Source organism: Phyllostomus discolor, chromosome 2 (assembly GCF_004126475.2).
Source record: "Phyllostomus discolor isolate MPI-MPIP mPhyDis1 chromosome 2, mPhyDis1.pri.v3, whole genome shotgun sequence".
In the NCBI taxonomy this organism is placed as follows: Eukaryota; Metazoa; Chordata; class Mammalia; order Chiroptera; family Phyllostomidae; genus Phyllostomus; species Phyllostomus discolor.
Genome location: NC_040904.2, coordinates 214,924,941 through 215,205,719, shown reverse-complemented (window position 1 = coordinate 215,205,719; position 280,779 = coordinate 214,924,941). Strand labels below are relative to the sequence as shown.

Genomic DNA, 280,779 nt, shown 5'->3' with positions numbered 1-280,779 from the left:
GCCGGGCAGGCCTCTCTGGCTGGACCCGGTGCCCTGGCCACCCTGTCCTAGAGCCCGGGTGAGAGTCTCCCGCTGGCTGGAATAAAGGAAAAGAGATACGTTTGTCTTTATTTCACCTGTTTATAAAAAGAAAAGTGCTTGCTAGAGAACATGTGGAAGTACAGAAAAGCACAGAAAAGAAAAAAAAATTAGCCACGAGATAATTACTGGGTACGTGTGGCTGGAAGTCCCTCTGGCACCGTCTCCGAGTCGCGTGCGTGGAGGTGCTGTGTGCGCGTGACCACGCTCTCGGCTGCTTCACCGTCTTCCCGGTGCCTTGCGAGCGTTGCACGCCATTAAATAGTATCCCCTACAGGATTTGAAAATAAAGTGTAAACACCAATTCAGTTTGCAGATCAACTTCATTGAGGAATAATTTCCTGGCGCGGTCCCTTTCCCTGGTGCTGTCAGGTGAGTTGTGACGATGTGACGAACAGACACACTCTGTAAGCACCACCACAATCAAGAAAGAAAACACCCACCCCACCCCTAATGTCCCCCACGGCCCCTGCGGGCAGTCCCCTGCCCAGGCCCCAGGGCCCCGCAGTCCGAACCCCATCTCTGCCCTAGTCTTACCTGTATCACATGGGGTCCGAGCGTGAACACCCGTCCCGCAAAACTGACATGCATCCCGGGACTGAGCTAATCAATACTGCCTTTGGTATTGATTTATAATATCCCATTCTATATGGCTAGCTCTCTTCACCTGCTTCTCTGCTGGCAGACAGTTGGGTTGTTTCTGGTGGTTTGGCTATGGTGAGTAGAGGTTAGTGAATGCTAATTTTTAAAAAAATTCTAACCAGCATCATCACTGGCCCAGGCTGAGGCCTGGCCACCCAGTGGGCGTGGCCTGTGACTGTGGGCCTGGAGCCCCAAAAGCCACGGAGCAGCCCCTCCCACAGGTGGGTTACAGCGCCTGTCACTGGTGTGGCACACACAGTCCCTTCTGAGGTTTTGCTGTTACACATGACGCTGCCCGGACTGTCCTCGTGCCGACGCCCCGCTGAGCGGCCCACTCTTCTGCATCTGCCCCTCCTGTGAAGGAGGGTGGGCACTGCGGCCCCCACCGTCCAGGTGGGAAGGCCGAGGGCTGAGGTGACCGGCCGGGGGCCACACAGCGGTTGAGGGGGACAGGCGGGAGGAAACCAGCCTCCCAGGCCGGCACTCTCCCAGGGCAGCCTCCTGCCTCACTCTCACACAGTTGCCCGCGTCCGAAACACTCGGAATTTTCCCACAAAGATTTCCGTGAAAATCAAATCGTGGGCCGGCCAACAAAAGGCGGCCTCGTGTTAACTAGCCTGGCTGTGCTCTCGTTCACCCGCCCAGCTGGGGCATGTGTGACTGTGTGTGTTTTTATTTGCACACGCACTGGCACTCACGCCCACCAACACCAGTGGAGGCCCGTCTAGACAACTGGATGCACACGCTCCCCCCAGACCCCCTCGGAGCTGAGCCAGGAGCCACATAGGCCCCAGCTTCGCTTCCACACACCTGCTCAGCAGACTTGGCCCTGAGGACGTCATGTTATCTCCCAAACCAACTCTCCCCTAGAGGACAAAGGTCAGGCTGCTGGGCGACACAAAAGAGTGATCCGGCCCGAGTCGCTGCTCTCGGAGAAGAGCCGCAGCCAGTCTGGGGGGGCTGAGCCCTGGCACGGGTCCAGCGCCCAGAAGAGGACGGGGGATGTAGACGTGCTCCTTGGAGTGTGTGTGGGGGGGGCTAGGTGTTTGTAGGGGTCTCCGAGGCCACTCCGGGGCTGTGACAATAGCTCAGCATTGAAGGAAGTTTGATTGATTCTCACTCATTGGCTCCTCTGAGTCTGACAGGGCTACCCCCGGGTCTTAAGTAATCCTCAACAAGCAGAGATTGGTATCCCCATGTTACAGATGAGAACCCAAAGGCCCAGAGAGGTTAAGAACCTTCCTGAGGTCACACAGCCCTCTGCAGACATTAGAGAGGTCTGTGCCCCGTGTGTGGTTAGCCCGTCCCAAGGAAGCTGGCTCAGGGGGAACACGAGATGACTCTCAAGTCCTGCCAGGGTCCTGGGGGGCTTCCTTCCTGGGACCACACCCCAGCCCCACCCCACGACTGAGCGGCCCCATTAAAAGTCCAGTCTGTTCCTTCCTGCATTTAAGAAAGCGGTGTTGTCCCCTGAGTTGGACCTAAGAAGAATCACCTCCTCTCGGTCCTGGGTCTCAGGCCTCCTTGCTCTTAAAGCCAGGAGGCCTCAGGAGGCCTTTGTCCACGCAAGAAGAAACCAGGAAAGGAAGAGCCCATTCTTGCAGAAAACATGTGTTTTCTGTTTACAGAGGGGCCTATCCAGTTCCCATGCTTTGTTCTTTAATATGGAGCCAAGAAAAAAAAATCAAATGTGCAGCTTCCTCTCCGAGGTACGTTGGAGGCTGGAAAATCTGGACCGCTGTGGGCACACTGTGCTGGCCGGGAGCCGGCCTGGTCAAGGCCTTGTGCCCTGACTGCTGCCAGCATCCAGCATCACCTGACCTTCTCATACCAACCTGGGAAGCCACGTGGAGAGCCCAAGTGCCTCCCGGGTGCCTCCCAGGGAGGCGGTGGGTGGAGAGGAGAGGGGCAGGGGGCCTCCGGGTAGCTGGGGTTTGGTTTCTTCAGCAGGATCTGTGCGTGTCTCTGTGTGTGATGCCCTGGGGTGCTCGCACGCACTTCCCGGCCCTGCGCACCGGCTTGGCCCACGTGCCATCCTGGGCTCACCCACTTTGCCTCTTGTCAGATGCTGCATGCAGGGTGTCTTTTCCCGTCACTGGAGCAGAGGGACCCTGGGTAATGGAAAGGTGGGTGCTAACTGGGCACAGATTTCCAAGCTCCCGGGGGTAGAGCCCGTGGATGCTGGGCACCCTGAGAGTGAGCAGAGGGGTTTAACTCTGGCAGGGGGGAGGATGAAGCAGCAGCGCTCTAAGGTGAGGAACAGAGCTGGCGGCCAGCTGGCCCACCGAAAGGAAATTGCCATCACATCACCAGGTCAGCGCTGAGTGTAAAAGTGGGGGCGCAGAATCAGGGATCTGGCGCCAAGCGCAGGCTGTGCGCCCCTGCTCTGGAGTGGCCCTGGACAAGCCGGCGCCAATCTCGGGCCCCGCGCCGGGAGAGGTGACTCAATGAAGCTGCTCTAGGGAGTGACGAGATGACACAGGGCATGCGTCCCAGGCCTGCCTGGCACTGGGTTTCAATAAACGATTTCTGGGACTTCCAACTTCTTTGAGGCGGGACTCGAACTTGCAGCTTAGGCCCCAGTCACTGCCAAAGGCGGAAGGAGCCAGGACAGACCTGGCTCCCTGGGCCTGGCTTCCTCGCCGAAAAGAGAGGATGACAGCGGTCACCGAGGCAGAAAGGGAGCCTCGCGTCCCGCCTGCCACTGGGAAGGGCCAGTCCCGCACACCGCGCTTTGATCCTCCCGCCTTTTTTCCGGGACGAGCAGGCCTAGGGCGCGCGTCCCGGGGGACCCACTGGCCCGTCCCTCTGGGATTTCTGAACCCTCCCCCGCCCCCGCCTGTGAGATCTCCAAGGCTGCCCCCGCACGCACCCGCGCACCTGGGGGCGGGAGTGGGGGGGGGGGAAGGAATGAGGAAGACAGGAGGAAGTGCGCGCAGGACCTCTTCCCGGAGCCGCGCCCTTCCGCGGCAGCGCTCGGGAGCCTTGACCTTGCAGGCCGCCCGCCCTTCCGTCCCGCTCCGGAAGCCAGGCGGCGCGGACGCAGCGTGGCGGCGAGGGGGCGGGGCCGGGAGAGGCCTTACGTGCCCCGGGGCGGGGCCTCTGCGCGCTTGGCTCCGGAAGCCCGGGCAAGCCGCTGGAGCGCAGCGCGGGAGCCCGAGAGGGAAGCGGGGGTGGCGTGACTCTGGGCGTGGCCTGTTCTCCCTAGGGGCGGGGCGTCTGGCAGCGGTCTCCAATGCCTGGGCGGCGGGCGTGCGGACGTAATGTCGCAGTCCAAGGGGCGGGATCCGGGCGGAGCCTTAGCGGCCATAGGCGGGGGGAGGGGGGTCGCCCGGGCTGGTGGCCCAGGAGCCCCGGGAAGGCACTGCGGTGCTAGGGGCGGAGCTCTGTGCGGCCCACGCCGCCGCGTTGCCTCGTTTCCGTGTCCCGGGCTCTCTGTCTTGACCTGCGTGGCCTTTGCTGGCGTACCAGAGACATTTCAGTTAAATTTTATCTAATGCACATTTTTGTTACTTTAGACCATCATGTTTTAAAGTTTGATAATTATTTTTTCCTCCTCCCCAACCAGATAACCAGGCAGTGGACAATTTGGAAAACGTAGGCGTGGACACATAAAAATGAGAAATCTTTCGGAATCTCACAGCCGTCAGCTCAGAGTGGGCTCTGGTCTTGAGTCTTTTTTTGTAAATAGATTTTTATTAACATTATGACTGCAATGCCATACATTTTCCTTTTTTACACAATTACACCTTTGAAATAAAAATGGTATCGTACTATACACCGTGTTTTGCAACATTCTGCTTTTGTGTGTGGCTATGTTACAAATGTCCCCACATCGACAAGCGCTCACCTACAGTGTTACTTACAATGTAAGTAACAATGTCACCTACAATGTAATCACACAGCCCAGCATTGGTGGGTCAGCGTCTTAACCTGTTTGCTGTGATTGGACATGCATGGTCCCAGTTTCCATTTTTTCTGTCCTTTCACGGTGCACATCCTTGTAGCTAAACACTTGTGCACGTTCATGAAAATCCCTTATAAATCCGTAGGTGTGGAGTTGCTGAGTCGAAGAATATAATCACTAACACTTCCTGTCTCCTCTTCTTTATGTTTCCCAAATATAAAAATAAATAAATGTTTTAACAAAGGATATGACCCAAGAACACAAAAAATTATCTCGTAATCAAATTATATAAAGAACTCAGCTTAATGAGAAATCCAATTAAAAAGAGGGCAAAGGACTTAAATGGACATTTCTCCAAAGATGGTATACAAATGGCCAATAAACACATGAAAAGATGCTCAACATCACTGATCATTAAGAAAATGCAAATCAAAACCACAATGAAATACCACCTCACGCCTATGAAGAAGGCTATTAACAATACACAAAACAATAAGCATTGCTGAGGATGTAAAGAAGTGAGAACCCTGGTGCATTGTTAATGGGTATGCAAAATGGTGCAGCCGCTGTGGAAAACAGGATGGCAGTTCCTCGAAAAACTAAACACAGAGTTATCACACAACTCAACAATTCCACTCCTAGCTGGGCGTCTGAAAGAACGAAAGCAGGAACTTCAACAGGGAGTTATGCATCCAGGTTCAGAGTAGAATTATTCACAATGCACAAAGGGCAGAAATAAGTCAAACGTCCATCAACAGACGAGTAAACAAAATGCAGCCTATACATAAAATGGAATATTATTCAGCCTTTAAAATGAATGAAATTCCTTGCTACAACATACTACGACATGGATGGATCCTGAAAACATTACGCTAAGTGGGATAAACTAGACACAAAAAGATAAATATCAAATGATCCCACTTATATGAAGTACCTACATTAGTCCAATTCAAATTCACAGAGGCCACCCTGGCTGGCATAGCTCAGTGGATTGAGCTCGGGCTGCGAACCAAAGTGTCGCAGGTTCGATTCCAAGTCAGGCCACATACCTGGGTTGCAGGCCACGGCCCCCAGCAGTTGCACATTGATGTTTCTCTCTCTCTCTCTCTCTCTCTTTCTCTCTCTCTCTCTCTCTCCCCCCCTCCCTTCCCTCTCTAAAAATAAATAAATAAAATCTTTTAAAAAAAATCACAGAGGCCAAAAGTAGAATGGTGGTTATCAGGGGTAGGAGGGAGGGAAGAATGAGGAGTCACCCCTGGCTGGTGTGGCACAGTGGATTGATCGCTGGCCTGCAAACCAAAAGATCACTGGTTCAAATCCTGGTCAGGTCCCATGCCTGGGTTGTGGGCCAGGTCTCCAATTGGGGGCGTGCAAGAGGCAACAGATGGATGTTTCTCTCCCTCTCTTTCTCCCTTCATTCCCCTCTCTCTAAAAATAAACAAAATCTCATTTTAAAAAAGAATGGGGAGTTAGTGTTTAATGGGTACAGAGCTTCAGTTTGAGATGATGGAAAAGTTGGGGAACAGAGTGGTGCTGATTACAAATAGGTGACTGTGTTTATCTGTATTTAATGCTGCTGAAATAGTACGTGGTACATTTAATGTTATGGATACCACACTGACAAAAAGACATCTCTGTTGGGGGAAAGACTTCTCTCAGATGCCCATTGGGTGAGAAGAAGCCTGCATGTGTAGCAAGCTCTGGGGGTGACCCTGCCCAGGCGGTCAGGGACAGCCCTTCTTGGGGGCCCTGCTCGGAGGAAACAGGGGCCAAGCCACACCTCCCACATCCAGCATTTTCCATAATAATTTCCAAGCTGCGAGAGAGAAACCTGCTTTGAGGAAGCCGTGAGTCACTGCGGATCTTTTATCTGAACTTGGTCTTTTCTTTCTGGGCCATTGAAACACACACACACACACACACACACACACACACTTGACTCTCTTTTCCTTAACTGCAAACACAATATGCGCTCATTGTCAACGATGTTGCCAATGCAGAAAGGCGCCCATGAGAAAATAAATACAGAGAATCCCAACTCAGAGCGGACGCGGCTGACATTCGGAGACGTGCGTCGTTATCGCCCCGCCTTCCCCCTCTGCTCACGGTACGTCCTGAAACCCGGCGGCCACACCTCCTGTTTCATGGCTGCATCTTCACGCATGCGCAATGAACAATTCACCTGCCGCAAGAGAGAAGCACCGACGGTCTGCCTCCTGTTTGTGCCAGACTGGGGAGGACTGGGGGTCGCTCGTGCGCCTCCGGACGGTGGTGGCGGGGCGTTGCGAACCCTGGCACTGGGACGGGGGATCGAACCCAACACCTGGGTATGTGACTTGACTGGGAATCCAACCCTCAACCTTCCCATTACAGGACGACGCTCCTGTAACCCACGGAGCCACCTGGCCAGGGCTCTATAGCCCACCTTTTAACAACTGCAGGAGCATCTGTGGCTCAGGGGTCCCCTAGGTAGCCTTCACCTTGCCCCCCATCGCGGGCAGGCTGGGTTATTTCCGATGTGCTGCTGTGAGCACCCGCAGCCCAGCTCCGGTAATTCCCTCCAGGAGCCCCTGGGAGAGCGACTGTAATGCAGAGTGCTTGCTTTTTAAAGGCGCTTGACCACACCGCCAGCTGGCCCTCCAGGAAGGGTGAGCGCTGTATTCCAGCACCAGCAGCCGCGAGTGTGTGAAGGTGTGGTTTTTAGGTAGAGACGGCTCAGCTCTACCCAGCAGGAGGCCTGTCGCAGCAGGGCCCCCACTGCTCCTGCGCCTGCTGGGGACACACTGTTTTCGACTTCGCACAACAACCTGAAAGGGGGGGGGGGCTGGGGGGCAAGGGGAGGCCTGACTCTGAGCTCTGTGGCCCTGGCCCCATGGCCCCTGACCCTGGGGAAGGCTGATGGCTACTTGCCCCTGGAGGCCACTGAGTTCTTTTCACTGCTTGTTTGTTGGTGGGCTGTTTGGACTGCCTCCAGGGCAGGGTGGGCAGAGCCCTCCGACTCGCCCCCAGGCCCACCCGGCTCTTCACCGGGGCTTGGAGGGCGGTCCACCATCGTAGGGTCAACAGTCTCGGCGCTTTTCCGCTGTGAAGCAGGACTGCTCCATGGAGCCATCCCACCCGGGCCCACCCCAACCCCAGAAGTCTCCTCTATCAGGACCCCCATCACGCCAACACAGGGTGTCTTGTGTGACCCTGCCATGGCCACTGCTCTTGGCCTAGTCACATAGGGGCTCAGCCGAAAACCTGAGGTCCCCTTGGGGCACCCTCTGCACATTCATGCATCCTGGCTGCGAGCAAAGCCGCCAGGGACACCAGAGACACAAAGTCCTGGCTGTCCTTCCTCCGAGGCCCCATACTCATAATCAGCCCACCCCCCACCCCCCGGGCCACAGCCCTCACCCAGACACTCACCTCCCTAACTGCTGCCAGCCCCTACCCTTCTTAAAACCCTCTGATGCCCCATGTGCCTGCTTACCTCTCATGCCTCTTCCCCCACGCTTTCCGCGTCGCTGCCTCCCATTTCCCCCACCACGTGCTGTTCCCTCTGAAGAGGATGCTCTTCCCATCTGCACTGCCTCCCCAGCTTCCGCCCTTCCTCCTGCTGTAATAACAAAGTAGCTAATGTTATTACGCACGTACCAGCACAAGTCTCAGCTCAGCTACCACCGCCTCCAAGAAGCTCTCCAGGATTGATCCTGTGGCAATGGCAAGCCACCCCTGCAGCACCCAACCGTTCCAGCCTTGGTAACAAGTCTTGCATCGCAGCCCCCCTGGGCCGTGAGCTTCCGGAGAGCCAGGCCCTGAGTCTTTGGGGTCCTCATAGCCCAGCACGGGGCTTGCTGCCAGTGCGATGTCTGTCCTGTTCAGGGGGAGCAAGTGCAGGACCGCACGGCCCGTTTGGAGCCAGCAGCCGGCACCAAGGTGAAGAGGCATGCCGGCTAGAAATTAGTCCAGACCCCCCGGTATCAAGTGTGTGATCGTCTGGAATCGAGAAAAAGCTTGGAATTGCCCTGGCTGGTGTGTCTCAGTGGGTTGAGTGCCAGCCTGCAAACCAAAAAAGATTGCCGGTTCAATTCCCAGTCGGGACACATGCCTAGGTTGTGGGCCAGGTCCCTGGTTGGAAAGTGTGTGAGAGGCAACCAATGAAGATTCTCTCCCTCTCTTTCTCCCTCCCTTACCCTCTCTCTAAAACATAAATGAAGTCTAAAAAAGCTTAACAAAAAGAAAAAAATAAAAGCTTGGAATTTGTTCTTGAGGGAGGGGGATTAGAAAGGAGAGGAAAACCAACAACAGTGTTCACCTTCCTGCCACCTGGGAGGGCAGCTGTTTTCCTCTGGGCCTCAGGCCTCCTCAGGGCCACGCGACCGTCAATGTTCACCGAGGGACCCCGGCTCCCAGGCTGGGTGTAGAATTTTCGTGGCGATCACCGACGGCGCCATCCTCCAGGTGGCAAAACGTCCACGGCCCGGCCTGCCACTGGGACTGCTGCGGACGAGCCTCGGTCTCGGACGCCTCGCCAGGCCTGGGCACAGGCGCTGCCCTCTGGGTCCGGTGCTGGGAGCTCGCTGGCCCGGGGCAGGACGGGGCTGGGGCAGGACGGGGCTAACGCCCTGACGCTGCACGTTCCCCCGTCTGCTCCTTCCACGTCGGACGCACTGGGACAGATGGACGGAAGGGCATCTGCCCTTTGTCCCCCCTGAGGCCTGTCACAGCTGCAAGGCACCCCGAGGACCATCTTCCTGGTTCGCTCACTGCTAGGGACACAGCACCCTGCGTCGGCCTCGGGCAGCTACCAGGTCAGAGAGGTGCCGTGGAGCCAGGGGACCCGGCAGGGGACCCACGCGGTCCAGAGGGGTCAGAAAAGCTGCCGTATAACGAGGCAGGGATGCCATGGGGGATGGGGGGACCCCTCCTCGGGACGGCCTGGCCGGCACGACTGTTGCAGCTGTGGGGGGGGGGGGGGGGGGGGGGTGTGGAGGGGAGGACAACAGGAGGACATGGCGAGCCAGGCAGGACACCACGTTTGCTGGGCATGAAGAAATGGCCTTTATCTTGGGATGGTCTTCCTCCTAAACAAGTAGGTTTAAACACATCCTCTCAAAAAAGGGAAATTATAATTATTCTAAAGGCTCCAACATGGAAAAAAAGAAAGTTGGCAATTTTCAGTAGGTCTGCAGTATTCCCTTTGAAATTTGACCAGTCTGCGGATTCCAGATGTCTGAGGACCCTTTCTTGCGCACACACGAGGGCTCCCCTGCCTCTGCGCTGGGCCCCACCAGAGCCCTGCTGTGGCTCCCTACCGCCCTGGGGCTGGAACCAAACACCTTATCCGGGCAGGTGGGAGGGGGAGCGAGGCAGGGTCGCTGGCAGCTTCCTGGAGGAGGCACTCACAGGTGGAGCTGGTCAGTGGGTGCGGAGCGGATGGAGAAGGGAGGGCCGGTCCGGGGGTCCAGTCAGAGCAGGAGGCAGAAGCGGGGTCCTCGGCTGGGCTCCGGGGCCAACCACTCTCCCACGGGCGGGGGGCTCCTGGCAGCAGGGGTGGGGACTCCTGGTAGGAGGGGTGGAAGGCACCTGGCAGAGAGGGTTGGAGAGTGGGGGCGGGGGACTTGGGGCCTCGCGGGTAGGTTCGGGGGCTCCTGGCAGGGAACGTGGGGGGCTCCCAGCCGGGCCGCCGGCCCAGACGCGCTGCCAGGCTGATTAACATGGGCGAGGGGCGCTGGCGCGGGGGCGCCGCCGGCCGAGCTGGCACGTCCCTCGCGGGCCCAGCTGGCCGGGCCGAGACACAAAGCGCCTCAGACGGCGGCGGCGCTCGGCCATTCACGCGCAGGGGCGGCCCAGGCGCAGGAGGAGAGGAATTCCCGCCGCCGGGGCGAAGAATAGCGCCTGGGCCAGGAGGGGCTCGGCGGCCCGGCGCTCCTGACCTTGAACCTTTGTGACTGGAGCGAATGCAAATCACGGCGGGGCCGCGCCAAGCCCCGAGGGCGCTGCGCCGCCCGGGGTGTCCCGGGGAACAATGCGCCACTGTCCCCGCGCGGCGCCGCGGGAGGGGACCGGCGCGGGCACGCACCCGGCGGCGCGGCGGGGAATGCCAATGCGGGCCCACGGGCGGGGCTGACCTGAGGCCCGGAGGCGACCCCGCCTGCGCCCCTGGCCCGTGTGACTGCGTCCCAAAGATCCCAGGTTCTTTTAGGTGACTGCTGTCCTTTCTTTGATTCGTTATTTTATTTTTTTAAATCCAGTAATTGGCCAGTAACAAAATAAATGTCGCCCCAGTAACAGCCTCACCCCCGAGAGAACCGGCGCTTCGGGGGAGGGGAGGGGCTGCCCCCTTCTCCTTCCCCTCCTGGGGTGCATTCCTTCTCCCCGCAGTCCAGCATCTTGCCTTTGTTGCTGGGCAGAAGCATGTCCTTTTGTCACCGACACCAGTCACTAGTGTCCCTTTAAAAGGCTTCTGGTACTGTTGTCCTTGGCTGTGCCCAGTCCCTGCTTTCTCGGGGGTCCCCACCGCAGGGACACCGGCTTGTCAACAGCATCCCATCAGTCCCATAAGTCGCCTTACACGGAGGAAAGAGCTGAGGGGCCTCTCCACGTCGCTGAATTGGAAGTGGCTACACTGGGCCCAGAAAGGCTGTGCTGGGCCAGGCCGTGGGCAGGCAGGAGGGCGCCCGGGGCCGCCGCGCACCGTCCCCACCAGAAAGCCCGCGTGCCGCCCAGGAGGCCTAGGCCGGTTCTTCTGCACGCGCGCCTGACCAAGGGGTTCCGGCACCTTCCGTCCATCTGAATCGGACACATTCGAAATGGGAGGCGGAGCCCCGGTGCAGAGCCTGGTGTCCCTGCCCTGAAACCGGCCGCTGACCGGTCACTTGCCCCCTGGGACTCAGCGTCCTCATCCGATAAGGGGTCCGGCGCCTGCTTGCCCATCTCACGGAGGCAGAGGACACGCCCAGCGTGAGGGAGGCCCCTGTGTGCAAGTGCACAAATATGTGCATGTGTGCATGTGAGTGTGTACTCATGCACGTATGTGTGCGGGCGTGTGTGTGTGCGGGGAGTGCACACGTGTGTCCGCTCCCACCAGGGCACTGTGGCCCCACTCTGCCCCGGACAGGGCCTGGACAGGCCCACGAGGTTCCCACGGGGGGACTCTGGGCAAGGCCCTCCCTTGCTAGGCCTGGGGTTCCCCAGGGGCTGAACGGGGGCGGGGGTGGGGGACTGTGGAACGGCTCCGTGGAGCCGCTTCTCAAAGGCGGGACCAGAGGGCACCGCTCCTGAGCTGCCTTCGCTGGGCCCCAGCAGCTGCCTCACCCACCGAGGACTGCTTTGGGCTGGACACCGGGACAGAGTCCCCAAAGAGCATGAGACCCCGTCACTGTCCTGGGGTGGGGGCTCAGAGCCTGGCTGGAGGCGGAGGGTGGGCGGGGACAGGAAAGGGGGCATGTGGTGAGGGTGCGAGGGAGAACGCCGGGCGGGCGGGGGGCAGGGTGCGCCAGGAGAGCCGATGAGATGGTGGAGGGGCCCCGGAAGGCTCCCGGGGTGGGGGGGGGGTGCTGCCGAGCACTCCAGGCAGAGGGACCCCGTGGGGACAGAGGGATCTCTTAGGACACAGCGGGCACTCCTGGCAGAGGGAGTGCTCCAAGGGCAGGGGGCTCTCCAGGGGGAGGGAATATTCTAAAAGGAAAAGAACACGGAGCATGCGCTCTGGGAAAAGCCCTTCCTCAGGCAATTTCGCTGCTTCTTGGCGTTTCTCTGCACCATCAGGTCCTGGGGCAGGGGCAGCTGGATTAGAAACAGCAAAGGAAAAATGAAAGACAGGAGCCAGTCTGGCTGAGGCTGGGGTCAGGGCTGGGGAGGAGGGGGCGGGGAGTGAAGAGCTGTTTCCCTTGAGCTGCAGGCACAGGCGGGGGCAGGCAGGGCCCCTGCCGCCCTCAGGGCAAAGGCCACTTCTCAGCCCTGGCCTCCAGGTCCCTGCGGCTGTGGGGTCTGCGGGTCTCACGGGCGCCGTGTGGGCTGTCAGGGCTCCGGTGCTCTCAGCATGGGCACCAGCAGGAGGCCAGAGGGCACCTGGCAGAGGTCCTGGGCAGGACTGAGGGGGTCAGGGAAGGCTTCCTGGAGGAAGCAATGGCAAAGGGTTGATCTGATTCTGGCAGGAGAATGGCCACAAGATGGCAGGGACGATGGCCCAAAGCTGCCAGGGTGGACAAGGATGGAACAGCCCAGCCCAGGGAGCCCCAGGGGCCCCAGGCCCACCCTCCCCGCCCTCAGCTTGCGCAACACCTGGCTGCTCCAGGGACCGAGCCGAGACATCCGGAGGAGGCTGGGGAGAGTGGAGGGGGCCCACTTTGAGTTCTCAAGTTCTTTGTACTGGTAACGGTAAAATACGATTTTAATAAAATTGGGAAGTCACGGTTGACTGGCCTTCACTTCCAAAGACACGTTTTTGAAAGCAGACAAAACCCAGGAAGGCCACAAGCCCCACGTGTCCGCCGCCGCTGTCCTTCCCTCCTGCGCCTCACTGACACCGGGGTGTCTGGGTGCGTTGGACAGGCCTGGCCCCCGGCACCACGGCCCCTGGCTCCCCACCCACTGCCGAGGAGACTCAGGCCCTAGGGCCCCTCGTCTAAGGCGAGAGGGCCAGGGAGGGAACCAGGCCTCCCGCCCTCCTGGTCTTTCCACTACTTCACCGGATTCCTCGGGAATTAGCAATGGAAAAGCCATCCCACGCTGGGGGAAGGAGTGAGTCATGTTTTCCATCCGGGCTCCTGGGAGCACCTGGGACGTGCCGAGTCCCCCGCCCCGCACTGTGCAGAGGAGCTGGGTTATGTCCCCCCGGGGGGACAGTGAAGGAAGACACTCTGGCTGTGCTGACGTCATGGGTGGGGCTCTGGTGTGAAATCAGCACCGGAGGCCACCAGCTGGTGGTGGCCCTGACCTCCTCTTGGCTGTTAAGGTCCTGCAGCAGAGGGGATGGGATCAGGGGACCGGTGGCTGGAGGGTGACGGCAAGGCCTCAGAGGCGCGGGAGGGCAGGAAGGAAGCACCGCCGCATGGCTCTGGCCCCACAGCACACCCCGCTCTTGTCCCGGCAGACGCGAAGGCCGGAAAGCTCGCACGGGGGCTGCTTGCCTGGGTGCGACCCCGGCTTGCTGCTCACTGGTCTTGGCCCGTGGGCAGCTGCTTCTCCTCCCCAGGCCTCGGTTTCCTCCCCTGTGAGATCAGACAGCAACCGTAGCACGGTGCCGGGCATGCGGTCTGCGCTCGGTCAACACCAGCTCTCATTGGCTGCCCATCCTGGGCTCATCACCCACTCCCTCAGGCCTGCGCTGTCATGGACGCCTGTCAGCTCCGTCCTTTCTTCCCTGTCTCCGCAGGTCCCGGAGGCCTGAGGTCCCAAACTGCTCCAGGTGGAAGGAGCTGGGAGCCGGAGAGAAGGGGCCTGGGTCTCTGAGACCCGTCAGGGGGTCCAGGCAAGGCCTGCTGGGCAGTGGACAGGCAGATTCAGCCTCCGAGGCCCACAGCTCCGAGGGTGGCCTGAGGGCTCAGAGGGAAGTGGCGAAGAAGGGTGTTGGTCCCTCTGGCTGGCAGGAAGTCACCCTCAGTATCCGGGGCTAAGCCGGCCTCCTCCCCCACTCCCTTCTCTCTCTCTCTCTGATCTCCCCCAGTATCTGCTCTGGGCTGGTCCCCGGGGTAGGTGCTGGAGGCAGAGTAGACCCAACACCCCGACTGTAGCTTCCTGCTTGCGGGGCCGCAGCCAGGGCCGCAGGCGGTGAGCAGGCAGCCCAGAGCAGCACTGTCCCGGGGCCCTGTCTGTGACGGTGGGGCGTTCTCTAGCCCAGCTGCCCGATCTGGCAGCCCCCGGACGCACAGGACTTATTGAGCATTTGAACCGCATTCAGTGGAGCTGAATTTCAAATGTTATTTCCTTTTAATTCATTCAAATGTGATGTAAACAGTTCCACACTGGACGGCCCCGTTACCACCTCGGGCCGCCACTTTGCGTTAGTAAGCATCCGCAGCATTTATGACATTTCTGCAGACTCGTGAGCCGGTTTGGGGTGATCTCTCTGTCTCCAATGACCCCCGTCTGTCCCGTCTGGTGTCCCGGGAAGCAGAGCCTGAGACGGGGACGTGGCTGTGGGCAGTTCCGCCGGAAATGCGATCCTGGGGAAACCAACGAAGATGCTTTATCCAAGTGGTCATGGCTACTGGGCCGGCGCGAGGTCCTATGGGCACTTCCGGGGCACTACCGGAACTTCCGGGACGCTGCGGGCACTTCCGGGGCACCACCGGCACTTCCGGGGCGCTGAGGAGATCCGTCTCCGAGCTGTCTGCCGGGGCGGGGGCTCCGCGGGGAGCATTCGCCTGCGGCTCCTGCGCACCGCTGGGCAAACAGGCCTCCGTGGAGCTGGGCTTCCGGGCACCCCGGGTTGTGAGCGCGGGAGTGCAGGGTGGGCACCGGCGCGGGGAGCAAGGGCCCGAGGCCAGCCGCCGCCTGGTTGCACATGCGCAGAGCGGGCGGCAGCCACTGTGAAATCGGGGGCGGCGGTGGCTGGAGTGAGAGCGGGGGCTGGGGGACCCCCGGCGGCCAGGCTCGGGGACCAGGTGGTCGGCGGAGCGAACGGCAGTTCTCAGCGCCGCGGTGGGTGGGTGGCTGAGAGCGCTGACCTCATCTCCGTCCGCCCCTGCGCATGAGCACGGCGGCCGGCCTGGGTGGCCCGGCCCGTGAGGGACCCAGAGCTGAGCCGCCATGGGTCCCTTCGCAGCGTGGCCGTTGCTGGGCGGTGGTCACTGCCGCTGCCTGCTCGCGGCATCACCGCCTTGGGGACGACGAGAGGCGTCCAGCGAAGCCCCCGGTTCCTGCCTGCCCCCCACCCCCCAGTCACCTGCCAGGACGCCGGCTGGCGCTTGGCCCGGGCGTGCCCTGGTAGGAGAAGGCCCAAAGCACCCGTGTGTAGCTGAGGCCCAGAGACGACTGGAATGTTGAGTTTGCTCCCTGGTGGAAGCCTCCCTCTGAGGGGACCAGGGTCTTGACCTTGACAAAGCCTGAGGCAGCAGGGTGGCCGGACTCCCTGTTTCCTGTGGTCCCTGGGCCAACCTAGTCCAGCCCTGGGGACAGGGTGCTGTAGGTCCACGCTTATCCCTTACCCTCAGGCACTGAAAGCCGCTTTCTGTCCACCAGCTTTTGAAGGATGAGCACTGGGTGTCTGAACGGAGAGTAAGTTCTATAAAAAAAAGAATTCCTGTCTGCGATGGTCATCAGAACAGCGTTGGACTCAAAATTGGAACTTGGTTCGTATTAGCAGAATAAATAATGTAAGCAACCTCAAGTGGAATTTTGTATCGGTGGTATGTATGATAAAGAAGACATTGTCCAACAGGTATAAGACCGTCACTGGGGGACTTCCGGTCAGGATGGCGGCACAGGTAAACACAGCTCACCTCCTCGCACAACCACATCAAAACTACCACTAAAATATAAAACCACCACCACTCAGAACCATCGGAAATTGAGCTGAATGGAAGCCTGGCAACTGCGGAATTAGAGAACCACATCCATCCAGGCTGGTAAGAGGGGCGGAGATGCAGAACGGGTGGTCCCACATCCACGTGTGGTGGGTGAAAATTCAGGAGGGATATCTCGGGGGGTGAGGAGTCCCAGCTCCACAACAGCCCACCCAGCCCAGCATCCCAGCGCCGGGAAGATAAGTCCCTGTAACTTCTGGCTGCAAAACCCAGCAGGGATTGAGCCGGTGGAGGAAACTTATGGAGTCTTAAGTAGTTCCTCTTAAAGAATCCACACACAGACTCACTCGGACCCACTCCCTCTGCGCTCCAGCACCGGGGCAGCGGTTTGAAGACCACCAGTGTTGTACGGGGAGGAACTGAAGTCTGGCTTCAGGGTGAGAGCTGGGCAACAGCTTTCTCCCAGACAGAGGCGGACAGATGCCATTGCTCCTTTTCTGCACCCGGCCCCCACAGAGCCCGCAGGCAGGTGTCGTGTCTGAGACCCCATCAACCTGGCTCACGCTGTTTGCCCACCCTGGAGATCCCCAGAAACTCTGTCCCACCCAACTTACGGGCCCACTGAGGCGGCTTTTCCATATGAATGGCTGGTCTTGGCTCACACTTCACAGCTTCCTAAATCCTCTCAAGCAAGCACCAGCTGAACTCAGTGAGTCCACAGTATCTATCGCTAAGTGGCCCCAGGCCCGGCGGTAGCAGCAGCCAGACTTAGATTCACAGCTTGGCTTTGCCTGAAAATCTCCAAGCCCAGCACAAACAGCAGCCATCTCAGATTGATTTATAGCTCAGGTAGGGTGGCCCCAGGCAAGACGCAGGTTGGGGCTGACCTTGGGCCGCACTACCCGGGAAACCTGAGAGCTTACATGCCCTGTAAATAGCTACAGACCCTGTTGGAGCACCACTACCCTGCCCCTGCACAGCTGAGCCTCCGTGGAGGGTGGATATTGGTGATCAGTGGTCACAGCCAATCCTTATAGCTGACTGGCCTGGGTAAACCCCTCCCAGTAACCAGCCACAAGAGGAGGGTATACACAGCCCACACAAGGAGCACACCTCGAGCACCCAGCTTGGGTGATAGGGGAGGCTGTGCCACTGGACTCCACAGGACACCCACTGCATTCGGCCCCTCTACCAAGGCACGGAGTCATGGTAGCTCTACCTGACACACAGAAACAAACACAGGGAGGCCACCAAAATGCGGAGACAAAGAAACGCGGTCCAAATGACAGAATAGGTCCAAACTCCAGAAAAAGAGCTAAACAAAATGGAGATAAGCAATCTATCAGATGCAGAGTTCAAAACACTGGTTATAAGGATGCTCAAGGAACTCAGTGAGCATCTCAGCAGCATGAAAAAGATCCAGTTGGAAATGAAGGATACACTAATTGAAATAAAGAATAATTTATAGGGAAACAACAGTAGAGTCGATGTAGCCAAAAATCAAATCAATGATTTGGAACATAAGAAAGCAAAAAACGACCAATCAGAATAAGAAGAAAGAACCCAGAAAAGGAAGACAATGAAAGAAAACTTCCCTAAGTTGGTGAAGGAAATAGACATGGAAATCCAGGAAGCACAGAGAGTCCCAATTATGATGGATGTGAAGAGGCCCACTCCAAGACACATCACAATTAAAATGCTGAGGCTAAAGATAAAGAGAGACTCTTAAAAGCAGCAAGAGAAAAGCTGTTAGTTACCTACAGGGGAGTTCCCTTAAGACTGTCAACTGGGTTCTCAAAAGAAACTTTGCAGGCCAGAAGGGCCTGGCAAGAAACATTGCAAGTCATGAAAAGCAGGGACCTACAGCTAAGATTGCTCCACCCAGCAAAGACATCATTTAGAATCGAAGGGCAGAGAAAGAGCTTCTCAGATAAGGAATAACTAAAGGAACTCATCACAAAACCATTATTATAGGAAATGTTCAAGAAATTTGTTTAACAAAAAGGAGATCAAAACTCTGAACAATAAATTGGCAATACATACATATCTATCAACAATGGGACCTAAAAAACAAGCTAAGCAAACAAGAAGAACAGACAGAACCATGCATACGGAGAGTGTTTTGATGGTTGCCAGATGGAAGGGGGCCCTGGGGATGGGGGCAGAGGTGAGGGCAGTAAGAAGTACAAACTGATAGTCACAGAACAGCCCTGGGGATGTAACGTACAGCACAGGACATGGAGCAGCCAAAGAACTTACTCATGACCTATGGACACGAACCGTGGTGGGGGACTGCCTGAGGGAGTGGGCGGTGCTACGTGAGAGGGGAAAGGTGAAAACTGGGACAACTATAACAGCATAATCAGTACAATATAATTTAAAAAAATTTTTTAAAGACTGTCACTGGGATGAGTGGATCAACAAACAGAAGAGAAAAATCTAGAAAGGAATGAAGGCGTGGGGCGTAAGTTTCCCTGCGTAGGCATTTAGTTATCTCCTTTTAATCAGGGGTGGAGAAATTGACAACTATTCTGAAAAATGACATGACATTAGACCCGTGTTTCTCTTCTTGAACCAAAATAAACTTGAGACAGATTAAGAATCTTAAGGTAAAAAATGAGGCCATAAACACACTAGGAGAAAATATAAACATTGACATAATTTCAGGTGAATAACAGTCTTCCTAAGCAACGACACCCACATCAGCGAGATTTTTTAAATAACATAGGGCTTTGCTATATAAAAATAAAAATTTTCCACATGGCGCCCTGTGTGGTGGGGCTCAGTGGGTTGAGCACTGGCCTGAGAACCACAAGGTCGCCAATTCGATTCCCAGTTGGGGCACATGCCTGGGTTGTGGGCCAGGTCCCCACCTGGGGACCAAAAAAAAAAAAAAAAAAAGTCCGCTTGGAGAGAAACAACATAGAGATGAAAGGCAAACAACAAACAGGGAAAAGTATGTGCCGGCCAAAGTACAGTTGATCCCTGAACGATACGGGTTTGAGCTGCGCGGTCCACTCATACGTGGATGTTTTTCAAGAAATCCCTCTACTGTTAGTGACGCACAGCTGGAAATCCACAGATGAGAGGGGCCGACTTTGGGTGTTGGTCTGCACCGCGGCGCAGAGGGCACGTGAGCATTTGTGGGTTTCGGCGTCGGTGGGGGGTCCTGGACCCAGTGCCCCCTGGATACCAAGGGACAATTACGTTTCAGGGGAGTCAAAAGTTACACATGGATTTTCAACCGTGTGGGGGGTCAGTGGCCCCACACTGTTCAAGGGTCAACTGCAGTTCTAGCTCGACACACCGACACCCCCTTGCAAATCGACAAGGCAAACTATTTGCACAGGAAACGGGGAGGAAACTTACAGATGAGAAAGTTCAAATCTCCAATGTGTCCATGGAAAAGGTTTAATTTCAAAGGACGCAAAGTCATCAAAGATAAGACTCTAAACTATTAAGTTGGAAAAGCTTACAGGAAGATTAAAGAAAGTGCTTATGAAAGAGTCCAAGTGCCGGCGAGAGCGCAGGCCAAGAGCACTCGGGCTGCTGGGGACATGGGTCAGGAGGACGTCCTGGAGCCGAGGGGGGGCCGAGTTTGCTCATTCAACAAATATTCACGGAACTTCTCCTTCCGTGCCAGGCACGTGGTGACCACGCAGCCCCAGGCCCTGCTCCCGTTCCCCCTGCCTGGCCAGTGTCGTTGTCGGGGAGGCAGCCGTGGAGGGAGAAACTGCAGCTGTAGAAAGCAGCGTTTATACACGTGTTTAAAAGGGGGTTCCAACCTGGGCAGGGTTGTTGGGGGGACCGTCCTTGGGGCAAGGGGGTGAGTCTGAAACCGAGTCTAGCAGGAAGAGGAGGACTGAGAGAGAAGGATAGTGAGGAAATTGTCCCGGGCAGGCAAAACGGCCATGTGAAAGTTCAGACGAATCCGGGTCTGTGTTCCCCGGGGCTGAGCTTCCGGTTTTGGAGCTGTTGCAATGTATTCTTCAACAGTCAGGGTTCAGACAAAAAGTATTAGACCCTTACCCGTGTGGGTCAGCGGGCTGGGCATCCTCCCGCAAAACGGAAGTCCCTGGTTCCAGTCCCGGTCAGGCCACAGACCTAGGTTGTGGGTTCGGTCCCTGGCCCGGGAGCGTCCAAGAGGCAGCCAATGCTCCAGTGCCGATCAGTGTTTCTCTTCCTCCTCCCTTCCCTTCTATCTAAAAATAAATAAAATTCCAAAAATTAAAAAGAAAAACAAATACGAAAGTGTGTCTCACAAAGTCAGCCTACAGACAGGAACTCTGAGTGGGCCCGGCCTTCAGACTCAGCGGTTCCGTGCTCAGGCAGCTGCTAGAAACATGTTCAAAGAACTAAAGAAAATTACGTTCAGAGGAAAATATGTTCACGGAGTCGAGTGGGAATATGGTGTCGCCCCGGCTGCTGTGGCTCAGTTCCCTTCCTGGTCCGGGCACAGGCCGGGTCGTGGGCCGAGTCCCTGGTCGGGGGCGTGCAAGAGGGCAAGGCTGAGGTCTTCCCCCCTCCCTTTCCCTCTCTCTAAAAATAAATAAATACAGATTTTTAAAAACAAAGAAAATGTGGTGCCCACGCGTGCACAGACAGGGAATCTCTGCGGACAAACGGGAACTACTCGCGGACATTTCAGGGCGGAGAGGACAGGAACGGGAAGGTTGCAAACTCCCGGGACCGGCCGCATTTCCGGGCGGTGGCCGGCGGGCCGGGCGCCCCCTGGAGGTGAGTCGGCAGAAAGGCTCCAACCCGGAGGAAAGGGAGAAAGGAGACCGCGGGGCTAAGGAGCAGAGAGCCTCAGTGACCCCTCGGGGGCCGCAGGGCGTGCACACGGCGCCCCAGGCGGGGATCAGGCAGACGCAGGGACAGAAAAAAAACCCGAGGAAACAGTGGGAAACATCCCAATATTCATGGAAACCATTAAGTTACAAATCCAAGGAGCTGGACAAACCCTGAGCAGGGTAAACCAGGGCAAAGCCACTTTTAGGTAAATCACGGCCAGGCTCCCGACAGCCAGAGGAAGAGGGCAAAGCTCGGGAGGTTTGCAGGGGGAGGGGAAACCCCCCCAAACCAGAAACCTTGTTCTGTGAGGGGGAACTGTGCTGTGAGGCCCGACTGGCTTCTCGTCAAGGAACAAAGAGGAATCCAGAGGTGGTCGGAGAGCCCAGAGCAGGCCCTGGTGAGGAGAGAGGGAGCTGGTACTTGGGGGTGCTGAGGGGACCTCCCGGGCCTGCAGGGCTCAGGTGGGACCGCCCCCCCGCCAGGCAGGAGGAGGGAGAGCGTGAAAAGAAAAACCTCAACGATTTACACCAAGGCACGGAACAGTGGAATTTCAGGACGCCCAGAAGAGAGAGAGAAAAAAAATTCTAAAATGATGGAAAATTATAGATGACCGTACTACCGGGTTTTTAGAATTATAAAAAGATGGCGAAGCAGTGCACGGCGCAGCAAGCGCCGATGGGAGTGTTGCAGCGATCGCCCTGTGAAAGCGGAGCTGCGGAAACCCAACCGAGAGGCTGACGGTACTTGTCCGAAGCGAATTCGGCACCGCGAACCCGTACCCGGGTGCAGTGCGGGAGCGGGGCCGGCCCGTGCCGTGCGCTCCGCCGCCCCGAGGGCCGCTCCTGGGCCGCCGGCGGACTCCTTCCTGCCCTCCCCGCCCGCCTTCCCACTGCCCGCCCGCTCGGCTGTCCTGCCGCCTCTCTGCGCAGCGCTCTGCCCGTCTCGTCGGTTCCCTTGTGAGAAGAGTTCGGCGGAAGAGTTTCTGTTTTCGTGAGAAGTGTGATTTAACTTCTTTAAAAATTATTTTTTAACAAGAATTTGAATTCATAACATGTGGGATACAAGTACAAAAGGAACTCCTATGCATAACCCCCCCCCCCAAAACCAAAACCAAAAACAATTAAAAACGAGCAAATTAGTAATCAGAGAAAGTAAAATCAAAACAACGATTTACCGTTTTTCACTCAGAGCTGGTGTCCACCAGCCCAAGTCACGGTCATTGTTGGGGGCAGGGGCCGGGGCCGGGGTGGGCTGCCAGGGGCAGATTCACTGGTCTGTCCCGAGGGGTCAGGCTGCTGTGACAGGGTGGGTGGGTGGAGGACCGCCATGGCCTAGACCCAGGTGGGCGCAGAGCTGATGCCCTGAGAAGTCCAGATGGCTTGGGGTCTGGGAGTGACACCCTGGGAACTGACCTCTGCCCGCGCCCTGGGCGCTGAAGGGAAAGTTCAGTCACGCCAAAGAGTGGGCCAGAGGTCAGAAGTCCCAGGAGGGGAGGGGCCCCTGGTCCAGAAGGGGCCGGTGCCCGGATGGGGTGGGTGCATCAGGACACCTGGGCAGGTGTCTGCTCTCCCAGCCAGGCGGCCGGTGTCCTCTGCCACCGGAGATGACCGGGGCACGGGGGGCTGGAGGCAGGGAGGCCTGCAGAGAGCAGACACGCCACGCAGGGCCGCCCACGCGCAGAGGGAGCTCTGGGCCAAGCCTCCTGCAGGCCTCGGCCCCCCACCCCCCATCTCCCTGCAGCTGGCACTGCAGAAACACCAAAGGCGGGGACTTGGGGTCTGGGGCTGGGGCAGGGCTGGAGACAGGGACATGGGAGGCCTCCGAGTGCTTGGTCTTTGAAGTCTGGGAGTGGCCAAGGTCAAGGGGGACAGTCACAGCCCAGGGAAGGGGTGCGCACCAGGGTGGGAAGCGTCAGGCCCGAGGGCGAGGACCCTCCCATCTGGGAGGGGTGTGTCAGCCACAGCGCAGGCCAGGGTGGAGTCAGAGGGACCCCGGCTTTGGCAAGGTGGTGCTCACCGCGTACCCCAATAAAGGGCTTTTCAGTGGGGCGCGGCGACAGCGCCCACCCGAAGTGGGCGAGGAGCGTGCGGGGCGGCGGTGGGGGACACTGTGGGTCCTGCCTTGGGGGGCTTGGCGGTGGCGGGTCTGGAGGTGGGTGTGGTGCGGAGGGTGTTTCTCCCCGAAGAGAAGCGGGAGAGACCCGGGCGCGCTGGGTGCTGGGAGGGAGGGAGGGAAGGGAGGGAGGGAGTGGTGGCAGATGCCACGGAGATAGGGGAGGCAGCCGAGGAGGCCGGGACGGGCCAGGGCCTGGGTGCGCAGGTGGGGACGGGAGGGCAGGGTGTGGACACACCCTGCACAGCCGGGTTCGGCGGGAGGGAGGCGAGGGAACGGCACCCCAGAGGTGGGTGGGGGAGGCGGCAACGTGCCCCGGGGTCTGGGGGCCGCCCTTTTCCATCACCCCACCGCCGGCCCACCCAGCACCCGCCCAGCACCTGGAAGGGCGCCTTCTCTGTGTGACAGTCGGACGGGCTGCGGCGGCACCGTGGGAAGGAAGGCAGCTGGAGGGACATCTGAGCCCAGAAGCGGGCGCGTTCCAGCACGGAGCCCTGCCGACCTGGGCGCGGGCCGCCGGGCCCCCTCGAGGGCGGGTGGGAGGCGGCGGCTGACTCAGGCCCTGACTCAGCAGGCGGTGCCTCTGGGGAGCTGAGGGGGGCCCTCGGGACCTGCTGGCACCCCAAAGCTGCTCAGCCCTGCCCCTGGGAAAGTTCCAGAGTGCTTCTCAGTCCTGAGTGCAGGGCGGCTTCTTTCCTCCTCCTCCCAGAGTTCAAAGACACTTTCCGAGGGGGTGCCTGCCCTCTGGCCTCTGGGCTCACGCTCACGCCCCGGGATCCCTGCACCGCCTTCCGCGGGCCGAGGCGTGTGCACAGCTGCCCTGGGAGCACGTTCGCACGCTCACACGCTCACTCATGCACTTGTTCACATGTCCACTCACTCACATGTTCACACGCTCACTCATTCACATGCTCACCCACTCACATGTCCACTCATTTGCATGTTCACACGTTCAGTCACATGTTCACACGTTCATCCATCCATCCATCCATCCATCCGTCCATCTGTCCATCTGTCCATTCGTTCATTCTTGCCCCGTGTTCACTGAGGACCCGCTGGGCCCCAGGCCCTGTGCGGGGCCCAGGATGCCCCATGAAGGGGACAGGACTCGGTGCCCCTGTGCCCGCCTGGGTCGCGCTGCAATGGCAAAGCCAAACGCTGAGAACCTGGAGCTGGCCCAGGGCCAGGAGGACTCCCGAGACCCAGCTGAGGGCGGAGGGTGTGTTGGCGGGGCAGAGACAGGGGTGAGTGGAATTTGGGGGCGAGGCCCACAGGCCGTGGGGGCGGGTGGAGCAGGTGAGAGTGGAGGTGGCTGGGGGTAGGGGCTGTGGTGGGAAAAGTCACTGTGGCTGAGGCACACAGGCCAGGGACCTGTGAGGTCAGGCCCCCAGGTAAGGGGGAGGAGGCCAGGGGGAGGCCAGGCTGGCACTGTGGGAGTGCAGCTTCATTCAGACCCACGGCAGGAGGCAGGAGGAGCCTGGGGAAGGCACTGAGCTCCGTGCGGGAGGCTGAGTGTGACGGCCCCGTGGGACGTCCAGGGCCGCTGGACGGACTGAATGAGGGCCCAAGGCTGTGCCTGCTTGGGGGAGCCCCGAGCCTCCCCTGCCCGCTGCAGGGCTCTCTCCAGAGCGCACACCCGTGTCTCCAGCCCCTCCAGGGTCTCCAGGATCGGTCTGGAGCTGCAGAGACTGGCCAGGCCCAGGCCATGGCCTCTCTGGGCCAGCCGCACCCAGTGGGGGATGCCGCTGAGAGGACAAGGCCCTGCTGACACCGCCCCCCCCAACTCGACTCGGGCCAACCCTGGTGGCCCGTCCAGTTCCAGAGCTCCTGCAGGGCCAGGCACTGCCCCCACTGGCATCCTTCCCCTCCGGGCCGTGGCGAGGACCCCAGCCCCTCCCTCGCACGGGGCAAGCCAAGCTCAGGGCCCCTTCTCAGCTGCAGGGGCCAAGACCCCAGCAGGTGGGCAGTCCAGCCCCAGGTGGGGCGGGCAGGCCAGAGGAGCAGGGAGCTCCCCCGCCCCACGGGAGGGGCTTCCGGAGGCCTGAGAGCTGCGATTTGGGGGGAGCCCCAGCTCTGGGTGCCTCCCCTCGTTCCTGGAACCCAGCTCCCCTTCCCTACAGGCGCAGCCAGCACCCCTAGGTCTACACCTTACCGGTCTGTCTGGCCTCGGCGCCCCCCAGGGTCCCAGTTCCTGGGACGATGTAGCGCCCCACTTCCATGGTCTCCAAGTTCAAGGACAGCAGGGGCCCCAGCAGCCGGCGGGCAGCCTCCGTGTGAGGGAGCGTGGCTGGTTTGGAAGTCCCAGGGGGCGCGAGGAAGGAGTGAAGGGGACCAGGGAGGGGCCCAGCCAACGCAGCCTGTGTCATCAAGCCAGTGACCTCTGAGGACACGGGGCTCGGTCCCCGGGCGGGTGCCGAGGGCAGCTTCATCTGCCGGCTCCGCCCGCCCCTGGGCCCGGGCCTGCTTCCGGGCACCCTGGCGCAGTGGCTCTGCCTGCAACCAGGCACAGGGCTGGGGCAGCAAAACAAACTTGACCTGTGGGCCTACGTTTGCCCCTCTTGTGGGGCACCCACCTAACGTGTTAGCTCGCCCAGAGATGGGGAGAGACCCCCCGCCCCCAGGAGCCCCTGCTGTCTCCTGTCTGCCAGGGGCTCAGCAGAGAACTGTGGCCCGGAGTGCGGAGCTGAGGGGGTGCGGCCCCGGCCCTCCTCCCCCGCCCCCAGCCCTTAGCCCCGGCTCCGCCCGGGCCCCCACGACAGGCTGCAGGCCGGCCGCTCAGCCCCCACTGGCCTAGTCCAAACCGATGCCCCGCTGGGCGGGCAGGCGGGTTGGCTGCCCTGAGCGCCCGGACCACCCAGCCCCTGTCCTGGGCAGGCGGTCCCAGGCCCCGCTTGCTCGGGGCCCGGCTTGTTTTCCCCGGGCCAGGCCGGGCGGGTGGACGCAGGGAAGCCGGGAGCCGTGGAAACAACACAGACTGGCCGTCCCGCCCGGCGCCTCTCTCTGCCCAGCGGCTCTCCCGGCCTCTGCCCACCTCCTGCCGCGCCAGCCCTGCCCCAGCTGGGTCCAGGGGACGACACCGCTTGCTGCCCTCCTCCTCCCCCCACCCTGGGCCCTCGGCCGGGCCCGGGCAGAGAGAGCCAAGGGGTTTCCACACTCTGAGGTCCCCCCACCTGCTCCCAGCACCCATCGGATGCTGTCCCTGAGGACCGTGGGTACTGAGGGTCCCTCTCTCTGCTGCACGCCCCCCCCCCCCGCCCCACTTCCCCCAGCCACTCCACCTGGGGGCCAGGGAAAAGGCCAGCTCAGGGAAAGAGATAGGCTATCTTGACAGGTGGTGAGCTCCCCGTCACGTGAGACATGCAAGAGCAGACAGCCGGAGTTTGGGTTGGAGGATTGGAAGAATGAGCGCAGGGAGGGTTCATGGTCTCGTCCATTCTCCCAGACACCCAGGGCGCCTGTCTTTTGGGCAAGGCCAGAGCCAGGTGCTGAGCATGGGGTAGTGGGGTTACAGTCTCAATCCCTGCCTTAGTGGGGGGCAGAGGAGGTGGGGGAGACAGGTGCATGAGTGGGTGACTCCCCCACTCGGGCAGACTAGGAGCCCAGTACCCTTTCCGTGGGCAGGGAAACTGAGGCACAAGGGGACAGACAGGCCACATGGCGCCAGGATAACCCCCAGAGATCTGTGTCCGTGACCATTCAAGCTGCAAAGGCCCATGGGAGTTCTGAGGAGGGGCGACCCCTTCAGGCTTGGGGAGTGACTCAGGGACAGTTGACTGGATGAGGCTTCAGGGAGACTGGATATCACGCATTCATTCAACAAACCTCTCCCAAGGACAGGTTGCCCATCAGGCCGCAGAACCCCCGAGAGCGTCTGGGAGAACCCGTCCGTGGGACTGAATTCCAGGGACGGGTCGCCTTGCCTTGCTTCTCGGGGGGCCATGTGGCTGGCTGGCAGGGCCGAGGAGCTCTGAGCCCCTCACCCGCTCTAGTGAGTGAGCGCCCCCAAACATCAACATAAAACCACATTTTATTCCACTCACAAATTCTGCGGGTCCGGTGGCCTGAGAGGGCACAGAGGGACAGTCTCCTCCGCTCTGCGGTGGCTGGTGCCCCCCCCCCGCCCCGGGACGGCCCCCACGGCTGGGGCTGCAGGCTGGGAGAACCACTTCCGAGACGCCGTCTTCACTCACAGGCCTGGGGCCCGGGGCCTGGGCTGGGCTGACCCGGAAGCGGAAACTCTCCACCGGCACGCCTCCCGTGGCCTCTCTGGCCACGTGGGCTCCTCCCGGCGTGGAGGTCTCGGGCCACTTGAGTGTCCTTCTTGCAGGGTGACTCGGGACTCCAGAGCAGAGGCCGCGTGGCCTTTAAGACTCCACCTTAGCCCTGACCAGCCTGGCTCGGGGGCCAGGCGCCGTCCCACAGAGCCACAGGTCGCCAGTTCGATTCCCGGTCAGGGCACGCGCCTGGCTGGTGGTTTGGTCCCGGCCGGGGAGCGGACGAGAGCCGCTGATCCATGTCTCTCTCTCACTGATGTTTTCTCTCTCTTCCTCCTTCCCCCCTCTCTGAAAATAAACAAGTAAAATCTTTAAAAAAGAAGACCCCACCGCGGAAGGTGCCAGGCAGTGCCGCAGTCACAGTCCGCCGGCTGACGTGTCACGAACCTGCCCAGGTTTCGGGGGCGGGGGGGGGGGGCGGACACGGCCCTGCCTCCCGGTGTGGGGAGGCCCAGGGGCTTGCGGGTTTCAGATGGATGCATCCCGGGCCGTTCCTAATCTGGAGCTTCCTCCTTTCCCCGTGGAAAGGTCCACCACCCGCCAGTCCTGGGCTTAAGTCCCCGCCGGAAAACCTTCCTGCTGACCGCTGCCCCCAGCACCACCTTCGGCTCCCCCGGGTGCCCTTGGCCACGACCTCTGTCTCATTCCGACAAGGTCACACTTCTCCTACGAGAATCAGGCCCGTGTGTCCGTTCTCTTGGGGTCCGGAGCAGCCCCGGGGGACAGTCCGGAGGAGGCGCCATCTTGCCTGGGGCTCTGCAGGCTGAGCAGGAGTTCTCCAGGCAGACGGAGTCCGGGAGGGGTGCGGGGTGCCGGGGCGGAGCGGGGGGTGGGGGGTGGGGGGACGGTGCGATCCGGGGAGGCCGCGGCAGACTTTCACTCCCCCTGGGCCGGCGGGGCTTTAGCGGGACGTGCGCCCAACAGACCTGGGTCACGGGGTGCAGGGCGGGTCCCCTGACAAAAACCCCGTCCGCCCACCTGAGTCTCCTGTTCTCTCTGCTACTCGGTTTCAAGGGTCCTTCCAACTGTTCCCTGGGCTGGGGGGTGGGGGTGGGGGGGCGTTGTGGGTCCCATTTCGTGCAGAGGAAACGGAGGCTCAGGGAGGGTTCTCTGGAATCCAAGCTGGGTGAGGGGTCGGGGGCGCTGGGAGCACCTCCTCCTGGCCCTACATCCTTGTCCCCAGCACCCTGGCAGGCAGGGGTGGAAGCCCCTCCTCCCACCGCACACCCCAGCGGCCCCCGCAGCTCCCCCACCTCGGCCCTGACCACATGGCCCAGCAAGGCCCACTCAGAGCCAGCTGCAGGCGGCCGGGCCTCTGGTTCACATCAGCAAACAGCAGGGGTGCGGTCACGTGCTCAGTCCTGTCCACGGCTCCTTGTGGCTGCAGGGGGGGAGGGCAGGCACTAAGGGGGGAGGGGAGCTGGGTCGAGGGGAAACTGAGGCCCAGAACGGGGGGAGGGCTTGGTTTTCTGCCATTAGCTTGCACCTGGCTGCCCCTCCCGCCCAGCTATCCGGTTCTGGCCCTTGAAACAGATCCCCTGCCCGCCTGGTCGCCAGCCTGCCACGGGCAGTGCCACGCCGCCGGCCCGCTCCAGCGTGGCCTGGTCACCCCGAAAAGCTGACAAAAGCCAGCTGCCTTCCCAGCGGTCGCTGGGCAGGCAGACGCCCGGAGGCGTGACGCCCGCCCTCGTCTGGCACCGGCCGGCTGCCAGGGGGGCCCTCGCTCGGACCGCTCCGCGCCCCTGCGCTCCCAGGGGCTCGGCGGCTCCTTTCCGGAATGGCTTCCCGATGAGGTAATGCACTCCGAGCCAGGGAGGAGGCCGCTGGGAAGCGCTCTGGCCGAGCCCCAGCCCAGCCGGGATCTGCCGGGCCTCCCACCCCGCCCGCCCCGAGGCCGCTGATGTGGAGACCAGGGGGCCAGGTGGGGAGCAGGGCTTGGCCGAGGCTCACAGCAGCCCCCCACCCCGGGCAGCTGGGGGGGCGCCCTGGACAGTTATGCATCACACTGACCCTCAGGCCCCACAAAGACAGGGCCCAGAGCGGGGCGTGCTGCACCCAGGGTCAGCAGGCATGGGGACTCCCGGGGGCCAGGGCAGCCCTGGACCTGCACGGGTCCCGAGCCACGCCGGCGTGTGCTGCGACCCACCAAGCTCCGTATCCCTGGAACATGAGTCTCTTCCAGCCACAGAGAGAGGGTTCGGGGCACTGGCACAGTCCTGTGCCCTGGCGGGGGGGAGGTGTCTGCAGGCTGTGCACCCCAGGGTCCTGCAGGCCCCCTCCTGGCCCCACACCAATCCCGGAAAGTCCCGCACCTCCTCCCTCCCCGGGCTCCCGGCCAGGCTCCCCTGCAGGAGGGACCTGCCCAGGGAAGCGGGCGAGAGCCAGGAACTCCGAGGGAAGCATCCCGAGGGTGACTCACCTCCCTGCCCTCGCTCTCCCACCGCCTGCCAGGCCCTGTAGGGCCACGGCGACTGGCAGGGCCCTGCAGCTCCGGACTGCCTGGGTGGAAGGACGGACAGACACAGAACTGGAGGGAGGGCTGGGGTGGGCAGCTCGGCCATGGGGCAGTGTGGGGCCCTGAGAGCTGCAGGAGGGTCACCTCCCCGGGACGGGCCCAGCAGGACCCCTGCTCACGGTAGAACTTGGGGGGACACCGGGGGCAAAGGGAGCAGAGCAGGCCTCGGGGCCTGCAGGCCCAGCCCATCCGGCCCCTGCCTCGAATTTGCGGTGGGACGCAGGCCAAGCCCTGCTCCTGGCGGGGCCTCAACTTCCCCATCTGCGGGCGGGAGGCGCAGGGGCGGGGGCGGGCCTGCGCCGGACGCCAGGAGCCCCTGGCCTGCGGGCCAAGGCTGCAGCTGTGTGGGGGAAGCCTCTCTCAGCCGCCCTTCGTCCACGCTGGAAAAGACCCAGGGACCGCAGTGCAGCGCCCGTGCTCCGGGGGCGGGCAGGCCCGAGTCGTGGGGGAGTTAGCGCAGGGCCCGGATCCGAGCCCAGACTCCTCCGCCGGCCCCGAGTGACCTCGCAGGGCCGCCTCCCCCAGCCACCTTCCCGCTCCCCCCGCTTTTCCTGCACAAAAGCAGGGCTCTGGGAGGGAGAGACGCGGGCTCCCAGGCAGAACCGCTCCCCTCTGCTGCCCCCTGGTGGCTGCAGTGACACATGGCGACCCAACCTGTAAAACCCCGGGCACCCGCCCCTGGGGCCGGGGCACCCACACACAGGGGCATCCACAAGGTCCCTAGGAACCCGGGATGAGCATCGCCTGCGTCCTTTCCCTGGGTTTTCTGGTCCGCCCATTGGCAGGGCCGTCGTGGCTGGTTGGAGGGGCAGTGGGCCAGATGGGTGGCCTTTCAGGGAGGCTGGTAGGGGGCTCACCTGCGGTCAGACAGCTCAGGTGGAACAGTGCCCCCACCCCCATCAGCAGACCCCTGGGGCTGGAGGCCTTGGGAGGTGAGGAGACGACGGGGGGCTCCCTATTTTTGGGGGTGGGGTGGGGACCCACTTGAGGAAAACTGGGGAGGAGGGGGGCCAGTTCTTGAGGCTGGGCCCCGGGTGCAGGGGAGGCCATGGGGCAAAGTCCAGTCCACGGCCCACAGCCCTGGGCAGGGTGCCGTGACCGAGCACACGGGCACCGCTGGGGTGTCGGGTGCCCCGGCCACGCGGAGCAGGTCCCAGGCCGTGCGGTTGCTTCTGAGCGAAGGGCCAGGGCCGGGGCTCGGAGGAGACAGGGTGCAGCCCTGCTCTCAACCCCCTGCTCTCGGGGTCTCCCAGCCTGGCGTCCGTGCCCCGGGCAGCCGGGGGCTGGACAGAGGGACTCATCGCTGGGCACACGGGGCTCGGCCCCGAGGAGGTGGTATCGTCACGGGCAGAGGGCGCAGGGGTGAAGCCCATCGCCACGTGCGGGGGGCAGGCTCCGGAAGGTCCGAGCTTGCACCGTGAGTGGCCTTCAGGCCGACAGCAGAAAGGCCGTCCGTGTGTCTCCTCCTCAGATGGCCACGACGCCCCCACGGGCTGGGCCAAGGGAGCTTTGCCCCCACGGGGCCGGGCCCAGACAGGCCCCTGGCCCCTGTCACTCTGCTCCCCGGGTCTTCGGTTGCAGTCCACACCGGGACGGGGCGGGAGCGCCTCCAGCACGAGGCCGGGGCCCTGCCCTGCCCGATGCCGTGAGGAAAGCCGAGACGTAACTTTCTGGGGGGTTACATTGAAACTAATCCCCCCAAGGGGACAGCCAGGGCTCCTCAGGGGCACGTTCTCCTGACGGAACCCCGTGGGTGGGCCCTGGGAAGCGGGGTCCCCGAGTTCCAGGGCAGGAGGCGACAGGACAGCGAGGATGACACTGCCCACTCGGTCTGGCTCAGCCGGAACTGGGGGCGAGGCCACACGGCACCGGCCAGCGCTCTGTGCACCCCGCCTTCCGAAACGCAGCTCAGGCCGCCCCCCAGGCCCAGGCTGCACCGCCTCCCCCGGCCCCTCCTCCCACCGGGGGCCGCCGGAGCTGTTCTGCTAACATGCCTGGTGGGCCCTGCGCCGGCCCGGCCACGGCTCCTCGCCCTTGGGGACCGGTCAGGGCCTCAGCACGGCCTTCAAGGCTTTGCAGCCTGGTCCCCACCCCCAGTCCCACTGCCTTCCACACCACACCCATGACCTTGTCTGCTGACCACACTCAGTGTTTCCGTCCCCCCCCCCCCCCCCCCCCCCCCCCCGCCCCAGGGTGGCACAGGCCTGCTCAGAAGGTCCCCGGCAAAGTGGCGGAGCTGAGCCCGTGACGCTCTCTGCTGGGTCCCAGTGTCCCGTCCGGGGGCAGCCGAGCCCTCCCCCTCCCCCCCATGCTGTCCACCAGAAGGGGCCCCTGCCCGGGGCCCACCGGGAGGGGCTGCTGCCACCCCCACGAGGCCCCCCTCTCACCCCCGGCAGCCCCCAAGCAGGGAGGCCAGGCTGCGGGGGGCCCGAGAACCGGCCGACTGTTTACTCAGCTGTTGGAGCTGGCGCCAGCGCCCCCGCTGGGGCCCGTGCTTCCTGGGGTCACTGCCCCGTCCCCACACGGGCGGCGACTCCCTCCAGGGGGGCTCCTTTGTGGGGGCTTCCGGGGAAGCCGTGCAGCGGAGGGCTGGGCCCCGTGGGGACAGGGCACACATCCTGGTCCCTGTGCTTCCGTGTGGGGCCAGGCCCCTGGGTGCAGGGGGCAGACGGCACCCTCGCCGGGGTCACCTGAGGAACGTTTTATAAAAGGACACAGGTGTGGGCAGCTGGAAGGAGGGCCCTGGAGGACACCTGGCCGCACGGATGGTGCCCTGGGCCCGGCCCTGCGTGGGGAAGCTGTCGGAGTCGGATGCCCCTGGAGGACGGGAACCCTGGGTGGCTGGCCAGGGCCTGCCAGAGCCGGAAGCCCGGGCACCAAGGCAGCTGTGACCAAGTGAGGCCCATGTCCCTGAGCCCCACGCAGCCGCGGTTCCTCAGGGCTGCTGGAGGTGGGGGGGGACGCTCGGTGACCCTGAGGCTGGGCGGGAGCCGCAGGGACTCATCCCCTCCCCCACCCCAATGCCAGCCCCAGGGCCAGGGCTGAGCCCCGCAGCCTGGTGTGAGGGCTGGTTGTCTGTGGGAAGGCGCCACCCAGGCCTGGGGCCATTTCCCTGGTCAGCTGGGTCTCCGCTCTTCTCCCTTCGGCCTTGGGTCCTGGCTGGGAGGCAGCTGCTGTTGGCAGCAGGGGCCACGGAGGGCTGGCCACCCCACCCACACCCCCGCTGGGTGACTGAGGGGTCTTGAGGGGTGTTGGGGGCTGGAAGGACAGGGGTGGGACCCTGGCCTGGGAGGCTGTGCGGGCAGCCTGGGCCGCCTGGGCCCCAGCCAGCCTCCTTGCCTGCCATTCTGGGCAGCCCTGGGAACCTGGGCTGGGGGTCCTCCCGAGTCCTGAAGTCCAGGCCAGTGGTGGGCTGTGCCACCCGGGCGGCCTCGGCGCCTCGGCCTTGGGGCCGTGGTTCCTTCCTCACACCCCGCCCGCCCGGGCAGGAGCCGCTTCCGGCTGCAGGGCGGACAATGGGCGGGCGGGAGGGGTGGCCCCGGGCCAGACCCCCCTCCATCCCAGCCACACAGGAAGACGGCGTGTCCTGGAGTGAACCCGCCGCCGGCGCTGGGACTGGGGACGCCTCGTTCTCCCCCAGCGGAGTCAAACTCATTAACGTACTTGCAGCCTTAAAATAATGAGGGGCCCAAGGACCCTGCTTGGCGGGGTGCGGAGTGGGGGGCTTGGGAAAATCTCAGCCTGCGCCGGTGCCTCTCCTGCAGCCCACCCCCTGCCTTGTGCGTCACTGACCTTGGCGTCTCCTCTGCCCCTGTGCGCCCCCAAGTGCGTCCCCCAGGGCCTCCCCCAGGGCCTCCTCCAGGGCCTGGCAGCAGGCGCCTCCCTGTCCAGCGCCGCTGTGCGCTGCTGTCCCCCCAGCACACGCTGGGACCTGCCTGTCTGGGCCCCTGCTGTGTCCAGTGACAATGGGGTTCCCCTCGTCACCTCCTCCAGCCTCCCCTGTCCAGCCCTTCCCCACGCCACCTGCCCTCCGCCCCGTGGGACTCAGCTCTCAGGGCCCAGCCCTCGGCCACCCACGTTTCCTCACACGCCGTGGGCCAGAGAGCCGCCTGCTGGCCAGGCCCCTGCCCCGGAGAACCCTGGGAGGGCAGGTCACTGCGGGAGCCCATGCGCGTCCCAGCCTGGGCCGAGGGAGCGGATGAGCTCCCTGCAGAGTGGCCTGGAGGCTGTCCACACCTCACCACAGACCCCCCATACTCCCCACGTGGCTGGGGGCTGGAGCCAGGCGCTCCAGGGATGGCCACTGGCGGCTAAAGCGCTGACAGCCCCTCCTGCAGCGACCCCAGGGCCGGCCTGTGGAAGACAAGGTGCCCGCTGAGCCCATGGGGGGGGCCGGGCCGACACGCCCACACAGAGGACAGAGGCCCACGGCGTGGGGCCGCCCCCCTGGGCCTGGCTGGCCAAGCACCAGCCCTGGGCCTGTGCTGTGGGCAGACCGCCCCCTCCCTGCTTCCCGGCCTCAGGGCCTGCCCCCTGGCCACTGCCCTCCTCGGCCCTCGGCACTCACCCAGGCCCCCAGCCCAGCCCCTTGGCCTCCTCTCTGCGCAGGCGTCACACCTGGTGCCTCTCGTGGCCCACACCCTGTGCCGGCCACGCACGCTGCCCCCAGCTTCTCCCTGCCGCCGCCTCCAGGAAGCCCCCGGGATCTGTCTGCTGCTCTGCGGCACCTGTGACCTCCCGGCCCAGCACCGGGGTGGGGTGGGGAGGGTTGTCCGCCTCGCACTGGGCCTGTCTCTCCTGCTGCGCTCCGCTCCCTTGCTTGCTCTTCAGGGGGAAGTTGTTAAATTTTTTCCTTATCTCGGTACCTCCAACACCTCGTAGTGCAGAACCTGGCGCACAGCCGGCTGTAAAAAAACCCTCGTTGGCTGACACAGTGCTGAGTGGGCTGCGATGCACCCCTGACCCCGGTCCTCAGAGCCAGAGGGGGTGGGGGTGTCTGTGCACATGCGTGTGTCGGTGTGGTGTGTGCACGTGAATGTTCATGCCTGTCTCTCTCTCTATGTGCACACCTGTGTCTGTGTGTGTCATGTATGTGCACGAACATGAGGGTGTGGGTCTGTGGGAAGCTCACACCCCTACCTTCCCGCAGTCCGGCCACCATCAGGTCCACACACTCACCCCCAGGTGTCCCCGGCCCCGAGCATGGGAACCGCACCCCGGCCCTGCCCGCCAGCCCGCTGCTCCCTGGAGTACTCCCTGGAGTACCGGTGTCTCCTAGGGCCACCGCCAGGGCCGCGCCGACCACTCGGGGTTTAGGTTGGCCCCCGACTGTGAGCTCATGGTATTATTCAGGACGAGGAGATGCGCCTCCCACCCCCCAGGAGGCTAAAACGAGAAGGCCCACGGCGGCGGGCAGCGATCACCCACACCGGAGCACAGCAAGGGAGGAGGTGGGGTCGGGAACCTGGGGTGGGAATGGCAGCGGAGGTGCCTGGGGGAGCGAAACACAGCCTGTGGCCCTGCATTCCCCTCCCCCACCACGGTGCATGTGTCCCAGAACTGACAGTGGGGACCCCAGCGGGGACCTGACCCACGTTCCCAGCAGCACTGTCACGGTGGCCACCCGTGGGTGGGCGGACTCAAAGAGGTGGTCCATGTGTGCATTCCCGACTCGGCACCTCGGGACCCTGCTCCTGCCCGTCCGGCCCAGCCCCTCCGCATGCAGTGGCCAGCCACGTCCCCTGTCCTCTCCATGTCCTCCGTGCAGCCCCCCAGGCACGCAGAGGTGAGGGGATCAGGGTTACACGGGGCTCAGTGTCTGTCCCTCCAGCGTCCTTCCTGACACTCGCCAGGTCCCAAGGCCACATCTTTCCTGGCAGCCGAGCGCCCTCTGGTGGTTTCACTGGGAGTTTTCCAGGACTCAGAGAAGGAGCTGGGAACTGGACAGGCAGGCCCCCAAGGTCAAGGGCCAGAGGCCAGGGGCTGCCTAGGGACTGAGACCTGCCCACGGAGTGGGGTGCGTGGGGTGAGGAGCACATCGGACCTCTGATTTCTCAGGAGTGAGCGTTGTTGCTCTCTCCACAGTGCGGCTGGGATTGTAAGGCCCTGAAGGGAGGTACCCTCCCCCCCAGCTCCTCACCCCAGAACAGCCTCTGGGTCTTCATCCCTCAGGGCTTTACTTCCTCCCTCCCGTTTCTGCGCCCCCCTCCCCCGCCCCTGCAGGCTGCAGCCATCCTTCGTGGGCCCTGTCCGCTTCCAGCGGGGGCCAGGGCCCCACGTGGCCTGCAAGCTGGACAAGGTGGGGGGCAGGGCGGGGTGGAGGGACCAGGCCTCCCCCACTCTCCTGCCTGGCCCAACCCCGATACTGACCTCTCCCCTCCACCACACCGACAGAGGCCCCAGCCTGGACGGCGGGGCGGGCGGGGAGGCGGTGACTGTGTGATTTATCGTAAGAAACATATTTGGTCTTTGTCCTGGCCTCTGGCACGGAGCTCTTACAGCCTTGGAATTTCCTAACTGCTGAGAAAGCTGAAGTGTCTTCTGTCATGTTAATGGGGTGACTTGGAAAGCACCAGAGGGTGGGGGTTGGCCACCGGAAGAGCCAACCACGTGATTAGAGGCTGGAACTTTCTGTCTCGGGCGGGGGGCAGGGCGCTCTGCAACACCCCGGGACAGCAGCCCAGGGGTCCTCCTAGGCAGGACGAGAGCCCACACAATTCAAAGACATTCCCTTCCGGCGCTCAGCGGGCGGGCGGGCCCCCTCCCGTGTTTAGAGCTCCGGGGTCAGGCTCAGTTTCCTCCGGCGCAGCGCTGAGAGGGCACCGGCTTCCCCCGCCAGGGCAGCGGCTAGTGCGCCTGTGTGCGGCTCGCTCGTTTGCGCCGGGCCGATTTCCAGCCCCGAAGCCTTTCCCACGTCGTGGGCAGCGCCTGGGGAGAAGGCTGTGGAAGCCCCGCCCCGCACACAAAGGGAGGGAAGGAAGGGGGCGGGGGTGGAGCTTGGCCTCCCGAGCTGGCACCTTCGCATCCTGTTCTCTCCTCGCCCAGCGGGCGGGGAGGGCTGGGGCTCGGAGAGGACCAGGAGTGGCTCCGGCGGCCTGAAGAATGCAGGACTGAAACGCAGTGGGTGTTCGGACGCGGCCATGCTCCCCTCCCCCCGTGGGGGCGGGGCAGAGGGCAGGGGGCGGAGTGTGTCAGCAGGACCCACTCTCCCAGAGGCCAGGCCCTGCCTTCCGCATCCACCTTGTCCCTCCACACGGGGCCCAGCTGCCTGCCTGGAGGAGGAGGGCAGGCCTGGCTGACCCCCCCCGCCCCCCTCCCCCCGTGCCACCGGCTGCCCCCCTCAGACACAGCTCCTCTGGGGGGGGGGTCCTCGTGCGGAGCTGTTACAAGCACCCAGAAATGTCCTAGCATTTGCAGTGGTCACTGGCCGGCACCGAGTGCATGCCAGGCCCTAGCTAGGGTGTCACACTTCCGGCAATGAAGGAGGAGGCCGGAGCTTCACCAGGGGGGAAACTGAGGCTCAGAGTCACAGAGCCATCATGATACTCAACAGTCCTGTCCCCAGGTCCTCCAGGAGAACCCCCTCAGGAGCCAGCTGGGACCGCTCCTGTGGAGCCGCCCCCCCCACCCCAGCACACGGTGAGGGACAGGGTCTTCTTACACCTCCCAGTGCCACCCCTCACCCCCAAGCTGAGGTCCCTGGGGAGGAAAGGATTGAGGAGTCCCGCAGGGAGCATGAGAAGAGACCGGCTCAAACCAGCGCTGAGGGCCTGGAGTCCCCTACTCCCTTGGGCGCCCTGGTCCAACTAGCCTGTGTTCCCCCGCATTGAACCTGGTGTGAAGGGGTGGCCAAGGGGTGCCCCCCCAGGGCCAAGGTGAGCCCAGCACCTCCTCCATTCACTCGGTCCCCTACTCCTTCCCTGCCCACCAGGGGGTGCTGCCCAGAGGAGGGGCCCCCTCACCAGGGCTGGCCAAGGCCTCAGCGTGGCCAACAACCTCCCATTTCACAGCTGAGCAAACTGAGGCCCCGAGTGGGGGTCCCACAGAGGCATTTTCTGGGCCAGGACTGGAGCCTGCCCTGACATGTGGCGGCTGCCCCCTGGCGGCCAGTGTGCCTCAGGCCCAGATGAGGAGCCGCGTGGGGGGGGTCCTGAGGAGTCCCCGTCACTCAGCCCAGCTCCCCAGGGCCCTGCACTGGGGCGTGGCTGCAGGTGAGGAAGTCTCCATGGCCAGAGTGGGCACTGAAGGCCATGCATCAGGTGCGGGGATGGTTGCTATAGCTATGGAAGGGGGTTCAGGGCAGGAACCCGGAGGGATGCCCCTGGAAGCTGGGGCCGGCATGCTTGGCTGCCGATCCTTGCCCGGCCACGGGGTGACCCTGGCAGGCCTTCCGCTCTGAGCCGCCGGCTTCCCACCCTTATAGCAGGGGGCTCGCAGCGGGCACCTTGACCCGGAGTCAGTCTTTGTTGTTCATGAGTCGCGTGGGTGTGGGGTCAGAATGCAGCTTCCCAGGCCTTGCCATCGTCACTGTCAGCCCTGGGCTCACGGGCCTTGGTGTCCCAGACAAAGAACAAACACCCCACTACTTTTAGGAGACTGGTCTGGGGCCAATAGGATTAGAGCCACAGATGCAATTACATTTCAGACAGTTAATCCAAGTTCTTAAGACCGTGTACCTGGCTCAGAAATGAGCTTCCCCCCCTCCTGCTCCCGGCCAGCCACTCCCGGGGAGGCGGGAGAGCGCATGACTCAGCCGTGTTTGCTAAAGCACACACTTGGCTTACGGGGCGTGAGAAACGCATGAAGCTAAACGCAGGGCGGAGCCGCGAGGAGAAAGTGAAAGCACTGGCTTACATAACCGCCCTCTCCCCTGCGCCGCCCGGGCCCTGCGTCAGCTCTGCCCGGAGGGGTCTTACTCAGCACGCTCTACGCACGGGGCTGGCTGGCCGCTGGGAGTGGGGAGTGTCTGCCTTCATCCCTGCAGCCCGGGGTCCAGCCGAGACCCCAGGGAAGAGGTCTAAGCAATCAGTTGCCCACGGGCTGGGGGGATCTAGGGCGGGGACACCTGAGCAGACCATGGGGTGGGGAGAAGCGGGTGATGGAATGCCCCGATATCCACCTCCTCACCTGCCTTTGAGACAGAGCTCTCCAATTTTAGCTGGGTATGGTACTGCTCGGTCAACAGAGTCCGTTTTCCAGCATCCCTTGCAGCTAGATGAGGCCATGCGACCCAGTTCTGGCCAATGAGGATTAAGTGGGGGTGTCCAGGAGCGGGGAGAGGCATGCTTTTATTTGGTCCTTCTTCCACCCAGCAGCCTGGGAAGCGGGCGTGATGACACACCACGGGCAGCCACCTTGAACTCTGAGGTGAAGAGACACACGTCCTGGAAAGCAGAGCAGTGAGCTGGGTGGTCACGGATGGCATTCGTGGCCTTTCTATCGGCCCTGGTTTATCTATAGTTAGACACCCCTCAGGGGAAAGAGAAATACACACGGGAATCTTATTTAACACCCACTATTCTGAGTTTTACTGTAAATACGGCCAACCCTAATCAGAACCAGCGCATGGAGAAGAACACTTCAGGAAGAGAAAACAGCAGCCTGTGTGAGAGTCAGAGGCACGGTCCACACGGGAGCCTGTGTGCCCCCCGAGTGGCACACCTGGGCGGTGACCCCGGGAGCGTGGGCTCCCGACTGAGCTAAGGGGCCAGGGCCACCCCTCCAGACCAGCAGCCGTGGAACTGAAGCTCTAGAGGGGCCCGTACCAGGGTGACGAAGGTGTGGGAGGGTGTCAGGCAGTGGGGGTGCAGGGGGGATGGGGACTGGGGTCTAAAGGGATGCAAGGAGCTGCCAGTCCTCCTCCAGGAGCCACCGTCCCCGCTCCCCGGTCAGGGTCCATGTGCCCACCTGTCCTGCGAGCTGGAAGCTGTTCGCGGCCACCGGCCCAGCCTGCGCCCAGGGTTCTCAGTCCCCGTGCGGCAGGGCGTGGCCACAGACCCGGCCGGTGGCGGTGGGTCGTGGGCGGCAGCGGTGTCAGTGGGGTGCAGGCAGAGCGACGGGGATGCTGCGCCACAGGTAGAAAAGGAGACTGCTGTGCCCGAGACCCCAACGGAGCTGGCAGACCAGGCCACAGCCTGGGGCCTGGGGACAGGCTAGTGAGAGCGGGGGCCGAGCCCGCCTGCCGCGTGGCCCGAGGTCCTGGCCTCCCAGCCCAGACCTGTGCTGCTCATGCTGCCAGTTCTGCCCCCGGGGGACATCAGGCCACATCTGGGGACGCTTGGGGTTGTCACGTGTTACCCGCATCTCGTGGGTGGAGGCCACACACGTCCCAGGGCCCAGCACGGGGACTGCCCGGCCCCGGCCCCGAGTTCCCCTGGTGCCACCAGCCCTGGCGAGGCTGCAGCCCAGCCGGGTGGCCCCAGGCGTGGCATCCGCCCCTGCCTAGAAGGGCGAGTTCCAAGGCCTGGGTCTGACTTTCAGCGTCCTTGGTGGCTGGGCCAGCCTGAAGGCTCGGGGGGTCCGCAGTCGGAGTCGAGGTGTGCGTGGCAGAGGAGAGGAGAGGGAGAGGACCTCCAGGCGGGGAAGAGCGGGGGGTTGGGAGGCAGAGGCAGGACAGCACTGTGGGCCGCACGCAGGCTGGCGGCCCCACCAATGCTCACGCTCCTGCCCTTCAGGGCGGGGCAGGACCCCGACTCCCTGGAGGAAGATCACCTGCCAGGTGGGCGAGGAAGCGGGTGGCGGGGAAGAGGCACAGTGAGCCTCGTGCTCTGAGCGAGGCTCTCCTTTCACTCCAGGGGGTGCGTCCGCGGGCGGTGGGAGAAGCTCATGGCAGCCTGGGCGGGGGCTGCTCCCCAGCCTCCCCACGCCGAGACTGAGTCGTTGTTCTCTGGCTCCAGGGGCCGCCTCCCTCTGTGGGCACGAGCCCCCCACCCCCGCCACTCAGAGGAGGTCTGCCGTGGCCAGGGTCGGCCGCGCCCGCCGCCGTGGCCGGCATCTCGGTGGATCGGCACGACACAGCCGGGGTGGGCTTCTGTCTCCCGAGACACTTCCACCCACAGCGGGTGCTGGGCTCCCCTCCACTCCTCTGCCGTCCCAGCAGCGACAATGGGGGCGATGGCACCCACCTGCGTCTGAGCACCGCAAGATGGCAGCCCCGTCACCCGGCGACCACGGGCCATCCTTCCCTCCCCAGGGGCCGGCCCAGCCCCTGGCACCTTTGGGCCAAACAGCAAGTTCACTCACAAGGTGGCCCTGAGCCTCCGTCACATACTTCCCCTCCTGGATTTGTGACCTTGTGCAGGTCAGAGGTCAGAGGCCAGAGGGAAGCCTGTGCATTTTATCCCTGGAGCACCAACGCTGGCTCTAGCTCACTCCTGGTCCTCGGGGGGCCCCCCCCCCCGCCCCGCCCCCACGACACCCTAGGGAACCCTGTCAGGCTCTGGGAGCTGCCCCGCGGGGCTCCCCCCTCCCCCCGCAGGGCCAGGGTCTGTCTGCCCCTCTCCGGGGGAGGCTGAGGCTGCAGTCGGCGGCCTGGAGGGCTCCCCAGGAGGCTCTGTCTCGGTTCCCCGGGAACTCCCTGGTCTCCCACAGCCTTTGCTCCCAGGTGGGCGTGGCTCCGGCTGCGTCTCCTGGGAGGATGCCCCGCCCCTCATGCCAGGCCGCCCCTCCCCGGGGGCGGCGCGTCCTCCAGGGACAGGCCGGGAAGCCCCGGGGGCGGGGGAAACCTCGAGTGTGAAGACGCTCTGGGAGGTGGACTCGGAACGTCCGGCCACCAGAGCACCCGTCCAAAAGAGGCGTGTCCCCACGTGCTGGCCCCGGAGCCGGCGGGGCGTTTACCGAGCACGCTCTCGGGTCTCTCCCCTGGCCACTTTGGGAAGACCCTCGGAGTCAGCGGGTCAGGCAGGCTTGGGACACCCCACCCAGGTCCCCTGTGGTAGCCCCGTCTCCCCCTCGTCGTCCATGGCTCCCCAGGTCCGTGCTCCCCAGGCCGCCGGAGACTCGGCCCCTCCCTGGTCTCCCCTTTCTGCCCCACGACCGCGCAGAGCCCCGAAGTCTGCGTGTTCAAATCCTGCTGCGTTTGTTTCGTATCGCCACGGGGGGCATTGCCCCTCACAGCTCAGAGCCACCTCCGCTCGCCACACCCCCGCCCTGTGCATCGGACGTCCAGCGCGTCCTGGAGCTGGACCCTCAGAGGTGGGCCCCAGGTGGAGACAGGGCCGGCGCCCACCTGGAGCCCCTGGAGAGCCCAGGCCAGTTGGGGCGGAAGTCGGTCCTCGAGGTTGTGGAACCGGGGTCCCCCTTTCCTCGCTGGCTCTCAGCTGCAGGGCGCCGCCTGGGCCCCTCACCATAGGGGCCCCTCACCACAGGTGCCCTCCACCTTCCAGGCCGCCCTGCGCTTCACACCTCTGGGCCCTCCCCACTGCCGCCAGCCGGGGAAACTCTCCTGTCAAAGGCCCGTGGGATCGGGCCAGGCCCACCCGTGAACCCTCTCTGGGGGAATTCAAAGTCAGCTGCTCAGCCACCGGATCCCACCTGTTGTCACGTAACACGGCATAATCATGGACATTCCATCACCACAGTCCCAGCCCCTGAGATCAGCGCAGGGCACCTCCGGGGGCCATTTAGAGTTCGATTCCCAACGCCCTTCCTTGTCAGGCCCCCCCTCAGGTGCCTCACCCCCCGGGGGGGGGGCTCGCCCTGGGCCAGCCCTTGTCCCCTGGCCTCTCCCCACACTCAGGGACCCCACCGACCTGGCGCAGGCCCCGCCTCCCTGGAGCCCGCTTGCGCTGCTGGGAGAAGCCCAGGCTGGGCCCGATGGGCCGGCTGCGTGGCTTCGGCCCAGCTCCCCACTCTGCCTCCTGGTCCCTGCCGGAGCCAGGGGCCTCGCAGCCTCCCCTCACAAAGCTGTGTGAGGCCCGCTGGACAACCATGTGCTCCTTATCTCGGGGTGGGGGGGTAGAGCTCCATACACGGCCAGTATAGCCTGAGTGGGATTTGGGGGGCACAGGAAGTGACCGTCAATGACACCAGTGACAAGCAGCAAGAACGATGCAGGAGAAGGGCAGCGGGAATCGGGTGTACTGACACTGGGAGGGCAGCAGGGGTCAAACTCAAGGTCCAAAGGAGCCGCAGTCAGGTCCCTGGTCTCAGTGGTCTGCCGCGCTGCAGGTCACGGATGCTAGCTGTCTCCGGGAAGGCCATTCCTCCATTCAACAACTGCTTACTGAGCACTTACTAAGTGCCAGATTCGATCTTACCCTGGGGCCAGAGCAGGAACCGAAGGGGACATGAGGGTCCCCACGGAGCTTAGAGACTGGTGACAGGCAGGAAACAAGCAAGGACACATTGCCCTGGGGTCACAGGGGGCACAGCGAACCATCACAGTAGAGAACACCGGTGCACGGGTGTTGGCCGGGGGGGGCGGTGTGAGGGCCCTTCTGATGTGGGACATTTGAGCTGGGGCCACACGGAACCAGGGGCACAGCCCTGCTCTCGAAGGGACGGTATGTGCAAAGGCCCTGGGGCAGGAACTAGCCCGATGGGTGCGAGTGACGGGAGGAGAGACAAGGACGCTGGCGAGGAGAGGACGAGTGAGTGCGATGGGGCCGCGTCCCCAGGCAGTGTGGGTGCCACTGTCACCCCCGCGGGGAGCTGGGGAGCCCCCCGCTGCAGACACAGAAAGCTCTGAGGTCCCACAGGCAGGAATTGGCTGGGCCCTGCTGAGCCAGCCGCACTGAGCCCAAAGGTGGCCCCTCGGGTGCCCTGACCCTGGACACTTCTACCCTTCGGGCATGGGCTGGCCTCCACCTTGAGTGGGAACCAGAGCCCCGCCCACGGCAGAAGGGTGCCCCACTCCCTCCCACCCGACCTCTCCCCCACCTCCAGCACATGCCGGACCCTTGGAGCCAGGGCCCAGCTGTGCCCTGTTCAGGGAGACGGGGGCTGCGGTCCCATTCTGGAGGAAGGGCAGGTGGGGAACCCAGGCTGCGGAGAACCCGGCAGGGCCACCCTTCCGGCCCCAGGCAGCGGCTTCTGCTCCCTGCAGGTGTGCGTGCTCATGCATGTGTGAGTGCGAGTATGCACGTGCATTCACACATGCACACACGCACGTGTGCACTCGTGCACACACAGGGGGTGTGCATGCGTGTGCGTGCGCATGTGTCAGACGCCTCTGGGAAAATGAACCTGGTGAGGGGGGCCAGAGTTCGCAGGAGCTGTCCTTGAACCTGGCGCGGGACACCCCAGACCTTTCTCTGACTTGCGGTTCCCTCCCGCGGCCGGCAGGGGGCAGCAGGACGCTGTGCAACCGCGTCCCGGGAGAGTGGCCCCGAGCGGCAGGCGAGTCAGGGAACGAACCCAGGCGATCCCGCCCGCAGACTGCAGGCCTCTCGTCCTCTGGCCCCAACCCTCTCACAGCCTGGCCGCAGGGGACGGGTGGGTGATGCGGGTCCCTGCGTCCCAGCCGGAGGTGGAGGCAGGTCGCCACTGCGGTCACAGTTATTTAAGCCCCGCCTCACACGCACCGCTCCTGAAGATTCGCCCCAGGAATGGGCGGCGAGGCTGAAGACGATGGCGGTGGGGTGCGGGGTGGCCGGCGGACGGGGTGCCGGGGTGGGGACACCGCCCTCCCCGCAGCCCCCAGAGCCGGCGTGGCCCGGTGGCTCGCCACCCCCACCCTCGGCGCGCCCGCAGCCTTGCACCTGAGCCCTCGCGGCGCGCCGCCAGGTGGCAGCATCGGCCCGCGGCCCGGGCTCCGGCGGAGGCTCCCCACCCCCACGGCGGGCTCCAGCCCTGGCTGCGAGGGCTCAGCCCTGACCCGCCGGCTGCCAGAGTTCAGCTTTACGTCGCGGAACCCCGGGCGCTGGGGCGCAGGGGACACTCGGAGATGAGGCTGCTGTTGTCATTTCACTTCTCTCTGCGCCCCAATCTCCCTGCCTGTGATGATCTCCAGTGTCCCCTGCATCTGGGAACACCGCCCATCCGCCCCACGCCGCACAGCGCCACAGCCACCGCGCCCCCAGCTCTGAGCGAGGGGCCAAGGAAAGGCCCGCGCCCGGGTTATGGCAAAGGTTCAGGGGGTTGAAAAGATTAAGAGGGGATCAGAGGCAGGGGGTCCAGCGGGGCAGTGGGGGCGGGGTGGGGAGGTAGGCTCTGAGCTCCAGGTCCCCTGAGTTTGGCTCGGTGGGCCCAAGGGTGACTGGCAGCAACATCCCTGCCTGACCCTCATACTTCCAGGGCCCCTGCTGGTCTTCCAGGACTAGGGTCTCCCCAGTTCCACCCACTCCCCTGAGAGGTGCAGCCCCAAAGGGCCAAGAACCCCGGGCAGCCGGAGAGGGCCTAGCCAGGACCGTGCATAGGCGCCGGCTCGTCCGGCCCCCTCGGACCCGACAGGGCTCCAGGGAAGCAGGGTCTGTGGGGCCCTTGGCGGCCACTCACTGCAGACGGAGCCGAGCCAGAGCGCTCCAGGTGTGTGAGGCGCCTCGGTCCAGCGACCTCGCGCTCCGGGCGCTGAACGTGAACTCTGAGCCCGACCCTGCACAGGGGACCGACCCCACCAAGGCAGGGGCCGGGGCCCGGGGTGGGGGCGGGGGTGGGAGGGAGGCAGGGAACCCTCGAGGTCCAGACACTTCGCCCAGAATCCGGAAAGAGCCCTCAGCATCCTCCAATCCGTGTCTACCGGGGCGCTTAGGCGCGGGGCTTCAGCAGGTCAGCTGAGCCGCCCCCTGCATCTGGCGGGGCCTGCCTGCCCGTCCCTCCCCAGTCCCCACGCTGAGCTGGCAGGTGGAGGCGACCCTGGGTGCCGGAGGGAGGGCTCTCTGATCCAGGTCTTCGGGGAAGGCGCTGCAGCCTGGGCTAAGGGTGTGGCCCAGGAGGACCCGGCGTGGATCACTGCTGGGGGGAGGGGAAGCGCGCCAGAACGGCGATACGGCTGGGTGGTCTCTCCCTCCCCCGCTAGAAACTGGAGGCCGAGTGGCCACCACGATCCGCATTGTCCATTCCCCGCCCCCCCACGCCCGCCCCGGCGGGCGCAGAGGAGCAGGAGCAGCCACCCCCTCCGCAGGTGTCTCTTCCAAGCTGCACCCCCCCCCCGCCCCCCCCCCCCCCCGCGAACCCAATCCCCCTCCCCCAGCCCAGTTCTAGTAGGACAATCGGAAGGGCGCCGGCCTGCGGAGGGGGGTCCGGGGGGTGGATGTGTCTGTGTGTCACGGGGGAGGGAGGAGAAAAGGGAGGGGAGAGCCGCGGAGCGAGGGAGAGAGAGAGAGCGCGCGCTGCGAGCGCGGAGGGCGGGCGGGAGGCGGATCCTCCTACCTGGGGCGCGCTCGCTCCCTTGCAGCTCGCTGGCCGGGACCGCGAGTCACCTGGGGAGGCCGACAAGTGCGGACACATTGGCCGCCGCGGCGCTCGGCGAAGCGCGCACGGCCCCGGGCGGCTGCGCCCAGTACAGGCAGCGCCTGCCCAGCCGCCGCGCTCGGGCCCGGTCCCCGTCCGCGCTCGCGGGGCCCGGCGATCGCTCGGCCGTGCTCCGAGGTTGCGGCCCCCAGCCTAGGTCACTCCCCCAGGCGCGAGCGGCGGCGGCGGCGGCGGCGGCGGCGACCCGAGCTCACCATGGTGGCAGCGCGCGCCGAGTGCCCGCGCGTCGCCAGTCGCCCCAGCCGCAGCGCCGGCTGAAGCGGTCCGCCGAGGCCTCCCGCCCCTGCCCGCTCCCCGCCCCGCCCGCGCGTCCCCACCGGCCGCCGCTGTCTATGGCGCAGCCCCCCTCCCTGGATCATGCACAGAAACTTTCGCAAGTGGATTTTTTACGTGTTTCTCTGCTTTGGCGTCCTCTACGTGAAGCTCGGGTGAGTAACACCGTGGGCAGGGGCCGCCGTCGGGGTCGGGCCGCCGGCGACACCCCCCTTCAGGGTGTCCCCGCGGGAACGTGGAGACTGGATGGGGCGGTGGGCGGCTCTCGAGGATCTGGGGCTGGCCCGTGTGTCCGACCCTCGCTCAAGCCGGGCGAAGACGCGGTCGAGCCCCTCGAGCGGCAGGTCCCCCCGAGGGGCGCCCAGCTCAGGGCTGGAGGAGGGAGAGCAGGGCGCGCAGGCGGGCGCGGGCAGACTGGCGGGTAGCGGTGAGCGTGCCCGGCGCGTACTTTCACCTGTTTGGGCTCCAGGCCCCGGGGGTGGGACGCGCCTTCCCTCCCCGGGCTGCGCCGGGCGCTGAGCCCGGCCGTTCGCTCGCCGCCTGGAGGGCGCGCCGGGGCGGGGGGGCGGCGGTCGGGGAGGCCCCTGCGGGCGGGGGGCGCGCTCCTCCGCCGCCGCCGGCGCGCAGGCCGGTGCACCCGCCACGGCCCTTCGTCCCTATCCATCACCCGGACGTGTTGAAATTACCTTGACAACTTGTCCGGCTGGCTCGGGATGGGCTGCGCGGCCGGCCGGGCCGCCTCGGGCTCGGTCCGGGCCCCGAGCCCCCGCCCTCCCGGGACTCTCGGCCCGGCCCCCTCTCGCCGCGCTCACCGCGCTAGCTGCTCCGAGTCGTATTTCCACATTCCTGAACCCAGCCGAGTCCTTACCTGTTGAGCTGCGATCTCCTTTAGACAGAATCTGTCTCGGCCTCGCTCGGAGTGGGGGTGGGGGGCGGCGTGACCGTAAGGGGGTGAGGGGCACCTCGCCGAGGACACCCACAGCCCCGCACCCCGCCGCTCCCTGAGCGCCTACTGTGCGCCGCCGGCGACGGGAGGTAGGTGGATCCTGGCCGCGGGCAAAGCCGGAGAACAGCCGCGAGGGAGGGCCGGGCCAGCGCCGCGGGCGGACACGCTGCTTCCTCCGCCCGGAGATCCACGCTCCACCTGAGGATGATTTCGTCCATGGCCCCCTCCGCCATTTCACTGGTGGAGAAACTGAGGCCGGTGACGGCGGGGGCAGGACTGGAAGCCCGCTGCCCCAGCCTCAGCTCTGCAGACCTGGCTGGCGCGCCTGCAGCTGCTGGTGGCTGTCTTTTGTGGGCCGTGTGTAGGCTGTGTCCCTGGCTGTTTGTTTATGGGAGGTGAGAGCGCGCGCATCCAAGGCTGCTGGGGGGGGGGGGAGGGGGGCCGCGGGGAGCGGGGGAGGCACTGCTTTCTGGGCCCTCCAGCAGCCCCTGCAGCTCCCCTTCCTGGGCCCCCCAAAGCAGTGGGCACCCCCTCACCAGACTCTCTCTGCAGTCTGGCTCTCAGCGCCCAGGCCTTGTCCCTCCTGGCGACCCTGGAGTTAAGTGCCCTTTCTCTTCCCCTTTTAAGGACTAGGGTACCCAGCAAGGCAGGGCCAAGCCACTTGTCCACAGGAGTCAGTGGCAGAGCGGAGACTGGAGCCGGCTCTGGCCTCTGCCACAGGCCACTGTCCCCAGGCCGCCCCCCTCAGCAGGAGCCCTCGGAAAGCAGCTTGCAGGGGGACTCGGGGAAGCAGCCCCAACTCCCGGCTCCCAGACAGCAAAGGGAGCACAGTCAGGGCCCAGCCTGGACTCCCAGCACTGCCCCCCCCCCCCCAGTTAGCCCCCTGTTCTCCCTGTAAGAGGGGCTGCAGCTCCGGCTGTCCTGGAGTGTCCAGTGTTCGCGTAGGGACAGCGCCCTGCCCTGGGCACCCAGGCGTGAGGACCTGTCTTCTGGGGGTGCCTCTGAGGGCCGGCTGGCGGCCCAGGCTCTGCCCTCTGCTGCCGTCAAGGGACCCTGGAGTAGGCACTCCGCACCCCCCACCCCTGCGTCGTGCCCCTAAAGCACACTCTTATTCTTGGGGAGAGGAGGAATGAGGCCCCCGCAAACACCCAGGAAACCCAGAGAGACACCATGGGATCTACTAAGGGGGGGGGTCAGCCTCGGCCACCACCTCAGCCCCACCCATCCTCCATCTTGGGAGAGGTAGGCGGCCTGCTTTCTGTGCGAGCCATCTGGGCCGCACAAGGCGGGGAGAAGAGGGTGGCTGCGCCCAGATGCCACCTGAAAGGTTAACTGGACTGGCAGCCCAGTGCACCGAGGACCAGGTCTGGGTGGCTCTGAGTGAACTCTGGCCCTCCCAGCCCACCTTCCCCTGTTGGGAAAGTGGGGTCACGGTGGTGCCTCCTGTACTGGGTGCTGTAAAGGTTAGGCCCCGGGGCCTTTGCCATGAGATTGGGGGGTGGCAATAAACACCTGTTCACAACGGTCCGACCTTTCTGATTGTGAGCGACCCCGGCACCACGGCCACCGCAGAAGCCCAGGGCACGGCTGCACGCGGTGTATTCTGGGGCCTCAGACAAGGAGGGGGAACTGGGATTTCAGGGCCACCAAAGTCCCAACAGGATGTCAGAGATACCGTGTGTCGGGGAGACATTCCGTGATCACAGCCCAGCAGCCCACACCTCTGCATGAGCAGCGTCCTCCCCCGCCCCCCGCCCCACACACGCCCCTCGGCCAGTGCAGATCTGTGGCCCCTGGGGGAGGAGCTCCCAGGCCAGCAGGAACAGAGAACCCAGCCCTCACAATTCCCTGGGGGTCGGGGTCCCCAAACCAGATGTGTCTCAGATTTTACACAACTTTAAAACAAATGGGTTTGGAGAGCCACAGTCCCTCATCTGGGGACGCAGCAGCCTCGGCGCTCCAGCCCCGGAGAGGCCGAGCCAGGCCCGAGGATCGTCTGGATTCTGGGCACGCTCTGCGTCCGGGAACAGGGGCCATGGAGTTCCCAGACCGGCGGGTCCCGGCCGGCCTCCTGCCCTCGGAGCGGGGAGAGCAGAGCGGGCTGGCAGCCTGGGGGGGCGGGGGAGAGCGAAGGGGCCGAGGCAGCCCTCGTTCCTGAAGGCCAGGACTTCTCCACACCGGGTCCGGAAGCCCAGAAACCCGCTTGCCCCGGGACCTGCGCCCGCACTGCAGACACCTCTCTCTCCTCGTCGTCTTAGCTGCGCTGTGCCTCTGCCCCGTGGGAGGGCCGCACGGCCGCCGGAGGAGCACTGACGGCCGGCCCCGCTCGGCTCAAAGCCTGTGTTTCCCGGCCTTACAAAACGTCCCTGGGAGAAGGATGGCTGAGAAAAGTGTGCCCCACAGTATCACGGCCGGAAGAAGGGAGGGGGAAGCCAGAGATGGGGCCTCTGTCTGTGCACCTGTCGGGGGTGCGTTTCCGCGGTCAGCCTCTCGGAAGAGACTCCGAGGCGACCCGCGGGGACGCCAGTGCGCATGTGCACAGGTGAGCCCGGCCAGGCTGGGCCCGTTGGGCCGTAGTGGGTGAGTGCTGGCGACCCACAGCCAGCGCCACCAAACCCAAGGGCGCGCGCGGGCAGAGACGCGGCTCGCACAGCGCATCTGTGTGCACACACCTGCACCCTCGCCGACGCTCCCAGGCCCCCGCGGGCACGCACAGGCACACGCCTGCACATGCGTGCACACCGGAGCACACATGGCCCAGCACGGCCCCGGAGAGGAGCGCACGCCCCCCGCGGTTACCCTGCGGCGCTCCCCCCAGGTGCACCCTCCGGCGCAGGCCAGAGCCGTGTGGTTCGCTGAAGTTGCGGGAAGGGGACCCAGCCAAGGCAGTTTGGGCAAGCCCTGGGGGCGGCTCCCGCCGCGAGCTCGGGTCAGCCTCCCCTTTAAAAAAACCCGCCCGCGGAGGAGGCGGATGTAGGGGCGGCCCGGCCAATGGCAGCTGCGTGCCTCTGGAGACTTGGAGACGTGAGCCAGAGAGAGTGACAGAGCCGGTTCCGACCGATCAACCGACGGAGGTCCGGACGGCGTCCGAGGAGCACCCTCCGTCCCTTGCCGGCCCCACCCCCGCCCCGCACTCCAGCCGCAGCGCGATGCTCGGCCCTGGCGGCGGGGCACCGGCGGCCACTGCGCCGGGACCCGTGCGCCAGGGCTCCTAGCGCCCGCCGCCGCCGCCGCCTTACTTCGGGGAGGGCCGTGGAGACCCCGGCCACCGCTGGCTCAGGCGCCCTGCCCACGGGGCCTGCCCAGCGCCGCCAGGAGCGCCGGCCCACCATGCTCCTGCTGTCGCCGCGCGGCGCGCTGCTCTCCCTCTATTGCCCGCAGATCTTTCTCATCTTGTCCAGCGGCAGCTACCTGTGAGTGCCGCGGGCCGCGCGCGGGTCGGGCGGGCGGGCCGGCCGGGGAGAGGGGGGCTCCTTCTCCACCCATCGGCAGTGGAGCAGGGAGGGCAGAGAACGAGACAGGGAGGTCTCTGGGCGGGGCGCCCGGTGCGCGGCGCGCAAAAGCAGGGGTACTTTGGGTCGCCTGGCCGACCCAAGGCGCGGAGATGGAGGACGCGGGGACGTTTTGGCAGTGAATTCTGCCTTTGGGGTGAGAGAAAAGGTGGCTTCCGAGAGGCCTGACTGACCCCCAAGACCAGGCTGCGGATACCCAGCGCCAAGGCCAGAGGGTGCGGGGGCGGCGCGGAAATTCCTTGCGCGTCCCCACTGAGTCCTGGACCAGCGGGATCCCCCTCCCAATATAAATCCACGCGAGCCACATCTGAGTGAGCCGCACGCACGCACCCTCTGCCCCGCATAAACACTGGCACACACGTGCACGCTGCACCCCAACAGGTAGCTCCCCGGCTGTCCCAGGAGGTCGCTGCGGCTTCCCCCGGCTTCCTGCGGCGCCGGAGGCCTGACCCCGGCCGGGGCGCCGACTCCTCACCTGGGGGCGAGGGGGCGCACAGTGCGCTGCGCGTGCGGCCGGCGGAGGTGCGCCGTGGTGTTCCGGCCAGGGCAGCGCCCGGAGCGTGGGCGCGCGTGTGCATCGGGCGGGCCAGCGCCCGCTGGGCTCCGGGCAGCTCCAGGCAAGGCCCGGCCTGGCCCAGCGAACCGAGGGGGCGCGTTGGCGCAGCGGTGGCTTCGCTGGATTCCTAATGGGACGCATATGCTCTGGCCTCCGATTTAAAAAGAAGTTTGATTTATGGAACCGCCGTTTGGGGGAATTTAAGCTGGATGCTACTGATTAAACCTCAGAGCCAGCTCTCCCTCCCTTTCTTTCCTCCTTTCACTCTCCCCCTCCCTCTCCCCCTCCCCCTCCTCCCCCTCCTTTACACGCGGGCCACGTCCGGGGTCGCCTAACGCGGCCAGAGGGGGCAGCCGCTGCCTTCCCGCTCCCTGCGCCACCCCCTCCCTCCACGCGGCCGCAGTCCTAATAAATCGCCGCGCCCCCACCCCCTTTTAATAGGGACGCAGCCAATTTCTCCTCCAGCTCCTAGGAAATTACTATCCTACCAGTTTTCCTTCTATAAATAGTCGCGCATCTTGAAACAAAAGTTCGCAACCACAGCCAGATGCTTCGAGGCCCCGCGGTTTCCCGGGCTGTGGGGCATAATTACAAGGTCCGGGCGCAGAGAGCGCTCCAGGCCCGGCGGGCAGTCCCGGCTGCGGAGGCATCGCTGGGGGGGGGGGGGGAGCGGTGATGGCTGCCCGGGGTAGGGCGCAGGGCGGGTGGGGACTGCCTGATCATTGGGGATTGGGGCTAGGAAGGAGAGTCCTGCTTCTGGAGTTTCTCCCGGGAGATGGGTCAGCCCCGGGGGCCTTGGATCCTCAGCCTCCTGTTCTCAGAGGGCAGGGGCTCTCAGAGGTCGGAGGCGGAGGTCCAGAGCCCGCTCCCCTCCCCAGAATCCCCGGCATCTCGGCCTTAAGTCCTGCTGGAGAACCCGCAGCGACTCTGCCTTAGAACTTCCTCTGGAGCCAGCTGGCTGAGGTCTGCGTTACTGGGGAGGTGTTTGTGGGGCGGGGGGGGGGGGGGAGCCCTGGGCTCCCGGTGCCAACTGCAGTGAGACTCTGCGAGGAGGAGGTGGGCAGGGGGCTCAGGAGCTGGTGAGAGGGGGAGGTGCAAGGCAGCAGTGGGGGGGGGGGGGCTCTGGGGCAGGTGGTGAGCAGCACCCCTCCTCGGGCCCAAGTTCCCCTCGGGTCTGGCCCTACAGTCCGGCCAGCAGTGACCGCTGGGCATTCCCACGCAGGCCTCCCCGCGGGCATGCTCTGCCAGCTTTGCTGGTAGAGTTCTCCTGAGGCAACAGCTTTCCCCCGTGTCCCTGGGCCAGTGGTGGGGTCTGGAGCCGGGGCGGGGATGGGGGGGCACAAGTCAGGCTGCCCCCTGCCCTGCCTCCGGCACCCCGCCCTGCAGCCCGCCCGGCTGGACCTGGAGTCCCCGGGGAAGAAAGTGCTGATGCCAGCCTTTCCTGCACAGAGTCGAGCTCAGCGCTCCCAGGAGCGGGGGGGGGGGGGCTCCCGGGTCTGTGGGCCTCCCTGCCCTGTCTGGGGGGGCACAGGCTGCACACATGGGGAGCCGTGGGTGGGGGGGCAGGGCCAGGGCGATGCGAACGAAAGTGGGCGTGGCGAGAAGACCCTCCCTGGCGGGCTGAGCAGGTCCCTGCAGAAGTGCTTCGGGGTCAGAAGCGTTGGGGTCAGCGGGGGTCAGCGGGGGTCAGTGGCCAGCCCACCCCGGCCCTGCAGGAGTGAGTCGGAAGGCTGGCCCTGTGGGATCTGAGGATGCCCGGGGCAGGGAGCGCCCTGGGCAGGGGCTTCTTTCTGCTCCAGAGAACTTTCCAGAAGGCATCCCTCAGCTGGGATCACAGACACTGGCAGACAGTGGGCCCTGCCCCTGCATCTGGGCTGCGCTCCCAGCTCCCTGTCCCGGGCTGTGGCCCTAGTTGTGCGCAGCAAATCCCAGACGCATGCCTGGGCCCCACCGCTGATCGGGTTCGACGGGTGTGCTGGCCTGGAAGGGCCTGAGCCCCTGCCCTGTGCCCCCCCCCCCCCCCCCCCATGCGGAGCCCGGCCAGCCCTGGCCGGTCACACCCTCCCCTGCGTCTCTGTTGTCAAAGCAGAAGCGCCCAGGGCTGGCAGGGGTCAGGGAGGGCCTGAGGGAGGGCAGGTGTGGGGGCTTGGGGCCAAGAGGGTGCCCTGTGGTGCCAGGTCAGCTGGCACGGGGGCCCTGGGGAGGCCTCAGGCCATGACCGAGCCGGCCTCCTGTGCTGGGCAGGTCCCTTCCGGTCTTGGCCTCTCTCTCCCAGATGTGGGGGTTGGTGGCAATGATCCCCCAGGTCTTCCGGTACGAGCCTCTCATGGTGACCGCCCGCTCTGGGGAGCTGAGTGAGTCATGAGTGACAGGGTGGTTACTCACCGACCACCTGGCCGGGGGGGGTTGGGGGGCACTCACCACTGCCCAGCCAGGGCTGGGCCTCTTCCCGGCTCCGCTGCTGTGGCTTTATTGGTGCTGTCCACCGCAGCTCAGGGGCCCCGTGGGCTTGCCCCCGGTGGGGGTGGGGGGGCAGCTGAATCAGGCCCGCTCCCGTGGCACCGCAGCCCCTGGGCGTCAGCGTGGGGCCGTGGCTCCGGCGTGCACAGGTCACCCGTGACCAGGGAGCAGCTCCAGCTCGGAAGGCTGCGCCTGTGCCGGTTTGGGAGGGCTCTGTGGTGAGGCCTCAGCCTGCCCGCTCTGGGCCTCGCTGGGCCTCGGTGTCCCCGTCCGCGCCTAGGGGCGGGGCATCTTCCTCTGCAGACTCGGGTCCAGCCCGAGTGCCCTCGGGCCTGAAAGGCCACGCTCCGGAGAGAGGGGGGATGTGTGTGCAGCGTGGGGAGAGCCACCGTGGACCCCAGCTCACGATGGACAAATCAAAGAGAACCTCACGGAGTCCCTGACGTGGGAGCGAGGCTCTCTGGACTCGGGGGAAAGAGGGGCCCGTGCGTCCCCGAAGGGAGTCCCCGGGACACTTCTGAGTGGGGGGGGGGGGCGGGCGGGCAGGTGGGCGGGGCTGCCTCTGGGCCACAGCCGGCGGCGCTGTGGGAGAATGGCCCACTTTCTGTCTGGGTTTCCCTCGAGTCCTCGCGAGGCCGGGGCCCGATGGTGGCCCAGATCCCATCCCCGCCCTCCCTCTGACTGCCTGGTTGTGTCCTGCGCGCAGAGGGCATCCTGGGAACTGCCGTCTCCCAGAGAGGGCATGTGGAGATGGGCTCAGCTGGGTCCCTGGTGTGCGGTTGGGGCTCAGGAGACGGGGTGCTTCTCCGCCCTTAGGAGCAGGGAGGCCCCGTGGACGTGTTTGTTCAGGAAAGGGTGATGAACTCTCAAGGTGTCTTGGAGGGCTTCCCGGAGGAGGTGACACCTGGGCAGAGGTTTTGGAGGATGGGTAGGAGTTGCCCCGACTAGACAGGAACGTGAGAGACAACGCTAGAAGGAACCACACTCACCGTCAAACCCGCTCCTCCACCCAGGGGTCGCGGCGCCCTGCTGAGGTGAGCCGGCTGAACGCCAGGGTCCAGCACGAGGCCCTCTGCTGAGGAGCCCCAGAGCCCAGGGCGGCGGCTCTCGGAGGAAGTGTTCCCCACGGTGGTCTCTGGGCCTCGGGGGTGGGACGGGGAGCTGGCGGGTGCCCTGGGGGGGAGGCCACCGTGCAGAGGGACCAGTTCTGAGGCCTCGACTGCACCTTGTCTGTTTCTGTGTTGAACAGATCAAGACCGTCCCCCGAGACCAGGGGACACAGGCCTAGCCAGTCCCACACCCTGCCCCTGCTCCCAGCCCCGGTCCCCAGAGCCCCTCGGAGCCAGCCGGCGGGGAGCCCAGAGCCCCAGCTGGGGGTCCGGAGCAGCGCTCTGGGAGGAGGGTGGTGGCAGGGGATGGGGCGAGATGCAGGTCTTGAATGTGGGACCCAGACCCCTGTCAGCTCAGGATGGGGGTACCCGCAGCAGGCCCCCCGGTGCCGCCTGTGGCCCCTGTGCCCTCAGAACCTGTCTCCCCACGAGGCGGTCAGAGGGGCTTCAGCTGGCTCCCCCAAGGCCTCCATTTGCACGGCCCCCCCCCCACCCCCATTCCCTCGGCGAGGGGACAGGAGGCTGGGCGCCCTCCCTTGTCAGATGAAACCCCGGCCCCGGGCTCCCTCAGCCTGATGAAAGGGTCATTGTGTGGCGCGGGCCGCCCGCTGGCCAAGGACAAAACCGCCGTTTGTCCTCCTTCCCTGGCGCGGGCCCGGGGCCTCCCTCGGGCCGGCCGACGGGTGGGGGTGGGCACAGGTGCGCTCCCTGGTGCCTTTCCCCATCTTCCCTGTCTCCGTCGCAGGGCTGCTCTGAGCTCAGGCCCCTCCCGGGCCTGCCCCCCGCCCTTGGTGTCCTCACCCCTGAGCGGGGAGCCTGAGTCTCCAGCCAGTCTAGCTGTTGACAGGGAGGTAGTGAGCTCTCTGGCCCTGGAGGCATGCAAACAGGTGCAGCCACCAGGGCCTGGGACGCCGGGGAACGGCCTCACCTGGAAGCCAGCCAGCCCTCACCGGTCCTCCGTGCCAGCGGCTGTGTGGCGTGCTTGGCCCACTCCGGGGACGAGGCTGCGGAGGCTCAGAGGCAGCTCCCCCGGGGCCTCCGTGGCGGAGCACAACCAGGGGCCTGTCCTCTGCCCACTGACAGTCTGGAGCAGGAGTCTCGGGTCCTGTTGGTGCCACGGAGGTCCCTGTCTGAGCCCTTGAGTGGAAGGCTCTGTAATCTGGCAGTCCCCGAGTAGCCATCGCTGCGGCTGCAGCGCCTCAGCCTGCCGGCGCCCGGGACGGAGCTAGGGGGGATGCCGCCCTGCCCAGCGAGCCGCTCCTGGGCATCGGCGGTGGCCTGGAAGGGCCTGAGTTGGCTTCCCCGGGCTCCCACCCGATGGCACCTGTGGGCCTCCATCGCTCTCAGATGCCACCCGCCCCCCCACCCATGGCTGCCCCTGCTCCCCACACTGCTACGAGTGCCACCCAGGGCAGAGACATCCTTGGCGCTAGAGCGGCCTGACGCCCGGCCCAGGCCCCCGGAGGGACAGGGTGGGTGGTGTCTCGGCTCACCGCTCTGTGGCAGATACTGCTGCTGCGGCCCCCACTGCTCCAAGCGGTGGTCCAGACGGAGTGCGGATTCCTCTAGGGCGGACTCCCGGGCCCTGGACCCCCGCTTGGGGGACCAGGCGCCACAGGGCTTTGGACGACCCTTGGGAGGACTCAGGCACCCTGGGAAGGCCTTTCGCGGGGCTGACCCGTGCACAGCAGCCAGGGTTCAATTAGACCCTTCCCTCCCTGGCCACCAGGGCGGCCCCCCGCCCCGGGAGTGGTGGAGTGGGGTGCCCGAGGGTCCGTTACTGTCTGTGTCATGGCCCAGGGGGTGGAGCCCAGACACCATTCTGGGCCCGGGCGGCCTCTCAGGCGTCCTGCCAACCTGGGTTTCCCGAAAACGCTGCTGCCCGTGACTGACCTGGGCCGGGAAACCCGTGCCTCCCGCCGGCCGGTCAGAGCCGGCGGCTCCCGATGGCCGGCGGTAACCCCCGTTGGGTCAGCACGTTCGGTGCTGCACGCTGTGGACCTGGGGCAGCCTTGGCGGCCACCCGCCACTGTCCCAGACCCCGGTCCCTCCATCTGGGTGATGCACCTAGTGCTCTCTGCCCCGCTCCCCTTCCCACCGCCGACCACCCCTCTGCGTCTGCCCCTCAGGCCACAGCCTGGACAGCAGCTCTGGAACACAGTGGGCCGTGTGCTCAAGAGGGATGGGGTGCCCCTCCTGCCTTCCCCCGTGCCACCCTCAGCAGGAACCCCTAACCCAGCGGCAGTGAGGGAGGACCAGGGAGGGTGACCTCTGACCTGGCGCTGAAGAGTGTGCTGGAGGAGGGGTGTCCGTGCCGGCGGGGGGTGACTGTGGGCACGGCCGGGAGCGGCTGTGGGTGGCCCCCCAGGAGAGTGGGGTGGGCGGTCGGGGGTGCGGGGGCAGTGGCAGGGGGGCGGCTGCCCCAGGCCTGGCGGCCGAGGGAGGGCAGGATGGGCAGGTTTATCCCGGGCCCGGGGTGGACAGCAGGGGGCAGGGAAGGCTGCCCCTGCCACCGGCCTCAGATGGGGGGGCTTCCGGGAGGTGGCCGGGTCCCCCGGGCAGGATCTGCGGGCTTTGGTCGGGGGCAGACCATCAGCGTGCAGGCTCTCCTAGGTCAGCAGCTGCCCCCAGCTCCCGGCACGGCACCCGGCACCTGGTCGGTGCCCAGTGAACATGTGTCGGTGGTCAGATGGCCGCTCCTGTCCGGGGCCCAGTGAGGCCCCCTGATCTGGCGAGGGCCCCTGCCCGGGGTGTCGGGGGTGGGTCTAGGGGTGGGCCGGGGGCTGGGTGACTTCCGGCCCCCCTGACCCAGGTCTCCCCAGGGTGACTTCACTGCTGGCCGGGAGCGCTGGGGATTTCCAGGTGCCGCAGCCACGCCCCTGCGTAAGGAGCCGGGTCCCTCCCTCGCTGTCCCCATGGTCCCCGGCCATCCTGGGGGCCTGTCTGCCCCCCTTGAGCCCCGCAGTGGGCTGAGGGGCCAGCCTGGCCACCTCCATGGGAAAAGCCCCTGTTCTGCCCCAGCAGGTCACCCCCTCTGGTGTCACTGTTCCAGGGGGGAGCACAGTGCCTGACATGCCCAGGTCCCCAGGGCGGCCTTCCAGCCCCTCCAGGCCCATGATGTGGGACCACCCAGGGAGGGTGCCTGAGGGGCATACCTGGGGGTTGGCCGGGCAGAGGGGCGTCAGGGGAGCCCTGGACGGGGAGCCAGCAGCCTCGGGCTCTGGAAGCTCACTCTCCCTGGCAGCTCAGAGCACACAGGGCCTCCAGGCTCGTCACGCAGGGCGTGGGGACCCCAGGGACATGGCCCTGGACGTGCCAGGTGGAGGCCGCAGTCAGTGAGTGTCCAGGGCCAGTGCTGGGCTGCGGGCCGGGAGCTGCTGGAGAGCGCCACCTGCCCCCGTCAGTCCCCAGCTGGCCCTGTGATGGGGCGAGGCTGCAGTCCAGTCTGCAGCCCCTGGGGGTGGACGGGGGTGGATGGGGGTGGACGGGGGTGGACCCCTGGCCCCGTACGCCCTCATTTCCTTTCTGGCAGCTCCAGGGGCAAGGCGGGGTGTGAGGTATGGTGAGGAAGTCTGCCTCATTGTCCAGCCTCTGCCCCACGAGTGGACATCGCAGGGGCTCCTGCTGCCCCCAGAGTGCCCACCACCATGCACTTGGGTCCTGCGACGCCCACAGAGGTGCTGAGAGCCAGGGTTTGCTGCCAGGTCTGAGCATGTGCCTAGAGGACCCCGGCCCCCCCCCCTCGCACCCGCCTCCCCTCCAGCATGGAGATTCCTGCAGGGGGAGGGGCAGGGGGGAGGGGCGGGAGGGCAGCCCGCAGGGAAGAATGCTAAGGAAACAGGAAGTGGGGAGAAAGGGCCAGGGCTCCGACGCCCGAACCCTGCCAGGTGGTTGCGTGGCCTTAGCGAGATACTCGCATCTCCAGCTGGGGGCCGGCCACAGCAGGTGGGGCACGCTCAGGCCCCCAGGCCACCCACCCCTGGGCAAGGCCCAGGGCCCAGGGCGCCGGGGGTGTTCTGAAGGTGCTGGCCTCATTAAGCACCCAGCACCCTGGCAGGCTGGCACGGCCTGGATGCCCCGGGGGGAAGCAGGCAGCTCCTGAGGGAGAGCACCCTGTCCCTCCAGGCATGCAGGCTGAGACGGTTGGCTGAGGAAGCCCTGGTGGCCCAGAAATTCTGGGAAGGAGAAGCCCAGGACAGTGGCTGCTTAAGGAGCCAGGCAGGGGGGGAGGGCTGCGCCCCGGAGACTCTGGCCCAGAGGCTGCTCCCAGCCTCGGTGAGGGCAGGCGTGGGGCCACAGGCCCGGGAGGGCGGGGCTGCATGGAGGTGACTGCCCACCGTCCACTGCCCGTACACCCGCCGCTCGGACCCTGGCCAGAGTAGCCAGGAGGGCGGAGGCCTGGCCGGCCTCCGAGGCACCCAGGCTCTAGACCTGGCCATGGGCCAGCGGGCCATGCTGGCTGCTTCCCACCTGTTCCGCCCGCCTGGCTGCCCATCGTTTGTCCTGAGGCTGTAGGCTGGCACCCTGGTCCCCCGGGCCTGCAAGGCACCCCCACCTCCGGCAGGTCTGGGGTATCGGGACTGAGACCGAGGCCAGGGCTGGGGTCTCGTTCCTGCAAGGGCCTTAGTGCACCGAGCACCTGCACTACGGTGGCACCTGTGTCCCCTTCTGTATCCTGAGGAGTGAGGAGGAGGCCTCGTGAGGGTGAGGGGCACAGCGAGGGGTCCAGGCACTGTGGCCGTGGCCCGGCCAGACAGGGGTCGCTGACTCAGCCCTCAACAGCCTCCCCAGGAGCCGCCGTAGAGGCTCTTGTGCTGGGAGGGAGGATGCAGGGGAGACCTAGGCAGGCTTCTTGGAGGAGGAGGCATCCAGCTGGGCCTGGCATTTTGCCTTGCTGCTGGACGGAGCAGGAAACCTCTGAAGGGGGAACTGCAGATCCAGTATGGCCTGAACCCAGGCACGTCCCTAGGGGCCCTGAATGCCCAGCAGACGTCTGGACATTTCCGAGGTCAAGGATCCATGTCTTGGGGTCACAGTGACGGGGTGAGGCTCTGATGTCACAGGTTTAGCAGGTGTGGGGGCTGCTCACGAGTGGGGGGGACCCTCTTGGCTGGCTCGCCTCCAGCAGGCTCAGCCCTGCCCCAGAGCCCTGCCGGCGGCCGGGTTTCTCTCCAGCGTGGGGCCCCAGGAGGCCAGGCGAGGACCCCAGCTCTGTGGGGAGGGCGGCTGCCGCCTGCCTGCGGGGGGGCAGGAGGGGGCAGGTGACGCGCTACTCTCTCCCCCGGGGACACTGCAGGCATTGAGCTCAGCGGAGCAGCAGCCGGAAAGGCTGCTGCAGGTGGGATTCTTGGGGCAGGGCCCCACCTGCAAGCAGGGCTGTCCGCTCCTCTGGACAGCTGGGCCACCTGGGACGCAGAGGGGCCAGCGAGAGTCGGTGGCCGAGCAAGGCCCAAGTTCAGGGCCCCAGCCCGAGAACTCTCTTTAGGATAGAGCTGCAGGTACCTCGGCTGTCCCCTCAGCCTCCTGCATCACAGGTGGGAAACTGGTGGGTTGGGGTTGGGGGCAGAGGGATGGCCTCATGGCCCAGCGGCGCCCCTCCCCACCTCCAGGCCCCTCTGTGCTTCCTCTGGGGACACCCTCATCCCTCCCCTCCCCCCAGCGCCCCTTTCTGGGTGTTTGTCCCCACCATCCTGTCGCCCTGCTGGGCCCAGGCTCTCCCAGCCAGGGCCCGTGCAGGGAGGGGCCGCCGGCCAAAAGAGGGCTGATGGTTCTGTGCTTTCAGATGAGAAAACTGAGGCTCGGACCGTCTCGGGGTGCCTTCCTGGCTGCTGGGGATGTCCCCACGCGTCGTGCTCCCCGCCGAGCTGGGCCTTGAGCTCCAGCAGGGGAAGGAGATGAGCAGGTGAGAGAAGACTGGAGGAAGGACAGGGGACCCCAGTGCCAGCAGGCCCTCGCACTGGCCATGTCTGGCTTGGCCCGGTCTGTTCCCTTCCGTCCTGTTCTCTTCCATGGAGGAGGGCCGGGGGACCCGCCTGGAACAAGCCCCGGCCCTGTGAGGGCGGCTGGGGGTTCTGCAGAGTGGCCCCCAGCCTGGGAGATGTTCCTATCCCCGGGTGGGGGCACCGGAGCCCCGCTGAGCCCCCATGGGCTCCAGAGCTGGCCCACCTGCGGCTGGAAAGTTCTGGGCCAACCCCTGCTCACCTGAGAGGCGGGCGGGAAGTGGCCCCGGGTGGGCGTGAGGACCAGGTGCGGCCCTTGCAGGTATTTGCCGAGCACTTCCTGGACCAGTGGACCCAGGCTCCCCTCCCGGCTGATCTCATATAATTAGAACATTCCTCAAATATTTTGCCGGAGGATGCCCGAGAAGGAAGAATTACAAAGCTCCCCAGGCCAGGAGCGTGGGCTGGAGGTGCCCTGGCCAGCCGGGCGGCCAGGGCTGGGCCAGGAGTGGGGGCGTGGACGGGGCAGGGGATGTGGCCCAACCTGGCCGGCTCGTTCCTGCCCCCCAAGGAGCGGGGGGTTGGGGAGGGGGCTCATGGTCAAAGCCAGCTCGGCGCCCAGCTGGGTGCTGGGCCATGTTGGGGATCCCCTCCCTGGGGAGCCCACAGGAGGTGGCGGTGGACAGCCTGGCCCAAGTGGTGTCAGGAAAAGCCCAGGGGTCCGGTGCAGGGTCCTGCTCCCCGGGGAGGATGGTGGGTCCGGAGGACAGACCAGCCTGGGGCCGGTGGGACGTGCAGACGCGCCACCCAATGGGGGGTGAGGGGGAGCGACTCGGTGTGCTTGCGGCCAACCTCGTGACCGCTGCCGCCGGCAGCCCTGCCAGCTCAGGCCCCGAGGCCACCGACCTGCCGGTGTGGGGCGGGGCGGGCTGGCGTGGGTGGGGCGGCCCCAGAGGGCAGAGGGGCCTGGGCGGGCTGTCTCCCCAGCACATGCCGCCTGGGGGTGGGGAGGCCAGGGCAGGATAGGTATCCCCGTGGGACCCCCTCCCGGCTCTAGGGGGAGGGGACGCCCTGGGGTCTTGGGGCCCAGAGGGTTCGGTCCAGGAAGACCTTGGGCCGGGACGCCCCCTGTGAGTGCCGCCCCGGTCCTAGCCTCCGGAGTACTCCCGGGCTCCTGGGGCCTCAGCCCGGGGCCAGAGCCCAGGGGGGACGCCGGGGCCAGGTGGGCTCCCCGCGCTGGGGCGTCTGTCCTGGGCTGCGGTCTGTGGGGTCAGTGCCCGGCTCCCGTGACCTCCCGGTGACCTCCCGGTGACACGCTGCGTGCGGCCAGGTCTGGGACCCCCGCTGGAAGGCCCCGTGGACAGACCCGCCAGCTCCCAGCCTGGCACGTGTGCTCGGCCGGCAGCGATGCCCCTCCCCTCTGGCTCTTCAGACGGGCAGGCACAGCCCGTCCCGCCGCGGCCGTGCGTGCGGGGAGCCCACGCCTGGCGGGTCAAAGCCCCCCCCCCCAGGGCACTTGGGGTGGCTTCATCCCCGAGACCCCTGCCCACCTCCCCCAACTGGAAGTCCTGGGCCTTCTAGGGCAGGTGGGCATTTTCTCAGCTGTAGGTGAAGCGGGAAGAAAAGCTGTATTTATTGACCTAAGTGAACACGAGCCGTGCCCACCCCCCAGCCCCCAACCGCGTGCCACTGAGGGTGTCCGGTTGTGGCGCCCTGCTCTCTGCACGGGCCCGGGAACTGTCCCTGCGAGGCACCCCAGCCACTGGGTCTGAGGCGTCCCCGCATGCTCCACTTGTGGGCTCACTGCGGGTCTGCCGTTCCCATGAGTTTTTTCCACGAGGACCCAGTGCCCAGCGCAGCGCTCGGTGGGTGGTGGGACAGGGACCTGCCGTCCCGAGCTGGCCTGTCTTGAGGAGAGGGTCCGAGACTCAGCCCCTGGCCTGAGGGGAGACCGTTGGGCCTCCTTTAAGGCCCCCCTGCCCGAGGGTCCCCAACACATCCAGGACCCACGTGCAGCCTCCTGCTAGGGACCAGTGGGGGAGGGTAGCCCTCCAGGTGGACAAGTGGCCACCCCCAACTGTCTCGGAGGGCCAGGGACAGGGGTGATGAGGCTCGGACTAGGCTGGGGCAGGGGGTGGGGGGGTCGCAGCCCCCCCCCCCCCCCTTTTGAGCTATTTGGCAGGAGGCTGGGCCTCTCAGGGCCTCTGGTCCCTGCTCCTATTCTGCGGGAGAGAATGATGATTATTTGTCACACTTGCCGCCGCCCCTCTCAGCCCGGAACCCAGCCCGCACGCAGTAGGCGCGCACTGGGCCCTGGGCCGCCGAGAACTGAACGGCGTGAGGGGCTGAGGTCAGACTCCCGGCTGCTGCTGGGACAGGCTTTGGGGGGGGTTCCCTCCTGCCTGCCGCCAGGGTGACCCTCACAGAAATGGGGGGACGGAGCGGCTCTAATCCTGGACACAGGAGTGACGCTGCTCCCCCACCCACCGGACCCCTCTCTGGGGACTCAGGGCCCCGATGGTGGTGATACGACACCAAAGGTTCTTCCTCAGGGCTGCTGGAGCGGGGGGGCTGCCCCAAGGAGCACCCCTGCAAGCTGGGCCTGGTGGGGTGGTCGTAGCCGAGCCCAGAGACACCTCCTACCAGCCCCCACCAGGGCCAGCCCTGGGGCCGGGCGCCGCTCCGGGGGGAAGGGATGCCGGCGGGCGGGCAGCTCAGCACACGGGCCCTGAGTGAGGAGCCGGGCAGGGCCGGGAGGAGGAGGGCACCGCTTGTCACAGCCCCACCCGGGAAGGGCCCCTGCACCCCAGGGTCTCCTGACCCCACCCTCCTCACTGCCCCTGGAGCCACTGAAAGCGGCCGTCTCCTTTGCTCGGGGATCTCGGGGGCCGCATCTGTGGACGGAGTCCGGGCAAGGACGAGGGTGGGCGGGCGGGCAGCCCCCAGAGGACCGCCTTTGACCCCAGGGTATGGGAGAGCCCACCCTGGGGCCTCGGCCGGGCCCACGCAGACAACAAACAACGATTTTCAGCGCTCATGGTGTAGTTCTTCAGCATCTTCTCCTTATTTCAGTTTTTGTGAGAAAACTTGGCCTTTTCACTCTTGCCTCCTTCTGTCGTTGCTGTAAGTGTGTGCACTGGACCTTTGAGTTGTTGTTGAGGTGTAACGTACGTAGAGTTGGGTGCGGAAATCTCAAGAGGACACTCGGATGCATCTTTACATCCGGGGGACACCTGTGTGACCGCTGCCACCCAGCTCGGACTGGAGAACATTCCGGAACGCAGCGCGCTTCCAGGGCCCCTCCCAGCGAGCGCCTCCCACCCACACGGCTCCGGTCCGACTGCGGCTCGAGGGGCAGCTGTGCCCGGCCCGCAGCCCTGGGCCTGCCTGGCCTCTCCTGCCCGCCGGGGTGGGGAGCCCCCTGCGGGGACGGGCTGCCCACCTGCCAGGTGAACATGCTGCAGTGTGTCTGTCCTCCTCCTGGGACGGACGCCGGGACGCCTGGCCCCGGCTCGTGCGGGACACGTGTGCTCGTCCTCGGGGACCACAGGGCTCCCTTCCCGTGGGTGTGTGGACGCCGCCACCCGGGGGTGGGTGTGGGGTGGAGTGCAGAACCGGGCGCGACCCCATGGGGGGCCCCCCAGGTTCAGCACCGCCGGGGCCAGCGTCTGCCCCACCACGGGCGCGGCTGGTGATCCCCACGGGAAAGCTCAGGCCACGAGGGTCAGCACCGATGACCTTGACCGCAGGCCAGCTCCAGAGGCCACGCCCTTCGAATCCTGTCCTCTTGGGCAGCCACGGGGCCCGTCAGGCTCGTCGGCCCCGTTTCTCAGGCGCGGGGACGCAGACGCAGGAAGGGGAAGGAACCCGCTGCGGCCTCCCCACTGAGCAGGGGCAGCGCCAGGCTTCGGGGCGCCCTCGCTCCTGTCCCCCGTCCCCCGGGGCTGCCAGCCGGGCAGGCTGGTACCTGGCTAATGCCACATAGCGGGGGTCCTGCCCCGCTGGCCGCTCTGTGCCTCTGTCACCTGGCAGCTGCCACCTCACCCCTCGCCCCGCCGGAGCCGCCTGGAGCGGACTCTTGGGGCCGCTCCGGCAGGAGGTCTCCCTGCCTCCCTGCTGTCCCGTGGCGGCCGCCTCCGTGCACAGTGCCCGGCTCGAACCCCGCGCCAAGCCCTCGGCCAGACTCACAGCCCTCCGGTCTGAGACCGGAGTTCCCATCCGTAGTCCCCAGGGGACGAGGGCTTCTCGTCTGCAGGGCCCGGGGCCCCCTCTCCGAGCCCCTCCTCTGGCTGGCCTGGCCAGGGATGAGGAGTTCCAGGCTTCCCGTGCCGCCCCTCCCCCTGGCGTCTCGTCCCGAGGCCCCTGAGCAGCGTGGGGGGCAAGCCCAGTGCAGAGTTTTCCACGGAAAAACCAGCGGCTGAAACCGGAGCGCCCGCCTGGCTTCCCCGAGCGCACACTGGGCACCTGAGCGGGCCGCCACGGGCCGGGAGGGCGCCCAGGGGGCTCGTCCCACTTCGGGGTGGGAGCCCCTTGGAGGAGGCCCCGTGAGAGTGCCGCAGCCGCCCTCACCCAGACCGCCCGCCACCCCATCCCGATGCCCCCCTCCTGAGCGCCGGCTGTGTGGTTACTCTGTGTGTACATCCCTGCGTTGCTCCCCCAAGGGTGGCCACGTGGGTCACCCTCGTCAGCAGCACCCTCCCTTCCAGGCCGAAGGAGGACTTGGGGGGGAGTCCTGGGGTGTGGCAGGGCCGGGCCTGCCCGGAGGGCGTGGGGGCTCTGGAGGCGGGGCTGATTCGGTGCCCGACAGGGCCCCCACCTCAAGCGCCAGGCACGGAGGTGCCCGAGAAGCTGGATGAGTGAAGGGGTGACGTGGGGGGTCCCCCCAGGGAAGCACGCAAGCTGTTTTGAGAACAGAAAGTGGGCATGGTGTCCCCTCTCAGCCGCCTCTGGTGCTTGTGCTGCGCCCCTCCGTGTGGGGGCCCGAGCCACAGCTGTGCCCCACTGTGCGGCCTTGGGTGGGCCCCCTAGCCTCTCTGAGTTCCAGTCTGCACCCCGAGACACGGGGCAAGGCGAGCCCGGCCAGAGAAGACCGAGACGTGGCTGAGGCCCTGTGGTCAAGGTCGGCGCTCAGAATGTGGGGTTTAGTGTCGTTGGGGGCAAACCCCCACATCCCAAGGAAGATGGTTTTGAAGTTATTTCTGAATTATCGGCCCTATCCGATCACTCACGCTCCTGGAGCAAAACGCAGTGTGACTCTCTCCCATGATGCCGTATTTCACCTGCAGCCCAGGCACTGGCTGGGGGTGGCTGGGGACTCCCAGCAGCCCCTGGTCCCCGGGGTGGCATACGGGGAGTCCAGGTGGGGTGTCAACTGGGCAAGACCCGCCCCCTGTCTCCTTCCCACCCCATCCCACCTGTGGCCGGGGCACAGGCATCCTGTGTACAGACGGCATTTTTAAAAATTGTGGTCAAAACCCGTGTGACGGAACACTGGCCTCTTTAGCCATTTTCGGGTGCACAAGTGCGGGGCGTGTGGCGGGTTCATAACGTTGTGTAACCGTCACCTCCGTTCAGGTCTAGCGCTTGTGTCATCGCCCAGACGGAAAGGCCACCCCTGTGAAGCAGGCACTCCCCACCCCTCCCCCAGCCCCCGGCACCCTCGTCTCCCTCCCAGCCGCGCGGAGTGGCCCTCGCTGGGCCTTCCCCACGAACGGACGCACGCAGGACGCGGCCTTTCCCTGGGCACCGCCTTCTCGAGGTCCGTCCACCTTGCACGTGCCCGCACTTCCTGCTTAGGGCGGGACCGCGTGCCCCTGCGTGGACAGGCCGCACCGGGCGTGCTCACTCCGACACGGGGGGCAGAAGGGGTGGCCTGTCTCCTCCTCTCGGTTTTTGGGGGTCATGCCGCCGCTCTGAACACGTGTGTTCACGTTTCTGTGCGAACGCCTGTCTTCACGCTCTCGGATACCGTTTTGCGTTCCCGCCAGAGACACACGAGGGTTCCGGGCCCCACGCCCGCGCCAACACGCGTGTTCTGTCGTCTCGAGCACAGCCGCCCCAGTGGGTGCGAGGCGGCCTCGCCGGGGTCCTGGCTGGCATCTCGCTGACACCAGCGACCTTCCCACCTGCTCGTGGCCATTGGCGGGTCATCTGGGGAGAGCTGTCTCTTCAAGCCCTGTGCCCACTTTCAGACTGGATGACCTTTCTGGGACCGGGCTGCCGACCCTCTCTTAGACGCTCGCTCATAGAGTGCTCGCTCGTTCGTGGGTTCACTCGTCCGCTTCACAGACGCTCACGGGCAGCAGCCCGGGGCGGCCCCCGAGGCCCCCGACGCAGCTCGGACCGGACCCTGCCCTGGAGGCGGGGATGGGCGCTGGGCACGGGCCGGGCTGAGGTCGGTGCTCGAGGGATGCGCGCCTACTGTGTGAGTGCTCGGAGCCCGGGGCCGATGGGTTTGAACCCCGTGGGGCTGGTGCTTGGCCCCGGGGCGGAAGTAGCATTTGCCGGCCAGAAGCAGGAGTGAGTGACTCCCTGGGCAGAGGGAGGGGCCGGCTCAAGTGCAGAGGAGGGTCCTTGGAGGCCGGGTCCCCGGAGACCTCCGATTCCAGGCAGAGGAACCCAGGGAAGCTGGGGATGAGCTTTGACCAGGGGAGGTTCGAGGCTGGATCCGGGTGCTGGCAGCAGTGGGGCTGGGGGCCTGCCTGGAGGCGGAGGACCAGGGCTGCAAGGAACGGTTTCGTCCACCCTGAGTGCCCCTGGAGACCCCAGTCAGACCGTATCTGTGGGCATTCCTGCCCCCAGCAGGGGTTCTTGCCCCAGACGCGGGGCCATGCGGCCTGCCTGCGGGAAGAGGGCAGGCATGGGAGCAGCGTGCAGTGCCCAGGACCCAGAGCAGGCGCTGACCTGTGGCCTGGGGCCTGGTGCCCGGCAGGGTTCCCATCCGTCTCACTTCCCCGGGCCGGGTCAGTTTTCGGAGGCTCTACAATTACCCTGGGCCGGATTCCCCAGATTCCAGCCCGCTCCCAGCCCCACCCGCCCGCGGCTCTTCCTCCACGCCAGCCGCCGAGTTTCTGCCCGCTGTGCCTGGGGCAGGGGGGCGGGGGGGGGGGGTCTCGGCCAGATTAGCCGGTGGGCCGGGCCGGTGGTGGGGATTGGGTGTCTCCGGGTGTCCCGGTCTCAGCACGTGCCACGGGCTCACGCCCCACGGGGACTTTCCCAGCTGGTGGCGGGCGCTTGGCCTCCCTGGGAAAACACTGGCCACTCTCTCCCCAGACAGGGGCAGGCGGGCAGCGTCCTCAGGGGGGGAGGGCTCCCTGTGCCACAGGCCGGGGCCGTGGGCTTGGGGAGCCCCTCAGGGTCTCCCCCACCGCCACCCGTCAGCCCTCCCTAGGCCGCCGTTCTGCCCAACCCACCCCCCTGCTTCCAGCTCGCCGCCCCTTCGCCTCTGGGCGCCTAAAACCACCGGGCGCCGTGTCCGTGGAAAGAAGTCTGGGGGTTCCTCAGAAAGCTGAGCCAACTGCCGTGTGGCCCAGCAAGTCCGCTCCGGGGCACGCGCCCGGGAGAAGCGAGGACAGGGCTCCGACGGCAGCCGCGGGCGGGCGCGGCCCTGAGGCCCACGGGGGTGCATGGTCCACAGAAGGGGGTCCCCCTCCAGACGGCGGAATATTCCTCGGCCTCAAAAAGGGTCGGAGCACTGACACTGGCCGCCACGTGGGGGACCCTTGAGAACGTGACGCTCGGTGAGAGCTGCCGGCCACGACGGGCCACGTGTCGTGGGGTCCCGTGGGTCTGGGAAGCCCAGCCTGGACGAGGCCGCGGGAGCAGAGAGCAGCTTCGCGGTGGCGGGGGAGGGGGGGCTGGGGGGCAGGGCTGGGGGGGGGGGCTGCTGGGGGCGAGCAGTTCCTCTCGGGGCGGCGGCACTCCCCTGGAGCTCTCAGCAGAGGCGGTGGCTGCCCCGGACACTGCGAACCTACTAAATGCCGCGGGACTCCGCCCTTGACAACGTTTCACCTCCTGTTCGGTGAACTGCACCTCACAGACATGCTCACGCCGACCGTGGCTCCAGAAAGGGGAGACTGAGGCTGGTGGCACCCTCTAGCCTTGCTCCTGGAGGAGGCCGGGAGAGTCGCTCCAGGGCGCCCTCAGGGCAGGGCTCTGAGGCCCCGATGTGGGGCAGCACCCCCCAGCCCCGCACACAGTAGGTGCTCCGTTCCCTTCATCTCCTGCTTCCTCCGTGGAGGGCACCCGGGCAGCCAGAAACGAGTGGACAGCAGCAGCGGCCGAGGGCGGCCTGTCTCCCAGTCCTCCTGTCTGAGCTTGTGTGGTGGCGTCTTGCCCCCATCCCATGGATCTGAAGAGGGGGGCTCAGAGAGGCACAGTGCCTGCCCAAGGTCACACACGGGCTGCAGCTGAGTGGGGGACCACGGGCTCGGCTCCTAGCCGGCCGCTCGCTCGGCAGCCTGCCCGGCCCAGGCACCCGCTCCTGGCGAGCTTGGCCTGCCACGATGGGGAAGCCCCGGTTCCGGAGCTGGGGTGTGCCGCTGGGGGCAGCTGCGTCCAGCTCCGAGTCGATGGCCGTCAAATCCCCAGAGGGTCTGTGTGGCCCAGTCAGGGGCAGGACTCTCAATGTGGGGTTCTGGGACCCGTAGTCCCGTGGTTCCTGCGATTTGGAGGCTGAGCGGGTGCGTGTCGTGGGAAGCGGCCCCTGGCGACGGGCCCCGCCGGCCTCTCACCTGCCCTGTCCCCTCCCGTCCGCAGAGCGCTGTCCTCGGTCGTGGCCCTGGGAGCCAACATCATCTGCAACAAGATCCCCGGTCTGGCCCCGCGGCAGCGCGCCATCTGCCAGAGCCGGCCCGACGCCATCATCGTGATCGGCGAGGGTGCGCAGATGGGCATCAACGAGTGCCAGTACCAGTTCCGCTTCGGGCGCTGGAACTGCTCCGCGCTCGGCGAGAAGACGGTCTTCGGGCAGGAGCTCCGAGTAGGTAAGGGCGCCTGCGGGCTCCGGGGACCCCGCCCTCCGCGCTCCGGCTGCCCACCCGCCCGCCCCCTGAAGGTCAGGCCCGGCCGGGCCCCCCACCGACCAATTCTGTGCCGCGGCACCTCCCTGCACCCTTCTCTGCACCCGGCCTGGGTGGGGGCTGGGGCCCCAGGGAGACCCAGAGCTGGCTTGGCCCTCTGGGGCGCTGCCATGTTGGGGCCAAGGGAGACACCAGTGGGAGCCAGCCTGTGTGAGTGGACGAGGGTCCTTGCTCTGGGCTGTGGGGCCGGCGGGCATCGAGCAGGTGTGGACGTGAGCCCGGCAGGCTGGTGGCGGGCCGTCCGGTGCAGCGGTCGGAGACACGCCCTGGTGTGTGCACCCTGGACCCCGTCACCCCCGCGCCTGCGCGGCTGTGCCTGGACAGGCGAAGACAGGGGTGGAGTCTCATGGGGCGGTTGGGGGCCGCGATGAGAAGGGTGCCCCGCCCCCAGCGAGTGTCGTGGCAATGCTGCCGTGACCCCGAGAGCGGAGGGGGTTCCAGGCAGAGGGAGTGGCGTGGGCACGCAGGCTGGTGTGGGAACCTGGGGGAGCCCACCCGGCTGGAGGGCGGGGTAGGGGGTGCGCATGTGGACCAGGATGGGGTGGGGGAGGGGCGCACCTCCAGCGCCGTGGGCAGTGGCAGCTGCCGCAACACACCGGGCAGGGGTGGCGAGGTCTCTGCTGGCTGCGCCCCACTGTGCTGTGCGTGGCCCCCGGGGCCACACGCCGAGTCTCCACATCCTCCCAGCCCCGGGAGTCTCCGCCGTGCCCATTGCTCGGGCAGGGAGACCAAGGCCCAGGGAGGGGCTCAGAGGGAAGAGTGGGGCTCCCGGAGTCTAACCTGGACTTGAGTCCAGCCGTGTGACTCCGGGCCACGCGGCCTGCTCGGGGCTCCAGTTCCGTCTATAAAACGTGCTCCCAGTGATGGGGCCCTCAGCTGGGCCCCCAGTGCCCCTCCCAGTGTCTGCACACAGTAGGTGCCCTATCACCCGCTGTCCAATGAGTGAGGGTGGGAACAGTCACACAACCTGCCCCTCTAGGCCACCTGAGTGTCAGGTGGGAGAGTGACAGCTCGGGGTGCAGCATCAGGCGTGCGGGGGGAGCCTTGTTATCTCAGACCGCAGCCTGTGGGCACAGATGAGCCTCTGTGTGGGCACAGCGTGTCCCAGAGAGCCCCAGAGAGCCCCAGCTGCCGGGACCCAGGCCAGGGCCAGAGCCCCGCAGGGCTCGGAACGCCTGGCATGGGGCTGGGGTGGCGCAGGGGAAAGCCCCCAGGGGCCCCTTTGCGGTGAGCAGCCTGTGGGTGGCACCTGGCGCGGCCAGGAAGACGGGCCCTCCCCTCCCTCGGGCCCCACCACCCAAGTGCGGCTCCTCCCTCCAGGTGCCACCTGGGGAGGCGGGGCTGCCTGGCCATCCAGCCAGGTCCAGAGGCCCGCCTGCCTGCCCGGCCCCTGGCCCCTCGGCCCTGGGACCCCGGGCGCTGAGGCAGCTGTGAGCACCACACTGCACCGCTGAGGACGCCCGGACCCGGGGCAGGTGTGTGGGTGCCCGGCAGAGCCGTGTTCAGATCCAGGGGTCTCCTTCCTGGAAACCTTCGACGCCTCCCCGTGCGAGAGAGACGGGCGGTGGGCGTGCCCCGTGGCCTAACAGAGGGCTGGGGTCTGGGACTTCATTTGTGGCCGCAAGACAGGCACGGGGGGTGACGGGGCCCCTCCTCAGAATCGGGCCCCGGGGAGGGGATTCACGGTCAGTGTCCCGGGGAAATGCCAGACTCCCGTGGGCCCCCGCCAGTGACCTCCCCCCTCTCGGGCACTGTCAGCACCCGTCTAGGTCGCCTCCGCTGGGAGTCACACTGCCCCCCGGGGCTGCGAGGGCCATGGCCATGAGCTCACCCTGACCCTTCTGGGAAACCCGTCCCCCGCCCAGCAGCAGTCTGGGAGGGCGGGCAGCCCGCCTGCAGGGAGGGCAGCCACGGCCCAGGCAGGACTGAGTGGGGAGCAGGGGCAGAGGGGGCAACGAGGTCCCCCACCTTGGGTGGGGGCTGCACCAGGTGCTTAGCTCGCCCCCACTCGGACGCCCATTTTGGAGGTGAACTCTCGCCAGAGCGGTCCACACCCGCGGTCCCCGTTCCTCCGCTTCTCTTGCTCCCCTTAGTGGCCAGGCCATGAGTGACCTTCGTGGGGCTGAGGGACCCCCTCTTCCTTGGCTGGGCCCCCACTCGCCGGGTGTCCCTCTTGTGTCTCGGGGCGCTCTTTCCCGGCCCACTCCAATCAGCTTGCCCCCTGGGCCCAGACCAGTCTGGCCACTCCCTGTGGGCAGCTCGGCAGGCCAACCCATGGGAACCCTGGCTTAACGGGCTCAGATGGCCGGGGCCCAGCCTCCCCCACCCCGCCCCCTGCCTGGCCCGACGGCTCAGTCGGCGCAGGGTCACCTGGTGTCGCTCCCCCACCCATCTCGGCCCTCTGTCCATTGGGTGACGCAGGGCCTGCCTCTCTAGCCCTCCCCTGGCAGCTGCCCCTGCCTCCTCCCGTCTCTCTCCCAGTCCCACCATGCCATGTTCCCCTCCCCCCTTCCTCCAAAACCTGCAGTAGCTCCCTGTTGCTCAGGATGGAGTTAACTCGTCAGCTGGAGCTAACTGCTGCCTGCCGGCCGTCACTCCTGCCTTCCTCACCCAGGAGGGCTCTGGTCGGGGCTGCAACCAGGCAGCGTCCTCACGGGCAGCACCCTCGTGGGCAGCAGGCATCCTGTGGGGGCTCCGGGGCACTCAGTGCTGGCAGGTGGGAGTCACGAGCAGGACATGGGGCCCTGCAGTGCGGCCCGTCCTTGTCAGAGGCACGCGGGTGCCCCAGGCGCCGGATGGGAGCTGGGCCACGAGCTGGCAGGCAGCTGGGGCCACTTGTGGGAGCGGCCGCTCAATTAATGATTGGCCCTGAGAGGGGGATGGCCTGGGTGGGGGGGGGGTCCCTTCAGGCCTTGCCTATGACCTTGGGCCATGCCTCACTCTTGAGAGCAGAAGGGAACCCCCTTACAGGGTCACATCAACCCCTGCGCACTGTCACAACCCCTTTTCCAGCACGTGGTGCTGATGCTCGCATGCTCGCAGGGGTGGGGAGCTCACTACGGCCCATGAGCCAGAGCATTCTTTTGTCGGGCCTGTGCGGGCTTTGCCCTGGGGCCCTCTGGGTGCCAGCTGCTCTGTCCCCCGGGGAGCTGGGGCTCACGCTGGCCTCCCTCCACCTACCTGGTGTCCCCTCATGCCTGGTGGGTCTGCGCCTCTGGCCACCTGAGCCTGCCCCAGGCCTGTGTCCTCATCTGTTGAATGAGGCTCGTAGTGCAGGCCACTCCTGACCTGTCCCTTCTGCTACTGGAAATGACCTTGTGATTGTGCGTGTGTGTGTGTGTGTGGGGGGGGGATGTGTCACAACTCAGCTGTCTTCTGTAGTGACGTGGGGTGGGGGGGTGAGGGCCAGGCGTGGAGACGCCGGTATCCCAGGGATGCCTGTTAGAAACTCGGGCCCCAGAGACCCCGGGCAGAGCAGGGTGCGTCTCACAGGCCTTGTATTAGACTCGGGGCCGTTGGCCGGGGCTTCCTGGGCAGGGGGACAGGTGAGCGGAGACCCGAGGTGGGGTCGGAGGGACTCAGACCGGCTCGGCGGTGAGCACAGGGAAGGGGGCTCCGGGCGGGGGAACAGCATGCACTAAGGCCCAGAGGCCAGAGAGAAGATGGTGTTTTCCAGGAACTGCAGGAGCATTTGGGGTGAATGTGGGGAGGAGGGAGACCTGAGGCGGGAGGAGGGGCAGGGCTGGAGCACTGTGACCCACGGTGGGAGGCTGTGCCGGCCCGGGGGGCGTGGGGGGAGCAGAGACTGCACTCTCCAGCCCCCGGCCCTGCCCTTGGGAGCCCCTGCCCTTGGGAGCCCCTGCACGGGGCGCCCATATGGAACGCTGAGACCTGGCTGGGCATAGGGGCCGCCCCAGTCTTGGCTCCCGGGGCCACTGTCCCCATCCCATTTGCTTTGTGGGTGAGATTTGCATTGGGAGCCAGCCCTGAGCCCACCAGCCACACGCAGTAGGGTCTCAGCAAAGGCCACCAGTGCCTGGACAATCTGAGGTGGCGGAGTGACTGCGCCCCCGGGTCCGAGAGGCAGGGGCTGGGAGCTGGTAAAAGAGAGGGCGGCTCCAGGCCTTGCGTGCCTACTGCGTGCGGGGCTCCTGCCCGGGGCCTTGCAGACCGAGCCCAGGGAGGCACAACATCAGTCCCCCGGAGGGACAAGGGGCACAGGCCACCACCGGCAGGGGAACGCCCGACACAGGGGACGAGTGCCGGGAGTGTGGGAGACACCGCGGGTCTCACAGATGAAAGAACGGAGCAAGTGCAGTGTCCCCGACGATCTCTGCGATGCTCACACGTGGGAACGGTGACACGTGGGCAGATGGGCGTCACTGAACGAGATTCACCCGGCTATTGCCACGTCCTTGGGACTTCTGTCGGGTCGCTGTCCATGGGGTCGGAGCGGCCCAGAGGCAGCCCGGACAGGGTCAGAGCGGACATTTGAACCCAAATCTGACCCTTTCCTTCCAGGACTTTGTCCTCCAGATCAGCTGAGGGTCGGGGGTCCCTGACCAGCCGCTTCCCGGGCAGCGCAGGGCGGTGAGGTGGCTCCCTCGGGCAGCCCCCGTTGTTGCTCAGTCTGCATGCATTGAGCGCCTGCTGTGTGCCAGGCCTGGGCAGGGCGCCGGGAGGGGTTGGGAGGGCCACCCAGCCCTCCCCTTGGAGCCTTGCACCCAGGACGCCCTGAGGAGCGGATGCAGCGGGGTGCTCAGGCCCCGGACCCGAGGGAGGCTGGTCCGGGGGAGGGGCTCTGCCGCCATTCTGTCCGCACGCGCAGGCAGTGGCGGATTGGGCTGAAAGAGCAGTTGCAGGAGGGTTCACGAGGGCGGGCCGCCCGAGGGAGCAGGGGCTTCTGAGAGGCCGGCCCCCTCGGGACACAGACGCGGGGCTCCAGCCCACGCTGCCCCCTCGCCGTGTGGCCCCGGGCCAGCCTCTGCCCACTCTGGGGTGGCACTCCCCGGGCCCAGCTGGAGCCCGACCCGCCCGCAGGGCCGCGCGCGGCGTGTGAGGGCCTCGCTGGGTCAGAACAAAGGCCCGGGGTGCGGGCGTGCCGGCGTGCTCGGACCTGGCGCGAGTTTTTCCAAGGCTCTGTTTATGGCAACGGCGGGGAAGAGCTTAGCGCGGAGACACTGACTCAGCCGGCGCTGAGCCGGGTGGGGGCCGGGGCGGGGCTGGGGCGAGACGGGGACAGAGAAAGGGACAGGGACGTAGAGAGACAGAGTCAGGAACCGAGAGGGAAGCACAGACAGAGACCGGCAGCACCCACACAGCCTCACACGTGCACACACGTGCACACATGCGCACACGCACAACGCCGGCGCGGCTCCCCCCCGACCCCTGCGCCCGCCCCAGGCCCAGGGCCCACGCCCGCTCAAGGGCACCCTGCTCTTCCTGCGACCCCACGTCCTGAGCCCACCTTCAGCAGGTGCAGCAGCAGTCTGCCCCCCGTCGCCGGGCAGAGCCCGACTGGATCCGGTGGTCCAGGCTGCGGGGCTGGTGATGCTCCAAGTGCACAGATAGGGAGTCGGGCTGCACCGGCCCGGAGGCCTCTCTGGGCTGGCCTGAGCCCCGCCGCCCCTGCCTTCACCTCCCCGCCTCCCCCGGAGGGAGCCCCCAGCCCCAGCCCCGTGTGTGCTGGGAGGTGACTTAGGCAGGGAGTTGCCCCCCAAGGCCTGTGGCTGAGCCCAGGCCAAGGCTAAGGGCCCAGGTTGGGGTGGGGGTCCCTGGACTTGTCTCCCCTGCTCCTATGCCCCCCAGACCTGAACTTGGGCATGGCACCATCTTGGTCATGTAGCACCAAGAGCTGCCGGTGTGGCCCCCAGATGTCTCCTGGCCTCCCTGGTCTCTCCCTCCCCACCTATAAGCTGTATGTTTGGGGGAGGGTACTGCCCCCCCACTTCTGGGCGTGTGGGAGCTCACCAGCCAGCAGTGTCCGCCTGGCTGGGCCTCAGGCCTGGAGGACTCGGGGGCGCCGTACTATCCTGTGTCCCTGCCCCGTGCCGGCCCCGCAGCCTGGTTCTGACCCGTTCCCCAGGAGGCCCACCTGACTGAAGCTCCTGTTGCAGAGGTGGGGAATCCGGTGCGCTGGGCCTCAGCCGGCATGGCCCGGGGAAGCTGGGCCTGGGGAGTGGGGGACTGGCTAGGGTCCCCCAGCAGCCCCAGGTCCGTCTGGAGCTGGCTCCTGGTAATGGTGATCGGGCCGGGCTGCGGGTCTCCTGGGTGGGGCTTGGTGCCCAGCTGGCCCCGCTTCCCTTCCCCTGTCCCCGGTCACCCCAAACCGCCTGTGCCAGGGCAGCTCCTCAGTTTCCCCAAAGCTGACCCTGTGCCACCCCAGGGGCACATCTGGTCTCCTCTCTCCCTAAACCCCTCCCCCAACCCGCTGGATGTTCTCATTGGCTCCACCCTCAGACTGTGTTGGGGTCTGACCCCTCCTTGCCTCCTCCTCCTGGCAGGCCACCAGCATTTCTTACTTTGACCCTTGTCACAGCCTCCTGGGGGGTCCCCTGCCTCCACCATGGCCCCCCAGCCATCAGCCCGAGGGTCCTTCCCCATGTCAGTCAGCAGAATGAGGTCTCGAAACCTCCCATGGGCTCCCAGAGTCCACACCGTGGGGACCACTGTGCCTCCCACCACTCTCGGTGGCTGGACTGAGCCTCGTACCCTCAGTGGTGACCCATATATACCACTCGCGGGCTCTCTATGGCTGTTCACCTGTTTGGGCATCCATGTGCGTGGACCCAGCTCATTCCCTTCTCAGGGCCTTCACACTGCTGTTCCCTCTGCAGAACACTGTTCCCTGTGCCTGTGCACCACCCACTTCTCCCATCACTCAGGACCCTCTATGGCTCTGACCGTGGCCCTGGCCCCACGCTCTCTGAACCCCTCCCAGCCCATCAAACCCCCAGGCTGCTGTGGGATAGCCTTGCCCTGCTATAGGGGTAGGGCTGAGGGCCTTGTCCCGGACTTTGGGGTTTGGCTGGGACGGCGGAGGGTGCTTGGTGTTGGGAGATGTTTGGATAGCAGCAGAGCGAGGACAGAGCGCAGAGTGCCAGGGCTGACACCGGCAGGCCCGGGGCCCAGGCCCGGTCGTGACTGGGGGCAGGGCTGCGTGGTCCCACGTCCTGGGGGGTGGGGAGCAGCCTGGGCGGGGACCTGGGGTCCTGGGTCAGATCCCAGCTCTGTGGCTGGCCCACCATGGGACCTCGGCTGATCACCTGCCTCCACTGAGCAGACCCCCTACCTGTGAGGTGGGGCCCCTGCCAGGGCTTGAATCGAGTCCGACAGGTCATGAGCAATCGCCTCCAAACCATCAACTGCTGGTTTTATAACAGCTTCGTCGAGATAGAATTCTCTCACCGCACAACTGGTCTATTTCAAGTGTGCAATGTATCGTTCTTAGCAGTCAGTGTTAGAATAGTTTCATCACCTTCAAAGGAAGCCCCGCCCCCTTAGCCACGGCCCTCGGTCCCCTGGCCCTCGGCAGCCGCAGCTGCTTCCCACGCGTCACGTCAGGGCGTCGGAGAACACGCGGCCTTCTGCGCCTGCCGCCTCCTCCGAGCGCGGCGTGTCCACAGCCCCCGCCCCTGCCGCAGCCGCTTCCAGAGTCCGCTGCCCTTGGCTGGTGAGGGCCGCTCCGCCCCGTGAACGGGTCACACTCCTTTGTTTATTCACGGACGCCTGGGGTGTCCCCTCCTGGGCTCCTGTGCGCCGAGGGGCGTGAACACGCCCCTGCCGGGAGTGTTCGTGTGCAAGGTCTTGTGTGCGCACACGCGTGTTCGTTTCTCTCGAGTGTGTGCCCCGCAGAGGGCCGCTGGGCCCCAGGGTGACTCTGCTGAGCATTTCGAGGACCCGCTGACCCGTCTCTGCGGCTCCGTGTGGACGCCCTCCCCGCCCCGCCCCGCCGTGTGTGAAGGCTCTGATTGGCCTGCGCAGTGTGTGAAGGCTCTGATTGGCCCGCGCAGTGTGTGAAGGCTCTGATTGGCCCGCACAGTGTGTGAAGGCTATGATTGGCCCGCACAGTGTGTGAAGGCTATGATTGGCCCGCGTAGTGTGTGAAGGCTCTGATTGGCCCGCACAGTGTGTGAAGATTCTGATTGGGCCTCATCCTCGCCGGCACTTCCTGTGATCGACCTCTCACTCCCCCCCCCCCCGCGTAGGGCAAGGGGCTGCCTCTTGGTAGTTTGGACTCGGATTTCCCTGACGGCTGACAGTGTCGACTGTCTCGTCTTGCACTCATTGTTCCAGTGCCGGGGGCCATGGGCATGGGGACATGCGTGGGGGTCCGCATACAGGGATGCCGGAGAGTGTGTAAGCTCACAGAGTGCCCGTGTTGTATGCATCGCGCACGTGGGTATGAAGCTCTCAGCCCAGCCCCCTGTGTGCGGGGGACCAGGCCTGCCCCCCAGGACCACGCAGGGGCCTGTTTGGCACCAGGACCTGGCCAGATCAGAGCCATTGTCCTTGCTCTTCAGGTGGGGAAACTGAGACCCTGGAAGGCTCCTCACTGGTCTGAGGTCACCCAGCTGGCGAGTAGTAGGGTCTGGACTTGAACTCGAGGTGTCAGGCTCCGAGTCCCTCCCTGGGAACATGTGTGTCGCGTGCACACCTCAGTCATTTCAGAAGGGGCCCCCACTTCCTGAGCCACTGTGTGGCCTCGGGCCCCTGGGTGGGGGGGCAGCACTGGCTGGGGTCCCCAAGGCCCTCTCCAGCACGGAGGTCCCTTGCCCCCTTCTCAGAGGGGACCAAGGGGCCTTTCCACCTCCCTCCCCGGCCTGCACTTAATGGGGTCATTACAGGCTCAGTGACAGCTTTCTGAAAACAGCGGCCCGCCCCCGTGGACGCTAGGCAGTGGCAAGTAGCTTTGAGTGGGCAGTGCGGGGAGCCCCTGGCCTGGGGTGGGCACAGCTACGCCCCGGGAGGGCAGGGGGCTCTGCTCCGCCCAGGCCCCCGGCCCTGCTCAGGAGGCCCACGTGTCCCCTCCGGGCCCTGCTCCCAGAGGTCTGCCTGGTCCCCAGCCTCTCTTGGGGTCAGGGGCGGGGATGACGGGGAGACGAGGCCCCTGTCCCCGGGTGCCGGGTCTGGCCGGCACCGCTGAGGGCACGGAGCGGGGGTGGGGGGGCTGCATCTGCTTCCTCTGAGCCCGGAGCGCCGGTGGGGTCCTGATGTTGAACAGCCCCCGGGAAAGAGGGGGCAGAGCCGCACGGTCCCTGGGCGGCCTGGCAGCCTCAGTTTACCCACAAGGCACTGCCGTCCGACGTTCTGGATTTATCTGGAATGCTGTGAAGGGGGCGGTTGGGACAGTTGACGGGGTCAGCCTCGGACAGGAGGCTCAGGATGGGTGCAGAGGGGCGTGCGGTCTGCACTGGAGGCCCAGCGCCATGCCCGGTTGTCCCCGGCCGGGCTGCCTGGCCCTGCTCACCGCTTGGGTCAGGGGGTGGGGGGTGAGGCTGATGGTTTGCTCTCCCAGCTGCTCCTGGGGCTGAGGGGTGGGCTCACAGCCCTGCTTGGCAGTGGGGGGGTGTGGGTCCAGAGAGGGTGTGCGCCTTGCGTGGGGCCCCACACCGGCGTCAGATGCCAGGTCCCTCCCTCTTCCACCCGGAGCCCCAGCACCCTGCTCGCCCGTGGGCCCGGGCCTCCAGAGCTGCCGCTTCTCACCCCGGCCTGCCAGCGCCCAGCCAGCTTCCAACACCCCCACCAGACCCTCCCACGGCACCTGCTGCCGCCCGGAGCGGATCCCTCCCTGGCCTCGGTCTCGGGGTTCCCGTCTGCGGCATGGATCTCATCAAGAGGGTCTGTCTCGTGGGGGTGAAGGAGGGCAATGAGCATGAAGGCCCCCCCTGCCCTGCCCGTGTTTGGGGCCCGAGGAACAGCATCGGGTGGACCCTGCCCACCGTCCCTGCGGCCGCCTGGGCACCCGGCAAGAGCCCAGAGGGGGTCGCCACACCCCACAGGGCTGCCGGGGGCAGGAGGCGTCCCAGCTACGTCCAGAACTCGGTTGGCTGCGAGCACACGGGAGGGCGAGCCGGCGTCCTGGGCAGAGCGGGTCCGGCCTTGTCCGCCAGGGCAGGCGGCAGGGCCCCAGGTGCTCGGTCTATTCGAGGACAGCAGTGCGCTGGGCGGTGGGCTCCCGCAGGTGGGCCGGCTGTCCACCCTGGCAGAGCTAGGCTGTGGGTAGTGGAGCACGGGGACTGGGGGTGGGGGTGGGCTCCGGAGTTCAAGGTCACCGCAGAGGCTGGGAGCCAGACCGTTGCTGAGCACAGCCCACAGGTCGGAGGGGCTTCCTCCTAGACCTAAGCACTCACCCCGGAGGAAGGCGCAGGCAGCTCTCTGGGGCCTGGCCAGGCAGCCCCGGAGCGATGGTGGGAGGGGACCCATCCCCGCCCCACCCCCGAGCACGCTGTGACCTGGGCAAGTCCTGAAGCCTTCGGAGCGGGCGTCCAGGCCTGCGCAGTGGGGAGGGGCCCCTCCCCGACCCTGGGGCTGTTGTGAGAATAACCGAGATGTGTGTGCAGAGCGCGGGTGCACGGGAACCCCTCGTCCAGGGCCTAACGCCAGCCTCCCGGTTCTCCCCAGTAGCCACCCCCTGTCTCCCTGGTGAGACGAGAGGGTTTGGCTCATTAAAACCAAATAAAAAAGGAATTAGCGGGAGTGGCGGCCGGTGAGTAACTGGTGAGTAACTGCGTCTGAGCTGGGCACGGCCGCGGCCAGGTGGGAGCCGGAACTCGCAGGAAGGATGGAGCGAGGGCTCCGTGAAACATGCACCCCCGCCCCTCCCCAAGCAGCTGGGCCCTGCGGCCTGGCTGGGGGCTCCGGGACGGAGTCTCCCCCTGGCTCCCACCTGGGAGAGGGTGGGCTGTTCGTGAAGAGAAGGGCCACGGGCAGGATCCAGGCCTCGGAGGGAACACCCATGCCGTCCCCGCTCCCGCTGGGCAGGGCTTGGCTGTGCGGGCTCGGAACTCCCCCGGCCTGGCCTCTGGGCGGGATTGCGCAATCGTCGTCGGAGGCTTCTCTGCTCGCCCCCTTCGCCGGGTGCCTCGGTGGCCGCATGCCCCCTCGGAGGCTGGCTCGGTCTCCCCGGGGCTCCCGCCCAGCAGTCACCTGCTGGCCAGCCGCCAGCCCCCACCCTGCGCCCCATGGTGCACAGACTGTCCAAAGGTAGCATCCCCTCCCCCAGGGCTGCTCGAGCTGATGATCTCCTGTCTCCTCCTGCCCCGGTCCCTTAGCTGCAAGAGGACCAAGTCGGGGGGAGGGCAGGGTTGCCTCCAGTGGCCCTCGCCCCAGCCCCCCACCCCCTCCCCCTGCTTCTCAGGGCTCTGATTCCAGTGCCCGGGTTTAAATCCTGCCTTGGCCACTAACACGTTTCACCGCCTGCCTCCCCCTCAGTGCCCTCCCCTGTGAGGTGCGAGCAAGGTAACGAGACCTGCCTCACAGGGGAGGGGCTCGGGGCGTGCTGCGCGTGAGACAGCCGGTGAGTGACGGCAATGGCGCGTGACCGTGTCGGCACCGCACTGCTGACCTGCTCACTGACTTTCTAAACAGTTCCAGGCTCCCCCTTCCTCGCGGGGCCGGTGAGCTCTCAAGGCCTCAGGCCGCAGCGTCCGACCCCGGCACCTGCACAGAGAGTGCCACCTGCTTCACAGGACATTGCTGCCCTGCCACGGCCGGGACCCCCGGGCCTCAGCCACCTCTTTCCTTATTACTCTTGACCTCATACTTGTAGGGCACACACCAGACACACCCTGTATGCACACACACTATACACACTCACACCACTCACAGGGAGTTAATACATACTTCTTACTAAGGCTTCCTTTAAGATGTCACCTCCTCCAGGAAGCCTTCCCAGACTCCATCCCCCACGGAGACAGGTAGGGAATCTTTTGAGGTTCCGTGATTCCCTGTGGCCCCTTCTTGCAGAGTTCTGTGGTCGCCTCCTTTCCCGGAATCCCCCCACTAGTTTATGACCCCTGCCCGGGGTGCCTGTGTGTGAGCTTGTTGGCAGGCTCTGCTGGGCTTGGGCGGAACAAGCAAGGGGTTCAGTAATCCACTTCACACCCACCAGACTTCCCTTCAGATCGTAGTGACCTAATTCGGAGCCAGGGAGGTCGATTCCCATCTTCGACCCGTCCCTGTGAGACGGGGAGTAAGGATTTGCTCTGGCAGGTGGTCTGGGACGGCTGCCTGGAGGAGGAGGCCTGGAAACTGGCTTTGGAAGGTGGTTAGGATCTGAGCAGGAAGAGGAAGGGGATTCCACCAAAGAGACCTGGTGATCTCCAGGGGCATGTGAGCAGCACTGGAAGGACAATTGCGGTTTTGGGTGGAGGATGGACAGAGGGCCGGGGGGCCAGCTGGGCTTGGGCTACTGGCGAAGAGTTCGGGTGTGGACGGTGGGCTTTCCCTCCCCAGCTCGGGCAGAGGAGAGCCGTGGACGGTGCTGCGGGGAGATGCCCGGAGCTGCACTCTGAGCCCCCTGTGGCAGTGGCTAGGGGGTGAGGGACGCAGGGAGCACCGGCACCCGAGTCTGGGTGGTCCAGGGGCCCTGAGGCAAGCTGGGGTGTTGCAGAAGGAAGGCTCGAGAGGCCGGGGCCTGGTGACAGGGTGACAGGGGTGGTCAGAGGGAGGGAGGCGGCAACAAAGAGGTGGGGAGGGCTCCGAGCTGCATGGATTCTGCCCGGTGTCCGGCTGGTGGGCGCCCCCCACGGAGGACTGCAGTGGTGGCTGGTTCATGAGGAGCAGCGCTGGGAGTCTGGTGGAGGGGATCCGGCCGAGGCGCAGGCCCCACACCCCCGTCGCAGGGGCTGCCCGGTGCTGTCCACACGGGTGGGGAAACTGAGCCCCTCCCGCCCAAGATCCTGGGGCAGGGAGAGAAGGTGCCACGTGCTGGTGGCAGGGGTAAGCCCTGCACAGAGCGCTCCCGTGACACCCGGCACCGTCCTGGCCGTAGCTCTGCGAGGCAGGCTCCCTCGGCCCCACTTGGCTGAGGTCGAAGCTCAGACAGGACAAGGGCTGAGCCCAGGGACACAGGCAGGCCGGTAGGTGGCCTGGGCCCCGCTGGCTCTGGGTCCCTGGAGCCCAGGGCGCAGCAACCTGCGAGGCCTCACCGGCTGCACCGTCCCCGCCCCGCAGGGAGCCGTGAGGCCGCCTTCACGTACGCCATCACCGCAGCGGGCGTGGCCCACGCGGTCACCGCCGCCTGCAGCCAGGGCAACCTGAGCAACTGCGGCTGCGACCGCGAGAAGCAGGGCTACTACAACCAGGCCGAGGGCTGGAAGTGGGGCGGCTGCTCGGCCGACGTGCGCTACGGCATCGACTTCTCCCGGCGCTTCGTGGACGCGCGCGAGATCAAGAAGAACGCGCGTCGCCTCATGAACCTGCACAACAACGAGGCAGGCAGGAAGGTAAGGGGGCCAGAGGCGTGGCCTGGCGAGCGCTGGGCGGGGCTGGCGGTCAAGGGGCGGGGCGGGGCGAGTGCAGGGCGGAGCTGGCGTGGTGGGCGCCGGGCTGGGCTGGTGCCCGGTGTGGCCGCTGCATCACTGGGGTCTCGACCTCCCTAGCGCCTCTCTTAGCAGAGGGAGCCGGGACCCCGGGCCCCAAAGGTGCAGTGCGGGTGGTGCTGGGCGAGACAGTCACCACGATGGACCCAGCAGTTATGAGAGATGGGCCTTCTTGTTTCGGTCCCAGAGGAGTGGAAACTGAGTCCGGGAGGGATGCAGCGCTGTGCCCGCAGCGTCCTCCGTGCAGGGAGCCCTGGGAGGCAGGCGTGAGGCGGGGACCCGGTGTGCCCAAGGGTGGGAGCCGGACCTGGCTGAGGACCCAAGGGTGTCTGGTCCCAGAGGGGCCGTGCCGACACACCAGGACAGGCTTCTCAGAGGAGGTGGCCTCCGGTTCAGGTTGCCCCGAGAGGCCTGAGGAAGGGAGGTTCTGAGGAGGGAGGGGCATCCTCGGGAGCGCGGGGGAACCCAAGCCGCAGGCTCCAGAGAAGCGGCTGGCCGCTCGCAGGGGTGGGCGCCGTGGGGCGGGTGATCGTGGAGGACGTGCCGGCGGGGCCCACTGGGGAAGAAGTCAGGGCGGGCCTGGCCCTGCTGCGGGGAGATGAGGGCCTCCGATACCGGGCTGGGAGGCGCGGCCACCATGGCGGCAAGATGGCCAGAGATAGGCCCGGCAGCGGAGCAGAACGCCTGCCTCCCCAGCCCGGCCCCCAGCCTGGGGCCGCAGCAGGGCGCCAGGGCCCGAGGGGCTCCGCAGGCCCGGGACAGACCTGCCTTTCCAGGCAGAGAGGGGTCGAAATTGCTCCACAAACACTCATTCAACAAACGCTCCTTGCCCCTCCTCTGTGCCCGGGCCAGGTGGGCACGGGGTCCACACCTGGGGACGGTGAGAGCCCCGGGGGCTGGCGGGAAGGGGGGCAGAAGCTCCCTGGGGGTGGGGAGGTCCCAGGGGAGCCTTGAAGGACACGCCAGAGCTGAGACAAGCAGGGGCAGAAGGAGCTGGCACTTGGGTGGGGGGTGGGGCCACACACGGTTCAGGCTGGCGGGAGCAGGAAGGGTGGGCAAGACGGGGCTGGAGAAGTGGGCGGGGGCCGGCCGGAACAGGCCTTGGACGCCAGGCCAAGCGTTTGATCTTGTGGCTGTAGAGGCTGCCGTGCAGTGGGGTGCTGATTACATTTTGGCCAAGCGAACAAATGAAGGAAGGAATGAGTGACCACCTTTGCCTCGAAGGAGCCTGCAGGCAGCACGAAGGCCCCGTGCCCTAAGCGCGGGCAGATCGAGGTCTGCGCCTAGGGGTGGAGAGGAAGGCGAGATGCACTTAGCTGGAGGCATCTGGAGGGCTTCCTGCAGGAGGAGGCACAGCTGAGCTCTCCATGAAACCCCTGCCCTCTGAGATTGTGCAGGGGCTTTCCCACAGCCCTGGGAAGAGGGTCTCACCGTGCCCACATTACTCGGGAGAACAGCAGGGCCCAGAGTGAGCTGCAGAGCTGCTGGTGGCCGAGGCTGAGCTCTGGTCCCTGCTCCATGGGGACGGTGCACGGGCGGCAGAGTTGTGGAGAGGGGACTCGTAGCCGAGGGACCAGCGCAGGCAAAGGCACGGCACGGAGCAGCAAGGCTGCCGGCCCGGCCTGGGGCGTCCAGGCGGGTGAGGGGACTGGCAGATTGGAAGGGCCTGGTGGTGAGGGGCTTCGACAGCCAGGTTGGATTTTGGCTTCCTGGGCACAGGGGGCACTGCAGGTCCCTGAGGGAAAGGGGTGCTGAGACACTCGAGGGCCAGGGTGGTGTCCGATTCGGCCCCGAGGTCCTGTGTGAACCCCAGGGCTGGCCTGGTGGGGGGCTCGGAGAGGCTCGGAGACTTTCAGATGGTAAAAGGCATTGGGCAGGAGGCAGGCAGGCTTGGGCCCTGGGGAGACAGGGGGCGGGAGAACCAGGGCGCTGGGGAGGGGGCCCAGGCCTGGCTGGGGAGACGAAGATGAGGAGAGTGAGCACGTGGCAGGGTTTGCACGGGTGAAGCCCCGAACCGAGAAGCTGTGAACTGAGGAGAAGCAGGTTATTGGGTTTGGGGGGGGGCAGTTTGAGGGCCCGTCAGGGACAGGGCGGCTGCAGGAAGGGCTACAAAGGGGTCGGCAGCCAGGACTCCAGCGCCAGCGCCGCCCCTGGCTCTCTCGAGGCACTGGCTGACCCGGTCCCTCTTCCCCCAGACCGGGCTTGTGGCCTGTGCCCTGGACCCAGACGCCCATGGCCCTACGATCCCAGTTCTGTGTCTTCCCCGGGATAGCCCACCCCCTGACTCCAGGCCACCAGCCTCCAGGCCCACCCGGCACACGGGCGATGCTCATTCGGGCCACATCTGCCCTTGGTGGGGACGGTGACAGTGTCCGGGCCCTGTTCCTCCTGCACCCCTCCTGGAACACCCCTCCTCTTAGCTGAGGAGCTCCTCTTGCATAAACAGGGGGTGCACACACCTCCTCCTCCAGGAAGCCCCCTGCCCCAGGCACTCTCACCCCGGGAGCTCCCGCAGCCCCCGCACTTGGCTGTGCCACCAGCCAGTCCCCTTCTGGTCCTGCATGGACTGTGAGCCCTGCACGTCCTCACCTGGGCCCCGGGCCCCGGGCCCCAGGCCGCCGGGGGGAGCAGAGGGGTTGGTTCTACGGGATGTTCCTCTCGCCCCTTCTCACCCCTGGGGTGGCCGTGGGCTCCTCCTCTGGCCCCAGGGACGGGGGTCGCCTGTCTCCTCCAGAGCTGGGCCTCGGAAGTGCGGCCGGGGAAGCGAGGACAGCTGACAAATGGCCCCTCGGTGGCCGGGGGCCGCAGCTAATGATTCCCATCTTTAATCAGCCGGCTGGCAGGGCCCTTTCGATCCGGGTAAATGAGTTCCCCGGGGGTCAGGGCTGGCTCTGGGAATCGGCCTTCCGGGGCCTGCAAGGGAGGCCCAAGGAAAACACGGCTCGGAGCCGGAGAGAAAGAACAACAGGGGCCGGGGACGCCTTCCCAGCAGGCCACGCGCCTGGGCCTCGCGGCCTCGTGCGCTCCCCCCTCCAGCTGTCCGCCCCTGCGTTCCCCGGCACTCAGAACTCCGTGCGCTCACGGGGCTTTCACTGAGTGGCTGTTTATTGGGTGGGGACGGCGCGCCAGGCCCTCCACCAGGCCCGAGGGCAGGGGGTGGGGGAGACGGGGTGGGGGACCTGCGCCTATTCAACACCCGCTGTTGCCACGGCGAGGCACCTGCCCACAACCTGGCCAAACCCCCTGATGCCCCGCGACCTACAGGAAGTTTCACGGCACACAGAGCCTCCGTTTTCTCGTGGCGTGCTGACCCCCCAGCTCCCTAAAGGGTAGCTAGCGACGAGAACCTTCGGAGCACTGTGGGTAACCCCGTGCCCAGCCCTGCCGAGTTCTGAATATTCTCGCGGGCCCCTCGCCAGGCCCCCCCACCCAGTAGGGGCCTGTGGCCCTGGCCCTCTTCAGAGGGAGGAGGGAGACTGAGGCTCAGAGAGGAGACGAGTCCCCGTGGTGATGCAGCAGGGAGTGTGGGCAGCCGGCTCCCATCAGGCAGAAGTGTAGGGGGCGCAGGTGGAGGGGCCCTCCCCGCCCGGCCACACACGCCCTCAGCCCCGCTCCGTGCCCGCCCGCCCGCAGGTCCTGGAGGAGCGCATGAAGCTGGAGTGCAAGTGCCACGGGGTGTCGGGCTCCTGCACCACCAAGACCTGCTGGACCACGCTGCCCAAGTTCCGCGAGGTGGGCCACCTGCTCAAGGAGAAGTACAACGCGGCCGTGCAGGTGGAGGTGGTGCGGGCCAGCCGCCTGCGGCAGCCCACCTTCCTGCGCATCAAGCAGCTGCGCAGCTACCAGAAGCCCATGGAGACGGACCTGGTGTACATCGAGAAGTCGCCCAACTACTGCGAGGAGGACGCGGCCACGGGCAGCGTGGGCACGCAGGGCCGCCTGTGCAACCGCACGTCGCCCGGCGCGGACGGCTGCGACACCATGTGCTGCGGCCGCGGCTACAACACGCACCAGTACACCAAGGTCTGGCAGTGCAACTGCAAGTTCCACTGGTGCTGCTTCGTCAAGTGCAACACCTGCAGCGAGCGCACCGAGGTCTTCACCTGCAAGTGAGGCGGGTGGCCACGGCCACGGCCACGGCCACGGCCGCGCAGGCAGGCAGGCAGGCAGCCGCCCACCGCCATCGCTTTTGCACATGGGTTCCCCGCCTTCCCCGCTCCGTGCGGCCGGCTGGGGCAGAGGGGGCTGTGGAAGGTGGGGCTCCCACGGGGCTGTCACCCTCTCCCCGTTGCCAGCAGCTCCTTCCTGCCACTCCCGTCACTTCCTGTGGCGGAACAGCGCCCGGGACCCAGCTGCCCCCTCCTCCTCCTCCTCGACGGGGCCGAGTGAATTGCCTTTCTTTTCTTCGGGACAGGGACACACGTCGTACCCCCGGAAAGCAAAGCAACCATGAGACTCTGAGGGTGTCCCTCCCCCCACTGGCCCCCTCCCCCGCTCCCCAGCCTTGAGACTGTTTCTCAGGCCACAGCAGCCCCTGGGCCCTGGGGCGGTCTGGGCAGACGCCGAGAGCGGCTATTTATGTTGCCATGGCATCCGAGGAGGGCTCCCAGCGCTCAGGCACAGCTGGTCCTCGCTCTGCACTCTGTGCTCCGTGCTCGCGCCCCCTCTGCCGCTGCCTCCTCTCCCGGGCCGAGGGGGCGTCCCTGTGCACGGCGCCCTCCCGCATCCCGCCCCGGGTCCCCGCGTGAGCTGAGCGGGGGCTTGGTGACCAACGTGGCCCTGAGAGGGCCTCCGAGGACAGCTCTGGACAGGGACCTCCGGTCCCCCTCTTTTCTTTTAGAAAAACTGTGTCAAACGGATCAAAACGTCATCTGCGTTAGGCTCTGGGAGGGCCACGTCCCCTCCCAAATGCTGTGGCCCTCCCAGCCCCTCGCCAGCCTGGCACCTCGCCATTTACAGAGCCACCCCACCCACCTCGGCCAGCCAGACCCCAGGACAGAGCTGGGCTGGGAGTAGTCAGGGTGTTCGCCCCATTGGACAGATGGGGACACCGAGGCCCAGAGTGGAGCGCTAGCCAGAGTCCCCCACAAGGGGGCCCCCGCTCCTTGAGAACCCAACTGTGCCCCTTCCCCGTGCCAGCCTCCCTGGGGTCTGCACGACCCCCTCTCCCAGAGGTGCCTGTGAGGGTTGTTGGTGGACTCCTTGCCTGTCCTGGCCCTTTCACCTTTCACCCTTCACCCTGACCCCGGTGCGGAGGACACTTGGATCCAGGGCCTCACTGGGCCAGGCCCCCTGGACGCCGCCCACAGCGTGCCCACACCATGCAGACCCGCCCTTGCAGTCCAGCTCACCCCGGAACCCGGGAGACAGGAGCGGGAAGGGGTCCAGCCAGCTCTGAACCCCCGTGTGGGGTGGAGAGGGGAGAAGCCCGGGCCGGGGGCTGGGCGCCGGCTCTGCTCACACTCCCACCCTTCCCCGGGGGGACGGAGGCCCAGGGGCAGGACTTGCCAGGCAGTGCGGTGTGCGGTGACGTCTGGTGCACTCTCTACTGCCCACACACCCCCACCCCGAATCTAGGGTGTTTCTTGACCCAAGGAAATGTTTCCCACGGTGCCCTCAGGGGCTGCCCGGCCAAGTGGGCTGGACACTCGCCTGGGGCGAGCCACAGCGTCTGGGCCTGGCTTCCCCCCCGAGCGCCCCCAGCGACACCAGGACACTCCCTTAGCTGCTGTCCTGGGACCTTCCAGGCCACCGTGAGTGCCCCCGCCCTCCCCCCCCCCCGGGTCCCAGGACACCCCGAGTCCACAGACCCAATGTCCTCTGCCAAGGACCCTGGTTAACTTATATTGTTATATAGTGTCGAAATGTCTATAATGTCCTTTAAATTATTGTGACCTACACTGGGTACTGGGGGAGTGGCCGCGCGCCATCCCCTGAGACAGGCTCCTCCTGCTGGAGACAGACTCTCGGGGCCCCCGACGCCACCGAGTCCTGGGCACTGCCCTTCAGCGTCCAGTGCCCCTGCGAGGCCCCGCCCTCCCTCGCGTCCACCCGCAGTGGCCCGGCCCTTGGGAGCGGGCGACGGGGCGGCCGGAGCGGGGGCGGCGGTGGCCGCGGTGCTGCACGTCCTGCAGTGCCCACTTGGGGAGAGCTGGCGGTCTCTGACGGGCGGCGTCCGGCCCCTGGAGGGAGCAGTGGCCCCAATAAAGCTGGAATCAAAGACTCGAGTGTGTGTGGGGTCTATGCGGCGTCCCAGGAGGGAGACAGGTTGTCACCTGAGGACGGACCCTGCCCCGAGACTGTCCTCACATCTGGCCCAGGTCCTGGGCAAGCCCTTGAGCCACACCTTCCTCCAGGTACCTTTGGGCCTGCCCCACCCAGCAGGGGCCACTGTGGAGGCCTGGACCCAGACCCGGAGGCCTCCCCGGACAGCCTGGACTCGAGCTCAGAGACGGGACCATGGCCTGGTGCGGGAGCTGACCCCGGGGCTGGTGGGGGCTGTTCTCAGGAGAATGGGGGGCTGGGGGTGGGGAATGCCCAGCTGGGAGACCCTGGCCCCATCTGCCTCCTTCTGTGCCTCCCCGCCCTGACCCTAGCTGGCCTCAGGGTCCCTGGGAGGGTCCAGCTATGTCTTATGGGTTTGGTCTCAAGGGCCACCCCCCACCCCTACCACCCCGGGGCGCTCCCTGCCCTCTGTGGCATGGGAAGGTGGCCGAGGCCCCTGGGCAGCCACCAGGCCTGCTCTCCCCAGAGGCCGGGCCTCCGCCCGCGGTAACCATGCACCGGGACAGTGAATGGCATTCCTGCCGAGGGCCGGAAGGCATGTGGTGGGGCCGGTTTGGCCACTGCCCGCCGTCCCAGTGGCCTGGCATCGGGCTGAACCGCTGATCAAACAGCCCCCGTCTGCACTGTGCCCGCCTGGGCACCCACGGGCCTGGCCCCAGCCCTGGGCAGAGCTCCACGGAGGGGCCACCAGGGGGGCTTGCCGACGGCGTCCTGGCCCCCAGAGTGTGCAGAGGGGTGACGGCCGGGAGCGAGCCCCTCCTGACCCCAGGCTCAGGCAGCCTGTGGGTGGCCCTCCCTGGTGTATGGCCTCGGTTTCCCCATCGAGAGCAGGAGGTAGCGGGGCTGGGTGGCGGTGGTCAGAGAGGCCCACGGGCCCGGGCGAGGTGCGGGCAGTTGGCAGGAGTCCCGCTTCCCCGGGAGACGGTAAGCAGATCCGCGGTGGCGGCCGCGGGAACGCCGGGGTCCGACTACTCCCCCGGGGCCAGGAATGAGGAAGGAGCCCGAGAACGCCACGGCCCCAGTGCCCGGGCGGTGCTCATTTCTTGGCTGCGGTTCAACCCCGGCCCCGGCCTCCCAGGGCCTCCGGCAAACCCTCCGGGCCCCACCCAAGGCGAGGAGCCCGCACTGCTGGCCCGGCCCAGGGGGCCGCCTCGCCCCCAGCCCCACGCTCCGGCTCCGAGGCTGATATTCCAGAAGCCTCTCCCCAGGCAGCCCAGTGGGGCCCACACACGATGGATCATCATCCCCGAGGGAGCCCCTCGGCTCTCCGCCGGCCGCTGGGCATGCAGGGCCCAGGTGTCCCTTCCCCAGGCTGCCCTGGCCCTGCCCTGCCGAGCACAGGACCCCCAAGGCGGGAGCGAGCCCCGGGCCTCTGCTGGGCAGGATGTGGGGACACTGGCCGGACAGCTGGACTTCCGGGGCCCTCGCCACCACCCGCTCACCCTCCCTCCACCTGCTCACCGGCTTGCTCGGTCCCGCCGGAGGCGGGGGCCAGCTCCCTGGGGGCCAGCTCCCTGGGCAGCTCCCTGGGGACAGGGCGCTTCGAGCCTGGCCCTGGTCTCAGGGGCTTCGGCTCTTCACTCCACTCTCCTGCCCCGACAGGCAGCCCGTTCCGGGGGCGCGACCCCTGAGTGAGGCAGCCTGAGAGGCAGGAAAGGGCCCCTCCGCCCCTCGAGCCTCGGCTTCCCCATCTGTGGAATGGGTGCAGTGGGTGGGCTCTGCCTGTCGCACCGCTCACCTCTGTCTAGAGAAACACGGGCCTACCCATGCCTCCCACACTGTTCCCCCCGCCCACAGGGCTGGCCCCTCAGCTTCGGGCTGGTGACCCAGCTCACAGGGTCCCTGAGGCCTCGGTGGGCAGAGGCTCACTCCTCTGTGTGGCCTGTGGAGTGCTCCCCGACCCTCGGCTCCCCTCCGACAGCCCACCTCGCCCCACACGAAGCCCACCCCACCCCCGCCACCCGCCAGTGAGCCACTCCTGCCCCGGCCTGCTCATCGACCTCCCCGCACACCCCAACTTGCTCCAGCTATGCCCTCTGCCTGGGGGTCCTTCCTTCTACAACCCCTGTCCACCCCCCCACAACACCCACCTTCCCCAGCAAGCTCACCTGGGCTCCCTCGCCCCTCACCCTTAGTCCCGGCTCTCACCCCACCCCCATCCTGACGGGCAGGGGCCCTCCTGCTGTGACTGCCCACCCACCCCCAAGCAGGCAGCCGGGGTGGGGGGAGCCCGGAGCAGGGGGCCCTGCCAGCGCGCAGGTGCGTGGAACCCCCCGCCCCCCACCAGGCACTGGGTCTGGCCCGCAGTCACCCACAACCCGCACAACACCCTTCCCCGGACAGGTCCGTGCCGGCTCCTCCTTACAGGCGGGAGAGCGGGGGCACAGCACACAGGGTCTGTCCGGGGTCACGGGGGCGCGAGGCAGAACTGGGATGTGATCTCAGGTCCCGTGGGGCCTGCCTTCTACCCAGCCCGCACACCTCCCCCCGGGAGGGGAACAGAGGCCCCCCGCCGGCCCCAGGCGGCACAGGGACGCATGGACGGGGATGGCGAGGGCGCGTCCCAGGGCGGAGATGACAGCAGCCATCTGTCCTCACCCGGGACAGAACAGGAAAGACCGGGTTACAGAACACGGATCTGGGGTAGACGTCTGGGTGAACTTCTGGGTGAACCGGAGCTGGGGAAGGGGTCGGGAGGGCAGGGCCGGGTGAAGGAGCAGAGGGAGGGGCCGGGGCCCGGGGCGGGGGAAGCAGGACGGGTGAGGGGGGCCAGAGGCCAGGGGGCCCACTCGACTGGGGCCCAGGAGCAGGACGTCGCCCCGGGGTGGCCTGCTGCGGTCCTGTCTGGTTTCCTTCCTCAGCGTCCAAGCAGCCCCCACCTTCCCCTCCGTGATGCCACCCGCCTGCTCCGCACGTCCAGGTCCCGTAGGACCTGAAGACGCAGTCACCTGGCCGGGCCCTCCCGGGACCCTTGGGAATCAGAAGGTGTGTGTTGGTGGCCCGGGAGTGGCAGAGTCGGCGCCCCTGGCAGCGCCCAGCAGAGGCCTGGGCAGTGGGCAGCTGAGGGCAGCCTGGAGCCCACCCGCGCCTGCCCTGGGTGGCCCAGGGCCCGGGCTGGACCTGCCTGGCCGGCTCCTCAGGCCGGTCTGGACTCCGTGCCTCTCGGAGCACAGCTGGAGCCCCTCGGCCGCCCGCACCCCCCCGCCTCCAGGCCTGGCCAGAGGCGTCCTCTTACTCCACCTGCAGGCGGCAGCCCCGGACGGGGCTGGGACACCGCCAGGTGCCGGCCCCAGGTGTCCTTCCCGGGGCCGCGCTGGTCTGCCTGGGGCGGCCAGGCCACCCGCCCTGGGGCCCGAGGGTGGCCGGCAGGACTTCAGTCCTTCCAGGACGAGCCCAGTGCGGGGGTCTCGGCTACCCGCTCTGGGCGGGACCCCTGGGGAGGCTTTCTGTCTGGAAGCCCCTGCCTGAGCCGCTGGGGCCGGGCCTCGGCCGGGCCGTTCGCTGGTTCTGCCCGTGTATCCCACCCACCCCCACTCCGAGCGGGCTGGGGGGCTTTGTCTAAGGCCCCTCCCTGCCTGGGGGCTCAGCCTGCTCTGCAGCCCCTGCTGGCCCACCAGCAGGACGGGATCTTGCGTCTGTCCCTTCCCGTGCCCCTTCGCTCGCCGCCCATGGTTGCGGGACTCCTCCATGTCCGGAGCTCGGCTGGGCGTGGCAGGGCAGAGCAGAACCTGCTCTGACGGGGTCTTCCCTGATGAGCCCCGGGCCGGGGTGCGGACGGAATGAAGGACAGACTGGCCCTCTGCTCCCCTCCCCCCGGTACCTGAGGCTGCAGCGGAGGGCGGTGGGGCTGGGAGAGCAGAGGGGTGTGGGACCTGGCTCGGGCGGTGGTGGTCAGGGAAGGCTTCCTGGAGGAGGGGGCACCGAGGCTGGGGTCCAGAAGGCAAGGACAAGAAAGAGAGGCATCGGGAAGAGGCGGGAGGGGGAGCTGCTCCAGGCCCGAGAGTGGAGGTGAGCGAGGGTCAGGGGTGCGACCTAGGGTAACAGGAGGGTTGGGGAGCATGGGGTTTGGGGGACTGAAGGGGGAAGTGCAGTCTGGAGAGCTGCCCCACAGTGGACAAGGTTCCAGAAGGTTCCAGAAGGTTCTAGAAGGACAGAGGGGAAACTTGCTCTTGAGTCTTGGGGTTTCCAGCACTTGGCAGGGCCTCTCCCGGCCCCCGCCCCTGCCCCTGCCTCGTGACCACGCAGTCCCGGTCTTTCCGGGCAGAGGGCTGAGCACCGGCTGGCCTTCCCTCCTGGCCTCACTGACCCCGGGCCACAGTCTGGGGCCCTCGCTTTCCGGTGGAGGAGCCAGTCAATGAGTTGGAAGCTGCTGGGCTCCAGGGCCCCTTCTGAGGCTGCTCCCAGCCTACCCCCCTCCCTTCGCTGGGCCTTAGACAGGGGTTTGCCGGCCCAGACCGTGGTCCCACCGGCCTAGCACAGACCTCCGAGGAGGGGCCTCCCCGGTCCTGGTCCTCCTCAGGGCCTCCGTGGCCCTGTGTGGACCGGCCGCTCCCGGGGTCCTCGTCAGACCCAGGATGTTCCTGGCCTAGGGGCTCCCTGAGCCGGCTGCCCGGGCTCCCGGGCCCACCCCCCCGAGCTGGCCAGGCCGAGCCCTGGACTTTGAGCTGCTCCTCACCGCCCAGTCCCTGGGGTGCGGCCCTGCCTGCTGAGAGCATGGTGGCCTTGTGGATGGGTCGGGACACTGGCCGGGTGGCTGTCTCCTGCTTCCCCACCCCGGGTTCCCAGCGAAGGAAGATTGATTACCAATCAATGACAGACAGCCTGGGGAGGGAGGCAGCCCGCGGCAGCCGATCTGAGTCACCAGGACTGTCCGGGCGGCCTGGGGCGGGGCGTGCCCGGCGGCAGGGGGTGGCGCCCCGTCCGTCTCAAGGGCCCGCCTTCAGGGACAGGGCCTGCAGGCCGCATGCAGTTTTGGGGGACTTGGGGGCAGCCCTGGGAGGCCCAGCAGGGGACGTCGCAAAGCCTGGGCCACAGGACAAAGCTCCTGGAAGGAGGCGATTTCTGGCCACTAGAGAAATTCAAGTGGGGCTTGGTGTCCACGTGACGGAGAGAGAGGTGTGCAGCCCCTCGGGGTCCGGACCCCACGACTCTCAGGGGCTGAGAGGCTGTGCGCTCTGCCTGCAGGGCTCAGCCGTCCCAGAGGGTCTCGGCTCTGAGGCAGGGTGGGGGCGGGCCATGCTGGGTCCCGTGGGGCGGTCCCACTGACACCCTCTCCCCCAGCACCCGGCGCCCAGCTGCCTCTGGACGCGAGAAGCTTTGCCTCACGCTGATGCATTCAATCCACAAGTGTGCGTGCCCATCTCCTGTGCCAGGTGCGGGGATGTGGCGGAAGTCCCGTCCGAGGGGAGCTGACAGCCAGAGGGGGCACGAGACAGCCCGCGTCCATAAGGAAGGGAACGGGAGTCACGCGGCATAGACAGCTGGGTGCAGAAGAAGGGGACCAGGGCTAAGGAAATCGGGGCCGGGAGCCCCACCTCCTGGCCTCGCCGGCGTCCCGGGGACCCCCTCAGCGGGCGTCCCTCCCCTCTCAGATTCCCTGGCTGGTCTCTGACCGAGGCTGCGTGGCAGGGCCCCCCGAGTCCTCTCCTGTCCCCTCACAAAGCTGTCTGGCTCTGACTCTCTGTGCACCTGGCCAAGTCGCCTGAGACCCCTTTGAGGCTCCAGCTCCCGCAGGTGCCACCAGCTTGTCCCCTAACTGCCCTGCCACCCCCCCGGGGACTCCCTGGGAATCACTCACCCTGAACCCTCCCCACAGCCTAAGAGACACCCCTCCCTGAAGACCCGCAGGTTCATGGGCCACCTCCACCCAGGACGCTGGGGCACCTGGGCTTCTGCGTGACCAGGACACCTGACCCTCTCAGACCCGTCGCATCCCCTCTCCCCAACTAGCAGCCTTGCTCCCTCTGGCTGACACTCCCCCTCACGCCCCGCCACCTCCCACTTGGTCCTGGTCACCCTCAGCTGGGACTCCGCTTCCTCCAGGGTACCTGGTCAGTGCCACCCACCCCCTGGGCCTGTGTCAGTGGTCTGTTTGCTCTCAAACAGGGGGCCGCTATTACCGTGGGGCTGGTGTCCAAGCCCCTCCGGGCACCCCCCGGGCCTGAGGCCGGCTCGCCTGGGCGTGGCCCGCCTCACCGAGGTGCCTCCCGCGCGGCGGTAATGGGCACCTTAATCCCGTAATCATTTTCTGATACCTTCACGCTCCAGTCGCCGGCGGTTCCGTCAAAACTTGGCAGGAGCCCCGAGCTCCAGACCAGGCCCTTGCACAACACCGGGGTGGGCGGGGGGCAGGGGGAGCCCCGAGGGACCAGGAGATGCGCCTATTTTTAGCCCCGAGAAGAAAGCTAAACCCCAACACATACGACATGCAGCACAAATATTTGTTTTTCTTCTTGAAAGGGCCCGGGTGGCGGGCCTGGGGCTGGAAGCACACGCTCGGATGAGCCCCGCCGGCTCGCAGGGAGCTGGGCCTGTCCCCACACGCCCCGCCCAGCGCTGCCTCCCGAGGGCCGCCACCCCGCCACGCCCGGACCTCCCGGGGCCCGCCCACCGCCCTTCGGGGGACAAGCCGGGCCACTGCCCCCTCCCACCGTGCTCCGACCACTGACCCTTCCTGCCCCTGGCCTGCTCCCCCTCTGTCCGGGCAGCGATGGAAATCAACCTCCCAAGAACCCCTTCCCTGTGGACGTCCTCCCTCCAGTGTCCCCTGTGCCCTCGGGCCGGCCACCGCCGGCGACCTCGGGAGCAGATGTCCCTATTTCTGGGTACCATACCGACTGCTCTGTGTCGATGCCTAAGCTTTGCCCGGCAGAAGCAGATAGGAGAAAGACACCCCTAAAGGGCTCCCAGCTTCCCGGGGTGCTGGGGGAGGGGGCGCCTGGGCATGCTCCCCTATGGCCACTGGAGCAGTGACCATGACCGCTAACTGGGGAGCTTCAAGGGCAGATACGTATTGTCTCACAGCCCTGAGGTTGGAGGTTGCGGGGCCCGGTGTCGGCGGGGCTGAGGCCCTGGAGGGGAGAGTCCTGCCAGCTCCTGGTGGCTGCCGGCACCCTCGGCATGTGGCCACGTCACTCCGGCAGGGGAGGCCAGTGCCTTCTGATCTTTCTGTCCCGTCTACGAGTGGCCCAGTCCTCTGGGCGTCGAAGACCCCGCCACCCTCCTCAGCAGGAAGCCTGTGGTTGCCCCGGGGGTCCCTGGACCTCCCCGGACAGTCCCCCACCTCAAGGTCCTGACTTAACCCCGTGGACAGGCTGCAAGGTGAGAGCCTGGGCACCTCCGAGGTCGTTCCTCGGCCCACCGCAGCCTGGGCGGCAGGCCGTGGGCAGCCCCCGGGGCAGCTCCTTCTGAGAAGAGGGCGGAGGGGCGGCGTCCCGGAGGCGGAGGGCACCCAGCACGGGGGCATCTGGAATCCTGGTTGGGGAGGAGATGCGGGGCTCCTGGCCGCACCCCAGCCCACCGGGCTGGGTGGGTCGGTGCCGCGGGCCGGCCAAGCAGCATCTGGGCTCACGGGGCCTTTGAGAGCAGGAGGCCGGGCCTGCTCCTGGCACGGTGTCTGTGGAGAGCACTTCCGAGCACACGTGCCCGAGGAGCGGGGCGGGAGGTCCCCCGCAGCCAGGCGGGACTCTGGGCGGGGTTCTCGGTCTGCTGTCCGAAGAGAAAGGGGTTCGGACCCCACATCACTGGCTCGGCGGCCCAGGGGTGGCCCTGAACCGGGGCCTCGGTCCGGTGGGGTGCATGGTGAGGCAGACACTGTGGGTGTCCTCGTGCGGTGGGCCCGGGGCAGGCGCACCTCCTCCACACGGCAGCTCTGCTGGGACCGGGGCTCCGCGGTGGGGTTCCACAAAGGGGCTAGTTTGACAAACAGGCTCTGCTGCTAAAAATGTTTAAAAACCACAAAGGGAGCCCAAGCCCGCAACTTCATGGGGCTCAGAGGGGGCCCGGCGTGCCGTGGGCCACACAGGCCGTGCGGGTGGCCTGCCTGTGGCCCGGGCTCCGCTCCCAACACAGGGTTCCTGAGGCCGGCTCTCTGCCCCTGTGGGCCCACGGCGGGCGGAGGGGGGTCCGGGGACGGAGTGGGCCGGCCCCGTCCCCTCCTCTCACCGGGTCCCCTCCCGGCCCTCAGCCGGGTCCTGAAGGGAAGCCCAGGCGGAAAGCCGGAGCCGGGAGACTCTCCAATGCTCCCAAGTGACACTGTCCCACGGAACGTGAGTTACAGAAATGCTCCGAGAGCCCCAAGCGTGCTAACAGGTCCTTGAGGTCGTGGGTCAGGGGAGGTGGCACAAGGGGCTCTTGCCACCAGGTTGGCTCACCTGGGGCCACAGCGCAGGGCCCAGGCTGCCGCCATGCATGGCTGGGAGCCCCCCCCCACCCCCATGCAGAGCAGAGGTCAGAGAACAAGGCAGGTGGGCCACACCGCCTGTGCCCTATGGGTGGGGGGCTCGGGGCAGCTGAGGGCACCCCAGGCTTCCCGACCGCACCCCTCGGGGTGAGGAGGGTGCAGCCCTATGGAGGGAGCTTCCCAGCAAGGGGAGCCGGAGCAGCTCCCGGGGGTGGGGGGCGGGTCCCTGGGCTCCGAGGGGAGGGACCACCCCCAATTTCCAAGGCAGACTTCAACCTCTGATGTGATGGGCAGTGAGGGAGGAGGGGCTTCCGGCGCCACGGCCACGGCCCGACGGGGAGGGCCCCGGGTGCCCGCGGGGAGGGAGCAGAGGCCCAGAGCTGGCAGGGGCTGGGCCCAGAGTGTGCGTGCCCGAGACCACCGCGGCACTGGGCTGTGTGCTGCCCGAGGACGATGACCGTGACCAGGGCAGTTAGCCCCCAAGACATTGAACTTGAGACTGTGGACGAGCCGGGGTCAGTATCCTACCCAAACCCCTCAGCACCGAGGGCTCCCTGTCTGCAGGGCCCAAGCCCCTAGGGGTGGGGCAGGGTCCCAAGCAGCCTGGGGTCTGTGCACACCCAGAGGGACACCCCCGGTGACACAGAGCAATAGGCACTCCCCCCACCCCAGGGTCCTGTTTCTTCATCTGGGATGGGGCTTGTGCTCACCCTGCAGGGTGACATCAGGGCCACATGACACGGAGCGCCCCACACGGGTGGCAGCTGTTGGAAGGTGTTAACGGATGTGATTTGATCTCTGTGGCCTCACGTCATTCTCCTCGTAGCTGTTCAAGGTCTCGGACCTTGTGGGTGCCCAGGGGGGCTGGGGATGGGGCGTGTGTGGGGCTCACAGGCTGGGCCCGAGTCCCGCCCCTCCCCTCGGGTTGCCACGGGCCTGGGAGAGTCCCCGGGTCCTCTCCGTGAGACCTCACAGTCGTCACAGCCGTTGTGGCCACAGCTCCCGTGAGCCGTCGGGACCTGTCTCCCTTCCCCTCGGGCCTCGGGCTGAGTGGACTGCATTCGGTCAGCGGTCAGCCGGCTGGAGAGCTGGTGAGCCTCGGGCAGAAGCTGCGTCTGGGTCCTGGGCTGCGGGCAGAGCCGGCTGGTGCCCCCACCTGCTCGGTGGGAGCCAGGCCCTGGGAAGAGGCCCCAGCCCCTCCGCTTGGGCCTGGAGGGTGACCCCCGGGGTCTTCACTGGCAGCCCCACCCTTGGGGTAATGGAGAAAGCGGCTTCCTTTTAATTAAAGCTCCGCAAAGGGCCCGTGCTCCCCAGGAGAGGAAAAGCGGAGATGCAGAAGAATTAGCCAGACAAAAGGCAAATCCTCTTAGCATCTCCCTGGGCGATGGCAGGTTAATTGGCTGGTGCTCCTGCCTGCCCGCCCGGGCCAGACACCCCGCCTTCCCCCAGCCTCCCACCGCTCGCTGACCCCGAGGCCACACCTGCCCCTGCTGGCTGGCGTGGGAACCCAGCAGGGGCCTGTCGCCCTCTGCTCTGCCCCTGCCCCTGCCCTGCCGGGCCCTCTGCTCGGCCTCCCGGCCTCCCTGCCCTTGTCGCCTGGGCAAAGCGCTGGCCCATCGGCCTGCCCAGCATGCCTGCCGCCCCGGGCGAGCGCCCAGCCCGACCCAAGGGCGCGCTTCCCTGTGGCCGTGGTCTGGCCTTGCACACCTCTGACCGGCGCCCTAGCTGCCCTCGGCTTGGTATGCTCCTCACCCACCACACCACCCCCCGATTCTGGGGGAGACCCCCCTGAGACAAACCTATCCTGAGATGGGGACCCCGCCCCCCGTGAGGTGCCCCACCAGGATGCCTCCTGCAGGCAGCAGAACCAGCCAGGAGCACCAGCTCTCTCACCTGTCCCGTCCTCGCCTGCCCCCGGGCAGAGTCGGGGTCCTCTCCGGGGACTCGGGGCCCAGCCCAGGCCCGGCACAAGGCAGGCACCCAGCAAAGCTTGAATGAGGGTTGTAACCAAGGGGCTGCGGGGTGGGGGGACTCTCCCAGCAGCACCCCCCGACCCCACCCCCACCTCGGGAGACAGGCTGCCGCCCTGCACACAGCCTGGGGACCTGGGAGCTCCAACCTACCGTCGGTGGAAAGGGAGGGCGGGGCCTGGGGGCCTGGAGGCCTGGGGCAGCTTCAGGGCTCCCCTGCCCCGCCAACAGGGACAGGGACTGGGCAGAGCCCTCTCGGGGGGCCTGTCTCACTTCCACCTGCTGTGTCAGACCTTCTGCAGGGTGGGCCCGGAGCGGTGCCCCCACCGCCATCTTCCACGGGGGTCAGAGTGAGGAGGCCTGGGGCCGGCCACTGCTCGGGGATGAGGCCCCCGAGGCCGGAAGGTCAGGGCCGGAGGCCACACGCTGAGCTGTGGGACAGCGGGGACGCAGTGGGTTGGGTGAGTCCCCGTCCCGCTGGCCCCAGCAGGGAGGGGCCGGGCCTGGGGTCACCGCAGGGCTCCTGGGGGCAGCCCCGGGCCCCTCGCGCAGCCCCCGCCTGAGGTGGGTGAGTCAGCCCACAGCGCGGCCTGAGGCCGGCGGCGGGGTTTCCAGGCGCAGGGAGCGCAGGACAGCTGTTTGTTTTTCTTGCAGTTAGGGGTGGTGGGGAGGGCGGCGGGGCCGGGGAGAGAGGCGGCTGACCCTGCTGGTTCTCACACTGGCGCAGGCTCCCTGGGAGCCCCGAAGGGAAGGGGGGCCCCCGGGCACAGGCCACTGTGGGGGGGCGGGCTGGGGCCTCCCCACCGCACTCCTGGGGCCACCGGCCAAAGCCAACTCCGCAGGCCGATTCCTGGAGCGGGATGTTGGGGTTTCCGAGGTCGGGAAGGAGCTGGCGGCACTCAGCTCATGATGTCACCGGCCCAGGCCTGGCCTGGCTGCCGCCTCGCAGGCCAGGGGCTCCCCCCACCCCGGGAGGCCGCGCAGAGACGTGGGAGGGGGTGCCCAGGGACTCAGGTGCCTGTCTCAGAGTGGCGATGGGCAGCCGAGCCCCTCCGAACCCGGTTCCCCACCATGGGGGGCTGCCACCCCGGGAGCCCCTCGGAGGCCAGGCGAGCCTGGCATCGGCGTTGGGGGCGTGTTTCCTGAATCACAACAAACACCCGTCAACACACAGCGGTTTGCCCGTCCCGGGGGCCCCCACCCCCAAGACTGCCGACCGTCCTGCCACAGGCCCGGGGGCTGGGACGCCGGGTGGGGGTCCCCCCACCCCCGCAGTGGGAAGCATATGGACAAGAGAAACCATCTTCCTTCTCCTTTTCTGGGATTTCCAGTTTTCATGCCGCAAACACTATTTTTTCTGGAACTTTTTAATGAAGTATAACCCACAGGAAAGTGGACACAGAAGTGTACAGCTCGACAAATTTTCACAAACCAAACCCTGTGCGTAACCAGCACCGGATCGGAAGGAGGACACGGCGGTTCCCAAGGGCCCCTGGAGCCCCGGCCGCCACCCCACCCACCCGGGGGGCTGCGCTCCCGACCCCCCACGGCCAAGTCGTGGGCTTGTTTCCTGCCACGAGTGGATGGGTCGCACAGCCGGTCCTCCCGGCCGGCCGGCTCCTCTGCTCAACACTGTTCACAGCACAGTGAAACGGCCACATGAGGCGAGGGGCCTGTTAATTAGCTTGATTGCACGGGTGTCAGCAAGAGCCCGGCGTGCCTCCTACACACACACACGCACACACGCACACACACTCAGTGCGTGTCCATCGCGTCCCCACAGAGCCGGAGAGAGAGTGCACAAACAGACACATAAGATTTGTGTTCGTGGGACTCACCCACATTGCTGTGTGTGGTTGTGCTTCATGTAATACTCTTTAAAAAAAAAAGCTTTTTAAGAGCAGTTTGGGTTTGCAGAAACTACGTGGGCAAGCGCAGCGTTCCCAGGCACCCCCTGACCGCCCCCTGCAACTCCCCCTGTTATTAACTTCTCCTCGCCAGCATCGATGTGCTGTTATCTGTAAAGTCCCCGTTTTAAGGGTCACCCTGAGTGTGGCGCCTGTGTCCCCTGGGTCTGGACAAACGTGTGAGGACGCGTGTCCACCATGACAGGACCCTACAGAGTCGTTTCGGGGCCCGAAAACCGCCTCTGCTCCCAGTCTTCTCGCCCCCCCGCGCCAGCCCCTGGCAGCCACCGATGTCTTTGCTGTCTCCACGGTGTGGCCTTGTCCGGAGCGCCCCCGCCTTGGAGTCACACGGGGTGCAGCCTGCTCAGGCTGGCTTCTGTCCCTTGGTCCGAGGCGTGCGAGGTTCCCGCGCCCGTCTGCCTGGCTGGACCACTCGCTTCCTTTTCCGGCTCCGAACGCCGTCCCGCCGCCGACTGGAGGCGCCGCGGTTTGCCCGCCACCTGCTGAGGGCGTCTTGGCTGCTTCCAGGTTTTGTCAGTGACGACTCTGGGGGCAGCTTTTTGTGTGATGTCGAGTTGCAGCTCCCGCGGGTGACACCAAGGAGCGAGAGTGCGGGGCCGTGCGGGCAGAGAGTGTTTAGGCCTGCGAGAAACGCCGGCCGCCCTCCACCGGGGCTGCGCCGTCCGCATCCCCGCCGGCAGGGAGCGAGTCCCCGCTGCCCCCAGCTGCCCCCGCCCTCGTCAACGCCTGCCGCCGGCGCTCCGGGTTCCGCATCCTACTGGGGACACAGGGCCGCCTCCCTGCTGTTCCAGCCTGCACGTCCCCCCGAGGGCACAGGCCGTGGGGCCGGCTTCTGCATGAACGTGGGTGGGGAATAAGCCAAGGCGTGTGCTTGTTTACCCTCTTCGGTGAGGTCTCTTCCCAGATCTCCGGCCCACTTTAAAATCGGGTTGTTTGTTTTCTTATTCCTGAGGGTTAAGGGCTCCTGGTGTGTTCCGGATGCTGTCGGCCCTGCCTCGGACACGGTTTACGAAGACCGTCTCCCAGCCCCCAGCCCGTCTCCCCACCCTCCTCGCGGCGCCTCTCGCGGGGCCGGAGTGCGACTTCACTGAGGCCCAGCTGACCGCGCACCTGCCCTCTGGGCCCCGTGGCCCCGTCCGCGGGGCTGTGTCTGCGCCAGAGGCTGCCCCACGCCCGAGGCCAGCTGGATGGTCTGCTGTGTTGTCTTCTAGGAGGGAGTCGACCGGGTCTGTGGCTCCTGTTTGGGTCTGTGGTCCACTCTGCGTCCATTCTGGTGCAGGCCGTCAGGTCCGCGTGCGGGTCGCTCGGCCGCACGTGGCTGCCCGCTGTCCCGGCGGTCGGCTGGGCCCGGCTGCCTCCGCTCCGTGGCGCCGCCCTCACTCCCCCGACGGGGACCCGCCGACGGGACGTGCAGGGTGCGCGTCGGCTCTCTGTTCTGCTCCCTCGGCCCATTCGCCTGCTCTCTCCACCCGTTCGCCTGCTCTCTCCACAGCGCCGCCCTGCCTTGGCGGCTGTGAACTACCTTTGCTCCGGTGTCAGACTCGTGTGTTTGTTTGTTTGTTTTTAAAGATTTTATTTATTTATTTTTAGAGAGGGAAGGGAGGGAGAAAGAGAGGGAGAGAAACATCAATGAGCGGTTGCTGGGGGTCATGGCCTGCAACCCAGGCATGTGCCCTAACGGAATCGAACCTACGACACTGGTTGGCAGCCCGAGCTCAATCCACTGAGCTAGGCCAGCCAGGGCTCAGACTCGTGTTTTAATGAAGAAACCAGTTTCCAAGTGAACCATAAGCGGTGCTGCGGTAGGAAGGGCCCAGCCTGCCGCTGGCCCGCTGCTCGGGGCACCTCCCGGGCTGGCCCGTGGTCCCCGGCAACGTCTCCCAGGTCCCACCCGGCAGGCCTCTGGGAGGCAGGGTCCGTAGGGAAGGGACCCACTTCCTGTCTGGGTCTGTGAGCTTGACTTTGCTGTTCAGGCTGTGGGGCGGGGGTGGGGGCGCAACTTCCTTGCTGCGGTTTGGACATGAACCATTTCGTCCACACACCAGGCTAGGGGTGGTGAGGGTGGGAGCCCCCGGTCCCCGAGGGGGTGTTCCCTGCTGCTGGCTTCCCAGAGCCATCTTGGAGAGAGGTGGCCCTCGATGCTGTCACAGGCTGGAAGGGGTGGGGAGGGGAGGGGTGTCCCTGTGGTCCCCTCTCCTCTTCTCCGAGGCCCTGTTTCCTCACGTGCCCACCGCATCCCCTCCGCCCTGCCCAGGCAGGGCAGGAGGCAGAAGGCCCTCTGCACATGGGGGCGCGCTGGGCTGGCCTGTGCACGTCCAGGTCAGCTGGGTCGTGAGCCTGGGCTGGGCCGGCTGGCCTCCTGGTGGGGAGAGCTTCCCGGGCACCTTTGTCCCTGGTTCACAGGTGCAGGGACCAGGGCTCCTGATAGGCGTGTCTTCCCAGCACAGGGCGCCAGCTGGCTCCAGGCCACCCACCCGGTGAGGCTGTCACTGACCAGATGGTGCCGACCATTAGACCCCCTGTGCCCACCCCCGGTCCCCGTCCCAGCCCTGGCTACCTCCACCAGGGACATCCAGCAGCTGGTGACACAGGCCGACCCCGCTGCCCTCTCCACAGTGGCTCCCCTGTCACCCTGCTGCAGAGGAGGAAACTGAGGCACGGACAGGGAGGGAGAGGAGATGCGTCCTCCCCCAGGCTGCCTGACCAGGGCCCGGCTCCTCGCCTTCCGCCTCCCACCTTCGGCTCCTTCGAGCCCCTGACCCTGTGACCTTGTGCCACGCCCGTGCAGCGTGTGGCCCAGATAGCCCCTGGGCAGCCCAGTGCCCAGGTGGACTGGACAACCACTTGCCTGCCTCCTGTCGGGTTTTTTGTTCATCTATTTATGCCCCTTAAGAACATTCCACAGGCCCTGTGGGGAGTGGGTGGGCCGAGATCCGGGTGAGGCGCTGAGGTTCAGAGCCTGAGAGTGCCCTGGCCAGGGCCCCTCAGTCAGAGAGGGGTGGCGGGCCCCAGGGCGCAGCTCTGTCTGAGGAGCTCGACCCCACTGGGGCTGAGGGCTCCCCTGCCCGCTGTGCCCTCCTGGGCCTCTGACTGCCCACCTGCCTGCCCACCTCTAGGCAGTCGTTTGCTCTCCGAGGATGCGCCGGGCCACTCAGCCCCACCCTGGCCTGAGCGAGCGCTCCCTGCCCCCAGAGTGGGGGTCCGGCAGCCCGGTGGCCCCCTGAGGAACCTGTAGGCAGTAGGACTGGAGAAGGGGGTGCGGGAGCATCCTGGCAGCCCTGGAACTCCAGGCCTGGGGGTGCACTCGGTCCTCTGGGCCGGCAGGGGGGGGGCACCATGGAAGGTTCCTGAAGAGGGAGGGGCGGGGCTGGAGGAAGATCACCTTGCGGGTGGCCCGGGGTCTGCGGGGACATCCTCTCAGGATGTGCACTCCCTTGACCGAGAGAAAGTGAGCTGGTCCCAGGCTGCGTGAGGCTTAACCAGGTCGAAGGTCACGAGACCCCCGGGGTGCTGGACGTGTGGAGGGTGAGGACCACGCGGGCTTCCTCTCCTGGACCTGGCACCAGGCTGCGTCCCTGGGCAGCGGGGCTCTCAGTGACGGCGGACTGCCCCTCACTGACGGACCTGGAGGTGAGGCCCAGATCAGCCCCGGACAACCCCCACGCACAGTAGGCCTGGCGATCCCCTCGCCACGTGGAATGAGCCCACCCAGGTTCCGAGGAGAAGGCTGCAAACTGGCCAGGCCAGTTGCAGGGAGGAGCTGGCCCGTCCGTGCTGTTCCTTTAGGCCTCGCTGGCGGCCGCAGGCTCACCACCTCCGCCGGGGCCCCCCAGTGTCCGGTCCACGCGGCTGGGGGCTCCCTCGCAAGTGCTCTGGTTTGTGAGCTGCGGTTCAACCCCCATTGTGCCGCCAGGGCTCCTCACACTGAAGGGTTTCGATGCTGTCTTTGTGGAAATGGGGTTTCTGACTGATTTCCAAATGAATTGCAAGCGAAATTTATTTTATTTTTTTATTTTTATTTTTTAAGATTTTATTTATTTATTTTTAGAGAGGGAAGGGAGGGAGAGAGAGAGAGAAAAACATCAATGTGTGGTTGCTGGGGGCCGTGGCCTGCAACTTAGGCATGTGCCCTGACTGGGAATCGAACCTGCGACACTTTGGTTCGCAGCCCGAGCTCTATCCACTGAGCTACGCTAGCCCGGGCTGCAAGCGAAATGTAGAGAACTCCCTTCCCAAACGCTCGTGAACATCGCAAGCCCCTCAGGTGGATCACGAAGCAGAGGCTCTGTCGGAGCGACTGGGAGAGGGGACAGCGGGCAGTGTACACCCCGCGGCGGGGCACCTGGTGGCAGGCAACGCCTGTCACCACAGAGACGTGGGCATCGGCCTCGCTTGCCCGGGTGGGCCTCAGCTCAGGGTGTGGGTGAGGTAGTCAGAGGCCAAAGCCGCTGTTTCCCCAGGGCCGGCGCCCGCCCCTGGGGCCTGTGGGAATTTTCTCCCTGGAGAGCCCTGAAAGGCTGCGGAGGGGCGGGGGCGGGGGTGGGGGTGGGGGAGCAGAGTCCCAGCGGATGGAGGCGAAAGGGCCACAGGCTTTTTGTGGGCGAATTATCCAAACACTGAATCGCTCCATCCGCCCGGGCGGCTGGGACCGGGCTGCCTTTGTCCGGCCCTGAGAACGGCGGCCAGCGGCGCGGGCCCAGACAAAGGCCAAAGGCGGCGCTGACACGGCCTTTTCCACGGTCCGGCAGAGAGAGGGGCCTGGCGGACAAAGCCCGAGTCAACGGGGCGGGTGGGGGCTCGGCCCCAGTCACGGCAGGCTGGCGGGAGGGACGTCCCTGCGGGCCCCCGCCCCCCAGCCTGCCCCAGAGCGGTCAGCATGGGAACGGAGCGGCAGGGACCACTGGCCGATGTGCCCGGACGGCCCTCGGGGCTGCGAGGTCCACCCGTCCTCCCGTGTGCTCCCCCCAAACAACAGGCCTGCCAGGCACACCGAGAGACCACCCAGGCTCCCAAAGCCGCCGGCACCTGTCCCGAGCGACCCGGCCCTGGGGCCAGGCCAAGTGTGGGGACAGCTCACGGCGAGTCTCGCCACGCCCGGGCGGCAGGGCCTCCCCCGTCCACCAGCTCAGGGTCCTCCAAGAAGCCCAGCCAGCAACAACGGGCTAGAGAAAGAAGTCGGGGGTGCGGGTGGAGACGGGGTCAGCTGTTTTCAGGGGCTGCAGCCGCTGAGGGCAGGGAGACAGCCCCCAGGTTGGGGCTGGGAGGCCCTCATCCTCACCACTGCTCCTGGGGCGAGGAGTGACCGAGGGGTGACCACGGGCCGAAGCCAGGGCTGCAGGGTGGGGCTCCGGGCTGGGCCTCAGGCTTAGGGGAGGGTGGGGTGGGGGAGTGCCGAGAAGAGGAGGAGCCCCCAGTGGGAAGCAGGGCAGGGCCCGGCCACCCGGGGCTGGAGTGCGGTGGGCACCTGGAGGCTTCCAGGGGCAAAGGAGGGGTAGGGACGGAAGGAAGGAGGGAGGGGTCCCAGGAGGCAGAGCTGCATGGACATTGGCATGGGGTGCGGGGGGCCCCACGAGCCCTGTGGCCACAGAAGCGGCGGGCGGTGGGGTGGCCAAAAAGGAACCTGCCAGGGGGTGGGCTCATCGTCAGGTTTTAGAGAGCTTCCCTGAGGTGCCTTGAGCGTGGGCAGGGGTGGGGAGGCCCAGCGGGGCTGCTGCGGACCCTGTGGGGCCAAGGTCGGTCGGTCGGTGGCTGTGACAGGTGGGGTGGCAGCGGGCGGCGGGGTTCCCCTCGGTAAGCTGCAAGGACAGCTAGGTCTGGGGCCAGAAGGTGTGAGTGCCGGGCATCCACGCGCCGGAAGACCAAGCCTGGGACACGGGGCCTGAGCCGGCAGGGCCAGGAGGTCTCAACACACACGCAGTCACATCCCGTGCCCTCCACCTGCCGGCGGGGGTCCGCTCTCCTGCACCCGGGGAAACCGCCACTCCAGGGGGCGAGCACGTGAGCCATGCCCGGCGGTGCCCACTGCTGCCCCCAAGACCCAGGTGCCGTCCCACAGGGCGAGGCGGCTCACCCCCACACAGGGCCCACTTGGGGGCCCAGGGAGCGCACCAGGCCCCCAGGAAGGCACCTGCGTCTGGGCCAGGCCAGGGTTGGGGCCTTCCTCCCTTGGACAGGGCAGGGCCCCTGGACCAGGAGCAGGGCCTCCCCACCCCCATCTGGGTCCGGTCAGTCAGCTGCTCCCCGGCCAGGAGCGTGCGGCTCTGTGGGAGCATGAAAAACAGCCGCAGGGCCAGGCCCGCTGCCGAGGGGCCTGGCTCGGCCCCAGCGGGGAGGGCGCGTTTCTGATGAGGAAGCAACTCGGGCTCCATCCCCCGCCAGGTGGTGCCGGGCCACCGGGCTCCGGCCGCGCGCTTCCGCCAGGATGTGACTAAAGCCCCGGGCGAGGCCTGTGGGTCGCCGGGAGGGCAGCGGTGAGACACTCCGACGGCCAGAGTGAGTGTGCGAGTGTGCACATGTGGGTGTTTTCCCGTGTGTGCACGTGTGGGGCTGCCACTCAGGCCCTGGAGCCTGGAGAAGGGGCCGGCCTGTCCAGGGTTTCTCGCCCCACCCCACCCCGGACCCTGGCCTGAGACGCGGGACAGCCCTGGGCCCAGGTCCCAGCCCGGCAGTGTCCGTGCCATTTGGCGAAGTGCGTCCATCTCCCCGACTGGAACTCGGAGACACCGACGCTCACGCCACAGCCCTGTGTGGTCAGCAGGAACGGGGCCCTGGGCCTACAGCAGGTGCTCGGGGACTGACACACTCACAGTCTGACCAGCCCAGAGTCTCCGGGACCTGGCCAGAGGCCTTCTAGCAGGCGTGTGAGGAAGCTCTTAGGCTGCCGGTGTCGTGTGTGATGCGGCAAACAGGTCCCGAGTTCCTACACCCGGCCAGGCCCTCCCCGGCTCCGGGGCTGAGGGTCCTGAGATGACATGCACATGGTCCCTGCGGGGAAGGTGGGATCTGTCCCTGTGGGGTGGCTGTGGGACCCCCAGCCTCGAGACCTGACGGACCCCCAGCGCCTGCCTTTGGGGCACAGGGGTGCAGTCAGGGAAGCCTTCATGGAGGAAGGGGCATATGAACTAAATGTGTGGAAGGAACTTGTGCCAGCCTGGCTGACGGAGGCTGGCTGACGGAGCGAGGGAAGGGTGTGCGGGGAGGGGGACCGGCACGGACAAGGGCCCGGAGCAGGGACTGCCCGCCGTGCCCAGGTGTGGCATGGAGTGGCGGGTAGGGTGGAGCAGTGGTGGGCAGGGCCAGGGGCACACCTGAGCAGGGGCACAGACTGCCCTGGGCCCTAGGAGGAGGTGGACTCTGGGAGCCCCTGCACCCTCCTCCTCCCTTCCAACCCCTGGAGCCCAAGGTGGAGGGTCTGGTGGCCAACCCTGGACCCGCCACAGGGCTGGCCGAGCCCGTCTGTGGGCGGTGTGGGCAGAGGCAGGGGGGCGGGGGGGGGAGTGAAACCGCCCTGGTCGAGGAGGTGGCCGTACACTGGGCCCGCTCAGCCCCCTTTGAGACGGGAGCCGGACCTGCCCGCCTGACCGGGGCCTCCTGGGAACGCCATTTGTGTCGTGGGCCCTGAGGGCGGGGGGGCGTAAGTCCCCCAGAGCCCGCTAATGTGTTTGCAGAGAGCCAGTGAGCGGCCTGAATGCTCGGTCACCGCTGGGCACTGCCCGGCTGGCCTTTGTTCCCCGGCCTCTGGGCACTGGAGGAATCTGGGGGTTGGGGCCTCCCTACACTCAGAACTGGGCAGGTCTTGTTCAGGCTTGGGGTCACCACCTGGCTCCCGCTGCCAGGACTCGGGGAGAGGGTGTCCGTCCCTGCCCCCCAGGGCCATGTCTGGAGCAGACGGGCAGGCAGGGAGATCCCCACGGCAGTGGGAACGGCGAGTGCCGTAATGGCCGTGACTGGGAGACAGGCAGTGGTGGCAGTGGGGATAGCCGGGGACAGAGGGAACCCCCTGAAAATTAGCATGAGCAAGGGGGCACAGACAGCGGTGCACCCAGGAGGCCGAGGAGCTTGGGGAACAAAGCTGCTGACCGTGGGGCCTGTCCTGCTGGCTGGTGCTCCCCCTGAGTCCAGGAGTCCCCCCACTGGGGGACTAAGGGGCTGGGGGGACCTGCTCAGCCCCCCACAGAAGGGGGCTCCATGGAGTGCTGCTCAGAGGAGCCCACCCAAAGGAGGCTGTCCCCCCTGCTTTCAGGAGGAGTCATACGCTGCTGCCTCCCTGGGGGCTTCCCCATCCAGTGCACGGGCTGCTGCAGGGCCCTCGGGGCAGATGGGCGGGTGCAGGGTCCCGGTGGGGGCAGCCCCCCCCCGGTGGGGGCTGGCTCCTGGAGGGCTGGGGGTGGTGTCCGGACCCAACCTTGAATGAAGGGTAGGGCAGGGAAACTGAGGCAGGCTGCTCCAGGGAGAGGTGGGGGTGGGGAAACTGGGGCTCCGAGTAGGGCCAGGCCCAAGGATGGGGTCCGGATTCCCAAGCAGGGGGTCTTGGTGCTGAGTCACTTTTCTGGAAGGTGCTAGCCACCTGCGGCCTGCTCACAGCCAGAACATTCTCCCCAGGGCGTTGGCGATAGGGCTGTGAGTGCCGCCTCCAGGAGGCCCCTCAGGCATAGCCTGTGCTGGGGGCCTGGCGCTCCGTCCTCCTGGCCCCACCCTCCCCACTCAGCCCGCTGCCCTTCCACGGACAAGGGCCCACCGCCCCCCTTCCACGGTGAGGTCCTCTGGGCGAGGAGCCGTCTGGGTCAGGATCTGTGCCCTTGACCTCCGGGAGATAAGACAAGGAATGCTCGGGTCCTAGTGACCATAGGCTGTTTTTACTTCTCCTAAAAAAAATTCTTTCCATCAAATATCTCCCAGAGCTCTCCATGGCCCACGCAGTCCCTGAACACAGACGACACGGCTGTGCCCTCCCCCACTGCTCCTGTGCGTGGGGCTTCCCCATGTCCCCAGGCCTCCCCGGCTCCCACGTGCACCCGTCCCGTCTTTGATGGTGCAGGCAATGTGCGGTGTCCGGCTCCTCCGGACTGCCCGGGGGTGGAGAATACACCCCACCTGTGTCCAGCGACCGGCCCCCGGGGCCCAGTCTTGGCTGGGGGCCAGGCTCCTGCGCTTCGGGAGTCCCCAGGGACCCTGCCGCAAAGGGCCGGCTCTGCGGCCAGATGGGTGCTGGAGCCAGGCCTTCCCTCGGACGGACGGAGCCGCTGTCAAACCCCAGGACCCAGAGGGACCCGGTTAGCGGTCATCACGCCACGCTCCCCATCTGCCTCGAGTGACGCCTCCAAGCTTGGAATTATGGTTCCCAACTATGTACTTACTTGGGTTTGCTTTTGAGAAGCTTAGGGTTTAAGCGCCACCCGGTAACACAGGCCGAGCTCCATCTGCAATTACAGAGCGGCCAGTGCCGGGGCCTGGCGCGCGCCCACGGCTCTGGGAGGAAGTGCGAGCAGAGCTTCACACCTGGGCCGTCTGGTGGGGGGTCGCTCCAGGTGCTCACGGGGCCGGAGGAGGGCCTTCAGGGCACCCAAGGATGGCAGGGAGGCTGCTGCGGGCTGTGCCCACGGGCTGCAGTGGCCGGGCAGCTGTGCGGAGGGGGGCCCCGGGCTCACCCCCCACCGGCACCTGGCCCGGGGAGGACGCTCTCACCTGTCTCTCCCAGCTCGGAGCCCGGGGGCTCCGGGAGAGTGTCTGTCCTCTCTGTATCTCAGCCTGTCCTCTGTGAGATGGGGCAGGGCTGCGGCCAGCAGGGAAGTGTGCAGGGGGCCGGCCGCAGGGCCACAGGCCCAGCGTGTCCCACGGGCCCAGCAGTGGTGGCCGCGATACTGAGAACTGTGTCATTATTCTCAGCCACAGGGAGACCAGCGGCAGGCGTCCCAGGGGCTGCCTGCTGGTCTTAAGTCCCCGTGGGAGTGAGGGGCAGGCTCTGGGGAGGAGCCCAGCATGACAGCCGTGCCTAGGGCATGGGGAGGACGTGGGGGTGCCCAGTCCAGACCTTGGAGGGCAAGTGTGGGCGTGGCTATGCGGGGCCTCCCAGCACCCCAGCCTCCCCCGCCGCTCCTGGCTAGGCTTCCCAGCCCCACTGATGGGCACATACCCACCAGCCCCATCCCCACCCCCCGTGCCCACCCTCCCCAGCCCCGTGTCCCCTCGTTGGGATCCACCATCTGCTGTGCACCTCTGGGTTCAGGACAGGGGTGAAGGGACCTGGAGAGGGACCATGGTCCAGCCCAGGCCGAGCAGCCCGGGCCCTCGGGGGCTCTGAGGGGCACCTCCCCCCCCCCCATCTCAATCGTGAGGCTGGAGAAGCAGGCCCCCCACTGGGGGCCAGGCCTGGGCCCCCCACCTGCCTCGTCCCCGGGAGCCCTCTCCTGGGTCTCGCCCCGGCAGGTGGGGCGTCGAGGCTGCTCACTCCTCCTCAGCTGCGTGACTCCAGGGCAGCTGCTTCCCCTCCCTGTCTCGGGCTTCCGCTCCATCGGCACCAGCAGCGCTGTCCCTCCCGGGGCAGAGGCGGCCATCGATGTCACGGGCGCTCCGCCCCAGGCCGACAAACCCTGGGACAGTGGGCAGCAGGGATAGGACTGAGCCCCGGGCCGGCGCCGGGGCCTCTGGGCCGCCATCCGGGCTCCCTGGGCGGCCCTCCCCACCTCGCTGAATGCCAAGTCCACGCTGGTCGGCCTGTGGGTGGAGAGCTGCCCCAGCCCAGGGACCGGGACACGGGGTGGCCCCAGGGACCGGTGCTTGGTGCCCCACCTCTTCCCCAGCCAGAGCAGCGTGGGCCCCTCCCCGGGCGAGGACGTGGCCGGGAAGGAGAGGGGGCCGTGTGCAGCTCCGGCGCGTGAGGTTCCTCACACGGACTGACCACCCAGGCACAGCTGACCAAGAGCTATGGGGGGGTGGGGCGGGGCGTGGGGGGTTCGGACCATGTTCAGAGATGCGCAGCATTGGCACATCTTACCTTAGGCTCGGTGTGTCCATGAGTTGGCGCAGAGGTCACTGTCCCCTGTGGTCACGGACAGTCTTCAACGGATGCATTCTCATGAGGCCTGAGAGACACTGGGGAGATATGGCTGGGGCCTCTGAAGCTGGTGGTCCAGGCCTCCCACCCTGGGCACTGAGCCCGGTGTGGGGGAGCAGAGAGCCAGCACAGGGGGGCGGCCCGAGTACAAACCCCAGGCCGGACCCCGTGTGGCTGCGCCGCCCTGGAGGCAGAGGTCCGGCCTCCCTGGGCCTCGGGTCCTCCTCTGTGATGGGCTGGGCCGGCGGTCCTGTGGAGCCACCGTGACGAGGTGAGCCCTAGTGCTTCTGCCATACCCACTGCCCTCCTTTGCAGGGACGCTGGGCAGTTACATCCCAGTGGCCCAGAAGTCACCCCACTTGCAGCAAGCCATCTTGGGTCCGGCCACCCAGGGCTTGCAGGGAGCGGCCAGGCGGTCAAGTTTAAGCAGAGCCCTCCTCGCCTCACTGGCTCCGGCGCAAGAAACCCAAACCCAGACAAAGGGCAGCGCCGGCCCCCACAGGAGCCTTTGTGTGTTGGGGGACCGTCCACCGCACTGGGACGTGTGTGGCCGCCCTGGCAGGGGACACGGTGAGAGTGAGGGCCAAGCTCTGAATAGGCTCCTGGCAGCATCTGCATTCAGCCGGGGCCCCCGGGCCCCCGTGGCTTCCTTGGGCCCCCCCACCCCCGGGCCCTGGGCAGCCTCCAGCATTCTCCCCCCAGGGTGGTCCCAGCCCTCCCCACCCCCAGAGCCTGCTGCCGCCCCAGTCCTCCCAGGGGCATGTGGGTATTGTCACGGGGCCCCCCGTCCGGTGCTGGCAGGTGCGGGGCCCCGGCCGGCCGTGCACACGGGGTCACGCTGCTCCCGCTCACTCGCACGGGCCTGAAAGGAGGCCCCTCCCGGCGACTGGCCGCCCTCCTCCGGTCCGAGCTGCGCAGGGGGAGGGGCCGGGCAGCCCGAACAGTCCTTTTCTGTTCTCTCCCGCACACACGGAATTTAATTAGGGAAGAAGAAACCCAAGCCCGGCCGAAGAGCGCTTTAAAGGAACCTCGCGGGAGAGCCGTCTTTCCACACGCCCGGCCCACCAGCGGGGTCAGCGGCTCCGGACCGCTTCCGCCCCAAACGCTCCGCGCGTCCGGCCAGAAGCTTCTCTCGGGCACCCAAGGGGCCGGTGCTGGGGGAGTCGGATGGGGACGAACGGAGTTCACCTCAGTCCCTGACCCCGTTCCCGCCCCACCAGCCGTGGTGTGAAAGCAACAAGTGTCCCCGCGAGGAGCGGCGGCCAGCGAAGTAGGCCAACCCCGCTGCCTCGCTGGGCCAGGCCCTGGTGGGGTCACGGGAGCCGCCGGCCCGGGGAGGAGGAAGCAGGTCCCACTGCCCGCCGTCTCCTCGGCTGGTCTTCTGTGACTCGGCCGCCACCTGTGGCCGGCCCCGGGTGGGCACGGGAAGTCAGGCAGGCAGCGAGGTCCACAGGCCCCGGTCGCCAGGTCCCCTCAGGCTGTTCCCAGGGCCCCAACAAGCCATCACTCCTAGGCAGGCAGTGCAGGGTCAGGGGGTGGCCATGCCTGTCCCCTGCTTCACGAGGGCAGCTCCCCGTCCCCACGCCAGCCTGGGGGCCACCCGCCTTCCCTGAGAGAGGGGGGTGGGGAGCATCACCTGCACACGTGTCTGCAGCTGTGGACTCTGCCTGCGGAGCCACCTGCTTCTAGAACATCAGTCTGAAACCAGAAGAGAAATGTATCAGGCTTTCAAAAAACATGGTGCCCTCTGACCCTGGGCAGAGGTGGAGGCCACGGGCAGCCTGCTGTCTCGCGGGAGGGCCGTGCAGTCGGGTGCTCCCCGGCCTTCCGCCAGGCTCCGAGGGATTGGGGCACATCCTTGCTGCTGAGTTTCCCCACCCGGGAAGTGGGGGGTCGGGCCCCGGACCCAGGGCCCTTAGGTGGGGGAGCCAGTGGGTCGCTGTGGGCGATGGCCCTGGTCTGCCTGTCGCTGGCAGAGGGACAGTCGGAATGCCATCTGCTCTGGGCCGTGCTGTGCAGGAGGTGCCCCAGCCCCTCTGCCCCGCCTTTTCCTCCAGAAGTGCTGGGGCCCCAGGCCCCCGGGCCCCTGACCTCCCCCAGTCTGTGGGCTCCTTGAGGGTGGCGCCCCGTCTCTCATACCACCTGTGGGCCCGGAGCCCAGCGCAGAGCAGGCACATGGGAGGGACTGGGAGGGTCTCAGCTCCGGCTCTGGGGGGCCTGCCTTCCCCACTGCAGGCTGGGCATCCTCAGCCTCCGGCCACCGGCCCCCCTGCGGGTGGCGTGTGCCGCACCGGTGTTCAGGGGGAGTCCTCTCAGGAACAGCAGCGGCCAGGACAGCTGGCTGGGGGCCAGGACCCGCCACCGAGCGCACCTGGCCCGCGCGGCCAGGCCCCGCCTCCCCCGACCCTCCCGACACCCGCTCTGAGGGTGAGAACCGCCGAGGCCGCGGAGCAGGAAGGGGCGGGGAAGACGGTGGATTTCGGCGCAGCAGCAGCAGCAGCGTGGGCTTCGGCTCAGCTCCCTTTGATGTTCCCAACCGGCGGGAGCCTCTTCGCTTCTCCCGGGGACGCCTTGGCCACCGCGCCTTGTTCCGCAGATTGCCAAGGCGGTAATTAGTGCTAATTAGGATCTGATCACCTCGCCAAGGCACTCTGTCCTGCTGGGGCAGGCGAGATCCCGACGACGCACGTGGGATTCCAGAGGGAGTGGGGCCTCTTGCGCACCAGGCCCCACGGGCGGTGGGGGGCGGGGCGCCTGCGCCCGAGTGCCGGCGGGGACCGCGCGGTGAGCCCGGCTTCCGCTCCTGCGCTCAGACTCCCAGGGGAGGGCAGACACACACACACACTCACACACCTCCGCGAGATGGGTGGGGAGGACCCCCGGCGAGGCCACCAAGTGCCGCCCCCATCCTTCCGTGCAAGGGCTCCCAGGGGGCTTCCAGCGCCAGGAGGAGGCCCCAGGAGGGTTACCATGGGAACGTCCTGTGAGGGGAAGGGGAAGACAGCACCCTGAATCTTCCCTCCCCCACCCATCCCCTCCTCCTTCAGCCCAAGACCGGGGCCAGAGCAGGGGCCACAGACCCCTTCATGCGCCCTCCCAGGCCTGGTCCCTGGCAGAGTGCAAGCATCAGGTGAGGGCTCTGGCTTAACAGTGGTGCCAGCCACTGTGGCCGGCAATGGACAGGCACGATCACCCCCCACTTCCCAAGGGTCGAGAGGTCAGGCTACCATCAGCAGCCTGGTGAGGCTACCATTTGACAGCAGGGAAACTGAGGCTCCACGTGGTCAAAGAAATGCGCCCAGAGTCACGGGTGGGCGAGGAAGAGGCAGGGCTGGTGACAAACCAAGGAGAGGGGCTCTCACAGGTGCCCAGAGCTGCCCCCTGTTCCCGCGGTGAGCGAGTGGAACGCCAAAGCCTCACAGAGAATCTCTCAGCGCTGGCTCCACCCTCTGCATCTGGCTCCATCCTCCGCCTCTGGCTCCACCCTCGGCCTCTGGCTCCGCCCTCGGCCTCTGGCTCCGCCCTCCGCCTCTGGCTCCACCCTCCTCTTCTGGCTCCACCCCCCGCCTCTGGCTCCACCCTCGGCCTCTGGCTCCACCCTCGGCCTCTGGCTCCGCCCTCAGCCTCTGGCTCCGCGCTGGATTTCCCGAGTCTGTTCTCCGAGTCCGGTGTCAGCCTTCCTTTCTAGGCGGGCGATGGAGCTCGGCAGGGCAGGGGCCTCCTTCCCGCAGTCTGTGTGCAGGGGCGGGGCCGGCACTTCCCTCCCAAAGCTTTTACAGAAAACACCTGTCTGCACGTGGGTCCTGCTTTACTCGCGGGCAGGTGGTAGCGCCCCATCTGAGGCCTGGGCCCGGGATCCCGGGGTTTCTCTGGAGGGGAAGCAGGAGTTTCGTGCGCACAGGGCACGGGCAGGAACGGCCCGTGGGCTCCCGAGACCCTGCCTCGGAGCACCTGTGAGCTCCTCCCTGGACCCAGGTGCTCCGCGTGCGCCCGTGGGTTAGGGGGGCGGGGTCCTCCGGTGCTGGCCACGTCAGCTGCAGACTGACCCTCCCGGGTCAGGGGGATTCCGCCTGACCCATCCCCGACCCGAGCCAGTCTGCAGAAGGAAGAGAGCAAAGGCCCAGAACCTCTGATGTCTAATGGGCCCCCGGGGACAGCAATTCAGGTTCTGAGTCAGCAACCTGTTTTCGAGGACCTCCATGCTGCGGCCGAGGGCAGGACGGAGGGCTGGCTTCTAGAACATTCCTCTTGCCCTTCTTTTAAAAGCAGCTTTATTGAGGTGTATTTGTCAGACAATGCGCTACACAGGTTTAAAGGGTACAATTTGATAAGTTTTGCGTGTCTGCGTCCTTGACACTAGAGCCACCAAATCAAGATAATGAAGAAATCCATTGTCCCCCGAAGTGTCCCTTTGTAATCAACCCCTCCCCCACCTCCTCGCCTCACCCTGGCCCCAGGAAAATACCGATCTGCCCTCTGTCACTATACACGTGAAGACACCACTTCGCTCAGGTCGGATTTGGGGGTTAGGATCCTCTCTCTCTCTCTCTCTCTCTCTCTCTGTCTCTCTCTCTGTTTCTCTCTCTCTCACCCTGACCTTCCCACAGTGACCGCTTTCATTTCCCTTTACCCCTTCATTGTTTTTTTATTTCATTGACTTGCACTTTGTTCTTTTAATTGTTCTTTCTTTTGCTTACTTAGGGTTTAATTTGCTCTTTTTCTAGTTCCTTAAGGTGGAACTGGGGTCCAAGAGTTGAGACCTTTCTTCTTTTTTTTAAATACAGACACTTAGCAGCACCCAGAGCCAGCTAAGCTCTGCCTTAGCGTTGTCATCTCATGAATCACATGCTACGTTTTCATTTTCATTCAATTTAAAATACCTTCTCGTTGCACATTTGATTTCTTCTTTGACTCATGCGGCATAGGCTGTTTGGGTTCCAAATATTTGAGGATTGTCCAGATATCTTTTGTTTTTAGATTTTATTCATTTATTTTCAGAGAGGGAAGGGAGGGAGAAAGAGAGAAAGAGAGAAACATCAATGTGTGGTTGCTGGGGACCATGGCCTGCAACCCAGGCACGTACCCTGACTGGGAATCGAACTTGCAATGCCTGGTTCGCAGCCCGCGTTCAATCCACTGAGCTATGCCAGCCAGGGCTGGATTGTCCAGATATCTTTATGTCACTGGTTTCCATTACCTGAAAACACATATATTTTTAATTTTTTAAAAATCCTCATCCAGGACCTTTTCCCCCATTGCTTTGAGAGGGAGAGGAAGGGGGCGAGTGCAGAGAGAGAGAGAAACGGAAACACCCATGGGCGAGAGAAACGTAAACACCCATGGGCGAGAGAAATGTCGATGGGCCGCCTCCCGCACACTCCCCGACCAGGGACCAGACCTGCAGCCCAGTTGTGGGTCCTGACCGGGAATCGCCCCCGCGACCTTTCGATCCCGGGGTGACACCCAAACCAACGGAGCCACACTGGCCAGGGCTGAGACGTATTTTCTATGATTTGCATCCTTCCATATTTTATGACCCAGAATATGGTCTGTCCTGGTGCACGTCTCACCCGCGCCTGAAAGAAACGTTTCCTCGGCTGTGGTCGGGTCGAGCGGGCTGATGACGCGGCTCAATGCTTCTCCGTGCTCGCTGGCTCCTGTCCTCCTGTCCTCCTGTCCTCCTGTCCTCTCGGTTGTCGGGCGGGCCTGCCGTCTCTCCCCACACTGTGGTCTGTCTCCCCCTCCCAGTCCGTCGGCCCTCTGTGTGCAGTGTCATGGACGTGGGAGTCTGACGCTTCCAACTTTGCTGGGGGTTTTCGAGACCGTCCGGGCTTTCTGGGGCTCCCGCAGTTCCACAGGAAGCGGAGGGGCTGCCTTTCCATTTCTGCCGAAGAGACTGCTTGCCTTTGATAGGGACGCACGGGCTCCGCGGGCTCCTCCGAACAGCGGGTCCACCTAGCGGCGCCAGGCCTTCCAGCCCACACGCACGGGCTGCTACTCGATTCCTACAGGTTTCCCTCGGAGTCACCTTTGTGATCCGCACATTACAGCGCGCTGCCCCTCACCGTGCAGGCGCCGCTGCGGGGGCCGGGCGCTCCGTGCACACCTGTCCTTCCTGCGCGCGGAGGGCTCTCCGCAGCGCACATGCGCACCCCCGTGCTGCTACCGCTGCTTCCCCCGCTCCTGTGTGTCTGAAAACGTCATTATTCTGCTTTCGTTTTCGTTTCAAATATTTCACTGGGTACATTTTTGCTGAAAGTATCTTTTGAAAGGTATGTTTGTTTTATTTTTTTAAATGATTTTATTTATGCCCTGGCTGGCGTAGCACAGTGGATTGAGCGCAGGCTGCGAACCAAAGTGTCGCAGGTTCGATTCCCAGTCAGGGCACATGTCTGGGTTGCAGGCCACGGCCCCCAGCAACCGCACATGGATGTTTCTCTTCTCTCTCTTTCTCCCTCCCTTCCCTCTCTGAAAATAAATAAATAAAATCTTTAAAAAATTATCTGAAAAAAAGATTTTATTTATTTATTTTTAGAGACAGGGGAAGAGAGGGGAAAGAAAGGGAAAGGAGGGAGGAAGAGAGGGAGAGAAGCACCTGTTACCTGCATCTTGCATACGCCCTGACCTGGGACCTGGCCCACAGCCCAGACGCGTGCCCCGATCAGGAATGGAACCAGCGGCCTTTTGGTTTGCAGGATGATGCCGCACCGACCGAGCCATGCGGGTCAGGGCAGATGTGTTTGTTCTAAATATAGGTGTGGGTTGACCCTGAAGATTCTTGCTTGTGTTGCTTCTGAGGAGAAACCTGCCGTCCTTCCTATTTTCTTCCTCCCTACGGAATATTTCTTTTTCTCCGGCTCTCTCGTGGTTTTTCTTTTTATCACTGGTTTTGAGCAATTTGTTGCACGTTGGTGTAGTTTTCCTCATGCTTCTTGGAGCTTGTTGAGCTCTTGGGTCTGTGGGTTGATAGCTTGTCCCACCATTCTGGAGCATTTTTGCTCGTTGGTTCTTACTCGAAGAAACAAGGGGTCTTTCTGTTCCCTGCCTCCTTGCCTTCAGGGACTCTAATTCTGCATCTCGCAGGCTGTGGACGGGAAGAAGGGCGAGAGCCACACGACGCAGGCGGGGCAGGGGCCAGCGGGCCTCGGTGCTCCCCCAGCGAGGTGGTGCTCCCGGCCACACCCGTGGCAGGATGGAGCAACAGGTCCTCAGAGTCGGCTCGAAGGGCCATGCAAAGAGCATCCTGTCTCGGGGCAGGGTGCCTGGGCTGTGAGGTGCTGGGCAACGCGGTGGTCTTGGCAGAAAGGGCCACCAGCACTGGCCCTCTGGGTCCAGGTGGACACCGGGCCGCCATGCATCGTCAGCAAAGCTGGGGATCCCCTGGCCTCCTAACCAGTGGTAGCGCTAGCAAGTGCACGTGTGCGTGTGTGTGTGTGTGTGTGTGCATGCACACGTGTGTGCATGCCTGGGAGAGGGGACTCCCAGAGGTCTGAGCCTCCGTCTGAGACTGGACCTGCTGAGCCTCCCCAGCTCACAGCGGTCACGAGGAGTGGCCGCCGGGGTTAAGCCGGGGAGCTAATCTGGCTTTGATGCTGACCCTCTGCGCGTCCAGGCCGCTGGGGTCAGGACCACCCGCTCTGGGCCGGGATGAAACGGCGCGTGTGAACCTCGCTAGCTCACTGGGCCCGACTCCACGCTCCTCAAAGATGGAAGGGTGGGGGCCAGGGCTGCCCTGGGGCAGGAGAGGACTTGCCCCTGGCACCTTCCCGTTGGGGCTTCTGGTTCTGAGCGAGAGGCAAAGGGCCAACGTTGTGCTATTCACCTGGCGGGTGTTTATGGGGCACCCGCCAGGGGTCAGGGGCCAGGGGCCAGTGCTGCCCTGGGCACAAGGGACACAGCAGCGAGCAGAGAGGTGGCGGTCCCTGCCTGCGAGGACCCATGCCCGACACGGGTGCTGGGCCACCGGGGGGCTGTGGGTCTGAGCGGGGAAGGACAGGTGGGCCGCTGCCGAGGAGAGGTTGCCACCTCCCTGAGGTGACATTTTAGCAAAGACTGGGGGGGGAGCCAGGCACAGAGCTGAGGGCCAAGTGTTCAGGCAAAGGGACGGTCAGGTGCAAAGGCCCTGGGGCAGGAACGGAGTGGGCCCTGGGTCCGAGGGGAGCAGTGGGAAGGGGAGCCGGGGGGCTGCCAGGCTGGGAAGCCCCGGGGAGCCCAGCAGCCCGGCCGTGTTGGCCACACGCTGCATATGAGTGTCTCGGGCGGCCGGGCAGCAGAAGGACACGAGACCACCACCGCAGCCACTCTGCAGAACTGTGGCCGTTCATGGCCGCTCAGGCTGGTGGTGGTGAGAAGTGGCCGGATTCTGGATGTGTCTGGAAGGGGGGGCCAAGGGAGAGTCACTCCCAAGAGCTTGGTCTGAGCAGCTGGAAGGGTGCACTGTCCCCCTCTGCGTGGGGGCAGCTGGGGGGGTAGTCAGGGCTGGGACACTGGGGTCATGTATTACTGGTGTTTAAAGCCTTGAGACTGGATAGATTGCCAGGGAGCGTGTAGGTGCAGAGGAGAAACTCTGCCAACTGTAGCCTGGACACAGGTGGGGGAGGGGCAGGGGAGGGGTGGCTGTCAGAGCCACGTCACAGAGAGCAGCATCCTAGGGAGTTGGAGCACCGACCACCTCAGTGGCCTGCAGGGGTGGCGTGGACAAGCAGGGGAATCCAGAGGGACTTGGCCTCACAAGGGACGGAGCAGTGATGGCGGCCAGAGGGAAGGGGCGGGCTGGAGACGGGAGGAGGCGCAGTGTGGGTGTGGGGGACACTCCCGGTGGGGCATGGGCTGCGGTGGGCAGAGGCAGCTCAGGACAGAGGGGAGGGTGGGTGTGGCGGCCTGGCCCAGCCCAGACAGGGGTCTTCTGGCAGCTGCTGCTCCCAGAGCTGGGAGGGAAGACCCTGGGCCAGACAGCGGCGAGTGGCAGGCAGAGAGGAGGCCGGGGTTAGAGGTTGCGGGCGGCGGAGGTGTGGTCAGAGGGCAGAGGTGCCCGGAGCGTCAGGGGCCACGGTCCCACCTACGACGCCCAGCTGCAAGGTCGACACTTCCTCCAGGCAGGAGGCTGGATTTACCAGGGCTGCGACTGTGCCAGACAAGAATTCCACGTGGGGGGGGTGGGGGGTGGAGGGTGTGCAGGGGGCACTGTGCAAGCAAGAACTGAGTGTGGTGGACCGGCGAGGAGGGGAGACCGTGGCCCCGGGTGAGCTGGAGGACGGTGGGCGGAGGCAGGAGGCGGGGGCCTCGAGCCCCGGAGAGGGGCGCGTGCAGCAGTCGGCCGTGACCAGTTCCAGGCTGCGCCCACGGCACTGGGCGAGAGTCGCTCGCTGTGCCTCGGTTTCCACCTCTGGGAATGGAAGCAGCGGCAGCGTGCTCGACTGCTGTGGCGGCCCCCCTGCACCCCCGTGCTGTGCTGCCCCGTTCTCTGGGACGCGAGGGAGGTGCCGGTGAGTGCTGGCTGTCACCACCCGCCGAGGAAGGGCGAGCGGGCGGGCTGCCACGGCCGTCTGTGGCGGGAACACCTCCAAGATCATGATGTACAGGAGGGGCCGGAGTGCCGAGCCCCGGGGGCCAGGGAGGAAGTGGGCAGCCAAGACTACAGGGGGCCTGCGTGTCCGGGGCTCCCCTGCCACCGGCCCTGGTCATCTCGGCCCCGGGAGGCCTTCCCCCAGAGGGCAGTGCAGGATCACCTCCAGCCACACGCAGTCCCCCCACAGCTGGGAGGCAGTGCTCTCTCTGGAAGTCCCGGAAAGGCCCACCGCCCGGAGTGGGTTCCACTGTGCGGCCCTCTCAACAGCTCTTTCCCGGCTCCCGCCCCGTCTGTAAAGCGGTCCCCCCCCGCCCCCCGGCGCGGCTCCGGGCTGCTCCGTGGGCACGCGGGTCTCACTGGATGTCCACGGCAGCGTCGTCAGGTCCACACCTACTACCACCGTCTCCATTTTGTAGGGAAGCACGTGGAACCGGAGACGTCCAGCGACTGGACAGAGGCTCCAGCTGGGGGGCTGGCGCCAGCCGGTGGGGGCTCTGAGCGCCCCACTCTGCCGCAGGCAGGGTCCCTGGCTTCCTTCCCTCCCACACACCTGCGTGCTCCTTGCCACGCCTGCCACAGTCGGTGGTCTCCCAGCCCACTGTGCTGGTCTCTACAGCCCCCGCCCCGGAGGGAGCAGCCTGTGCCTGGTTGGCCCTGGCGGTCCGGGCACCCAGCGACCGCTGCTGTCTGCGGTCAGCACCCACGCCCCAGGGGCCAAGTCAGGAAAGGCAGAGGGACAGGCGGGGAGCCGCATCCCGGGCCCCTGCAGAGCGGGCACGGTGGCCACACGGGGCTGGAAGTTGCAGCTACGGTGATGCCATCGGCTGGCACGGTTTTCCTCTCTCTCTTTTTTAAAATATACTTTATTGATTATGCTATTACAGTTGCCCCATTTTCTCCCCTTTATTCCCCTCCACCCTGCACCCCCATCCCCCCATCATTCCTCCACCTTAGTTCACGTCCGTGGTCCGTACATGTAAGTTCTTTGACTTCTCCGTTTCCCATTCTGTTCCTAACCTCCCCCAGCTTTCCTGCCCTTCGAAGCCAGACCTGACGTGCCACAGAGCTCAGCCCTTTGGTGAGGGGTCAGTGGCCGCTGGTGGCTCCAGGCAGCTTGTGATACCGTGTCCTGGGCCACCTCCACGCTCCTCTGGGACCTGCCCTTACCCTGGGCCACGGCTCATCCCCTCAACCCAGCTCCCAGCTGGGCCTTTTGCCCCGCGCGGGCTGGAATCAGGTGTGCTCATGCAGTACCCCCGGGCCCAGGGAGGCAGGCAGGGAAAAGGGAAGGCAGGGGCCCAGGAAGGAGCAGAAGAAAAGAGAGAAGGGGAGGGTGGGGCCCGGGGAGGGGGGAGGGCGGTGCAGGGGGAGCAGCTGGGAGGGCCAAGGGCAAGGCGGGTGAGGAGGGGCCGAGGGCAGAGTGAGCTCCTGGGTGGATCCATTACTCACAGCTCTCAACTGCGGGGAGCAGGGGGCAGCGGGAACCCTCTGTGTGCCTGCTGGGCGCCCCGGGGGAGAGCCCTGCCCCCGAGAGCGGGACCCTGAGAACAAAGGCTCCAGGCAAGCGGCTCCGAGGGGTGGGATCTTGGGGTGACTCAGGGACCGCACAGCCAGACACCGGAGTTGTGAAACCTGAATACCTGCCTGATCGGGCCGCTCAGCTGTCTGCCGTGCGGATGACAGCGGAATGCCGACCTGCCGCAGGTGAGTCACCAGCGGCAGCACCCAGGAAAATGCCCGAGTCACCCCAATTACAGCATTATCGATCGCTGCCATCACGCCCCGGCCCAGCCCGATGAAACCGGAGGGAGCGCCAGCTGGGCCAGGGCGGGCCGGGCTGGGAGGGAGCCTCGGCGCGGCAGCTGCCTTCCTGGCAGGGGCCCCGGCAGCCCGGCCCAGCCGTCGGCCCTGTGTGGTCCGAGTGCATGGAGGTGCCCCCCACCTCTGGGTCGTGGAAACGAAGGCCCACTGGGGCAGAGACTGCTGCGGCAGCTCAGACTCAGGCGGGCTGCCTGGAGGAGGCGGTGGCCTCGGGTGGCTGAGGCAAAAGGGGAGGGCGGGGACGGCTTCGGTCAGCCGCGTGGCTCCACCTTGGCCACGGAGCATCTGCTCTGCGCGGGCCCCTGCGTGATCTTGCTGACCTCGGTGAGCGAGGCGCCACCATTCCCGTTTTGCAGATGGTGAGACTGAGGCTCGGGGAGTTTGTCCCTCGCCCGGGGTTGTGCAGCTGGTGAGTGGCAGCACTTGACTCCAGGTCCACGCTCTTCCCTCGGTGACCGGCTGCCTCTCGGTCTCGGTCGCCCCGAGGGCTCGCCGCGCACCCAGGGCTGGGCCCCTGTGCCCTGCAGAGCCTTGGCGCTGGCTGCGGCCCCCACACTGCGCACGGCAGCCGGCTCCGCCGGCCCACCCACGAGCCGGTAGCTCTCCCTGCTCTTAATCAGTAAGATATGTTTCTGGAATAAAAACCGCATCAGCGTTTTTATTTTCAAGTTCAGACAAGGTTTCTTTTTTTTTTTTTCCTTTCCGATTTTCCCTCCACTGGGTGAGGCTAATCCCCTCGCCTTGACTGACAGGTCTTTAGACCCAGCCGTGGGCGGAAAGAAGCAAAAAAACCCAAGGACAACAGCCCAGGGGAGACCTCTCCCCTTGGGTTTTTCAGATTTCAGTGCGACCACAACCCGTAATTACCCACGCCGCCGCCGTGTAAGTGACAGCAAACCCGCACCAGGCCCGCCTCTGCCGAGTCAGCGACACGGGCGGAAAGCACCGGATGGCTCGGGCCACCCTCGTTAACCCCCGGATCCTCCCCTGCCTTCCGAGGGAGCCTCCTGGGGAGGGGGAGGGGGAGGGGGAGAGGGGGTGGTCTCCCAGGGGCGGAAGCTCACCTAAGCTCCACCTTGGGAGAAGGCTGAGCTGGGATACTTAGCAGCCGAGATGTCAGGGGGAAGGGGCCGTGGAGGGAGCTGCGGCAGAACCCACGTGCAGCCCGGGGCCTGGACGGTCGGAGACACGCCCCTCTCAGGAGAGCGGAGGGTGTGCCATGGCCCCCCACCCCGCCCCAAAGTGTTTGCCACAGCACATTCAAATTAAAAGTCTCTGTGCCTGGAACGGAACTCGACTTCTATTCCTTCTGTTCGGTGGAAGGGTTGTGCGGGGCGGCAGATGCGCTGCAGTGAACCGGCCGGGCTGGGCTGGGCGTGTTTGGGAAGGTCTCCAGGAAGGAACTGGGGAGCTGAGCCTCACGGGCCCAGTCGGGACCGGCCAGGTGAAGACGAGATGAAAGGCAGAGCGAAACGCTGTCCAGTTCCTGGAGGGGAGAGACCGAGGCAATTCAGTCCTGCCAGCCTCAGCCCTCCCGGCATTCTCAGCAGGGTGGCCCTCGCTGGGGGGCTGGGCGGCTGACACCCGGGCCCCTGCCCTGCAAACCTCTGGGGCATCCTCTGTGGTTGTGACAGCTCGTTCCCAAATGCCCCCTGGTGGGGGCAGGGGGTACTGCCACCAGAGAGCAGGACGGGGCACAAGCGCGGTGCGTGGCCGAGAAAGGTGGATGCGGGAAACACTGATCGGTGGCCTCCCACGCCCGCCCCAACCGGAGATCACCCTGAACCCTTTTGGTGTCCGGGACAATGCTCCCACCAGCTGAGCCACTCGGCCCAGGGCACACACGCTCGTTTCAAAGGCGGGCTAGCGTGGGCCCCACGTCCCCCCGTGTCTCGGCCCTACTGACGTCAGAGGGAAGAGTGGTGTCAGTTCCATTCTGAAGCATCTCCACTAGTTGCGGACAACTCCATGATCTGCAACTATAAAGACTCAGGATAAAGAACTAGACATCAACTTGAAATGTTAGTGTAGGTTTTTTTTTTCTCTCAAAGTTCCTTTAGGGAGTCATGAACAAACCATCTGAAGACACCCACCTGAGATAAATAATGAATGAAATTAGGCACCTCCCTTTCTGGACGGGCGAGCCCGGCACCTGCGGGTGGCGGGGCAGCTGAGACTCAGGACGGAGAGGACCTCGGACAGTGAGGTCCCCGGGGCGGCAGGACAAATGGCACCCACCGCACGTGTGGAGGGGCCAGGCCGCGAGGTGGGGCCCTCACTGCAATGGGAGGGCCGGGGCAGGGGGCGCCGAGGCCGAGAGGCGGAGGGCTTGCTGTGGGCCGTGGGGGGAGCCAGGCCCTGCGGGCAGGTCCCGGGGGCACAGCTGGGGCCAGACATGGGGGCAGCATCAGGGCTTGACACTGCCCTTGTGGGGTCCCGGGGGTGCTGATGGGGTGCTGTGCACACACAGGAAGCCCCTCACTTAATGACCACAGGTTCTGTGACTTTCAGCGGAACTGCGTGTAACGAAACCCATTTCGCCGGAGGCTGATCCCGAGAGGAGCTTAGTTCCTGCGGTGCCCCATCCGCTTACGACGGGAGCTCGTCAGATGAAGGGACGTTAGTGGAGGACCTGCCACGTGCAGGTGTGGAGAGGCCCCTGTCTCTCTGGCACGCACCACAGCTGGAGTTGCACTCTGATGATTCAGTCCACCTCGGTCTCCCTTAGGAAACTCGGGGCGGCATTGGGAGCCACCATCTGTCTCCTCCAGCACCTGTTCTGAGCTGGCGGTTCTGACACATGACCCAATCTAAGGCCGTGGCTACAGAACCCCAGGAGTAGTGCAAGGGACAGATCAAGGGGTGCCCGGGTGCTTGGAAGACTTCCTGGAGGAGGGGGTGTTCTGGCGGGGCCTGCAGGAGCGAGCGAGCGAGACTGAGAACAATGAGGAAGGACGTCCAAGGCCCCTGTGGACAGCAGTGGGGCGGGTCACGTGGGGGGCGAGTCACGTGGGCCCTGAGCCTCACCCGGGCTCTGCCCTCCGCTGCCCAGCAGGCTTCCCTTTGGGTTGTACCCGCCCGCACCGCCCTGCAGGAGACCCCCCCAAGAACAGCCGCTGTTGGCTGAACTTCTGCTAAGAATGAGACCCCTTCTATAAACCATTGGATTGAATCCTCACCCTGATTCTTTTTTCTTTTTTTAATTTTCTTATTCTTTCAGAGAGAGGGGAAGGGAGGGAGAACATCGACCAGTTGCCTGTTGCATGCACCCTGACCGGCCACACCCCAGGCCTGTGCCCCGACTGGGAATCGAACTGGGGAACTTACACTTTGTGGGACGATGCCCAGTGCACTGAGCAACACCAGTCAGGGCTGACCCTGATTCTTTTTTTTTAAGATTTTATATTATGTATTTTTAGAGAGGGAATGGAGGGAGAAAGAGAGAGAGAGAGAGAGAGAGAAACATCAATGTGCGGTTGCTGGGGGCCGTGGCCTGCAACCCAGGCATGTGCCCTGGCTGGGAATCGAACCTGCGATGACCCTGATTCTTGACGGAAGGTACGTAGGTAGACGTGACGCCTGGATACCCAGCACCCGAGTGAAGGGGACCTTGGTGTGCCTCCTCCTGCTTGGCCAGGCTGCCTCCTTCTGGGTGTCCCGCCAATGGTTCTACCTGGTCCACCTGCCGCCGTCCGAGTGACAACCCCCGCAGTGGGGGCTCCCCACGGTCCCAGGTGGGCGCGCCAGGTCTCCCGAACACGCGAGCCCTCAGCAGCCGCGCGGTGCTGAGGTCCCAGGGGGCAGCTGTCCTTCCTGGGCTCCAGGCAGATGCACACACTGGCCCCCACCTCGCCCCTCCGGCCCCAGCCAATGGACATGGAGCTGCGGCTGGTCTCCCGCTGAAACCCGAGTGCCCTGGTGGTTGCCCGGGGGTCCCGTGCTCCCACCTGCACAACTGCCCCTCTGTGCTTCCCTGGGAGCTGGCTGAGGGCAAGCGCGACAGCGTTTTATTGACTCGACCTTCACAGACGCCGGGCACCGTGCACCCGCATTAGTTGGCACGTCTGCATGCACACGGCAGGCCGGTGGCTGACACGGCAGAGAGCCATTCCCTCCCGGTCCCGGGGGCCAGAAATGGGAGATCAAGGTGTGTGTGGGGGGGGCTGGGTTTCCCCGCAGGCCTCCCCCTGGCTGGAAACGGCGCGGGGCCTCTTCACGTGACTGCCTCTGTGCCCGGAGGGAGGCGCCAGTCAGGTGGGATGCAGGCCCACCCCTAGAGCCTCCTTTTAATTTAGTCACCCGGTTAAAGGCCCCCACCTCCTGTTAGTCACGTTCCAAGGTGCTGGGGGCCAGGCCTTCAACAAACGGATCTGGGAGGGGGACCGGATATGCACAAGGGATGGCAGACACAGTCCCTGCTCTGACTGGCCTGCGTGCCGCCCGGGGCGAACAGGCAGCTAACATGGGGCCCCAGTGGGAGACAGTGCCGGCCAAGGGTCCCTCCACGGACAGCCCAGCTGCAGGGACGCCTCTCTCCACCCTCCTCCTTCTGTCCACTGTGACACGGCCCCTGCGTGTCCACCACCTCCTAAATCCTTGAAGGGGGGACGGTTCATTCAGTGTCCACTTGATGGTGTCCCCGGGCGCCTAGACACCGGATCGAACGTGATTCTGGGTGTGTCTGGAGGGGCACGAGTCTGAGTGAGCAGGTGCACCGCCTGTTTACAGCCCAAACGGGACACAAAGGCTGACACCCCCGAGACAGGGGACTTTCTTCCCGCCCTGTGGCCTTGAGCTGGGACATTGGTTTTTTCCCTGTTTCTGAACTCAAACCGAAGCTCTGGCTCAAGCCAAAAACGCCCGCCCAGGACGGGGGCTGGGGACACTGGAGGGGCGGCGCTTGGCCGCCCCAGCCCTTGGTGTGTGTTGTGACAGATCCAGCCAACTGTCCCCGCTGCCCACTGTCCTCCGTTCCCGTGGGCAGGGATCACTGGCCCTGAGTGGGGCACAGGGCCACCCAACCAGAGACTGCACGGTCCGGGCCCACTCCGGCCTGGTGTGGCCAGGGACTCAGGTCTCGCCCCTACAATGTGAGTGATGGATGGGGGCCACCCAGCTCGCTTCCTCCAAAGGTGATTGCTTCCCTCTCTTCCCCCCCCTCCCTCCCCGAGACAGGACAACGGCCCCCCGCCGGGCCCTGGGCACCCACTGACACCATGCTCCCAGAGGCGATGCCCCAGCGCCCGCCCCGGGTTGCTCGCCTACCCACAGGGAGGCCCGAGGCGGGGAGCTGTGCCGGGGAGCAGCGGGGGCAGTTCCCAGGTCACTGGTGAGGTTACCCGAGGGCCTTGTCGTGCGTCTGTTGGTGAGATGGACCGTCACCCTCTGTGTACAGCGCCCGTGCGAGTCCCGTGCCCACCGCCCCCAACAACTTTGTAACGGGCATGCTCGGAACAGGAACCCTCTGTCGGTGAGTGTCAACACCGTCTCCCCGCGTGTGTCACACTCTCAGCACTGCACGGCCACTCTCAGTTTCTGATCACGTCCACTGAGCAGCGTCTGTGACGTGGTTAAGAAATCTTTCCCCATCTACGGCTGTGAGGCTCCGCTTCCGAGAAGTTTTAACATCTTGCTTTTCATACTCTGATTTACAGTGCCCCTAAGAGTTGATTTTTTAAAAATAATTTTATTATTTATTTTAAAGTTTTTTAAAAAAATTTTAATCATTGTTCAAGTACAGTTTTCTCCCTTTTACTCCCAATCCTGCCCACCCTCCCAAAGAGAGTTTTTTTTTAAGATTTTATTTATTTATTTTTAGAGAGGGAAGGGAGGGAGAAAGAGAGAGAGAGAAACATCAATGTGTGGTTGCTGGGGGCCATGGCCTGCAACCCAGGCATGTGCCCTGACTGGGAATTGAACCTGCGATGCTTTGGTTCGCAGCCCACACTCAATCCACTGAGGTACGCCAGCCAGGACTTATTTCTTTTTATTTTTAGAAGAGAAGGGAGGGAGAAAGGGAAAGAGACATCAATGTGCGGTTGCCTCTTATGTGCCCCCCACTGGGGACCTGGCTTGCAACCCAGGCATGTGCCCTGACTGGGAACTGAACCAGCAACCGTTTGGTTCCCAGTCCGGTGCTCAGCCCACTCAGCCACACCAGCCAGGGCGGGAGTTGATGTTTTTATATGGTACCAGGTAGGGGCCCAACTCCCTTCACCCTCCGAGGGAGTGCCACGGGCCCAACGAAGCTGCTTGAAAGCCCCCCCCGCCCCATGCCCAGGAGTGGCACCTCCTAACGGATGCCCGGTGTCCGTGCCCGAGGGCCCGCTCCTGCACTCGGCTCTGGTCCTCTGGCCGGCCCGTCTGCGTCTTGTTCTTTCTTCACAGCGTCTCAGCCGTTCTCGGCTTTCTGCACTTCCTCACACTTTCTAGAGTTGGGACACTTCATCATCTAAACCTTTGATGCGGGAATGGAGAGACCCCACAGACCTCTGTGCAGAGGCCCTGGATGCAGCAGCCTGCGGTTCCTGCTAACGCTTCGCGCACAGGCTTTTTCTGCCCTTGCCATGCAACCCGCCCTCCTGCCTGTCCGGTCGCGCTCCCACGCTCCACCCTCGCCCTCCCCCTCCCGGCAGACTTCACTGGCCGTGTGCGTCCCCGCTGTCAGGGCAGATGCGAGCGGTGAGCTGTGATGGGCCTTGCTTTTACTCTCCACGTCAGAGGAACATTTTCAGCCTTTCTCCATCATGTCCGGTACTGGCTGGAGGAGTTTCTGTAGATACTCCATCAAAGTAAGGAACCCCCCTCCTAGTCCTCATCCGTGGTTTTCATTAATATCGCCATGGGATGTTGAACTCTATCATACACTTGTTCCTGCGTGAACTGATCATGATTTCCTGTCAATGCAGTGGTGTTTACTGACTTCTAGAAAATGTTACCTCCCCATCCTGCATCTCTAAAATGCACTTTGCCCACAGGGGTTCAGGGTCTCAGGGTCTCTGCCCACGCCCCGAGGGGCCTTTGCTTTGCCCTTCTCGCCGGGAGGCCTCCGGAGAGCAGCGAGGCGTCTGCTCGCCGTCTGGAGGGATCTGAGTGCGGTCGGCGGTGCTCCTTCCGGAAACGCTGGTAGAAGCTGACGAAGCCGAGTCTCTAGTTTTCTCTGCAGAAGTTTTACATGAAGATTAAATATTTAAAATATTAGCCCTGGCTGGCATAGCTCAGTGGATTGAGCGTGGTCTGGGAACCAAAGCATCGCAGGTTCGATTCCCAGTCAGGGCACATGCCTGGGTTGCAGGCCATGACCCCCAGCAACCGCACATTAATGTTTCTCTCTCTCTCCCCCTTCCCTCTCTAAAAATAAATAAAATCTTTAAAAAAATTGTAAGATACTTTATATAATTTTGTGTTTTTTTAAAAGAATGTGTCCATGTCACCTAAAACTGTAAATTTATTAGCATAAAGTATCCACACTAGTCTCTCATGGACCTTTGATGTCCCCGGGGCCTGGGACGACAGCGACTTCGGCACGTCCTGGGTTCGCCGCCGCCCGCACCGCGGCTTCATCAGCCGGGTTTCTGGAGAACCAGTGTGTGGCTCTGTCTTTCCTGGTTATGTCTGTTTCTTTAAGCATTATGGGGTTGTTTCTGTAACTATGTTCTGTTCTCACACTTACTCCTTTTTTTTTCTGCAATTGTGGGTTCAAGTTCTTCTCAGGACGACCTAAGGTGGGTGTCAGGTCATTACTCTGTCACTCACCGAGAGGGGACAGACCACGTGTGCTGACGTGGCTCCAGGCCCCTGTGCAGACCGGGGCAGGAGCGCCCGCCGGGGCCACCGGGGTGGAGAGCGAAGGACGGCCCCAGCCGGCTCACGCTTCCTGCTCAGTCCCCGAAGGAAGGACGAGAACCGTCTGGCAACACTCATGGTGTTCACGTGACTGTCCTCTCACTGTGGCCATCTTGGTGACATTCCCAACTTCAGGTTGAGGTTTTAACTTTTGGGTGTTACGACCAAACACCCGTTCTTTTGCCTGTGAGACTCTAAGTGTGGGTGTCAGACCGTCCCCCTGTGTCCCTGCATCCCTGACCCTGCGTTCTAGTGCTCTGTCACGGGGTGGTTCGCTCCCGATACTTCCCACAGAAGAAAAGACTCGTGGCTGACCCTGTGAGAGCCCCCGGGCTCCAGGCCCCCGTGCCGGGAACGCTCCTGCACAGCTGGCCCCTTTCCACCCCTCTGGCTCCAGGTCAGATGGAACCACCTCTGAAAGGCCACCCTAGTGGCCACCCACAGCATCCATCACCTTGTTCACTTCTCCTCACGGCACGTGCTACAATGTCAGGTGCGCTCTGGTCCATCTGCCCGTGTGCTTGGTGATTTCCTGTCCTCTCCAAAAGCACTTACACTTCTGTAGACCACGGACGGGGTCTGTCTTACTTCCGGCCACATCCCCAGTGTCTCCCGGGCACCCTGCTTGGGAGGGCAACAGGCTCGGAGTGGTTAAGCGCCACGCTCGCTCCAGGCCCTCCAGCTGGTGGGAGGTGAAGTCGAGATCTGAGCTGGCCTTTGCTAAGGGCAGAGCCCACGCTCTTCCCGTGGTGCCTCCCTTGCTCGGCACCCTGAGCCACTCTCCAGGCGCTTCCAGTGCTCCTGGGCGCTGGTGCCATGCTCCCCTCATCCGCCGCCTTCCGATCACAGCCACTGATCACGGAATGGTCACTGTCACTGTGTGCAGTCCTCGGCCCCAACCTCTGCAACTCGGCCCCCTCGTCCGAGTCCTGGGACTAATGCTAGAACACACGTGTGGTTCCCACGAGGGGTCAGCGGTTAGCACTCGTCAAGTGCTCGGAACGCTGCCCGGGACACGGAGCACGTGGCACAGGCTCTGCGGCAGGACGGAGGTCTGTCCGGGCAGCACCTGCGGTGTGGCCAGCACCTCGGGGCAGAGTGGGGGACCGGCCGCAGCTCCACCTGCGTCCCCCAGGGAAGCCCACAGCGGGGGGTCCGAACCACGTGGGGACGCTGGCACCGGCAATGGTGGGAGCAACCAGCACCAGTAAGCGCTTACGTGTCGGGTGCTGACCCGGGCATGTCTATGTCCATGTCCTTGCACCCTCGGGCCCCCCTGCAGGGGAAGAGATGGCCGCTGGGACCTGGGCTTCAGGTTCCGCTCTCAACCGCTGTGGTCCACGCGGTGCCCGGGAAAAGCGCGTCCCTGCCACCGAGCGGACGTGAGCTCCTGCGTTGACTGGGGTAGGATGTGCAGGACACGACTCCGGGTGGAAGCGAAGAACGTGCATGACGCTCTTTAAAGGGAAGGGACGGTCACCCCAGTGGTTCCGGTAGAAGGTTTTAACTTGAGCAAGGATAAACGATTACCAAAGCCCCCAAACGTCACTTCCATGGACGCAACTGGTTGTCACGGAGAAAGTCTGACGAGTGAGTTAACACCACACTCACTAACTTGACAGGAAGCTTACCTTCGAAATTCACATATTGTGGATGTAGATCAAATTCATATTGTCAAATATCGCCTAAACAAGGTTTGCCCTAAAGAAATCCAAATGAATGCATAAAACCGTGCAAGAAAGAAGAAAACAGGTATTGCATCATGCCTGTGCAAGGGGGAAAAATTTTGAATTTTCAGAACAAGGTTTTCAACTGATTTTCCACACACTGGCCGCAGCGGCCAGGATTATCAGAACCTTGGACAGCAATGCGGGGCCGTTCTCCAAAGGACCGGATTTGTGTCAGAGCTTAATTGTTCCAGTTCTTTCCGGACCTCTCTTTGCTTTAGGAGTCTTACTTTATGGCTCCTTTATGCTGGTGTGCAGAACTGAGCGGTGACGGAATATGTATTTAAAAAAAAACTTCCCGCAAAAACGGGCATTTCTGTTCCAGCATCTTTCATTTGAGGATAGAAATTAAAACATAATTAAAGAAATCATTTCAATCACAGGCATTATTTAGTAAGAGCAGCAGATCAATGCCTTCACGACGGTGGGCACCGACACGCAGACATGTGGTTCAACTCCGACGTAAAGTCCGCTAACCGGGCGCCCAGACGGGCTCATTCATCTCCCCCCCACCCCGCTCTGCGGGCCGGGGCTCTCCGAGCGGAGGGCACAGCCCTGCCGTCAGGCTCAGGAGCTACCGAACAAAGACGTGCATCCCCGTACCGTGTCCCTGAGGAACACCAAAGCCATGAGGTGTATGAATGCATACTCGAGTGCACGTACACATGACAAACTCAACAGCCCAGTCTGACACTGTGGGAACCAGCATTTCTGAAGCGCCAGCACCCACGGTTAAGGGACCGACAAGTCGCCCGCAGGCACGCGGCCTCAGCGTCAGGCAGAGAGCCTCCCCCGCGGCCCTCAGAGCGAGGCAGGCCGGGCCCTGAGCCGCCCGCTGCGGCCGCCCGGTCTGTGCGCACCTCTGCCAGGCTGGCCTGCCTCTGCTTCCTCCTCCTCCTGGACGACTGGCCGGCTGGCTGGGGCAGCAACTTAATCCTCTGAGCACGTAAAACAAGCCCTCGGAAGCTCCGAGTCCGCGGGCCGGTGCGGTGGGGTGGGGCGGGGGCGGGGGCCAGGGCAGCCGCCGTGCTGAGAATTGAATTAATCCCCCGGGCACCCAGGGCAGCCACAATGCGGCCCTCAGCGTGTTTCCCGGGGCCGGCCCCGCAGGCCTGTTTAGCACACACGGCCGCTCCTGCCCATTCTCCCTTCCCACGGCTCCCTTTTATTTATGTGTTTGTTATTGTGTGGTTCCACTGGTGTGCACACAGCCACTGAGGGAGAAAGAAGAGTCTGTTGCCGGCTGGTGAAAAGGGAAAAAAGGGACCCCCACTGTGTCCCCCTCGGGCCAGGCCTCTATGGAGAGGCTAGGGCTTTAACTCTTCGTGTCCCAGAAGGGACTGCACTGTGCATTTCAAAGTCTGCAGCGGCTTCCTTACTGGTGCAGCGTGCGAACGAGAGAGAGCGCTGTTCGCGGAGGACCACGCCTCTTCGCGTGACACAGAGCACACGAGACAGTGCGGTGGGAGGGACACCTTTATTTCAGTCTCAGCATGCTGGGGCCATCTGTACAGGGCGGTTGCAGGACGGCCACGAAAGACCACAGCACTTACTTCGGACACCCAGTAAGCATCTTTGGAACACGTCTGACTGGCCCTTTGCCGTCGTTATGCCGAAGGGCCAGTGCCACTGTGCGGAGCCTCCGGGGACGTCAGGCCGTAACCCGGCCGGTGGAGGAGCTCGCTGTGCTGGGCGTTCGGGGCACGGACCCCGAAGAGGTCTGGGCGGCGTTCCTGGCCTGGCTCCCCCGCTCCCGTCCCACTTACGATGCGAGTGTTTGCACACACAGACTAAGACACACGGACAGTCTGGCTCACAAGAGCTCCCGCGCCCCAACTACTCCTGCAGTCCCAGTGACGGGGTGGCGGCCTCTAGGGGACAGGCGCTTTTAAACAGGCTGGGTTTAAGAAGTCTGGTTCTAGGAGGATGTGGAATGAAAAGAGTTAATGGCCCCAATGTCCTCTGACTCCCTGCAAAACTGCACGGGACAGGGCTCGGTGACAACACAGCCCGGCACCTGACTGAGGAGGGGGCGAGCGCTACTCTGCCTCTCGAATTAGTTAGCTGGGGAAGGGTCTCGCCGTGTGTCGGACAGGCGGGGGGTGAGAAGAGACGCTGGGGGCCAGTCACAGCGAGAACCCCTCAGCCGCCCGCAGAGCCGGGCAAATGCAGCGAGAAGAGCAGAACAAAAGGAGCGAGGCGGGCTGGAGTCCGAAGGAAGCGACGGGACCCCAGCAAACGCCCGCGCCCCTGCCAGGTCGGGGCGGCCCCCGCCAGACGGTCCTTGTCGGCTGCCGCAGCGAGCGCAGCCTGGGACTTACACACGTTGTATCCTTGGGGACGCGGCTCACCAGACGGCTACGTTTTCAAAGCAGAGAAACAAGAGAACACTCATACACTTTCACTTCTAAGCTTAAACACATTTAACTCTAGTATCTAAAAGCATCACGAGCCCCTGAATTTGTACTTGATCTTCAAACACTTGAACTTCACGTAAGGCCGAAGATGGGAAATCCAGGGGAAGACTCCGCAGCTTCAGCTGTGTGGATGCAGAGTTCACTCACTAGGAAAAAAGAAGACACAATCGCACACATAACGTCTGTTTCCAAGAATCACCAAAGGAAAAACAGGGAGAGCTGTGCCCAGGGACCAGAAGGGACCGAGAAACTGGACAACCAACACAGAGCCAGGGGCTGTGTCCTGTTTTATGAAAGTCAACATCGGTCACCTTTTCAAGAAAATCTCATTCCTGTCAGAACTTCTAAGGCCACACAAAAATGTTTGATATGCTTTTTATATTTCTCCCCAGGGCCCAGTTTGAAATTTTAACTCTTGTAAGAAGACGGCAGCACAAAGCCTGGGAGAAACCACGGGGCACTGAGTAGGGCCGCCTCTGCCGGGCCAGGAGGCTCTGCCCCCCCCCCCCCCCACCACGGAAGGAGCCCGCCTCACCTGGGGTCCCGGGAGGTGGGGGCCGCTCGCTCCGTCACACTCACCGATGGAGGGCCGTCACCGGTGGCTCTCAGGACCAGCTTGCCACCCCTCTTCTCCACCTCAAAGCCCGTCTTCTTCAGGAGGGACGTGTCGGCCAGCCCCTGCTCCTCCATCTTGGCAATCAGATCCTGGTTCTGGCTGTTGTCCTCCGTAAGGTTCCGGATGGCGTACACCGCCCACTGGGTCAGAACTGGAACCAGAGTGAAGGAACAGGCCTCGGACACTCCCGTGCGCACGGCCTCGCGGGGCGGAGGGCAGGCAGCCGCTCGGAAACCCAGACCCAGCGCAGCCTCCCCCGAGGCTGCACACGCACCACGCACCCAGAGCGGGCGATGCACTTTCAAACAGTATGCTACACGTGTGTTGTGTGCACACGTGTATGCAGTGTCTGTGCGGGCCAGCAGCAGCAGCACACAGGTGCTGTGTCCGGACGTGCAGACAACTGGACGAGGAAGCAAAGGATCAGAGCGGCCACACCTGCAGTTTAAGCACACCAGCATGTGCGTGCTCGTGCGCACACACACCCACACCCCCACACACACCCACACACACACACGGATCACTGTTACTGGGTCCCTAGGGAAAGAATACGGATGTCACAGAATTAGTCACAGAGATGCCAGGTTAGACCCGGAGGGGAAACTCGCCCCGTTTAAAGGAAGCCCATCTACACAATAAACAAGCGCTGTTTCCTGGGAGGCACCGTGGAACTTCCCTCGCTCCCTTTCCGAAGATGAGGCTGGGAGGCCTTTCAAGGGTCTGCCGCTTGGTCTGAACCCTGTGCTCTCGGCCCCGGTGGCCCAGCCCCGATTCTAACTGCTCTGCGCAGCGCCCTGCACTGCAGGCGGGGGGCGCTCAGGAGCAGACAGACCGCCGCTGCGCGGCCGACGGAGGTCTTTGGTGCGGTCACCCGGAGCGGGGCGACCTGCGCTCTGCAGTGTCTGTCGAGGACGGGGCAGAGCTGCTGTGGGGACACCTCCGGGGTCAGATGCAGGGACACAGAGGGCATGCCGACTGCAGTGGGCCTGGCCCCGTCGGTCCCCAGGGGACGGCAAAGCACCCGGGAGGAATGAACACTTCTCCCGGGGAAGGGCAGCCTCCCTGCCCTGGGTCGGACGGAGGCGGCAGGAACGACAGTCCTGTCCCGATGCCGGACCAGGGACACTTGTGTCCCCACAAGGTACCAGGCCCTGGAGCTGGACAGCTGGTGCCTCGGACCCCGTGCTGGCTCCCAGCGGCCCCAGCCTGTCGGACGCGGGAAGCAGAGAGGCTTCCGTGTGCCCACGGCCCGTGGCTCCGGACGGAGGGGCCTGGGGAAGAGAGCGAGTTGGACGGCCCCCGAGCTCCAGAACCTCACAGGGACCGGTGACAGACGAGCCCGTCCGGGAGTCAGACAAGTGGAGCGCAGAGCACACGAGCAGCTCCCTGGGGCCTGCGAGGCCGCCGTCCTCACCCCTCTGGCACGCCCACGCTGGCTCCCATCCCGATGGGCCTTCCTGCCCCACCCTGCCCTGCCCCCTCCGCACCCCCTCCCCAGTCAGGGTTGACCCGCACCAGCACCAGCTGCTGGCGCTCCCAGCTCCCCCGTGCGGGAGGGGGCCTTGGGCCACACAAACGGGACCAGCAGCAGAACTCCGCTGAGTCAAAGACTCACTGGTCTCTGGGGGATCAGCATCAGCATCGGGACCCCCGTGGGCATGAACGACTAACTCTCCCCGATGACACAGGACAGGCACTGGGGGTGCCGCCGGTGCTGGTTCTGCAGTTAGTCCTATCCCCCTCTGGAGGGGAAAACGGTCTCATTCTGCCCTTGACTGTCATCCTTTTGTGGTAAAACCCAGGTCCTTTCTAAGTTATATTTCTTTTCTTGAGACAGAAGATAGAATTATTCACACGTGTGCAAAACCTAAATTTGAATTTCGCCCTCTTCCACAATCGCCCAACTCGCACGCTGTGCCGGCGCGGAGAGTAGAACCGACACTCCCAGGTGACGGGACCTTCCAGGCCACGCGTGAGTTTCCGCACCCCGAGTCACGTGCTGCGCCTGGCTTCCCGTCCAGAGTGAAACCGTCCCTAGACACGTTCGTGAGGCCTGCCTGAAGGGGCGCACGTCTGAAAAGGGGGAATTCAGGCAAGGGGGGCCGGACAGCTGCAGGTCACGTGTGGCACTGTCCACTGCCGGGTGCCAGGAGTGGGGCGCTTCTCCCCAGAGCTCCCTGGCTGTTCACCGAGATTACCATCACATGTGGGAAAGCCCTGGTTCCCACCACGGCGCTGAGAGCCATGGACCAGTGCAGGGCTGGTCAGCTCTGAAATCGGGGTCAAGGCCAGCCCTGGCTGACAGAGGACAGAGCCACCACCCAGCTCCTCAGACTATCAGAGTCCGTCACAGGGCACACAAGAGCCCCGCCGGTGGCCCCGGCGCCCCACTCCTGCTGGGTGCCCGGCACGGCTCAGGCTCCAGCCATGTCCCAGCCCTGCACGCAGTCCAGACCAGAGGGGGGTGCCACTACACTGTGCCCACCTGCGTCAGGGCGGCAGCAGCCACATCCAACTGCTGCCCCCCCCACCCCCGCCCCAGCGCCTGGTCTCATTCCTGACACAGACCAGGTCATCTGTCAGCTTCTGCCTGCCCGGACCCCCTGCAAACTCCTCACACGCAAGTCTGAGGACCTATCCGCTGCTCTGTCCCCTGCCCAAGCACGGTGCTGGCAAGAGTCCGTGGGACGTCGGACCGGGGAACTCTGCTTCCCACTCACCATGGGGCGGGGCCGTGGTGGCCCCTCCTGCTGGTTCCCCGCGTGGTTTCCAGACTGGGGCTGTGACGGGCTGAGCGATTAGATGAGAGTGAACCAATACAAACTCGACCCAGGCAAGGAAGAAGCTGTGCTGTGTGAGTACAAGGCCCATGACAAGCCCCAGGGGAGCCCCATGCAGACGGGTGACAGTGTGGAGTTCGACCACACTCCTCCGGGAGGCAGTGAGGGCGCCTTGTGAGACACTGTTAGTTACATTACTTTATCAGCTCCTCCCCCTTGCAGGCGTTGGTAGCTAATTTCTGCTGACACCCTGACTCGCTCCCCGTCTGACCTACAGGGGGAAGGAGCCCCTGACACCGGAGCCCCACGTGGCGAGGCAGCTAGCTCACCGGGGCGGTGGCGGGCTCGGGGGCCGGCACGCCTGCAGGGACAAAACACGGGTCCGAGATGTCATGAGGAGTGGTTCTTGGCAGGGCCCCAAACGGCGACCAAGCAGAGGGAGCACCGGAGCCTCCAGCAGAGGCGGCGGTCCTGTCCCCTTCCGAACCTGGCTCTCACAGGGAGAGCCGCCCGGGCGAGGGAGCGGGAGGCCCCTGGAAAACCAGAGACAACACACGAGCGGCAGCAAGAGCCTCAGCACTCTTCACCGACACGCGTTCCGCATCCTTCCACAGGTGAGATTCACCTCACTCCCGCTCGGGGGGGGGCCCACGGCCCGAGTCCTGCGTGCCTCGCCCCCTCCGAGAGCACCCTGGTTTTGGGGTTGCTGTTGCCTGTCTATGAAATAATGCCACACGAAGGTCCCCTGACTTATCCCGCTTTCCAGAGAGAGCCCTTTGGAACTACTGTCGAGGGCCTCTGAGTCCATTGCAATTTAAAACCGGGTTCTCAGAGCTGTGCTCGGAGGGACCGAGGAGGGGACCACGAGATCCGGCCCCGGCGACCCGGCGGAGGCACAAGCCCAGCTCCCGAACACGCGTGCGTCCCCGGGAGCCGCTGGGCAGCTGCGCCCGGGCTGCCCCGCAGACCCGGGAGGGCCCCGGTGTCGCGAGGGAGATGAAAGCGAGCCCCAGTCAATGTTCACACTGCCCCCTTGTCCCCTTTCCAAAGAGACAGGAAGAAAGAGCGGGGGAGAGAATTAAACATCTTTCAAAGGCTCCGACCCCACCAGCACGTGAAGTGCTTTCTCGTGTGCTCACCCGGCTTCAGAGAGCGAGAGCAGTTCTGAGGCTGCCGTGGCTGCTGCAAACAGGAGGCGTGAGCCTGGTCGTCAGAGCTGCCTGGGAGGGACCCCGCCAGCAGCCCCGGAGCGAGGGCCTGTGCCAACCCACAGGCCGGCCGTCTCTTCCGCAGAGCGCTCTGGTGGCTCGAACCAGGCCACGGAGTGACGGTGGCGACAGCACCGGGGACCGCTGTGCCCCTCGGGGGAGGCGAAGGCGAGCAGCTGTTCTCGGACCCAAGCGGTTGTGCAAAGGGACCCGGAGGCCCGGCTCAGCACCGAGGCCTGGGGCCTGGAGCAAGTTGGGTCTTGAGGTGTCGGCAGGGCAGGAAAACGGGGGCCAGGAGACGACACGACCCAGAAGACAACCTCACGACAAGGGCGGTCCCAGCCGGCCGGTGTGCGTGCCACAGTCACTTTTAAGGCCAAGTCGGCCGAGGTCCAGCACCGGGACTGGCGCTGGGTGGCGAGGGACAGCCGTCTCACCACCAAGGGCCCGCCCTCTCGAGCATCGGCCCTGTGGCCCTCGCTGCCGGTCACCGGGGCTCTGCTATGGTCGCCTCTACCCGCGTGTCTAGCAGACCGCTGAGGACAGGTAAGTGTGCCCTGAGGTTCTGAACGGCTACAAGTTGAAAAGATTTTGTATTTTTAAATGGTTGGGGAAAAACTGTAAGAACACCGCTTTGTGACACAGTAAAACTACTTAAAACTCAAACGTCAGTGTCCACGACAAACCGAGTTTTACTGGCACACAGCCACAGGCGTGCATCCCTGTCCCGACTGTGGCCACCTTGCACTGTGACGGCTGCAGAGACGGCACTGCCACCAGAGCTAGAAACAGTCCCTGGGTTGTGGCCTTTACGGAAAGTGTCAGCCTCTGGCCCGGAACACGGAGGCATCAGTAAGCACCTGCTGAAGGAATAAATGAGCTTTTAAAAGTGCTGTCACTGAAAATGTTATTTAAATTTAAAAAACACACAAAAAATAAGTATGTTAAAAGATTTTACTGACTTTTCATGATATGCGTGTGTGTGTGTGTATATATATATATATATATATACTACATATAATACCTGTATGTAATGTTTTGCATGTCTGTAGATGTACGGTGTGTCGATATTTAACACGCACAGTGCATACATAACAAGCACAGGTACTGCATACAACACCTGTATTTAATTCTCGCTTCCAGGGTAGATTTTTAAAAATTACTTTTCGACAACACACACCCACTCACGGCAAGGGACTCAGGACCCGCCTCCCTTTCCGATGCCCCCCATTTAGCCGGCCCAGGGTGCGCGGCAGGGCCGTCCACGCGGGGGCCTGGAGCGGGCTCGCGTGGAGCCGGGTGGCCGGGAGCCATCCACAGCGAGGCCCCCTGTGGGCCCGGGTGCTCAGGGACGCCCCTATCTAACCCGGTGTCTCCCCAGACGTGGTAGGGCTGCGGGACCGTTGAGCACGCGTCGCCCCAGACGGCGGTGGGACGGCGGCGTTCTCAGAGCACCGAGCGGCTCCGTGCCGCGCAGACACGCCCTGTTTCAGCGGCAATCACAGACAAACATGTGTCCTCTCTGATCTGCCAACTGATGCTAATTGCTAATACTGAAAGTGGCAAACAAAACACTAATAGGAGAAGGCAGGGGGGCAAATAACGGCGAGATCTGTAAGTTACAGGTCACAGTCTGAAAACCGTACAACAAAACTTGTGCCTCCCGGTGCGTTACGGGACCACACTTCTGTCTCGGCAGAGGGAAAAGTCACCGTGGAAACACGGCCCCTTCCGGAGCAGCCTCAGCTGTGCCTCTGGCCTCCAGCTCTCTGGGAGGCTGGGACACCAAGGACACGGCCCAGAGCCCAGCGCTGGCCCTGCTGCACCTGGACGGGCCTTGGGCACAGCACGCATCGGCCAGGGAAGCTGCACCTCCGCGCACAGGCAGCACTTGGCTAACGACCTGGGGACGAGGGCCGCACCACTGTCCCCGGTCGGCACAACTTCCTTTCCAGGAACTGACACTTCAAAGGGTGAGACCAGCTTCCGGTCTCCCCAGGCCCCTGCTTCCGCAGTCTCGTCTCCCGGGCACGGGAGGACCACGGAGAAGACCGGAACCGAAGGCCTCCGCCCCGGCTGCGTGCGCGAGCCCTTTACGAGCCCCCGATGTGCAGGGGTCACGCATCCCATCTGCTCAGGGCAGAACAGGGCGCTGCTGGCACCGAGACCCTCAGGCAGCCAGCCGGCAGTGAAGTAATGGGTGGGGGTGCCGCCCGCCCCCCCGGCCGCCGCCCACACGCCCACTCCCAGAGCTGCTGTGGCCGAGCGAGGGCCGCCCTTGCAGGTTCACTGGTAAAGGATCCTCCAGCACAGAAACTAATTTTGTCCGCCCCATGCTCTGGAAGCGTTTTGCTAACCACTTAAAAGCACAGCGTGGTCCGACGCAGTCACGGCCTGGCACCCGCGTCACAGAACAGGTTTCAGGAGCAGAAACAGCCAATACCACTTCTGACTGGAACCACACTAAAGGCTCGGGGGCCACCAAGCAGTTCCATTTGTACTTGGGGCAGCTCTCCAATGTCATTGCACATGACGTGGCGGGCGCCTGGCACAGGCCGCGCGGGGCAGACGCGGCTGAACGGCGCAGGGGCGGCCCTTCCCAGCCCGTCACGTGGGCCGTCCCTCTTCTCTGCGACCCCCGGGGGCCACCTGCCACTCCGCTGTGGCTGCGCAACTCTCCACCTCCTCCACGGAGCGTGCGCTCGCCCGCGTGCAGGGACCCCTCGTCCTCGTCACCCCCCCCCACACAGGTGGGGACGCTTTACTTATGTGCTGGGTGCATGCCCCTGCGGGCCTGGCTGCCGCCTCCTCGGACGGGGGAGGCGGGCGCAGCTCTCGGTCAGCCTGCGCTGCGCGGCGTTGTTCGGTGCCCGCGTGCGGATGCCCGGAGCCACACCACGCAGCCTTCAGGCTGCAGGGAGCCCACCAGGAGAGGCGCTCTGGACACGGTCAGCGTCGGAGGAAAGCAGCACCGCCCCAGGCCTGGGTTCCCCCACCAGGGCCGCTGCTGGCGGGGCCGCTGGGTGTGCGGGAGCCCGAGGTCTCTGTCCCCTGACGGCAGAGCAGTTTATGGAGTCTGAAGAGTCGCCGGGGAAGCCCAAGCCCCCCCCGCCAGGGAGGAGGGGTTCACGGAGGGCTCTGTGCTCTGGGATAAAGCACTATCGAGTGATAAGCTGCCTAAGACACAGGAGGCCGACAGGCCCCCCCGGGTGACGTGACGTGGCGTGGCGTGGCCGAGCGAGGGTTGGATGCGGGCTCCAGCCCACGTCCCCCCGGCACTCAGCCTCCCAGGGACCAGTCGGGAGGACGGCGGCCCTCCCCCAGCAAGTCCGACTGCCAGCTCCCGTGCTGTGCTTCCAAGTCGGCAAGAGGAACGGAAGCGCTTATGGTGCTTAAAACAGGGTCCCTTTCTCGCCGAAGAAACCCCGGGGCACAAAATGAGCCTGCAGGTCCCAGCTAGAGAGCCACCCTCTGCAAAACACCTTTGGGAGGGGCTGGTAAATAGTCCAACGTGACATCAGAATGGGAAGGAAGGAAGCACGCAATCCCACCTGTGTTACAGAAGAGCGCGCTGGCCGAACACCATGGACGCCGCCATCAATCACGCACGGCCGAGGGTCAGGCGGCGCCAAGACACGGGCTCAGAGGGCGGGTCGAAGCCCGGACAGAGGGGGCAGGTGGCGGAGGCGGAGCTTCCTCACGGGGCCCCAGCATCTGCTCTCACAGCCCCCGGCCCCCCCCCCACCCCCGCCACCTCATGTCACCAGTCACCTGGGGATGACCTGCTCTGCAGGTCACCCCCGGCCACGCTGGCCTCCTCCCCCTCCACCCCGGCTGCTCCCAGGAGGTCAGCAGCCCAGAGCAGGGGGCAGCCCACAGGTTCGGACAGGCGCAGGTCTGCCGAGGGGCGCCCCTCCCGAGGACGCCCCCGTGCGGCAGAGCAAACGCAGGAGCGCGCGGCCGGCCGGTCCCCCTGTGCGCCCTCTGCTCCCCTCTCTGGGCCGCCGGCGCGCGGAGGCGGCGCGCACCTCGGCCGCTCGCTCGCCCTCGGGAGGGGCAGAGCACTGCTGTGCCCAGCGGGACGCCCGGGCCGCCTCCTGCACAGGCTGGCGACGTGCAGGGGGCTCGACGTGAGCTGCAGACGAGCACAGGTGGGCTGCGGCGCTGGCACGGAGCTCTGACGCCCCCCCCCCCCCCCCCCCCCCCCCTGCCACGTCTCTTCTGAAACTCCTGACCCACTACTGAGTAACCCACCTCGGGCCGAAACCACCGCTTCCAGGTGATGGAAATCTAACACCTGAACAAGCTCCTGCTCTCCTGCGCACGCAGTCTGCCTCCTGGCTCCTGCGCTGACGCTGCAGCAAGGGGCTCCGGCGTAAACAACCCTGCTAGCCACGCACCTGAACGTCTCTCGGGAACGTCGCTGGAGAGGAGGCGCACCTGCAGGACAAGGGCCGACGACAGGTGGCCACGGCGGGAGGACGCTCCCGTCAGTGCCGGGGCAACAGCACGGCCACCGGGACACACGGAGAACACGGAGCCTCCGCCGTAGCTTCCCATCGGTCGTCGGTCTCCATGGGCGAGGCCAAACTGGGAAGCTTTCGGATAAAAATACAGAAGGACATTCATACGACCTCAGGGTCTCTGGGGAGACACAAAAGCCACTGACCACAGAGGGAAGAGAAAATCCATCAAAGCACCACAGGAGTCAGGACAGAGCCTAGCTGTGGGGACTGGCCCTGGGGGGAGGGGGGATGTCCTCACCCAGGCGGTCACATGGGGGTGCACACTCGCCGAGACCTTTCCCACACGCTCTGCACTTTACTGTGCGAGTTACGCCTTAGTGATAAAGCAACACTATAAAGAAAACAGAAAACAAGACAAGCCACAGGATGGGAGAGACTGTATCAATACACAAAAATGAACAAAGAATTGAGATGCTGAATATAAAAGAATTCCTATGCATCGATTTAAAAAATAAGGCAAAAAAAAAAAAAACACTGAACAGCTCCTTCATGACACACAGGAAGCCCAAATGCCCAATAAACATAAAAGTGTGCTTATTACTAATTAGAGAAATTAAAATTACATCACAACAGTCATCAGAGAGGCAAAAATTTAGAAGTCTGCGTCAGCTGCCGGCAGGACGGCAGAGCACAGTGACCCGTCGCATACGCTGGCAGCAGTGCGAACGGGGGGGCCAGTTCCGAAGGGTCTGGCATCACCTGCAATGGAGCTGAGGCTGCACGGGCCACAGAAGTGCCGCACCTGGAAGAAGACTCACGCGCATGTGCCAGGAGGTGCGCACCGGGCGAGGGTGCTCACGGCGGCGTGACCTCGGAGCCCCGAGGCAGAGATGCGCCGAGTGCCCACCAACAGCTGAGTGCACGGAAACGCGTTCGATTTTCTTGCGACGGACACCACGGTAAACCACACGCAGTGATTTGGGCGAACCGCACAATCGAAATTCTGAACGACCGATGACAAAGGAGTGCACGCCATGACTCCGCACACCCGCACTCCAACGCCGGCCCCCTGGAGCCTGTCGTCCGGGGCACGCGGAGCTGGTAGCAGAAGGGCAGGTCGGCCGGACCGGAGCTGGGCCGGACCGGAGCCGGGCTCGTGAGCGGCTGTGACGGGAAGGGGCTCGGCAGAGCCTGGCAGAACTTCCTCTTGGGCCGGGGGGGGGGGGGGTACGTATGCCTGCTTTATAATTCCTTGCGAACAGTACGTCTGTGCCCTTGTTTCACTCTCTGGTATGCACGTGCTATTTCAGAACACACAGCTGTGAAAGACGAGGACGACGGAACTGAGGCCTGAAGGGCAGGTCGGTCTGCCAAATGCAGCTCACACGCTCCGCCGGCTGGCCAGTGCCCCGGCCCCCCAACACTCGCCTGAGTTCCGCGGGCTCCGCAGTCAGGGAGCTCGAGAAGGGTGCCGGGAGGTGTGGAGGGGCGGCCCCTCGCAGCCCAGGCACCCCCCGACTGTGCTCAGAGGTAGGAGGGAGGGGGAGGCCGGCACTTCCACCCTCGTTCTCTTCTGGAAACCCGCCGGGGTTTCCCGCGCTCCCCAGTCCACCCCGAGGAAGCCCCGCAGTGAGAGCCGCGCCGCGCCCGGGAGGGCTTTAGGAGAGAAGAACAGCACACACAGTGTTGACTCGGACGGATTCCGGTTTCTCGCAAAAACTGAGGCAGTGCTGGACACTCTGTGGCCCCACCCTGCGCCCGGACGCACGGCCCCTGCCCGCCCTGGGCCAGGGCGCCCCTCCCTCCGTGCGCCCCCACGAAGACGAGTCCCTTGCAAAAGCGAGGCTGGTCCCAGTCCTGGCAAAGGTCTCCAGGGCGGAGACTCGGGGCTGGGCGAGCCCGGCCGCACGCTGGCCCTGGCGCTCCCGGCTGGAGAACGCAGACCAGCTCGAGCCGGGGAGCCGACTCTCGGAGCCGCACTCTCCTCATCTGTGAAACGGAAACAATGTCCCCAGTGAAGGGAGCTGTTACAGCGATGGGTGTGACAGGCACCGCACAGGACCTGACGTGTGGAAGTAACTCGGTGAATGAGCTCTAACAACTTTAACAGGGCAGCCACAGCACGCACACGTCTGCAGCATGTGCCCTGACGGGTTTTCTCCTGCGTACACGCCCACGGAACCCCCCCACGGAGCCCCACCCACACCCAGCTCAGGGCACGCCCAGCACCCTCGAGCCCCCACGGGCCACTGTCGACAGCCACGTGCTACCCGCAAGGCAATGGCTGCCCTGACTTCCCTCCCCACACAGGAAGTCTGCCTGCCCCTGAGCTCGGTGCGGAGGGGCCCCGCGGCATGCGCTCTCTGAACCTGGCTCCTCCGGCTCCGTGTGTGTCCCAGGGCCTCGCCCACAGAGCCCCCGGCGCCCCCCGCCGTGCAGTGCTGCTTGGTGCGAACACCTGCCCACCGACTCTCAGCGTTTCTTCCACAGGCCGCCGCAGGCCAGCCGTTCTACTGATGACCGTTTGGGCTGCTTCTGCTTCCGGGCGAACACCCACCGTGCGGGGGACATCCTTGCACGTCTCCGATAGACACACAGGGGTGCTCCTCTTGGGCACACACCTGGGCGCAGGCCTGCGGCCCACGGGGCGGCTGGACGTTCTGTGTTAGCAGGTGCTGCTGCCCTGCCGTTTTCCAGAGGGATCGCTCCAGTTCACATCTCCACCAGAAACGTGCTTGAGTTCAGGTGGCGCCAGGCACGGTCAGCCTCCCCTCGCCACTCTGGGGGGTCCCCCGCTGTGGGGGGCACTTGCACGTCCTGGAGGATGATGCGGCCGACTCTTCCCGAGAGTTCGCTGGCCAGCTGCACGTCCCCGTCTGTAGAAGGGCCCCGGGTCTCGTGTCCACTTTGCGAAGCGGGAGTCTCTTTTCCTCGTTGTTTTGCCGGAGTCTTCACACACCACAGATATGAGGCCCGTGTCTGGTTCATGGATGCAATTACCTTTTCAAAGTCTTTCCTCTCCTAGTCAGTGCCTTTCGGTTACAGTGTTTATGTTTTGTTCAAGAAACCTTCGCCTACCCCAAGGAAAAAGCCACATCTTCTGACTCCTCACAGAAGCTTGTTGGTTTCCCCTGTCACGCTGGGGTCTGTGATTCATCCCAATGAACATCTGTGAGAGGGTCACGGCGGGGCGGTGCGTCTTCCCCGTGATGTGTTTTTAAGTGGCCCGAGACCATTTATGGGAAAGGCCGTCCCTTCCTCTCCGAGTGGCAGTGATGCCTGTCTGCGTATGTGTGAACCCGTTTCGAAATCCTCTGCTCTGTTTTGATATTGTTATCATCGTTATTATTGTTGGACTTCTCCCGCTGACTCACAGCGCAGGCAGAGCCGAGCGTGCACCTCTCTCGGGGGGCCTGGCGGCTACGACAGGCTCCCTGTGCAAGAACATCTGCTCGCTAAGAGACTCGGTGCTGGACAACTCACAGACGTGATGCCGTTGTACGTCCACCACAGCCCCGTGGGGCAGGCCCCATTTCATGGACAAAGAAGCTGAAACTCATGACAAGTGGCAGAGACTGGGTCTGCTGGCCCCAGAGGCGATGCTGTGGACGCTACGCTACACAAGATTACAAGGAAAAACACTGCCTATTATTCACGTAAACGGTTACATTTGTGTATGCGTGTGAAACGTACAAGTGAGGTCTTTCAGTACTGAACAGAAAAAGGAAAAGAAAGAAAAGAAGAATGAAAGGAAGGGAAAAAAAAGAGCAGAAAACACAAAACCAAACCCTGTTTGGACTCTCATTCTATCCCTGTCCCCTCCCCCTCCAATAAAAACAACATTAAAAAACCCACATCAAGGCCAGCTGATCAAAACATAGATCAAAAAAGAATGAAAGAAAAACATTTCAAATAAAGTTCAGCTGTTTCTATTTGGAAACAACAACAAAAAATCCCACTTGCCACAATAAACTGACAAATAAGAAATGGACTCTGCGGCCGTGCAACTGGAATTTTCCGATGGCATCTGCTACCGTGTCATTACTGCGGGGGACCCGCAAGTGCGCGGGTGACGGAACAGCTGGGCTGGCCGGGCCTGCGCTGCCGGGGCGGGCAGACGGGTCTTCCCAGCCGCCCACCCCCTGGAGGAGACATCTTTTCCCTGAACCTAGAAACCTCCACTGGCCTCTAGACTCCCCCTCCAGAAACGGGCCAGCAATAAGCCTCCCCGCCTCCTTCCTGGACAAGTTTTCTCTGATCGGCCAGCCTGGAGCAGCTAACCCCCAAGGGCGGCCAAGAAAGCGGAGGTCTCCTGCAGGGCCCCAAACAGAGGCTGCGGGGGACGGGACCCGGGACTGTCGTGCAAAGGCACAGCAAGCCCCCGCCCCGCCCCGCCCTGTGCAGGGGATTCCAGGACTCAGCCAGCCCATTCAGTGTGCCTGGAGAGTGGATGTATTTTCATTAGCTGATGTTTAATATCAGAATTGTCCCTAGACTAAGCACACCCAAAACATCTCTTGCTTTTTAACTCAAAATACTGAAATTAAAGTTCAGTAAAAGCTCGGCTGGTGTTAATTATCCAAAGAGGTTAGAAAACAGATTTGGACGGGTATCACTGCCAAGCCCAGCTTAGTCACTTCACGGAAGAATCAAAGACTCACGGGAGAGACTTCTTTTGGCTCAGAACCGCCTGCCAACAACACAGCCGCACACGCATGCACGCACACCTCACCACGCTGCTGGGCGCCCCGCATCCGCGTGCTCACCCTCCCGCTCAGCGGGAACGGCCTCACCCGTGACTCCCGGGCTCCGGCCCGAGCACCCGCACAGATGGCGACTGGCACCCGCTCGCTGAGAAGGAGTGGCGGCAGCGACAGGTGAACTCCGGACGTGTCGGGTTCGGGACGTGGGCACGACGGACGAGCGAGACGCTCGGCGGGCTGTGGGACGGTGCCTGAGACTCGGAGATCCTGTCTGGTTTGGGTGTGGGAGCCACAGGGGTGGGCACGGCAGTTAAAGCCTCACTCCCTGAGGGGCTCCCAGCCCCGCTCCCATCAGGGTCCCTTCTGCCTGGATGGCGGCAGCAGCCTCCCCACAGGACCGCCTATCTCTCCGTTGGCCCAGAGCGCATCTGGGAGCAAGTTACTGTGGCCTCTCTGAACGGGTTCTGGCCCCTCCCCGTGACTGGGGAGCGGGCAGTGCCAGCATGTGACCCAGAACTGGGTGCTGCCGCGCTTAGACGCGGGGTCTGACCTTCAGGGTGAGTTGCCGAGACTGTGCATCTGCTCGTCTCTGCGCTGGGGAGGACGATGACACCCATGAGGACCTCGTGGTGCGTCCGGGAGGAAAAAGGCAGTGTGTGTGGACACACAGGACGGGCTCCCCGAGGCTTCCGCCGGAGCGTGGGGACAGAGGACAGTCCGGCGAGGTGGGGCCGAGGCAGCGGGACAGCTGGGGTGCGGTGCGCAACAGCGTGCGAGGCCGGGGCCTGGCTGCGCGCCGCAGACCGGCGAGACCAGCCTTCCTCCAGCGGGTCGGCAGGGCACACAGGCGCGAACTGGGGGAGCTCCGCTTTCTGCATACCTCACCCTCCTCGCCAGGAAACCGACACCTGTTCCTGCGCCCGGTGCGCTCTCACTGCCCACCCGCGACGGACGCTTTCTCCTGCCCTCCTTCCCTCCCTTCTCTGGCGCTGAAGAACTTCAGAGCTCGGCCAGAGCCCCACTCGGAGCGCCCGGTGGCACCATGCCTCACCACACCAGCTTCGTCTCAGCTGGAAGGAGAGGCTTCCAGGGCCACCTGTCTGTCCCTGCCGGACTGACGGGCTTCGTGTCCTCGGAGAAAGATTCCCCATCGCTCAGCAGACAAATGACAGTGTCTTTAGCACAGATAAGCATTCCCCGCCTACCTACTTTGAAACGCTTGATTGTCATTGGCACCTTTTCTGTTCTTGACAGAAGCCACAGTGAGAGGGATTTTATTTTGAAATGCACCTCCCCCCCCCCCCATGTGTCCTCTCTCTCTCCTGGGCTGCGCTCCTCTCAGTGTCCCCGTGGGCTCCACTCTCAGTGTCCCTCCCCTGGCCCCACCCACCCCTCCCCACAGGCTGCAGGGCAAGGACTGGGCTGGGCTCTCCCCAGGGAAGGTCCCGGAATCAGTTTGTCTCTCACCCCCAGCTCCTCGGCCCCGCTCCAGCCCCGCTCCCACAGCGCAGCTCCAGGGTGAGCGGGTGCCCACAGGACCCCAGGACCCCAGGACCCGAGACTGCAGGCGGCCTGTTTCAGCCCAGGGAGGGCAGGAGCCACAGTCCCCTGCTGCGGTCACAGAGGGTCCCAGGACGGGCCTGTCAACACCGAGAGTTCAGTACCACCACCACGGGTCTCCCTCGGGTCTCCCTGGAGCGTCCCGTTCACCTTGAAGACTCCGGCTCACCGGCACACAGGCCGCAGGGCGGCTGTCCAGCCACGACCCCGAGCAAGTGGCCCCGCTCTGAGGGAGAAGCCGACCAGAGAGCAGGCCGGCCACACAGCGCAGGGGCCAGGCGAGGGGCCGGGGGCGGCTGCCCGCGGCTTACACGCAAGGATACAGGGGTTGCCGTCGTCCAGGCTGCAGCTGTCCAGGATCAGGGGGATGCCGTCCAGCTCGCCGACCTGGGGGGAGGGAGGACACGTTCAGACACGGCAGCACCTGGGGGGAGGGCGCGGCGGTTTGCTTCTCCGCTTTAGCTCCTTGCTCGTGGCCACGCTGTTCAAGCAACGATCAACCAGAAATATTTAACAACAGACACAAAAACAGAAAGTGATGTTTTTCCTTTTCCCCCTTCCTCAAAAACGCTTGGGCGACTGGGTAGCCATGCAAACAAGGCTAAGAGCAGGTCTCCTTCTGACACTGTTCTCCGGGAGAGACTCCCGTGGACCTGAGTTCCTCACAGTCACCAGTACTAGTGGGTGAACGGTGTGTCTCAGCCGGGAGCAGCACAGCTTTTCTGACTACGGTTCAAAACCCAGGAGCAATAAGGAACATGTTTCACCGGAGTTTTTAAAAAGGCAAATGAAAACTGGGAAAATTATTTGTCAGATTACACAGACAAAGGGTTAACATTTTAACACATAAAGAACTAAAAATGGAGAAAAGACCAACCATCCAACAGGAAAATGGGTGAGATACAAGAACTCGGAAGCAAGACACAGAAAGCAGAGACACACAGAGGGATGCAGGTGGGCCATGGAGACCACAGAACGTGCTCCACGCTGCTCACAGTGCGAGGACGGCGAATTGTCGTCCCACAGGAGACCGTCCTCAGTGGTTGGAGCGGTGGATGCGGTGTGTGTGACCAGATTCTGCAGGGGGTGGGGTGGGGGGGGCAGGGAGACGGCACCCAAGTGTACTGATGGGGTGAACACTAAACAGCGCCCACGGAGGGGACCTGGGCAGGATGCAGCCAAACCACGTGCCATTTACTCCTTTGACCCGGTGACCCCCTTTCTAGGACTGCAGAGCAAACACACACCGTCACGTGAAATTACGTTTGCACAAGGTGATTCACTGTAGCGCAGTTTATATTTTTATAACAGTTTTATTGCGATTATAATTCTCAGGCCAGAAAACTCACCCTCTTCACTCAGCGGGCTTTGGTGCGCTCACAGAGTTGTGCAATCGCCAGCACCGTCTGGTTTTAGGACATTTCCGCCCCCCAGGAGCATCCCCGCGCCACCCAGCAGTCACTCCCCTGCCCTCTCCCTCCGGCCCTCGGCAGCCGTCAGCCGCCGTCTGCCTCCGGGGACACGCCCGCTCAGGCGCTGCGCACCAACGCAGTCACACCGCACGGGGCCTTCTGTGCCCGCTCCCTTCGCCAAGCACGGCGGCTCCCCCGGTCACCGTGCACAGCGGGTGTTGTGTCCGTTCCTCTTTACGGCTGCGTCCCACCCCACCATCTGGATGTACCACCCTTTGTTTACCCGTTCAGCGGGTGATGGACATTTGGGTTATTTCAACTGGTTGGCGATTGTGACAATGTCACCAGGAACACCTGTGTACATGTTTTTGAGTGGACACGTGTACTGAATTCTCTTGGCTACACACCTAGTAGAAAGAATTACTTGGTTTTTAGGTGACTCCGTATTTAGCATCTTGAGGAACTGTCAGACGGTTTTTCTAAGTGGCCGTGCCCCTTGACATCCCACCAGCAACGCACCAGGGCCCAACCTCCCACGCCCTCGTTAACGCCGGCCATGGCCTGTGCTTCAGCCTGGCCGTCCTCGTGGGTGCGAAGGGGTGTGGCACCGTGGTGCGGACTCCCAGTCTCTGAAGACTGGTGAACGCCCCTGAGCGCCGGCAGCATCGGTGACAGCAAACACCGTGCAAACGACTCGGCAGGCACCGGCACGGGCTGGTCAGGAAGCTGCGGCACGAATGCAGAGGCCGTCTCTGCAGCTGCGACAGCGCAGGGAGAGGCTCGCTAGGGGCGCTGCGGGGGGCGGTCTGGACACAGCGGCGAGTGAGAAGAGCAAAGAGCGGGATGGGCTTGCACGTCAGCCTCTAGGGGAAAACTGGAGGCAAAACCACAGACTCTCCTACAGGCCGAAAGGAAACGATAAAGGGTTAAGCGGAGAACCAGTGACCGTCCTCCGGAGGGCAAATGAGGCGGAAGACACGGGGACAGAGACCGGGCCTCTGTGAACGTACCAGGTCGCACAATTCTGGCTCCGGAATCCTGCATATACGTTACAGAGTCTTTAAAAATTAAATTTGTAAAGTCATAAGAACAGAAACAAATTAATCGATGGCGTGTGAAACAGCGCAAACTTATTTCACGGGACTGAACCAGTGTTCTGCCTCCACGCCCCGGGGAAGTGCGTGCACCCTGAGCTCAGAGAACCGCACGGGAGCCCGAGGGCCGCGCCAGCCTTCGGGGGCCACAGCTCCGAGCGCACTGCCGCTCTGAACCGGTGCGCTCGGATTTAGAGCAAATGGGTAACTGATCATTAGGAACCAAGGTTTTCAGCATAAAAATTGATTTTGATTTAAATTATAAATGGTAGCATAAATGCAAGACATAGTTTCCTTTTCCTAAAGAACATTCACCCCGTAGTAGCCATGACCACCGCAGTGTAAGATGGACCGTGATAAACATCAGGCCCTGCCAACGAGGCCAGCTCTTTGGCTACTGGGCGGCAGACTGCTGACGGCAGGTGAGAGGGCGCCGGAGCATTCGCGGACGGACTGGGAGGCAGGGGCGGGAGCCAGCCCCGCGCAGCCAAGTGCAGGGGCCGAAGCCTGCTCCAACAGCCCTTCTGAGCCACACGGCTCTGGGCAGGGCCCCAAACCTCTAAGACATAGCGTCATCATCTGTAAAGTGGAGATGACGGGGACCAATTCCCAGGGGGACCGAGGACAGAACACAGTGACTTCTCAGTGGCAGCAGGGGGAGTGACGGCAACCAGTTGTTCAGGTCCCAGCTGTTCGCCGGATACTCACTGGCCACAGCGAGGAGGTCAGCAGTAGCCCCTGAAGGTTAGGATTGCAGGACGGCCACCACCCAGCTGAGCATGTGGCTCCGCTCTGCATTAGACAAAACTGCGAATGTATTTTCAAAGACCAGGTTCCCTTGTGTTTTGTGGGGTAAGGATTCAGGACCTATGTTAGTCGATGCAAGAGAAGTACTGCATTTCCCAGAGCAGAGAGAATTCTCATGTGTGCTAAGTGGGCAAGATGTTCTTTGAGAGAAATCAAGTCCCGTGCTGAGAACCGAAAGGCAGGCAGGCAGTGAGTGATGGTCACGACAGCGCTGTGGCTGGACTGGGGCGGCTCCCCAGTTAAATGGTTCTCATTCACAGCAGGGAGCTCTGCAATGACGCAAAACAAGTTTTTATGTGAGCTCACACTTGGGCATGAACACAGGGGAGGGCACTCGAGGAAGAGTACACGAAGGGAACACCTTCAGCAGCGACAGGCAGCACAGCTGTTACTACCAAGCTCAAGTTCACCGCAGCAGCTGCCTGGGTGGGGCTTCCGTCTGGGGCCGTGGAGAACAATTAGGAAATTAACAGGCTTTCTTCTCACTTCTCACTTCATAAAAAAGGAAGCTGTTTGGTTTTTAACCCAACACGTTGGGAACTGACTCGTGACCTGTAATAAACGAGTCACGGGCTGTAACTCGTGTGAAAAGGCCAGGCTCAGTCCACGCTCTCCCGAGCTGGCGCACCTCAGCCAGACACGCCGGCCAGCTTAGGCAAACGAACGCTCTGCCTCCAGAAGCGAAGAGTAAGCAGCAGGACCGCTGCTTGACTTGCTGACTGTTCTCCCGCACCCCGCCAAGAACCTCAGACAGGGCACTCTGCGAAGTGTGCCGGCCCACCCTAATACCTGAGCTCCTTGGGAAAACGTGTCAGGTGGGGAGAAAAAGGGCCTCGACTGTCCTGGCTGCTCTCCCCTCGGATGGTAAGTTGACAGCAGCAGCAACAAAGAAAGCCCTGAAGACAGGCGAGAGCGCGCCACCACCGCAGGACCGCCGTCTGTCCCGGGCAGATGTCCAGTGCATCGCGCCTCACCAGCACCGGGTAAACACGCGCCTAACACAGCTCCTCCAAACCAGCGGGCAAGCACAAGGTCAGCAGGGTCCCCGCACGGAAGCAGGGTGGCTGTGACCATGCTCAGGCCAGGCTCCCACCAGGCACGAGGCCCCGCAGACGCGCTAGCACCTGGCACGGTCCGCCTTCTAGGGGCATCGCCTGGTGACGTGTTTGCCTTTGCCCGCCAACTGGCGGTGTGGAGCATCTCATCGGGGCTCGCGGGCCAGTCCCAACCCCTCGCGCAGCGCCCCGCAGGCCCTCTGCCCGCTTCGCCGACCGGGCCATTCTCATTGGGCAGCCCAAGCTCTTTGTGGGATCGGGACGGGCTGAGTCAGGCCTGTGCCGGGCACGTGTGTCGAGAGCATTTTCCCTGCTGTGGGGCTGGCCCTTCATTCTCTTAACAGCGTGCTTCCGAAGTCGGTGGCTTTTCAGCGCCAACAAAGAACGGCGTGCCCGTCTCCTTCAGGGTCAGTGAGGGCCACAGCACAGCGCCAGCCAGGCTGGTGAGCGCGGTGCCCCTGCCGGGCTCCCGGTGTTCCGGCACGGCAACGAGCATACTGTATTAGGCAGTCTTTCCTAATAAAGTATAAAACTAGCTGCTGAGTTTTTAAAAAACAGATGCCCTTTATCAAGCTGAAGAAGCTCCTTTCCACTGAGTTTGCCGCAGATTTTTATTATGAATGAGCGTGAGATTTTGTCAAATGCTTTTCCTCTATTTATTGAGATCATCATATCTCCTTCCCCCTTTTTACTGTTCAATACTTGCGAATCGACATGTTTTTCTAATGTTGACTCCACAGTGCGAGGCTGAGATAAACCGCCACCATTCGTGATGACGCATCACCCTTTCACAGAGAACACAATTCAGTGAGTTAGTGTTGAAAAACAGTTTGTTTCTAGTCATGATTCTGTGAATGTTTATGCTTCTGTAGTTTGTTTTTTTCCTTTTAAGGCTTTTGTCTGAAATACGTCAAGACGAGTACACTGTCAGCTGCATACGATAGGCTGGAAAGGGTTCCCTCCTCCTGCGTTTTGTGGAAGGGAGAGACGGGGCGCCGTCCCGGGGGCCCGACACAGCTCACTGCGGCCCGGCGCGTGCCGGGGATTCCGCGGCGGGAGCAGCTGTGAACCCCACGCGCGTTTCCTGGCAGGCAGGCTACGGAGAGCTCCTGCGCGCTCTGGATTCGGCGTCGGTCCACCGCCCTCTCCCCCGACGGGCGGCCAGCGGGTTTCACCCCTTTGACCTCCACACGGGAGCCTCAGGCCGCGCTCCCGGGAGGACGGCTTCCGAGAGCCCGTCACACTTCCGACGACGACTGGACGGTGGGCACGAAGGCGTCTCGCTTCACCCACGGACTTAACCGCCCGGTGCGTCCCGGCTGCCTCGTGCAGGGCAGGGGCTCCCCAGCGCCCTTCTCCCTCGCCTCGCGTGCCCCCTGCCGCCCAGCTCTGCCCGCAGGCGCCCTTGACGTCGGACTGGGAGTGTCCTTGTGTTTCCCCCATCGGCTCTGAAGGAGAGCTTGGCCGGGCGGGTCCGGATGGAGAGTCTTCTTCCATCATTCTAAAGACACCACTGCACTGACTCCCGTTCTGCACCGTTCCTGGAGAGGAACCTGCTGTCACCCTGGTCTTTGTCCTTCTGGACGGACAGGCGAAGGGCAGGGAGCTGGAGGGCAGCGGCAGCACATCGGAAAGGCTGACCCAAACCAGAGGCAGCCGGCTCTTTGTAAACACTCACAGAATGGAAAGACTCTGGAAAGACTGATGAAGAGAAAGAGATAGACGTCGATTTAAAAAAACAGAATAAAAAGAGAGAAATTAGTATAGAAATATAGATAAAATAATAAAATATCATAAACCTTATGAAAAACTGAAAATCTAGATGGAATAGTTATTCCTAAGATAGAAAATGTCAAAATCGACACAATGAACAAAGAGGTTGAACAGGACCGGTGTTCGCCCTCTGACTGAACAGTCAGAGCCCCGCGCGGCTCCCCGAGGGGGCACCGCCGCCCCTGGTTAAGGAACAGCCCGCCCCTCACGTACGTGAGTCGTTCAGCAGCACAACAGGGGGAGAGAGGAGTGCCCGAGTCCCGTTGTGAGTGCCCTACCGTGTGGTTCCAGACCAGGGAAAGGCAGACCAGCGAGAAAATTACAGGCTCGCTAAATGTATGAGCAGAGACCCCTGACCACTGGAGAAACCATCCCAGAAATGTCAGACCGCCTCAGTGAAACACGCTACAAGGATTCATCGTGGACTTCGTGCAGATCAGAAAATGCACAGTGTCATTCATTACCCTCATTCGTGAACTAATAGTCCCAGCGTCACAAGCAAAGCATCTGCTGTTTAGCACCTATTCGTGATTTGTTTTTAGTTCTCAGAAAACCAGAGAGCTTGTCTAAGCTGAAAGGGGCTGGGTGCCAGAAACCTACAGTCAGCATCGCACCTGGGAGAAAAGTTGGCTGGAGCCAAGAGCAGAAGACCAGCGAGGAGACCACCACACGCCACGAAACCCCGCCGCCTCCGGAGGCCCTTGTGGGCTGTGCCCTGCTGGGGCAGCTCGGGCCGCCCAGGAGGGGCTGCAGTGGGGGAAGGGCGAGTCTCCCTGTCCACGCAGAGGCGGTGGCAGAGCGACACCAGAAGCAGCGATGATCGGGCTGATGTGGAGAGAGGAGGAGCCACTTATATTTTCAGAGCCAAAGTTGGATCTGAGAGGATCCAGACGTGAAACGGGACACACGACCGGGGGTGGGGGGGAGGGGGGCGGGGGTCCAAGGACCTACAGGGCAATGGAAAGCGCGCCCACACTGGGCGCTCTGACTGGGAACTGGAGAGAAGGGACGCATGCTCCGGCTGTCACTAGGACAGAAGCTGTGACCCGGCCACACACGACCCGGCGGGAGGAGACATCTGGTTTGGGCCGGGCTGGCTGGAATCACTCAGGAGGTCGAGACCCAGGAAGCAAGTGAGAACTCAGTCCCCAGGCGCACGGGCCACCACCGTCACCAACGACGCGCTGAAGGCCTGGGCAAGCGGAAACCAAGGCTCTTCTTCGCAGCACCTCTGTCGCAGAGGTCACAGCCTTTCCGCCGTGGCCCGCGGTCTGGTGACGGGGACACGCTGGTGTCTGGGGGCTCGCCTCTGCCGGAGGTGGCTGTCAGAGGACTGGGAAGCGGCTTGTTTCTGACAGGTGGGGGGGGGGGGGCGCGACAGCCTTCTCCAGGGAGCGAGGCGCGTCCGCGGTTTGGGGCTGGGGCTGCTGAAACCGCCGCACAGGCCGCGGCTGTTGAAGGAGCCCCGGGACCCCTTCCCCACCCCATACTGCCCCCCCCCCCCCCAGCCACAGAGCCCCCAGGCAGGATTCGGCAGGATAAGAATGGGGAGAATAAGAATCGGGAGAATACATTTTGAGCTTCAGTTTCTTTGAATTTTAACTCACACGGGCGGAGCATTTGACTTTAATGTCTTTGGACTTTAATTTAAAATGAAATGTAATATTTGGATTTTAGTATCTCCCTGGGAGTTAGATAATGAGATAGAATTAACATTCGAATATAGGGTATCTCTAGTGGGCATTTCATCATTACAGCGAATTTAGGCCTTTCACTGGAGCACCTGAATATGGGATGAGTTTCTGCCTTCAGGTCAAAGCGGTGTGGGGGCTAGTTTGATCCAGGTATTCATCTGACCCACTTAGGAGTCCTCTGAGGGCACCATCGCCCCCCCCCCCCCACCCGCGCCCACCCCAGGGTCCCGGAGAAGGGAAGAGGCGGGGCTGGCGGAGGCAGCACGGTGCTGCTGACCCCGGCCTCTCCCCGGACCCGACGCGTGCGACTGCAGAAACCAGACAGACCTCGGGAGGCAGGAGGCCTGCTCCTCCCTTTCTGCGGGGAGACTGCTGTGCTGACCCCGTGCCCCTGCCTTCCCAGGCCCCGCACGGGCCCCCTCCCAGGTGGGGACAGTCGGGTCAGCGGGTCTGGCTACAGAAGTCCGCAGTGTGTCCAGCAGCTGCTGGCTTGTCGGGCTTGTTCTTTAGACTATGGGGTTTTCAGCTGCATGAAGCACGTTTCCCTCTTTCCTGAGCCCCGGCCTTGCCCTCAGAGGTCAGTAACTACTGGCAAAAAAACCGTCCGTGTGTGTGGAGGCGGCAAACAGCTCTGAGACCAGTCCCACCTGCACACGCCCCAGTGCAGCAGGTGAGCAAGGTCCTGCGCTCAGGAACCCTGGGGGAGGGGAGCAGGGGGCACGCGAGAGTGCGTGAGCGAGAGGGAGCGGACACACACACGGGTACAGACTAGGACAACGCTGAGCAAGGAGAGAGCGGGCCGGCCCGCTGGGGAGCGGCTCTGCCATGGACACGGTGGGCGGGGGGCACTGGAACTGAGACCTGAGCCACGCAGACGGGGCGGCTGCAAAGCCCCAGAGGGAGACACACTCCTTAAGGTGAAGGGAACCAGGGTGTTAAGACTCAAGGGCGGAAGCTTTGCCTCAGGGCCAGGAAGCCACCGTGGGGTGCCGGGGTCAGAGGCAGTGGAGGCGGCTCCTGGGGGTGGGCAGGCCCCCACAGTCTCACCCACCGGGGAGCCTGCTCTTCAGACAGCGAGCGCTATGGGATCAGAAATCAGAAGTGGGGGCTCAGGCCGGGGGGGCAGGGCTGGGACGTGCCTTTCTGATGAGACGAGGACGCTGAGCTCTAAGAGTCTCGGTGCAGGGCGGCGGCTCTCAGTCCTCACTGTGAACCTGAGCCACTGGTACGGGGGCGGGTGGGGGGGGGGGCTCAAGCCAGCGAGGCCTCGGCCCCCGCTCATGACGTCATGACGCATGGGGTGGTCCAGCAGGGGCGAGGATCGCCTGGAGGATCAGGAAAACAACTTAGATGATTTTTCCCTAAGTACAAAATGAGCCACTGAAGATTGCATGCTGGTGAGTGACAAAGCTCAGGTGGGACTTTCAAGAGGACGCCCTGAGCGCCGAGCAGAGAGCACCTGGAAGGAGTGGGCGCAGCAACGGCAAAACCTGCGAGGAGACACCGGAGGAGGACGCACCACAGTCACCGAACCCAACGGTGACGTGGGCCAGGCCGTGCTGCTGGCCGTGGGGACAGAAAGGACCAGGACGATGTGAGATGCAGTTTGAAGGTGCCTCTGACAGGAAACGCTTTCTAGAATGGTGGTGGGAAGAGAACCAGAAGACCCCAAGACTCAGTCGAGCTGGGCGAGGTGGCGTCACTCACTGAGACCCAGAAGAAGGCTGGAGTGGAGCTGGGGGCTCCAGAGCATGACCTGGGATGCGTCAGGAGTGACATGCGTGGAGACATCCAGGTGGACGCCAGCAGCTCTGTGTCCCACGGTGTGAAGTCCAGGGGACAGCTCTGGGCTCCAGGGGTACTTTGCAAGTCACCTGCACACGGTGGTCTTTCCGGCCAGAAGTGGAGCCCCCTCGGGGTGCGAGATGGGGGTGGGGACGGCAGCGGGCTCAGGACCGAGTCCCAGGGCCCTGGACCACGTAGAAGTCCCGGGAGGGAAACCCTTGGGCTCCCTCTGTAACTTCCTGTAACCTTGACCTCACCAGCAAGTACCGTTCCCTCCGAAGGCTGGACAGGCCAACACGAGACGACTGCAAGCACTCGTTCCCGATGGACTCACCGATACCGAAATACCAATTTTTTTTCTCCTGAAAGGAGACAACTGATAACCGAAAATGCACAGTGACAAGATTCTCTCTAAAAGTTACGGTGATTGCGCTGGCTGGGTGGCTCAGTGGGTTGGAGCATCAGCCCCGATACCAAAAAGTTGCGGGTTCAATCCCCAGTCGGGGTGCGTACGAGAGGCAATGTCCCCCCTCGCCTCTTCTCCCATCAGTAAGCACACCCTCAGGTGAGGAATACACGCGCACGCACACATACATATGTGTATGTACACATGTGTATACATAAGCAAGCACACACAATTCCAGTGGTATTCGGACCACTTGTCCTCAAGTAATTTTTCAGCGGGACTTCTTCAGACGCTTACTTCTAAACCAAGTGATACTGTGTGCTGTGACACATGCAGTTTCTCATCTCGCTCTGCTAAAATCACAGGGCAGTGACACGGACACCCTCACAGCCGTGCCCCGCTCAGCTGAATGAAAATATTTCAGTTCCAACCGACGCAGTCTGTCCCACTCTGGGCCACAAGAAGAGCAAAGGCGACTCTGACGATGACACGTTCGACTTCAAGACTGATGGGCAGTGTCCCATGAAGCAGGTCTACTGAGGGCCCACAGAGAAAAGGCCCAGTCCTGGAGACCAGCAGTGGGAGAGAGATGCCCGGGGACCCCCCGTTCCCCAAGCCTCTGCCCCTCTCCGCCGGAGGGAAAAGGGGACGGCAGCAGGAAGGACCAGAGGGAGGTCCGCTTTGGAGTCACGGGAACTCAAGGTCGTTCCGGCTAGAGGACACCGCCCGGGCCGGTGCTCCAGGGTCCGGCCCCCCTCTTTGGGGTCTGGTCCCCCTCTCTGAAACAGGGTGCAGTATGGCCTCGTGCATCTTTAGTCTCTGTTTCTCCAAACCACACATTTGATGCAAATACACAGTTTTTTGAGTGGAATTATTTGCATACAGGCCCCATTTTATAGATTATACAAACTCTGAAAATGTGAGTTTTTAAAACGGTACACAGGATTCCATCCCACCCACCCCCATCTGTTTACCCTCCCCCTTTGCAGGACGTTTGATGATTTCTACATTTCAGCCAGCAATACAGTGAACACCCACACGATTGGCGTTCGCATTTCTCCGCTGGTTCACTTTGGAGAAACCTCCAAAAGAAGGGTGGACGGGCAGAACCGCGCACACGCCGGCACACCCCCCCGACGGCCCCGAAAAGGTTCTCGCAGTGCACGCCACCCTCGGAACTGCCCACGCCACTCCACCCTACTGACGGGGGCACAACTTTTTAGAAAGTTACTTTTTAGTAAATAAAACACACAGTTTGGGGGCTTATTATTTTGTCTTCTATCATTAGCAGAGAGGCCAAGCATTTCTCCACCTGCCTAAGTTTTCCTGCTAGTTAAGGTTTGGGAGACACAGCCCTTGAATAGTAACGCTGGGCCGACCCGCTAGAACACGCCACCGAGTCGCTCCCGGGGCGGGTTCTGAAACCTCAGTAGGGAGAACCAACAGCCCTCGAACAGGTGAGCCCACGCGGCGGCAGGAAAGGTAGTCGACGGTGGGGCAAGCGTGTGTCCAGGTTCCCCCAGACGACAGGCTCCACGCGGCCTGGTGTCGCCGTCCACAAAGGGCCGCAGTGTTACTGCGGGGACACAGCGAGGGCCAAGCACAGACCGGAGCCTGCAAGGCCGTGCACTTGGGGAGAGACGAGCACGTGGGAGGTGAATAAGCCCGTGGCAGCTGTGACCCCGGCCGAGCAGCGAGCTCTCGGGCACGGCAGAGGGCCCTCCGGCAGGCGGTGAGGAGGGGCCGTCCCGCGCAGACCTGGCCCCGGGAAAGCGCTCGGTAAAATGGCAGGCAGCTACGCCGCCTGTTTGTTTATCCTTCTACTTAGGACATTTTTGTTGCATTCTTTGTAAAGAACTTTAAACTCGCTGAACCACAAGAAAAAAGTAGAAGCACAGACTTATTTTTCCATTACTGTCATTTCTTTAAGATAGTTTAATTAAGCCAACGTCAAAAGCTGGCCGTGAAGTATTTGAAGAGCTAGATGAAAGACCCCTGTGTTCAGGCAGGAGCAAGGAGAGTACGGAGCAGAGAGCGCGCCCGTCTCTAGTGCACTCGAGTGCGCACGACTCGCGCCCGCCCTGGAGTGCCGCAAGATCTGACTTGAGCGCGCAGGAATCCCGGAGAGGGCCCAGAACACCGTGTCCGCGCCGAGAAAACAAAGCAGCTCGGGAGAGCTGTTCTGGCACATCTGCGCTAACACGCAGGGCTGCATGTAGACAGAAATAACCCATATAGCAAGTTTTTAAAAATATGCATTCCACCTCTGCTGCCTGGGGTGTGATTCCTACCCATAATGCATCACCCACCATGTCACACCCCAATGGCTGAACAAACAGAGTCCTGTCCGGAGCACATCCAGTCGTTAATTTTTAACCTGTGGACGGAACCTCAGCCGCCCATTGTATCGCGATGAGCTCCAAGCCGCTGGCAAGCGTAGCCTGGGAGACCCTGCCTCTGAGCCCACGGTGTCCGGGAAAGGCTTGCTGAGCGGAGTGCGCAGCTGGCTCTGGAACCCCACCGCACACGGCCCGGAAGGCACGCTGCGAGCACGTGAGGACGGCTCGGAGAGGAGGGGCCCGGCCTGCACTTGGGCCCTGCCCTGAGGGCCACAGGCGAGCCTGGGGGAGGGAGGGGCGGGCCCAAGAACCTGTCCCTCTGCCCCGGGCCTGCCATCTAGGAACGGTGACTGGCCGACGGCCCGTGGCAGCCTCTGGAGAGCGTCATGTGGATGGCCCACTGCCACCTTGCAGGTGCAGATCACCGGGGTGGAATGTGAGACGGAGGACGACACGCTTCTGAAACACACCTCCTCTGAGACGCCCCCTCTGCTGGAGAGCGGGAGGAGGAGGCAGGGGGCAGCGCACTGATTACGTAGCCCCTCACCTGCCAAACTGTCACACAGGCACAGACCGGGTGCTCGTGCCTGCTTCTCGAGGCGGGAGTGATGTTCTCGTCTTCCAGAGGAAGAACGTGAGGGGACGCCCAGGCCCGCGGGTTTAGAAAGCGCACCGCACACACTGCAGGGGGTGTTTCTGGTCTTCAGAGAGGACGTCATGGCCGACACAACATTCAGTGTGCTGCAACACCTCACAGGGCACAGTCGAGGGCATGCAGACTCGAGAAGGGGAGGCGCAGGGGCCGATGAGACAGGCACTGTGCCCTGGGTGGTGACGGGGAGGGCCCCGGCCCCGAAGCGGTCAGAACAAGGAGGACGTTGTGTCTCAAACCTCCGCAGACCCAGGGCGGCCTCTAGCGCCACACTCCTCCCAGGAGAGGACCCAGGCTGCATGTCCAGCGCCCTCCGGAGTCGCGCCGGGAGTGCCGCGGGGTCCCTTCCGCGTCCTTTCTCCACAACCGCTCTGTCTGCTAAAGCCCGAGCATCTTTTAGCCTACAACGGTTTGCTCGCTTCACAAAGATTCAGCATTGTGGCACATCCCACTCCCGAGCGTCGATCTCACCCCAGAGGGCAACAGCGAGGCCTCCTGTCGAGATGTGTGGCTCGGGGCACGCACACGTTCTATTTAAACACCGAGCTCGCTAGAGCAAAGCGCGCAGATCCCAAGGGCACGGCTCCGAGCAGCACTGCCCAACCTTCTGGGCACCGGGGGCCAGTGTCACAGAAGACAATGGGTCCATGGGCTGGGGATGGGACGGGGGAGCGGGGGGCCGTTGTGAGATGACTCACGCACATCACATTCAAGCTCACCTCTCCTGCTGCGTGGCCCGGTTCCTCACGGGCCCTGCCCCGTACCAGGGAGGCCCAGAGGTTGGGGACCCCTGGCTTGGAGAATTTCACATGCGTGCACGTGACTGAGACAGAGAACATCCATCCCAGCACCAGAGGGTCCACTATGCCCCCTGTCAGCTGGCAACCCCTCCCGGTAACCAGCACCCTAGCCTCTATCATCTTGGATCACTGCTGCCTCTACTGGAGTCTGGGGTGACCGGAGTCCCACAGTGCGCCCTCTGCTGTGCCCAGCTCCCCGCACTACTCGTGCACACTGCAGCCGACCACGGCAGCCTGCCCGTCCCTTTGCACTGCCACACATGGTCCCACTGCGCGAACGCATCCATTTTATCGGCGGGAAGACGTCTGGCTGCCTCCAGTTCTGGGCTGGTGTGCACACAGCTGCCACCAACACCCACGTGCGTGCCTTTTGGGGGATATAAGCGCTCGTTTCTACTGGGTATACACCCAGGCAAGTGCGGCTCTAGGAAAGCAAGATATGTAGCAAGGAGACTCTCTTGTCCCACTTTTACTGGAAACTCGGGTCGACGTAACCTGGCCTAAGACAAGGCACGTGGGTCCGAGTCACCAGAAAGAAAAGACGTGATGGGTGGGGGAACAGGGCCATGGAGGTGGGTCATTCACAGTCCCCACGCCAAACCAAGGACACGTGAACCCGTCCGGGACCCTCCTGAGTCTGTCGGTTCGCTTCTCGCCAAAGCCGGGAAACTGCTTCTCTGCACCCTCTTCCGGCACACCCGCCCCACCCCGCTCTCTCTCCGCCCGGGCCTCCGCTGACGGCGGCGGATCGTTCTCCACGGTCCTGAGGCCCCGCCAGCCCTTCCCAGCCTGCTTGCTTTCTGTCGTCCAGAACGGGGAGTGCTCATTCCACCCCCAGCCCACCGACTCTCTCCTCCGTCCGTCCTCTCCATCGTGCTGCGGAGCCCACTGACTGAGTTGTTACACTTTAATTTGGGCTGCTGCATTTTTTAGCCCTAAAATTCCCATCTGGCTTTCCTTTATACCCTCTATTTCTTTGATGAGATGTCCTCTGTCATTGCTTCAAGTGCTCTCAGTCGCTCACGGAAGCGCTGATGCAGACACCGGCCCGCAGGGTCTGCGTCATTATGGATGAAAGGAGACATTCACACGGACTGCCGAGTCCGGTGGAGGAAAAGGGACAGCATGGCTTTTCTCCCAAGGGGAGCAAAAGCCTTGGCCCTTGCCACGACCAGCCTTTATTGGGTTTCTCAGCACAGTACATGACGGTCCTCATTTACTAGGCACAGGTCCACTTTAGGGGGTCACCTTTTACAGGAAACAAAGGAGCCAATGCCGCTCATCACATCACAGAAAAGGGATATTTGCAAATGAAAAGGCAAAAGTGGTTGAACTGGTTACACTCATCCTTGGAAGGTTTAGCATGAATTTTAGGAAGTTGCTTTGCAGTAAATGTCCTCAGTTCAGGGTGAGGGAGTTTTTCAGCAAGAGCAAGACTCACAGTGGCCTAAGCACATTGCAGGCCTGATTCCTCATGGGAGAACCTATCCGCGGGTGTGGGTCCCGTGCATCTCCGAGTGGGAGCTGGGCCCAGGCCACGCAGAGCGGTCTCCTACAAGCACATCTCCGAGTTCTGCTTTGAAACCCGCGCAGGTAATTCTGACACCTGTGCCGCCCAGGTTCTGGCACCTGCTGACCGCCTTTCATCATTCAGGCTGAGCATTCCCTGGTGTTGCTATAACGTGCGAGTTCTAACTGTACTCCACACATCTCGGGGTATAACCCTAGGGGACTACGGACCTTAGCTTAGCTGGCTCTCCAGCACCACGCAGGGTGGGGGTAGGGATGGGGGAGCAGTGTCTTGGTACTGCCACGTGGGGGTGAAGGACCAGGTCCCCCACTCTGCCTCCTCTGACGCCTGAGGGGCGAGGGCAACGGGCCCCCTTACTGCTGGGTGGAAAGTCAAACCCCACTTTCATGACCTCCGCTGACAGCTGTGCAGGGGAGGGGGGGGGGCCTCGTTACTCATGCGTGGGAAGGAGAGTCCTGGCTCCCCACCCAGTCTCCTGTGACACCGCCCAGCCCGGTGAGGGCAGCCTCATTATGTTCAGGTGCAGGTTCAAGTCTAGGCTCCCCACTGGCCTCTGCCGATGAGGGTGGGGCTGTGCTCTCCCTGGTGTCTGTCTGGAAGAGGGTGGTTACTGTCTAAAAGTCTGCCTTGCCGAGGTGCCTCTTTCTCAGCCCTTTGACAAGCTTCTGCAGTCTGCTGGTTTGTTTTTCTTTCTTTTTTTTTTTGGCCACACCCATCGGTGGCTCTGGATGGACAGCTCCTATAACACCCAGCCTGAGATACTCAGGGCGGGGCACAAAGAAAACCCATGAGCCCACCTGGGGCTGAGGCTCAGTCCCCCAGGTCCCTGGGCAGGCTGCCTGCTCTCCCTCCCCCTCTCAGAGCCTCGTCAGGCCAGTGTCGCCTCGATGTTCAGGGTCTGTGGCCGGACGCAGCCTGCAGAAGGGGCAGCACTGACGAAGGGTCCGCACACTATCTCGGATCCAGACCCTGAAGCGCCTGCCATTCCCGACACTTTGTTTTCAAGATGCCAGAGGACTGCCAGCAGGAGATAAGGAAAGAAGCAGACAACCTGGGCCTGGGACTCAGAAGACAGACCAGAATGCACTTGTGCAAACAAAGATAACCCCAGTTAATGTTTACCAAGGCTTCCCCCTGTGCAGCTCCCGGTCTGAGAACCATCCGACTTAGTCCTACCACGAGGCTTCAGAGGTGGGACTTCTGCTGCCCTACTTCTGGGGGCAAACAGGCCCACGCAGGGTCACTCCCAGTCCCGGCAGGGCCGGGGCCTGGACCCTGGCGTCTGAGCAGAGCTTCTAACCACCACGCACCTCAGTGCCCCCACCCCACCGCCCCCCGACCTCGCCGCCTCCCCGCCCCCACCCCACCGCACTCTCCAGCGGCAGCGAGGGGCCTCCCTCTCGCGGTGCTGCCTTCAAAACACAGCGCACTGCAGGCCGGCGACGAGCAGCCCCCAGTTCCGGGGTCTGCCCTTTTGCCTGTGAAAGCCTTTTCTGCTGGGATGTCACGAATTTGGAACCCTACAGACATTCAAGATACTAGAAGTCATAAATATTGACCTACTATTTTTGAAGGCAGTGCTCCTGATTGGTAGAATCACTGAGGTGTATTTTCCTACTTTACTTCCTCATCAGCCAGTGACTTTTCACAATCATATGGCTAATAACTACATATTCTAAACATGGAAGTTCCAAAAGAACGGCATGTTTTCATATAAAATACGAATGACTTTTCCTTTCTACTTTTAAAAAGTACATATGGGTTTCCTTTCATCTCCGCCGGGTCACAAACCACAGCTTTCGAGCCGCCGTCTTCCCGTCTGTGGCAGCGAGACGCAGCCCTGGCGTGCTCACTTCACATCACGCACGCTTCCAGGTGTGACCATCTCCGGCAGTCACCTGCCCGGCGGCGGGCTTTACAGGGGGCGGGCTCCGAGTGAGCGCCCCAGGAGGTGACGGCGACATCTCCTGAGAGCTGCAGTCGCCGCCAGGACGCGCACACACAGCAAGGCTCGCCTCTGAAAACTCCACCTTAACGCCGACCAGCCGGCCGGCCAGCCGCAGCCCTCTTCTTCCGGCCCCTCCTCAGTGTTCCGACCTCCACTCTGGAATGCCAGGGTGTCCGAACTGGAAAGCACCGGTGGTCCGTGAGAACTACAGCCCTGCCCACAGAGCAGGGTGACAGGAGGAAAGGAAACTGGGTAAGGAGAGAAGATGGGTAGCTCCTCGCGAAGGGCAGGGCCCTGCTGCCCCGCTACGGCGTACTCTGCACTGAGAGACACGGAGACCTAGGGGTCAGGTCAGGGTGGGAAGGGGGAAGGGGAGCATCTAGCAGGAAAGAGAACTGACAAGTCACATGATTAGAGCTGAAAGGACCTGGAAAATCGTGGCGCAACCTCCTCATTTTACAAGTGACAAAATTAGCACAACTGTTCCGCCCAAGTCACACAATCAGGGGTGCCCAGGCTCCCGATGCCACGCAGTCACGCTGCGCACTCGCCGCACTCAACAATGCGCTCTGCCGCCCGGCACACGCGTCCGAGGACAAAATGCACAACGCAGCCCCCGGGACCGCGTGTACAAACACCAGCGTAACCAGGCTACCGACGTGCGATGTATGTAAAGAGGCCGGTATCCGTTTCACACTCTCACATACTGATCTCTGGTCTTCAAACGTAACCCCACCCCAAAGACCACTATTAACCTACACTGTCCCTTACATCCCGAGTCCTGTGTCCCCCTGCTCCTATGCGGGTGCAAAGAATCTCCAAGTCCAAGCGACCTAATGTCGAATGAGGATTTAAAACATGGAAGGAGCACAAAACTCCAAGAGTTCACGCCGAGTTCTGCCCGTTAACGCTACGGGACCGGAGGCACTGACCTCTCCTTTCTGTCCTCTCCTCCGTCTGCACCGTCCTCTGCACCGGGCACGGCCGTGAGCCTCACACTGCTCCGGCGGGGCCCGGGGACACTGCTGTCCCCACGGTGGGGCCCATACAGCGCAGTGTGGGCTCTTCTCTGGAGGAGGCGAAGGCGCCAGGCGTGCTCCTGGTGACTCTGGTCCCTCGCTGTCTCCATCACAAACAGCTCGGGGACAGCGCACAGGGCGTCACCCTGAACCGAGGGTCTATTACTGACACAGGACGAGCCCTGCACTTGGCTGGGTAACGGCAGCCACGGGCGATCCTGGGCACATGGTCGGCTCTCGACCGCCTGAGCCCAGAAGCGTCCTGACGGCTCGCACCCGCGTGGGCCCACCGCGGCCTCCCTGGGAAGGATGCGCCGTCACTCCCCTCCCCGAGTACACTGCGTCGGAACGTGGGTCCCACCAGGGCAGGCGCTGGCGTCTGCTCTGTTCCCCGCTGACTTCCTGAGCCTAGAACAGCGCTCGGCACGTGGCCAGCACACACTCCTCGCGGGCTGAGTGGACCGAGGCCGCGTGCCGCAGGAGTCAAGGCACAAAGAGGATCGTGGTCCCACAGTCGCCGAGCGGCAGAGCTGAGACCCAACCACTGTTTGTGTATTGCTTCTCTTTAAAGCATTGTATTGGGGTGGGCACATGTTTTCCTAGAAACGTGTAGAAGATAAATACCGTAGGCTTTGCCGGCCACGTGGTCATCTCTGTCACAGCCGCCCGACTGTGCTGGCGAATCGGGTGAGCGGCCACCGGCGACTGTAAAGGAATGGCTGTGACTGTCTCTTAATAAAACTTTACTTCCAATGTCAGGCCCCCAGTCAGCAGTGTGCCGGCCCCGCACGAAGCCCTCGCCACGGCCGAGCGGCGCGGGATGATGAGAACCAGAGACTTGGCTGCCCTGGGCCTCGTCTGAGACCACACCTGCTCCCCCCGCCGCCCCTCACGGTCCCCGTGAAAGGGGGGCGCACGTACCCATGCACTCAGTTTGGGTGGGTGCCCCTGGGCTGCTCGGGAGGGCTCCAGCCCCCTCCGTGGCATCTCGGGATGAGAACCATGACCTCTGCAGGTTGCTGGAGCGTAAGTGCACGGGCAGGTGCGAAGGGGTGTGCGCAAGAGCACAGACAGAGTTAATCCAAAATCTGTTTTCACAAGAAAATCTGACCTTGCATTAAGCACCGTGATCTGGAAACAATGCAAAGACTCCATCTGGAAGACAGGCGGAGCACGGGATTGGCCGCTTCTGTCCTCATAAGCAAAACAGCCTAACCCAAACTAAACACTAACCTGGTTACACGTGAGGCTGAACACAGCTGAATGCATTAATCATCAGACAGGATCATAAAGGAAAATATGCAAGCTCTCTCCCAACTGTTTACCACTTGTATTTTTCTTGGAACAGAAATGCATTTTATATATTATATGAACCTGTAAAAAACACATACCTGGTAAAATATTTGGACACATACTCTGTACCAAGAATATTAAACATGAAATATTCCATCATCATAAAAGAATTTTGGGTTCACAAAGGTTTCCATACCCGCCCAACCCCAGCTACGGTGACAACTGCGTAACAGAAACCACAGTGCACTTTGTGCTGACTGGGCAACCCTGGTGATCACAGGCTCCTCGGTGGAAACAGAGGGTGACAGACGTCTTCATAGAGCTGGCCACTCTCAGTGAGGTGTCGCTGAGGGGTGACACAGTCGCCTTTAGGTGGAAAAGTCCAAATCAATAATTTTTCAAACTATAAATAAGTAGCTTTTTGGTTTATTTAAGGTTTCTACTCACATGTGTTAAAAGTCATTCTAATGCAATGGTATCCAGTATTCGGACTAACATAAATATTATTTGGCTCCAAAAACTCAACTCAATGCACTTGCTGAAACATTCTGTGTCAGGTTCTAGGGGAAATAAAAAGCTGAGGAAGGCACAGTCCCTCCCACCAAGAAACTTAAAAAAAAAAACCTCCCAGTTGCCTCAGCCTCGCTGGTGTGAGAACTACTGTAACTAGCCCGTGAACGCCGAGGCCCGGCAAGGGGCAGCAGCGCCGAGGCTGCGGGTGCCTCTCAGAGGCGGCGCAGAGGCACTGCCCGACGGACTTCACGTGCGTTATCTTTAATGCTCACGGCAACCCTGCGGGATGCGCTGTGTTTTGCTCTGTATAACGTACACGTTTTTGCCCAAATTTTTGAGGGAAAATTACGGATGCACATTATACCTGGGTGTAATGACTACATACCGTGGGGATAATAGCGACACAACAATCCCGTGTATAGTGCACTCAAAATGTGGGTGTGCTCTACACACGGCCAGATACGGCAATGTTCACATTATTTTTCTCCGTTTAGAAAAAACTGGGGTTCAGTCACTCTTGCCCCAAATCACAGAGCTGAGTAAGCACCTGGGTCCCCGGCACTTGAGCACCTGCAAGACTTAGAATCGGGTCCACCTGGCCTTCAAGTTCAGATTTCTCCCTGGTTGTAGTTTAATTCCCTTAAAGCCATCCCCACGCAGACAGTGACATACAGTCTGAGGAGTGGCTGGTGTGACCGCCCCCCCAGCCTCTGATACTGATCTTACCACCTCAGCGTGCAGGGAGGGGCCCGGGAGGGGCCAGTGCGGGCCGCAGGCACCGACTGTGGGCTCGCCCCAGTACCAGGCCGAAGGTCCCGTCCACCACGGAAGGTGCACAGAAGGACACAGATCCCGTGAGCATGGATGGCTACTCACCCGCTGCGCTTTGCCGGGCTCCCCCAGCAACAGCCCTGCCCGCTGCGTGGGTCATAACGGCCACACGGAGGAGACAGGGCTTGTCACGGAGCTGACAGTGCCCGGAGATGTCTGCGGTCACCTACTTCTAACCACGTTTTCCAGGATCAGCTGTATTTTAGTAAAACCGAAGCGCTGCAGAATAACCGTCTCTGGAGACGACCGAGCAAGCAGATAAGTGAGTCAAGACAGCTGACTGCGAACAAAGCACAAGCCTGCGGCCAGCGCGCCCACTGCGCGCCCTCACAGTGTCTATATGTGTGTGTTTCCAGCTTCGGCCTAACCTCCTACACAATCTCCACGGAGCCACATAACAGAGGGGCACTGAAGCTGCCAGTCCCTGTGTCGGGGCCCAGAGCGTGAGCACGGGGCGAGGGGGGGGTCACACAGTCCGCCTCAGCTCCACGAGCGCGGGGCCCCCTGCCTGGGAACACCGCGGGAACCCCGAGGGGTCACAGACCCCAGAGCTCTGTGGGCACACGTCGGTCACTGTCCCCACCCACCCACCTCCTTTCTAAGGACAGTGAGGAGCCAAGGGCAGTGTGTCTCCAAGGTGTCCCCGGGCCAGGATCCGAGCCTCCGGAAGGGGGGCCCTGAGCTCCGCACAGCCAGCCGGTGGGTGCTTCACAGTCACCAGGAGTGGGGACAGGAAAGGAAGAAGAGCAGGGAGCGCACCTGGTGCGGCGTGCCCCGCCCCACCCCATCTCCCTTTTGTCAATTCCCTTTTCCTTTTCCGGAACTCAATTTGGGCGGTGTCCGGGAGCGGGGTCGCGGCCAGGGTTTGGAGAGGCAGAGATGTGGCAGAGGGGCACCTGGAACCTCAGGACTGGAGTCCCCACAAAGTAGCACTGTCCTCTCCAGCAGCCTTGGTTTTCAGGAAAGCAGGCGGGCAGCCCCCAGAGCTCCCCAACAGAGCTGCCTGCTCATGCGCTACCCCTAGACTGTCCTGACTCCAACGCTGTGACACTAGAAGCACAGGCAGGCACAGCATCTGCTCTCTTATTCCCCAGGCAAATGGCCGGGACGCAGTAACAGAGTTACAGGCTGTGACTTCCCACGTTGCTAGGCAACACCCTGAGCAAGACCTTCCCTGCACCAGCACCAGGCTGTCTCTCTGTCTCTCTCTCGCTCTCTCACTCACACACACACACACACATACACACACACAACAGCTGGAGCACTTGTGTTGCCACGGTCCTTTCTGCCCAAGTGGCAGAAGAGCCTGCTGCTAGGGTTCAGTCTGCTTGACAATTCAGTTCCGCTGGCCACGCTCTCCCTGAAAGGGCTGGAGCAAAAACTCTCCGAAGTTAATTCCAGAACAGGAAACATGCAAATATGCCTCTGTATAGATGTAGCTATTTTCCTTTTGTTCTTGTAATGGTTGGACTAATTCTTTCTTAAAAAAAGAGCAGGCCATTTTCTTTTACTTTTTGTAATTATTTTTTATTTCTCCTCAGTTTTAACAATTCCCCATTCAGTAAAAAGTGATCTCTGTTCCCACTCAGGGAGGAGGCAAGAGACCCCCCCACCACAGCACAGTCAGAGGAGGCCCGTGGGCGGTGCGGCCGGGCAAGAAACGGGAGGCAGGGGCCTGGAGAGGAGACCCAACTCACCCTCACTCACGGAGGACGCATGCGCCTGTGTGAAATCCCAGGGGCGCTACTTTTAAGACCCCTAGAGCACAGGTGGGAAACATGAGGCCCACAGGCCGAATCCAGGCCTCCACCTTGTTTTATCAGGCCCTCTACCTTGTTTCTACCCAGCGGCAGCACCGAGGTCTCGCTTAGCTGTTAAGGAGTCGTTACATTTATACAGTCCTAAAATGACACTCGGCCCTTCAAAGGCGACCCCGAGGCTGATGCGGGCCCCTGCCCTAGGATAAGTGAGTTTAGCAAGCCCACAGGACACAGGACCGATACATGAAAGTCAACTCCATTCCCACGCACAGGCTATGAACAGCCAGGCACTGAATTTTCTTAATACCGTTTATAACAGCTCCCCTCAAACACTGAAATATTTAGATGTAAGCGTAACAAAGATGTGCAGAACCTGTATGCCAAAAACTATAAAACACTAGCAAGGGAAGTCAGGGGAGCTCTAAGTAAAGGGAAGACACTCCTGGTTCACGGACTGAGACTCGGGGATGCAGTGAAGGCGGGGGCTCACCCCGGAGTGAGCTGGGGATCTCACCAGGTTTCACTCCCGGCCCCCGCGGGGTTCTGCACCGTTCCAGACAAGCTACCCTAAAATGTACACAAAAGGGCAGGGAAGCCTGAATAGCGAACTCCCAGGTGGAAAAACCACATGACCCGATGTAGGACCCGATGTAGGACCCGACGTAGGTCCACAGGCGTCAAGGCGGGGTTCTGCTGGTGAGAGACACGAAGGGCAGCCGCGCGGGGTGAGCGTGCAGACCCGGACCCCGGCTCCCTCAGACAGCTCGCTGCAAAGCCAAGTGCTTTTGAACGTGCCCCACGTAAGAAGTGTACCTCGGACTGAACCTGACATACACGTACATGTAGAAACTCACAGAGAAACATACATGCTGTGGACATGTCCAGTCAATGTGTGTGTTCGCCACATGCCTGCTCAACTGGCCGCAATATTTACTACAGTGTTTGTAGTTCTTGCTGAATTCTCACGTGATACTTGAAAGGTTTTCTATCCCATCTTAAAAATTCTTGAAAGGTTTTCTATCCCACTTTTAAAAGATTCTGGCTATGATCAATTAAATTGGTCTCATACCCCATTAATGTGTTGCAATCTACATTTTCTAAAACTGCTGAAGATGGGACTCCAACAGACCTAGGTTTCAATTACACGTTGCTGTCACGGGTGCAGGAAACCGACTTCTAGGGCTCTGGTTCTTCCTCTGCAGAACCCGGCGGAGGAGAATGAGGGTGACACACAGGTCTGTGCCACGCGTGCTCTCGAGAAACCGCAGCAGCCCGCCCAGAAACACCAAGATCACTCCACGGCTCTCGCTCTTGCCGTCTGGGGCCCCGCCTGCCCGTGACACTGTGCGCGGGCCGCCGGGCTCAGAAATGCATTTGCCCTCAGAGGGGCAAAGCACTTATGGCGAAGCTTGACTTTTATTCAGCCGACCCGTGTTCCACCACAGAGTTTTTTCATATTTTCTCACCGTCCTCACTCTCTCCCAGCCGTGCATTCAGACTGGGCCCCACTGCACACAGAGTAAATCCCTTTGCTGCATGTCCCCTGCGTGTCCAGCAGGCCCTAAACCAGGAAGGCAAAACAAAGGAGGCAGGGCCCTGGCTGGAGCGCCCAGGCTGGCCCCACGGCTCCGGGGAAGCAGCCTTCGTGAATTTCTTCTGACCAGGTCTATCCAGGGTCTCCCCCGCTCCAGGCCAACTGGCACGCACTCTTTCCCTCCGCGGTTCCTGTGCTGCTGTGGTCCATTTCTCCTGGACCTGCCCCTCGCTGCCGCATGACTGCCGTTCCCACCCTCCCCCACAGCCCCGCCAAGTGTCCCCTTTTCCAGGCGATCCCTGCCGGAGGCACTGGCGGCCTTCCGGCCAACTCAGAGGCCGACTTGGAGGGCAGGATGCTAACCATCCCACCCTGATTCCCTCCCTGTGAGCGGAGCGCGGTGGCCTGCACCGACCAGGCGGTGTGGGAACACAGGCTGTGCCTACAGATTAACAACCACTCCGGGTGAGCACTGGGGGAGGGGCGGCTACGCAGCCCAGACGCTCCCCCGTCGACCAGGGTGCTGTTCCGAGTCGGCAGTGACCTACCACCCGCCAAGGGCTTTCACTCTAAGACCCACAGGAGAACCCATTTCAAAATGTTTAACCCTTTTTTCAATGGAAACGTCCCAATGTATCCCAGGAAGAGAAGCACAGTGAATGCCAACATGCCCAACACCCAGCTTCAAAAATGACTGGCACCGTGTCAGCCTGGCTCCGCCTCCCCCCACACTCCCCGCACCGCCCAGAGCAGCGAATCACAACCCTTCTCACCTCTGGGCACACAAAAACTAATTACTGAAATCCTGCAGTACACCGAAAAAGATACTTTTTTCCCTGTCAGACAAAAAAGAAAAGGTGTAACTTTGATTCGTTCACCCCGGATGCTACTGCTGTGCCGGCCGTTGTCATCTTCTCACCCAGAGAGACGATCAGAGGGACAGGAAGTCAGCCCTGACTCGGCGGGCGGGGACCGAGGCACGCCAGCAGAAGTCGCTGCCCCGGAGTCTTTCGAGTGTTTCTCAGACTTCCTGTCGTTCCACTGGCTAATCCATCAGTATCTGTAAAAGATACCGCCTGAGCAGAGGTAACCAGAATGCCACTATTTTGCTTAGTGAGATGAACTGTAACTCCTTCATGTCACCTGGCAGGCAGTGCACATTCAAGTATCCACGAGCATCTCAAAAGAGTCCCTTTACGACTGGTCTGTTGCGAGCAGCGCTCCAACGAAGCCTGTACATAGCCCAGGGCCCACGGCCTCCCTCGGTCTTAGCCGCTCGTCCACGCCCTGGCCTCGGGGACTGGCCGGCTGCCTTCCGTGTATCTCCCACGCCTCCCCGGCCTCCGCACGTCCTCTGAACTGGCTGCCAGACCTAGAGGCTTGGCTGGATTCCTCTGACCTTCCTTCGGCACGATGACTTCGGGGGGCCTGCTGTACTTCCCGCTGCAGAACGCCAGGTGCAGCGTGGCGTCGGGCCCCTCCCTCCGGTGCCCCTCCCTCCGGCGGGCCCTGGGGCCGGGGCCTGACAACACCCTGGCACGACCCCGTCAACTTTCCATGCCAGTGGGGGCTAGTGTGAAACTGCCGAAGGCGGCCACCTAAGTCCGCTGCTCATTCAGGGACAGCAGAATAAACGGCGCCTTCCTTACGATGCTGCTCCTTCCGCACGGCCTGGCTGGCTCTCCTACAAAGTGCCCCGGTCCACTCCTCACTGCCCCGGAAGGCGCTCCAAACTGGACAGGAGGGAAACGCCCGGTTCTCCCCCTCTACCAACTTCCAGAACGATGAACGGGTGCCTTCCCGATCGGCACAGCTGACTCAATTCCTCCGTTTTCAGCATTACTGTGAACACGGGGGTTTTATGTCCCTGACGTGTTTCCGTCCGTCCTGTCTTCTTCGGCTAGTGGACCGAAGGTGGGTGCTGGGTCCTTGTGACGCCACTCCACGGTCTCTGGAAGGGTTGCCGTGCACGGGCGTGTCCAAGGCACACCTTCCCGCTCCCCGCCGCACCCGGGCCAGCCACGTCCCGGAGGGCCCGCGGCTCTTTGCAGAGAGAAGCGGCATCAGCAAACACAGGCGGAAGCTGCAGCAGCTCCTTGTTCTTAGTCTCTCTCCGCGGACAAGCTGGGGGCCGTGTCCTCTCCAGACCGGGAGATGACTGCCACGAATTCTCGCTGTTCCCAACCCTAACCTCACACCAAGGGTGTTGACGTCTTCAGTCTGACGTCTGTCTCTCTCTCGGGCTCAAATTCTTGCTTCCTAACAGCATACACGTAACTGTGTATTCTTTTTCCTCAGTGTGAAGCGTGCAGTGTGTCCATGCACACGGGCGTGTGTGTCTCCCCGGGGCGGACTTCCCTTTACGTTGCTGTCCTGCCGGCGTGGCTCCTCAAATGCCTCCGAGAGATTGTTTTTCTCTTTACAAAACAGGAAATTTATCGTGTAAAACACGGGCTGGTGAGGGTTAACTGATGGGTAAACAGCCCTTAGGAAGGGTCTAAGGCTGCACACAATCAAAACAAAATGAAGTTTAAAACAGACGAGAATTTCGATGGCCGCGAGCGCCGGGTGGGTGGGGTCGCCGTTCCGGTCGCCTGACCGAGAACTCACCAGGAGGTGGGCGGGGCTGAGCGCCCGTGAATTTCAGTAACTGCACGGCTTACTAAATATACGCGCGGTCTTGGGATCTTGTTATTTGTTCTACCCAGGCAGTCCGATTTAACAGTTTTTTAATAAATTCTTTGGTTGCTTGAAAGCTTGTTTAGCTTCTCTTCACCAAAGCATGCAAGGGTTTGATACCCAAAAAAGAAAAAAAAAACCCTATCGTAGTTTGAATCTGCCCACAAAGGATGGCGGGGGAAAGTCAACAAAACTCCCACTGGTGAAGACAAAGGATAATAAACAGTGAGTCAGACTCCGAACTTGGAAAAGATGAGGCAAGACAAACCTGGATCAGCCAGATGCAAAGTAGCCGTCAGTCCGCGGGAGTTCAGACCCCCGGGTGAAGGGCGCTCAAGGGCAGAGCACTGTAGACCCCGCACGCGGACGTCTTGCTGAGAAAGCCCCGCAGCCAGCCCTCACTCTGCCCTGATGAGTGCGGGGCCCTGGAGAGGAGACCCTCCCCTCTCTGTGGGGCGAGGGGGAGGGGGTCTGGAGGGCAAGGGAGCTCCTGGACCAGCCCCGCTGGCCCGGCCACAGCGCAGAGGTGCCCTGCAGAAAGTGAGGGCTGTCCAGGTCAGCGTGGGGAAGACCTCGGGCAGGCGCTTGGGGTGAGCAGGCAGGCAGTAGGGAAGCTGCTGGAAAGGCCTAGGGACTCCTGGTTGGCCAAACTTGGGATCGGAGTTCATTAACCAAGTGATGCGATGCTCTCCGGTAACACGGAGCACCAGAGGTGAGCAGCAGTGAGGGGAGCCTGGAGAACAGTGGGGCCAACACCCCCCGCCCTCGGGACACCTCTCGGGCACCACCCACCCACGCCGTGCGCCCGCCTGGCGCTCTGCTAGGATGGGCATGGCGAACAGGAGAAACGGGGCCCTGCCTGCCCTCCTGGCCCTCCCAGCCCAGGAACGCAGGCGGGGCTGGGTGCAGATGGGGACCCGAATGTGGCACTGAAGTACACGGCAGGACAGGGCCAGGCTGCGCTGTGGAGAAGAGGGAAGTGAGTGCCAAAGGAGCGGGAGGCAGGTGGGGACACGGAAGGGCTATACTTTCCGGGGAACGGAGGCAGGAAGCTCTGCACTGCGAGGAGCAGAGCTGGAGGATGGGAGTCCGTGGGCCAAGCAGCCCCCGAGAGCAAGGACACACGGCGCCAGGCGGGGCCAGCCTAGAGCGTGCAGGGCGCAGGACGGCTGGGTGTCTGAGCAGGGAGGGCCGAGGGGGCAGGCCCGGCTTTCTCGGCTGGTCCTCAAAGCCTCCCATGATCCTGAACATACTGCGCCTCACCTCTTCGGAGCCCTCCAGAAACTCCCAGTTCCCACCCTAGTTCTGCATGTGCACTCTGGAAAGGGCCCTGCCACCATTGCTCCGGACCCCCAGCGGCAGTGAGAGAGGGAGGACAGAGAGTGAGGCTGGCAAGGCAAGGCCCTCTGCCAGGCTTCCTGCCAGACGGAAAGGCCGAGGCCACAGCTCTGGCCCCAGGAAGGCGCACTTGCAGCCCCTTGGGCAGCAGGCGGCAGTGGCCTACCCTGGTGCTCCCTAAACTTTGCTATACATTCTGTCACCTGGGGAGCTGTCGCTGGATTCAGTGGCCCGAGGAGCCCGAGCTTCTGCATTGCAGACCTGCTCCCAGGGGACGCCTCTGGCCCACACGGGGCAGGGAGGGGCTGCAAGGATGGGAACGGACCCAAAAGAAGCTGTGCAATTCCTGCCACTCAGAATTTGGAACCAGGATGCAGACGGCTTCGATCTGTCCGGGGCAGGCTCCAGGGACGACGCTGAGGCCGCACGAGGAGTCAGGTGGTGGCCTCAGGCACCCCCAGCAGAGCAGGCGGAGAGTAGGGTGGCAGGCTGGGGCCTCAGCAGGACCCCAGGCGGCTCCTGCCCGAAGGTTCCATGTGCCCACTGCAGAGCAGGTCCCGCGTAACCTCCTCGACAGGCTCCGGGACTGGAGCTACACGGCGTGCAGTGAAACCAACCCCACCACAGGCGCATCCACTCAAACCGGAGTTCTGGTCCCACGGTGTCTCGACAGCTTCCAGCGAACGTGCCGTTCGAGGACCTGCCGCACCTGGCCGCCTCTTCCCCAGCCGGCCTGAGAGCAGCTCCAAGGAGGAGCCCCGAGCAGCCCAAGTCCCGGCGCCACCCGGGAAGGCCCCGCACTGACCGCAGCTGAGCCACGCAGGGCGGGGACACTCTCGCACGGGAAGGTGCAGCGTCAGGGCACCGTCACAGGCGCCCCACTGAACGTGTGCACGTGTGTGTCTGTGTGTAAAGAGCAGTGCTAAGCAAAGGACATACAACAGTCCAAAGTCTGCTGCTTCCATCTCCTCCACCTTACTTGTCGTCCGCACTGTTGCAAAGGCAGACGGGGAAGAGCCCCGCACCCCGCTCCTGCAGGGGCAGCAGCTGCGAGTGTCGGAGGGCCTGCTGTGGGCCGGGCTCTGCGAGGCGACATGCACGCAGAGGAAAGTAGGGTGAGGACCTCGCCCCTCAGAAAAGAAATGCAGACCAGTGAAGGGAGGTGTCTGAAGTAAAAAAGAACTACAGCCCTGGCTGGTGTGGCTCAGTGGATGGCGCACCGATCTGAGAACCAAAGGGTCACAGGTTCAATTCCCAGTTGGGGCACATGCCTGGGTAGGGGTGTGTGAGAGGCAACCACACACGGATGTTTCTCTCCCTCTCTTTCTCCCTCCCTTCCTCTCTCTCCAAAAATAAATAAAATCTTAAAACACACACACACACACACACAAAAACTACGGCAACAGCGTCAGCCATGCCACAAGGAAAGCCAGGACAGACATGAGAAATGGCCTTACTTTTTAACTGTAACAGCAAGCTTTTCACTTCTGTGCTTGTGGTTAGTATAATATTGTCCTTTATGAATAATTTTCGTTGTTCAGCTCACTTAAATCATCAAGTGAAGCAGGAATGTATGTTTAAGCAGGAAAGTTTTAAAAAATGAGAAAAACCCAGGAGTCAGGAGGCTCTTAAAGGCTTACCTGGTGGCTCACCTGCTTACAACTGGGGCCGCACCTACAGCATCCCAGACGGGCGCGGCGTTTTGAAAGGCCAGATCACACTCCAGCCCGTGTAGGCACCAACGGGCTCGATCCAACTGTGCTTAAGCCAGCCTTCTGCTTCAGACAACATTTTAAAAGTATCCCCATCCCGACGGCCTGATTTTTTTCAACTTTAATTAAAGACCACTTAGACAAGCAACCAAGTCTTGCTATTCCCTGGGGTGTGGCTTAAAACAGGTTTTTATGTAATTACTAATAATGACTAGGCAAACGCAGGGAAGGGGTGTGTAACACAGACACGAAGAGCTCAGGGATACATGAAACAGTCTCCCCACTAGACTCAGAAGACGCACAGAGAGGAGAACACTTCCTGGCTCGGCGTGTCATCGCGCTGCATCCCATTAACTTTCACCCTTTCAGAGGTGTTCGTACCTGTTGTTCTGCACTCTTATTTCACCAAGCATCTTTTCTGTACCTACTCCTCCTATAAAAGTTATAGGAAAATAAAAATAAGCAAATGTGGTATTAAATAAGAACTTAGACAATTTTAACTGTGAAACAGTAATCACAGTTAGGAGCCTTCATTGGTTCTCCCTGGAGACATACAGAACTCGCACCCTGGGTGTGGCGCTGCGCCGGCGCCGAGGGGGGAGGGTGAGCCAACGGGCGCCGAGCCTGCAGCCGCGGCGAGCTTTACGTGATACGGTGGTCTGTGCTCACAACAGCCACATAAATCATGCTCAAGCAGCAAGTTAGTCCTCGAACTTGTAAAGCAGCAATAAAACGCTAACTTCTTTTCCAAAAGGGTAACAATAGTCAAACACAACAGCCCCCCTACACACAAAAATGTGTTACAGAGAAGCACCGAGCCCGGAAGGGGACGCAGGTGCTCTGGCTCTCGCCCTCCCGCCCCCCCCAGACCCCGATGGAACGGCCTCCCCGCATCTACCCTCTTCCTTCCGGCCTCTCCGCCCAGGCCTCCCTTCTCCAGCCCAGACCCCAGCAGCCTGGCTGCACCCAACCCACCGCGCCCCCCGGCCCCGCACGGATGCCCTCCACAGTCAGGGCGGGCTGCTTTGTGCCGCAGCAACGCACAGCCCCCAAGACCCCAAGTGGCTCCCACTAACTTAACAGCAGAGAAAGCTTGGGCGTGGGACCTCCCTTCTCCAGCCCTCAGTGTCCTCATGGGCACCACGGGGGAGATGGCGCCGGGGTGAGTGGAGCTAAGAGGTCAGTCCTTGCCACCCTGCGAGCACTTACTGAGCGCTCCGCAAGGACAGCTGTCACTGTCACTGCTGCTGTCATTATTGCCAGGAAGCTTCCACCGACACCCGGTCCTGATGGGCAGCCGCAGGGCTCCCCCCCGCCCAGCTCGGACCACACGGTGCTCTGGCTGTCCCACCGTCCGGGCCCACATGAGGTCGGGAGCCCCTGCAGCCGCGGGACTGCAGGGCTCCATCTCTGGGCCCCGGAGCTGAGCAGAGCGTCTGGCTATGACAGACGCTCGGGAGATGTTTGCTAAGCTAAGGGGAACGGCGTGGAGTGGTCATCCCCGATGCGTGATTAAACCCCGCGCGAGCTACATCTGCACACAGAGCACGGGTTTCCGCACAAACACTCAGAGACGCCGGGCCACGAGGAAGCTGAGGGAGAGCCACGCGTGGGCCTGGAACACCATCGGTAGACGGATGGCCAAGACCTGCTGTTACCTGGACGGGCCCTGAGCCAGGCCTCGGGGGAGCCGGGACCCCCAGGACAGGCCCCTACTCCCAGGGAAGTTCCAGCCCAGGAATGCGAGGTATCAGCGCCAGCCCGGCTCCACCAGGGGAAAGAATGCAGCCCCGGGCTCCGCCCCGCCCCTCATTCCGCCGGGGCCTTCTCCCACACAGGCGGGCGCATGGGGCACCGAGGCGGCCCGCACAGACCTGCTCACACACCCGGCCAGGGGCGATGGTCACACAGGAATGTGCGTGTGTCAAAACCCGTGGGAACGCTCCTTCCACACCTATGCACTTTGTTGTGTATGAAGAGCGGGGGGAGCAAGCAGGGACACAACTAAGCTGTTCCTGACTCCTCCGGGCTTCCTGGGAGCCTCACAGAGGAAGGAAGGAGGGAGGGAGGGGCTGGGAACGGCCAGGCCGGCCCGGCCCCCGAGGCATCACCCAGCACAGCGGACCTGAACGCGGCAGCCCCAGCTCCCTCGGGAGGCCCCACCCTCGAGCTTCACGACCCCCACTGGAAGAGTGGGCACACTCTGCCCTGTCCCCGCTCGGTCCTGCCTGCTTACCTCTGTCATGAAACACCCCTTGCCAGGCAGCTGGCACCTTCCTCTTAGCGCTGGTCAGTGAAGGCCAGTCCGTTCCTCTCGTGTCCTCCCCCCAGCAGTTAGCACAGTGCTGGGCACTCGGTGTGAGGCTAACTAACAAAGACCTGTTTCTCTGGCAGTAGGTTTAAAGGCCACCTTCAAAGACACGGAACATATTCTCATCTTTAGATGAGAATGCTACTTCTAAGCAAGAATAATGTCTAAGTCACATTAACTCAAAAACTCTGTGCAGACTCAAACTCCCCTTTTTGGAGATGCACAAACCCCACGTCATGGTTTCCAAGTCCCCAGAAGCCGCACACGCACAGGGTGAACAGACAGGGGCCTGGACTGCAGGGGGTGGCACCGGAGCTCGCGCTGCAAGGGCCGCCGGGCCTCGGGCTCCACAGCACCACTCGCACACATGGCGGGGTGGCAGGCGCCTGCCCCGAACACACAGCCACCCGGGCCACGCTGCCAGTTCCCCCGAGTGACAGCTCCCGGCACCCTGCTCAGCGTGAGGGCACATGTGCACCGGCAGGCACACACCTGGCAACCCAGGATGGCGTCTGAAAGATCCTCTTCAGAGCACGACCCATGGCACTGGCCCAGAACCTCCAAGGCTGGGGTAGCACGACACGTGGCAAAAGCAATTCTGAAATAGGTGTGATGTTCCACAGGAGATTTCGGTTTTCTAAGGTCTGTAATTTGTCGTGTTCAAACCGGAAATCATGACGTACGAGACTAATGTGGGGCTGTCTCTAGGCAGGAACATGTAATGTCAGGAAAGTGAAACCGGCTTCTCTGAGCTTGGACGTGGACTTGAAATGGCTGGCCAGCCTGCGTCCGGCCGGTGGTCTTGACGTCGCATGCGTGGTGTGGACACCGGTGGTTCGGGTGCCTATGACAACAACCCAACAGAGGACGTGGTGGAGACCTTGGCAGATGGGGGGGTGCGGTGAGCAGGGCGGACAACTCAGAGCCAAGGTCCGGGACCCCGGAGGCTCGGGACGATGAGGGGTGATGCGGGCTGTAGGCTGCACAGGGCTCCCCCGGCACCTGGCCTTCCAGACGCCACCGTTCTGTTACAAAGAGCTCAGCCTCTGCCTGCACAACCTTTGAAGCGTCAAATTTGGTCTGAATTTGTGCATCTCGTCACAAAGGCTGAACTCTGTGTTTCCATCCTTCCCAAACCTACACAGTTACTAAATGGTGCACACAGACACCATCGGCATCTAATAAATGCCAGTTTAATAAATGCAGCCTCCGTGAGTACGAGCCTTTGGAGAAAGTGTAACAGTGCTTAATTTTCTAGTAAGGTCAAGCCGAACTGTTCATAAAAGCTATTAAAAGAGAATAACACACAAACATAAAACGCCAGTCACCTTACATGGGAATTCTAATCACAACTGTGACTTGACAACTAAACTTCACCACAACTTGTCACACAAGGTCAGTGGAGTGGAAGCTCCTGGCCCCCTCACCGCGGGGGCCCAGCGTTCCCTCCTCTGAAACCACTGGACGCGGCTGCTCAAGGCTGGACACCAATCTGCCTGAAGGGGACACAGGCAGGACACGTTTCCTTCTCTCCTCAATGTGCTGAACGAGAGAGCCACTTCTCCCTTTTGGGATACATTCTCCCAGGGCCCCCAAAGAGGAACCACAGAATTCTAACTCTGACTAAACTAGGGGACCCCGCTCCGGCCTCAGCTGGGAGCCCCAGGCATTCCTGGGCATGAGGGAAACGGAGGCAGCTTCCCAGCGAGCAACGGAGGGCTCACCACTGCCCACCCATGCCGAGCAGGGGCGCTGTCCCGTGAGCATGGGGCTCTGAGACGTTCTGTTGGGGGAGGAGGAGGACGCAGCTGAAAGTTGCCAGGACTGACATTCCAGCAGAGGAGACGGGCCCGCTGCTGCCCGCTGCCAGAGGCCTGCCAGTCTGCTTCTTCCTGTCCGCGCTCCACCGCCCACTGCCCTGCCCAGCCGTCCCCAGCCCCCCGCCGAACGGCCCAGCCCCCAGGCCGCGGAGCTGCAGGTGAGGACTGCATCATTCCCTGCCACGAAGAGGAGGGATCACCCGCGCCAATTTCTCATCCGGCGGCTCCCTAGCCCTCGGCGGCTCCCTCTGCCTCCAGGGTTCTCAGGCCCTGGCCGATGGGATGGGAGGATGGAAACTCAGCTCCCACCGCCCAGCCCTGAACTCTGCCACCGACAGGATTTATTTCTCAAGCTACCTGTTGGGTTTTTCCAGTGGGTAAATTCAACACTGTCACTAAATCTTACCAAGTAAACAGCAGTGAATCATTCCCAGAAATTAGTCTCACGCTAAACCAATTATTCAAATGCCGGAGAGTAACACGAGCTAAGTGCTGCATGGGGAAGGATTTGTAACATAAGATGCACAACACCACAAACAGTTCAACCTCCAGAGGACAACTGCAGCCCCCCCCACCGCCCCCCGCCCCTCAGTCACCTCTGACGGGCCACGGGCTGGCTCTCTGCAGGGCTCCACAGGGCCTGCAACCCGGCCTAAAAGCCTCCGCAGGAATGTTCGGTCACACAAATCCTGGAAATACCCTTTAAGGAGTTGTCATACCTGGTTAGATATTTTCTCTTAATGCTAACAGTTTACTGTATTTTAGTTTTCTTTAAGGAAGGTATCTTTTTGGAAATGTCAGTCAAGGCTGCACTCAGAATATTAGCTGCTTGAAATAGTTTGGATAAGCAAAGAAAGTCCTCGTCTCAGCTTATTTACAAAAGGCGTCTTCACTTCTGCCCCTGAAAGGCCGATGCGGAGGCCGCGAGGGTTCACCTGCGCAACAGAAACCGGCCCCGCGGAGCCCAGGGGAAGGCCGGCTGAAGGCTCCTCCGTGCCTCTGCTGCCGCCGCCCTCCGCGGACAGTGTCACAGCCAGCCGGCCCACACGCGTGGCCCAGCACAGAAGAAGGAGCTGGAGTGGGAGTGGGGGCCACAGAGCCTGGTCAGGAGACCTGGCCTGGGGCCAGGCCTTCAGGGTTCTCATGCAGCTCCACCACGGACTGGCTGTGTGCGATCCTGGGCCTCAGTTTACACATCTGTGAGGTGGGGACGGCCATGCTGCCCACTCCAGGGAACACTGACGGATGGAGGGGGCTTAAACATCCGTCCCGCGGTGAGCACCGGACAACGCTTGCCTCCACCGAGACTGCGCATTCTAGACCTCATTTACTCTTCCAGGCGCTTAAAGGTTGGAGTTTTATTTTTTCAATGTAAGTGGCCAAGGCAACTGATGCCTTTCCTCCGCATTAAAATGTAGGTGCTTCCAAATGCAGGTAAACGATCCCTCTCAGTGGCACAAAGAGTGAGTGGGGACGGGCGGCCGTGACTGACCACAGCGTTTCGGCTTCGCGAGGAGGGAGGCTGGGTCTCCTGACCGTCCTCACGGCGCTGGCCCTCAGGAAAAAACAAAAGTGCTTGACACAAAGATGTAAAAGACTGAGAAAAGCTTCAGAGGGCCCCAGGAACACGACTCCCAGGCAGAAATCCCAGGGAGAAAGAGCTGCCGAGAGAGGAAGGGGAGGCGGAGAGGACAGGGGCAGGCAGGGGAGGCCAGTGAGAAAAATGGCGCCCGAGGACCAGAAGTGACAACAAACAATGTGAAAGAGAGACTAAGTAAGTGAGGCCGAGACAGAGCACGGAGACGGCACAAGGAAAGAATGACTGGACTGGAGGAGGAGCACGAGGTCACGTTCAGAGAGGAACCACGCTTCCCCGCCTCGCCTGCAACTCGAAGCTCTGCCCGAGGCGTCCGGCGCCCTCGGCCTGGCCAACAACGCCCGCTCTCCAGCCCCTCGCCCCTACCCTGCCCTTCCGCAGCCCCCCCCCTCCCCCGCCCCGGCACATCCCAGGTGAGTCCCATACACAGCGGGTGATCCCACACACCTGCTCACAGGTGCTGCTCTGCCTGCAAGGCCGGCCCCCTCCCACCTGCCTGCCTCTGTCTTGTGTCTGCTCTAATGCCCAGACCCAAGAGGCTCTTCCTGAAGATCCAGGTGAGCCGCTCGTACCAAGCATTTAGCACGCTGCCGAGTCCTCTGCGCACACGGCTTATTCTACTGCCGAAACGGCCCCTTTCCCACCCGTCTCCCCTCCGCACTGGGAATTGCGGAGGGAGCCCCGGCCACACGCCTGGAGTGCCGGCCGGTGCACGGCACGCGGCAGACGCGGGGCTGCTGCGCTGGAAGCTCGCCGTGCGGTGCCCAACGGCACGCGCACTCCTGGCTGGAGCCGAAACGGTTCCCCACCTTCAGCTGCAAACACAGCAGCAGATGTAAACTCCAACTACAAGCCACAGCTGGAGACTGAATCTCATTGTTGGTCCCTCAGAATGTGCCGGGTATGAAGTTAGATTCTGTCAGAACAGAGCAGGAGACGCAAGAGGCTTGTACGCAAGTGTGGCGTGGGGGCACAGCAGTGACTGGTGATGACGGGAAAAAAGTCCTGTATTGGAACGTGACTTGGATCCTCTTAGTTTTCAGTGCTGCCAGGAAAAAAAACACACCTAAGTATGCTAGAGATCAAAACTGTTTTAGATGTGTGACAGACAGCTCCATTTCATTTTTTTTTATAAAAGGAGAGAACTCTTCAACATTTGAAACAAGAGCACTTTTTCATTTAACCAGAGAAACGAAGCCTGGGGAGACAGGCAGAAATGCCACAACGCCAAAAGCACTCGGAGTGTCCTTAGGTCGGGACAGGGAATGGCAGCCTCCCACACACACTCTCTCGCACACACACATACACGCACACGTACTAGGTGAGAGCGAGGGCGCCCAGGTCGGGGCACCTCACAGCAAAGGTGGGGTGCGAGCCCCACTCCTGTGTGGGGAAGAGGATGCTCGCTGCACAGAGCAACGGTCTGTAAGTTCTCTCTCTCTCTCTTGCTCACACAACCCCCCCACTGCCGCCTAGCAACCCCACCTCAACTCTCGTTAGCAGATCCCATGCTAATGTTTCAGTTTTTAAAATCTTCCAATTAAAAAATGTAATTAGAATTGTAACTATTTGCCCCGGGGCCTTGGCCAAGGACACGCTGAGATGGTCTTCCCACTGAAATAGAGGACAGGCTGACAGTGACCACAGGGGAGAGAAGAGGGAATTTCAAGGGACAATGGGAAGGGTTTACAGGAACAAAGTTAAAGGACACATGGACAAAAACTAGGGGGAGGGTGGTAATGGGAGGGAAGTGGGGAGGGTTGGGTGAGTGGGCTGGATTGGGAGTAAAAGGGAGAAAACTGTACTTGAACAATGATTAAAATAAAATTTAAAAAGTTTCTGAAAAAAAAGTAAAAAAAAAAAAAAAAAGATTGTCTCCCACTGTCAAAGCAGGACAACGCATCACTTCAGCCACTGAGGAACTGCGCGTGTCTCTCCCAGTCACAGAGGAAAACAGCAATCCTAGACACGTGTCCCCTTCCTCTTAAAATACTGTGTTCTTACTGAAGTGACTCACGTTCACTGTGAGGACTACACAAATTATACAGCAAAAAAAAAAATCAATCCTTAATTGTACTAGCCAGAGATAACTAATATTTTTTTAAGTATTTTTATTTATTTATTTTTAGAGAGAGGGGAACAGAAAGAGGAGAGAAACATCATGTGTGGATGCCTCTCGCATACCCCCCACTGGGGACCCGGCCCGCAACCCAGGTACGTGCCCTGACTGGGAATCGAACTGGCAACCTCTTGCTTCACCATCCGGCGCTTTATCCACAAGAAAATTGCTATTATTAATGCAGTGGTACATTCTTTGGAGTCGTCCTGTCACCACGTAAGCATCTGTGGACCTTAACGATACATATCACACGGACATGAAGTATACGGAGGTCGGGCCTGCTAGACTCAGGGCTGTGCCCCGCTCCGCACCCCAGCGATCCCAGCACCACGAGCATGCCGTTCTCTGAGAACACGGCTTTTACTGCGCACGCGTCACGGGGCCACGACGCTGAAAGCACCTGCAGCTGGGGGAAGTGGGCTGGCTGCTCGTGGTGCTGTCGGTGCTGCCAGGAGGAGCCCCAGTGCACGCCCTGCGGGCCGTGACGGAGCGCTGCTGCACTCTCACACGGCTCACCCGGCGGCCTCCCCACCGCCCTTTGCCATGACCCCTGAAGGGACTGCTTTCAGTTGGGTAAACTGAGTCACTGGGAGGCTGAATCATCTGCTCAAGATCACCCAGCTATTATTCAACCTGTGTGGGCTGATTCAAGTCCAAATCCCCCATGTATTTATAATCAAATCTAAGACAATTCTTGTCATTTCTAATTCATAAACTTTCTCGCTTATTCTGAAAAATCAGGGAATCACTATTTCATGGCCCCATCTTTAACCCTGTGCTTTCAGCCAACCCCAGCTTTACTTTGGTGTGTGTTACGAGAGAGGCTGACTTTCCCAAACGGCCAGCTCCTCAGCCCTGGTTCCCCTTAAAGCAAGCTTTCCTTCCTCTCTGGGCCATCGGGCCCCCCCATTGCACATCAACTTCTTGTAACTTCTCGGCACACTGTTTCTCTTCCAGGAACCTTCATCCTGCCCCACCCCCCCCCAGCAGGACTGTCCCTGGTCCGGCAACAAACGAATCGATGAACTTCAAAACCACCAACAGCCTCACAGGGCCCGTGTCTCCTCCAGGAACAAGGCCCAGCTCCCAGGTACCTGGCTGCCCTCCCCCGCCCCCCGACGGCCCAGGGAGTTCTGGGGGACGACGCTGTGGAACACTCACTGCCCCATCAAACGGAACCCAGGGGAAGGAGCCGTCATCTACCTGCCCCGGGGCGGCACAGGCAGGGGCAGAGCAGCCATTAAAGGAAATGGGTTCCAGGCCTTTCCAAGTGCTGGGCTGCCACGGCCCAGTGACTTCCCACGTCCTCTCTGGTGCCTAGGACACGGGCACGTCACGTGTCTCGGAAACAGCACGTCCCTGGAAAGCAGTCCTCTCCTCGCCTCTTAGGGAGGGCGGACCCTCCCAGAGGAGGTGGGGCCGCAGGGAAGCCACCCCACAAGGACTGAGAAACGCAGCCACTGCCGGGCATTTCAGGTCGGCCCCACGGGTGCTGCTGTACAAAAGGTGTGCGTCTAGGCGCTCGCACGGAGCTGGCCAGAGGTTCCAGAGGCCAAGCCTCGAGCGTCTGTTTTGGCGAGCACGGAGCACCGCGGGAAGAGCTCGGACGTCAGGGTCAGGGTTCAGCTGGTGACCGCTCCGGGTGAGCACTGAGCTACTGGAGCTCTGGCTCACCAGGAAAGGGGCACGCATCACCTGTCCGTCATTCCTTCCACTCCATGCCAGCGGGGGTGGTGGGTGTTGAACCAGAAACGGTGTGTCCCGCCTTCAAGGAGCTTCCAGTCTCAGGGGCAAGACAGTCGTGGGGGGAGCCAGGGGAGAGGCACAGGGCCCGCCGCCTAGTCAGCATGCACCAGTAAGTGACAGGCAGTAGTAAACTGTTCTACTTTACTGACCTACTTAGCTGATCCTTCCTTTTAAATGATGGTACACTACCCTAGCCGATGTGGCTCAGTTAGTTGGAGCATCATTCTGTGAACCAAAAGGTCGTGGGTTCAATTCCCGGTCAAGGCACATACCTGGGTTGTGGCTTCGGTCCCCAGTCAGGGCACGTGCCAGAGGCCACCGATCAGCGTCTCTCCCTCACATCAACGTCTTTCTCCCCATCTCTCCTCCCTCCCCCCTCCAAAAAACATGCAAGGATGAGTGAATGAATAAACAAACGCACGCCTTCTCTGCACAAGAACAAGCTGGTCCCTCCACGACAAGACAGAGAAAGGAGGCTCGGGTCCTCAAAAACATCTGCAGCTGCAACCAACTCAGCCTCGGCGTGCGTCCCCCCGGCAGGGATTTTAACTTCATTTACTGTAACAGGACTGTAAGTCCAGGAAACGCACGGTGACAGCTTGATTTATGAATTTTGACATATTTCTTGAACTGGGATTACACTACAAAAGAAAGTGGAATTCTAAGCAAGTCGGATCTTGCCTATACGTTCAATCTTCGAATCAATAAGCCGGGACTCCGCGCAGCGCCTCTCCGACAGGGGAGAGCACACAGTCTGGGGCGGCCGCGTCCCCGCGGCTTCGGGGCTCCTCGGCGCGCTCTCAGCGGCGGCTAGCACAGCTTCGGTGTCCACACCGAAAACACTCAGGCTCTTTACAAGGTTCTGACAAAAGATGAACTCAACTGAGAAAGCACTTGTGGTGAAACTGATGAGGAAAAAAAATGATCCCCACCCCCCCAGAGAAGGTGCTCGTGTTTGCTCTCCCTGCACTTCCTCCAAAAGTCCCGTCTGTTAGCCAGTAGTATACACAGAGTAGCAAATGGGAGGGTTACTTTAAACTCTGTAAATACCCAGAATTTAGGGGAACGTTAATTTTCAAAGTTATTTTATTTTTTACATGTCTTTGTTTGCAAAAACAGTCAGGATATTTTACAGTAGAGTATCCTTGAGAAGGAAGGTTGTGTCTCATTTGCTTTATATTTTCAGAGCCTAAAACTATGCTCTGTAGGTACCAGCCACTCAACAAATATTATAAAAACAAATTCACATTCAAGAAAAACTTACTGAATGCCTACTCTGCAGCAGGTTCAATTTAGTCTTGGAGGTAAGAGGGGCAAAACATCTCGGTGAGAAATGTGCCACAGAGACTCCTCACGTGTGCACACGGACCTGCCCTCACCCGGAACTCTGCATGGGAGCGGCCCGATGGCCGTGCCTCCAGGAGGGGCTCTTCCAGACAGCGCCACGCACGCTTTACGTGACGTCGTGCCTGTGACGAGAGCGTCCTGTGTGCCCCTGTGTGAACATGCGTGAACAGGGCTAGGAGCCCTGCCCGTCAGGGAGGAGGAAGGGAAACGGAACAGCGCTTCCGTAAAACCTTCGGTGGGGAGGATTCAACAGCCGAGACCATGCACAGCCCACCTTAGTTGAGATAGTACCTTTGGAAGAAAGAGAAGGTGGATAATTTAGATCACCTGCCTGTCTACCCTGGGAAAAAAATGCATGTAGCTTCGTTAGGAAAAAAAAAAGGTTTGATTTTCTTTCCTAATAAAGCATTCACTTAAAGAATTTATGACAAGAGTGAAGAAGAATGGGGAAGGAAAAAATAAACCTTGCATTCCTATTCTAACAAAGAAGCCAAAGAATGCTTTCTTCGTGTTTACAGCGTGATGCCACGGGCTTCTTAAGACAAAGCAGAACAGAATCTCCGTGTCAGGTGCACAAAGGTCTCAGGTAAACTGACCGCCACAGAGGCGGCAAGGACACGCCACGTGAGTGGGGCACCCACACGCGGCAGAGACAGGAGTGGGCGGGTACCAGGAGCACCTCCCTCCCGAGCCCGGCGAAGGGCAGCGCAGCCCTCCCTCACAACTCAGGACACACACACTGCAGTCGGCCGTGTGTGCGGACGCGACAGTGCGAGACGCCAGGGCAGGCTCCCCAGCTGGGGCCGGCACCTGACTCTCCTGGGTCTCGTCTGGGGGCAGGGGTAGAAAGGAAGCAGGTCACGCTTCCTGCGACCGCGGAGCCCCTGGCCGTCCGGGTCCCGTTCCTGCGGAGGGCTGCTCCCCACACAGCTGGCCCAGAGGGCCGCACCCGCCCTGCTCCTGCCCGGCAGGCCTCCCGTCGTGCATCCCTGTGGGACCTGCGCCTGCGTGAGCTCACCTGGGAGCACATCTGTCTCCTCCCCAGCACACAGCACGTGCAATCACTGTCCCCCTGGCCTCGGTCTCTTCACTTAAAAAATGGTGACGGTTACCTTTTCGGCCTTTTCCACGGAGCCGTTGTACGGCTTCAGCGAACTGACACGGGTGGAAAGGACTTTGGAACAGGGAAGGCGCCCCGTGAGTCGAGAGCACACCATCCGGGTGGGCACCACGCCTGACGACCGATGAACCCAGACGAGCACAGAGACCCCGGGGGCTCGGCCGGCTCTGACCCAACCCCGAAGCACGCGGGCGAAACACGACAAGACTCCGGGAAACGTGTGCCAGGAGCAACTCTGGAACCCCCGCTCCAAGCAGCAGGGATGGTCTCCGCGTGCTCTCAGAGCAAGAGCTTCTCAGGTGGGGACGCCTGTCTGCCTCATCCCTCCAAGGACCCCCCCCACCCCCCCAAGGCAGGCGCACTCCCTTTACTCCTGGCGCAACCCGAGCCGGGCCACTTGAGTTATGTCATAAGCCTTTTGAAGGTCCTACATTTTATTCCTGTAGGAGGCCAATCCAAAGTAGCAGCAAAAGAATAGCCAAACAAGAGAAAACACCTCCTTTGTGCTCCTTGAGAAAGACCGTCTTGGTCACCGAAGGGGCAGGGTGCTTCATTCTGCATGAGCGCTCTGGCGAGGGTCAGGCCAGTGATTCTCCAGGGGGACCAGCGCTCTTCCACCCGTACCTGTGCGGGCACGCGGCGGCGCAGACACGGCGCTCTCGCGGAAGAAAGAAACAGGTTGTCCAGCGTCTGGTTCTGCGACACGTCCCGCAGGGGTTAGTCCATTTTCAAACGCTGCCTGACACGTGACCTCAAAATGTAGCAACTTAAGGTGAATATTCCATTTTCAATCTTCTGTTTCCTCTGTTCTTTAGACGAGATCATTCCTACTGATTCCTCTCCAAATCCACTGGCTCTTCTTCACTCTGGCATCTCTCCTGAGCTGTGACCCTCATTCAGTAAATCCTTTTGAATTTTATTTGGGATACCATATTTTTCAGTTCTAGAATTTCCAGTTGCTTCTTTTTTTTAATAGTTTCAATTCTTTGCGACATGCTCTCCTTTCACTCATTAAAAGCACATTCTCCTCTACATCCTTCAGCGCAGTTACAACTGCCCTGAATCCTTGCCTGCTAAGCCTAACCCCGGTGTCGCCGCGCAGCCGGTCTCCGCCGATCACCTGCTCTTCCCTTGAGAGTCTGCCTGTGCCGAGCGAGTCCAGATGTGTGCTGGACACTGCGAGTGCCGTGCTGTGGGCACTCCGCACTCTATTAGGTTCCTCTGAAGGACTTGTCACCTTTGTTTCGGGGGGCAATTATCTTAGCTGGACTTTGGACGTACACTCTTTAGAGCAGCTGCTCCAATGCCAACACGACGACTCTGTCCTGGGCGTGGTTGTGCGCTGCCTGCCCCACGTGTGACGCAGGCACTGGCAGCGAGGCAGGGGTCGGCACAGAGAACTGGGGCCTGCTTTATCCTTCCCGGGATTCCCTCCTTCACCCTCCAGTGGCCGTGGCTGCTTCAGCCTGTCCTTTGATTCTTTCAGCTGAAAGGCCTGTGGACTTTCCATCAGTTTTAACTGCCCAGCACGACACACACTGGGTCTTGTTCCAAGTGCCAACTGGACTCCAAATCTGCCCTGTGAGGGTCAAATCTGAGTGTTTTCACGTAGCTGTCTTACGTCCAGAGTTTATATAGTTTTTTGTAGGAAGATCAGTCTAACAGTAGCTTACCAGGCCAGTAACAAAAGCAGAGCCTGCACAACTTAGTTATTCTGCCCGATTCTCTCTATTCCTCACACTGTGTATGTGTGATGGGGGGGGGGGGGGGGGGCGGGGCGGATTCCGGGAGAGCCGGGGGGGGGGGGGGGGGGGGGGCAGGCTCTTCCTGATTCGTGCGCCGTGAGCAACTGAGAAACCGACGAGAGCCACTCCCAAGGCGGGTTCTCGCTCACACACCTGGCGCCTTGTTCCCTAGTCTCCTCCTCTGTCCTCAGTGCGTCGCATCCTCCAGGGCTCCTCCACAGTGACCTGGCGACTCGTGGCACGGCGACCTCAGGGAATCTGTACTTCCTACAGGTGACTGGCTTCTTCTGAGAGGCGCGAAGTGGGGCCTGCCAGACCAGTCTAGGCTTTAACCGAGACAGCCCGGGGTCACTCCTACCGTATTTCATTGTTCAGAGTCACCACAGGGCTTCGGTCATCCAAATTCTAGGGACGGAGAAGAACACGCCAACCCGTCATGGGGGGGTGGCCAAGTCCCACCGCACGGAGGCGTGCAGAATGACAGGCGTGTGTGGCCCTCTTGGGGAAACGCGATCTGCCGCACACGCGCTCTCTATCTGACGGAGCAACACAGACGCCGCCCGGCGTGAGGCCCGAGGAAGACACGGGCAGGTCAGTTCAATGGGAAACACGTGGGCCTGTCCTCCCGCCGCCTCTTGTCACCACCCTCTCACGTCAGCAACAGAATGACCTCCGAGTGACTCGGCATAAAACAGGTCTCTAATGCAGTCTGCTGAGCTTCCGAAGACTCAGTACTCACATCCACTGCACGCTCCTAGAAGGAGTGCTTGTGGCGCCACCATGCAAAACGAGGAGCACAGACCTAAGTTGAAGTTCACCTGTTTTTTTTTTCCAAGATGATGCCCGTAATATCAACAATAACTGCTGTGTATGAAGTGTCGACTAGGTGTTTGACAATTTCTAAGCTTTTCAAATACCCGTTTTCACTGACTGTCCTCTACGTGACGCATGAGAGTGTGTGAGGGCAGAAGCTTAGGACCAAGACTGACCACTCACAGGACAGGAGACTGACTCAGACACGCTAAGGACAAACGATGCAAATCACAAAACCGCAAACATTGACAACAGACAAGCACGGTGCCTGGTGCTCCCCTGCGGGCACAGGCACACCTACACACACGCTTCTCACACACACACACATCTCAAGTGCCTGTCTAAGCACTTTAAGGTTTCACTGCAAAACAGCAAACAGACTCCAATTCTAAACACACGACACTGTCAGTGAAGTCGCGCATGTGTGACCCTCGGGAGGAGGCACCCCACCTTGTCCTGGTTGTCTTTGTTCCGGTAGCACATGTTCCCGATCAGGCGGATGAGGTGGGACTTGAAGCCCTCGGCCACGCCGGAGACGTCGCCTCCCGCTCTCACGCGGCCCGAGGAGCTGAAGATGTTCGCGCCGTCTCTGCCGGCTGCGTGGATCAGCCGTAAAAGCTCTAGAACAGAAAGAACAAACTTCATTTTCCATAGAGAAATTCTGAGTATTCTGAACTAGTTTTCCATACACAAATCATTTATTTTAATGGATTAAAATAAAATAAAGGGAGAGAACTGAAAGTTTTCTTTAATGATTAAAAGACTTCTATTTTTGCTTTAAAATTTGTCATGACTGACTTTAGGGACATAAGCCATAATGACCACCCCAACCTGGGCTTTCTATTTATCCACAGAGAAAAGTAGCTAAGAATCCCCACCACCTTTCTTAGAAAAGGGTTTCTGACTTCCCCGTCCATGAGAGGACAGACGCGGTGACGGGCCAGCTGAGCCAGGAGGCCGCCGGGCTCCTTCCCGGAGCTCCCGCCCTCTCACGGGACCCCTCCGCAAACCCAGCAGCAGCCGCGGGCGCCACTTCCAGGGCAGTTAGCAGTTTCAGAGCGAAACCGGGGACGGCAACCTGCGTCAGCCCTGGCTCCGAGCGCGTGCCTTCCTACAAGGACGCGCCCTCCCGGGCTCGTGGTGTTTCCATTAGCGCCAAAGGCCCTGAATTCAAAACCAAAACACCGACAGGAGGTCCTAACTATCGCCTACGGCTCACTGCTCCGCCACCCACCCACCCAGCACACTCATCTCCCCCTGAGCACGAGGGTCTCCAGAACGAGCACCACCTTCTCTCAAGGAAGGACAGCAGGCAGCACCGTGCGGCGCGGGGAGCCTGGCCGAGCCCGGGAGCAGGGGCCCCCCCGAGTCCCTTCACAAGCCGTGCTTCAGCCAAGATGGCACCATTTCAAACACTGGCGTCTTGTTTAAAAACAACTTTCTTGTGAGAATCCAATACACAGTTACTACGTGTAAGGCCTACTATCTGTGCCCCATAAATATAACTAGGAAGAGCTTTACTAACAGATTTGGTGAAGTGGTGGTAACATAAAAATTGCTGCTATCATCATCATCATCATCATCATCATCGGAACCAGCCCCCTGTCGTCACAGCCCCTGCCATGAAACAGCCCCACGCACGCACCCTGTGTGGCAGGCCCTGGGACCCCCATGTACTGATGAGGCATCTGCGGCTCAACAGCAGGGAAGTGGCAACAGCTATGATTCCTCTCAGGAAAAAATATTCCCCCCAAATCTCAAAAATATAACAGCACCCTGGAAATCACAGACCTGTGTTTGAACCTACAGCACGGTGCGACAAATCACAGCTTCCCGACCGCAAACGGGAGCGTGGGAGGGCCGACTCACCGATGCCCCTCTCCAGCAGGCCGGGGTGGCCCTGCAGGTGGCCGAGCAGGTCCGTGCTCGCCGTCATCTCACACAGGACGTCCAGGAGCCTGATCGTGGCCAGCGCCTCCTGAAGAGAGAAGGAAACGTGAGTTTTAAGCCGAGCGGACCACCGGGCCGCCACAAGCAGCAGTGAGAGGGCGAAACACGACAGTGAGTATCACAGAGGCCGTGCTTCCCCCACAGCCAGGGAGCAGGGACACCGTCCAGGCACGACAGGAGAGCGAGGGACACACGTGCACCCATCACGCGCTCTGATGGCAGGCACCGTCGGGAACGCGCGGTGACGTGTCATTCTGTGTCTCGGGGCCGAGAATCGGAAAGGCTCCTATCCGAGCAAAAATGCTCCCCAGCCATGGGGTAAGTGCTCAAAATTACTAGCTATGCACATAACATTTATGCAAATACTTTCTTTTTAAAGTATTCCCAGCAAGCAAGTTCTACTTTAAAGATACAAATACCCCATGAGCTACATTAATTCCTTGTCCACAGGAATCCTGTAAAATGCTGTGGTTGAAAGAACTATGGCTACAAGAATGTGCATTATTTCTGGGTAAATATAAATGTATACACAGTATCTTGGAAAAGCTCTAAGATGGAAAACATATTATTTGAAAATGTTCATCTGACTACTAAAGAGTTTATTTTCAAATAGACTACATTATCGAGAAACTACCAACTGCCAATGGCATGGCAACAAGGAGTCAAAATGAAATGTTAAAATGCAATTTTTGTACAGACTTTGAGCTAATTTTTAAAGTACACAATATTTAACAAAATGTGGTAGATGCTGTAATTTTAGTAATGAAGATAACGATCTTCAAAATAAAATAAATTACTTTTGTTATTTCTAAATATGTATTTATTATTCTCTAGTAAATTTAAAAGTACTATTTTAATATAGCACCTAAAATCTCAAAACAAATAGCAAAAAATGACACATTTTTAATGCCTTGCCTCTTTAACTTTATTCGATAGCTTTACCTGCTAGTTAAAAAATTACAGGAAAACACTTAGATGAAGTCTGAAGTGAGTACCACTTGTAAGGGACCCAAGACACCCACCGCCTTTGCTCGGCTGGGGCCGCCCCCTCTTTTGTTAGGTGGGGGGATGCTCTGGCTGTCATCTCCCAACACCCTTTCTCCTTCAGGAAATGGCTGACTGGTTCTAGGTCTGGGACAGGCACACACAGGATGATCCAGCACATCTCATCACACCAGACGGCGGGAAGCTATCCGAAACTAGCAGAGTTACGTCAGAGAAAAATCAGAAGTGACCCGAGAGGCCCCCAGGCCAACAAGGGCACTCAGAAGTTAGGAAGAATTATAGCTACGATGGACTGAAATCACGTGGTTTTAAAGCCAAGACTTCATAATAATTAGAACACAACAAGGCACTCGTCACCTTTGGATGACACCACAAAATTGACTCATTCCTCGCAATACTGGTAGTGAAGGTCAGAGAGACAAACTGTACCTTATATAACCCACGGCTGATTAGGGGAAGATTCTCTGTATAAAATACGGCAGCTAATAAATGAAAAATGAATGATATTTTGCAACCCCTAACGATGAATGAGTCTAGGTTAATAATCATTAACTAACATCACGAAAGAGACAAGCAGACGTTCTGAGCCTCTTGATAAATGTACACGTCACCAACCTTACTTAAAAAAGACAAGAAAGGAACCAACTCTGAATAAGCCTCTGGAACTAATTATTATTCACAGGAAATTCAAGGAAAAGAAGAGTATGTTAAAGACCACTATGGAGATATAGTCATCAAAATCCAAACTTTAGAAGACTCCACAGATAAAACAATCCAACTTCTTCAACAAATAACTAGCACAGAAAAGAGAAAAAGGAGGAGGTGGAGCGGGGGGTGGGGGCGAGGGGAAGAGGAGGAGGGAACCTGTAAACGGAAAGAGCTGAGACCTATCAACCAAATGCCCTCATTTGTACCCCGATTCAATGACATAAACTTCAGGAAAAAGGGGGCAATGGGGATCATATAAATACTGTTGATTTGATGCAGTGGCTGTATTTCGGTTAAGTGTGAAAAGACTCCTTATCTTTTAGAGATGCACATACAGTATTCGCTGATGAAATACGGTAAAGCTGTTTTAATCCAGGGCGACTGGCATGAGAACGGGGGCTGCGGCGAAAGAAGGCGGTGATGAGCACGTGTCGGGCTGGAAGAGGCAGTCAAAAATCTCCTTCCAGCTCCTCAACACTGTGACACTAACCCAAGTAAACCCCCCACAACATGCTCTAGTTCTACCTAACACACCCCTAATTGTAATAAATAGAATCCTTTCATTAATAAAGTATTCTAAGGACCATCTGGAAATTAGCAATGAAGTAACAGCCAGAAAATATTCTCTTAAAAAAAAAAAGTGACGCGTCCCATGCCCTCCCAGTACTATAAACCTACATTCACTAAATCAGGCTCTAGGGGATTCACAAAGACAGACGCAGGTAAATCAAAGGTACAAGACTTTCAAGTGGGCAAGAAAGAAAAAAAAGATTTGTCTCCTCTCTAGAAAATCTGTCTTCGATCTTTAGTGTCCTTGGGCTAAGTTACAACTGTCAGTCGTAGAAAAATGATAACAATGCAAACGATTCTTGTGCACAGAAATGCAGAGAACCTGTGTCTGGCTGGAAGGCAACTAAGCACGGCCTCGTGCAGGGGACGGTGTGCGTGTCCGTCTGTATACTCACCGCACACTCCCGGGCAGCTCTCTGAATGCTTTGCCTGTTGCTAATATCTCTTCCTTCCAAAAGCTGGCAATCCAGAAATGGACCCCAAAATGTGTAAGAGTTTAATACATGACACAGGTATTAAGTGGAAAGGATGAATTTATTCCCTAAATGACACTGACACGATAACGAATAGCTAGCATTCAGGGAACGTACAGCTAACATTCAGCTGTACACACCAGTCCACCGACTGGATGCTGACATTCAAATACAGTTCGTCTCCCGGGTAAAGAACCTGGGGCACAGAGAGAAAAATAACACTTCCAAAAGCTGACATCCGCTAGTAGAAGAAACCATGATTCAAAGCCAAGCAGTCACCAAAGATTTCACAATCTTGGACAGTCAAAAGTCGTAAACAATTCATTTGGATCTACACTTCATTCCTTACTCACAAATAAACTCTAGGTTAATCATAAACGTAGACAATGCCCTGGCCAGTGTGGCTCAGTTGGTTGGAGCATCATCCCATAAACCAAAGGGTTGCGGCTTTAATTCCCAGTCACAACACATCCCTGGGCTGCGGGTTCGGTCCCTGGTCTTGGCACAAACAAGAGGCAACAGATCGAAGTTTCTGTCTCACATCAATGTTTCTCTCCCTCTCTCACTCCACACCACCCCCCCCCCATCAAAAAACCAGTAAGCATGTCCTTGGGTGTGGATAAAAAAAATGTACACAAAATATGGAAAGAAGTAGAATATAAAGGTGTATAATTTCCACAACCTAAGTGATGAAGGTTTTACTAACTATATAAAAAATTGCAGAAACCTTAAGAATAAAATTAATAAGCCTAACTAGATTAAAAACAAAAAAAAACTTCTAAAAGGCTAACAAACCAAAAATCAATTCCAACAAAATATTTTAAGGAAAAGACATATTAATTTTCTGAAAAGGCTCATTAATAAATGTACATTAAAAGGAAATGAAATATGAAAACAAATGAACACACTGGTCCTTGAAAAAAAGTGAAAGAGAAATGATAAATAAAATTAGTGTGGGGTTGTAGACCCACACATTCTGGTGCTCTATTGGTGTGTCGTTTAGAAATATTTCTAAAATTTTAAATAAACATATCCTTTGACTCAGCAATTCAACTTCCAGGAATTTATAATCCCAAATTTACTTGTCCGAAACCGCAAAGACATTTTTACAAGAATGGTTACCGTAACATTATTGTAAGGGTTTTTAAAAAAAAACTGGCACTGGCCAAGTGGCTCAGTTGGTTGGAGCGTCATCCTGTGCACCAAAAGGTTACGGGTTCAATCCCCAGCCCGGGAGCATACAGGAGGCAACTGATCAGTGTTTCTCTCACATCAATCTCTCTCTCTCTCAATCCCCCTCTACCCTTCCTCCCTCGCCACTCAATACCCGCACCCTCGGGTGAGGGTGGAAACAGATACAATGAAATAGAAGGCGCCGAGCCCGTGCACAAGAGCCCCATCGTGGCCCGGTCACGTCCCAAAGGCCCGACCCCCGACACCATCACACTTGTCATTAGGTTTCAACACAGAAGGGGGAGGAGGGGAGACCCGCAAGCGCTAGTAGGGCCTTATGACATCTTTTGACGTGTTTACAACAGAGTTCTCCTCGAGCCCCTAGCCGAGTTAGGGTGCCTCACACCTCATCGTCACGCTGCTCGGAGGCCAAGTTCAGCACCGTCTTGCACTGCGCCACGAAGGCGCCTGCGATCAGCTCGGCATGGCTCAGAAACACGGGCACGTCGTCCTTGCTCAGGGGCTCCTCGCCCGCTATTTTGGCGATCATAACGTCCAGCAACGTCACCCTGCAAAACAAAGTCATTAGTGAACACACGATATTGAAAGTCTACAATGTTAAAAATATTCGTAGAGAACACGTTAAGAGAATATTTTTAATTTTTAAGTTCCTTACTTTGCTTTTATATCTAGCTAGGGAAAATAATTTTTTATGAATAAAATTAATCCTTATCAATTACCTATTTTTTAAAATCTCGATTTCTTTGATGTGACTTGGCTATAGAAAGAAGCATCTTTTTATATCCATTACTTTGAGCCCTGAAATAATTGAACATTTCAGAAATGCTGTCAGTTTTATATTACACCTAGTAATAATAATAACAACAGCAAATTAAGTGTGCTCACATCCACTGCTTACTCGAGTAAAGCATCTTACACACATTTTTTCATTTGACCTACGCAAAAACTCCGCGGCAGGTACGGCCGTCAGCCTCGCCCGAAGGATGGGGGAGGAGGCCTCACTGAGGTCACTTGCCGGGGGTCACGAGTCGTGCGCAGCTGCGTCAGGGTTCAATCCTAGGCTCCTGGGCCAGGCGCCCGGACAGCTGGTTTTACTGTCTTCTCTGGGGGCCGGAGTCCAACCTATGCCATTTTTTACGTCAACATTAATATTATCGGTAAACATTTTTATTCGACAACCCCTTTCCCTCTCTTCGAAGAGACAAGTCACAGGCGGGGCCATCTGTCCAGCACGAATCCAGTAGGATGCTCCTCCAAGTGACGTTCTGATTTGGGGTTGGATGTGTAAATCTTTACTTATTTTATTTACGTGCCAGACAGGGTGTGAGTGCCTGAAACACTCAGCCAGTGGGGAAATGCACTTCCGGTAGGCACGCAGCATTCCTCCATGAAAGACAAACAGGAACTGCTTACTCCTTCGAGTGAGGAAATAAATCTGTTTTGATGGGAAAGCTCTCCAGTCTGGAAAAACTACCCACAGGCCTTAATAATGTTCAAAACTCCTAAAACCTCAGACCTCTTGTAACGATTACCATTGCAAACTAAAACCAGTGACCCCCTCCTCAGCTGAGTCCAAAAGAACAACGAACAGCTCGGCGTGAGGACACTTCACTTCCCGCATTCCCACGGAGCCCTCGGAAATGAACGGGCACTCGCTCCAGGCCACACCGCCAGACCCCCACCTGCCCCAGGCAGGCCGGCTCTCCGGGAGCGCTGGGCAGCTGGCCCCTACCGACTGTGACTCCACGGGGAGTCACAAAGCTCTGCTCTAAAAACACTCCTTGTATTTTGGCATAATGTGGCCGTTATTGCTGGTGTAAGAAGTCATGCTCCTTGGCTTTCGAAAGTTTCGCATCGAAGATTATCACTGAAAATGAGTGATTTCACGGAAGAAAGCAACTCTATCAGACGGAGTCACAGGCGCGCAGAGAGCGGTGCGGAGGGCCGAGGAGCCAGACGGCCGCGCGGGCACTGGGCAAGGGCGCAGCAGGCGCAGGCCTGCAGCGGGAGGCAGATCCTGATGGAGTCCTGTGAGGGTGGGGACGGGGAGGGCGGGGCCGGGGCGGTGGTGACCAAGGTCAGGATGGAGGAGGGGGGCCCAGGGCGGTGGTGACCAACAGAGACAGAAAGGCCCAGGGACCCACGGGGGTGAGGAAGGACCTGGATGCAGGAGCTAAGGAAAGGCAAAGGCAGGCTTCGCCTCCATTACACATCCCGCAGAGGCGCCGCCTCCGCGGACTGCTCCCGGCGCGGCAGGCGCACTCCGCGCTCTGGAGCGGGATTCTGAGACCGGACATCTGGGAGACGGAGAGTGAGCCACTTTGAAGGGCAGAAGGGAAAAGTCAGAAATGAATCTTCAAAATATAAAATATAGACCAAGTTTAACCGTCACCTGAGAATAAATCACACTTCATTAGATGATGCTACTTATACTGAGTCACCTGCCATTAAAACTCTTTTACTGGCTCCCACTAGCGGTGAGTGGGCCCATTTCCTGGGAGCTACCAAAACAAACTGAGGACACTCATCTGCACCCCTAAAGACACATGCACCCCTCTGCTCGCCGAAGCGCTGCCCGCGGGAGCCGAGCCACGGAAGCAGCCCGAGTGCCCCTCGGCCGACGACGGGATAGGGACGACGGGGCGCACGTCTTTACACAGTGGAGTACGGGGCGGCCAAAAAGTCCGTGCGGTTTCTAAGTAAAAACGAAGGACACGTTTCTCATTCTCGCCAACACCTTTGTTGAACAACGCAGTCACCGTTTCGTTCCACTGCCTTCTGCCATCTTGCAGGCAACGTCATAAATCCGCCTTGCCAAAACCTTGCACCCTTCTGAGCAAGGAGCTACTCTAGATGCCTTTCACGGTTTCCCAGGGAACTGGAGTTTTTCCACTACAGAATTCTGTAAAGACAGAAATAAATGGAAATCCAAAGGTGCAGTGTCTCGTGAATGTGGCGGACAAATCAGAACGTCTCAGCCAAGTTGTAACAGTTTTCGCCTGGTCGTCAAAGAAACGTGTGGTCTCGCTAATCCTGGTGGAAGAGTCTGCATTTTCTGTTGACCAGTTCTGGACGCTTTTCGGTGAGTGCCGCTCAGGCTGGTCTGACTGGGAGCGGGGCGTGCTGGAACGAATCGCTCTGTTTCCCGGAAGAAGCTCGTAGTAGAAGAAGACCCCCCTCCAGTCCCACCCCGTACACAGCATCACCTCCTTCAGATACAGACCGGCCTTCTGTGTGGTGGGTGGGGGTCAATGCCGCTGCCCCACGGTCTCTTCCATTCCACGTTATTGCACAGCACCCACTTTTCATGGCCCATCACAATGTGCTTTAAAAATGGAACATTGTTACATTTAAGCATGAGGAAATATAGTCAAGGTTTTTTTCACTTAAATTATGCAGAACCCAAACATCAAAGGGATTAACATAATAACCAGGCTGGTGCAAAAGATTTTCAATGCTTATTTGGATATTCTGAGGATGTCGGCTACCTCCCACATGGTGAGAACGTTCACTGTTCTCACTCAGCGTCTCAATCTGATCGCTGTCAACCTCACCTGGACGACCCGACGGAGGAGCGCCGTCCAGCAGGGAGCCTCCAGCACGAATCTTCGCACACCACATGTGAACGCTCGGTCGTCACAGCACCTTCTCCACACACTGCACAGATCTCTTTTTTGCATTTTAGTTGCATTTTTACCTTTCTTGAAATAATAAAGCAAAATATGCCAAAAGCATTGCTTATTTTCTTCCATCTTTAATATTAAAATGGCTACACAAAAGTTCACCAATTTTGATAAGTTTTTTTTAAATGCAAGATGATATGACAGCTGTCCCAATACAATCTAACAAAACTGCTTGGAATGGAGTCAAAGACAACTAAGCACTACTACAGCCATCTTACAGAAAAAACAAACGAACCTTCTGGCCAGCCCCACACTCCTCAGCCCTAGCAAACGAAACGCCGCCGCCTGCAACGGCACGGGCGACGCCGACAGAGTCCCGCAGAGTGAACTACAGCAGGCGGAAACGGACAAGAACCACGGGCTCTCTCTGCCATGTGGGGTGTAAAACGAAAAACAACACACAAACAAAAGGCACAGAGAGCAGAGTGGTGGCTGCCGGGGGGACAAAGAGCGGGAGGATGAAGAGGGTAAAGGGGGTCAAACACGTGGTGACAAAAGTAGACTAGACTTTGAGCGGGGGGGCACACAGTGGAGTGTGACACGTCATAGCATAAAGTCACACACCTGAAACTTATATTAATGTTACCAACCAGTATCACCCAAATAAACTTATTTTTAAAATAATTAAATTTCTAAAAGGGGTGGGTCCAAAATTCTTACCCTGGTACACGGGCCCTCCCCACCAGAGTGCTCGCCCAGCTCCGCACTCCCTCTGCCTCTGGCCGCGGTCAGAACACTGCCCTTTTCTTAGAGGACAGGAATCACACGTACGGCACACAACTCAAGCAGGAAATCTTTTCCCGAATCACTTACTTCAGTTGTACATCACGTTGGCCATCCCTGCCTCCATCCCAGAAAACGTGTGCACTGAAATGTACTGTGCAGTCAGGGAAAATGGGGCACACTGTGGAGTGTCTTTCCTCTTCCGGTTGGGGGAGAGGGGTGCACGTGACACCCCCGGAGGACAGCGGAACGCCAGTCTACCACACGCAGTTTGCTCACTGACTTCTTCCCGCAGGCGTGAGGGGCGAAGGCGAGGAAGACCCAGTCAGAGAGGCCGGAGACCGGCCGTCTAAAACCACCCACGTCGGACGAGAGCCCTGCTCCCTCCAGCCCGGAAAGCACCACTCGGGCCGCCCCGGGGGCTGCCCAGCCCCGGCCCCTCAGGCCAGAGTCAAGCCCCTGAGACCTTGTCTCCCAGCCACTGGCCGGCGCTAACACTCTATTCCCCACTCGCTTCTGATTCAACAGGTACGTGCTCTGTCCTCAGAATTACGACTCCTGTTTCATTTAAAAACAGCAATGTAGATGCGAAGAATTTTAGAAAAAATTATACAGCAAAATTTTTATTTTATGCTTAAATTGATGCAGGCTATAATTTTAAAAGTCATGCCCATACCATCCTGAAAAGAGTTTTGTTTTGTTTTTTTATCAGAGGGCTGGAGTAAAAGGCAAAGAAGGAAGGGGAAAGAGTGAGTGAGGTTTATGAGAATTCTAGGGCAAGAAACAATATTCTGTCATTCTGAAAGTAAGATATTGAGTTCAAATTCAGGCTGACATGTCCAGCCATTTTCACTTATGGACTGATTGGATTTAGAGAGAGAGGGAAAGAAAAAACACTGATTCAAAGTCCCACTTATGCACGCATTGACTGCTCGATTCTTGTGTGTGCCCTGACTGGGGATCGAACCTGCAACCTTGGCGTATCGGGATGACACCCTAACCAACTGAGCTCCCCAGAAGGGCCCACACGTCCACCGGACTTTGAATTCACCTTTGCGCTCCTCCACGTGAACAGTGCGTTGAACGGAGTGCCACAAAGGCCAAAAATGTGGTAACCTGGGACAAGCAGCTAACCAAGACACAGGCAGACACACAGCTGTGGCTGGACTTGTCTCATTGGTGCCTCAGTGAGCTGCAGACGCCAGAAGCACCTGTGCTGCGGGGCAAAGGTCACTGATCTGGGCATCCGACTGAGTGTATACACCACCTCAGCTACCTCTGTAGTGACCCCGGGCAGATGCCACATCTCCAGTGAGGCACATGGCAAGAATAACACATGTTTCACAGGGTCTTATCAAGAAGTAAGTCAGTGGCTATATGCCGCCTCGAGGAAAAAGTCAAGGTCATCAGGAAAACCGTAGTAGTGGTGGTGGTGGCAGTAACAACAGCAGTGGCAGCAACAATTGTGCGGGTGGTAACAGAGGTGGTAGGAACAACAGTAGGGGCAGTAACCACTGTGGTAATGAGAACAGTGGTGGTAATGTTACCACAGAGGTAGTTAACTAGTTGTTAATAAAGGAGAGAGAGCAAAGGGAATTGGACATTGAGCTTAATAAACTGGAAAACAGGAGCCTGTGTCCTTCCCCAGGAAGCTGCAGCTCCGCACTCCAGGGACCACAGCATCTCTCTGCCCAGGGGATGGACGCACCCCACCTCCCCCCTCTGGTACCAGACTGCTGGGGGCGCAGGGGGAGGTGCTTGAGCAGAGGCCTGTCCGTCTAACTAGGGGTGGGCCTATCAGAAGCGTGCAAAGCTTGGGAAGCTGGCTGGTTGTTCTGAAAGAGCACCTGGCCCGTCCCCAGCCCCAGCTGATGCAATCCCAGGGGACAAAGAAGAGCCCCCACCCCGCCCCGGTGACACACTCGCTGTGTTCACGCACACGCTCTCTCCCCAGGAGCACGCGACTGTGTGGCTCCAGCAACCACAGGGGCCACAGCCGCCTGTGCAGGCTCCAAAGGCCTCGGCTTTAATATGAACCAGAAGCTCTGGACACTGGCCTTGGCCTGGCCTTGCTGAGGACACGGCTGGACTTCTTCCATGGCGGGACAGACAGAGATGGGACACGGCGACCCAGGAGTCTATTTCCGCTCCAACAGATTTTGCCGCCCACAACCTCCGGGGCTCTGGGTCCCGGGAACGCTCTCCTCGGGATCCCGCGGAAGGGCCCGGCCCCACCGACAACAGCAGTGACAGCACTGGCGGTGGGAACGATGGCAGTGGCCGCGACAGCGGTGGCCGTAATAGCAGGGAGGCGAAGGAGCAGAAATATCACCCACGTTTATTGAGTGATAATGACATGCCGGGCACTGAGCGCTTTATGTATATTTCGGTCAGTCACCACAACAGTCCCCTGTGGCGGCTACTATTATTATCCCCATTTTACAGAGGCACAGAGTCCCAAAGGCTAGGAAACTCATCCAAAGACACCGGCGGCACGTCCGCCGCCGCAGCGCACCGCTGCGCGCCCAGTCCGCACACCCGCTGGCCGAGAGCCGTGCCCCAGGGCAGCCGGTCCGACTGCCCGGGACCGAGTCGGTGGGAAACGGGGGCAGAAACGCGCATAAGGCCAGGCCCCCGTTTCTGCCGAGTCCCACCACCCCAGGAGCCGGCTCTGACTCCGCACCCAGAACTTCCGCCCAAGTTACCTGCCCCAAATGAACCGCCAGGGAGAAGGACTCACTGTGATACCTTCCTCCTCCCCCTCCGCGGGGGCAGGGACGGTGGCACACCATCCCCCGCTGTGCCTCGGGGGGCACCCTGGGTGCTGAATGAGCACAGTGCTTGTCTTACTGAGGGCTGCTCGAATGGGAGCCCCCACCCCAAATGGACATTCTAGGTCCGTGGGCTGGGACACAGCCTCATCCCTCGTGGACTCGGACAGGTGCTCCCACTGGGGAAGCACCGAGACGGCTCCCCAGGGGCCTCCCGTGACGCCCCTCAGCCCCACACGGAACACGGCACCGTTCGGAGTGGCTGGCCCCGTCACTCCCGCGGGGACGGCACTTGGCGCCAGCCACGCTGCACGGGGGGCGGGGGGAGTTCACTCACCACGGAGCTCTGCTGACAACGACCAGTGTTGTCCATCCTATCCGCCTGCCAGCGGCCAACTCAGACACAGAACACACTCGCTACTGCCCAAGAGGCGTCCCTACGGACACAGGAGCCCCGACTCCCCTGCCGAGCTCCAAGTGCCACCGGCAGGCCCCACCCCCACCCGGCGCCAGCACTGGACTCCTCTGGCCCTTCAGGCCCTCCCCCCGACTGCGCAGCTCGTCACTACAGAGGCTCAGGGCCCCTAGTCCCGCCTGGACCCCAGGACGCTAACTCCCGGGCAGCTCCAAGAGCGGCCGGGTAACCCCACGCACCGTGCCTGGGTCAGCACCCGGCAGAGGGGATGCTTCAGGTCTTCCTGTGTCTCCGTCACCCGTGGAACATACGCCCCAGGGGTCGGGACTTCTGTCCAGTGTGTCTGATCAGGAGGCACTCCATAATGTCTGCCGGGCGAACCCAAACACGCACTGACCCTGGCCTTCCTGCCGAGAGGGTCTCCCACCAGCATCTCTCATTCCAGCCAGACTGGACTCCCCCTCGCTCCCCCAAACGCACCTGCGCCTGCCCGTCCTGTTCTTCCACTAGAAGATGTCCACGCTCCCCTTCACGTGCGCCTGGCAAAGGCCTGCCCCCCCACGGGCTTGTCAAGTGCCGCCTGCCCCGTGAGGTCTTTACTTACTACTCCCAAGGCCAAGGGGACCCCGCCCCTCCCCCACATTCCCAAACCACTGTGTCTGCTCCTCTCCTGGGACATCATCACCAAACGTACCTGTGTTCCAGCTACCACAACCCCGCCCCTCTCCCTACAAGAGCTCTCTGGAGAGGGTCATGGAGAGGTCAGAGGGCCCTGGAGGGCAGGCGCTGTGTCTAAGGTGAGGCGCGCCACTTCCCTGGACAACGGAGGCGGCAGCGCCCCGCTCAGAGCAGAGTCAGAATCCCCGAAACGAAGCAAATCAAAGGAGCGCCGCCGGAAGCCGACCCGCGGAGCGGTGGGAAGTGCGTGCAGCCCTTGCCTGCCGCCTGTGTACAGCGCCCTGTCTTCCTGCAGTCGGGCCCCACTTCCTCTAATCCTAAGCGGTCAAATATGTCACAAAATTTGCTGGCATAATTAAATTGCTTCCATGTGTGTATACGTGCAATTTAGAGGGCACGGGAAACAGAAGTACAAATCTCGAGCCAGAATATTTTTGGTTGCCATTTCCTGAAAACAAAGTTTGCTGCAGCTAGAAATCTGGCTGAGGCCGTGTAACCACGTTTAATGCGAACCACAAAGCCCCACCTCCAGCAAAACCTATCTCCCGGCGAAACCGAGGTTAGGCCGTCAGGCCTGCCTCCGGGCGCTCCTGAGCTCACATCTGCCGACCGGTCATGACCTCCGAAATGCCATGGCGGCCACGCCATCAGTTCCAGAGAAATCCACCGACGTTCAGGAGAAAGAACCCACCCAGTGAGAGGAGGATTTATCTTTTCCTGAAAGTATTAAACTCACATGTTCTCATGCAGCACACTGTTGAGTGTCTTCACGTGTAGCACAAACACTTTCCTACCTGAGCGGCCCGCGGCAGGTGGCAGAGGGCAGCGGTTTTCGGGACAGACTCTGGCCAGGCTGCCTGAACTGAGTCTTGGCTCTGGCGTCCGCTCCAGTGGGACCCTGGACAAGCCATGGAACCTCTCGTCCTGTGCACTTGTCTACCACACAGGGACAGCGATGGTGCCAGCCTTCTGACACCGGCCTGTGGGTTCAGATCTGTGCTGCTTCAGACACTGACCGACTTTCCTCCCAAGAGCTGTGTACAAGTTCATGAGAGAAAAAGCTTTAAACGCCCCAAATGTAGAACAAAAAACTAAGCTGGTTCTTCGGTGACATTTTCTTAGACCTAGGACACGGGCAACTATATGCTGAATCTCTGACTTACACGTGTTCTCATACAAGATAAGCGTTTTGAGAAGAGCAAGGTCGCCCTGACCAGTGTGGCTCCGCGGGTTGGGTGCCAAGTTCAGCATGGCCCCTGAGCAATGACACATGTCTTCGTTCACCAAGGCCCAGAGTGACCACAGTGAGCATCGCCAGAACCCTGCTGAGCAGAGCCACGCCCACTGCTTCAGGAAAGCCACTCCCCCAACCTCGCCAGCTGCTGTCAGAGTGTCACAGAGACACCACCCCAAGGATGTGTTTCGGTAAGTGTTCGGTGTGAGCTGACTACCCCTTCTCTCCTGGGACTGATTCTGCTGGGCGTTAAGGACAGAGAAGTCCCTAGGTGCTGTCTGTGTCCTGAAGGATACGCACACTAGCAGAACAGCAGTAATTAGTGATGAACCTGCAATGAGGACGCAAAGAATCTGGTCTGGGAAAGTCAGGATAGCCGAGAGGAAGCAGGTGGCGTCTGACAAGGGCCCACGGAGCGCGTGCATCTTCACGGAGGTCTGACAAGGGCCCACGGAGCGCGTGCATCTTCACGGAGGTCTGACAAGGGCCCACAGAGCGCGTGCATCTTCACGGAGGTCTGACAAGGGCCCACGGAGCGCGTGCATCTTCTCGGAGGTCTGACAAGGGCCCACGGAGCGCGTGCATCTTCACGGAGGTCTGACAAGGGCCCACGGAGCGCGTGCATCTTCACGGAGGTCTGACAAGGGCCCACGGAGCGTGTGCATCTTCTCGGAGGTCTGACAAGGGCCTACGGAGCGTGTGCATCTTCTCGGAGGTCTGACAAGGGCCCACGGAGCGCGTGCATCTTCTCGGAGGTCTGACAAGGGCCCACGGAGCGCGTGCATCTTCACGGAGGTCTGACAAGGGCCCACGGAGTGTGTGCATCTTCTCGGAGGTCTGACAAGGGCCCACGGAGCGTGTGCATCTTCTCGGAGACAAGGCGGCGGCGGTCCAGTCGCTCTGGGAACAGAGAGCGCGCATGTGCAAAGGCAGGAAAGGCCGGAAGGCCGGGAGGACTGCGAGCTGTGCGTGGTGGCTGGCAGGGGAGGTGGGGCAGAGAGGGAAAGGAAGGATCACGGAGGGCCTCAGGACCACGCCTCGGAACCCGACTGCAGCCCGCAGCAGCAGCAGCCGTGCGTGCCACTGAGAGGGGAGCGCGGCTCTGCGCCGGCAGGACAGCAGCCGACGCCACGGGGGAAGAGGAAACTCAGGACAGAGCAGCGGCCCTCTCACGTCACCCGCGCTCCCAGCAGCACTCGTCACGGCAGCTGAACGGTGCTGGACGGCAACCCCACCTTCCATCAATAAACAACTCGGTAAGCAAAATGAGATGTACATGCGCGGTGGAACCCGACTCAGCCCGGAAGAGGAAGCGGTTCCACCACCCGCTGCAACACGGATGACCCTTGAGGACATCGTGTCAGGGAACTAAGGCAGCCGGTCACAAACGGACAGACACGTACACGGAACATGGTCAAACTCAGAGACAGACAGCAGGATGGGGGCTGCCGAGGCTCGGGGAAGGGGAGCTGTTCATGAGCACAGTTCCGGTGTCGTGAGAGGAACACATTCTGGATTGGGCTCCCCGACAGTGTGGACAGACTTCATCCTTGAACCGCACACTTGACAGTGGTTAAGAGGGTGAGTTTGCGTCGTGTGTCTTTTACAGTCCAGTCAGAGGTGACCTCAGGGGCCCCGGAGCTGTGCCGCGTACAGGGAAGTCACAGACCCTGAGCCGGGCCCCTGCAGGCTCACTGGCCGTGTAGCCCGAGAAGCGGAGGCGGCGGCGCCAGGGACGGTGCGGGGTCTCCGGCCCAGCAGGGGACGGCACACCACTCTGCCGACGGCCGCAACCTTTCGTGAGCAAGACGGTCCGTTCGCTGACTCCGGCTTCCCCTCCAGCAGCGCTGTTTTGCACCTGCTCTGTGCCAAGCGCGGCCTGGGACACGTGAGCCCACAGAACAGCGAGCCGTGTAACGGCCGTGTCACCCCCACAGGCAGGTCTGTGACGAGGTCCAACTCACAATAAATCATGTGATGAGATGATGGCAAGTCTCCTTGAGAAGCAAAATAAAGGCGGAGGTAACCCTCGAGCGGGAAACTGCGGTGTGGGAGGCGGTGGCTACAGCTGCCGCGTGAACGACCGTGGGAAACGTGCCGTCTGCCGTCCTGGTTCGGTGAGATCCCGGGTGGGTGTAGAGACGGGTCGCCCGACAGCGCGTGGAGGGGGCAAGCTCGACACTAAAACGCAGCTGCGCTGTGTCCCCGGCATCACGGGCCCCTTACCACGAAGCCGTGGCTGACTGGAGCGCTGCTTATCACTCGTTACTCGTTTTAGGTAGAAAAACTAGAAATAATTATTTTTTAAGGATAAAAGTATGCATAGGTGATGGTGGCAGGAGGCATGGGTCTAGAAACATCACATTTAAACCGACTTAAAAGCGCGGGCTTTTCTTCTTCGTTAAAAACACTGGAAGAGAAAAAGCACCACCGAGCACCGGGCCAAAGGGGGCTGCGGCTGAACTGCCCGGGCCCCGCACCCGGGAAGAGTGCCAGAGCCACGGCAAGCACAGACACTGTGGCCGCGATGAAAGGGCTAACTCTGTTTAAGGTGTTGGATCATTACGTCAGTTTTTGGTCATCAGACTTCTGAGTACAAGTTTTATTTTCCTAAGACAACAACACTTCCAACAAGGTTCGGGAAAGCACGTCGTCCTGCTGGAGTGGAAAGAGAACTGTGAGTCATTTTTCTTAGTCCTCTGATTTTATGGGCCAAGAAGCCGAAGGCAAACCGGGGACAGACCTGCACCGTCCCACACAGACCTGCCACCGTTCCGAGGCAGGGGTCTCAGCCCGCTCTGGGGGGCGCTCGCTGCCCCCCCACCCCCTGCTGCAGCAGCCGGGACACAGGGCGCAGCCGGGCTCTGGCTGCTCAGGGGCCTGGGAGCCCGCCGGAAGCCGCGGGCCTGGTGGAGCAGATCCCGGACTGCGACCCTGGGGAGGGGAGCCACGGGCACTCTCCCGGCACGCATGGTCCGACGGAGCTGCGCAGATCCCGCCGTAAATCACGGCTCCATCCCCAGCGTGTTTAATGCATCCTCACCGAACAATGGCGCCAACCTGGATCCTCAGCCCCACGGTAATCACTGCCTGTTGTGGCTGAGCTGTAATGTTAACCAACCAATTTAAAACCATTACTGACACAGAAACATGTATTTAGAGATTTTGTGCCAACTGCGAAACCGCACAGTCTTTCAGTCATGTGTACAGGATACTCTATATGGAATGCTAAATCCTCAAAACCACACTGGTTTTGGGGGTTACCTTTCTTGATTGCTCATTTTGGCGTGCATGGCTTTGACCAATTCCGGGCTTTTCAGAAAATGGTCCGTAATAATCAAGAACCTAAGGAAAAAGGAGGAAAAGGCTTGGTTACTAGAAATGCAGTGGAACAGACACGGCCTTACCTGCTCTGCAGGTATGTCTTACACAGGAAAGCGCGCCTTCTCGCTGCATTGTTGAGCAGCTGTAATGTTAACATGTTTTAAAGAGGTTCACACACTATTTGTCTATTAGCGGCTAAAAGAAAATGAAAACCCTCAAACTATTGATCTCCAATTTTACTTCTGAAAAGTTTGCTGAAAGGACTCAAATGCATTCAGCTACAAAGGAGGGCCTGCTCTCGGGCACACCTGGGCCAGGAGGGAGAGCGCTTCCCTCCGGCTCAGGCGGCAGAAGGAGGGCCACTGCAGGCTCAGACTCAAAGGGAAGACATTGAGTCGCGTGGGTCAGAGGCTCGCGCTAACGTGAACCGGGGAGGCAGACACGCCCTGCTTTGTAATTAAACGCAGGCCCGCAGCACAGCGGCAGTGCCGGCTGCCCGCCCCTCGGCTGTCCGCCCCTCTCCGAGCTCTCAGCTCTCGGGTTACCAGGAAACGCCCTCGCTGTCTCAGGCGGCGCAGTGGGGTCCGCATGCAGAGACCCGCTCTGGGAGCCCCAGGCAGAGACTGTGAGCACGTTTCTTCAGAGTGTCACTGTGACAACTAAAAAGATGGAATAGTGTTATTAACTAATTCTGAGCCGTATTCACCAGGGGACATCCGAAGACTCCAGGACGAAAGAACACACTGTCTGCGACCGCGGGGAGAGGAACCAGGGTGCCCGTCAGGCGGCACACACCTCCACAACCAGTTCACCTCGTCACTGCGCGCAACAGACCGCAGCGTGGCCCTCGGAGCATCGGGACGAAGCGGATCCGCTACCACGACGCACTGTCACTGCACGTGAAACGCATATTCTAGTCCCTCCACCTTTCAAAGAACTGATGAACACTTCAATTAAAATACTTACAACAACGAGAGTTCACATGGAAAATTCTCAATAACCTTCACATCAATTTAGTTAGATCAAACTGCAACTACAGAAAGTCATGTATTTCAGGCCATGTACACAAAATTGTGGTCCTCAAGCCAGTTCATGTAATTCATCTATTCAGAATGTAAAGTATTTTCCCATGAGAATATTCATTCAAAAAACACAATGTTCCAAGTCCTGTGCCAGAGGCTACAGCACAAACCACATTTCCAAACTCGAGCAGCAGAGAAAGACCCACGCATAGAGAGGTATTTACAGAAAAACGTCTAAGTGCAACACACGGACACACATCACGGATCACAGAAATGACACACTCATCCAACGGCAGGGCTGGGGGGCAGGGTAACGGATGGGCAAGACAAGGAGGGTGGAGGGTGTGTCCCGTGAGTCCCTAGTTACAGAGTGAGAGGACAATATTAAATCAGACGTGACCAAAAACATTTGGAAAAACAGAATGAGGGAGAGAACAGAAGCATGCTCAAGTAATGATAAGCAGTGAGATACTATTAGGGTTTAAAGGAGGATTCAGCACTGAGAGTCCAACCCCTGGACACCACCACTGCTAAGGAGGGGGCCCTCGGCCGTCAGCCCCTGTGGAACTCGGAGCTGGAGAGAGCGGCCCGACCGAGGCCTGAGCACTGGAGACTCACGCGACAGCCACGCCTTCCCTTGTGACACCGGTCGTCATTCCTGTTCTCTCCCGAGAACAGCTCAGCCTCTGTTCATTTTTCTGTTGTGCCTGACCTCACCCTCTCCTGTTTCCTTCTTCCGCCTTCCTCAGGACTCACTGCGCCCTTCTCTTTCTGTCTTCACGAAGTAGGGCCCTGAGTCGCTGACTTCGGACCATCTTTCCTAACGTAAAGACACAAAGCTATCAACGTCCCTCTAAGTGCTGCTTTAGCTTTATCCTAGAACATTTTGTACATTCATTGTCCTTCAGGTCAAAACATTTTTAATTTGCCTTATGATTTCTTATCTAACAAATCAATCATTTGAATGTGTTAATTTCCAAAAACTTGGATAGTTTTTCTCATTTTTCTTGTCACAGTTTTCTAACGTAAGCTCACTGTGGCCAGAGCGCACTCCCTGTCTGATGCCGACCCTTTCTGTGCGGACAGACTTCCTCGGGGCCCGGGCTACGGTCTGTCCGGTGGACACCACACACACACACACACACACACACACACACACGGCTGAAAGGAAAGCAGACCTTGCAAACGCTGAGATAATGTTCTACAAGCATCACTCAGCTGAAGGCGGTTCCCTGCCTCAGTTCAAAATGGCCAGGGGTAAAGTCCATTCTTTCCTGTTGTCAGCACACAGTAAACGTCTCCTAGCGAGCGAAGACAGTGGTGTCTGACCTCACAACCACGAACTCGAGGATAAGAACAACGGTTGCTCACGGCCGGTTTACAGACCAGTGAGAAGAGAGGGGCTCTGCGCGGGCACCCACGCAAACACTGGGAGTGCCCTGCTCCGCCGCCCGCAGGCCCCCATTTCACCGTGCGGCGGGGACTGGAAACAACACAACGTGAGTGAAGCAGAGAGGACGGGGTGCTCCCCTTGCAACTCAAAAATCGTCCTGCAAGTGGCTGTCAGTTAGGCAGAAGTTTTTATGCGGTAGTTGCTCGGCTTACTCTTCTAAAAACAACACACACACTCGCCATTCCACCATGCTGCATAAAGTTGCACATACATTCTCGACTTTCAGTCAGAATTCACTGCATTTACTTTCTTACCCAGTATCTACTCGAGAGAAACCCCAGATGGAAACTTTCATAACGAAGAGACCCAACCGTGTTCAATAGTTTCTAACTTACACACTTTAAATTTGTGATTAAATTCTTTTGCAGAACTAGGCTTCTGTAGGTTCGGAAATTCTGTGGTAACACTGCGTGAGCGAGGCCGGGCCCCGCTGATCTGAAACCCGAAATGCCGGAGGGCGTCTGGACACCATCGGTGAACACTCCGGCGTTACCCACAGCAGAGCACCCTGCCTTGGGGAGGGTCACGAATACACCCCCCCCCCCCCCCCGAGGCAGAGCAGGGAGAGGGAGAGGCATTGGACAAACACATCTTCATTTCGCAAAAAGAAAAAACCCGAGATGCGACCCTTTCCAAGTCCGGGGTCTGTGTGCGCTCGCAGGCGGGCCGAGCTCTCCCTCGGGCGCAGGTAGCGGGCGGGCGCGGGGGCAAGGGGAGGCTCCTTCCTCCCGCTGGTGCCGGGGCAGACACATCCCGGGCAGCTGGCGGCAGAGCTGCTCTGTTTAATAAGGAAATTCCTCATTTAAAGGTGGTTACAGAGCAGCCAGAGTTCACAAAGCAAGTTGTTGATGCCAAAGCGCTGACCACGATTTTACAAGTTTCCACAATGGCTGGAAACCACGGTGCACGAGGCCCCTCTCCCCGTCCCTCCCGCCCTGCCCACGTACAGCCGGTCCTGAAGTGTGAGAACCGCCACAGAGAGACGGGTCGCGCCCATGTCACCGGGTCGCGCCCATGTCACCGTGCTCCTCTGTCAATGAAGGGGGTGCCTGTGGAAAAAGACCAGCAACGGTGACCCTGTCACTGGGAAACCCTAAAATCAGGCTCCCCTGGAGGGAAATTTTCTAAAAATGAAAGCCATTTATTCTCTCCATTCCCATACACAGGGATACAGTGTCAAAGCTATATTTATAACACAAATAAAATAAATTTCATTGACTGCAAAACCCTAGAAAATGTTTTTACACCTCATTGATTATAAGTAAAGAATTTGATTTAAACACATTCTTGAAAATGAACACCACCCTCCTAGTTGCTTGAGATCTGGGAACTCCAACCTCGGTTGCTTAATGCAGCTCTTTGGACGAGGCCCTACAAAGCTGCTGTAGCCAATAACCTCTTTCTCTTGTTGGTTAAGTAATGTTTTTAGCGGGTTAAACAAAACATGAAGATAGGTAACCAACAGTCTGATAATGCAATGACAACGTGTCTTCAACTGGAAAACAAAAGGGACAAAACCTCTGAACACATACTAGTTGAATTCCCTGGACACTGAGTGCAAGGCACGGCCGAAATGCCACCCCAGACTTTGGAGTCAGAGAGAGCGGAGCTTGTGTCTCAGCTGGCACCACGGGCAGCGGCGGCAGCGGCAGAGGCACCGGACTCGGTACCCACGGTCCCGGCACTCCAGGGTCCTGCTCTCCTGCTTCTACTAATAACATCAGAACGCAACTCCAACCAAGGAAGAGAAATGAAACAATATTTAACTTCGAAAGCAGTACAGACAATGAAAATGATTCCTTCATTCATTCGTCATTTACTGAGTTCCTATAGATGGCTGCCAATTTTTTCCTGCCCAAGATCCCCTTTTCCTTCTTTGAATAACAGAAGATTTTCCTTTCAAGAATGAGCCCCAACCTGTCAGTGGGGGCTATCAGCCCCAGGGCCCCCAAAGCTCCACCACAGAGGCCAGCACGTGGCCCCCAGGGCCCTGGAACAGGGGCGGGGCCTGGGACGAGGATGTGAGCCACGAGGAAGGGCCGCTCGCACACTGTGCGAAGATCTAGCGAGTTAACGCTTCTCCTGGAGAAGACCTCTTTGTTCCGAACGCCCAAACTTCTCGAAACATTTGCCAGCCAAAGTTCACAAAGAAAAAAACAGTTCCTTACATCCCAAAGCATTCCAACATGTCACAGAAAGATGTACACGCAACAGAAACCCCAAGTTGTGCTCTGCATGCAACCGCCAGCAGGCACTGTGCGCAGACATCGCGAGAAGCACACTGGGCAGACCGCAGCGCAGGCGACCTTGGCGCACACAGGAACCGAGCGCTGCACGAGGCTCGCTGTCCTGAGGGGGCTGCAGCCAAGCAGCAGTGTCTCTGAGGTGGGCCTGCGCAGGGCTCGGGGGGAGACTGAGACGGACCCTCTGGGAGTCTCTCTCCAGGAGCCCCGGGAACCACACAAGCCTGACGAACCCGAAAGCCAACAATGCCACCAGTCACCCAACTCGGCCAAGGAAGACGACACAGCAGGCACTTTTCCATGCAGGGCCCCAGGGTAACTACTTTAGGCCACGTGGGCCAAAGGCCCTGCCCCTGAGCCTGCGGGGCTGCGTGACAGTAGCCACAGGTAACGTAGAAGCTCATGAGCACGGTGTGTGCCAGTAAAAGCGTATTTACAAAAACAGGCTGTGGGCTGGGTCTGGCCACGGACCCCAGTTTGCCAACACGTTCTCGCGACCAAGTACAAGCACTGTGGGGCCAGTCCTACATGGCAGCAACACACAAATGAGAAAACAACTAGAATATGTAACTCCAGTCACACTGAGTGCCGTTAGGTCACAAAGAAGAGCACCCCTGGTACAGCTCGGAGGGACACCGGTTCTCGTCTGGTGACAGGAAGTGCTCTGTAAGGACACACGGGAGTGGAGACCAGGGCAGACGGCCGTGTGGAGACCTGCAGGAGGCCATGCCAAGCAGAGGGAAGAGCAGGGGTCAGGTTCTGGAAAGAACGGAGCCCGGGTCTTCAAAGAAAGGAGGTGGGACCAGCTGGAAGTCAGGAGCAAGGCAAAGGGCGGTCAGAATAGGGCAGGAGGTCAGTCAGGAGCCAGGACCCGCCCAGCACCATATTTTGCCACATAATATGCACGCTCACATTTTTGTGCACGTTATACACAGATCTGCCCATGGCATGTAATCATTATACTCATGCACAATGAGCATCCTTATTGTTCTCTCAAAATTTAGGGCAAAAAAGTACACAGTATACACGGCAAAGTACGGTGCTTTGAATTTGCTCCCTGGTGTCTCTATGCCAGAGTGTGGCAAGCTCTACAGCCACTTTCTGAAAGGTCGCCCTGGGTGCTGTGCGGTGCTGCAGAGGGTCCGAGAGGCAGGAGGGCAGTGAGAAAGTTCGGGCAGCAGGCTGACTACAGGAGCGATGACAGGGCCTCGAGTGGCCGTGGCAGCTGACCTTGGAACATGGTGTGCAGACAGCGCTGGTGAGCACGAGCGGAGAGAGCAGAGAATCAGAGCTGACCCTCAGGGTCAGGGCATGAGCAGGGTCCGGAACGCAGCGTAGGGGGACTGGAGACACCAGTCATGGAACCAGCGAGGACTGGCAGGGCGGCAGCAGGCTTTGAGGGTGCAGGGGACCCAAAGCTTTCCCAAGTGTGAGACGCCACAAGTGTGCAACAGGAAGGCACACACGTAAGCCTGGAGCTCTAGTGAGAGGTCGAGGCCAGGTGCACACACTTGGAAGTCCTCAACTTAGAAAGGAATTCTGAGCTGTGGAACTAGGTCAGGACGCCCCGGGTGAGCAATGACAGGGAAGGCATCTGAAGACTGGCCGAGGGCCACGGCACCTCGGGGCACACGCAAGGAGCCGGCGCTAGCCATGGAGCAGCAAGGGTGTCCGGGGGTGCGACCAACACAGAACAAGACACAGCCGAGCCGGTGCTGGTGCATCCTTCGGCCCTGGGGCCCCGTGTGCCTAAGAACCCGATCAACTTGAGGACTTCTCAGTCCCGAAAGCCTGTAAATGACCTTTCGTGCACGTGCATTCTGAGCCGGGCCTCTGGCACTTGAGACTCAGGAGAATGATGAACAACGCCATGGCCGTCATGTGCCAGCTGCTGTCCCGGGGCAGGTCCGAGGGCGAACAACACTCAGTCCCCCGTCGGGGAGCCAGTCCCGCAGACCGGCACCGAGCGCCGTGAAATGGGATTGCAGGGAGGACAGAAGAGGGGCCGCAGACTCCAACGGCAGCTGGAAGGACCCTTGCGTGCATCTCCCCAATATCTGCACGGGTACGGAAACAGTGAAATTTACATGCACGGGGCACGAAACACCCCTAGAGCAACAGGGAGATAGCGATCTGGGAGTGAAACTTTGTCACGCAAAATAAATCAACGAGATAACTTAAATATGACCCAAAAGCAACACTCTACTCAGAGTCATAAATTGTTTTTGTAGGGAAACTGTGATAAAAGTTTACGCTGAAAGAGGCCAAAACTAAAAGAACTCATACCTCACCTCTGAATTCGGGCCTCCTCCCCTACCTGATTGTTCTCAGAACACGTACCAGAGTAGACACGCGGAAGCCGCAAGTGCGGCCTGCCAGCCCTGCCTCTTCTCTGCACTGGTGCTGCGACCTTGGTCAGGCTGGGTAACCTTGACTGGCGGCTCAGGGCTCTCAGCTGCACAGGACAGCAAAACACAGTCCCAGGATGGCAGCCAGGGACCGTGAGACGCTCCCACACCGCACCCCCATCACAGGGGCGGCACGAGGCGGTGGTCCCTCTGTGCCCCCCCACCCCAGTAATGCCACACAGACCCACCCGTACTTCACTAAGCTACCAGGGCACACGCGTGGGGCTATCCGGTTCCGAAGGACTCAAATGCCAAAATCCAGCCCTCAGGTCCAGCCAGGTTATCTAAGAACATAAACACATCCTTCACACCCATGAGCGAGAGAAACAAGCATTTTTAGAAGGACATTATCCCAATAACCCAACCTGAGTGGTGCCAAAGCCTTCCTGCCCACGCTTTCCTGTGTGGACCCACACAAAGAGACCCAGAGGCCCGGAAGCCTCGCATCTGCCCCTCTCCGAGAAAAGACACGGAGCCCTGCACTCCGCCCTGCACCGCTGTGCGCGCCGTCAGCTCTCACCATGCATCGGGCGGTGGGAGGGCACACAGTGGGGTTTTTCTCTCAGCGTTCAGGGGTGGGCTCCTATTTAACAGCGAAGAGTAACAATTTAGTTGGACACCACGGGACAGTCTGCGGTCCCATTTTTGTTTACCAGACGCAGAGTTTCTCTCACTGCAGTCAAAGCCTTCAGCGAAGGGACCGCAGGGACACACTGGACCACTACGCTCCACCCTTCGCTCCCGCCTGACCCCGTCTGGTGACCTTCAATAACCTGAACTTGAGCTAACCTGAAGGAGATCTTCTATTTACAACTTTTGCCCTTTACTCCAGGTGGCTAAAACACAGACCTAAGACACGTAACAAACGAAAACAGAATCCCGCTGCAGAAAACCTCGCAGTCACCCGACTTCAATGATTCAGCCGTCGGGTTATTAAAAACACTGGATTCTGAGGGAGGGTTTCTAAGTCAAACACAATTGCAAAATTATCTTTGCACCCACTACTATTTGTGTGCAAATGGCAATTCAAGTATAATAAATGTCCAGAAATGAAAAGTATTTTAAAATCAGGTATAATCTCAACAGAATAAGAAAATTCACAGCAAAGAGACGAAAGCGAGGCAAGTTCAGGCCTTGCTGGTGAAACGCCGGTGGGGCCCCTGGCAGCTCGAGGCTCCCCCCAGAGACAGTCTCAACCCTGAACACGCGCCACTACGTGAAAGCCGGACACAGAAATAGGTTGTAAAGGAAGCAGGAGAAGGGCCCTCGTAAACAAGAACAATCACTTTTGATGAGTTCCACAGGGAGGAAAGTGTCGACTCCTCAGGAGACGCGGCGGTTACAAACCCGTGTCTAACAGCGAGGGCTGACACGGGGACGCCAAAGCTGGCAGGACCGAGGGGAGAGAGGACACCACCCACGTCCACCAGTGACGGACGGTGGGGCAGGAGGCCGTCGAGGAGAAGGAAGCCTCGAACGACGGGCTAAGCCGACCAGACCTGCCAGGCGGCTACAGAAGACCCCACCGGAACCAGAGCACACGGCGTCCTCAAGAGCACGGGCCGTCCTCCTGACGGAGCAGCTGTCAGGCCGCAAACAAGCCCTGATGCGTTCACACGGGATGAGATGACACACAGCGTGCTCACCGACCTCCACCGAGACAGGGGACTGACTGCTCCTCCACACGGCGCCCACAACACACCACACGCAGCGCCCTCCACTCTCCGACGGACCACCCACTGCAGCCGCGGTACTGGAGCCGCGTGTCCGCACGCTGCGCCGTTCCACACCTCCCCCGCCTCCCCTCTCCCCTGTCCTCCAGGGACCCCGCGGCCAGCCCCCCCACAGAGCCCCAGGGTCGGCCGGGGAGCCCTCCCTGCTCTGTCAGCACGCGCTGTTCTAACGTACTGCCAGACCCTATAATCCAAGTTCCTACTCAAAACTTCTCTGAGGAAAGCGACCTGCCGGAAGGTTCTTCAGCGATCAGACTCCTAACGAGATACTCACGGCCACTCCGACTCAGGCTGCTTTTGGTGAGCGTTCACGACGTCGATCGCAATGTTGAGGTTTTCTTCCAGTTCTTTCATTCTTCCAGAATTGAGGGATGTGAACAAGATCATTGACGAGTAGGAAACGATTTTTTTGTCTGGATGATTTAAGCAAGACCTTCCAAATAAAGAAATAAGTGTTAGCCCAGTTTAACAACACAACAAAATATGACTACAGCATATACATAGCAATGATCCTATTAACAAATATAGTGGGCGCTGAATTTTTAAGGATTCAATGAAGAATTCCAGCACTTTGAAATAAGTACATTATTTACTGTAAAACAGCAAGTATCAGAGGAGTCACAGCACAAGGCACCCACCAGCAGTCGCGAAGGACAGGGTGCTTAAGGGAAGGCGGCGCCCGGGCAGGAAGTAAACTCTGGAGCCAGGAGCCTCAGCGGGGGTCGGCCCTGGCCCACCGACCTACCACCTCGTGAGCTCGGAAAGTGCTCGCCTTAGCGGCTGCCCGTTCTGTCACGGGTAACAAACAATGGCAGCATTCCATTTTTCATTCTTCTGGAGAAGGTATTAGCCTTACACTTCAGATAAAGGACGTGCCGACTGCAGCTGCCCAGAGACACAAAGCCAGCGCCAGCCGGAGCCAGAATTCAAATCTGGTTCTACCCGTCTCCGAGGCCCGTCGGGAGTGGTGTCGCCTGACTTCGCACCGTGGGCTTTCTGGCATAAAAACGGAACACAGCAACGAGACCTCCTCGCCTGCCTCTCAGGGCCTCTGAGGCCGAGGGGACGGGTGGGAAGCGCCAGGCAACCTGTCACGACTTCCCCGAGCACCTACGCCTGCTGGGGGCCCCTCGCCTGCATTGCCGTGACACCGGGTGTATGTGGCTGGGTCAGTTCTTGGGCTACAATGTGGGCACCTGTCCCTCACCTCCCCACCACAGCACGCGCTCGTTGGGAATACCGAAGTGTCTCCAAGTTGCCCCAATGCCACTCATCTCGCTTAGAACCTGGCAGGTACGAGGCACCCGAAATGTTTTAAAGGAATGGATTCCAAAAATAAGTAATTTTTATTTCTGTAGCTTGAATCCCACAATTCTCTCCTTCCCCCTAAGCTCAACCATTAGTAGTCACAAAGACAACAGACACGGAGGTGCCTCCCACTCTGGTTACCTGCAGCAACTTGAGGGGCAGCTGTGCTCAGTGAGCCGACAGTGACACGGGAGCCGTACTTCACAGGTGGCCGAGGCACACCTGTGCAACCAGGGACGGCAGCAAAGAGCGCAGGCAGCAGGTGTGTGAGGAGTGCAGGCTCTGGCCCCAAGAGCCACGCGGGGTTTACACCCAGCTCTGCCAGTGGCCAGCACCCACGTCGGCTCCCGCCCCTGCCCCCTCGCTCGCCACCACTCGCCGGGCAGGGCTGAGCACGGAAGGGGGGGACACGCAGACACGGCCGGCTCAGGGCGTCCGAGCAGCAGCTGCTGTGCTGCCGAGTGTTCTGTGCCACCACCAAAGTCACCCCGTTCGGTGGCGACACAGCCGGGCTAGAAGCCAGGCCTCCGCTCCCCCACAGGGATTTTCCCCTCCCCACCCCACCTCCGCCCCCGCGGCCGGCCTTTTCCCTCCCCGCACACAACTGGGGAGGAGACAGGGCCCGGCGCGCGGGCGCACACCAACAGCTCTCCGGATCAACCGAAGCACGCGGCTCTGCACCGGGCACCCGGATCAGCTCATTGCCCACACGTCAACGTTACGGCTTTCTCTTGTAAATCACCGTGTCCATTAGAACAGCGTTTCTCATTTTAACCCAAACCTTTATTTTCTTAGAGTGAAACTGACATACAACCAAGGGCACAAATCACAAATCAGTAAGTGTGCAGATGCGTGCACACCTCTGTAACCGGATTAGCTGCAGAGCCCTCCCGGAGCCCCAGGGGACCTGCGCGCCCCTCCCTCTCAGCCGGCACCGCCCCTGCCCCCCCAGGAAAACCACGATCCTCATTTCTGTTAGCAAAGGTTCGTTTTTGCTGTTTTTGAACTCCCCTGAATGGAATGGTATTAACCAGTGTCTCTCAGAAGTCAGAGACAGTCCCCGCGGTGCACTCACAGGAAGAGTTCCGGGAAGGCGTGCACCCAGACGGCGGCCTGGGAGTCCTCGTTCCGCGAGGCGATGTTGCCCAAAAACTGCAGGCCACAGCGAAAGGCTGAGGGTTCGGCAAAGCAAACAAGATACACGATTAAAATAATTTTAACACAAAGAATAAACACATCTTAACAAGAAATATCCCCAATGTTATTAAACAGAAAGTTTCCGTCAGCTTCTTGTAACTACGTAGTTCTCTCACCACAATGAAACTTTGCGTATGACATTAATAGTAAAATGCCTCACCGAAACAAAGCACTCGACAAAGTTCACTAACTTCTTAAAAAGACTGTTAAGTGTCTACACAAATAAATATACCAGTGACTACTGGTACATTAAATACTGGAATACGTGCTCCAGTCTGTAAAAAGGTGCTCTTAGACCAGGGCTTTTAAAGTCAGAGCGTGGTGAAAACGACACAGTGGGCAAGTGTCAGCCTGCAAAGAGCATCACAGACCATTTAAAATCAGACATAATAATCCTTAAGGCTGACGCTTAAGGCAAAAAAGCATCATTGGTGATTTCTGTAAAAAGTCATTTCAGAATGACTTAATTCACCAGAAAGCTGTAACAATTTTAAATTGGAATGACCTTAATGTGGCCTCAAGTATACAAATTTAAAAAATAACACTGACAAAAGTATGGAACAGAGAGAAAAACCCACATTAAAATGGGCATTTATAATATACCTTTCTCAGTAACTGACAGAATAAGCAAAAATACCAGCCTATTTAAAAGATCTGAGCATTATTTATTAACAACCTTGTTGACATGTTTAGTATATATTTCACCAAATAAAACTGCAACATATGGGCAAAAGCTAGAATGCTGGCGACACCAAATGCTGGTGAGGATGGGGAGCCGGGGGCTCTGTCCACTCATCGCCGGGGATGGGACACGGGCAGCCGCTGCGGAAGGCAGTCTGGCGGTTTCTCACAGAACGACACACGCTCTTTGCACACAACCCGGCAACTGCCCTCCTAGAGTGCACCTGAGGGAACCGAAAACACGTCCACACAAAAACCCGCACGAGAGGCTCACGGCAGGTTTGTTCATAACCGCCGAAACGGGGAAGCAACCGGAGGCCCTTCGGCAGCTGATGGATACACTGCGGTCCTCCCAGACAGTGGGGCAGTATTCGGGGCCAAAAGGACATTATTGCCGGGCCGTGCAAAGACACAGAGGAAACGTCAATGCATATGACTAGGAGAAAGATGCCAGTCCGAAGAGGCTACACGCTGTGTGGTTCCCACCCTGCGACTTTCTGGAAAAGGCCGAGCCGTGCAGATGGCCAAAAAGATCCGGGGCTGCCAGGAGTCAGGGGAGGGAGGGATGAGCAGGCGGGCAGAGGGCGGAGAAACCGCTCCTCACTGCACTACAGTGGTGGACACCTGTCAAACCCTCAGAATGCACCAAGAGTGACCCTGCATGCAGACTATGGCCCCCAGGCGACAAGGACGTGCCAGCGTAGGCTCATCGCCTGTCACAAACAAACTGCTCTGGGGCCAGGTGTTGACAGCAGGAAAGGCTGTGCGGGTGTGGGGGCAGGAGACACATGAGAAACCTCCATACCTTCTCAATTCTGCCGAGAACCTAGAACAGCTCTGAAAAATAAGGTATTATTTAAAAAAAAAAGAGTAACAGCAAAATAAAACTGTTGAGGGGCCAAAAAGAAAAAGGAGCCATAAATTCAACTCCCAACTTAACGTGAACCTGCAAAGCCACCTAGCCTTCACAGGACCCAGTCTGCTCAGCACACAGCGGGACGGCACCACCCACCCGCAGAGCTGCTGGAGGGCTGAAACGTGGACTCGCTGCGAGTGCTGAGTGCGCCACAGGGAGCACGTGAAACGCCCACCAGGCCGCTACCTGTAACCAGCACACACCATGGACTTGGTACACACTGGCCTAAAAAGTCAGATTTTCAGATTTTAAATTAACACGTGTGTTCGGTCCCGTGGCCAGAGGCTCTGCACGGAGACCCCGAGTGCTCACCGTGTGAATCTGCATCACAGAGCAGGGGAGACCAAGACCCACAGAGGCCACCTGGGGCCCGACCAGGGTCACACAGTTACGGAGAAGCACAATTCTGGATCGCGACGGCAGCGACCCAGTGTGGGAGGAGTGGCGCCTCGTGACCCGCAGAAGCTGCACCTGGAAGCTGTAGGGAATGTCATTAACCAAAAGGGGATTTAAACGGCCGCAGCACACGCAGCCCCCGCGAGGACACCGGGCACGCCGACAACGTCTCACCATGTGACACAGGAACAGACAGCTCTCCCCAAATGTCAACCGGATACGGAAGTTCACTGACCACCTTGGAATTATACCATAGAAACAGATCCCCCAGGTAATGAGAACACCCCATGGTCTGAAACTAAGAGATACAGTTCTAAATGATCCCTGGGGACAAAAAAGAAATCACAATGGAAGTAGCCTTCGAGAAGATCACTCAAAAGAGAGAAAAGGCACCAGTAACAGAGAAAAACTTTCAGAAATGAAAGAGCATATGGCCACAGATCTCGAAGACATCAAAGAAAAGAAAATTGTGAGATATTACAAATAACGTAATGCCAAACTGTTTGAAAATTTAAATAAAATAACCAAAACCCTAGAATATAACTAACACAAACTGACTCTATAAAGAATTCTGTAAAATATTCAGGAAAAGCCTGAAGAGTCCTCTAACCATTAAGGAAATTGAATTAGCAGTCCCCAAAATTATCTCCTCAAAAAGACGACCCAGACCCAGAATGTGGCCAGCTCACGTTCAAGGAAAAATAATTCCAGTTCACCCAGCTCCCCCAGGGAACGCTAGAAGAGGGAGGAGAGTCCCCGACCGGCTTCGTGAGGCCAGCACGGCTGTGAGGCCCGGGTCGGGACATGGCAGCGTCAGGAAGGAGAACAGGCATGGCCCTAAACGATACGCTGACAAAGCGAGTCCACTGCTTTGAACGGCATCTCACGTGTCCTGTGACAGCGCTGAACTCGTGTCTCTGCTGAAAGCCACTTGAACACTAGAAATCACAACGTCTGACCTGTGAAGGACGAAACCACACGAGCATCTCAAATACTGCAGAAGACACATTCGATGAAATCAAACCCTCATTCATAATTTAAAACAAGGCAAAAGCCCCTCGCCATCGGAGAACAGAAGGAGACTTCTTTAACCTAAAAAGAGGTATCAACAACAAAAACCCCACAGTGTACGCAGTGACCGACGGCCAGCTGCGGAGAACCAGGGCACGCCCCCGGAAGGGAGCGGGCAAGGGGGCCTGGAACGAGCACTCCCGGACGCTCTGGCACTGAACACCTCAGTCAGCACGACAGCGCAACGAAAGGCTCAAGAAGTGGAAAAGGAGCGGCTAAACTGTCATTTTGTCCCCAACAGATGAAACGTCCTTTCTAGTCTACATAGAAAATGTATTTTAAACCTATTAATCTGTTTGAATTACTAAGAGCTATAAATGTTGCTGGGTGCAAAGTCAATATTCAAAAATGCATAATATTTCTATATACAGAAAGTGAGCAAAAATCAAGAAAAGAAACCATTTATAAAAGCACCAAAAATACAAATAAAAATGCATGCCACTAAAAAATCTTCTAAAAATAAGATGAATAATAAAGTAGAACGAAGTAAGTGGAGAGTTATACCACTTTCACGGATCAGAGGACTAGATTAAGCGCCAATCCCATCTGAATCACAACAGGGGGCGTGTGTATGTGGGATTTCACACACCAGAGAATGTGGCTAGTTTGCGTGTGTGTGTGTGTGCACAATGGAGGCACAAAGGGCTGAGATGAGGTTCGAAGCAATGCGGTGAGCGGGCTCGCTCTCACAAGACAGTAAGCAGCCGTGGCAAGACAGCGCGGTGCTGGGGCAGGTAAACAAAGCAACAGAACAAAACAGAGCAAGGGACGGACTCAAACCTAAGCTGATATGTGACTAGCGACAAATTAAAATGAAACCGCAGATAGGAAGTAAAAGAGTCTTTTCAAAAACAAGGCGGGGACAACCGGGTATGAGTAGGAAAAAATGAAAACTGAACTCTTTGCTCCCACACACAGAAGATTCAAGTCCATGTACTAACCTAAATGTAAAACAGTAAAAAAAAAAACAAAAAAACCACTGTAGAATAAGAACTATTTTGAGACGACTCATAAAATAATACCCATAAAGAAAAATACTAGTAAACTATATTATATTAATAGACTACATTAAAATTAAAAACATTTTTTTCTCAAAAGGTACCACAAAGAGAGTTAAAAACAACAAAGAAAACTATCCACAGAACAGGAAAAGATACAGAACACATAACCGAAACAGGATTTATACACAGAATATATTAAAAGAGCTCTCAGAAATCATTTAAAAAGACAAGCAATCCAATAAAAAAGTAGACCAAAAACACCGAGACCCTGAAAACCATCTCATAAAACAAGGCAGACGAGACGAAGGCGAGGAGGGCGCGCGCGCACACACACACACACACACACACAGACGAGCAGCGCCCGGCCCCAGGGGAGAGATGGAGACGCCGCTCCGCACCCACCAGAGCTACTCCGCACGCCTGTGTGCTGCAGCGTGGCCGGGGCTTGGGGTTCCGTGAAGCCCTCTCCACCCCGGATGGACTGCAGGAGCCCCGTTACTCAGGTGTCACGCAGGGCGCTTTTGAGAGGGCACCACTACCAATAAGGGCCCCTCGGCTCCAAATAAACCCTTCAGTGCCCGCCCTGCGGACGGAGCTGGGCCCTTGGAGAGCCAGCCTTGGCAGCAGGGGCGCGGGAGGAACTCGGGGGAGCAGCATTCCCTCCCCCCCCAGGCCCCCGTGGTTGGCGGTTCTCCAGCGATCAGCCCCTGCGGAGCCTGACAACGTCTCGGGGCGCTCAGGGCACAGCTCAGTCATGGTCCCTCCCTGCAGACAACGTCCCCCTGCACCCCACGACCCCCTCGTGAAGGAGGTGTCAGTAGTCCCCCCCATACAGGAGAGGAAACCGACGTTCAAACAGCCGCTCACTCAGGACATGCTCCTTGTAAGTGGTGTGAGGACAGCGGGCAAAGAGGCCCGTCCCGGGGACAGGGCTTACGGCTGGTCACCGGAGGTCAAAAGCCACCGGAGGGTCTGACACGAAATGAAAGACTTCGCTCCATTAAAGGAATTCCCAGGAGACAGTTTTCAGAGCAAGTGAACTTTCAAAGACCTTAAACTTCCCAGATTTCCGCTTTGCTAGAGGAGAGAAGCCGGCCTGCTGATCCGGCCCCAGACCTCCGACCTCTGACCTGGGACTTTGGCAGGGTCTGGGCCTGCCCCTCACCCCCGGTGGCCAGAAGCCTGGCTGGGCACCGGGCAGGCTGCGGGCTCCCGAGCCTCCGGGCAGAGCAGCTGCAAGGACGGAAAGCACGAGGTGCCCGCGCTCCGCACCGCTCACCTACTCCTGCCGCTAACCCAACACCTGGCAGTGTGAAGCGAGGGGCAGAACTGGGGCCAAAAATCAAAACTCTGAAATTTTAAAAAGTGTACAAGGAAAGTGATGAGCCCAGAACCTCAAAACTAAATTAACAGTATAATCGAAAACAAAGACGCAGGATTCAGAACTGTACACGTACACACATACCCGTATATACAAATACTGAAAAATGACTAAAAAACAAGTCGAGTGTGTTTAATGTGGCCTGCACAGGTAATGAGGATTGTTTTTCTTTCTACTTTTCTGAACTTTTAAATGTCACTCTATAATAAAATTATAAAATGTTTATAATAAAAAACTCTTCATTTTTAATCATAAGATGTTGTAGTCTTAGATGACACTGATATTTCTACGGAGTACTTAGAGTACGAACACCAACCCGTGTAAAACCTAACACACCAAAGAGGGCAACCAGGGGCACCGGCCTGCACGCGGGCAGCAGGCGCCGGAGCGCGGTCCCGCGGAGGAAAAGGGTCCGAGACGTCCCGGAAACGAGAGAAGAAAACGCCGGACAAGTACAAATGACAGTCTGCTTTTACCAAACAGCTTATCAAATGATCTTTAGGTAAATACTGCAAACGTTACAAAGCCCCTCAGAAATCCCAACATTATTTTTACAGATTAGAAAAGAGTAAAGGCCAAAAACAACACCAATAGCTCAATTAAAATAACTCCTGCTTGTGTTTACATAAAATTTGATGAGCATAATATATTCGTCACACCACTGTAATTATTCTCTGAAAATAATACTCTAAATATTATTTTGACAATGTAATTATAGTTCTTACCTCAAACGTGGTTAACAAAAAACTGGCACAGATGGCCTGCTAAATTCTACCGAGAACAACGTTCTCACAGAGAAACGGAGAGTCAATGGGCACCTCATTAGGAGCCAGAATTACCTTTTAAAAAATTTGTGTTAGGTTCGAACTAACACACCGTAAATGTTTTTAAGTTCCGTTGTTGAATCCAAGGTTCATTGAATTCCTGATAAAATTCCGTAACATCAGTAGCTGCCTTTTTCAAGAAGGGGCGAGGAAACTCCACTTGTTTTCCTTCCTGCCTCGGGACGGCCTCCCGCCTCTGCGTCCGAGCACGGCTCCCTGCTCGAGGCCGACACGGCCGGAGTGCTGCAGGTTAGACCGAAATAAGCACGTTCCCTGCGCACAGACTGGGAGGCACAGCACCAACAACGTGGCAACTCTCCCCCCAGAATCTATAAACTCCACACAATTCCTAGAATCCACAATATAATTTGAGTAGACAAAAGTATAACCCTTTGTCTTCTCTGAGCAGACAAAGAGCCCAATTAAAACCTGGGCCGAGGACTGGAGTGGCCATTTCCCCAAAGAGAACTAACGAATGGCCAACAAGCACAGGGCACGCTCAGCGTCACTAATCACTGCGGAACTTCCAAAGACCGTCAGCTTTCTACATCTTCATATCCACCAGGAGGACTGTGACCTAAACAGAGGGAAATAAATTTTGGCCAGCATGTGGAGAAACTGGAACCTTGTACATTGTGGGTGAAAATGTAAAGTGGTTTAGCTGCTGTGGAAAAGTGTGACAGTTCCTTTAAAATGCGTACAGGTAGCCCAGCAATCCCCCCCTTGGGGGTGCGCCCACAGGAACTGCGGGCAGGTGCTCAGACCAGTGCGGGCACGTGCGTGTAACATGCAGGCCGCACGACAGCTGGATGGTGGAACCCACCCAGACGTCCATCGCCCAGTGACTGGGCAAAGAAAACGTGGCACGAGCATTTACTGGAATACTTTCCAGGCATTACAAATAAAGTGCTGATATGTGCTACGACATGAATGAACCTCAAAAAACACTATGCTAAAGAAAAAGCCAGACACAAAAGATCCTGCAATTCTACGACTCCCTATCCAAGAAATACCCAGAACAGGTAACCCCACAAAGACAGAAGGCAGAATGGTGGCTGCCAGGGCTCCGGACAAATGGAACACAGCCGGTCGGGGGCACCGAGTTTCCTTTGGGGGGTGCAAAAATCCATGCAATTCGACAGAGGTGGTGGGTGTACAGCCCTGTGAATGCATTAAATGCCGCAGCTTAGGGTGGTTACTTTTATCTTCTATGGATCTGGCGTCAACAAAATGTGGGAGAGAGCAGAGCGCAGAGAAAATGGACGCAGGGGGACACGGAGTCGGGCAAGGCATTTTGCAGATGCCAAACAGGACGGCGCGCTGTACTCTGATGAGAGGGCGGGAAGAGGGAAGAGCCGACGCGGCCCAGAGACCGGGGACAACTGCAGGGCACGAGTGTCTGCGTGCATGAGTGGAGCGCCGGTCCGGCTGATGGCTCTTTAATCACAGCGTTCGCTCGCGGGGCACTTCCTCTGGCGTCTTATTTCGGGCCCGTTGTCACGGGAGAAACCCACGGCCCGCCGCGGCCCCGCCGGGCTGCCGGGGACACACAGCCGCCACACCAGCGTTTGTCAGCAATTACAGAACGCAGGGCGTTCTGAGCTCTCTCTGAATCACCCCGCCACACACAGACTTCCGAAATAGCTGCCTTCCCGTGCAGGGCAGTGAAGTATGTCTTCTACGGCTGACTTTTAATTCCCCACGTTGCGCACTGAGGCTTTCATTTTATTACAAAATGGAGTTAACAAAAATAACTTTACAACATCTTTAAAACACTTTACAACTACCCCTACATCCTATCAAGTTCTTGAGAATGTTTGAAAACTTATTGTTGTTTTAAAAAACCAAGAGCAAACACTTTGTAAATTTTTAGATAACTTAATTCAAAAATGATTACGATTTCCCAAAGGAAGAATTCTAAGTCATATAAAAAGATGTAGGAATGTTAACAAATGAGCTTTAAATAAAAACACCAAGACATCACAGAACAGAACGAGAATTAAGCTGAGCCGGGCAGCCCCCTCCACCCAGACCTCACCCGGTCCGCTCCGGGCCACAGCTGCCCAGCCCGTGCAGGGAGGCCCGCACCCGCACCCGCACGTCCCCGCGAAGGCAAGTGTGCCTCGCCTCCCATCCGCACAGGCATTAGGGACTGCACGTGCTGAAGGAGTCCATTTATAACTCAAATCACTTCAAATACAGCTGGAGATGTCTCACCTTAAAGAAGTATTTGTTGAAGTGTGTTATACTTTCTTTACTAAAAAGAATTTTTAACTACATCTGCTTATAAGCCAGATATTTACACTGAGATTTTCTTATTAAATGGCTTGCATTTACCCATAAAGTATTTCAGCTCTTTGGATGAAGACATCATGTATTAAAATTCTATGTTTTTTAAATGTGATGTTAAGATAATAACCCAAGTTCAAAGGAGAAACATCGATGCCAACAGTTCAAGAACCAGGAACACCCGAACAAGTCTGGGAGAGCCCCCCGGCCCTCAGAACGAGCAGCACGGGCCACCCCCCCGGCCCCCGAGGACGGCCACCAACAGCCAGAGCTGTCCTCCCGCTCCATCGGTGGCTCCCCAGACATCCTTCTTGGGCATCGCTAGTGTCTGGCTGCCCTCAACGGAACGTCAGCACCCTGAGGGCAGGGATCTTTGTCCCCTGCAGTCCCTGTCCCACCACACCAATACCTCCCTCGGGACCTGCCCTGTGCTACTGGCTGGGCTGCGCTATAAAGTGCCATGACAGGAGGGGCAGGTGTGGGCAGGGCGGGGCCTCCCTCCTCCGAGTGCACATGGCCATTTTCTTCCTGTGCCCTCACGTGGTCCTCCTTGGGTGCGTCTGTGTCCTGATGTCCTCTTCTTACAAGGACACCAGTCACACTGGACTAGGGCCACACACATGACCCCATCTTACCCTGATTACCTTGCTAGAGGTTCTGTCTCCAAATACAGGCACAGCCTGGGGGACCAGGCGTCAGGACGCCACCCGTGGATTTGGGGGAACACAGCTGGGCCCAGAGCAGAGGTAGGAAAGCAACCTGCTGCGACGTCTCTTATGCTGTCCCTTTAACATCACTAACAACGTCTCTCTGCACCGTCACAGGCATCTGCTCTAATGAATGACGCAATACCCAGGGTGCTGGTGTTCGAGCCCGCCTCAAAGGTACGAATAACCCACGGATCGCACTGCAGTTACCTGTCAGCAGCGCCTCCTGTTCCGCTCGCAGTTCCCGGAAGAGAAGGATCAAATCCACGGCTATGCCGACTGTATCCAAGTTCCTGTACCACGTTGTGAAGAGAGACAAAGAGAGACAAAGTCAGACCCCTTCCCAAGCCTGCATGTCAAAGGTCCAAACACAGCGCCGAGCCTGCCGGTGCCAGTTCCTGTGTCCGGCAGGACAAGGTCCTCCCGGGGGCGCCATTGGGCTCCCCAAGCCTATAGTTATGTGACCTCCCAGGGCAAAGGGCACTCCACAGTCAGGGGCATGTATATAGGATATATATATATGTATTAAGGATGCCGAAAACGGAAGAGCATCCTGGGGTCTCAGGCGGGGCCGGCAGCGTCTCGGGGTCCTTGTAGGAGGACGACAGGGGTCGCAGTCAGGGAGGGGCACGCGCCGAGGAATGCACGCAGCCGCTGGAGGCTGGGAAAGGCCTCCAGGCGGGCTGCTACGCATCGACCCATGTGAACTTCTGAGTCCAGAGCTGTAAAATGGTGAGTCCGTGTTGTGTCAAGCTGCTAGTTGTGGTAATCTGTCATGGCAGCCACGGGAAACATACAGATTTGGGTGGCAGAAGCGGGGTGCCACTGTAACGAACACCTAAAAGGCAGGAGAGGCTCTGAAACTGGGCAGCAGGCAGGGGCTGGGAGCACTCTGAGGCACGCGATGGGAAGGCCCCCATCGCCCCGAACAGACCCTGGGGAAACCTGGGCACGGAGGGCCCTGCAGGCGAGGACTCAGCCACGAAGAGGAGCGCGTTACTGAAAACAGGGGGAGGCCGTGCTGTTCACACGGCGGTCAAAGCCCAGCTGAGCTGTGCGTGGAGGCCAAACGCACGCACTACGAACCTGGCCACTGTCACTGGACAGATTTCTGAGCAACTGGTCTAAGGCCTGATTTCTTCTTGCTGCTTCAAACGCGACAGGGAGAGATACACAAAGGAACGAAGAGGGAACGGACCTCCGTGGTTTCCAGAACTCTCGGCTTACCCAGACCGCAAAAGCTGCTGAACCCTGGCGACCACCAGGAAAAGGGTGCTCTGGGGAGAGAGCCGCGCCGCGGCTGGCCGGCCTCGCGGTGGTGGCGTCCCCTCAGTCCCCTCAGCCCACACCAGGAGCAGAGACGGCATTACCCACCACGAAAGCTCTCTGGTGGGCCCTTTCGTCTAACGGGAACCCCCATGGTATCCGCGTGAGACCCACGGGGATTCCAAGACTGTTACACTGGTCGAAACTCCGCCAGCTTGAACAGAATGCACAGAGGCACGATGAAGTCAAAGAAGGTGGCCGGACTCCCAGACTCCTACCGGTGGGAACTAGGCTGCACACAGGACTCCGCGGCTCTCCCCTACTCTGGGGGCGGGGCCGGGGGCGGGGCCTCCAGCTGCAGAGGCTCACTGCTGAGCCCTGAGACCTAAGTTTGCCCGACGGGACTTTGAAACTGCTCAGGACCAGCGCCGCCTTTTCCCCTCCATTGTCCCTGCTTCTAAAGGGGACCTCTGAAACTGTCCCCCTACGCCTGTCCCAGCGCTGCATCCGAGTCAGAGCTTGTCTTCTAGCCTCGCGGGCCGTGGGACACAGCCACACCCACCCGTCCTGCGCTGTCGGCAGGTGCTCGCACACGGCCGGGGGGAGCCAAGACAGTCTGACCGAGACCTCAACGCCTGAACCGCTTATTACATGGCCTGTCACAGAAACATCTCGGGGACCCCTGCGACAGGGCTCACACTTCCGAGCGGAGGTCACTGCTCCCAACAGTGTTCTCTGGGCGACGCCTGGGCCTTCACGGGACGCGGACCGCCCGCTTGGCTGTGGCAGACCCCACGCCACACTCCTGGTGGAACACAAGCCTAGTCCACACGCAGTACAATGTTCGCACAGGGGAGGGGAAAAGGTCTAAGCCTCAGCAGCATCACACTTTCGACTAACTCTTTAATAACTTAAAACCCAGAAAAACAAACATCGGTTGTGATCTGAACTTGACAGGCTCAGAACACCGGCTTCAGCTGAGGTTGGCCTTGAAGCCCGTACAGAATCTGTGTTGTATTTCTGACTAGAAAACGTTTTTCCCTGAGAGCTGATGCCCCAAACGGCTGGATTTCCCTTTAAAGTCAACAGTGAATAAATACAAATGTGGAACGTGAGGGGGGGAAAACTAACATGACTTATGTTCACTTTCACGCCAAGACGACCGTAAGCTGCACGCAGTCCAGACACCGTGGCCACCCAGAGCACAGCCCCGCCAGGAGAGCGCTGCCAAGGCACTGAATCTTGTAACCTGTGGGCTTTTCCACTCTGCACTCAAAAAAGAATATAAAGATTGTCTCCCAGGAGACCAGTATCCTGAGTGTGCCTGTTCGTGGTGCAGACGGATGAGCATGCCCAAGCCGTGTTCACGGGCGCCACGGGGCGTTTCACGAAAGTGAACTCCCTCGACACTCACCCCACTCCCGGCGGCCGCCACCGCCAGCCTGTCCCACGGAGGAGGAAACGGCACTCAGAGAGGCCAGGGCCCTGTCTAGAGACGGTGGGGTCGCACAGCCCAGGGGCAGGAGCATCTCGGGACAGTGCCAGCGCCCGCTGCCAAGCTGAGCCACCACCCGAGCCACAGAGAACGCCCGTGGGCTCTCACTGGGCTTGAACTCGCGGACGAGCCCCTTGGCCCCCCTGACCAGCAGTCCCTGACTGGCAAAAATGGAGAAACAGCAGCATGCTGTTTCCTGAGTTTGTGCTCAGGATCACAAAGGACACTGCCAGTCGAGCCCTTGGTTACACGGCCTGGACTCGGGGCGGGCTCTCGGGTCCCCGGGCAGTCCGCAGAGCACTCAGCTGGCCCGCCAGCCCACGGCCGATTCTGCACTGAGGCTCGGGCCCTCCCCGCCCCACTGCCTGGAAAGGACAGGAGACACCTGCCTCTGGCCCCCTCTTCCAGCACCAGACTCGCTGTTTTTAAAATGTTGACTATTACAATCAAGATTATAATTGTTTCTATCCATTTATCTGCAAATGGATGGCAGTTTGGTTTAGAGCTGAAGTTAAACAATCCTGGCTTTCCCCCCCTCTTCTTTCATCTTAAAAACCCCATTAATCACATCGCAGCCTCGGGTATCAGAACTGTCTAGGCAGCGCGGGGCGTCCCTGAAGTGGCTTCTGGAGCAGCCGGCGCGCCCGTCACGGCAGTGACAGGGCGGCCTGGAGGCTTGTCTGCACGGAGCTCAGGGAAGAAAGGCGAGTGCGCTCTCCGAGGCTTCTGGCCTCATCGCAGGTAAAGACATTTCATGACAAGCAGATCCCATAAACTCAAAGAGGGCAGGCGCTCCGTCCTGGGAGGGGAGAGTAACATGGAAACGGACACGCACAGCGCTGAGCGGTCCCTTGCTCAGCTCTGAACCACGTTACAAAGTGGGCGGGAAAGGAGCGGGCAACCTCGCGCCCTCTCAGGGACCTCTTGAGACAGGCCACCTCAGATGCCTGCGAACTGTGCTCCCTGTTCCAAGTAAACGCAGGGGTCACTCGTTAAAACAGTGAAACAAATAAAACGTTTGCGACTACGAGGCCCAGAGCAGGCAGGTCCTAGCACACATCACACCACCCTGTACTCGGTAACACGTAAGCCCAGACACCACCGCACAGGCGGACCAGCGGGACGGGCCCAGCACGCACGCAGACGCGGACGGAGAGGCACGCGAACGGGCAGGGACGAGGAGCACCACCTGATGGCGTTCTGGTTCCCAGGACACTCGATGCAAGCATTGCGGAGGCACCGGAAGCACTCTGTGATCAGCTGCAGACTGGAAGCCAGGTGCTCCACCTGGGACGGGTCCCTGCAGGCCAGCTCCACGGCGTGGGAGGACTTCTTTAAGATACCCAGGACTCTCTGGAAGATAGTCCTGGGCGCGGTTTCCCTGGAAAAAGACAAAACTTGTCACAAACCAGAAAAAAAATAACGCAATTTCCCAACGTCCTCTCCAGAACACGGCCTGCACTTACTCTAGGCCTGACAACTTGCGTTGTCTGGGCCAGTTCCCCGACCGACAACACAAAATAAAAGGGACCCCTCCGCTGGGCGCCGCCGCGTGCCAGGCACGTCCTCGCCGACCTCTCCCTGTGGCGTTCTCTAATCTGCGCCCTAAGCCAGTGCTGCCCTGCCCACTGCACAGACCAGGCAGCTGGGGCAGGGGGGTTCGGCACCTCGCAGCGCCCACGGGCAGACACGGCAGAGCCAGCAGCTCCGGCTGCAGCACTCCGGCCTCTGTACCTCCACTCCCCGGGCCAACCCAGACCCCACTGGCACGGGGCTGTCTGTGCTTCCGGTTCTGCCCTAATCCACACGGAACAGCTGCATGTCCTGCTCCAGGCAGAGCGTGCAGCCGAGTCCTGTCACCCCACGTGCACCTAAAGTACTGTTACGAGAAGCGATACTCATGCAGGACTGACTGCCTGGGAGGCGAGTAACCCACCCGTTCTCTAGATACAGAGAAGCTGGCAACACCTGCTCGGAGTGAGAGAGAGTGTGTTTGTGCATGTGCGTGTGTGAGGGCATGTGTGTGCATATGAACACATGTGTGCACATGCATGCATGTGTGTTCAATCAACTGCATGGATGGGGGAGGGAGGCAGGCAGAGAAACAGGACAGAAAGCACTCCTCAATGGAGAACGTGGCCGTCCCCACATGCCTCTCGTGCCAGGAGCGGGGCCTGGGCTGACTGTCATTCCGAAGCTAGGAAGGCCGGAATTTTCCGTGCCACAGAGCACCTAACGCGGGCCAGCTTCCTCATTCCACGACTCCCCAGACAAGCAGCCACGTTCCGACAGTAGAAGAAATACTGCTGGGTGGGGAAATGGGAGAGATTCTTGCAGATTAATTCTGTCCAGACGAATCTTCTGCTTCTGCTCTCATCCGTGATCTCAGTGCCACACCTGTTGCCCTGGATTAAGCCAAAGCATCAGGGAGCCGCACGTTTACGCAGAACTACCGACCAGGAGACGCCTGAGGCGCTGGGCTTGCTCAGGTGCAAGGAAGACCCTGCCTGTCCCTGCTTTCCCGCCCGGAAGAGACACTTCCCGCCTTGAGCTTCAGGGCCACGAGCACCTGGGCTCCACATGGTGAGTCTGTGGCTTCTGGGGAACCACCGCGCACCACACTGACGGTCTCTGTCTGGGCCTGGCCGCGGCCGCACCAAACCCGGAGCGCCTCTCTCCCACTGTGGGTCCCCCCGCGTGACTCTGAGCACCAGCCTCCTTCTTCCCACCCGGCTTTCCCTTCCCTCCGACCTCCCTCCCTTAGCTTTTACTTAACTGCATTTATTTTTTCAGGTGCTTCACATTTGTTTTGGGAAAGAGGCAGAGTGTAAATTACTCAATGAAAAATTGAGAAGCACGCATAAAATAATTTGCCGGTACCTCCCTGTGGACCCTGAAGCTTCGATTCAATGTCACAGAGATTGACCGACCAAATAAAAAGGAAAAGCTCAATAACCATATACAACAGTTAAGCATGCGAGCCATTTTTAGTGACAATATGCCATAAAAGAACATACGTGAACATTCTCAAGAAAGCTGTAAGGACACTACATACAGTGCAGACATTAACACGCTAAGAAAACACCCAAGAGTTTAAAACCTTTCAAAGAATGCCGAGAGTGAGCCCAACTTCCACGACTTAGAAGAAAAGCCTTCTTTGCTCTCACAAATGAAAGCAGAACTCTGCACCTTCGATAACCCGCAGCAAAGCCTCCTCCTCCCCGTAAGACGGCTGAGAAACATGTGCTCACACCTTGGATAAAGAAGTCAGTTTCATCTCCTTCCCGCGGGTCCTTTGCAAGCTGCCTCTCACACGGGTGTCACCTTCCTACCGTGAATGGTCTTCCCTGATGTCACTCTTTAAAACCTCAACCTTCAGCTGACTCGGAGGTGGCACCCAGCACAGCAGAAGCTCCGGGACCGAACTACGGGAGGCTAAACAAGACAGGAGCAGAGCCCTGCCCTCGGGAACCCCGGGTACCGGATATGCCAACAACAGAACACGCAGCTCCTGAAGCGTCCTGTGAATGATCCCAACGTCACACGTCCTTTGTCATCGATGCACCATGCCTTTTTCCGTTATTACACTTTCAACCAAGAGAAAAATGTTTAAACTAAAGTCAACCAAAAGATTCCTGAAATCCAATAACTACTAACAGCCACTAAAGAGTAACCATGGCAACGTCTCCCTGGCACACAGAGATTCGTACCTATGGCTCAGAGACAAAATAAGCCATGTCCAGGGTGGCTCCGTTGAGCGCCATGGCCCCGCAAAGCAAGAGGCCGCCGGCTGGGTTTCTGGTCAGGGCACACACCTGGGCGGCGGGTTCAGGCCCAGCCAGGGCATGTGCGAGAGGCAACCGGTCCTCCTTTCTCTCTCACCCTGCTGTTTCTCTCCCTCTCTTTCCACCTCCCTTCCCCTCTCTCCAAAAATAAATAAATTAAGTCATTTTAAAAAGAAAAGAAACTGGGATTGTGACCAGTGTCCCTTGCTTTCCCCAGGTTGCACACCATGGGCTCCTGAACACACCAAGCACTTGCCATCCTGTGTCTGCTCAGACGCGCACCCGCCGCCAGAATGCCCTTTCCCCGCGCACCGCCCCACCCAGCTCTCGCCTGGAGGACTCTCACGTCTCCTCACTCTCGGCCCTGGGGAACCCTCCCCCCACAGCCCCCGGGGAACCAGGTCCCACACAAGCCCCACTGGCACTCAGTCCAGAAGACTGAAATAACGTTTCCTCACACCAGATTACCTTCTCTTTGGTCCACCTCCCCGGCTAGCCCAGGAATCCCCTCAAAATAGAAACGATCTTATTCTTTTCCTTTACCTCCAGGTGTTATGCAAAACTAGCATCCACTCACTGACCACACTTGTACAATGCAAGTTTAACACGGCCATGAGACTGCCGGTGCACTCAGAGTGGCACCGGAAGGGTCCACAGCCTGTGAGGGGCCCGAACCTCTCCCGAGCCGCGCTCTGAGCCAGGCGCCCGGCGGACACGAGCAGTGAACCGGCGCACCTGGCGGCGGCGCCTGGGCGAGGGAGCTGCAGGGGCATCGGCTCAGCTCTTCCGCGGCCGTTCAGAGGTGCACGTGCCCTGGACGTGAGACTATGAAAGCGTCCTGCGTTGAGAGGCGGATGTCCTCTGACCGACATTTAACAGCCGTCTAATTTCTCCTCGCCGCTACACAATCAATGGCTACGCTTAAAGGGGGCTCAAAGGAGAGGAGCCGTGGCCCGATTCACTGTATTTAAAATTTCTTGAGAGGAGAGACTATTTCTTAGATGTGTTTATCCCTCTAAAAAGAATTGAGGGAAAACCTTTTCCTCTGGAGCCATATAATAAACAGCCATATAATAAACATACTTTTATACAATATAAAACATTAACAACCTTCATCAGAGGACAAAAAAACTTGTACTTACTAGCAGTAAATACTATGAAAGAATTTAACTCTCTTCTATACTTTTTTACCTTCTAAATAGCCTTGAAAGAAAGCTCCTTTGACATTATAGATCCAAAGCAGTCGTAGTGTGCCCCGTCTACAGATTCTGAGTTCCCTGTCAAGGCAGCACAGCTAATACGCGTAGTGATTAACGACAGGGACAGAGCTGGTAAAGATCAGCCGACTGTTCCTATATTACAAATGTTATTAATAGTAAAAGTTGCTGTCACTTCTGCTTTAACCAAACTAACACAAAATATTCACAAGGACTTGAAAAAGCTTAGCTACTTCATTCACAGGAGGCAGAAAGTACTTAAGAGGACAATTAAAATTCAACCGTTAGACATTCCTGTTAGATAGGAATGCATACCCTGAAGACAACATATAAATGAAATGTTACATTACACACAAAAAAAAGGCTTAAAAAAAGCCTTTGAATTACACAAAAGGTAGAATTTCATCTCCTTCAAGTTCGAACAGATCCGCAGGTTTGATCTTGGCAAGTCCTGTTCCAGTGAGATGATAGAAAACTGCCCGTGATCACGTGCGGCGGGCAGAGCGGCCTGACACACTGTGTGCGCACACGCCGCACGGGCGTCCATCAGCCGAGACTCCCGCCGAGGGGGAAGCCAAGTGCTCGTCACTGCGAGGCCACGGCTAAGACCTTCCTACTTGTTAAAAGATTTATTCTAATACCGTAGATTTAATTAAAAACTGGCATGTGTGGTTTATAGTAGTTCAACCACTGTCACTAAGAAAAACTATTAAAATACACATGAGTTCAGAGATTAGAGTAACAATCACTGGTTGTTACTTAAAACCATAAGCCCTGCCTGCTGATCTGACCGGGCTGATAGAGGAAAACCAGAAAGCATTTCTAGCTCCTGCCAGAAACAGCCTAGGGCAACACACTGAAATTCATCTCTGCGCAGACCTCAAAACTCTCCTCCGTTACCTCCTTTCCCCTCTCCTGTCACACCCAGGACGCCCCGGCTGTCCCTGAAGCCCAGGCCGCCCCAGGCCGCCCCATGCCGTGGGGCCGGCAGACCTCCGTAAAAAGTCAGCCAGGAACCCAGGCTCCACCCTCTCGCCCCTGCGGCTGTAACACAGATGAACAGCAGCCCCGGGCAGCAGCTGAAGGAACGTCCTGTCCTAACGAAACTCCTTCCTGGACACTGAAACCTAAAGCTCGTGTCACTTCCCCGTGTCGCAAAACTCTGTTTCCCTCAAGCACTGAAAAATGTGAAGACCATTCTTAAGCGGAAGACCACGGATCTACACGGGATGAAGAAGGGAAACGTGAAGGTGAGGAGCAAGAGGGGCAGCACACAGGAAGTGGGGGGGCCAGCGGGCTGTTCCCAGGTGCCCAACCCACTGCGAGCTGGCCCACGGGCCCGCGGGCCACATGCGGAGCTCATCGGGTTTTGTTAGTGTTTGTGTATCTAATGGGTGGCACAGAGATGCCAGAGGTACCTGGTGCGGCCGCAGGCTCGTTGCAGGAGGAGACCCAGAGGGGGAACACGTGCAGACAGGAGGGAACGCAGCCACAGTGAATGAGGCCCGGGTAGCACTCGGCAACGAGTGGGTAGAGGCAGGGAGTGTCGCGCTCACTGAAGGAAAGTCAAGGAAAGAAAAGGCCAGCAGCGCACCGAAAGGCTAACCCACGCAAACACTGAAATAACAGGTTTAAGACAGAAGAAAGGCAGAGTTAACGGCGAACTGGAGCTAAATTTCTTCCAGAAATAAGGTGAGCGGCCCGCAGGCCTCTCTCACCAGCAGGAGAGACTGTAGGTGTGGTCCACTCTGCGGCCGGGACCTGGAAAGCTGGGGGGCCCTGCAGGAGAGAGCACACCTGCCGCGCCTCGGGCCCCGCAGCGCGCTGGCTGCTGGCAGGCGGCAACAGCCTCCCGCTCAGAAGACATTCTAGGAAAGGCACGTCCTCCAACGTGGGTCCGCTTCACTTAGATCAAGGGGAAAGGGATTTGCAGATAAGCTGAGGGTAAGAAATTTTCCTGAGGGCACATGGGAAAGGTTGTGAAGCCGAAAAATCAGAAAAGGATCCACATGAGCCAGGCAATACCAGAAAACCTGGGAGCTCCCCACAGAAATTAGGAAACCAGCTTGTGCATGTCCCTTGAGACCGGGAACAAGACAGGGATGTCCATTTTCACCACTGTTGCTCAACACCGTGCTGGAAGCCCCAGCCACAGCGAACAGACAAGAAGAAATAAAAGGCATCCCAACTGGAAAGGAAGAAGTAAAACTGTTATTATTGGAGGATGATATGCTACTGTATGTAGAGAACCCTAGAAATCCCACCAAAAAACTGCTAGAACTGATCGAAGAATTCAGTCCAGCAGCAGGGTACAAAATAAAGATTCAGCCCTGGCCAGGCAGCTAGCTCAGTTGGTTGGAGCATCATCCCAATAAACCAAGACCGCGGACTCCACCCCACGGCAGGGCACATACAAAAATCAACCAAAGAATGAATAAGTAAGTGGAACAACAAATCAATGCCTATCTGTCTGTCTTGTTCTTGCTCGCTCTCTCAAAATCAATAAATAAAAAATTTAAAAATATATTTTAAAAAATAAATGTTCAGTCATGACTAGTGCAGTTCAGTGGATTGAGTGCTGGCCCGCAAACCAAAGGGTCGCTGGTTCAAATCCCAGTCAGGGCACGTGCCTGGGTTGCGGGCCAGGTCCTCAGTTAGGGGTACTCAAGAGGCAACCACACATTAATGTTTCTCTTCCTCTTTCTCCCTCTCTCCCCCTCTCTAAAAATAAGTAAATCAAATATTTAAAATAAATAAATATTCAGAAATCAGTTTCATTTTTATACGACAATAATGAAGTATTGGAAAGGATAGCTTCAAAAAATCCCATTTGCAATTACATCAAAAAAATGAAATAAAATACCTGGGAATAAAATTAACCAAGGAGGTACAAAAATCTGTATTTGGAAAATTATAAGACACTGAAGAAAGAAACTGAAAATACAAATAAATGGAAGCATATACTGTGCTCATGGACAGAAAGAATTAATGTTATTAAAATGCCCATACTACCCAAAGCAATCTACAGAGTCAACACAACTCCTATCAAAGTACCAATGGTGCTTTCCACAGAACCAGAATGAGTAATCCGGAAAGTTATATGGAACCACAAAAGACCCCAAGGCCACAGCAATCTTGAGAAAAAAGGAGGTACCATGCTACCTGATATCAAACTGTACTACAAGGCTACAGTAATCAAAACAGCCTGGTACTGGAGTAAGAACAGACACATAGATCAATGGAACAGAACAGAGAGCCCAGAAATAAACCCATGCCTACATGGTCAATTCATACATGACAAAGGAGGCAAGAACATACAATGGTGTAAAGACAATTTTTTTAATAATGGTGTTGGGAAAATTAGATACACGCAGAAACAAATGAAACTAGACTACCTTCTTACCAGAGTAAACTCAAAATGGATTAAAGACAAATGAAAGACTCAAAAACCATAAAACTCCTAAAAGAAACCACAGACAGTAAAATCTCTGACACCTCTCTTAGCGGTACTTTGTTTCTCATGTATCTCCTCAGGCAAGGAAAACAAAAGAAAAAAAATAAATCAGACGACATCAAGCTGAAAGTATTTTGCACAGCAAAGGAAACCATCAGCAAGATGAAAAGACAACCCACTGAATGGAAGAAAATATTTGCCAATGATACATCTGATAAGGGGTTAATATCCAAAATTTATAAAGAGTTCATACAACTCGACACACACAAAAAAAATTCTAATTAATGCCCTGGCTGGCGTAGCTCAGTGGATTGAGCGCGGGCTGGGAACCAAAGTGTCCCAGGTTCAATTCCCAGCCAGGGTACATTCCTGGGTTGCAGGCCAGAACCCCCAGCAACCGCACATTGATGTTTCTGTCTCTCTCTCTCTCTCTCTCCCCCCTTCCCTCTCTCTCTCTCCCTTCCCTCTCTAAAAATAAATAAATAAAATCTTAAAAAAAAAACTCTAATTAAAAAGTGGGCAGAGGACCTGAATAGACATTTACCCAAAGGGGACATACAGATGGCCAACAGACACATGACAAGATTCTCAGCATCTCTACTCATCAGAGGGATTCAAACTAAAACCACCGTGAGACATCGCCTCACACCGCTCAGAATGACCACCACTAGTAAATCCCCACACACGTGTTGTCGAGGACATGGGAAAAGGGGAACCATCATGCACTGTTGATAGAAATGCAGGCCGGCACAGCCACTGTGGAAAACAGTATGGAATTACTTCAAAAAACTAAAAATGGAACTGCCTTATGACCCAAAGATTCCTCTCCTGGGGATATATCTGAAGAAACCCAAAACACTAATTTTTAAGAATTTATGCACAATAGCTAAGACATGGAAACAACCCAAATGCCCATCAATAAACAAGTGGATAAAAAAGCTGTGGTACATGTATGCAGTGGAGTATTACTTGGCCATAAAAAAGAATGAAATCTTATGTTTGCAACAGCATGGATGGACCTAGAGGGAATTGTGCTAAGTGAAATAAGTCAGTCACAGAAAGATAAATACCATATGGTTTCATTTACGTGTTTAATCTAAAGAACAAAATAAGCAAACGACATTGGAACAGACTCACAGATACATGGCTGCCGGAGGGAAGAGGGGGTTGAGGGACTGGGTGAAAAGGTGAAGCATTAGGAAGCACAAATGAGTTGTTACAAAATAGTCACGGGGATGTAGAGCAGGGCGCAGGGAACACCATCAGCGCTACTGTGGTAACTGCGTGGTGCTGCGCAGATGCTGGAAACAGCGGGGGAACACTCCGGAAAGTATATGACTGTCTGACCACTATGCTGTACACCCGAAGCTCTACAAAATAATACTGAATGTAAACTGTAACTGAAAAGTTTTAAAAAGGAAAAAACAGAAAGAAAACTTGTGAATACCTAACAAAAATTCTGTTGAAACGGTTTTTAGTTTGAACGTCACTGAAACAACAGCTCAATTTGGGGAGAACTGACATCTGTGCTCTGAGGTTCCCTATCGCGTAATGGCGTGTCTTACTGCTTCAGGTTTTTAAATAACGTTTGATAAAGCTTTATGATATCCTCAATGATGACAAGGCACTGACACTTAAATTGGGCTTATTATATGCCCAGCGCTCTTCCAAACACTACATGTATAAATAAACCCAATGGCTATAATGAGCGTCGCTTGCTTTCAAACCATCTTCTCAATGCTAATGTGCCTTATCCAGGCTTGCGGCCTTCGCAGAGGTGACTCAGCCTCGAGTTGGCCCCAGGGTTCCTGTGCCTTTGAGTGAGTGTCCCTGCCCACAGTCCAGTGACCACACCCTTGGGTCCAGGGACCACTACAAAAGACTGGAAGAATGAAAGAGCTGAGCAACTCTCCTCTGAGGGTACTACTGGTCACAATTCTAACCTTATTTATTTTGATTTGCTGGCTCTCTTTCCTGTCTACTTTGTCCATTTAAGATAATTGAATGTGAGGGGTGGCTCACACTGACCACATCTGTATTTGGAGCTGAGTCAGAACACCTTACCGAATAGTTCCATGCAGTCTTCCAGCTCATGGCACAGATAAAAATAAAGGAAACTGTCATCACTCTAAAAAGTTCTTTTTATAGTGTAACTTAATTGATGTTCTCTCTCAACAAAGCTGACCTGAATCATGGGTGAGTCAAGATGATATGGCATCCTCAGCTAGGCTGACGATTGATTCATGTGGAGGGTTTTTTGGTTTTTTGTTTTGTTTCGTTTTTTGTTTTGTTTTTGGTGCATCCGAAGACTCCTGCTGGCCAGAGGCGCGGTCACGTCTGGGGGAAGCCTGGTGACTGTGCGCACACACAGACGGCCGGGGTTGTTTCTGAGCTCCGCAGCACGCTGACCTCTGAGGGGTTCCGTCCGCTCCCTTCGTGAACGTCAGCCAACACACCTGTACGGGCAGGTCGCAATCCCGAGACCTTTTTCACCTCTTGAAAGCATACTCATCATCATATCTGGTCACTGTTCTGTACTTCCTTCAGTCGAGTCTTTCTTCTGCACTCTCACTGTGTATCTAATGACTCAAGAAAATCAAACACTTAAGGAAATAATAACATGCTACGAAGTGCTCATTCTGTGCTGGGTCTCAGAGTGGGCAGAGGTCAGTAATGAGAACCCTGCCTTCGGCCACTCTCACATAGTGGGACCTGGAGGTGACTAAGTGACGAGAAGGCTCTAAATAAAGCTCTTTGGGAAAAGCAAGCACAGAGTACCACAGGGAGCGCAGGGCAGGGGCACCTAGAAGGTTAAAAAGACTTTCGGTAGGAGGTGGAATGGTAATTAAATCTTCAGGGCAAATCAGGAGTGTGTATGAGCGAAGGAATTAAGGCATGAGACGTTTATGCCACGTAATATGTACCACCATGACATATTACCAACAGGGGCCCTAGGGCTAGGGCCGTGGGGGAAACAGGTAGGGGAAAATGCAAAGCTATGTATTATACAGGGAGTAGAGGGCCCGGGAAAACAGCAAACCTCTCACTCAAGAGCAAACCAAAGGCTCCAGAGAAAACCTAAGCCTAGAAAAGCTGGCCCCTTTCTCCTCACTCCCAGTGACCCAGCTACAGAGTGTGGGTCCCGGCCCCGCCACTCTAGACTGTGCTGGGCTAAGTCTTAGATCCAAGACAAGGGACACTTTCATCAGGGGGCACAGGGAGAAACCCAGTGGACCTTAGGCTGGACCTACAGAATGGTCACTGGACCAGCAAATGAAAAAGGACTTTCGGCACTGGCAGGAGTACTGGCAGAAAACGACCCTGATTTTCAAGGAGGGCAGGGCTGCTTCCACAAGCAGGGGCAGGGAGGAGGAGATCTGGAAGTTAGAGAGTCTATGGGATGGAAGTCTCTTGGATGTTAAGTACTTTACCATGTATTTCTTGGCCCTTTATATATTGTGAAGCATGTAAGTTTTTTGCCTAATTTTTTAACTGGTTTTTTACCGAGTTGTAGGAACTCTTATATATTCTGAAGTAAGTCCTTTGTCAGATAGATACACGTATTGCAAATACTCTCGCTCCATGGTTTGCCTTTTCATTGTCTTCATTTCTTTCGATGAGCAGAAGTTTTAATTTTTATAAAGTCTAATTTGATAAAGTCAGATTTTTTCTTGCATAGTTAGTGTTGCACCCTAGATAAATGTCTGTCTACACTCAGGTCACAAAGATATTCTCCCATGTTCTCCTAAACATGTTATAGCTTTAGTTTTTATGTTTAGGTCTATAACCCACGGTGAAATAGTTTTTGCAAATGGTGCTAGGTGTGGGTCAAGATTCATTTTATTCCAATTAGATGTCAACTTGTTCTACCACCATTTCTTGAAAACAATAGTTTTTAGATTGTTTTGGTTTTGAGTTTTCAAATATTTGCGATGAGAAGCTACCTGGAAACGGCCTCAATTTTTCATGCACAGCATTCAGCATTCAATAAAAAAAGATAAGACCAAATGATTACACACAAAAAGACAAAATCTAACAACAGAAAGTTATCAGGCACATTCTTTAACTACAATAGGTTCAAGAAGATAAATGACAAAATGAATTCAACAGGGTAACCTATTTTTTAAAACTCAAATAGAAATTCTACAATGCAGTAACTGAAAAATACAATACCTGAAACTGAGAACACCATAGATGGCAGCAGATGAGATAGCAGAAAAGAGGATTAGAGAACTACAGCAAAGTAGCACGAAACTTTCAAACAAAAGCTCGTAAACAATGGAAACCACAGAATGGAGCCTATGAGACACAAAAAAGAATGAATGGTTTAACATACATGTAACTGGAGTTCTAGAAGAAAAGGGAAGGATAGGAGACCAATGATACTGGGAAAAATACTGGCTGACATTTTCCCAAACTGATAAAAAAACATCAAATTCAAGAAGCATTATCCAAACAGGATAATCATGAAAAAAGCCAAACATCCCTGCCCTCAAGGGCCTTCCATTCTGGAAGGAGACAGAGAATAAGAAACCACTGTAAATAATTACATAGTACAGTAGAATGTAATAAGTGCTTTCTTTAAAAAGAATTTTATAAAAGAATTTATAAGGGAAAGGGAATCAAAAGTATGGAGGGAAGCATCTGCGCTATTTTATAGGATGTACAAAATCTTGAAAGTAAACAGAAAAACAATTTTAACACAAATTGAAGAGGAAAAATAAGCCATACTGACAAAAGCCTTTAAAAAAAGAGTATCATCTACAAGAGTGTGGAAGAAAAAGACCAAGCATGCACAATGAGTAATAAGTTACAAAAATAAAAGCAAGTCCACAAGAATTTGTTAAGCACCTATAATTATCTGGCATACTCGATGCCAGATGCTAGGCACACAGGAAATGTGATATGATCACTTTATTCAAGAAGCTTACCAATGGAAGAGCGATGAGTTATTAGTTACTCCTCAGTATGAGAAGAATGTATATTGGGTCGGCCAAAAAGTCCACGTTTTTTTCCGTGAAGTAAAAGATACCTTTTTCGTTTTCACCAATAACTTTATTGACTTCGATATTTTGAGTATATTGGCTATCTCCCACATGGTACAACATTGATTGTTTTCAATTAATGTCTCAATTTGATCGCTATCCACTTCCATTGATCTATCTAATCGTGGATCATCATCCATCAAGAAATATCCAGCACGGAGCTTCCCAAAACACTTTGACGTGTTTGATCAGTCACAGCACCTTCTCCAAACACTACACAAATCTTATCTTGCGTTTCAGTTGTATTTTTACGTTTCTTGAAATAATAGAGCACAATATGCCAAAAATGTCACGTACTGTCTTCCATCTTCAATATTAAAACGGCTGCACAAAAACTCACCAATTTTAATAAGCTTTTTTTTAAATGCACACTGATATGACAGCCATCACAATACAGTCTAACAAAACTGTTTCGAATGAAATCAAAGAAATCAAAGAGCTACTAAGAGCCATCTTAAAAAACCAAACGAACTTTTTGGCCAACCCAATAAGCAAGTAGTATCCAAGTGTTACATGATTTCTTGAATACTTAAGAACCAGAACATAATCTCTTTAGAAATATAAATTATAGAGCAGCACTATCCAACAGAACTGCCTGTGAAATGGAAATATTCTATGTCTGCATACAATGAGGTAGTACTGGCCGCACGTTGCTATTGAGTACTTAAAACATGACTGATGCACGTAAACAGAATTATTGACATTACTTATTTCTAATTAACTCAAATAGCCACATATAGCTAATGGCTACTTAATGGACAGTGGAGGTATAGAGTGTGACAACCAATCTCACTTGGTTCCACATTTTAACACAGGGTGCAGTCTGGACACATCATAAAGATAATGAGATGCATCATAATGGTGACTAAATGTTGAAAAACAACACTTCTGGGAAAAGGCCCCAAAATAGAATTTTTAAAATATTTGTATTTTACTTTGTTCCAGAAAGAATTTAACATGATTGGCAAAGACTCAAAGCACAGCAAGAAAAAAAAATCACATGTTAAATAAATGTTAAAAAAGCAAATATGTATATTAAATAAAGGTATAAAACAAACTTAAAATAGGTTTAAAAAAAGATTTACCTTCTGAGAAGAAATAGTTGAGCAATATCTGAATACTGGTATTTTATGACCATGAGAAGTTTTTATGGATTTAAGTGATTCAGATACTATTCAAGAAGAGGGTTATAGAGTATGGGTTTAATACAGAGCACGAATAATTTAGATTGAGATATGAATGATCCACTTCTATTTCATAAATTACCCCAAAATTTAGCAAATTAAAACAGTAACATTTAGGGGCCCACACAGGTCTGAGGGTCAGGAGCGTCCGAGTGGAGTGGTCCTGGCTCCGGGCTCCTCAGGAAGCTGCACACAGGGCTGAAGGCTGGGCCTGGTAAGACGGGATCTGCCTGAGAAATGATTCACCCCACAGCTGCTGGAATGAGGGCTTGCTTCCTCACCACGTGGATCTCTTTAGGGGAACGCCTGAGTCCCCTTACAGCATGGCAGCTGGCTTCGTCAGAATAAGGCGGGGAGAGAGCAAAGAGAAAGCTGCGGCGCCTCCATGAACGACCTGATCTCAGAAGTCACACGCTATCCCTTCTGCAGTGTTCTTATTAAAAAGCAAATCACAAGCCCTGACCAGTGTGGCTTATTTGGTTGGGCGCCCATGTCCCACAAAACGAAAGGTCACCACGGGTTCAATTCCTGGTCAGGTCGAGTACAAGAGGCCACTGATCAACGTTTCTCACATCCATGTTACTCTCCCTTTCCTCCTCCCTTCCTCTTGCTCTAAAAAAATAAATAAATATTAAAAAATAAATACATAAAAGCAAATCACTAAATTCAGTCCACACTCTTCCTCTTGAAGGGCAGAGTACCAAAGAATTTGTGGACATATCTAAAACCACTCCAATGAGATATGAGTATTACCTCTCCTTTGAGGGTTGGCTAGAAGTTGTAATGAGAACCAGGGATTCCTTTCCTGGAAACCCCCCAAACTAGAATTATCATCTTTATAAAATAGCTTCCATTGCTGTCTACAAGGCAGGAGATTCATCACAACCAGATTCTTGGTTGTTTACGGCCCAGTTACTTTTAACAGCAGGCGCTAAATAAATGGCACCTACTAGGCATAAAACACTGTGCTAAGCATTTAACATTACAGATCCTCACAATAATCACACAAAATGGGCAATATCACCCCCTTTTTCAAGATGGGAAAAAAGAAGTCCAGAGAGATAAGCCAGGATTTTTGTCCAGGTCTACCTGGTTCCCAAGTCATTGCTCTTTCCACTACGTGACACTTCTATTACTCCGCTAGACCAAACCTTGTTTTCTAGAAGGAACTCTGGGAGGAACCACAAAATACATTGTTTCAGCTAACATGCATACCTTTGGTTCCATAAGTTACTTTTTTACTTCCACCAGTCCATGTTTTGTTTGTCTGGCATTTTCTATTTGCTACTCTGAGGCCTCATTTTGTTTCACACTATGCCCCACCCAGGTCCTGGTTCCTCGGCCTACCCTCTCTCTGGATTCATCTGCATTGGTGGGATCCTCTCACAGCTACTGGGCTCTGGTCCAGACCCCAGGAGTCCCCTCTGATCTGAGGGGCAACTAGTGATTGTCCAAACACACGCAGGGAAGCAGAGAAGCCCGTCCTCACGAACGCTTATCATAGGCTCTCCACCTCCCCACACGCCTGCATCTCCACCCCAAGCCCCTCACATCAGTTCACCCTTCCTGGTCTCCAAACCCTGCCTGGCCCAAGGACAAGGCTCCAGAGAAAACCCAGCCCAAGTGGGAAGCAACTTTGTTTCCTCATTCTCCCCATAATCCTTACGACTTGCAAGTATTTCATTCTCCCCATAATCCTTACAACTTGTAAATATTTTTCAGTATTTATCTTGTCCACCCCCACAGACAATGTCCTAATTCAGGCACTTGTCTCTTTCACTTGGGCTTCTGCATCAGCTTCTTTTTTTTAAGATTTTATTTATTTATTTTTAGAGAGGGAAGGGAGGGAGACAGAGAGAGAGAGAGAGAGACATCAACCTGTGGTTGCTGGGAGCTGTGGCCTGCAACCCAGACATGTGCCCTGACTGGGAATCGAACCTGCGATGCTTCGGTTCGCAGCCTGTGCTCAATCCACTGAGCTACGCCAGCCAGGGCCTGCATCAGCTTCTTAGAAGCCCTCCGGCTCTGCCTCACCCGGCCTCGTTTATCCCCCGCAACGGCAGCCAGGCGCCTCTGTAATGTGCAGACCTTCCCGTTTCACTCCCTGGAGAGAACCGTCCCCAGCTCCCCTGTAACCGCCCAGCCCCCCCCCCCCCCCCCCCCCCCCCACACACACACGAGAAAAGCAGGGAAAGGCCCTGTAACCCGGCTCGGGTCTTGAGCGTTATCCCGCAGGTCACAGAGAGGGACCCGACGGTGGAAAGCCCCCTCCGCACCAGGCGCCGCGTTGCTCCACGTGCTCCACCCAGGAACCCCGCAGGGTCAGCACCCGGGGTCTCCGCCCAGGAACCCCGCAGGGTCAGCACCCGGGGTCTCCGCCCAGGAACCCCGCAGGGTCAGCACCCGGGGTCCGCCTGCACCCACTGTGCTTCCCGACGAGCCCTCTCCTCTGGCAGCCGCGCGGCCCGCGGCCTTTCCCGGCCCAGGGGCTCCCCGACCGGCGTATGCAGAGGCCCCTGCGCCGGCACCTCTTCCGGTCTAAACGCCCCCATTACCGTCTGTTGACACAGTTCCCCTCCGTGCCCTCCGCCCCCAGGCGAGATCGCGTCTCCCGGCGAGCGGCGAGTAACGCGGGTGACCATCACGGGGCCGACCATCACGGGCCCTCCGCGGGACCCACGTGCCGGACAGCAGCCACCGCAGCCCCCGGGCAACCTGGTCCCACGGCGCCTCTCCCGGCAGACTCGGGGGTCCAGCGGGGGGGCAGCAGGGCCCCCAGGGGTCCCCAGCCCGACCCGGGCCCACCGTCCCTTCCTTCCGCGCTCTCCCTGCTCTTCCGAGACACGCGCGGGGCTGCGTGACTGTCCGCTGGCGTCCTGGGCCCGGACCTCCCAGCGCAGGGCGTCCCACGCGCGACGACAGCAGCCGCGTGTCCTCGGTGCCGCGTGACGGGTCCGGGGGCCAGGGGTCGACTCCGCAGCGTCTCCTTCGGTGCTCGGAGCGGCCCGCCGGGGGTGCGGGGTGCTGCTCAGCGCCACTCCCGGGGCACAGACGCCGCGACTGAGGCCGGGACCCGCCGAAGGCACTGGCGGCTTCCCGCGCTTTCTGGCCCGCGCTCCTCCTCCTCCTCCTGCGTGCGGCCCCGGAGTGACGTCCTGCGTCGTGTTCGCGCTTCCAGACGAGACGCTGAGGCCGCCCGGCGCGGGGGAGGCCAGAGGCCGCGGGGCACCTCCCGACCCGGCTGTCGCCCTCCGGGGCAGCGCAGGGGCCGAGGGCCTCCCGCCGCGGACCGCGCCCCCCTCCGGGGACCGGCGCTCCCACCCCCGCCGCGCGCCTGTGGCCCCGGGCCCCGCCGGACGGGGCGCCCTGACTGCGGCGCCCTCGGCTCCGGCTCCACTGACTGAAGCGGCCGACGGTGGCGAGGGGCTCGCTGCCCACGGCGCCCCCGCGTCCGCCCCGCTGCGCGCCGGGCCGGGCGGGCGGGGAGCACGTGCCGGCGGCCCGCGGGCACCCCGGGGGGGCGACGCGGGAGGAGGCGGGCCGCGGCGGTGCGGCCCCGGGCCCCGGCCGGCCGCAGAGACCCCCGCCCCCCGCCGCACCCGGGAGGGCGGCGCGCTCCCCGCGGCCCGCACGCTCGCGCCGCGGCCGTTACCGATTCCGCTGCTCCTTGAAGAGCGCCGTCAGCGCGCGGAGGGCCTCCAGGTCCTGGATGGGCGCGGGCACCATGACGCCGGACAGCCGGGCGGGCGGCGGCCTGGGCGCCGCCATCTTGCCGACGCCGCGCTTGACGGCGAGAAGCGGCGGCGGCGGGACGAGCCGCGGCGGGAGGGGGAGCGTGGGGGGAGGAGCGCCCGGCGCCTCGGGACGCGGGCTCCGCGCTCCGCGGCCTCTCACGAGAGCTCGAGGGTCGCGCCGGGATCGCCCCGGGCCGCAGGGACTGCGCCGCCGGGGGAGGGGGCGCAGGCGGAAGTGCTGCCGGAGGGGCTGCGGCGCGAGCGGAAACGTGGCCGGAGGCGAGGGGGAGGGGGCGCGGGCGGAGGGCCGCGGGAGGGACGCCGGGAGGAGGTCGGGTCTGAGCGGCGGGAGCCTGGGTGCAAGGTTCACCCTGAGGGGAGGGTACGGGGCCAGGTTCCCCTGAGGGGGCAGGGGTGCCGGGCGGGTTCACCTGAGGGGGCGGGGGTGCGGGGCGGGTTCACCTGAGGGGGCGGGGGTGCCGGGCAGGTTCGCCTGAGGGAGAAGGGATGCAGGACAGGTTCACCTGAGGGGGCGGGGGTGCCGGACGGGTTCACCTGAGGGGGCGGGGGTGCCGGGCGGGTTCACCTGAGGGGGCAGGGGTGCCGGGCAGGTTCGCCTGAGGGAGAAGGGATGCAGGACAGGTTCGCCTGAGGGGATGGGGGTGCCGGGCGGGTTCATCTGAGGGGGAGGGATGCTGGACGGGTTCACCTGAGGGGGGAGCTATGGGACAGGTTCACCTGAGGGGGCAAGGGTGCTGGTCGGGTTCCCCTGAGGGGGCGGGTTGGGGTGGGGGCAGGGGCGGGGAGCCGGGCAGAGGCATCGTCTGAGGAGAAGACCGACGACCAGGCTCGCGCAGCTGAAGCAACCGGCGCCGACCCGACCCGCTGGAACCCAGCGCTGCCGCCACCAGCCCGGAGTCTGGGACCCCACCAGCCCGGTGCCCGAGGGCGGCGGTCACCCGGGGCGAGAGCGTGCGGCTGCAGCCACCTCAGGGCCCACGGCGCAGCCGGGAGCCGAGGGGCCGAGTTCCACAGCAGCAGCGTGCACACTGGCTTTTTTCTCAGGAGACGAGCATTTTTCTCAGGAATCAGACGAGGTTCTGGAGGGTGTTGGCCACTCTGCCGTTTTCCCTCCCTGCCCCCTGATCGCACCGGGAGTGCTTCCGGCGGGGTGACGCGGCGGGGACCGAGGGAGCTGGCAGGCCGCCGGGACTGGGGAACCCGACCACGGAGCACCGTGCAGGGCCGGGGCGGAGGGCTGCGGGGACGGCTGTGGGGACGCTTCAGACCCACCAAACGCGACGTGAAGCGTAGGAGTGTGTTCAGGATGTGCTTCTGGTGTTCTTTCCTGAATGAAATTTAGATACAGTAAGAAACACCACTGGAGTCCGCAGAGGAAATGAAGCGTGCACAAGCACCATCACTTAGTACGGCGGTGCAGCCTCGTCCTTTTAAGCGACTACGTATTCATCTACTACGGGGTGCCAAGCATTAGACCACCTAGCAGTGCGTGGGATAATTCAAAATGTGTAACAATCCTTAGAAAACATTCCCCATAATTCCAAATTTATTGCCTGGATTATTGCAATACAATTCTGATTGTTTTCTTTGCGTCTCTTGCCTCCCTATGTTCTAGGTCTTTTAAATATGCAAGTCAAGTACCTGCAGGGTTTGCCTCCTTACTTCCTTCAGCTTACCTACTCAAATGATCTAATGAGTTTCCCTTATCAGTATTTTTTAAAGATTTTATTTACTTATTTATTTTAGAGAGAAGGGAAAGGGAAACATCGATCAGTAGAAACATTGATTGGCTGGCTGCCCCTCACACGCCCCTAAATGGGAACCTGGCCTGCGACCCAGGCATGTGCCCTGACTGGGAATTGAACTGGCGACCTTTCAGTTCCCAGGCCAGCACTCAACCCACTGAGCCACACCAACCAGGGCTCCCTTATGAACCTTTAAAATTGTAACATACCACCCAAATTCTTGATCCTCAGGAATTTTTCTCCATAACACTTCACACTTTATCATAGTTTAGTTCTAATTTGTTTATTGTTACTTACTTTGTTTACTGCCAGGATATATTCCAACACCTAGAAAAGGACCTACTGTAGGTTATTGTTCAATAAATATTAATCGAATTAGTAAATAATATTTTAAAAGTATTTTAGGACCATGACTCCTTGCATTTCTCTTTCCAGGAGGCACTGAGCGATGGGTATCTCTCAGGACAACTGGCACAAGTGCCACAAGGCTGGAGACGAGCAAAAGTATGAGCTGGGACACCTTACTGCCAACACTAAGATTGGCTCCCACTGCTTACACACAGTCCTTATGCAAGGAGTCAGCAAAAAATACCATGCCATGAGGCTGGACATGGGCAACTTATCCTGAGACTCCAAAGGTTGTGCATGCAAAACAAGAATTATTGATGTTGTCTACAATGCATCCAACAATGAACTGGTCCACACCAACACCCTAGTAAAGAACTGGTTCATGCTCATTAACAGCACACCATACAGACATCGGAAAAAGTCCCACTGTGCACTGCCTCTGGGCTGCAAGATAGAGACCAAGTTGACTCCTGAGGAGGAAAAGATTCTAAACAAAACACATTCAAAGAAAATTCAGAAGAAATATGATGAAAGGAAAAGGAATGCCAAAATCAGCAGTCTTCTAGAGGCACAGTTCTAGCAAGGCAAGCTTCCTGCATGCCTCGTTTCAAGACTGAGCCACTGTGACCAAGCCAATGGCCAGGTGCTACAGGGCAAGGAGCTAGAGTTCTATCTGAGGAAAATCAAGCCCTGGAGAGGTAAATAAATTCTCCCGCCTCCTATTTTAGCTCATGTAATAAAGGTGGTATACTTTCTGTGGGAAAAAAAAAAGATATTTTCAGAAAAAAAGAAAGGAAATAACATGCCTCCAGAAGAAGTACAACAGTCAAAAATGTTCAGGAAGGAGGAAGGATGGGAGAGAGGAAGAAAAATAAAAGGACGATTAACAGAGACATTAATAGGACAGGCTAGAAATATCGGCAAGTAGGAGAAACAAAAGAATATTAATTTTGGTCAAACAGGAGTTATTGACTGACGGGAATCGACTAGAGGATTTTCAACCTTGACTGAATTGACAGAACTAAGTTAATATTTCACTTGGGCTAAAAGGCATTTTTTAACATTACATAATATTATGTAATTGTTTACCTTAGATCAGAGATTTTCAGCCAGTGTGCTGCAAGAATTTTTAAAACATGCAATACCTGACTGCTTAGTCAGGGGTACTGACCTCTTCCCTTAGATTGTCAAATTAAAAAAATTGACAACAGCCAACACAACAATAGCTGTCTGGTGTGAACAAGTCAAAATTATACCTACTTTTGTCAGATCAGCAAAAAAAAATTTTGGTGTGCCACAGAGTTTTAGTAATTAGTTTATGTGTGCCATGAGATGAAAAAGGTTGAAAATCACTGCTGTAGTTAAAACGTGCCACCATATTGATGTGCCTGAATTAAACTGCAGATGAAATTTGTGATATAAATTTGTATCTCGAGCCTACTGCAGAAAAACTGGATCAGCAATGATTCAGTAGTCAAAAGATAAAAATAAATAAAAAGAAAGAAGGAAGGAAAAAATGCAAAGCAAGGAAGAAAGTAGGTGAGGTTCAGGCAAAAAGATTTGAAGCAGCCCTGGCTGGTGCTTCTCAGTGAATTGAGCTCCGGCCTGTGAACCAGAGTCACTGGTTCGATTCCTAGTCAGGGCACATGCCTGGGTTGTGGACCATGTCAGGTCCCCAGTAGGGGGTGCATGAGGCAAACACACATTGATATTTCTCTCTCATCTTTCTTCCTCTCTTCCCCTCTGTCTAAAATAAGTAAGTAAAATCTTTTTTAAAAAGATTTGGACCAAAGCGCACATGGTTTGGGCACAGAAAAGAGAGAGGAAGTGGATACTGGTAAAGAAAATGGAAGATGAGTGACAGATGGAGAGAAAAATTCTTGTTTGTGCTGACTCCTCTATCTCGCTTTCTTTTTACCCTCTCTGCCTTTGATTTTCTCACTAGAAAGCTATATGTCATTGCCTCTTACTCCACTAAGACATCATGTGTCAATCAGGAAATCCTCTCTCTTGGCACTGATTTTTCAAAGACAGACTTGTGCTATAGTTTTATTTAGGTACCATCACCCAGTATCTGAGGTCCTTCAAGGCAGAGATTTTTGTCTCCCTTATTTCATATAATGGCAGAATTGAGTAATTGTGACAAAGATTGTGTAGCCCAAAAAACCTAAATGTTAACTATTTGATCCTTTATAGAAAAGGTTTGCCAATCTCTGGTAAAGAGATGAGCTCTAGAATCAGACAAATCTGGATAATGTGAACCCTGTTCTCATCTCCTAGCACCTGAGCTTGCACAAACAACTATATCTTTAAGCTTTTCTTTTTAATTTGTAAAATAAAATAGCAATAATACCTACTTAATTGGGCTCAAGGTATAATTGGTAGTAAGTGACTAACAACAGACTGCTGGTATTCAAGGCAATAATTCTGATCTTCCTAGTTATATTTGCATTGTGGGGATCAATAATTGTGAGGTTAGCAACCTAATTTCCTATGATTGCTACCAATCCATTTTAAATTTAGCTTTCATATTTCAATTTAGCCAATATCATGAACTATATTAGAATCTAGTGTTACAAAGGTGAATAATATAATGTCTCAGCCATCAATCAGCTGTCGTTCTATTAGGGTATCCAGAAATATAAACATACGTTGGTGATACAATGTAATAATACCAGAAAGGATATACAAAGAGCTAGGGAACTGGGAGGTGAAGAAAGACTACTAAAGAAGACCTATAAGCTAGATTTTAAATGATTAGGTGAACACTGGACAGGCAAAAGTGGAAGTAGGTTCCAGAAAATAAAGCACCAAAAATGTCCTAAGACTAGTTGGTTTTATAGTGAATTCTACCAAACTCAAAGAAAAGATACAATCTCTATCTTATATAAGAAGTTTCACAAAATGGAAAAAGTTTCACTTTTAGCCTGTAATGACAAGCTAGGTTATTTGAAGCAATCCTCTGAATAAGAAAAACTATTTTAAAAATGAAATATTTAAAAATTTTTGCTGTCACCTAGTTGATCCAAGCAACCAAAAAATCTGAATTGGGATTAAGACAAATCCAGAATGACAGCACATTTAGAGGTGTGGTAGAGACCATTGAAAACCATCTCTGGAGGACAGTGACATCCCTAGGCATAAACTTATTCCTACAAATAATACTCAAATATAGTGAATAGCACAAAAATAACTATACCTACAAGGAAACAAGACATTATGAGAGGGACCAGCAACATACAACACAGACCCACAAAGAAAAGATATTGGAATTATCATACGTAACCAATGAAGCAACAATATGTGCTATATTGAAAGAAACAAAACAATTTAAAAGTCCAAGCAAGGAACTGAACTATAAAAAATGAAATAGCATATTTATAAAAGAAAGAAATAGGAAGTCTGGAATTGAAAGAGAGACTAGCACAATAAAAATTCAATGGATGGATTTAACAGCAATTTAAAGAGATCTGAGGAGAAAAAGAAATGAACTGGACAATAGATCAAAAGAAATCCAGCATGAGTAAATAAGAATATAACAAATGAGGAAAAACTAAGAAACACAAAAGAAATTGAGGGGGGAAAAGAAGAAATTAAGAAAATGTAACACATAACTGGAATCTCAGGGGAGAGGAGAAAGAAATAGATTAAAAACAATATTTAAAATGGCTGAAATTTGCCAAAACTGATGAAAGATTCCAAACCACAGACTCAAGAAGCTCAATGAATATAAAATAAAATTAATAAAAAACATATAGAAAGAGGCACATCATAGTGAAACTGTAGGAGACAAAATCTGGTAAGAAGCCATAGGAAAAAAACACAATCTCTTTTTAAAGGAGTAAGAATTTGACTACACTGGGTTCTCTACAGAAATACATAATATAATAGTGGAATTCTACCTTCAACTTCTGAAAAATATAAGTAATAACTGTCAACAGACCCATGCTTAAGGAAAGAAGAAGAGTGTGAATAAGAGAACAAAACATCCCAGGTGGAAGAGAGGAATAAAGAGTAACAAGAATGGTAAACATTCAGCTTCATCTAAATGACCGTCCAAAGTATAAAGTAATAATAAAGCAACCATGTGTTACGGGTTTAAAATAAAGAATTAGGATAGTCATGGCATGGTTCTTCTCCAAACCATCATGAAGCCACCTGGGGTCTTTTCCCCTTCTTGTGTCCCAATTCATGCTCCCAGGTATCTCAAAATGCCTGCTTTGCATGCATAGGCAACAAAATAAAAAATAAACAAGTTGGACTTTAAGAAAATTTCAAAGTTTTGTGCGTCAAAAGAGACTATATAGAGTAAAAAGGCAGCCCACATAATAGGAGGAAATATTTGCAAATCATATATCTGATAAGGTATTAATATCCAGAAATATAAAGAACTCCTAAAACTCAACAACAAAAATAGTTCCTCAAAAAATTAAAGCTGGAGCACTGGCTGGTGTAGCTCAGTGGCTTGAGCATGGGCTCTGAACCAAAGGGTCACTGGTTTGGTTCCTAGTCAGGGTACATACCTGGGTTGTGGGCCAGGTCCCTGCTAGAGGGCATGAGAGAGGCAACCACACATTGATGTTTCTCTCCCTCTCTTTCTCCCTTCCTCTCCAAAAAATAGGAGGGCCAATAAAATAAGAGACCAATAAAATAAGAAGTTTTTAAAATTTAAAAAAAAATTTCAACAAGAAAACCATGGCTGGCCATAATGATTAACTAGTAGCATATGGGTCCCCTTGCATTAAACAATTAGAAAACTGGACAAAACGTGGGGAAAAAAACATTTTCAGACATTGACTACTAGGCAACATCGATAGCACTGGGATCCCTGAGACGGCCTTTCTGCCTGGACTCACTATCCACGTCACAGCACAGAAGGCAGGGATCCAGGATCGCTAAGATAGTAGCACTGAATTAAGGAGACAGAGGTCACAGAATGCAAACCAAAGTGGCTGGAATTTGTGGAGGTGGGAGCTCTGCAGAGAATGAACTCCAGAAATCAGATAGGAATCTGAGTCTCAGACTAAATATTAAACTGAGCATACACAGGTGAGAGTCCATGAAGCAAGACAAAGAACAAACCCCAGAGCTCACACAGGCTTGGGAAATGTTTGAGTTTTGGCCAGTCGGATTATAGAGATACACACAACATGGATGAACCTCAAAAACATTAAGAAATCAGACAAAAAAGACCACATGGTTTATGATTACATTTATATGCAATTTCTAGAAAAGATAAACAATATAGAGGCAGAAAGTAGATCTGTATTTGCCTGGGGTGAGGGTGGAATAGGAAAAGGGATAGACTGCAAATAGATACAGGGAAATTTGTGGGGGGACGATGGAAGAGTTCTCAAATAGGTATAGTGATGATTACACAGCTAAATAAATTTTTGAAAACTGCCCTGGAAGGTGCAGCTCAGTTGGTTGGAGTGTCATCCCGTAGACCAAGGGGTCATAGGTTCAATTTCTGGTCAGGGCACATAGCAGGTTGTGGGTTCAATCCCTGATTGGGGTATGTATGAGAAGGCAACTGATCGATGTTTCTCTCTCACTTCGATATCTCTCTCTCCCCTCTCTCCTCTCTCTAAAAGCAAGGGAAAAGAAAAATGTTTTTGGGTGAGGATTTAAAAAAAAGATAAAATACACATAAGAGCTTTCAGGCCAGTTGCTCAAAACAAACCAAAAAATACTGTATGAAAATTCATCAAAGTGTTTTTAAAAAAAGCTCCTGGCACACCGCTAGGCCCTGTTAGATATGGAGCACCTGACCATGACATCAAGTGATCATGGGGCCAGTACCACCTATCAGGAGCTAGGTTCTTTCAGTCCCTGCAAGGGTGCAGCAACTACGTGTCATAAGATGGAAGAAGCGTGTCTGGGCCTGAGAACTAGCAAGGCCAGAGGGCAGGGATAAGTAGTAGCAGTACATGGCCCAAAGTCGTGACATCCACCACTGTTGGAGTGGCACACGTCCCCAAGCATTCACTATCTCTGGCCACACGGTTGGGAGTCGCAGATGACCAGATGGAGAAGGGAAAATAGCTTGGGTGACAGATGGGACTGCTTGGTGTAATACTGGCTTCTGATGGCTGCTGTAACAAATCATCACAAACTTAATGTCTTGAAATGAGTTAGTATCTTACTGCTCTGAAGGCGGAAATACAGGAGTCTGGCAGAAGAAATAAAGCCTGCGTGAGTTTGGTTGGTAGAGTAATAATATGGGTGTGATAATTTATAGTTTTAATCTGAACATTTCACTTAAAATGTCATAGAGCGTGCTTGAGTATGATATTATGTTACAGAATGACATGCTTATGATTTTGTAAGAAAATACTTTGTAATAAAACAGGGGTGTTATTTGTGCCGGACCCTCTATATCTGGGCTAACATGAGGTGTTGCCAGGGACAGGCCCATATTCCTTCTGGAGACTCCAGGGAAGAGTGTGGCTCCTTGCCTTTTCCAGCTGTAGAAGGCACCTAGATTCCTTGGGCTATGGCCCCTTCCTCCATCCTCACAGCCGGCAACACAGGCCTGCAGGGTTGAGCCCTTCTCGCACTGCCTGCCCTCCGGTTCCCGGATCCATCATCACGTCTCCCTTCCCAGCTCTCACCTGACCCTTCTGCCTTCCCTGTTATAGAAGCCCCGTGACGACATTCACAGGTGACTCAGATCACTCGCTTGGATAATTCAGGATAATCTCCCACCTCCAGACCAACTGATCAGCACCCTTAATCCCATCTGCAACCGTAACGCCCACTTGCCATGTAATCTAACACAGTCACAGGTTCCAGGGACTCAGTTAGGGCATCTTTGGGGGACCATTATTCTACTTATGACCTTTGGTGTGTGGGGGTGAGCCAGAGTGGAATGGGGCTGAGGTGCAGCCCCATTCAGGGATGGCTTTGAAAGACAGCAGTGAGCTGCACTCTTAAGGGGCTGAGCTTAAAGTGGTGGCCCTGCTCATCCATTTTCTGTGGGAAGAGAAGTAGCCCAAGGTTAGAATATATCTAGACCCATGAGCCATGGCAGAAAGCGTGGCTGCTCGGTCAGAGGTCTGGGAGAAGAAATATTGGAAGACTGGGAACAAGAAGATCCAGGGGAGAACATGGGAACAGACCTAAGGGAGTGGGCACCAAGAAAAAAGACCTTTGTACATGTTGATGCCACCAGTACAAAAGGGGCACTACACAACCAAGGAGGCAGAATGATTTAGTCACCAGCCTTTGGCATCGGCCACCCTGGGACTGACTCAGTGTTCTCACGGGTGATCAGCCAGGTGGCAGGAATGGGGGCTGTGCAGGGGCCCAACGGCATGGTCACCACACGGGAAAGCTGGTCTACCCACTGGCTGTCAGACGTACGATCTCCTCCCTCCCCCAGTCCCGCTTCCCTCTCTCCCCGCCAGTGTTGGCCCTGACAGCCCTCCCCAGCAAACTGCTTGCACCCAGATCCCTGCCCCTCCGCTCTCCAGGGAACCTCACCTGGGACAAGACACTCAACGACTATGTGTCGGCTGGAACTGAACCAACCTGAGTCTGTTGTGATCAAAGTCTTCTTTCTACCCACCACAGAGGAATGCAGGAGGCAGCCATCCAAGGCTGGGGTCCGAGTCTCTAGGGACCCGTTTCTCTCCTGGGTGGTTGACTGACCGAGAATTCCTCCCCACCTTTGGTCCCACTGCGCTCATCATCCACAGAGGAGATCCCTGCCGCCAGCGCGGGTGGGACAGTCTTGCTGGAGATCGTATCCAGAGCTCCAGTGAGTGCCCGCCCTCGGGCAGGGGCAGGCGTCTCCTCTGGGACAGGCCGGGAGTGCGCAAGGACGGGAGGAGGCCACTCGCACACCTTCCCTCTGAGGTCTCTGCCAAGCAGCCTACGCCAGACAGTCGGCCTGCTCTGCATTCCGCCACTGAACTCCGCACCTCCCTTCATTTGTTCACTTATTTAACGTCTGTTGGTCCTTCAAAAACGTAAGCTTCAGGAGGACGGGAGCCTCGTCGACCTTGTTCGCCGTTATACCCTCGGCATCCAGCCCAGCACCTGGCTCTGTGGCTTCAAAGCCCACATTTGCAGACGCTCGGCCCCCTCTCACCCCCAGCCCGGGCCGCTCACCTACTGTCCTGGAACCCTGGGCCGGTCACTGAGCCTCCGGTTCCTCAGCCGTAAAGCGGGAACAGAGGAGGGGTGTTGCCAGCGGAGACGAGAGAACACAGTCGTGAAGCCCTCTCGTGGTGCGCGCTCGCAGGAAACGCCTGCCTGGAGAGGGGGCTCTGCCGTGCGGAGCCCATGGCATCCACACTCCCCGATGATCTCCTTCGTGGGCCAGGGGGCAGAGGGGGAGGAGGGGGAGGTTTGGAACAGATGCTGAGAAGAGGAGGAGGCGGAGCCACGCGGAGTGAGCAGCTGACTCCGGGCACTGTGGCCCCGGGGGCGGCAAACATCCTTGGTGTGGGCTTCCCTCCGTCCGCGCGCAGAGGCTGCTGTCGAGCGGATGAGACAGGTGCTTGTGCCACCAAACCCCTGGCCGGATGAGCAGGGCGGAAGGACACAGGGGCAAAGCAGCAGTGGAGGGTGCTGGCAAGAGAATGGCTGTGACGGTGGACATGGGGTCTGGAGGGTGGGAGGTGGGGAGCCAGGAGGTCCTGGTCCACGTGGGCAAGGCCGGGGAGGGCAGATCAGGATGAGGTCAGAAGGGGGTGGTGGCGGGATGGAGGCGTGAGAGGACAGGCAGCCGCCTCGGAAGCTGTGGTCAGGGAGGGGGGCCCTGGGGTGCAGTTGGAACTGTCCGAGCGATGACAAGGCCCGGGGTGTGGGCAGCCAGAGGGGAGCGGAGGTGAAAGTCACCGGCGAGGAGGAGGCGTGGGAAGGGCGGACAGAGGGGACAGCTCCCTCCCGTCTCCTCTGCTCATTACTTCCCCCCACTCCAGGCCTCGGTGCCCAGTTTCTGGGGTTCTTCCTGTCCCCCCAGATGACTCACAGATGCACGCCTCTGCCCCTACCTCTAACCCCCGGTCCCCCTTTTAAGTTTTCCCTCTACCTAGCACTGGAGAGCCAGGCCTCGCCGCCGGCCGCTGACGACCACACATCCCCCAACCGGAGCTTACTTTCTTTACACCAGATCCTTCCCTCTCCTAACCACCCTATCATTGTCTCCTCAACCCCCCAATTTTAATGTCGTTCGTTTCCTCTCCTATTTTGTCGGTTTTGCTCCCAGCAGCTAGTCTGCGACGGATGAATCCTCACGGGTCATTTTGTCCAGAACAGCTCCCGGCCAAGCCCTCCTTTCTGTTTCCAGAGCAAAAGCCCGGCTCTTGAGTCAGCGGCCCCGACCGGGAAAGGGCTGAGAAACGGGCCGAGTCCGTGGTGGGTGCCGGGGAACAGGAGGGAGAAGCCCTTGGGGTTGGTGGGGGGGGGAACAGCGCACCTTTGTCATCAGACAGATGTGGGGCCCAGGCTGGCCCTGGGGGGTCCTCAGACAAGTCACTCCCCCTCAGCCTCCGTAAATCGAGGAAAACAGCACAGGGGGTATTGCGAATATCAGGCTAGATGAGTTACAGACCTGCCTGTCACCTAGTGGGCAGCTGAAGGGTGCCAGTCCCCTTCCAACAGAGCAGTCTCGGCGGCAGGCTCCCCCGGAGCGCGCCGGGGCAAGGGGGGGGGGGCCTAGGCTCTGGGCCCGCCTTGAGTCCCGCTGCACCCTCCTCCTCCCTCGTCAGTCACCTGGCCTCTGCACCTCGGTTTCCTCACCTGTCTCACCTGCAGTGCCACCAGCCACGCGCCCGGAGCATGTAACGTCACTGTCTCATTGGGCAGCTGCGAGCACTCAGCGAGAGGGCGCGGGAAGCTCACAGAAACAGGGTCTGGCGCGCACCACATTCCGCCATATACAATGCACACCTTTGCCCCGCTCTCCGAGGGAAAAACAAGGATGTGCGTTGTACGTGGGCATAATGAGTGCATGTCATGGGCGTAATGACCCCGTGTTAACGCACACAAAAGCGTGGCTGCACATCATACACTGCAAAATACGGGTGAGTGATGGTTTGGCGATTTTTGGACCTTGGCTTCTGGGACAAGAGGAGGGGTTTCCTGGGTAGGACGCGGGTAGGAAGCAAGTCGGAGCAGCTCTCATACTGACGGGGATTCCTAGCTCCCCCGTCCCTGCTCCTCCAGGCATCCCTCAGTCGCCCGTGTCTATCCCCCAAGCCAGAGCCCACACCTTGCCCTGCCGCTGGCTCTCTGCAGCCTGCCCAGCGGCCTGCCACGGCCTCTGCCACTCGCAGGCACCCACCGCCGCCACCCAATCTTTCCGAGCCAGCACCTCCCCAGCCCCCGTGTCTCCTCTTGTGGACACAGCCCCCTGGGCGCTTCACTTTTCTGAGCAGAACGGTTACTGGTTTTGAACGTTTCCTTGTCTTGGGGATCTAGGTTTAAAATGTTTCTTCTTTTCCCCTTCGGTGACAGCGCCCCCAAACACTCTGTGTTCTACCACATACTCTGCCACGTGGTGCAGGGGGTGGAAAGTGGGAGCTACCGAGGGCTGGCAAGGGAGAAGGTGCAGCAGACAGCAGAGCCAGGTGTGGCGGAAAACAAGCCGCCAGCTCGGGATGTGTGGGGGCGGCCCCTCCTTCCTGGGGACACGCCCGGGAGCCCCCTCCCACCCCCAGGCCGGGCTGGCCTCTGCCGCTCCCGGGGCATTCCCTGAGGGCATCGCCATGGGTCCCTTCCAGGGCCCTAGGACCCCAGGAGCACACCCATGAAAGGTCCCCAAAAGGGGCAGGAAGTTTGTGGAGGAGACAGGGGCAGGGAGAAAAGAGGGAAGGCCATTTAGCAGGAAAGCAAAGACACGTGTCACGGAGAATTTTGGAATGTTTGTGCCGGAGGCAGAGAAGTCTGAAAAAAAAGTCGCTCCCTCTGTCCCGGGCGAGCAAGCCGTCATTCCAGACTATAGAGCGACACCTAGTGGACACCTGGGGAGGCGCTTCCCTCCGCAGAGGCTGGGCGCGCTCAGGTGGGCATCTGGCGCGCTGGGTGCTCAGTGCAGGCAGAGCCTGGGCTCGGGGCTCACCTGCGGAGCGCGCCTCCCGCCTCACCAGGAGCCCCTGGGTTCCAGGCTCGGTGGGGACACCAGCTGAGCGACCTCAGGCCAGAACTCGGTCCGTCGGGGAGCAGCGAGGGCTCGTCTTTCCGCCCCCAGTTTCCTAGACTCCCAGCCGCGCCTCACACAGCCCTGCCTCCGCGCTTCGGCCCTCCGCCCCCGCCCCGAGGGCAGGCGGCCCGCCTTCCGAGCTTTCACACGGCTCCCCGCAGGGGTCCTTCCCAGCGTGGATGCCAAGCCCTCCGCCCAGGGCTCGGCCGGCCATACGCTCCAGAAAGTTCCTTTGGAGGAACGAGCCCTGGTTCTTGAGCTAGAATTTTGCTCCAGTCTAAACACCATAAGCACCTTGGCGACTGGAAGTGACACAGTTCTTCTAGAAAGTTCTCCCTGTGCCTTAGTCAAAATTGGCCTCTACAGTGTTATCGCATTTGTCCTTGTTCAGTCTTCTGAAGCAATTCAGCGTAACTCGTTTTAATGCGATGCCTGCAAATACCTTTCATGTTCCCTGTAAATATTATTGTTTTGGGCTAACTGTGCCCAACTTCCTTTATTCTTTAGGGCAGTAGTTCTCAATCCAGGACAAACTGTGTCCCCCACCCCGGCCCCAGGGGACCTTGGGCAGTGTCTGCAGACCTTTCGGGGGTCACACCTGGAGGAGAGAGGCTGCTACTGACACCTAGTGGCTGGAGAGCGAGTTGCCGCAAGCCGCGCGGATGCTCAGCGTGCCCCACCCCCACCAGGCGCACACAAAGGGCCGGCCAGCCCCCAGGCGCGAGTGCTCAGCTCCAGGAGCGGGCTGGAGTCGGAGGCGTCCCAACACCCACGTCCCTTTCGCGGACGCTCCCGCCGGGTGTTGGACGTTTCCGCAGCGACGTGGTGCAGAAGTCCGGGCCAGCTCGAGCATCTTGGGGTCCGCACCCCGGATGTCTCTCCACGGAACTTAAAGATTCCGTCCGCCCTCTCACGTGGTCAGTCTGTCTCCATGTTTCTGAGCAAAGGGCTTACGACCTCAAACATGCGTGCAATGAAATAAAAGCTACGTGTTACCAAGAAAAGTCTCCTTTTCCTTCACAAAAATATTGGGTAAGACGAACATTCCTACAAGGTAGATTCAATTTGAAACAATCACGATTATAGAAATGTTTTTTTTTTAACCATTCCTCTTAACAAAGCGACGGCCAGGCCCTGCGGAAGCCCCCAGAGCAGGCAGAACAAAGAGAAAGATGCTTGTCAAGGGAAATATGAAAGGCTGCTCCAAGCTTCCCTAGTTACATCTTGGAAGGGAGGCTTTGTCCTATTGACATTTGGGATCATTTTTCAGGGGCTCAGGTTACCCCCTTGAAGATTTTTAGGAAGTTTCATGATACGGAGGAGACTTTGAAAAAGTGGCCGCTGGCTGTCTGCTAAGCAATCAGATACAGAGATCAAACCCACCTCTGCCCACTTAGCTCAGAGCCGCTTTGAAGCAGCCAGGTTGTTTACGCTGATTTTTGTGTGTGGTTTTTCACAAAGGGTCCCGGAGGGAGCTCGCCCGCCCGCAGGTGAAGATGGGTCTCGGATAGCCAATATGTTCTGTCGGTGTTTAAAGGAACAGCGCACACTGTGCTTGTGTGCAGCCCCTGGGAGCAGAGGAAACAAAACTCCTCTCGCCAGCCCCTCAGGTCCTCCCCGTAGAATAGAAAATCCTAAAGTAAATGGTGGGTGGATCCTGCCCTGTCCTGAATCTTAAGTGTTTGCCTGCCTAAACTATCATTAAACTTAATGAAATTAAACTCACTCGGCTGTGTGGAACCCCGAGGTGTGCACACCTGTTTTGCACCCCCGGGAGACCGGGGCAGCGTGTTTGTGTACGGGCTGGCGATATTAAGGGGGGCCTCCCGTTTCCGTGCTAGGCCCTCATTCCTGGGAACAGGAGTGTCTAGCCAATAGGAATATATTATAAATCACATTTTCAGTGAGAATGACAAAGCTTAGTAACCCTTGCCTTAGGGAACCTGTCCAATTTGTCAGTTAAAATTCAGCCTTCTGATATAAAACGAGCCTGTTCATGTCGTCGGGGCTGATTCCCTGTGGAAAGAATCTGTTCGGAGCTGTCAACAATGTGGAGAGCGGAGAGCGCGCGGCGGTAGCCGGGCTGGAATGCGGGCACCTCGGGGAGAGCTCTGCGGGGTTGCCTCGGTTTCCCGCCTGCCCCTCCACGCTCCCCGCCCCCACCCCCACACCCCCCCGGGCCCTTTCTCGGGCCCGCATGGGCGTGTGGATGAGCCTCTGCAATCACCCGGCTGGCTCCCATGCGGGGGAGGTTTTGCTACATAAAAATCAGAACACAGAATCTGTTACTTTTATGAAAAGGACAATGGAAACATCACTCTGAAAACAGTAGCCAAAGTCAAAAAGTTGCATAGAAAGGAGAAGGTGGGGACAGATCCCGTTCCGTCCCCTCCGGGGTCCAGACTAGACAGGCCCTTCTGGGACAGGAGGAAGGGGAGGATTTGGGTTTTGAACCCTGACCTTTGGTGATTCTGAAGCGCCTGCAGCTCTGGAACGCGTTGCGGGTGGGTCCACAACACTGCCCCGGGGAGCGGAGAGGATGCAGCCGGCAGGCCCGCTGTTCCGAACACTTCGTTCCCGTACCTGTGGTCTCCGTGCCCAGCCCCGGGGAGCCCAGCCACACTGGCCCTGTCTTCCCAGGACCTCCCAGCTCTCGGGCAGCCCGGCCACCTCCGGGCCAAGGCCAGGAGTGCCGTCCGCAGACCACGTGCTTCAGGCTCCGTCACCGGCAGGGCCGGCTGAGGCAGCACGTTCTGTGGCCTCCTCCTGAGCTCCTAGGCCCGGATCCTCGTGCCTCGGCCATCTGGCCACTCACTGACACAAGGACCACAGAGCAAGCGGCGGTGGTCAGTCCAGCCCGCCCTTGTGCACCCCAGCTTCATCCAGGGTGGACACTGGCCGTGGCGGCCCCTCACTCCATGGGGCTCCCTCAGCACCTCCACACGAAACCAGAGTGCAGGTTGGACTCTGTTGCTGTCATGAACAGGACCATAGGGTTTGTTTGTTTGTTTGTTTTAAGATTTTACTTATTGACTTTTAGAGAGAGGGGAAGGGAGGGAAAAAGAGGGAGAGACACATCGATGTGTGGTTGCCTCCTACACGCCCCGCACTGGAGACCTGGCCTACAACCCAGGCATGTGCCCCAACTGGGAATCCAACCAGCGACCCTTTGGTTCACAGGCTGGCACTCAGTCCACTGAGCCACACCAGCCAGGGCAGGACCATGTTAATATTGACTCTACCATGCCCCCTGGGCTGAGGTCCTGCCCCGCCCCGTCCTGTTCCCATGGAGCTTCGCACGCCGGCCCCTGCCACCCGTCCCCTCCCCCTCCTGCCACCGAGCACTCTTCACACCCGCAGGCCAGCCATGCCACATCACGGGTGGGCTGGAGCTCCAGCCCGAGTCTAACACTCATCCCTGCGGGAGCCCGGGTTCCAGGGCTGCTGTCCCTCGGGTCGCCCAGCGTGTTTACGGAATGGGTGGGTGCCACTTAGCCCAGGCTTCCTGCGGCTGGGGGAGGACGCTGGGACTGTCCACGCGCTAAGCGAGGGGCAGGGTGGGAGGGGCTTAGGGTGCCCGGGAGCGTGGTTCGGGGCCCACTGTGGCGGTGTCCTCGCTGTGCGGCTTCGGGTGTGCCTGTTAGCCTCTCTGAAACTCGTCTGCTCTATCTGCCAAACAGGGAAAGGGAGCGCCCCGCCGCCTCTTCCGGGGCAGAAGAGCCCTGAATGGGCCCGGGGCCGGGCAGGGTGGTGTCCACCGTCCTCGTCCACAGTGTAGGCAATGCTCTGCACGGGGACAGTGCGGGCCAGGTCCCAGGGCTGGGTCCCACGCTCCCCAGGGCAGAGGGGAATGCCGGGCTGCCCTCACAGCTGAGTGTGGCTGCCACGAATACAAAGCACCCGGCTGAGCCCACAGGCCACCTGCAGCGCCCCCTTCAAAGGGGCCGTGGTGGACACGTGTCTCAGCGTCGGAGCCCGCAGGCTCAGGAGGGAAACCCGGGCCCTGCGTCCCACCAGCCCCTCTGTCGCCCCTCCCTCTGGGGTGCAGGCACCCTGCCCAGAGCCCTCCCACCCCTGCCCTGGCCCCCGGGACCTGCCCCCACGGGTGCTCTCCAGCAGCTTGGGACAGGCCCCTTGGGACCAGGGGCCACCCAGTCTGAGAGGCCACGCCACAGCTGACCCTGAAGGATGGGACATGGCTGCCCGCAGCGCCCAGAGAGGAATGCACAGCACTTCCCAGCGGCCTGCTCTCCGGGCCCCGGGCTTTAGGCTGGGACAGGGTGACCCTCACAGACCTTAGGGCTGACAGGGAAGCCCCCTCCTCCTTGTGCGCAGTCCAAAGGTCTCGGAGGACCTGGAGGGTGAGCAGGGAGGAGGAAGAGGAGGGCAGGACGGCACTACCCCGTTTCCTGGCCTGCAACGCCCACACCTCCCTGGGGTTGCCTGCTGGCTTCCGGAGCCCCTGCCAGCAGCTCTTCATTCGAGACTCAACCTCGGAAGCCTCCTCCTCCAGGAAGCTTTCCCTGGTCCCGCCTTTCGTGCCCCAATCATAGAAACTGCTCGCACCCCTCTGCTCCCACCGGGCACTCCAGGCAGCTCCGGCTCCCGTGTGCACTTGGCTGTGGCTTTGCCTTCTCCCATCACAGACGCGGTGCCCCAGACGTCCAGGTTTGCTCCATCACTGGGCATCTGTGCCCGTCCTCCCCTCGGCCCGCCAGCAGCCTCTGCCCCCGAGGGGAGGAACTACACTGTGACACTTCTCTGAGCAGCCTGCTGGGGGATGGGGGCAAACAATTCATCTTCTTGGGCCTACAGGGAGGGGACGGACAGAGGCCTGAGGGGCCCCCTGTATTGTCACCTGGAGGCTCGGAGGCACCTGAGACGTAAGTGGGACCAGAAAGCGTCTCCGTCGCCCACCAAGCCTCCGCCCTGCTGTCCTCTGCCCCCTCGCTGATGTAACATTAGCGATGTGGGCAGGTCCTTCACGGTAGGCGCTGTGGCGGGCCCTCCCTGATTTATGGAGGACAAAACCAAACCACAGAGAGACTCAGCCACTAGCTCAGGTCACGCAGTGTGGAAGGTGGGGCTCCAGGAGCCCACGTGGGCGGCATTCTTGGAGACCCCGGCGTGGCCTGGTAGCAGGTCTCTGATCTCACGCTCCCTGGGTGGCGATCATCAGGGACCCATTTCAGACCGGCATCTGCAGTCCCGAAAGAAGGAGGAGGCGGTGGTGCAGCAGGGAGGGTTCCTACGGAGTGGGCTGGGTCCCAGGGCACAGCCAGGGCCCACACCCCGCTGGGACAGTCCCCCTAGCTTGCACCTCCTGGGGCCCGCGGGCCCCAGAGGAGAAAGCGGTGACTCACTCGGGCGACCGTGAATAATAGGACACTCACTCCTGTTGCAACCTCAGCCTCCCGGGAGGTTCTGACCTCACCCAGGGGCCACATTGTGTCCCTGAAGGGGATCCGACCCCACCCAGGGGCCAGGCCTGTGTCCCTGCAGGGTCTGCATCAACCCACAGAGGACTTTCGGGTCTCTGCACCCACAGCACCCCGTGGCTGGCAACTCTGACCACCTCCTCCTACCCCCCCCCCCCGCCCCCGCGCCTGGGGACCCGGCCACTGAAAAAAGCCGCCGCTCGAGCCAGCACAGCCGTGAGTGACACGGCGGCGCGGCTCTGCCTCCCCTCACACCTGTTTGTCCCACCGAAAGGGGCTTTGTGTTGAAGTCTAACCGCCCTTAATGCATCCCCCACTCTCTACAAAAACCACAGCCGCCGGTTAAAAAACAAAACCCGAGGGCCAAGCACACTCCTCTTGCCTGGTTTTCCATTTTCTTTTGATCCATTAAAACCCGCGAGCGAGCCCTCCTGGCCTCTCGAGCGAGGCGAAGAGGGAATAATGGTCCGTGAAGTGGCCGGCCGAGTGTTTGCCCTGCGATGAAAGAGACGTCGAGAGAGCTCGGGAGAGAGAGGGACACTCTCCGTCTCTCCAGCTCCCATCGCTAATAATATTAATGAGTTAATGATCTACCCGAGTGGTCTATGTCTATTTGCTTTGCTGTTCATAAGCATTCAGCGTTTCCTTGGTAACCCTGACATCGGACCGGACTCCATCTCCCCGAGCACCCAGGCGCGCCCGCCGGGGAGGGCCCCCCGCTTCTCCGGCTCTTTTCAGTGTTTGCGGAAGGGAGAATGATGAATTGATACGTTCTGAAGGAGCCATTTTTCTTCTTTCCTTTTCCTTCCCATTACCATTGAAAGCTGACGTTTGGAAACACCTACTGTATCAACATCTAATTCCACCACCTTCCTCCCCAACAATGCCTTTCGTCTTAACCAAATAGCACGGCTTTCACCGGTGTGTGTCAGGCACTTCTGTGCGTGTGCGCGCTCACACACACACACACACACACACGCACGTGCGCACACCCAGGCCAGCGACTTCTTCCTGAGGAACCAAAACGTGGCTCTATTTTCCTAGCTGACTTTTAAAACTGTAGGAATCGCAGCACCTGTGTGTGCGAGGCCACGCCGGAGACTCCCCACGTGCTCACAAGGGGAGGGGGTCGATGCAGGTGGAAGGTTCAGGATGTGCCGAGGGGAGACCCATGTGTCCACATTAGCTCAGTGGCAGCCAGGTCGGGATTCCTTGGTGCCAGTGCCGACAAAGGAACCCAGGCCAGCAGACCCGTGCGCACGGCCCAGAAGGGAACCCACACAGATGAGGAGTCACCCCTGACTCATCGGCGTGTGCTCTGGCCCAGCACCGGGAACGTTCTTGGAAGAGGCCTTTGTCATTGTCCTTCGTGGGGGACGCATTGTGAAAGAAACAGAGGAGGGGGGAGAGGAAGCTCAAGGGGGATAGTGGATGTTTTCCAACACACGCGCCTGGGTCGGAGCGGCGTTCCCCGCACCAAGGAGCACCCCCTCGTTCCCGCTCGTGCTCCCTGGGCTGCGGCAGCTGCCGCTCCGAGGTCCGGGAAGCGGGGGTCACAGTGGAGGCGAGGCAGAGTGGCGCGGCGACTCCAGGAGGGAGCGGTTTGCCTGCCCCCGAGTGAGGGGGTCCCTCGTAGGCAAGACGCGGCCTTAGGAAGCGCCTGGTCTGGTTGGCCGGCTGTCCAGGAAGCAGTGAAACCGGGTGGGGCCCTAGAGACGCGGCCACACGGGAGCGGCCTGGGGGGTTGCAAAGGCATTACCTGGACCCAGAGCTGGGGTAAGGCCCTGGCAGGTGCCCAGGTGCAGGGAGGAGACCTTGTTTTATGGCGAACTTCAAATTCCAAAGCTATCACGTCCCTTCCCACGCTAGCAAAATTCACCAGAGCCAACAGCTCGCCGGTGTTACCTGCTCACGGCCCCCTTCGCCCCTTCCCATCCCCAGCGCCGGGCGACACCGCTCTGAAACATCTGGGCTCTGGATGCCAGGCAGGGAGACAGCGCCGCTCTCTCGGCTCAGAGGTCACGGTGGGAAAAAGAAAAGCAAACTTCTTTTTATAGACTTTATTTTTATTTTTTAGAGCGAGGGGAAGGAAGGGAGAAAGAGAGGAAGAGAAACATTAATGTGTGGTTGCCTCTTGCATAACCCCTACCTACCAGGGACCTGGCCTGCAACCCAGGCACGTGCCCTGACTGGGAATTGAACCAGCAACTCTTTGGGTCACAGGCCCGTGCTCAACCCACTGAGCCACACCAGCCAGGGTAGGAGAGTGACCTTGACATGGCCCATTTCACAGACGGCCGGGTCCAGGCTTTCTGAAACTCACCGGTGACTGGAAGCTGTGTGCACAGAACGTCCAAGCCCCCGGGGCGGAATCCAGTCGGCCTGGATTCTACGAGAAACTGCAGAAACATCCCACTGTTTTTACCCAGCGTGGCCCTCCCTTATCTACAACCTGCCCCGGGTTCTGCCGGAGGGGCCGAGCTTGTTTGCATGTCTGTAGGGGAGCACGACGCCAGCCTGTCCTGTCTCCCGCCCGCTGAGGTACTCCAGGAAAAATGGGACCGACCACTTTGACCAACTGTTCCCACGACCGGGCGGCCGCCCTACAGCCGGGTGCCCGCCACCTCGCAGGGGCTCGGAGTCGGCGGGAGGCAGGGCGGACCTGGTGTACCCCGTGGCCTCGCCCCCTCTCACCCAACACTCCCCAACTTGTCCCCGTCTGAGCAGCAGCCACCGTGCCAAGGAGCCAGGCTGGGAGGGTGCAGAAAGTGCGGAGTTGGCTGGGTGCTGGTGCCGGACGGGCTTGTAAAGAACTCAGCGACGCTGCCTGCAGCTGCTCAGCCGATGGGCCGGCATTCCTCCCCTTGCCGCTGTCCCTCAGGCTGGGCTAAATTCGCGCAAAAGGGCGAACTCAGACATTGCTGTATGTCCAGAGGGACATGGGCGTGGGGGTCCCGGCCCCTCTGGCACAAGCCAGGGCCATTTGCGGTTGAGGACTCGGCTGTGCTGTTGCCACCGCCTGCTCGGGCCCCACCCTCCTCGCTGTGTCTGGCGGCCCCGTGGCAGCCTGGCTGCCCCCTCACGGGCCTGCGCTGTCCCTTGCGAGACTGGCCTTTCTTACAGACCCGGCTGTGCGAACCTCAGCCGGAGTTTCAGAACCGGAGAGACCCGGTGTGACCCACGCGGGCGGCCTACCGCTCAGTGTCCTCATCAAACCCCAGCGGAGAACACATATTCCGAAGTTTCGGGAGGCCCCAGGGGGGCGGGTGGGGGGGAGGCTGAGAGACTGGCCCTGGCCCCTCCGCCCCTCCCCCTCCCCCTGGCAAAGTCTTCTGGTGCTGCTGCTGCTGCTGCTGCCCCTGTGACCTCGGCTCCATCAGGCAGCCCCTCTGTGCCTCGGTTTCCCCGTCACCTGTCTGTGTTGTAGGACTTCGGCTGTCTTCTCCGCCTGGCCCGTTCCCCCTGCCTGCTGCTAACCTGTGTCCACGCTTGGGCCAGGCGGGTGTGACCAGCAGCCTTCGTCCACTGTGGCCTGACTCGGTGGGAGTCGGCATCCTGGCTCCCAGGAGGCCGTGATTAGCGAGCATTTATCAACCAGGTCCCGGGACGCGTCTCCGTTTCCATGACGGGTATTTTCCAGGGCCAACCCTGAGCTGCGCACCGAGGTCGCTTCTCGAGACAGAACAATGGAAGCGCATTCCTGCTTGGGTGGCTGGAGGCAGGTCGCCCTCCCGGGCTGTCTGTCTATCGGTGAGGAAAACAAACAGAGGCACCCCCCCGCCCCCCCCAGCCCCTCCGCCCGCCCCGGACGGGGAGGCAGCCTGTGAACCTGAACACACGGCCTTGCCCTTTCCATCCCGTTCTGGGGGGCGAAGACGCACTGACAAGGGGGGGTTAGCCGGAGGAAGACTAGACCACCTGCCCCTGACCCAAGGGCAGAGGTCAGATGGAGCCCTTCCTGGCTGGGGGGGCGGGGCTGGGCTGTGAGTGGCAGCCGCAGCGCTCAGTCCTACTGGGGGCAGTGGGGCATCTCTGGGGCCCTGCAGTGGACCCCCCAGCAATCAGTCCCCCACCTGGGTCTTCCTCTGCTTGGAAGCTGCTGCTGCTGCTCCTCTCCCTCCTCCTCCTCCCCTTCCCCTCCCCTCCCCTCCCCTCTCCTCTCCTCCCCTCCCCTCCCCTCCCCTCTCCTCTCCCCTCTCCTTTCCTCTCCTGCTCTCGCTTGCCAGCAAGATACTTGCTCCTTCATTCCTTGCTGTTGATCCCCGCGGCAGGCTTTCCCTCCCGTCCTGGGAGGCCTTTCTCTGCGTGTCTACCCTGTTCTCGTTTTACAAACGCACGGTCTTCTCCACTCCCGCTACGGACACCCAGCCCCGCAATTCTCGGTTACTTGGGGATTGCTCTTTCTCTGTGTTGGCTTTGCTCTGCAACAGCAGAGGCTTCCCCCCAAGTCCCCGCGCCTGGGTGGGGGGGGCGGTTCTCGCGTTTCCCGGTGAGGCATCTCTGCCAGCTGCAGGGAGCCCCGTGCGGTGGGCGGGGCTGCGTCCTCATCCGCGCAGTTCGCGGGACCGGGGCGGTAGCGGCTCCCTGAACGTCAGGATGTGGGAGACCGGCCTTCAGAGGAGGGTCTGAGTGAGGAGGGGGGAGCGGCTGCCTCCCCCACCCCCCCGGGGTTCTCGGGAGTGCGTGGCCGACTGTGCTAGAAGCCAACCTCTGGGTTTGTCCCAGAGAGGCCGGCGTCTACAAGGAGAGGACTCTAGCTGCTCGGGGGCCGGCCCTGCTCTCTGGTCTATGGGGTCACGGCCTTGCACAGGCTGGGCGGTGGGTGCACCGCATCTCCCTGCCACCACCCTCCAGGCCCTCCAGGCCTGCGGGTCCCAGGGACCCGGGCACTCTGGGGGGGTCCCCCAGGCCGCTGTGCCGCTTTCCCACAATGCCAAGCTCTTCCTTTGTCTGCTGCACGGGCCTCCCCCACCCAGCTCTTCCTCAAGG

The 280,779-nt window shown here is 60.1% G+C and overlaps 2 protein-coding genes, 1 long non-coding RNA gene and 1 pseudogene across 4 annotated transcripts in view; 3 read left to right on the top strand and 1 right to left on the bottom strand.

The window, feature by feature from the left end:
• Positions 1-4,380, top strand: part of LOC118499206 — a 5,770-nt gene extending 1,390 nt beyond the window's left edge. The window contains exons 2-3 of the long non-coding RNA XR_004901730.1: positions 843-941; positions 4,289-4,380. This is a non-coding gene — a long non-coding RNA (uncharacterized LOC118499206). The remainder of the gene's footprint in view (positions 1-842; positions 942-4,288) is intronic.
• A 41,669-nt stretch (positions 4,381-46,049) lies between these two features.
• WNT7B (Wnt family member 7B) lies at positions 46,050-89,831 on the top strand. 2 transcript variants are annotated; one of them, XM_028532622.2, is made up of 4 exons: positions 46,050-46,616; positions 69,741-69,967; positions 83,240-83,511; positions 87,241-89,831. In XM_028532622.2, the coding sequence occupies exons 1-4, from the start codon at positions 46,546-46,548 to the stop codon at positions 87,718-87,720; spliced, it is 1,050 nt and encodes a 349-aa protein (XP_028388423.1). In that variant the 5' UTR covers positions 46,050-46,545; the 3' UTR covers positions 87,721-89,831. The 2 variants fall into 2 exon arrangements, with proteins under 2 accessions (XP_028388423.1, XP_028388421.1); XM_028532620.2 differs by lacking the exon at positions 46,050-46,616 and adding an exon at positions 50,399-50,820.
• A 46,742-nt stretch (positions 89,832-136,573) lies between these two features.
• LOC114513663 (ataxin-10) lies at positions 136,574-257,329 on the bottom strand. Its single transcript, XM_028533027.2, has 12 exons — positions 257,005-257,329; positions 239,857-240,048; positions 236,117-236,199; positions 226,519-226,615; positions 224,410-224,568; positions 215,217-215,297; positions 202,834-202,996; positions 198,418-198,526; positions 196,999-197,168; positions 152,279-152,342; positions 137,202-137,389; positions 136,574-136,768 (listed from the first exon to the last, which is right to left on the bottom strand). Exons 1-12 carry the CDS (start codon positions 257,118-257,120, stop codon positions 136,766-136,768), a joined length of 1,425 nt encoding a protein of 474 aa, XP_028388828.1. The 5' UTR covers positions 257,121-257,329; the 3' UTR covers positions 136,574-136,765.
• Positions 257,330-259,051: 1,722 nt separating this feature from the next.
• LOC114513664 lies at positions 259,052-260,308 on the top strand (annotated as a pseudogene).
• Positions 260,309-280,779: the final 20,471 nt, after the last annotated feature.

Bases quoted from the DNA above. Each gene is read 5' to 3' on its own strand.
- WNT7B (XM_028532620.2), top strand. From the start codon at position 50,738: ATGCTCCTGCTGTCGCCGCGCGGCGCGCTGCTCTCCCTCTATTGCCCG. The intron at 69,968-83,239 runs GTAAGGGCGCCT...CCCGCCCCGCAG, and splicing joins CGGGCAGGAGCTCCGAGTAG to GGAGCCGTGAGGCCGCCTTC. The intron at 83,512-87,240 runs GTAAGGGGGCCA...GCCCGCCCGCAG, and splicing joins ACAACGAGGCAGGCAGGAAG to GTCCTGGAGGAGCGCATGAA.
- LOC114513663 (XM_028533027.2), bottom strand. From the start codon at position 257,120: ATGGCGGCGCCCAGGCCGCCGCCCGCCCGGCTGTCCGGCGTCATGGTG. The intron at 224,569-226,518 runs GTGAGTGCACCG...TTTATTTGGAAG, and splicing joins GCCTTCCCGGAACTCTTCCT to GTCTTGCTTAAATCATCCAG. The intron at 197,169-198,417 runs GTGAGTCGGCCC...TTTCTGTTCTAG, and splicing joins CCTGCTGGAGAGGGGCATCG to AGCTTTTACGGCTGATCCAC.